Source organism: Pleurodeles waltl, chromosome 10, assembly GCF_031143425.1.
Source record: "Pleurodeles waltl isolate 20211129_DDA chromosome 10, aPleWal1.hap1.20221129, whole genome shotgun sequence".
In the NCBI taxonomy this organism is placed as follows: Eukaryota; Metazoa; Chordata; class Amphibia; order Caudata; family Salamandridae; genus Pleurodeles; species Pleurodeles waltl.
This window is the reverse complement of record NC_090449.1, coordinates 484,043,662-484,305,291: the sequence shown is the minus strand read 5'-3', so window position 1 is coordinate 484,305,291 and position 261,630 is coordinate 484,043,662. Positions and strand designations below refer to the sequence as shown.

The 261,630-nt window shown below is 46.1% G+C and overlaps 1 protein-coding gene across 7 annotated transcripts; it reads right to left on the bottom strand.

Annotated features, from left to right (window-relative positions):
- Positions 1-110,310: 110,310 nt before the first annotated feature.
- On the bottom strand, positions 110,311-230,262 carry LRRC61 (leucine rich repeat containing 61). Of its 7 annotated transcripts, none has more exons than XM_069210780.1 (2): positions 230,187-230,262; positions 110,311-111,831 (listed from the first exon to the last, which is right to left on the bottom strand). In XM_069210780.1, the coding sequence occupies exon 2, from the start codon at positions 111,412-111,414 to the stop codon at positions 110,632-110,634; it is 783 nt and encodes a 260-aa protein (XP_069066881.1). In that variant the 5' UTR covers positions 111,415-111,831; positions 230,187-230,262; the 3' UTR covers positions 110,311-110,631. The 7 variants fall into 7 exon arrangements, with proteins under 7 accessions (XP_069066881.1, XP_069066880.1, XP_069066882.1 ...); XM_069210779.1 differs by lacking the exon at positions 230,187-230,262 and adding an exon at positions 230,122-230,151; XM_069210781.1 differs by lacking the exon at positions 230,187-230,262 and adding an exon at positions 230,048-230,138.
- Positions 230,263-261,630: the final 31,368 nt, after the last annotated feature.

Here is a 261,630-nt window from a genome sequence, read left to right as displayed (position 1 = left end):
GAGCACTGCGGTCCTGACTAGCAGGATCCCAGTGAGACAGTAAAAACACACTGAGAAACAAGCAGAAATGAGGGGTAATATGCCAAGAAAGATGGTACTTTCCTACAGTAGTGCTGCTCCTGCCCTTCCACTGCCCTTCATGCTCCATGCATGAGCCCCTGCCCCCATCGCATCTGCCTTCCATGGTCAGCTTGCTGTCTGTGCCTTTTTGGCCTATGATCTGTGGTCAGCTTGCTGGTCCTGCACATTCCGGACTGCCCTCTATGGTGTGCTAACTGCCCCCTCCAGCCTGCCCTCTGTTCTTTATGTCCATTGTGTGGTCCCTGCCCCGCTCGCCTGCCCTCTGCTATCTTAGTGCTTCCCCTACCCCTGCTTCCTGCCCCTCCTTGTGCTATTATGCTGTACCTGATGCTTCAGGTCTTCACATGCCCCTCCAGCATGCCTCTGTGGTCATTGTGGTGCCCCTACCCTTCCTGACTTACCTCTGTGGTTGAAGTGCTGCTGTTGCACCTTCCTCCTGCCCTCTGTGGTTCGTTGTTCTGCCCCTGCCCCGTCTGCCTGCTTCCTATTGTGCATATGCTGCCACTGCCCTCTATCATGCCCACCATTGTCCACTGATTCGCCCTGCCCCTCAAGTCTGCCCTCTATGGTCATGTGTTACCCCTTCCCCCTGCCCTGTGTGGACCGCAGTGCAGCTGCTGCCCTGCCCATTTGCCCTCATTTGCTCATGTACTGCCGATGCCACGTCTTCTTGGCCTTTGAGATTTGTTGTGCTGGCCCTGCTCTTCCCTCCAGCACTGTGTGACCCTTTGTGCTGCCCCTCTGCCAGCACTCTGTTGTCCTTGTGCTGCCCCTGCCGCTCCCACCTATTGTCCTTGTGCTGCCCCTGCCGCTCCCACCTGTTGTCGTTGTGCCACCCCTTCCTCCTGCCCTCAGTGATTCATTGGGCTACCCCTGTCCCTCCCTCCTGCACTATTTGGTGCAAGTGCTGCCCCTCCTGCCTGCCTTGTGTTGTCCATGTGCTGCCCCTGACTTTCCCTCCTGCCCTCTGTGGTTCTGTTAGACCTGCTATCGACAGTGACGCTGAGGTGCATGTACAAGAATGTCAAATGTGTTAAGCTTCTGAAAAGACCCCGAAAGTAATGGCATGTCAGCTTAGTCTCATATTGTTACAGTAGGCACTTTGGCAAAAGACTGGCATTTTACTTCACTGGCCCTATGAATGGTTTTCCTAACCATGCATTTTGCTACAATAATGATTGAATACTTTAGCAAGTGGAGCAAGTGGTTCGAGTTTGAAATCTGTATCCGCTCCCAGGAATTAATCGAGACACTTTCCTTTGGAAATTCAGAATAAAAAACGGATTGCATTTCTTGTGCTATTTCATGGCAAATCGGTCTAGGAATGTAATATTTGAATAATTAAAGGGCTCATCCACCACATTTAGGTGACTCCCATTCGTGTCTGATGAAAGACATTCTGGTCCCAAAGCCACTATCAGATTCCTCCTCCCCGCTATTTGGGTTGCAAATAACCACTTTTCTTGTCTCTCTATAGTCCAGTTCCATATTTGCCATGCTTCCATGAACAAGTGAATGAAGCTAACACCCCCTTGCTTGCCCAGGTAGAAACTGCTGACATATTCTCTCAGTTTGGTAGTCCTCACTCTAACATGTTGATGTGATCTTCCCACTCCATCTTGCACTAAATGCCATCACTGAACATGCTGTCAAGACAGGAAACCCCACCCTTTTGAGAGATGCATTTGTGACACTTGTCATGTGATGAGGAGGTGGTCTAAAAGGGAGCCTGCAATTGTGTTTGACTGGTTAATCCACTATTCCAAACAGTAAACCAAGTTGGGGGAATCATTTCAACAATCATTTTCGGTAATGTTCATTCTACTGTGTTATCAGACATTTCTTAAGATGCTTGAATGCAAACACACAAATTATAATTGAAGGAGGGCATAATGCCTCTAATCCCCTGTTTGGGAGGCCACAGTGCAGACGGAGGCAAGTGGGCACCAACCATGGTGGATGAGGTTGTTTGCCACCTGTGTTCTGGGGCTTGTTCAACTGTGAATCTGCAAACTGGACCAAGTACAACCCTTACCACACTTTAATTTTGGTGGCGATGTCAAACAGTCACAAGCTTCTCATGTAGGAAGTGTGTGGGCAAGAGCTTAGATCTCAACAGTCATACAACAGAAAGAACAACGTGACGTCCAGCACAATGCTTTTCTTCATGAAAAAGAAAGTACTTTTACTCTCATAGCAGAATAACTACTGAATGATCTATTTAGCACGTCACAAAAGTGTGCATAAGACAGGTTGTGTAGGCAAGGTATAGGCTCAGATGCAGACAGCTCGAATATTCTCACAAGTTAATGCAGCAACTCGTTTCAATGTCTTTAATAGTTTTCGTGCCCAAAAGTCTCAAGATACCCTTGATCGTGATACAGTGTACTCTTTACCTGGCCTTGTTTGCTTTGAAGCTTCAATGCCTTCCTGGATTAAATTCTGGAAATGTTGTTCACAGATCTCCGGTATCTTGTTGCCAAAGAAGTAATCTTTCACAGAGCATGGGTGTTTTAGGCCAAAGCACATGTTGTATTTGAAAACTGCAAGGTGGAACTGCATGTGCAGTTTAATTTTGTGTCTACTGAATCCGGACTGTCTATCCGGTAGGGCAGAGGGAATAGTTTCTTGTTTGTTTTTATCTACAAGGGCTTGAACGATCAGATTTTCATGGGGCGGACTGTGCTGAAAAAGGGTGAGACATCAAGTGCTGGTCTGTTTGTAGAAGAGGCTGATCAGGCCATCGCAGGAGTCTCCTGAGTGGTCTCTCATGCATGATCTTTTAATGAAGTATTGAATGGGAAACGGCATCCGTCAAGATCTCTAAAGAGCACAGACGTTCACTATACCATATAACAGCATATGTAAGGTCTCAGCTATTTTCTTAATAAAGTCTATAAAGTGGGTTTGTTTTGACAAAATTAGTGTTTGAAAACTAAAATTCAGTCTCTGGTGACATATGAAAAACACTTGCTTTTTCCAAGCCTGTAAGAATAGAGACATTGATATAGTTTATAAAGAGCAGAATTATCTCCCTCACTGTCATAATCATCGCCATCATCATCCCCAAGTGCTTGATTAGAGAGTTTAGCAGTGTCCATATCTTGCCCAAAAGGGACTTTAATCCTCTTAAGGTATTCCTGCTTAGAACTTTGGGGTTTTCTCATTCTTTCAAGTACGATTTGGCTTACTTTGTCATATTCTAATGAGAGAATCTGTTCTGAAAGAGCTACTGTCAAAGTTGTATCCATTGTCGATATCGATGCCATCAGCATCTTCTTCAGTGCCATCAGGCCAGGCGAATAGATAGTAAAGCTAAAGCCAAGATCGACTTTGAGTGGAGCACCATAATCAATTATGATGGAGCCATGATTATGGAAGAAGTCGAAACTGAAGTCAGCAGCTTCAGATCAACTGTCAACCAATGCATAAGGTTCCATAATCTCCTAGAAGTTTCCTACAGAACTCCAGAGGATGGACGGTTGTAAATGGCCACTATTGCCTTCTGAAAGCTGCACAGATTCCTCATTAGTGCCCTGATTATGAGTTGTAAAGTACTGGCAAGGCTCGAATTCCGCACCCATAATTATTGGCACCAAGTGGTAACACCCCATCCAGTATCATGCAATTTTATGGCAAGGCAAGGAGGCCAACATTATGCAATCCTCCTCCATTGCAACTCACAAAGAAAGCAAACTTTCGCAACACATTTCATTATTCTAGAACTCATATAAAACTAAGGATGGGCGTAACTCACTAATTCTCTAAGGAGAAATGGTGCAGAATTACACAGAAATTACATGAGAAGCATCTTGCGCACGTCGCATCAGAAAAGTGAGGCGGTGATACTTTTTGCACTCGAAAATGGAGCGAATGGCACCTCACGGTGTGCAAGAGTGCTGCTATTTTGTGTACTCCAGCCTGCTGCTGCTTAGCCATACCATTATGTTTTCTGCTCCCTAGGCCCCTTACGCTCCAATCTACCCATTCTACTCACCTGTCACCCTTGTTTAACTAAATTTTAATCTTCTTTATTAGTTTCCTATCCCCCCATATGTTTATTTTACCTTTTAGTTCCCTGATTTGTCTATTTTTATTTTTTGGTGCCTATCCCATCGATCCCAGCTATGGCAGAGGCTGGCAGAGGCAGCAGTGTGTCCTGCACTCACTGTGGGCAATGGCAAAGCAAAGGGGCTGACATCCTGCCATGCTTTTTCTGAGGCGGATGTGGTGATGCTAATTCCCGATTATTTAGGTCCGCCTCCCAGCCATGCACCATTTGTGCACAGGGGGATAAATATGGCGCTACGTGCTTAGAGTAATTGTTTGGACGGGAACTCCTACCTTGCATCTCATTGACCTAAGGTTGGTTCACGCATACAAAAAATGGTGCTACCTCCAATATTTTGACGCTAAACATGTCTAGTGTCAAAGTATAAATATGGAGTTAAGTTTGCGTCGTTTTAGAATAAAACAATTGTGCTAAAATGGGGCAAACAGAGTATAAATATGCCCCTTAATTTCAAACAGACTGTGTTTCCTTCAATTTAGTACCTTGTTTAGATGTCTGTGTGCAAATGGAATGTGCACAGTAAGGAGCCAGTAGACGCTGTGCTACATTTCAGGTGCAATGTGTTTTTTAACTGTCATCTCAAGAAGAGAAAAGAGGGCTTGCGCTCCTTCGTCCCCATAATGCTGCACTGAAAAGTCCTTGTGCTATGAGACTGGCCTATAACGTAACTGGAAAGAGTTTTAATTTCCGTTCAACCGCCGTATGCTTCAACGAGTCAAAACATGAGAGAAAGGCGGCCGTATTTGAAAACTGGGCAAAACTACAGGGGCAGAATGTCCCGAGAATTTTTCAAGAGGATAAAAAATTCAGGGATGGGTTTAGTCACATCACCACAACGTGTTCCTGGTACTGGATGGTGCTGGGTATAGAGACAGACTTGGAGTATAGTACAGAAAAACAGAAAGACATCACAGAATTAGAAAAATAACTCTTGGAAACAGATAACTCGATGGAGGCTAAAACAGCTTTAGAGAAACTTAATAATGCGACTGCAGAGTTCAATGCACTAGAATTTAAGTAAAAAGCATATAAAATTAAGACATTAGGAATTTTGCCAAAGAAAAAGCAAATCGTTGTCTGCTGGATGATTACTATACCTAGAACCAAACCTACAATAAATCACAAATTTGGGGTAGATACAATAAGAAAAGAATAGTTACATCTTCTGAATCATGTGCAGGGTCTAACATTTCAGACTCTCAGGAAGGACCTAGCACTAGCTCATGTCATCAGGGACAACTTATTTTGGGCACAGGCCAAAGAGGGAGAGGTGTGAAAGGAAGGCAGTGGAATCAGAACTGGGGAGAATGCCAAACTTGGTGGATGTACTATAGGTGGGGCCCGAAGGGACTACGAATACAGGTTCTAACCCCAGCTTATGCCCTTGGAAAAACCTGACAATCCCCATAATCAATTTGTCAAGACACACTCTGTCATCAGATGATATCTACCACCTAAGCAAAGGCCTGACCTTTGCAGTTACGGAAAAGACTGATTTCTTTATTCTATAAACTGAAATGCATATATTCTTCTGCAAGTTGTGACTGAAATGTTTTTTCTTAAATAATGAACTGAATTACTCCTGTCCTGCCTCTAATTTAAGATTAATCTGATCTTTCCTCCCTCCCGTTTACAATGATGCCACCAGAATTACCAACAATTTAAAGACTAGTACTGAGCAACCTAGACCAACTGAGAAACAGTTGGCCTTGTACCTACTATAATATAACTTTATCTGAATGTAAAGCACTGAATGGTTTAAAAAATAACAAGGCTTTTGTCATCAAGCCAGCAGACAACGGAGGTGGGATTGTGGTACAAAATCATCGGGATGACTATGACTTAAAAATCCTCAGGCAACTAAGTAACACAGATCACAATGTAAAACCTGTGCACAATCCTTTACCTGAGAATAAAGAAGAAACCTTTAAAATTACCTCCGGAGGCAAGAAAGCAATTTAATTTTCTTAACAAGAAACACCCAAAATCCCAGGTACTTTACACCTTTTTCAAAATCCATAAGTGGGGAGGCCAGTACTTTCAGGCTATGGTTCAATTCTCGGAGCATTGGGTGAATAATCAAACTCTTTATTAATTATTTTGTACCGCAGATTGAGACCTATGTAAGGGACAGTACGTTTATGATTAACCGTAAAGAGAGTATGGATTTCAACAGAATATTGATCTTTTGGTAACACTATTCATAGAGTCTTTCTACACCAATATACCCTAGAAAGAAAGTATAGAGATTATCCAACAGATGTTTGACATGCAATCCACCCCTTTACAAGAACCTACTGCATTCATTGTAGAAGTTCTAACCACTGCACTTACATCAAATATTTCTCATACTATAATGATTATTATTGTCAGCTCAGGAATTGTCTGGAAGCAGCAGGGTTGCTGCTAGCACTTGTCTGTTGCTGACCCCTCTCCTGACATAACACTTGGCGTAGGGACACAGTAGCTGAACCATCAGTGGCTTGGAGTGAGGCGGGGGTGTGGAGAGTGCGGAGCAGAGCAGCGTCTAGACTTGGGACAAATAAATATCGTCTTTCACTGCGAAACCTTCAACCTCTGCACTGCAATGGCGTAGGAGCTGTAAGCAATGGCAGAGTACAGAACTTCAGAAGGTGCAGTATGTGGAGGGAGCGGTGGGAGCACGAATGCCTGCAAACCTCAGCTGTGACAGTGCATAACGTACCAGCCGAGGCAGAGTGAGCAAGGACACGAAGCAGACCGAGGAGTCGTGGCGACAGGTCTGGCCTAAGGCTGTCAGTGGGGGTCGAGGTGGTTGGGTGAAGGTGAAGAAGCAACACAATAAACTGTCTGCCATTAGTCATACCCAGAGTGTTTCTAAGGCGATAGAAGGAAAACGGAAGCAGGGGCACTTGGTAGCAACAGCTCGTAGAAGCATGGGCCCTGGCGGCAATGAGGAGGGGTTACGGAAACCTCTCTCACATGGTGTGAAACGTCATTTGCTCAAGATGTTCAATCTCTGGGACTGCTGCAAGTGTCCAAGAAAGGCAACCAGTCCAGATAAGCCTACTAGATGGAGTAGGGATTAGCCATGTCCTAACCAGGTCCGTACAGGCAGAGGGAGGCACAATGGCAAAAGGGGTTGAAACCGTCAAAGCCAAAGAGTATCCGTTATTCCAGAAAGCAGCCAGTGGCCAGGAAGAAAAGGAGCTAAAACAGCAGCCTTTACAAACTAAAGAGGTGATAAATATGGTTATGGCCACCAATAAAAAATCGAGTGACAGTTCCTTAATTGATGATGCTGCTGATGTCTTGCATTTGGTAATCGATGTAGGTGAAATGGGACTAAACAATGTTACAGTTACTGAATGTTACTGAAGGTGAGGTGCTGTTACACCAGGGAACGCTGGCAGAAAAAAATGGAAGTTCTAATTTGTCTTCTGTGCTCCAAGTTAAATCGGTGAAAGTGTTGTTTGAGACTATAATGGTAGAGATCCATGATCTAAGACAGCACCAGGCTCAGGAAATTAAAAACTACAACAAAGGTTGACTAAGATTGAACAGCAGATCAGGAAAGTGCCAAAAAAACTCAGAGATGCCAAGCAGAGGATCTCCGATATAGAGGACAAATTTGGTTCACTGGATAAAGTGATGATGGCAGAGCAGAAGAAAATTCGACAAAGTTGAGGATATGGAAAATCATGCAAGATGATCAAATCTCCGATTTACAGGGATCCCAGAAGGGTTGGAGTCACAGGGCTCAAACCAGAACATAATTCTATTGGTGGATTCCCTGATCAGAAAACATATTCTAGTGGATTCTCAAGCAGATCTCACAATCATGAGGGCACATAGAGTTCCATTCCAAAGGCCAGGGAATTTGAGATATCCAAGAACTGTCCTGGTTAACTTTTACGATTATCGCATTAAAGAAAGGATTCTGAGGGCTTCTATCACCAATAAGTAGTTTGTGCTACCAGATATTAATCAGCTGAGTGTGTTCTCCAATTTATCTATTGCAGCAGCCTGATGGCAAAGAGTGTTTTCGGGCTTAGTCAAAGAATTTAGGCCGATATTCATACTTTTTGGGGCAACACTGCGCAAACTCAGTTTTGCATCAAAAAGTATAGCGCTGGCTTGCGTCATTCCAGAGTGCCAGCCCAGCGCCAAATTTATGGAATCTCGCAAGCCAGCACTCAGGATGGGCTAGCAGCAGAAAAAATGACGTTAGCCGAGTGGGGCTGGCGGTTGGGGGAAGAGGGTTTTGCCTTAAAAAATGCCTCTAACCAGCCTCACGTCATTTCCTGATGCAAAGCCATCCATACCACATGACTCCTGTCTTAGAAAAGACAAGAGTCATGCCCACCACCCCAATGGCCAGCATAGGGGTCCAGGGTCCCCTGGGCATGGCCATTGCACCCAGTACCATGAGGGGGGGCATGTCAGGGCCCCCAATGGCACTTAAAATGTTTTTTTTAAATACTTACCCTACTTATCTGGGATGGGGTCCCCTATCCGCTGGTGTCCAACTGGTATGGGTGGGGGTATTCCTGGGGCTTGGGGTGGGCACCTGTGGGCCAATTCCATGGTGTTTCACCATGAAAATGGGTCCCCAGGTCTCCTAACACCTTGTCTGACCCAGGCATTAAATAATAGTGCAAAGCAAGCTCTGCACCATTATTGAGCCCCTCCTCCTACCTGTGCGTCATTTTAGCACGGGGATAAATATGGGGTTGTGAGGTTAACACCATTTATTAGATGGGAACGCCTACTTTGCATCTCATCGACGCAAGGTATGTGCACGCATCCCAAAAATGGTGCTAACTCCAATAATTCAACGCTAGACATGTCTAACGTCAAAATATAAATATGGAGTTACGTTTGCGCCGAATTTGCATAAAAAAAAGACGAAAATTCGGTGCAAACATAGTATAAATATGCCCCTTAAATTTGCAGGGGCTCAAGCTACGATATTTAAACAATCCTAAGCTGAAAGTTTTATTTAGTGGGCAGCTGCATGTGTTTTCAAGTGTTGAAGAAGCGCTAGCTCTCCTTGCTAAAATATCTAAATCTTGAACACCGTGACCTTCATGTATTAAGTTAAAAGCAGTTTTAAAGGAGAGGAGAGAAAAGGCATGAGAGCAAAGGCCTGCAAACAGATAGAGCAGAAAGACGAGAGTGGACTGGGTTTCCCAGGAGTCTTCAGCTTCTCAAAATCCAACGTTTGAGCCTCTTCTGCAACACAGGTACACTGCAAACAGCATGTGGAGAAGTAGAATGATCACAGAAAAAAAGGAATGCATTGTAGGGTAGAGCAAGGTGAAAGTTAAATCAGAAATAAAATGTGCTGGCAAAAGACAGACTATCTAGGAGATCATGATCATGTGCAGATTAAATGCATCCATGAAGAAACCTTTCCTGAGAATAAAGGCAGAAATAGGGAATGTTTGGAGCCCACACCACAACAGATACTTTTGAGAGGTTGCCCTGAAAGTCCAAAGATAAAGGAATATGAAGAATGGTATTCATTACTGAAATGGGTGGAGAGAGAAATTAAATCACTTCAGATATAACTGAAAAAAGAAATAGAGAATATGGGCTAAGTGTTTGTAGAGATTACTGAAAGTAGGATAGAAATTAAAAGATGAACCAGAATTTGTATATAAAATAGGGTGAGGAAGAAGGCAGCGGGAAAGTCATGAGGGAATAATTGATTGAAGTGGCTGTGGTGAAATCATAGGAGCAGACAATACAAAAATGGGGTGAGATGTTACAAGACAAGAGAGCAAAATTGGAAACAAAAAACACTTCTTGCAAAAAATTATTTTATTCGCAATATATAACAAATGTCCAGCAAAATTATGAACGTTACAAATCATGTCAAGTAAAAATTTAAAACCAGAGCATGCTGGCTGGTATTTGCAAATTGAGAGGTTGTGGATATTTAGATACCATGGGAGGGAGTAAACTGGCTCTGCCCTGGGTGTCTCCTAGGTTCTAAATTTGAGGTTAAAAGAGGGCTGATCCCCGTGGCATATTTATTCTAGGATGTGTGAAGGAAGGTAAGAATTCATATAAAAAATATTTCAAGGGAAAATTACAAAAAAAGGTTTATTTGTGACATTTTACTCTAATGAGGAAACAAGTAACAGAAGAAAGAATGAGTTATTTGGGCAGGAAATAGAACAGTTGCAGAAAAGGGAAGCAGAGCTGAAGGAGAGACAGCTTTCAAAATGAAAACAGGGAGTGGTGATTGAAGGAGAAACATCAGAGGTTATAGGAAATGACCAATCATTGTACAGGGGGAAATAAAAAGAAAACAGGAAGAAAAAAAGAAGATATCAGAGATAAGAGGGCAATTACTGAAAATCTCATAGGACTAGTCTGAAAGCCAGATGACCTATTGTGCAATGGGCACGCATTGAAGGTACAACAGGAAGTAGAGAAGATAATATAGGATAAGGTGAAGGTGAAGGCAGAGTGGATAACAAGGGAAGGCGAAGTGATAATTGAATGAGAAAGTGGGGGGGATTAAGGCTGAGAAAGTGAAATGTATGGAAGAAAGTACAGGAAAATATAAAAAAGAAAGAGGACAGATCATCTGGGCACAAAGAGAATTGGTACGGAGGTGAATATACAGGAGGAGTTCAAAAGCATAATGTAGAAAAAGTAGCTATAATAGAGGTAGAAGAGAACACGTTACATGAGGAAAACTACACTATAAGAGAACAGCTAGAGTGGAGATCATAGAAGAAGGATGAGGAAGAGAAATTATGGGAGGAGATAGATACGAGATTTTAAGGAGAAGAAGAGTGTTGCAGGAGAGGGAGGAAATTGAGAGATTGCATGTTGAACAAGGAGGGAGAATATACCAAGAACAGAACGAAGAGTAGGAGCAAGAAGGAACAAGATTCCCGAGAAAGAATGAGACTTAGTAGATTTGATTATAGAGATAACGGGACTGGGTGAATGTAAGAGGAAGGAGTTGCAGAATGGCATTTTGATAAGTCACAGATTTTGGTCTGATCAGAAAGGAAATAACACAAATGTATGTATTGTAAATAAAACTACTGAATAGATCCCACAGTTCCCTGGCCCTTCTCATGTACAATGTGAGACTGAGTTAATGAATATTCTTTTACCAGTTCCGAATTTCACAATGGTATGAAGTATTCACACTTATAGCTCTGTTTTGACCTGGTGCCATCTCCTGTGTGGGAGTAAAAATTAAACATGACTTTGCCTCGTTGTTCCTGTGGGTCAATTGAGCCAGTGAGATAGTTCAGATTGCGCAGATCAATGTGTACCATTCAGTCTACAGGTTTCAATCGGAAAAAGATAGCTCAGTGGAGTCTTGCACTGGCTCCAGTTATCAGTATGAACCCCACAGAGTACACATTATAATCTAAGCCTGAGTGATCAAAGATTTCAACCTTCTCTTGCTAGTAAACTGGGCACTGGAATAGGTACTTTATAAATGGTCAATTCTATAAATACTATTTATGTATTTTCTTTCCTCTAGGCCATTCCAACAGCTCAGGAAAGTGGGAACCATCCCCATGAAGCATGTCTGCTGATATCCCACTAAGAGCAGCAAAGTCTTGGAACATCTCATGTTGTCCTTGTCTCAAGCATGTCTTCCTGCTTCCATAACTCTCCTACTGTTAGATGTATAACTTAAGAAATGAGCCTCCTGCCCAGTGCTCATCAAAGCTTTCCTAATTTTTTCTCTTGAATAAACCCTAAGAATCACCCTATTTGTGAGTCAGTGTGTGTTCATTCAGATGTGACAATGTGTGAAGGAACCATAACGGGAGAACTGACCTGCAATGAGCATTTGAGGTCCAGATTCACAAAACATTTTTAAGAGCAGTTCTACAGTCCTAAAAAGTGACGTTTATGAGTCGTATTCCTTAAGCTTCACTCATAGGAACTGAGATTGAAAAATGTCCATCCATAAATGCCACTTGTGACAGGGGAAACCCCGTGGTTATGTTTGGGAATAGGGATGACGTATTGGGTGATTTGATAGGGGGGGGCAGTGGAGTAGCAACTGGGAATGTTCGGAAATCACACAAAGTCATACCTCTGTAAAATGAAAGAGTATGTGTGCCATTATGATATTTTCTTCTAACTTGAGAAAAAACTTGGTGCCATCTGTGAAAATGTGATAGCCAATTGTGATGGTATCGAGGATAAGCAGCGCTAATCCAGGCTGTACATGAAAGAAATATGTTTTACGGATTTAACTGTAGACGTAGGTTAGATTTTGGTGCATTAGACTTTGCCTAGAATAAGCAAATAAAATTGAATTGAATTAAGGACTGATCTATGGCATTGATTAGGGCAAATGTTCCTACTTTAGCTTGAGGGGTATAGTTTTTAATAAAAGATTAAAACTATGAAAGTGCTGTTCCACTATGGCAGTTTGTATGTTTGTGAAAGCCTAATTTTGCACATATGTGTATTTGTTTAAAAATGACTGCGAGTGATGTAGTCAACTTGTGTGGGTCACAGATACCCTCAAACCCACCCCTTGATTAGCTTCCTCTTTTTTCATTTATAAATTCAATATCCGCTGCCCTTAACAAAACCCTTTTCTCTTTTCTTACAGGTATATATTTATAATTACTTTTTGGAAGACTGTTTGCCACTGATCATGAGTTGAAAGAAGATAGTCTACCACAGTCCATCGAACCCCGCAAAGGCATTTTGTAGCATTTAGACATTCTCCTGAGTGAGAACTGCCTCTTTCCATGTTTCTCCACTCCATCCTCATTTTTTAGGAACAGCCATTGGAATGCAGACAGTGTGCATTTCGAACCTAAATGCCAAGTCAATTTACCATTATCAGTCCCCCATTTTCTCAGTGCTTGTCCTTTCAATTTAACACACTGTACATTGACATCTTCATCCATTCACTTGTTCACAATCCACGGATCGTTAATGCTCCCTCTTTTCTCCATAATTATGTTGAATTGCATAAGGAATGAGTGGGACTGTCAAAATATGTACTAGCCTATTCACGGCGTGACAGACAAAAGTCCTGACCATATGCCAATAAGAAGACATTTTAGAGTATGTGTTGAGTGTGTGTTTTGAAAAAAATAAAGTTTAAGGTGACATTACAGTTACATGTTGAAATGAATTAAAAATATATTAAAAATAAAAAAACACTGAAATTCACTAGCGAGCTGTGTTCCCATTCACTTATGACATCACATATTACATCTCTTATGACATCATTGATGATATGTCAAATGTCATCATTAATGACATCACAGATGACGTGATCCATGCTACTGCTCCTCAAATGTTGGTTTATCAATGTTTTTTTGGTTTTCAAACATTGGCTTTTAACTCATATCAATACTTTAACCTTTGGTTTTCATTGAAGTTTTTTTTTTTTTAACATAACCAAAGATCATATTACTATATCTAACTATAACGTCTTTTTACCGTTTTGTTTTCAATGAATATCTTGTTTTTGTAACATAACCAAAGAACGTATGACTATAACTAGCTGTAATGTCACTTTAACCTTTGATTTTCAGTAAGTTTCCTGTTTTTTTTCACATAACGGAAGGCTAAATTACAATAGCTAACTATAATGTCACTTTAAACTTTGCTCTGTTCAGTGAATTTCTCTTTGTTAATGAGAGGTTAGAACATAGTTCTACACCTAACAATATTGTTAAGGTTATTTGATCATAGTCTGCCAACACCCTCACTGTGCACAGCATCAAACATGGGTAGCAGGGTGTTGGGGCAGGCCCACCCTTACGGGTGCTGAAACCTTCCCTGTGCAACTTGCCTTTCATAGTAAGCTTGCTGCCCATGCCCGTGTTACCTTCCTACCTTCCTTCCATTCACTGTTTCTATGCCCCTGCCCTATCCCTCTTGCCCTCCATGGTCACCTTGCTGCCTTTGCCCATTCCAGGCCACCAACTGTGGTCAGCTTCCTTCCCTTTCACCTGTACCCTTCCTGCCTGCCCTCTATTCGATATGTGTGTCCCTGCCCCATCCCTCCTGACCTCCTTGGTCAGCTTACTGCCCCTGCTCATCTGGCCTGCCCTCTGTGGTCAGCATGCTGCCCCTGCCCCCTCCTGCTTGCCTTCTGTTCTTACTGTGAATGCTCCTGCCCCCCCTCCCCGCCTGCCCTCTGTGGTTCGCTTGCAGAGACTGCCCACTTCAGCCTGCCCTTCATGGTTATGTTTCTAACACTGCTCCATCCCCTCTTCAAATAAATCTCTTTATCTTTGTGAATGCCCCTGCATCCTCCCTCCTGCCCTCCTCACTTGGCTTACTGCCTGCTCATTCTAGGCAGCTCTCTGCGGTCAGCTTGCTGCCATAGCCCATTGCAGACTGTACACCATGGTCAGCTTATTGCCCCTGCCTCTCCCTCTTGTTCTCTGTGGACCGGTGTGCTGCCCCTGCCCACCTCATCTGCTCTCTGTTGCCTGTGTGCTGCACCTCCCTTCCTCTGCCATCATGATGTGTTGCACCACTCCTGCCCCTCCCTCCTGCACCATGGGTCCTTTCTCCCGCCCCTGCTCCTCCCACAGGCGCTCTGTTGTTGTGCAGCCCCTGCCCCCTGTAATCCATGTGCTGCTTCTGCTCTTTCCTCCTGCTCTCCGTGGTCTGTTGTGCTGCCCCCCCCCCAACCTACCCTCCTTGGTTGATGTGCTGCCTCGACCCCTCTCTTCTGCACTCAGTGGCTGGTAGTTTTGAAAAGCTGGCCTGGTTTGTGGTGGGTACCAGAGGTACTTACACCTTATACCAGGTCCAGTGATCCACCTTACTGAAATGTAGGCAGTGTCTAGCAGCTTAGGCTGTCTAGGGGTAGCTGTAGCAGAGCAGCCAAGGCAGAACTAGGAGACATGGAAAGCTCTTTCAATACCACTATAGTCACACAGTACTTATACACAATAAAAGGCAATACTCAGTATTACCAAAAATAAAGGTACTTTATTTTAGTGACACAAGCCAAAAATATCTTCGAGGCAATACTCCTTCTGGAGGTAAGTATTATGCACAATATATACACTAGTAACCAAAATCAGGTACATAAACAGTCATAGAATAATGCAAACAGTGAAAAACACAATAGATTGCAATGGGCCTAGGGGCAACACAAACCATATACTAAAATAGTGGAATGCGAAAATCGGATTCCCCCCTAGGCAAGTGTAGTGTGTAGAGGGGCAAATGGAGTGTAAGAAAACACCACAGGTAAGTAAAGTACTCCACCCCAGAGGCCAGAAAAACATGAGTAAAGTACAGCAAGTTTCCTCAGAACACACTAGAAGCCGTGGTGAACGATTATGCAAGAACCAAGTAAGACTGCAAGAAACCAACCATGGATTCCTGGACTTGAAGACCTGTGAAGAGGGGAGACTAAGGGGGTTATTACAACTTTGGAGGAGGTGTTAATCCGTCCCAAAAGTGACAGTAAAGTGACGGATATACCACCAGCCATATTCCGAGTCCATTATATCCTATGGAACTCGTAATACGGCTGGTGGTATATCCGTCACTTTACCGTCACTTTTGGGATGGATTAACACCTCCTCCAAAGTTGTAATAACCCCCCAAGTCTAGATGTCGATGAAGAGTCCTGGAAAAACAGGAGTCCCTGCCAACCTGGAAGAAGGTGCAAATGTGGATTTCCCGGTTGGAAGAAAAGTACAGAAATGCACAAAAGAAGATAGCTGCAGGTTACTGCTTCGTGCAAGAGATGTCCCACATCGAGTCGTTGGCTGCAGACTATTTGCGCTGCTGGATTCCGCCAACAATCCTTGGTTCACACAAGAATGCATTTTGCGCCAAAGAGGAGCTGCCTGGATCCAGGAGGGACCTGGGAGTCTCAACTCAGACTGTACAGCCAGAGGAGGCTCTGAGCACTTCAGAGAGCCCTCAGAAGACCAGGCAGCACCTACGGGAGTCCCAGGACATGGGGACAAAGGAGTTCCAAAGTGCGGTTGTCGCAGCACTACACAAAGGGATCCCACACTGCCGGAGAATAACTCAGTGAGCTGAGTGTCGCAGAATAGAGTGCTGGGGACCTGGGCTACATTGTACACAAAGAACTTTTGGAAGAAGTGCACAGAAGCCCAAGGAGCTGCAGAAGACGCGATGCACAGTGGTCCTGTCTGGCACGGGAGGCAAGCCCTTATTTCCACCAATTTTGGACAGCTGGACCTTTGGACAGTCAGGATCACTTTGGTCCACCACCTGTGTTTCTAGGGATCACACTCGTCGACAGGAGAGGAATCCCAGAGTACCGGTCGTCGTTGCAAAGAGGTGCCTGCTGAAGCAGGAAAGTAACTCCATCACTCCACAGGGGATTCCTTCAGTTCTTCTGGTGCAGGGTGAAGACAGGCAGTCCTCCGAGCGTGCACAACCAGGTAACTGTTGCAGTTGCTGGCTGGAGCTGGAGTTGCAGGTCACAGTAGCCTTCCTGGATACTTTGTTGCAATTACAGTACTTCCTGGAGCAGTCTGCTGTTGATCCGACACTCAGAAGCTGAAGCAGAGGATGCAGAGGAGTCCAAGTGGAGTCTTGCAAACCGAATCCGAGGAAGCCCTCAGAGGAGAAGACCCTAAATAGCCCTGAGAGGGGGATTGGCTACCTACCCAGGCATGCACCTATCAGGAGGTGTCTCTGACGTCACCCGCTGGCACAGGACACTCAGATGCTTCCAAAGGGTCCCCACACCTTGGAACCCAAGATGGCTAATGCCAGGGACACTCTGGAGGAGCTCTGGGCACCACCCATGGGGTGGTGATGGACAGGGGAGTGGTCATTCTCTTTTCCTTTGTCCATTTTCACACCAGAGCAGGGACTGTCTGTGCCCTTCAAAGCATTTCCAGAGGCTCTGGAAGGATACCCCCCCATGCCTGTAACACCTATTTCCAATGGGGGAGGGTGTAACACCCCTCTCCTAAAGGAAATGCATTGTTCTGCCTTCCTGGGATTGAGCTGCTCAATCCCCAGGAGAGCAGAAACCTGTCTGCGAAGTGGCAGCAGCTGGGGCTGCAGAGAAAACCTCAGAGAGCTGGTTTGGCAGTACTGGGGGTCCATGGTGGAGCCCCCAGGGTGCATAGAATTGGCTCCCCAATATCAGATTTGGATTGGGGGTTCAATTTCACAATTTTAGACACCTCACATGGCCATATTCGGAGTTACCATCGTGAACCTATACATATGTATTGACATGTATGTAGTGCACACATATAAAGGTGTCCCTGCACTCACAAAGCCCGGGAATTTGGTCCTGGAAAATGTGGGGGCACCTTTGCTAGTGCAAGGGTGGCCTCACACACAGTAACTTTGCACCTAGCCTTCAGTAACTGACGGTTAGACATATAGGTGACTTATAAGTTACCTGGAGCAGTGAAAATGGCTGTGAAATAGTGTGTGCACTATTTCACTCAGGCTGCGGTGGCACCCCTGAAGGAGTGTTAATATGAGCTCCTTATGGGTGTCAAAAGAAATGTTGCAGCCCATAAGGATCTCCTGGAACCCCAATGCCCTGGGTACCTAGTTACCATATACTAAGGACTTATAAGAGGGGGTCCAGTGTGCCAATCTGAATTGGAATATGGAGTCACTAAACTATAGTGACACATTTGGTAAACAGAGAGCATAAGCACTAGAGTTCAGGTTAGCAGAACTCCAGTGACACAGTCAAGCATACTGACAACACATATTGGCCACAAACTATGAGCACTGCGGTCCTGACTAGCAGGATCCCAGTGAGACAGTAAAAACACACTGAGAAACAGGCAGAAATGAGGGGTAATATGCCAAGAAAGATGGTACTTTCCTACAGTAGTGCTGCTCCTGCCCTTCCACTGCCCTTCATGCTCCATGCATGAGCCCCTGCCCCCATCGCATCTGCCTTCCATGGTCAGCTTGCTGTCTGTGCCTTTTTGGCCTATGATCTGTGGTCAGCTTGCTGGTCCTGCACATTCCGGACTGCCCTCTATGGTGTGCTAACTGCCCCCTCCAGCCTGCCCTCTGTTCTTTATGTCCATTGTGTGGTCCCTGCCCCGCTCGCCTGCCCTCTGCTATCTTAGTGCTTCCCCTACCCCTGCTTCCTGCCCCTCCTTGTGCTATTATGCTGTACCTGATGCTTCAGGTCTTCACATGCCCCTCCAGCATGCCTCTGTGGTCATTGTGGTGCCCCTACCCTTCCTGACTTACCTCTGTGGTTGTTGTGCTGCTGTTGCCCCTTCCTCCTGCCCTCTGTGGTTCGTTGTTCTGCCCCTGCCCCGTCTGCCTGCTTCCTATTGTGCATATGCTGCCACTGCCCTCTATCATGCCCACCATTGTCCACTGATTCGCCCTGCCCCTCAAGTCTGCCCTCTATGGTCATGTGTTACCCCTTCCCCCTGCCCTGTGTGGACCGCAGTGCAGCTGCTGCCCTGCCCATTTGCCCTCATTTGCTCATGTACTGCCGATGCCACGTCTTCTTGGCCTTTGAGATTTGTTGTGCTGGCCCTGCTCTTCCCTCCAGCACTGTGTGACCCTTTGTGCTGCCCCTCTGCCAGCACTCTGTTGTCCTTGTGCTGCCCCTGCCGCTCCCACCTGTTGTCCTTGTGCTGGCCCTGACACTCCCACCTGTTGTCGTTGTGCCACCCCTTCCTCCTGCCCTCAGTGATTCATTGGGCTACCCCTGTCCCTCCCTCCTGCACTATTTGGTGCAAGTGCTGCCCCTCCTGCCTGCCTTGTGTTGTCCATGTGCTGCCCCTGACTTTCCCTCCTGCCCTCTGTGGTTCTGTTAGACCTGCTATCGACAGTGACGCTGAGGTGCATGTACAAGAATATCAAATGTGTTAAGCTTCTGAAAAGACCCCGAAAGTAATGGCATGTCATCTTAGTCTCATATTGTTACAGTAGGCACTTTGGCAAAAGACTGGCATTTTACTTCACTGGCCCTATGAATGGTTTTCCTAACCATGCATTTTGCTACAATAATGATTGAATACTTTAGCAAGTGGAGCAAGTGGTTCGAGTTTGAAATCTGTATCCACTCCCAGGAATTAATCGAGACACTTTCCTTTGGAAATTCAGAATAAAAAACGGATTGCATTTCTTGTGCTATTTCATGGCAAATCGGTCTAGGAATGTAATATTTGAATAATTAAAGGGCTCATCCACCACATTTAGGTGACTCCCATTCGTGTCTGATGAAAGACATTCTGGTCCCAAAGCCACTATCAGATTCCTCCTCCCCGCTATTTGGGTTGCAAATAACCACTTTTCTTGTCTCTCTATAGTCCAGTTCCATATTTGCCATGCTTCCATGAACAAGTGAATGAAGCTAACACCCCCTTGCTTGCCCAGGTAGAAACTGCTGACATATTCTCTCAGTTTGGTAGTCCTCACTCTAACATGTTGATGTGATCTTCCCACTCCATCTTGCACTAAATGCCATCACTGAACATGCTGTCAAGACAGGAAACCCCACCCTTTTGAGAGATGCATTTGCGACACTTGTCATGTGATGAGGAGGTGGTCTAAAAGGGAGCCTGCAATTGTGTTTGACTGGTAAATCCACTATTCCAAACAGTAAACCAGGTTGGGGGAATCATTTCAACAATCATTTTCGGTAATGTTCATTCTACTGTGTTATCAGACATTTCTTAAGATGCTTGAATGCAAACACACAAATTATAATTGAAGGAGGGCATAATGCCTCTAATCCCCTGTTTGGGAGGCCACAGTGCAGACGGAGGCAAGTGGGCACCAACCATGGTGGATGAGGTTGTTTGCCACCTGTGTTCTGGGGCTTGTTCAACTGTGAATCTGCAAACTGGACCAAGTACAACCCTTACCACACTTTAATTTTGGTGGCGATGTCAAACAGTCACAAGCTTCTCATGTAGGAAGTGTGTGGGCAAGAGCTTAGATCTCAACAGTCATACAACAGAAAGAACAACGTGACGTCCAGCACAATGCTTTTCTTCATGAAAAAGAAAGTACTTTTACTCTCATAGCAGAATAACTACTGAATGATCTATTTAGCACGTCACAAAAGTGTGCATAAGACAGGTTGTGTAGGCAAGGTATAGGCTCAGATGCAGACAGCTCGAATATTCTCACAAGTTAATGCAGCAACTCGTTTCAATGTCTTTAATAGTTTTCGTGCCCAAAAGTCTCAAGATACCCTTGATCGTGATACAGTGTACTCTTTACCTGGCCTTGTTTGCTTTGAAGCTTCAATGCCTTCCTGGATTAAATTCTGGAAATGTTGTTCACAGATCTCCGGTATCTTGTTGCCAAAGAAGTAATCTTTCACAGAGCATGGGTGTTTTAGGCCAAAGCACATGTTGTATTTGAAAACTGCAAGGTGGAACTGCATGTGCAGTTTAATTTTGTGTCTACTGAATCCGGACTGTCTATCCGGTAGGGCAGAGGGAATAGTTTCTTGTTTGTTTTTATCTACAAGGGCTTGAACGATCAGATTTTCATGGGGCGGACTGTGCTGAAAAAGGGTGAGACATCAAGTGCTGGTCTGTTTGTAGAAGAGGCTGATCAGGCCATCGCAGGAGTCTCCTGAGTGGTCTCTCATGCATGATCTTTTAATGAAGTATTGAATGGGAAACGGCATCCGTCAAGATCTCTAAAGAGCACAGACGTTCACTATACCATATAACAGCATATGTAAGGTCTCAGCTATTTTCTTAATAAAGTCTATAAAGTGGGTTTGTTTTGACAAAATTAGTGTTTGAAAACTAAAATTCAGTCTCTGGTGACATATGAAAAACACTTGCTTTTTCCAAGCCTGTAAGAATAGAGACATTGATATAGTTTATAAAGAGCAGAATTATCTCCCTCACTGTCATAATCATCGCCATCATCATCCCCAAGTGCTTGATTAGAGAGTTTAGCAGTGTCCATATCTTGCCCAAAAGGGACTTTAATCCTCTTAAGGTATTCCTGCTTAGAACTTTGGGGTTTTCTCATTCTTTCAAGTACGATTTGGCTTACTTTGTCATATTCTAATGAGAGAATCTGTTCTGAAAGAGCTACTGTCAAAGTTGTATCCATTGTCGATATCGATGCCATCAGCATCTTCTTCAGTGCCATCAGGCCAGGCGAATAGATAGTAAAGCTAAAGCCAAGATCGACTTTGAGTGGAGCACCATAATCAATTATGATGGAGCCATGATTATGGAAGAAGTCGAAACTGAAGTCAGCAGCTTCAGATCAACTGTCAACCAATGCATAAGGTTCCATAATCTCCTAGAAGTTTCCTACAGAACTCCAGAGGATGGACGGTTGTAAATGGCCACTATTGCCTTCTGAAAGCTGCACAGATTCCTCATTAGTGCCCTGATTATGAGTTGTAAAGTACTGGCAAGGCTCGAATTCCGCACCCATAATTATTGGCACCAAGTGGTAACACCCCATCCAGTATCATGCAATTTTATGGCAAGGCAAGGAGGCCAACATTATGCAATCCTCCTCCATTGCAACTCACAAAGAAAGCAAACTTTCGCAACACATTTCATTATTCTAGAACTCATATAAAACTAAGGATGGGCGTAACTCACTAATTCTCTAAGGAGAAATGGTGCAGAATTACACAGAAATTACATGAGAAGCATCTTGCGCACGTCGCATCAGAAAAGTGAGGCGGTGATACTTTTTGCACTCGAAAATGGAGCGAATGGCACCTCACGGTGTGCAAGAGTGCTGCTATTTTGTGTACTCCAGCCTGCTGCTGCTTAGCCATACCATTATGTTTTCTGCTCCCTAGGCACCTTACGCTCCAATCTACCCATTCTGCTCACCTGTCACCCTTGTTTAACTAAATTTTAATCTTCTTTATTAGTTTCCTATCCCCCCATATGTTTATTTTACCTTTTAGATTCCCTGATTTGTCTATTTTTATTTTTTGGTGCCTATCCCATCGATCCCAGCTATGGCAGAGGCTGGCAGAGGCAGAAGTGTGTCCTGCACTCACTGTGGGCAATGGCAAAGCAAAGGGGCTGACATCCTGCCATGCTTTTTCTGAGGCGGATGTGGTGTTGCTAATTCCCGATTATTTAGGTCCGCCTCCCAGCCATGCACCATTTGTGCACAGGGGGATAAATATGGCGCTACGTGCTTAGAGTAATTGTTTGGACGGGAACTCCTACCTTGCATCTCATTGACCTAAGGTTGGTTCACGCATACAAAAAATGGCGCTACCTCCAATATTTTGACGCTAAACATGTCTAGTGTCAAAGTATAAATATGGAGTTAAGTTTGCGTCGTTTTAGAATAAAACAATTGTGCTAAAATGGGGCAAACAGAGTATAAATATGCCCCTTAATTTCAAACAGACTGTGTTTCCTTCAATTTAGTACCTTGTTTAGATGCCTGTGTGCAAATGGAATGTGCACTGTAAGGAGCCAGTAGACGCTGTGCTACATTTCAGGTGAAATGTGTTTTTTAACTGTCATCTCAAGAAGAGAAAAGAGGGCTTGCGCTCCTTCGTCCCCATAATGCTGCACTGAAAAGTCCTTGTGCTATGAGACTGGCCTATAACGTAACTGGAAAGAGTTTTAATTTCCGTTCAACCGCCGTATGCTTCAACGAGTCAAAACATGAGAGAAAGGCGGCCGTATTTGAAAACTGGGCAAAACTACAGGGGCAGAATGTCCCGAGAATTTTTCAGGAGGATAAAAAATTCAGGGATGGGTTTAGTCACATCACCACAACGTGTTCCTGGTACTGTATGGTGCTGGGTATAGAGACAGACTTGGAGTATAGTACAGAAAAACAGAAAGACATCACAGAATTAGAAAAATAACTCTTGGAAACAGATAACTCGATGGAGGCTAATACAGCTTTAGAGAAACTTAATAATGTGACTGCAGAGTTCAATGCACTAGAATTGAAGTAAAAAGCATATAAAATTAAGACATTAGGAATTTTGCCAAAGAAAAAGCAAATCGTTGTCTGCTGGATGATTGCTATACCTAGAACCAAACCTACAAAAAATCAAAAATTTGGGGTAGATACAATAAGAAAAGAATAGTTACATCTTCTGAATCATGTGCAGGGTCTAACATTTCAGACTCTCAGGAAGGACCTAGCACTAGCTCATGTCATCAGGGACAACTTATTTTGGGCACAGGCCAAAGAGGGAGAGGTGTGAAAGGAAGGCAGTGGAATCAGAACTGGGGAGAATGCCAAACTTGGTGGATGTACTATAGGTGGGGCCCGAAGGGACTACGAATACAGGTTCTAACCCCAGCTTATGCCCTTGGAAAAACCTGACAATCCCCATAATCAATTTGTCAAGACACACTCTGTCATCAGATGATATCTACCACCTAAGCAAAGGCCTGACCTTTGCAGTTACGGAAAAGACTGATTTCTTTATTCTATAAACTGAAATGCATATATTCTTCTGCAAGTTGTGACTGAAATGTTTTTTCTTAAATAATGAACTGAATTACTCCTGTCCTGCCTCTAATTTAAGATTAATCTGATCTTTCCTCCCTCCCGTTTACAATGATGCCACCAGAATTACCAACAATTGAAAGACTAGTACTGAGCAACCTAGACCAACTGAGAAACAGTGGCCTTGTACCTACTATAATATAACTTTATCTGAATGTAAAGCACTGAATGGTTTAAAAAATAACAAGGCTTTTGTCATCAAACAAAGGAGGTGGGATTGTGGTACAAAATCATTGGGATGACTATGACTTAAAAATCCTCAGGCAACTAAGTAACACAGATCACAATGTAAAACCTGTGCACAATCCTTTACCTGAGAATAAAGAAGAAACCTTTAAAATTACCTCCGGAGGCAAGAAAGCAATTTATTTTTCTTAACAAGAAACACCCAAAATCCCAGGTACTTTACACCTTTTTCAAAATCGATAAGTGGGGAGGCCAGTACTTTCAGGCTATGGTTCAATTCTCGGAGCATTGGGTGAATAATCAAACTCTTTATTAATTATTTTGTACCGCAGATTGAGACCTATGTAAGGGACAGTACGTTTATGATTAACCGTAAAGAGAGTATGGATTTCAACAGAATATTGATCTTTTGGTAACACTATGCATAGAGTCTTTCTACACCAATATACCCTAGAAAGAAAGTATAGAGATTATCCAACAGATGTTTGACATGCAATCCACCCCTTTACAAGAACCTACTGCATTCATTGTAGAAGTTCTAACCACTGCACTTACATCAAATATTTCTCATACTATAATGATTATTATCGTCAGCTCAGGAATTGTCTGGAAGCAGCAGGGTTGCTGCTAGCACTTGTCTGTTGCTGACCCCTCTCCTGACATAACACTTGGCGTAGGGACACAGTAGCTGCACCAGCAGTGGCTTGGAGTGAGGCGGGGTGTTCAGAGTGTGGAGCAGAGCAGCGTCTAGACTTGGGACAAATAAATATCGTCTTTCACTGCGAAACCTTCAACCTCTGCACTGCAATGGCGTAGGAGCTGTAAGCAATGGCAGAGCACAGAACTTCAGAAGGTGCAGTATGTGGAGGGAGCGGTGGGAGCACGAATGCCTGCAAACCTCAGCTGTGACAGCGCACAACGTACCAGCCGAGGCAGAGTGAGCAAGGACACGAAGCAGACCGAGGAGTCGTGGCGACAGGTCTGGCCTAAGGCTGTCAGTGGGGGTCGAGGTGGTTGGGTGAAGGTGAAGAAGCAACACAATAAACTGTCTGCCATTAGTCATACCCAGAGTGTTTCTAAGGCGATAGAAGGAAAACGGAAGCAGGGGCACTTGGTAGCAACAGCTCGTAGAAGCATGGGCCCTGGCGGCAATGAGGAGGGGTTACGGAAACCTCTCTCACATGGTGTGAAACGTCATTTGCTCAAGATGTTCAATCTCTGGGACTGCTGCAAGTGTCCAAGAAAGGCAACCAGTCCAGATAAGCCTACTAGATGGAGTAGGGATTAGCCATGTCCTAACCAGGTCCGTACAGGCAGAGGGAGGCACAATGGCAAAAGGGGTTGAAACCGTCAAAGCCAAAGAGTATCCGTTATTCCAGAAAGCAGCCAGTGGCCAGGAAGAAAAGGAGCTAAAACAGCAGCCTTTACAAACTAAAGAGGTGATAAATATGGTTATGGCCACCAATAAAAAATCGAGTGACAGTTCCTTAATTGATGATGCTGCTGATGTCTTGCATTTGGTAATCGATGTAGGTGAAATGGGACTAAACAATGTTACAGTTACTGAATGTTACTGAAGGTGAGGTGCTGTTACACCAGGGAACGCTGGCAGAAAAAAATGGAAGTGCTAATTTGTCTTCTGTGCTCCAAGTTAAATCGGTGAAAGTATTGTTTGAGACTATAATGGTAGAGATCCATGATCTAAGACAGCACCAGGCTCAGGAAATTGAAAACTACAACAAAGGTTGACTAAGATTGAAAAGCAGATCAGGAAAGTGCCAAAAAAACTCTGAGATGCCAAGCAGAGGATCTCCGATATAGAGGACAAATTTGGTTCACTGGATAAAGTGATGATGGCAGAGCAGAAGAAAATTCGACAAAGTTGAGGATATGGAAAATCATGCAAGATGATCAAATCTCCGATTTACAGGGATCCCAGAAGGGTTGGAGTCACAGGGCTCAAACCAGAACATAATTCTATTGGTGGATTCCCTGATCAGAAAACATATTCTAGTGGATTCTCAAGCAGATCTCACAATCATGAGGGCACATAGAGTTCCATTCCAAAGGCCAGGGAATTTGAGATATCCAAGAACTGTCCTGGTTAACTTTTACGATTATCGCATTAAGGAAAGGATTCTGAGGGCTTCTATCACTAATAAGTAGTTTGTGCTACCAGATATTAATCAGCTGAGTGTGTTCTCCAATTTATCTATTGCAGCAGCCTGATGGCAAAGAGTGTTTTCGGGCTTAGTCAAAGAATTTAGGCCGATATTCATACTTTTTGGGGCAACACTGCGCAAACTCAGTTTTGCATCAAAAAGTATAGCGCTGGCTTGCGTCATTCCAGAGTGCCAGCCCAGCGCCAAATTTATGGAATCTCGCAAGCCAGCACTCAGGATGGGCTAGCAGCAGAAAAAATGACGTTAGCCGACTGGGGCTAGCGGTTGGGGGAAGGGGGTTTTGCCTTAAAAAATGCCTCTAACCAGCCCCACGTCATTTCCTGATGCAAAACCATCCATACCACATGACTCCTGTCTTAGAAAAGACAAGAGTCATGCCCACCACCCTAATGGCCAGCACAGGGGTCCAGGGTCCCCTGGGCATGGCCATTGCACCCAGTACCATGAGGGGGGGCATGTCAGGGCCCCCAATGGCCCTTAAAATGTTTTTTTTAAATACTTACCCTACTTATCTGGGATGGGGTCCCCCATCCGCTGGTGTCCAACTGGTATGGGTGGGGGTATTCCTGGGGCTTGGGGTGGGCACCTGTGGGCCAATTCCATGGTGTTTCACCATGAAAATGGGTCCCCAGGTCCCCTAACACCTTGTCTGACCCAGGCATTAAATAATAGTGCAAAGCAAGCTCTGCACCATTATTGAGCCCCTCCTCCTACCTGTGCGTCATTTTAGCACGGGGGATAAATATGGGGTTGTGAGGTTAACACCATTTATTAGATGGGAACGCCTACCTTGCATCTCATCGACGCAAGGTATGTGCACGCATCCCAAAAATGGTGCTAACTCCAATATTTCAGCGCTAGACATGTCTAACGTCAAAATATAAATATGGAGTTAAGTTTGCGCTGAATTTGCATAAACAAAATTCGGTGCAAACATAGTATAAATATGCCCCTTAAATTTGCAGGGGCTCAAGCTACGATATTTAAACAATCCTAAGCTGAAAGTTTTATTTAGTGGGCAGCTGCATGTGTTTTCAAGTGTTGAAGAAGTGCTAGCTCTCCTTGCTAAAATATCTAAATCTTGAACACCGTGACCTTCATGTATTAAGTTAAAAGCAGTTTTAAAGCATTTAGCTGTTGGCACCCTTTGCCTTTTTTTTGTTTTTGTTTGTGGGGGTGGGGGACAAGGAACAAACGCCAGGTGGACTTTCAGGGCACCAACTATTTCCAAGGATCTAGGAATGGGAAGGTGGAAAATCCCCAGATCGAAGGAGGGGGTGGGATGGGGTAAAGGAAGTGGGGGGGAGGGGCAGTGAAAAAAAGCAGGATAATAAGGTGTTTTGAAGTGTTAAGGTTTAAAAAGAAGACGTTGATGTGTGATTGCTGGGGTTTTTGTCAAGGGTAAGCGAATAGTTATGAATCATGCTCAACAAGAGTGTGAGGGGACCAAGCTCAAAATTCGAGCATTATGGAATATGGAAAGATTATTACATGTAATGTGAAAGGTCTAGGAAACAGTCGCAAATGTGGGGCTATGATGAAAATACTTTTTTTGTTTAGCCCAGATGTTATATATTTACTAGAGACACATCTGAAGAGCAGCACTCCAAAAATACATATCTCATCTAGATCTACCCAAGCCTCACCCGGGGCAGCTTTGAGAGGGGTTGCAATAGTTTTCGCAGGTTCAGACGATTGACAATTTAATAAGGTGGTGAGAGAAAAAAATGGCAGGTGGATCTGGGTCATGGCTATTGTGAGGGGCCAGATGGTCAATTTTCTTAATTACCATGGCCCGGTGACAGATGTCCCGCAGCCACTGCAGAAAATGTATGATAAAGCCATGGAAGTAGGAGGTGTACTAGTCATGGGGGGGTTTAATTTTATCCAAGATATTGTAAGGGATACCTCTAATAGGAGAAAAAAGCAATTAAAACCCAAAATGTCTAGATGGTTGAAAATATTTAAACAGGACTTGGTTCTGGTGGCTCTCTGGTGGGCAAATACCCAGAGGGTTTAACATACACATACTATTCAAGTAGACTTAACTCCTGCTTCTTGTCTTGATTTTTTTCTTGTCACACGGTCTTTGAAGTGGGGCGAGGTTGAAATTCCCAATAATTACTTCTCTAACCATTCAGCTGTCCTTATGCATTTACAGTTGAGTCCAACTTTTAAAACACGCACGACCAAGATGGTCTTTCGATAAATCACTTGTAGCAGATCCAGGTTGGGTGAAAAAGATGAGGGGTTTTATAAAGAATTTTTTTTAACTGAATTGTAATACCGCATCCGATTTTATGGTCTGGGGAGCGTTCAATTATACATTCAGGGGTGAGGTAATTGCATATAAAGATGGGTGTGCGCGAATGCGTGAAATGAAAATCCAGAAGCTTCAAGCACAATTAGATTTTGCGTTGAAAGATTTTATGGCAATTAAAGTTAAATTAATTTCCATAACAGAATATCAAGAAAAAAAGGGTATATTTGGTAAAGCTAAACAAGATCTGAAGGAGTTCTTCGTATTAGACGAAGTTGCAGGGGGAAGGCCCATCAGCAAAAGGTATATGAGGAGTCCCAACAAACTGGGAAGTTTTTGGCATGGTCTAACAGGATAAAGAAAAACAGTCAAATAGTAACTAAAATAAAAAATCCTGCTGGATGGGAGGTCGAGGAGGTAGCAATTATGGAGGTGTTCCTACAACACTATAGGTCTATATGTGAGAAGGTGGAGGATGTCCTCCGAGAACAGTTTGAAAAGTATTTCAAGACTATTGGATTGCCCCATCTATCTAATTCACGAACTGCAGCCCTGAAGGAAAAGATTCAGCTGGAAGAGGTAGTTAATACTGTTAAGAAAATGCCAAACGCGAAAGCTACAGGATATGATGGGATTCCTGTTGAAGTATACAAAATATTTTTAAGGGAACTCCTCCCTTTTATAACTAGATTGTTTAATCAAATGAGCACAGGAACTCAGATACGGGTTTGGTTCAAGGAACCTGTTATAATCGGCTTCCTCAAAAAAGACAAAACCGAAATAGATCTTAATTCATATTGCCCAGTCTACTAACTGTAGACTACAAGCTTTTCATGAAAATCTGGGCTGACAAAGTGGCGTTAGTTGCCCAATATGGTAATCCACAGAGACCAGAATGGCTTTTACCCCTTGGATCAAGTGCGGCGAATACACACTTTTTATTGCAGGTGTTGGAGTGTGTCTTTTAAAATTAATATTAACATGAAAAGCTTGCAATATATTGTGTAATGAAGCTGCATAGAGAATGCGTTAACGTAGAAAAATAATGTACACGTTTGAAATGTGCCCACGGGGAGTGGCCACCAATCTATACGAAGACTAATGAAACTTATTAATGATGGATTAATTATGTACTAATGTTATGAATTTGTATCGGCATATGATAATTAGAGACATATATTAGGGGTTTGTGAACTAAATTACTAGGCCTTGGTTAGCAAGGGTATGGGCCTAGCTTCCTGGTCTCATATTAAACGGTGTTTTTCCTAACGTGCAATGTGCTGTCTTCTTGAAGGACACAAAGCTGTACTTTTCTAGACGCTAGAGATGTGTGTGTAGCCGTAGTAAATTCTTTTTCATGGGACCTGACTTGCTCAAGGAGACATTCTTGCTGAATGCAACAGTGTAATTCGTAACAGGTGCAAGGCTGCCTGGAGTAGGAGAAAACAATGGGACTACTGACTGGAGCGTAAAGTGTAACTTTTCTTACCTGACATTCCACCCGATGAAGACGTCAATAACAGGGGCCAATCAATGGCATGAGAACTGTGTTCTGTGGAAAATTCTAGTGAGGTGTGTGAAGAATTATTGGACAGAGATAATGATGCACCAAATATTATCCAATGGGGAATTAAGGGCTAGTTCAACAGTTTTTATATAACCGCATGACCCGAGGAGAAATCAGCCAATTATTTGGCCATTATTGGCCATTATTCTGACATTCTGCCTTAAGCCACACTTTGCCATTGCTCTTTTGAGCCTTTGCGGTTTATTCTTCCTGATACTTTAAACCATCCTCGATCTAAGTCCTTACTGATGCTTACTTCTCCTCCATATGAGGGAAGAGTCTTATTCTTTAGCTATGCCATAATGAGACTTTGCCCTGTCCTATCTTTGCTGATGGTGAATCGACTGATGTCCTCAGGACGAAGACTGACGCTGGTTGCTGATTCATTTGGAGGGGTAACTATCTGATGAAATTGTAATTGTCTGTTTGCCTTTTCTTTCTAGGTACCAACTGCTCTTTTGACAGAGGCCATAGTTAGATGATTTGTGTTTGCTAAATTGTTTTGCATTAAGCCCAACATGCTGATGCTAATTCGAGGTTAGTTAAGGTGTTCACAAATACCTGACGCAAATAGACAAATGACTGAGTTCTTGCTTTGTTGAATCTTGCACTACTGAGACTTTGCTAAGCTGTGCTTATTACTGATGTGTTAATGCTTAATGAATGTTCTCTATGCGTTGATTAACTGTGTTCAAGTTATGTATCTGAAGAGTTACTAATGAGATTGATTGCTAATGAGATTAACGGAAATGACTATTAGATTGTAACAAAGAGGGAATAAATATCCTAACACTTCACTAGATTTGTGTGGTTATTCCTGACTGAAAGGTCATGGTGGTTTTCACTTATTGATTCTTATTAAATGTTATTGATTATCTTGTTGATTGGTTACTAAGAATATCGATTGGGTTATTGATTTATTGATTTTGTGATGCCAGAAAGATACCTCGTACTGGGAAGTCTCCGAACGGGGTCAAAAGGATCATCGGCCTAACGCGCTAGCACAGGCGACAGATTACTTGTCAGCCAATAATCAGAAAGTGCCAAGCCTAATGATGAATACAGATTATATTTTTTATCGAACAGTTGGCTATCAAGATCAGGAATAATGCTAGGATTCTCACCCCGCTGGATGGCATGAATAAAATAAAACCGTTTGCCGATGATAATATACTTTATCTAAAGGCTTATAGTGGGAATATACAGCTGCTGATTAATGAAATCAAGGTTTTTACCAGCACAGGTAGGCACAAGATAAATGAGACCAAAACGGAATGTCTTTTATTTAACACATCGAGAATGTATCTCCCCTTCATCCTGCTGGCTCAACCGATATTTGGGAATTTTTGTGACTAATATTTATATCAAACTTTTTCAACTAAATTACAGGGCAACCCTGATTAACATCAAGTCGCTATTAGAAAGGTGGACTCTGCTATCCCTCACGCTGATTGGGAGGGTTGTTCCAATTAAAATGTCTATACTTACTTTATTAATTTTTTTGTTCATAAATCTCCAGCTCTCAGTATCTCCTGTATTTTTTAATGACCTGGATAGTATTTTTCGGAAATTCATCTGGAACAACAAAAAATAAATACGTTTTGGAATCGGGGATTGAGCAGGGTGGGGTGGTATTACCACAAGTAAGGACCTATTATCAGGCAGCCCTTTTGGAAATTTGATTCAGCTTGCAGTCTCAGCTGGGGGTAGTGTGGGGAATGCTTTTTGTTGAACCTAATGGTTCCTCAAAGCAAGATCAAACTGCCTGTGTTTTTGAAAATAGCCAAACGACCGAAGAATAACAGGTATAAATTTATTAGAGACCTGGAACATCGTTTCCAGATTTTCTTTAAGATTCCGGAAGTGCCAGTATACCACGCATATATTCGACTACAATATAGACATTTTTGGGGTTTGTCAATTTCTAATGCAAGGATAAAGCAAATGGGAGGCCAAAGGGTTCAGTAAGTTAGGTGTTTTTTATGCTGGGTCAAATTTAATAACATGGGACCATGCGAGACAGTGTGTGGAGTGTAAAAATTTGGATCTTCAATTTAGTTTCAGACAAATACGAAGCTTTTGATGCTGAATTATCAACCAATGAAGGCAGAAACTAGCTTGCTGGTGAAACTTTTCAGCGAAAATAACTCTCTGGAGTAGGGGATTGATTTAGACAATGGCGTAAAAACTCTAGTCAAATACTGATTGTGAATTTTCTATACAGATTATGTAGAGTGACAGAATGTAAAGTTTCCATGGGTGAATGGCAGAATATCTGCGAGCTAGGACATAAGTCATTACAGGCCACCAATTGTAAGAGGATACATTTCTTTCCACGTGGCTTGCTTCCTATACGCCATCTCCATTGCATAAAATGTATCAGAGCCATCCGAATCAGTGTTTCTGTTGTGACCCAACAGCCAGAGGCGATTGGGGGCATATTTTCTTTACATGTCCTAAATTATACCAATTTTGGGTTAAGATCTTCCAGGAAATTGCCAAAAGCATACAGATATAGGTTAACCCTACATCTATTCTGGCGTTATTTGATTATTCTCTGGTTCTGACAGGTTTTGGTAAAAATTCCCGGAGATACATTTCAATTGTTATAACAGTCACACAATCTCTAATACAGCAAAATTGGAGGTCAAATAATCTACCTACATTTGAGACTTTGCAAAAGAAAATGTTGAGGGCCACAATTTTGGAGGAAGCATATGCTAAAAGAGTGGGGGTTCTCCCAAGGTTTAAGACAACATGTGGACCAGTGTTTAGCAGTGAGTTGTAGTTTTATTGCAGTAGACTTTTTGAACATCTCTGCAATGTGTGTATTCTTTTTTAGGTTTTTGTGTCGCAGCTTGAGAGATAACGGATATTCTGCCTGAAGCACTTTACTAGAACATTTTTTCAACAGGCTCTTTGACTTTTTATAATGTAACTATGTATTGCCCTGAACAGATATCCTGTTTTTAGATACAGTGATTGCAAAAAAGCACCTTTTGTTTTCTTGTTTGTTCGTCAAAGGCACTTCAGAAGAATGGATTAGGATACTTAATTGGGATCATAATAAAACCAAAACTAGTACTTTCTTAAGCACTGTGGTTACTTGAAAACCATTGGGTATTTATGTACAGTATATGTTCTTGAAATCTTCTTGACTTCACTTCCAGCAGTAGGAAAGATGACTTTTTTTCTTGATCAATTATGTATATGGGTTGTATGTGGAAATTGTTTATGAATCGTTGTTTATCATGCTCAATAAAAACAATATTATTGTCAATGCTGTGAGAAGTCCATTTGTGCCATTTGTGTGCCAAATTTGGCCACTTTGTATGTCGATACCTTTGAACAGACGTTCTTACAAAGCCTCAGGAAATGTTGAAAGAGACTCATAGACAATATTTTCATGATCTGAGCTGACTAGAAAGAGAAACTAGAGTTGTTAATTGAATATCGGAACCACACCCAGAATATCTTCAACTTCACTTATAATGTGCGATCAAGGGGCACTGCCATAATTTATGAAAATAATCGGTCCCTGGGAAGGAGCAACAGGTACAGTTGGATTCAGGGAAAATGTCTGCATGAGAGCCACTGTAACTTCATAAAGGTTAAGTGCAGGTAGTGTATCTGAATCATTCTCAGCCGTGCTGAAGAAGCAAGTACCCATGGGCCATGCACGCCTTCCGCTATTCTACATCCTCCAGGTCCGCAACCTATTGCTCCCATCTATGCCAGAGCTGTTCCATTGCCTCTTGGTGTAACAAACTAAAGAGCAGTAGAGTTGAGAGATCCCTCCCCGGCCACCCATCAGCAATTTTACTTCCAGGAGACTTAACTCGGGTAAGTCAGTTAAGTGTGCTTAATATTGCCCAAATGCATGTCTTAGCTGCAAGTACTGAAATTAGGTGTGGGGAGTTTAAAGTGGGTCAGTATGTTGTGCAAGGAGTGCATGTGGGAGGCCCGCCAAACATCCCCCTGTACTGTTACCCCAATCAAATCATAGTGTTCGGAACCCTTCAAGGTGTGTTGCGTGTTCCAGCCAGCATCCCCTTCCAGGGGGAAGTCTGTTGGGTCAATTCCTTATTCCACCCTATAAACCTGTTGGCCACCCACCACACCAGGAAAAGTGTTCTGGTATTCTCTGTGATACTGAGGGGAATAGGCCAACTCTAGAGGTAGTGCATAACCCCATCCAATCTCGGGTGAGCTACTTTGAGCCAGCAGTATCGGTCACTCCAACCCCCAGTCAGCCAGTCATTAATAACCAGGAGATGGGATGCCCAGTAGTACGGCTGGATATCCACCCCTCGCAGACCACCATCATAAATTGAATGACAACATTTAGAAAGTGCTATGCATGGAGGATGATTCCTCCAAAGAAAGGGCCAAAGTCTCACTGCAATCTCTGCAAACCAGGTGTTGGGGGTGTGGAGCAGAACGTTTTACCAGGTATATAGGAAGCAGGTAAGTATCATTTTTATGAGCACTACCCTGCCTAGAGTGTTAAGGACAGATTTAGACGGCTGGAAGAGAAGGGCAAATTTAAGTCTGCACATGAACTCCAGCACCGTTGCTCTATGCACCCCCAGATATTTGAAGCAAAACAAAAGATCAGTATATTGGACTGCTATTCAAGGACAGCATTATCTCCTCATAATAGGGCTAAGATTGATTTTCCATGATTTACCTGGAGCTCTGAGGCTTCCTCGAATAGGCGTAGGATGTCCAACATATGTGGGCCAGACGTAAAAGGATCAGCAAGAAAAAGAAGAATGCCGTTCGCAAACAGTGCAGTTCTGTTTTCCACTGAGTCATTCCATCTCCATCCCTGCATTTAGTTATCATCACCCTGAATGATGCTGACCAAAGGTTGTGTAGCCAGGATGAAGAAGAGCAGGGAGAGAGGGCAGCCCTGCCTAGTACCCAGTCTGATCGGAAACTTGCGTGACAGCACCCTATTAATGTGGACCAGCACCAAGGGTTTTGAGTACAAGAGTTAAAGCAAGTTGCAAAAGATGGGTCCAAAGTCATAGACATGAACCACGGCCAGGTGAACACATCCGATACAATGCCTAATGTTGCGATTGGGAATAAAACCACATTGGTATAGGTGGGCTGGGGTATTGAAGACCTGCTGTATCCTATTCTTCTAGATCTTGGCATAGATCTTGATATCAGTATTAATTAGAGAAATAGGACGATAGGAGGCACAGCTGGTCATCAGATGGTATGGTTTAGTGATGACCACGATAGCTGCCAGGTCACTGTAAGGAGGAGAAAAAACATTTCTCTCTGTTTCCTTGTACAATCACAGTAGATGTGGAGCAACAAAATCTGGAAGTTTGGAGAAATATTTGAGGGGGAAACCATCCAGGCCAGGGATCTTCCCCGGGTTCAGATCTTGAATTGCGGGAAGTACTTCATCCTCAGCATTGGAGGAAACTTTGGGCCAAGTTGAGACGAGGGAGAGGGATGTCAGGCAGTAGAGGATGGGTACGTTCGAGGGCGGCCCTCAGTCCCAGGGCATAAAGGTGTTAATAGTAGTCTGTGAATACACCTGTACTAGCCTCTGGGGTATTAACTGGGTTCCTCATCAGGGAGCTTACGCTCCTGGTATCCAGCCTGTATAGTAGCTTACCACTTTTATCACCATGCTCATAAACCGGTTGAATGGATGCATGCCAGCATTGGCGGGCCTCGAGAAACACAGGTTGATGCAGGGAAGCCCTGTCAATTTTTAACTGCTGGCTGAAGGATTCAGTTGCATTTGCCACCACAGTGGTCTTTTGTCAAAGTACGTGGGACTCAAGCTCCGTCATATGAAGTTATCTGTCTCTTTCCATGTGTTTGAGGTATGTTTTGGCCACCCCTTGGATAGTATCTTTGCTTGTCGCCCATAGAGGGTGTAGGAAAGTACCCTCTTTTTGGCATGCTACCCCCAATTTCTGCCTGATGTCAGTGTGTTTTTGACTGTGTCACTGGGATCCTGCTAGCCAGGACCCCAGTGCTTATGGTTTATGGCCTGCTTGTTTCACTATTTTCTAAATTTTCACTGGAGTTCTGCTAATCACAACTCCAGTGTTCATGCATTCTCTCTTTCTAAATTTGTCAGTACAGTTCAGTGAATCCATATTTCACTACACATTGGCACACTGCCCCCCCCTTAGAAGTCCCTAGTATATGATACATAAGCATCCAGGGCATTGGGGTTCCAGGGAATTCTTATGGGATGCAGCATTTCTTTTCCCACCCATAAGGACACCATACAAAGACTTCTTCAGGACTGCCATTGCAGCCTGTGTGAAATAGTGCATGCACTATTTCACAGCCAATTTTACTGCACCTAGGGCCAGATGTATCAAAGGGTTTTTCCCATTCTGTGTCAATGGGAAAATGTGTTCGTTCATATGGCCCTAGGTCACTTATAAGTCACCTATATGTCTAACCTTCAAACCCTCAAGGCTAGGTGTATAGTACCTGTGTGAGGGCACCCCTGCACTAGCAGAGGTGTCCTCACATAGTCCAGGCCCATTTTCCAAGACTTAGTGAGTGTGGGAACTCCATTATAATACATATATGTAGCTTCCCAATAGTAACTCTGAATATGACCATGTAAGGTGTCTAACAACTGGGAATTGTACCCCAATACTGATTCCGGTATTGGTTGCACGATCTCAAGCACTCTGGGGGCTTCACCATGGCCCCCCAGTACTGCCATACCAGTTTTCTGAATTTTTCACTGCAGCCCCAGCTGCTGCCACCTCACAGACAGGCTTTTGCCCTTCTGGGGCTTGAGCAGCTCAATCCCAGGAAGGCAGAACAATGCATTTCCTTTAGGAGAGGGGTGTTACACCCTCTCGCTTTGGAAATAGGTGTTACAGCCATGGGAGGGGTATCCTTTCAGAGCCTCTGGAAGTGTTTTGAAGGGCACAGAGGGTGCTTCCTTGCATAATCCAGTCTACACCGGTTCAGGGACCCCCAGTCCCTGCTCTGGCGCAAAACTGGACAAAGGAAAGGGGAGTAACCACTCTCCTGTCCAACCCCCCAAGGGGTGGTGCCCAGAGCAACTCCAGAGTGTCCATGGGTTCTGCCATCTTGTTTTCAGGATGGTCAGAGAACTCTGGGAGCATCTGAGTGGCCAGTGCCAGCAGGTGATGTCAGAGGCCCCTCCTGATAGGTGTGTACCAGGTTAGGTAAACAATCCCCCTCTCAGGGCTATTTAGGGTCTCTCCTCTGGGTGTCTTCAGATTCAGATTGCAAGACTCCAGTAGGAATCTTCTGCATCCTTTACTTCATCTTCTACTGATGGATCAACCGCTGACTGCTCCAGTAACTCTACAACACTGTAACAAAGAAGTTAAGACGACTTCTGCAACATTGTATCTTCAGCTCCTGCAAGCAACTTCAACAGTTTCCAGGTCGTGCCTCCTCCAAGAACTGCTTGTCTTCAGTCTGCACCAGAAGAACTGAAGGAATCTCCTGTGGAGTGACTGAGGCACTTCCCTGCTTCAGCAGGTACCTCTCTGCACGACAACTGGTGGCTTGGGTCCCCTCTTCAGACGACAGGCATAGATCCAGCAACAGGGGTGATGGACTAAAGTGACTCCGATAGTCCCAACGTCCAGCTGTTGAATTTTGGTGGAGATAAGAGATTGCCTCCCCACGCAAGACAGTACCCCCTTGCACAGCATGACTTGCAGTTGCCAAGGCTTGTGTGCGACCTTCCAGGAAGGTCTTCGTGCACAGCACAACTTAGGTCCCCAGCACTCCATCCTGCAACGCACAGCTTCCTGAGGGAATCTCCGGTGGCGTGGAAATCCATTGTGTCGTCCTGCGTGGGCCTCCATTTGCACCTCGTTTGTCCCTGTGATGTGGGACTCCTGTGCATGCTGCCTGGTCTTCTGAGGGCTCTCTGAATTGCTGAGAGCCTTGTCCGTCTCCCCCTCCTGGGTATATCCACCAGATCCCTCCTGGTTCCCGGCACCGCCATTTTCAGCTAACCGCGAGCTTTGCATGTGCCAAATCTTGTTGCCGGAATCCAGCGACGCAAACCAGACTGCGTTCATCCATGAGGCATGGGACGTCTTCTGCACCAACCAGGAAACCGCATCTGTCTTCCTTGGTGCAATACTGACTTTGTCGTCTCACCTGTGGTTCTTCTTTTGCACCTTAATCCGGGTTAGCAGGGGCTCCTCTTCTCCCTGGACTCTTCAGTGCCTCTTGGACTTGGTCCTCTTCTTCCACAGGTCTTCAAGTCCAGGAATCCATCGTTGGTGTCTTGCAGTCTCTTCTGGTTCTTGCATTATCTTCTATTACAACTTCTAGTGTGTTTTAGGAAAATTGCTGTGTTTTACTCCTGCTTTCCTGGGCTCTGGGGTGGGATCTATTACTTTCCTTTGGTGTTTTCTTACACTCCCAGCACCCCCCTACACACTACACTTGCCTAGGTGGGAAACCGACTTTCGCATTCCACTATTTTAATATATGGTTTCTATTACCCTTAGGCCAGTTGCAACCTATGGTGATTTTCACTATTGCACTGTCTTCCTGCTGTGTACTTACTTGTTTCTGGTTACTAGTGTATATATTGTGTGATTTATTTACCTCCTAAGGGAGTATAGCCTACAAAGTATTTTTGGAATTGTGTGACTAAAGTAAAGTACCTTTGTTTTTGTAACACTGAGTATTGTCTTTCATGTGTGTAAGTACTGTGTGATTACAGTGATATTGCAAGAGCTTTGCATGTCTCCTAGTTCAGCCTTAGCTGCTCTGCCTACATCTACCTCTAGACAGCATGGCTTCTAGATACTGACTATATTTCACTAATAAGGGATAACTAGACCTGGTATAAGGTGTAAGTACCTCAAGTTCCTACTACAAACCAGGTCAGCCTCCTACAGGGGGGCTGCCTCCTGGACCATCCCTTGGTTAATCTCAAAGTAGGAGCGTAGTTCTTCATACAAGTGGTTGAGGAACTTATCATCTGTAACAGACGAGGCATTAAGACGCCACATGGATCTTCTAAGTTGTGCTGGGGCCCCTATCTGAAGCAGCAGGAGGGATAGTCTGAGATCCCATGGCGAGGATATTAGAGGCAGATGTGGTTGCCACATTGTGGCAGGGAGGAATATGTGGTCAATGTAGGGCCGAGTTTTCATAGTTGCAGAAGTATGGGTATACTCCTCTTGCATGTCACACCCGCCAGATATTGCACAGCCCCAGGGAGTCCAAACAGGAAGTGAGCGCCCTGGGCAGCTCTCTGCGACTATGTGAGAGGGAGCCAGAGACATCCATATCCTGATCAAGGGTAGCATTAATGTCGGACCCAAGAAGCAGCATCCCTGGTGGTAGCGCAGCAACCACCTCCTTGATCTCCCTGAGAGTTTATTTGTGCAAGTGAAGTAGAACATAGACACTTAGAATGTTGTAAGGTTTCCCCTCCAGTGTCCCACCCACACTAGTGGCCTTGCAAGTCATGGATGATCTGTGTCACCACCAATGGAAAGTGTTTGGGAATTAGTATTGCTGCCCACCCGAATCAGTGAAGAAAGGGGCACAGAGAGCCCATATGATGGGTCTCCTGCAATAGCGCAACGCCCAGCTGGTAACACTTAGGAAATCTGAGGACCGCCGTGCATTTGATATGATCTAGAAAGTCAATGACATTCCATGAGATAAGGCTGAATTCAGCCATGGGGAAGATGAGGGGCTCAATAAAGTATGGGCGGGTCTGCATTACGAACTGTGGTAGGCAGCGCAAGGAGTGTAAAGCAATCCCAACCAACAGACAATAAAGGGAACATGAAACCAGAGAACACCCCTCAACAGCAACAGCCTCACACTTCCACCCCAGAAACATCTGTCACCCAACATCCCTCAAGAGTAAGTGAAGTAAATAGCGGGTTACTCAAGGTGTACCTCTTCCTGTGCAGGATTCTTTGTTAGCAATCAAAACCTGCTCTAGGTCAAGGGCTGGAAGCAAAGAACAAAGAGTACATGAGTTCTAAAGCAGACTATGTCCAGATTTCCCCTCCTCCGAGATATCCGCTCTTAAGTTCCCCGAGGACCCATCCTGTACCGTGGGACCGGGGGAGTGCCCTTTCCATTCTTGGGGCAGCCAGGATCTATGTCCAATGATTTAAGAGAACGTCCCAGTCACCCCCACCCCACCCCTGGATTTAGGTCGACCGCAGTTCAGGGTCCGGGTAGTGGCTGGGAGCAATGGTTCGTGGCCCCGTTCAGTATTCAAGTTTGGGGGTCATAGAGTCTAAATGCCCACTTCTCTGCTTGCCCATTCCTACGCCTCTCCCGCTTTCCAAGGGTATCAAAAAAGAGAGAGACCCATGGATTACCTTCAGCCATGCTGGGAAGAGCAGCATATATTAGAGGGACAGCACCCTAAGATCCTGGTCGAACTGAAGGATTTGCGCTGCTTTTGAGTGGACTTCATGTAGTCTGAGAAGATCATACTGTGGGCCAACTGGAAGTGGAGTTCCCCATGAGTATGTGCTTTTTGTAGGATGAAATCCGGATCACAGAAGTTCTGAATTTTGGTGATGATAAGGCGTGGCAGTACTCCAGGAGGGGGTTCCTGCACAAGAGTCCGGTGCGCTCATTCCACCATGAACCATGGGGATGGAGCCCCCTCTGGGACCTAAGATTTATTCTATTCTTTGAAGAAGGTCTCTTGGTGAGGTGTTTTAACCCCCTCTGGCAATCCTACATAACGCAGTTTACTGTGTCATGAGCGATTTTCAGTATCCTTTGCTCTGGCTTCCAGGGTATGACCGGTTGCAAGCAGTTTAGTCACTTTTGTCTTGAGGACCATTAAGCCGTCTTCAAGGGTGGACACTCTGCCCTCCACCTTGGTGATTCTCCCTGCCGTATGGTTAAGGTCTTGGCAGAAGAGGCCAACATCAGCTCCCACCTCACAAATTTTCATCTTGAAAGCTTCTCTGGCAGTTTGGATGGCCTGGTGGATTTGAGTCCTATATCTGGAGACAATGAGTTTTTAACCCTGGTTGCCAGTCATCTGCTGTCTAGGAGAGTCAGAGGGGCAAGTAGTGGATTTATCTACTTTGGATTGAGCCCCCACCTGTGGAACTTTGTCCTTCCCCATAGTGCATAGAAAGGATGGGGCAATACCACTACTGTCTCGAGGGCAGAGGGAAAGAGGCACGTCACAGCAGAACACAATACAATCTTCAGCACCAAAATCTCAAGGGAAGCCAGAGGCCCTGATATTCGGTCTGCATGCCTCGGAGGTCCAGGAGAAGAATCACATCAGCCTCTAAGGGCTTTATCTCAGAGTTGATGAAAGAGGGAAGGGCCCTCTCCTCAAACCCCTCTCCTCTGAGGCCACCACACAGCAGTAGGACACACCACCACCCCTTAGCAAGCTTACAACGAAACTCCAGTGGAAGCAGCATGAGCAGCCGGGGTGGGGGGCTCAGCAGTCACAGAACAGTATAGTGGGGGTTCAGATGTAAAAACAAGTCATCAGCCTGGCAATGGAGGGGCTTCCAGCTGCCCCCTCAGAGTGTCAGGTAGTTGTAGGCAGGAGGCCTTGGTGCAGTGAATTGAGTCCCTGACCAGGCTACGGAGAAGTCCTCACCCTCCGCTGGATGTGCAAGCTCAATGGGCCCTGATACACCTAATGGCAGTCCAATCCCACCTCAGAATCTTAGTAAATGTATGCCCCGAGCAGGGGGAACAGGATAGGGACAGGATGGTGGGCCTCAAAATCTAATTTGCAGGCTGTGACAGGAACTGGCACTCCACAAGTTGCACGGTCGGCTCAGGGCCCAATCAGGTGCTAGTCAGCACCACATGGGGGTAGCCAAGGGGCCTGCCTGATCACATCCAGCCTCTGCTCTCATGTCTCTGATGCATCATGGTGACCACCCAGGCCAGGAGCGGTCTTGCGCTACCACCTGCTGGCAGGTGCCATTTTGCCAATTTGGACAGACCCCACGCACACAGTCACATCAGCAGCCGTCGCAATGGCTGGGTGATCTGGCCTCCACCAGCAACACAGGCTGTCCAGGGGGCAGGTGCACATCTCTGGCAGTTTGTAATGGGCCCAGGATACTGGACAGCAGCAGATGGAGGAGGAAGTCCTTGGAGCGTTGTTAAGATGTGTCTGCTACCTTGGCTGCTTTGACCACACCCCAACTTGCAGACGTGGATTTACCAGATGGATTATCACACTGTATTCTCTATTATGAGTGGTTTAACAGATGTATTTACTAGCTGCTCTGAGCAGGTGGTGAATGGGTGCAGGGGCATCTGTAGTGGAGAAAGAGGGATCAGGGAGGGTGGAGAATGGAAGGAGAAACTTATCTTGATGAGTTATGGGTAGCATTACATACTTTTCCCACGCCCTGGGTGAGCACTGGTTGGTGTTGCTGAACTGGTCTGGGTGCAGTGCAGCCCATTACCAAAACAATTAAATTGGCAGATTTTCCTGGCTAGTAAAACAGAGTCTGTTGGTCCTGCACATGGAAATCCAGCAGCGCGAACACCGGGCCATCCATGCTCTGGGGGATTTCTGCTCCATCCGACTTAAAACCGCAGCCTAAGAGTGAAATTAATATGTGTAACTTCCTGCAATGTGTGTATTAATTATGAAGGAAAGAAAAAAGTCACCTCCTTCAACCTCTTGCACTTCTTGTGAAACCTGGATAAAAAACAGTAGTCTTTATTGGAATTCTTTTGGCATCGAGGAGAATGGCTTGTGAACAGGTGCAAGAATACTGTCGACCCTGTGACCAGGAAAATTATTTCGGCTTTACTCTCTTCTGAGTCAAGCCACACCATAATGATTGCAGTTTCTTTCTCCCCAGTGACCGCTTGGTCCATGAGGGTACATAATTCATACAAGGTGGCATAATGTGATTTATCCAAATACATTCCTTATGTAGTTCTGTAAATGATTTTTCCTTTCTGTATGAAATACAGGGCTTATAGCTCAATGCTTATGGGGAGATATGGACTAAAACAGTGGGTTCCAAACTGTGGTCTGGAGACCCATGGGGCTCATTGAAGCCCCCTCAGGGGTCCGTGACTGCTTAGAAAATTAACTAATATTAACAGATTAATAAAGTGTATATAAATAAAGTTGCTAAATGTACAATTGAAAATTTTAAAACGTACGGTAAATGTCAAGGACATTGAAATTGTAGGCTAAAAGTTGAATTAGTATCCTTAAATTGAATCGTGGGAGAAGTGCAAGTACATCAAACAGAATACAAAACGTACGATGTGTGACTTCAACTTTAAAAAAGCTCCACACTTCCACTGAAATATTTAATTTTTATTTTATTACTTTTCAAATTAAATACAATGTGTTATCATATGTGTATGTGTTTGATGAAGTGCTTGTTTCTGTATTATTTGTGTATTTTTTGTGGTTCAGGTCATCAACATTATTTAGTCCTGGGTCCCCGGCTTCCAGTAATGACTCAGTGTGGCCCGGGTTCCAATAATGATTCAGTGCGGTCCCCAGGTTTATCAACAATGGTAAAGTGGGGGGTCCTAAAAAATAAAACATTTGGGAACCAGTAGTCTAGAAACTAATTCCAATTAAAAAATATTGAGTAAAAAAAACAGACATTTTCGTCTCTGTATCTAGGTGGATGAATGCACATAGTACGCTGCCAGCCCGCTTTATTTATAGGTGGACACATAATTATGCGTTTGCTGGTGGAAACCTTATACTGATGACCCAATGGACTTGGGACTATTGATGTACATACATCAGACCGAAAACAGGAACTGTTTTTTTCCTTTTTTCTGATTTTTGTTAAAGAAAAAAAGTAGTGAGCAGAAAGAAGATATTTATGGCAACATGCATATTTTTTTCCACACTGTAGGTCATTGTAGGAAACACTGGGGGACACACAGCACCTCGCATGCACTCACCCAGAGTGCAAGGAGAAGTGCTTCAGGAAGATTAAGGTAACTGAATCACAAAACCGTTTCATGTGTAACTGCGCAAGGTGTCCCTTCCTGCACAAAAACAATCACTGGTGGCGATTTCCTCTTACAATGTGTAATGCAGAATGCAGCCTACATAAAAAGAGGAAAACGTGGGGAAAAATAAGGATATTTCTCCTCGTTTCGACTCCCTTACGCAGCCCCTGGAGGAGTAGGCTTTTGATGCATTTCTCGGTTTACAAAACCTTGTAAATCTTGGAATGCATCAACATCCATGGGAGTTGCGTGGGAACACCCACCACAACACCCATGGAAAGCTTCTTTGACACAAAGTAAGGTAACACATCAACTTGTGCTGCGATGCTTTACTCCATATCTAAAAGGCCATGAAACGCCATGCAAAGTGGCTCTGTGTGGCCTTGCAGATATGGGCTAGCAGCCCAAAAAGTGACACACCGGCAACGCAAGCCTTTTGTAAATAAACCCCTGGATTTTTTTTAACCGACGCCCACACTACCTCCCTGGTGCGGATCAAGACCAGTGGGCGACATCAGGGAGGGGGTTAAAAAGCCCTTGCTTGTGTTGCACCTGAGGTTTTTTTTTTAATCTTAACATACCCCGGGAGACACAGAAGATCTTCTGTGTCTCTCCCCGCACCCCCACCTGCCCCTTTGTGACGACAACGCGCCGTGAGCAGGGCGACCCCCTGTGGGGGCAATACTTTTTTTAGTATTTGTATGGTTTCCCTGGGGCCACTATGGCCCCCAAGGAAACCATACAGCTACTTCATATATATATATATATATATATATATAGATCTATATATAGATATGTCTATCTATGTAGATAGATATATCTATCTACATAGGTAGATATATCTATTTAGATAAATATGTATATATAGCTCTATATATATATTTATATATATATATATATATATATATATATATATATATATATATAGGCACCATCAATAAAAGATTACATAGTGAGAAGTCATTTATCTTTAAAAAACCAACAATCTTGGCTAGTAGAACAACAGCAGGGTTTTGTTAATTGTAATAATTGTAAAGCTTGCAAAATTGGAAAATCAACGAAATCAGTGAAAATGTTTAATGGGGTTGACATACATATTAAACATAGAATAACTTGTAATACTAAATTCACTGTATATGTGATTGAATGCCACTGTGGCTTAAAATAAGTGGGCAGTACAATTTGCATGCTTAGAAAAAGAATTTTGGAACACATCAGAGCAATTATACACAATGACTTAATTTATGTGGTAGCCAAACATCTTAAAATGCATGGAAACAATAATTAGAAAACCTTAAGATATTTTGACTTAGATCACATTCCTGAACACGAAAAAGGTGGTGATAGAACCAGAATTTAAGAAAATTTGAATCCAGATACATTATTCAAATGAAAACAAGAACACCGTTTGGGATGAATAATGATGAGGAACTTTTTGTACATTTATGAATAGTATTTTGGATAATGAACATGAGAAAGATAACATGTGAGTGATCACGAGCAAAATTATATTAAATGTGATATACAGAACTGATATTGGAAACATCTACATAGGATTGGACATATTTTGATAAAGTGCAGCACTTAGTAATTGAATTTTAACTACTATGTTAAAATCATGTTCCATTTAAAAGTTGAATGATGATTTATTACTATTATCTTTTTATATATAATATTATAGATCACCTTTCTCTCGTTTAAATTATGTTGAGAATGATAATAATGTGAGTTGAGATATATATATTAATTGATGTAATCTTGAACATGATGTCATTTTGATTTATTGAAAAAATATATGTTAATTGGTTTTGAATTATATCATACTACAATGTCCATAATGCATTGCACAAGTTTGTGGACTATGCCAGTATAAAAAGTGACAGAGAGAAAGGACTGTGAAACCGAGAAGAAGACTGTTTAGTCGAAACGCGTTGTTTTTGTTCTTTGTTGCACTGAATAAATTCAGAAAATATACAATTAATCTTTAATGGAGTGCGTTGCCATCAAATCTTGGTTAACATATATATATACATATATATATATATATATATATATATCACTTTTGCCAATGCATGTGTGGTTTCCCTGGGGGCTGCGATTGGCCCCCAGGAAAACCGGACCCACATATAAAAGTGATATATATATTCGCCACCAGTTGACTTGCAGTTGCAGCTTGCGTCTTTAAAGCAATGCACATACTTCAACTGACGCGTTTCAACTGTCGCTTTTAGGCAACAGTAAAAAAGTCAAGTAAGTCTTGTGATTATGTTTCTGCTACAAAAGGATCAGACTTTTGTCAAGTGGCAGTTTTGATGCCAGAAAGTAGCGCAGAAGGTTTGTATGCCTACTGCAAAGATCAAATCTGTATTTTATGTGAATAGCTGAGTAGATTAGTAAAGTCAGCCATTACCTGTGCTATAATACAAATGAAATGTATGTGCAGGGGGCTGTGGAGAGATGAAGGGCACTTTTGCTGGGTGGTAGTGAGGGAATCCGAGGAGGAGGTCATGGGAGTGGGAGCACCAATAATGATTATTGGACTGGGAGCTAGAACAGCTAAAGACTGTGACAAGGTGAAGTAATAGTGTATCTTTTTTTGAGTGTCTTGAAAGAACATGCTGATTGAGGGAAAAAGTGAAGGTAAGGTGACCTTTACTGTTGCACGTATCACACACACACACCCACCAGCAATTTTGTGACTGTCTACATAGGCTAGAGTTTTAGAGCAACAGTTTAGCCAGTAGCAGAGATGGCATCTTGTTGGATGACTGCTGCTCAAGCCCTCACTCAGGTTATAGAGGACAGCTCTGACGTAGGATCAGAGACTGAGACAGCAGATACTGAAACAACTTCTGAGGGAAAGGACAATCGCACAGACTCTGGGAGTGATTTTTCAGTCAGAGAAGTCCCATTCGATAACTCCTCTTCCAGTGATTATGAGGGAGGTGATGAGGACAGTCCTGCTATCCCTTCGCAAGCAAAGTCTGTGCAACGGGACAATAGCAGGTTAGCCCAACCCAGAGAGCAGGTGCATGTGGCAGCAAGCACAGAGAGACTGCTCTCTTGGGAGCTCCCCAATTTAGTTCAGCCCCAAATTCCACCGCCCAAATCGTATTGTGGAGACATCAAAATTATCTATCACAAAACAAACTGGTTTTGTAAGGCAGGCATCTGTGTTTTTGGTCCTGGGTTCGGCGGCCATATAGGGAAACATACCAAACCCAGACATTTCTGGAAACTAGACATCTGGGGGAGTCCACAGAGGTGTGACTTGTGTGGATTCCCCAAAGTTTTCTTAACCAGAATGCCCTGCAAAGCTGAAATGTTGAATAAAAACTCTTTTTTTCTTGCATTTCTGTTACACAAACTACAGCAATATGCTGGAATCCACAAAATTCCTACCACCCAGTGTTTCCCCACCTGTCCTCATAAAAACACTACGCTACTTGAGTGCCTGTACCTAGTGCCTGCATCAGGAATGGATCACCCCAGGCTCAACACTTGCTCTCATGTAAGGACCAGCATTGACCGTTGTGTGATCTATTCTTGTCGTGGGCACTAGGCCTACCTACACAAGTGAGGTACCATTTTTATTGGGAGACTTGGGGGAATGCTGGGTGGAAGGAAATTTGTGGCTCCCCTCAGATTCCAGAACCTTCTATCACCGAAATGTGAGGTAAAAGTGTTTTTTTTGCCAAATATTGAGGTTTGCAAAGGATTCTGGGTAACAGAACCTGGTGAGAGCCCCACAAGTCACCCCATCTTGGAATCCCCTAGGTGTCTAGTTTTTCAAAATGCACAGGTTTGGTAGGTTTCCCTAGGTGCAGGCTGAGCTAGAGGCCAAAATCTACAGCTAGGAACTTTGCTAAAAACAGCTCTGTTTTCTTTGGGAAAATGTGATGTGTCCACGTTGTGTTTTGAGGCATTTCCTGTCGTGGGCACTAGGCCAAGTGATGTACCATTGTTATCAGGAGACTTGGGGGAACGCTGGATGGAAGGAAATTCGTGGCTCCTCTCAGATTCCAGGACTTTCTGTCACTGAAATATGAGGAAAAAGTTTTTTTTTTTGCCAAATCTTGAGGTTTGCAAAGGATTCTGGGTAACAGAACCCGATGAGATCCACACAAGTCACCCCATCTTGGATTCCCCTAGGTGTCTAGTTCTAAAATATGTACAGGTTTGGTAAGTTTCCTTAGGTGCCGGCTGAGCTACAGGCCAAAATCTACAGCTAGGCACTTTCCAACACGTTCACTTTCAACTGAAAAAATGAGAAGTGTCCATGTTGCGTTTCCTGTCACGGGCATTAGGCCTACCTACGCAAGTGAGGTGCCATTTTTATCGGAAGACTTGGGGGAACACAGAATAGCAGAACAAGTGTTATTGCCCCTTGTCTTTCTCTACATTTTTTCCTTCCAAATGTAAGCCAGTGTGTAAAAAAGAGGTCTATTTGAGAAATGCCCTTTAATTCACATGCTAGTATGGGCACCCCGGAATTCAGAGATGTGCAAATAACCACTGCTTCTCAACACCATATCTAGTGCTTATTTTGGAAATACAAAGGTTTTCTTGATACCTATTTTTCACTCTTTATATTTCAGCAAATGAATTGCTGTATACCAGGTATAGAATGAAAACCCATTGCAAGGTGCAGCTCATTTATTGGCTCTGTGTACCTAGGGATCTTGATGAACCTACAAGCCCTATATATCCCCACAACCAGAAGAGCCCAGCAGATGTAGCGGTATATTGCTTTAAAAGATCTGACATCGCAGGAAAAAGTTACAGAGTAAAACCTGGAGAAAACTGTCTGTGTTTTTCACCTCAATTTCAATATTATTTTTATTTCAGCTATTCTTTTCTGTAGGAAAACCTTGTAGGATCTACACAAATGACCCCTTGCTGAATTCAGAATGTTGTCTACTTTTCAGAAATGTTTAGCTTTCCAGGATCCAGCATTGGTTTCATACCCATTCCTGTCACTAACTGGAAGGAGGCTGAAAGCACAAAAAATAGTAAAAATGGGGTATGTCCCAGTAAAATGCCAAAATTGTGTTGAAAAATGTGTTTTTCTGATTCACGTCTGCATGTTCCTGAAAGCTGGGAAGATGGTGATTTTAGCACTGCAAACCCTTTGTTGATGTCATTTTCAGGGGAAAAAACACAAGCCTTCTTCAGCAGCTCTTTTTTCCCATTTTTTTTTTTTTTAAACGAAATTTTCGCTGTATTTTGGCTAATTTATTGGCCTCATCCAGGGGAACCCACAAACTCTGGGTACCTTTAGAATCCCTAGGATGCTGGAAAAAAAGACGCAAATTTGGCGTGGATAGCTTATGTGGACATAAAGTTATGAAGGCTTAAGTGCAAACTACCACAAATAGCCAAAAAAGGGCTCAGCTCTTGGGGGGGGGGGGTGAAGGCCCAGCAGCTAAGGGGTTAAGGAATTTTATCAATCCCTCTTAATGTTAAGAAAGCACAGCAGAGTGAGAAGGAGAATTATCTCTGTGAGGTAAATTTATCAAAACACCCAAATTTGTTTAGGAAAAGGCTAGAGCCCCAAATTTAGGAGAGGAAATATGAAGAGTGAGCCATTATCAAAGATAGTGGTGGGACTCAATGGCCACTGTTGTAGAACTATTAACTATATTAATTAAACATGTTTAAAGGATGGCCTGGTAATGTTGATGACTGAGGACGAGTTAGCGATTTAGTCAAAACAGGAGAGATTATCAGGGACTGTGCATCCTGTCGACCCATGAAGTGGATACACTGCTCCATACTTTTTGTGAAATTTTCTACAACATAACTACTTTCAAACCTGAACCCCTTATATGAAGTGTCCACCTTGGCATTCCTTTCAATATCATAGAACCTTCAGGCCGCTGCTTCCAAGAATTCTAGTCCATGCTTAAAAGAATTGGAAACTGGACACCCTAGAAACTATAATGATCATGTTAAATCCACTCCTCAAACCTTTACCTGTTGTGCATCTGTGATGTCGAACTTTAATGAATTGCTGTCTAAAATCGTGACCCAATGATCCCATAGAAAATATATCCACATTCGAATGGCATACAGTTACAGAATTGGTTCATCAAGGAACACTCAATGCTCATAGCCTCGAACAGGCCATGTGAAAACAGAATAAAAAAAAGATTAGACCAGGACAGCAGAAATAGATCACTACGCAGCAACCATGAGAAAAGGCAAAAACCAATAGCACTGATCTCACCTCATGCACTTTACTAAGTATCCCACATTGGCCATACTACAACCACACGGTTATATTTCAGACAATCAAGGGAAAAATACAGCAATGTAAACATATTGTGACGTAAATATTCACACGAATACAATGTGAAGTTAACTGAATGTAGGAAAGCAGAAACGTACAAAGTAGGGTTTAAATACCACTGCGATTGCTGCTTTGCCATCTGAGTTCCCCTTGAACAAATACAAGGGAGAGCATGACGGTGGCCCCCGCATATCATAGATGCTGGCAAGCAAACAAAAGCACGATCAAAGTACCACTCAATGGCACTGCGAAAGGCAGTGCCAGGAGATCAGTGAGGTTGTCAGAGCGGGCTGCATGGCTAGAGAAACTCAACAACAGGGAGTCAGCCAGTTGTCACTACCATCCTGTTAGGCTGTAGTGAAGCACCCAATGAGAAGAGGAAGACATGCAGACAATGTGACTTGTACCTCTCCCCGAAGGCTTGGCCTGTCAGAAGTATCTTCCGAATACAAGTACTCAGGCACGACTGTGGCTGGAAAGGAAGTTGTTTGAGAGCTAGCAAGGAATACGGTGCAGCGAACAGCTCCAATTTGCGCACTTCCATAGAAGGAAACAGGGATCCAGTCCCTAATACTGACACCCCACAGATGCTCACGGGAGGGGTGCGAGGTGTTAAGCTGATCTTGCCTGACCCATATAGTTGTCCTCTCTCACGCAGCCTGCTCTCTGACTGCTAGACGATCCTCACCCTACATCATTGCTAAATCTGGAGCTGCACAGTACGTAGTAGCATCACGTTCCATTAGCAGGTTAAGCTAAAAGAAAGCGCCTTCCCCATACCCATGTTTCATGTACCTTTCTAGCACCAGTGCCTTATTCGAAGCACTGTAGGTCTACTGCCTCAGTGAAAAAGAGATGATTATAGACAAAGTGTGTCAGGGGAGACCAATTTCCTACAATGGAAATCTTCCAAAATCTGGTCGAGGACTCTGGCTAAACAATGCCTTAAAACTCATCGCAGATTACTATGGAACAAGAACATCAAGTGTAGTTGAGGCCATCATTTCAGGCTGTTTTTTTACCTGGATGAAAATCAATGCCTTTTGGTCACTGAAGGAAGCACAAGGTGCCCTGAGAACAGAAACTGAAATAGGCACTGATCTAGCCAAAGAGATGGCAAAGGGTATTGTGTCAACAAAAGAGAAACTACCTGGACTCACTGGAGATCCTAGACAGCAGAGAAAAGGTAATGCCACATGTCCTCAACATCAGTAGAAACTCCAACTCAAATCCGCAAGGTTGACTAAACCGAGGAAAATAGGCACCCGAAAACGAACATCTAATTCTGCGCATGGGGAATTTAAAAGATTTTGGGGGCATGAGAATGGTGATGTTAATCAGAGCTGGAGTGACTGGGTGGGAAGAGATTCAGTCAGTACTGGCAGAACTAGATGCCCCCCAAGTCTCATTCGTACCTTTCACATTCTATTTTTTGAAAAGGGAAAAATGTTTAACAATCCTAGAGAGGCAGTTCAAAGGGAGTGAATTGAAGATGGCTAAAATGTGAATGATTACTGTTGTTCTGTTTCTAGGGGTGGGGCTTGGAGCGGAGAAGAGGGACGAGATACATACCAGCAATATCACTGAAATATTGCTGTTCTCCCTCTGTACTGGGCCAGTCAACCCATTCCTTGAGCCCTAAGCTGTGGAGGTTAGGGCTCAATGAGTGATGTTGAAGCTCGGACTTAACAATGGAGTTTACAGCCACTTCATATGATATCAGGGATCTTAAAAGCCCAGTGGGGTGCTTAGCTGCTATGAAGGAGGTAGCCACATGATAGGCGGTTCCTCCGCCCATACCAGCATGCATTCAAGGGGATTAGCCCAAAATGCCAACCCATTAATTGTCGTTTAATCGTTGGATTAATGGGCAGGAATAAGTAGAGTGGCAGAGACCCTGGTTCATGAAACATCGAGGCCCATCTGCTGTGCCCCAGCTTTTTCACTGCATGTGCATCTTGCTCTGCTGAGATTAGCCTGGCTTGTTTAATCAACAATTTGACTGCCACAGAGGGAGGAAGCCAGCTGTCCATATTGTGTGTGCCTCTAAATCCTCCAAGGCCTAGGTGAAAAAAGTGTTCCAGTATGTTTCTGGGTTACTTATTATTTCCCAAATAGAACCTTTGAGCGTGCACTCCCTGGCCTGCTTGGCTTTCAAAATGCAGGCTGCAAACTTGGCTTTTATCAGCCACTGTTACAAGGTTAGTCTGAACTCTAGCCGGATTTGAGCATGTGAAGTGCACTTTGGAAGCCAGAACATTCTTCAATAGCATGACGACTGTGCTCTGTCTAGCCAGTTGGCCATTTTGTTTCTGGAAGACAGAGCCCCGTAAGCCATCATATATATATATATATATATATATATATATATATATATATATATATGTATCCTATTTGTATATAAATGACTACCAGTCATGCTAGAATCGCTAAGTAGATCAAGACCCTCATGTGCTCTCCAATTACAGTCCAGTAAACGGAAATTTATTGACCAGTCTTGGTTTGGTGGAAAAGCAACAGACCCTGGAAGCTAAACATTTCCCTACTTAAGGACCTGGTAGATGCTGACATGTCCAGGAGACAGATTAAAGAATGTATAGCCCATAATAACACAGGTGACATTAGGAAAGGGCTAGTTAGGGATATGCTAAAAGTCCAGGCACCTTCATCAAGGAAGCAGCTCACCTTATGGTGGTGAAGGATTCCTGTTACCCACACTCATTCAAGACCTAAGGACCCAGCCATGTGCAAATCAGTCTTGACCCGATTCCATCGACAGGAAACAAACATCCTGGGACTGGTTTTTAGGTATGACCCCTCATCAGCCAGGCTAGCTTGCATAAGGTGACATGGCGAACATGGGACCCATGTCTGGGAATACCTGTCCCACTTAGGGTGACAAATGCAAAAAGAACAGATGATGGATGGAATGCTGAACAATGTCAAACATTCACCCTCAGTCAAAGATCGGGGCCTAAATTAATCGTTTTTTTGCTCACCATGCCATTCCAGTTTGGTCCCAGCCATATTCAAATCAGGCTTGACCCTGCAGCCCTTTGGAACAGTCCAGTCTGAACCGCCAAGCCAGGTCCTCCTCGGACCAGAAACAAGCATCCTCGGACAGGTTTCGGGGTATCACCCCTCATCAGCTAGGTTAGCTTGAGTCCAGTGGCATGGCAAGCACTGGATACCCATCTGGGCATACCTGTCCCACCTAGGGCGACAAATGCATAAAGAACTGATGATGGACCGAATGATGGACAATGTCAACTATTCACCCCCATTCAGAGATCTGGGCCTAAGTCCATCGTTTTTTTGCTCACCATGACAGGCCCAGATCTCTTACTGGAGGTGGTGGTTTAACATTGATCAGACATTGGATTCATGCTCAGGAATAGCGTGGTCAACAATTCAGGTCCAGATCTCTGACTGGGGGTGAATATTTGACATTGTGCATTTTGTCCATCTTCTGTTCTTTTTGCTTAGGATGCTGTCGAGGTGGGCCCGTCATCAGATGCAGAGTCTATTGGCAGATTAGTATGATCAGTGAACATATCTCTGGATTGGGATCTTTTTAGATGAGAAAGAGTCTAGTTCACAGAATGGGGAGGTGTGAACGAGGAATCTGTGGTTAAATAGAGCACTTACCAGAAAGAGTGTTATAAAAAGTAAGTAACTTGTTCTTAGGATGGATACTTCTACGTGCAAATTCATCATGTTGTGAATAGATACCATACCAATACTACCCCAGGGGGACGGTCTGTGAAACAGAAGAGACTAAAAAATCATGCAGGATCAAGCAGGCAAACTAACCATCTCACCAAACCTGGCCTGACAGACAGTAGTGCCTTGTGAATGTGTTAACTGACACCGACTTTGCAGCTTGGCAGATATCCAAGTCAGGCACTCCATGTGCCAGTGAAGTGGTAGTACATTTGGTTCTGGAGGGATGAGCTGTAAGCCTTCTGCGTGCTGCTTTTTAGCCAACTGTAGCAGATCTTAATGCAAAGAACAATCCATCAAGAGACGGTCTGTGTTTGCACTGCCTTGCCTTTCTTTGCCTCAGAGAATCCTAAAAAGAGCTGATCATCCACGCGATGTACCTTGGAATGATCAATATAAAAACTGAGGGCCTAATCTAGATGTAGGCAGCAAAGGTTCCGCCGTCGACTTTTCAACAGTGAAAACGCATGTCGATCTGAAGGTCCATCCTCCCTATTCAGATGTCAGCTGAAGCATAGGCAAAAGTCCGCCAAACGCCCACTGTCACTGCCAACATCATTCCCTGCGTTGACGGCGCCATAAGCTAAAGTGGCTGGCGGCTGGACGACCACCCCTTTTACCGCTGGGCCAATGCATGACACATAAGCTGGCCAATTGCCCGCTATATAAACACGAAGCCTACCTTTTGAACATTTCCCATGTATCCTGTCGCCATGAATCCGCTGCTACCAGTCCTCCTATTGCGCCTGGGGCAGGTCCAAGATGGAAATCAACCCTGTCGCTGCAGGAACAGAAGGTAAGTCACGGGCATTCCTGTTACCCTCTGACTAGTAGCTGCTAAGCAATACTGGACTCCTGCATGCCTCAAAATCTTTATAAACACCACCATACTGATATATAATGGGGAAGTGTGTAGTGTTGAAGTATGAAATTGATCAGAACAATCCCCAGGACATAAGTACCACCCACCAATTAGTGACTGGATGCCTCCATGGCAATAGACAACTACACAAAAAGTCTCAACAATCACAAATAGGAATGTGTCTCAAAGGTGCATGCAAGAATGTACCTAAACATTGAAAGTGACAGTTGGAAAAATAACCCCAAATTTCACCCAAAAAAACCATTCCAATGTAGTACAAACACTACAATATGCTGCAGTGGTTTTACCCAGAATGTAACACAATACTCACTGGTGAACTGCAAACATGTCAGAGATGTATGAAGGTCACATATCTCCTTGGTGTGGGAAACATATCACAAACATATGATCACATAAAAATGTAAAGTCCCAGGTCATCTGTGCAACGCATATGTGCATATCATCGACATATCATGTCAAAATAAACACACATGCATTCTCTAGTCACAATAAAAGAAACACATATCATTTTGGTGGAAGTGTCCAGTAACATAATGAATGCTTGCACCAAAATTAATATGTCCATCACAAATGTACAACACTAATGTATGCATTTAAAATAATACCTAAAATAACAACCTGTGCTTGTCACTGTTACAAATGAGAGGACATGCATGGCCCACATAATAGCAGAAATAATATCATCAGCAAATAATTAGTAACAATCCAAAAATAAGGCCAGGACAAAGGTATTCTCCAAATAAAAATGCATTATAGAAATGAAATAACTCTAATAAGTAAATTAAAGTAGATTGTACAGAAATCACAAAGGCAGCAGGCCAGTTGTCCATAGGGGCAGTTCATGCCCACAATTTGCCTCTCAATGTCTCTGCCAGATTAAATCTCCTCTGGAAGGGGCATCCATGGGGCAGACTGCAGGCACCTCAAATATGTTATGGGGGTGGGTCCTTGGGTTTGGGAGGAGTGGGTTTGGGTGTGGGTGATGTGGTTTGGGATTTGGAAGGGTTAGGTTTGGGAGGGGTGGTTTGAGATTTGTGAGGGGTGATTTGGGAGATGGAAGAGGTGGGTTTGGATTTGGAAGGGGTGGGTTTGGATTTGGAAGGGGTAGTTTGGGATTTTGAAGGGGTGGGTTGGGATTTTGAAAGGGTGGGTTGGGATTTGGAAGGGGTGGTTTGGGATTTGGAAGGGGTGGGTTGGGATTTGGTTGGGGTCAGGGCCAGGGAAAAGAGCAAGCTCTACTTAGGGACATGGGTAGGGTGTTCGGGACTAAATTGGGTTTGGGAGGTGGAGGGGATAGCCATGTCCATTGTGCATGTGTCTGTTGAAGGTAGGGGTGCATGAGGGTCTGGTGTATGTGGTCCCTCTGTAAGTTTGTGTTTTTTACTGTTGGTCTGTTGGGTGTGTGAGTGCGGGTGTTTGTGTTGTGTATGTGTGAGTGTAGATGTGTCGGCTGTGGCTGTGGTGTGTGTTGCTGTGGTGTCTGTGGGTGTGCCGATGCATGCATGTGTGATGGTGGGTGTGATGATTGGTACTGTGTCTGTGGTGTGTGTGTAGGGGGGTTGTGGTGGGTGCAATGACTCAGGGTGTTCTGGGGGTGTCTGTGGGTGTAGGTGTGGTGGTGGGTGTCATTTCTGGGTGTGTGTGCAGTTGTTTAGTGGTGGGTGTAGTGACGGGTGGTGTGACTGTGGTGGTGTGTGTTGTGGCTGCATGAGTCTGTGCTTATGTTTCTTGCTGTGTTTGTGCTGCATTTGGCTGAAGTTGTGGGTGCATGCATATGTTTGTGTTTGCTTTGGACAGGGCTGGGTTGAAGGATTTGGGATGTGGAAGGGGTGGCAGTCTGCGCATGAGGCTGGGGAGGGTGGGAGGCTGGGCAAATAAGGAGGCCAGACCCTGGAATGACCGCTGTAGGCCAGACAGGGTACCGTGAATGCCATCCAGGTAAGCTGGCATCTGGGTGTTCTGGCTAGCCGGCCCCTGGATGGCATTCAGTAGTGCAGTCTGGCCTACAGTAATCGTTCTTAATACAGCCACGGTCTCCTCAGTAAGCGCAGCATGGTACACTGGGGCAGGGGCAGAGGTGCCTGCAGCAAAGGTGACTCGGCTCCATTTAGTGATGTCAGCTCTGGCACAGTGGAGGGGGAGCAAGAGAAAGGATGGAGCTGGGAATGCGGGGTGCGCATGTAGATGTAGGTGTCACAGTCTCTCGAGAGTCCACCACCACCCTCGGACCACCCCCAACACCCACCACCCATGCACGCAACCTTGGCATCATACTGGAGTCGTCTCTCTCCATGACCCAGCAAATCAACGCCATATCATCCTCCTGCTTCAACACCCTTCGCAACGCAAGACTTTCAAATGGATCCCTTTAGAAACAAGAAAAACAGTCACCCATGCCCTCATAAGCAGCAGATTGGACTAAGGCAACGCCTTCTATGCAGGGACCACAGCCAAGCTTCAAAGAAAACTCCAGCAAATCCAGAACGCAGCCGCACGTTTCATCCTCAACCTCCTTTGCCACAAACACATATCCACCCACCTCTGATCCCTACACTGGCTGCCCATCAACAAAAAGATAATTTTCAAAATCCTTGTCCACGCTCACAAAGCCCTCCATGACACTGGACCGGCCTACCTCAATGAACGAGTCAACTTCCACATACCAACTCGGCAGCTCTGCACTGCCGACCTCGCCCTCGCTACAGTCCCCTGCATCCAACGCACCACCTCCGGCGGCAGATCCTTCTCCCACCTCGCCGCCAAGACCTCCTAACCTTCAGAAAGCACCTAAAAACATGGCTTTTCGAGCAGTAACCGCCCCCCCTCCCAGCGCCCTGAGACCGTACCGTGTGAGAAGTGAGCTTAAGAAATTATTTGATTGATTGACTGACTGAGAGTCCGCACCCACTAAGGAATGGTCTTCATTTGAGGCCTCTGAGAAAGATGTTGAGTCACTCGTGGCCTCCTGGCTAGTCCCCCCCCCCCGCCCTTCCAGCCACTGGGTCCCTCTGAGTCGGTGGTCTCAGCACCTGATCCCCAGTAGCCAGCTTCATCCCTGCCGATGTGGCTGCCGTCATCTTCAGCTTGCACAGTCAGTGCTGAAAAACATACAACAGTTATAGTGTATCTGTCAGAACACAATTGGACATCAATGTCCATCACACATTTCAAGTTCAATTATTCTCCATCCCTGCTCCCATTTCATGTATGTTTTTGTCACTTATACACTTGTAGTTTACTCCATAACAAAGGGTTCCAACAGCATGAGTGGCCATTAGGCCTGGCTACATCTCTGAACCACTGCAGTACAGAGCTAATATTGGTTCCTTTCTCCCAGAGGCTAAGATTTTTGGATGAAATTTGCATGCCCAAATCGGACACCACAACATCTATGTGATGTAGCCTTCCACATGCAAATGTCCCATTTAAGATCACATTGCTCACCATCACCAGATTACCCTCTGGGCAGGACTACGGACACAAAAATGTTGTCTGTGGGACACACAAATCTCTCACCAATGTGGACTCATTCCTGTTAGTTACTGTCAACATGAAGTGTCATCATTTTGCTGGGCAAACTGCCGTCAAATGTGTCAGGAAAGGAAGGAAGTCACTGTACACTGAATATATAAACTGTCAGTGCAGATGCACATTCTCACATTGTTATAGCATCAACTTAGCAAAGCCAAGCCAGAAATATCAGCTGCTTCACAATTGGGCAGTTTGCCACAGTCACCAGTGAGGAAGCCTACATCCACTACACACATGTGTGACGTACCATCACATCTAACCTAATCATGAGCTGGGGCATGTTTATTTCAACTGTCACTCATGTCATTCTGTGTCATGACCACACAAACTTGCCATGCTGAATCAGTAAAACGTGTAAGAAAAGCAATAAGAATGCAGGCAAAAAGGTATCCACAGTGGAGACAGGGACATCCTAGCTGGAAGAAGGTTTGCCAAGCAGTATTACGTTTAATACAAGGAAAGAGTCAAAGAGAGAAATCCAAGATGGACGACGCGAGTCCAGAAGGTTAAGTTGCAGTACTAGTGTTGCATTCAGTTTAGTTGCTATGATACGCGTGCGCCACTTGGAAGCTTCGCACTTCAACTGACGTTTGACAGGAATCAGCTGTGTGGAGAGAGCGCACTTTTGAGGTAAACGTCTTTTGAGGAAAACTAAATGTCGAATGCAATTTTACGGATAACAGCTAACCGCTATAGGTATAGTTCGAGGAGAACAAGTATTGCAGCTATCCAGGAGGTTGACAATTCTACAGAGTTTATGGCAGGAATGTACAATAGCGAATAAGCATTTACAGACACCAAAGTCCTTGACAGCTCTATCGAGCTTATTGAAGAAACGAACAATAACGAACAAACATTTACCGATACCAAAGTCCTAGACAGCTCCATCGAGCTTATTGAAGAGGCGAAGTATAACAAATAAGCATTGACAAATACAAAAGTTCTTGACAGCGCTATCGAGCTTATGGAAGAAACAAACTATAACAAATAAGCATTTACAACTACAAAAGTTCTTGGCAGCACTATCGAGCTTATGGAAGAAACGAACTATAACAAATAAGCACTTACAAATACAAAAGTTCTTGACAGCTCCATCAAGCTTAAGGAAGAAACAAACTATAACAAGGAAGCATTTGCAAATACAGCACTTAAAGACAGTCAAGAGGAAATATACCTTATCAATCCTAACTCAACCAAAAAATAACCATCTGTATATATATATATATATATATATATATACAGTATATAGCAACCCAACAAATTAATTAAGAAAGTGCTGAGACGCTCTTCATGTTTAATTGACATCCATTCAACTAAGTTCATTATCACATCAATAATATTCAAACACACCAATAGAGAGAAGCAAGACCTCAGGGAGCTCAGGGTGAGTGAGAATAACATTAATTATTAGATAAAATAAAGGTTAATAGAATAGAAAGCTTAGTATCTGATGTAGTGTGTCCCTAGTAACTGTGAATGTGACTTTTTTCAGGTGCCGTTATCCAATCATAGACGTGAGGAGGCTGACTGAGTATCATCTCTGAGGCAGTCTCTCTAAGTCCCATTCCCCTTTCCCCTTTCCCCTTCCAGGGTGCTCAATACAAAGATTCAAACTTGTTGCGAGTAGTCTGGGTTGGGACTGAGGAGTTATCTTCTGCTCCTGAGGAAATCAGACCGAGGTACCCTGACAGACTGAAGTGCCCCCCTAATTTTAGGTAAAACAGATTTCCTCCTGAGCAGAATGGCAGAAGGAATTGATGTAAAGGCATTAGCCACTATTTTGGAAGGACTGCAGAAACAATTAAATAATACCATAGAAGAAACAGTCAAAATAAAACAACGAATAAATGAGTTAGGAAACACATCCAAGTCTAGTGATTTTGCATTTTCACAGACCCCTAGCCCTACACCGAGCCCCTCACAGTCCACAGGTATAACCACTCAAGTGATCCATGCTATTTCCCCTATTATTCCTCTACCCAACCTGAGTGTTTTGGTGGAGATCGATTTTTTATGTAGACCCATCATTTTTTCCAAAGACCAGTCCAAAGTGGCATTTATATTGTCAAATCTGACAGGTGATGAGCTGCATGGTCCATGCCAATAGTTTCCAGAAATTATCCTGTTTTATAAAAGTTTCAAAATTTTAAAGAAGAGTTCTTAAGAATATTTGATCGACGACCTGCGGCTCAAGCCACTGACAATGAGCTATTGGAAATAAGGCAAGGTAATAAAGATCTAATAGCCTATCTGGCTCATTTCAATAAACTCATAGTAGAAACCGCTTGGGTAGAATCAAAAAGAGCCGCCATATTTTATTGTGGTTTGAAGGATGAATTGAAAGATGCATTAGAGGAATTTTTAAATAGACCCACTGAAATCTCAGAGCTAATTGATCTTGTACTGTAGATTGACCATTGGTTAACCGAACGAAAAGCAGAAAAGAGAAGAGATTATTGGCCTCTTCCTCCGAGATTTGATCGAGTAAAAAATTATCATATGAGAGTAGGAGAAGGGATAACAGTGGAGAGCCAATGCAACTTAGTTCCATTCGAGGTCCGTTATCTAAGGAGGAAAAAGAAAAAAGAAGAATGAATCAACTGTGTTTATACTGTGGCGCATCTGGACATTTTGTTAAAAACTGTCCCAAGAAACCAAAGACTATTCAGTCAGGAAAAGGCCAGCTTCATCAGTAGGGGGAGTTGCCCTGATGAAAGCAGAACCCAAGACAACTCCCTCAGAACAGCGAGTGTCAAATACCTTACAGACAGCAGCGCCACATTTTGTACAAACTGTATCAGTCAAGACGCCTGAGAAGGAAATTCAGGGAATATCAGTTATGATTGATTCTGGAGCTACAGGCAATTTTTGTGACATCAAGTACGCTCGTAAAATGGGAATTCGATTTGTTAAGAAATCAACTCTGGAAGTAGTAAGAAATGTGGATGGTACCAGTCTTTCTTCAGGTCCAATTACTCACTAAACCAAACCAATTAAATGGCAAGGCTTTGGTGGGCATTAGGAACAAATAATTTTAAATTTAATAGATGCCCCACAATTTCAACTAATTCTGGGTCTGCCCTGGCTTACTGAACATAATCCTCAAATTGATTGGAGTAAGAGAACAATCGAAATTAATTCCTCCTACTGTAAAGAGAATTGGTTTCATGGTGAAACAGAAACGTTCACAAAGTCCCAAGCGGCCTGCTTATCCTCACATTCTCCAATGATCTGTACACTTGAAACAACAGAAATCCCGAAGGAATCTAAAGATTTAGTTGCAGTCTTTGACAAAAAGGAGGCAGAGAAATTCCCGCCACATCGACCTTATGACTGCAAGATTGAACTGGAGCCGAGAGCGATATTGCCATGTAGCCGAATATACGCATTGACCGAAGCTGAGAACCAACATTTGAAGGAGTATTTGGATCAATATCTTGCTAATGGGTTTATTTGCCCTTCTCAATCCCCGGTTTCATCCCCACTATTTTTCATACCAAAGAAGGATGGGGGACTTCGAATTTGCATTGATTACCGAGCACTCAATCAGGTTACCATCAAGAATTGATACCTGCTGCCTTTGGTGTCAGTTCTACTAGACCAAGTAAAAAATGCAAAAATTTACACTAAATTGGATTTGCAAGGAGCATATCATTTGATACGAGTGATATCTGGAGATGAACGGAAAACAGCCTTTCAAACTCGGTATGGGTTATTTGAATATCAAGTGATCGTCTTATGGTTTATGCAATGCTCCTGCAGCTTTCCAGCATTTCGTAAATGACATATTACGAGAATTCCTTGACAGAACTGCTGTGGTATATAAAGATGATATTCAGATTTTTTCCGATAATCGGCAGGAACATGTTTCCCATGTTCAATCCATCCTCACGAGACTGCAAGAGCACCATCTTCATGTGAAATTGGAGAAGTGTGCATTTAATGTAGAACGAGTAGAGTTCTTAGGATTCATTTTGTCACCGGAAGGAGTTAGTATGGACCCAGCTAAGATAAAGACAGTACAAAATTGGCCTTCTCCTTGTAACATCAAAGGAATCCGGAGTTTCTTGGGGTTCGCCAATTTTTATTGAAGATTCATATCAAATTTTTCTCAAACCGTTACTACCATTACTCGTTTGTTAAAGAAAGGAGTGAAGTTTGAGTGGACTAAAGAAGCGGATGATGCTTTACATTTTTTTTAAAACTCCATCACAGCTCCAATATTGCTCCCCCTCAATCCAGATGAGCCTTATTATAAGGAGGCAGATGCTTCAGATGTTGCCATAGGAGGTATTCTTTCCCAGCGTCATAAAGATACAGGTCAATAACATCCAGTTGCCTATTTCTCTCGACAATTAACTCCACCAGAGATAAACTATTCAATTGCGGATAAGGAGCTGTTGGCGGTCAAAGAAACCTTTCGTGAATGGAGACATTATATTTTGGGAGCTAAGCCTAAAGTGACCTTCTACACGGACCACCGGAATCTACAGTTTTTAAAAGCAGCTCGAACATTAACTGCAAGACAACTGCGTTGGTCCCTTTATTTTGCAGACTTTGATTTTGTTATCACCTTTAGACCAGGAAAAGCAAATGGCAAGGCAGATGCTCTGTCTCAAATTGATATCGGTACATCTAAAGAGCCTTCCAGAAAAAGATCCGCTCATTCAACAAGAGAAGTGTATATCAACCATACTGTAAGAAGATTTGACCAAAGAAATCCAAGAAAACTTGAAAGAATGCTGAAGTGTTCCAAAGAAGACCCCGAAAGAGAAATCAATAATGGCTTGCCATATTATAAAGGTGCACTGTATGTGCTGACTGTGGAGCTGCAAGAAAAAAATCTTCAGGCCTGTCATGATGACCAGTTGGCTGGACATAAAGGAATTCAAAAGACTCAGAATTTGATACAACAACATTTTTGGTGGCCACAAATGAAAACTCAGATAAGACAGTATGTATCAACTTATGACAAATGTCAAAGAGCAAAATCCAGTAGAACAGCTCCACAAGGTCTTTTAAGACACTTACCCACAGCACCCCATCCTTGGCATACTGTTACTATAGATCTCATAGTGGATCTCCCTAGTAGTCAAGGTTTTAATACTATCTTAGTTTTTGTGGACACTTTCACTAAAATGGCACATATCATTCCTTTAAAAGAAATTCCTCAAGCCCCACAAATTGCTCAGTTGTTTACACAACATATAGTATGCGCTCATGAGGTTCCAAAAATTCTTGTTTCTGACAGGGGGTCCCAATTTGCTTCTTGCTTTTGGAAGGTCTTTACTAAGCGATTAGGAATTGAGTCACGTTACTCTACCAGTTATCATCCCGAAACAGATGGGCAAACAGAGAGAGTGAATTAAGAATTAGAACAATATTTAAGACTCTATTTATTTGATCAAGAGAAGGAATGGCCAGAATTCATTTGGGCAGCTGAATTTGCTTATAATGATGTTGTTCATTCCACCACTGGTTTCACCCCCTTTTATGTAAATCAAGGTAGGCATCCTAATGTAATTTTAGGTAAAGAAGATGACTCAGTGCCTGCAGTAGAAGAGATGGTGAAGCGATTGCAGACCACGTTAGCGCTAGAAGAAACATCACCCAAGCAAAAGACTCATGTAAGGCTCAGGCAGATAGGAAAAGAAGAGAAAGTCTGATTTTTACAAAAGGAGACAAAGTTTGGTTATCCACTCGTCATTTACACCTCAAAGGAAACCGCAAATTTCAGCCACGATTCATAGGCCCATTTAAAGTAGACAAGACGATTAATCCAGTGGCAGTTATACTGCAGTTACCAGCACATCTAAAGATACATCCAGTTTTCCATGTTTCCTTACTAAAGAACAGTCCTCCAAATTTACGTCAAAACACCCCTCCGAGTCCGATTCAGATTAGCTCTGCAGAAGAGTAAGAGGTCAATCAAATTCTAGATATCAAAATACGTAAAGGCAAACTATACTATCTAATTGATTGGAAAGGTCATGGTCCAGAGGAACAATCTTGGGAGCCGCATGATTACGTACATGCCTCAAGATTAATAAGAAACTTTCACAGAACCTATCCAAACAAACCTAAATTGGAGAACTTTTCCTTGAGGTGGAGTACTGTCATGACCGCACAAACTTGCCATGCTGAAACAGTAAAACGTCTAAAAAAAGCAATAAGAATGCAGGCAAAAAGGTATCCACAGTGAAGACAGCGACGTCCTAGTTGGAAAGTTTGCCAAGCAGTATTACGTTTAATACAAGGAAAGAGTCAAAGAGAGAAATCCAAGATGGACGATGCGAGTCCAGAAGGTTAAGTTGCGGTACTAGTGTTGCATTCAGTTTAGTTGCTACGATATGCTTGGTAGCTTCGTACTTCAACTGAGGTTTGACAGGAATCAGCTGTGTGGAGAGAGGGTGCTTTTGAGGTAAACTTCTTTTGAGGAAAACTAAATGTCGAATGCAATTTTACAGATAACAGTTAACCGCTATAGGTATAATCTGAGGAGAACAAGTATTGCAGCTATCAAGAGGGTTGGCAATTCTACAGAGTTTATGGCAGGAATGTACAGTAGCGAATAAGCATTTACAGACACCAAAGTCCTTTACAGCTCTATCGAGCTTATTGAAGAAACGAACAATAACGAATAAACATTTACCAATACCAAAGTCCTAGACCGCTCCATTGAACTTATTGAAGAGGCGAAGTATAACAAATAAGCATTTACAAATACAAAAGTTCTTGACAGCGCTATCGAGCTTATGGAAGAAACAAACTATAACAAATAAGCATTTACAACTACAAAAGTTCTTGACAGCGCTATCGAGCTTATGGAAGAAACGAACTATAACAAATAAGCATTTACAAATACAAAAGTTCTTGACAGCTCCATCGAGCTTAAGGAAGAAACAAACTATAACAAGGAAGCATTTGCAAATACAGCACTCAAAGACAGTCAAGAGGAAATGTACCTTATCAATCCTAACTCAACCAAAAAAGAACTCTCTCTCTCTTTATATATATATATATATATATATATATCAGCACATTTCTCCCACACTCAGGAAGAAAGACAGCACTCCACGAACACAGTTCATTAGTTTAATCGTCTACAGGGACGCGTTTCGGCGTTGCCGCCTTCTTCAACCTGTCAAACGCCATATTGGCTCGATTTAAATACTCACATGGTGGTGTTGTCAACCAACCAGCATACATTTCAAATAAATCTCGCTTATTGTCAGCATGAAATACACACTACAAGTGTGGTCATACAAAATCAAGAAAGACATAATTGATTACCCGATCTTGGCAGAGAAAAATAAAAATAAACAATGAATTAATAATTTTAAATCCTTTTAAATCTGTAAACCATGTAAATAGGTTGACTGATCAATTTCTATATTTTAATCCAAATATATATTGGCATTCGATACCAAAGAACTGAAGGGGTTAAACAGTAGCGAAGAGATGTATATTCACTTGTATTAATCCATTTGGCCAATAAGGTGAAGTGTTATTTACCGGTAGAAATTGAGATAAGATGGTTAGGTAGAGATCGCATAATATGGATAAGCAAATAATTAACTAAACAGTTATATCAAATCCAAATAATTGATGGATAAAAATATTTTGTATAAAAAATATTTTTTATAATCATGGAGATGTATTTTGAACATAGAATTGTATGGCACATATGTTGCAAATAAGCAGTGAACATTGAAGATAGGATGAGCATTAGTCAACCTATTTACATGGAGTCGGAGGACGCCAGCACATACGGTGAGTCTCTCCAATCTATATTCCTTGGTGCTAATGAGTGCAGCTATATGGCCATTAAAGACATTATACACACGTAGTTAATACACGTAATATATGTATAATAATATCGATGTAGCCGAAGAAGTCAGGCCACGAGGCAATGTGCTGAAAATGAAATCATAATTAGTTATAACAACTTGATGAGTCTCAAGATAAAAGAAATCTTATTAGTAGCTCAAGGTGTTCTTTCTGTGTGCTCTTTGTGTGTTTCTTCCCCTTTCTTTTACATTCTTTCTGCGTCTCTCTCCTTTTTTCTCTCTTTCTCCCTTTCCCCTTGTCAGTGTCCTTCTATTTCCCTGTGTGTTCTTTCTACATTTCGCGCTGTTTCCTTGTCTCTCTCTCCATCTTCTCTCGTTTTGACTTTGCCCTCCGTCTCTTTTTCTTTCTTTGCTTTTATTGTGAATAGAAAGTGACTTAGGAACAAAAATGGAAGAAAGAGCAGCCAAACGCGCTCTCAAAGCAGCCACATTATTTTCAACGACACATGGAAGTGAGAGATTGGAGGAAGCCACAAAATCTACGGATAACAGCATGACCATACAAGATACATTTTACAAATTGGAGAAGTCATATCGGAAGGAGATCAATAAAAGCTGGGAAATAATTGCTTTAGAGAAATATATAGAGGTTGGTAGAGTACCAAGAGGACTACGAATCTTTACACTTCCCAATCACTCAGACATGAGACCCGAATTACTTTCAGAATGGGGTGAAAACAACATGACTTGCTCACGTAACATGATGTTGATTTTGATCAAGTATGCCAAAATAGATGCGGCGGAAGCAATAAAGGAAGCACAAACATTAGAAGAGAAAGTTAAAGACATGAATCATCAGGAGGAATCAATCAAATGTAGGAAGAGAATGGAGGACAGATTGAATAAATATGAATCTGAAGTGGAATCTCGAAAACAAAGAAAATTTCAACGGGATGAATTTGATTATAAAAATGGAAAAGTACTTACCTTTGCCAAGAGGTTTGAACGTATTAAGGAACAGCATTCAAAGGATAATAAACCAAAAACCTCAATGTTATCGGAAACGATTAGTCAATCAGATATTGAAATAAGTGAAGGAGAAGAAACTGGAAATACAAACACCAGAACAACACTGCTAGAGGAAATGCAAATTATATGCAAGGACCAACAAATATCAAAAGGCAGGGGCCAAGGACGCAATATGGGCAGAGGCCAGCCAAGAAACATGAAATTTGATACAGGAAGATCAGAAGAGGCAAAAGAAAGAAAGAATTATCCTCTTCGCAACAGACAAATGAAACAATAGAGGATGTGGAAAAAACTCAAGAGGAAAATCTAGTGATTAATCTCTCTAATCACGTATTAATGAAGGAAGAGGAAAGTGTACTAAACAAGGGACTGTCATTCTGCCCTGGACACCACATGGACAAGGTTGAAACTAAAATAGACACTTAGCCAAGCACTTTTGCAAACAACAACAAAGGTTCAGAGACACAGAAAATGTCCAGAATGAGGAAGGTCTAATAATTGATCAAATAGAAGATATAAAAGTCTGCTATGAGTTAATTAATCATTTGGAAAATGAGGAAATGACATCAAGTCAAATATTGGAAACCATGGGAATTTCAACTAACACTCATGAATACAGTAATTTCAAACCTATTTCCAAGTTTTGTCCAATTTTAACTCCAGGAAATAAAGTGGACCTATTCTATGAAATGGTCATCAATGATTTAGAGAAACTGGAATATGTTAAACCTTCCAAAAATGGTGAGAATCTAACTGTCAATGAACGGATAGCCCTAAAACAACTGGCGGACAATCAAAATATCATTATAAAACCCGCAGAAAAGGGAGGAAACATTGTGATTCTTAATCGTGATGATTATCTTACTGAAGCAATGAGACAAATAAATGACAAAGAGAGTTATGAGAAACTGAGAAGTGATCCCACTAGGCACATACAGGAGCTAATTACAAAGAAATTGGAAAAATGGCGTGCAGAATGTTTGATCAATGAGGAAGAATTTAAATTCCTAAATCCAAGCCATCCAACATTATCCACTATCTACTTCCTTCCAAAGATTCACAAAACCTTAAAAAATCCCCCCGCAAGACCGATCATTTCTGGTTGTGGATCATTATTTGAAAATATATTGAGATATGTGGATTATTATATTGCCCCATTGGTTTCCTCTCTTAGCTCCTACATCAAAGACACTGGAGACTTCTTGCGAATAATAGATGATATTCAATGGCAATCGGATTATAAACTAGTGACAGTGGACGCAGTGTCACTATATACATCTATTAGGCATGAAGTAGGACTGAATGCACTAAAGTTCTTTCTACGTCAAAGGAAAATTGAGGAAAAAAGTCACTCTGAAATGTTAGTGGAGATGGTGGAACTATGTCTAAACAAGAACATTTTTCTATTTGACAAAAACATCTATAAGCAAGTGAGAGGAACTGCCATGGGAATTTCTCTCTCTCCAAGCTATGCCAACTTAACCCTGGGCTGGTGGGAGAGGGAAATCGCATGGCAAGATGGTTACTCTGAATACTGGGACAAGGTAGTACTATGGCTTCGCTATATAGATGATTTATTCTTGATTTGGAATGGCACTAAGGATGAATTTGCATCATACTTTGCAATTTTGAATGAGAATGAATGTGGATTGAGCTTCACCTACAATATCAGTGACAAACAAATAGACTTTTTGGACATTAGGGTATATGTAGACAATGAGCAAATCAATACTACTGTATTTAGAAAAGTGACTTCCACCAATAGTGTCCTACATGGGAGCAGTTTCCACCCAAAACCACTGATAAAAAGCATTCCATTTGGGGAATTTTTAAGAATGAGACGGAACTGCTCCAATGATGAAGAAATGGAGACTCAATTTAGCATGGTACGGAAACGTTTTATGCGTTGTGGATATTTAAGAACAAATATTGAAACAAGTGAGAAAAGGGCTAAGAGAATCTCTCGACAGGATACACTGACAGACAAAGGGGCAAAAAGAGGAAATGAGAAGAAAGACATGTGCCCGCGCCTTATTCTCACCTATAGCAAAGAAAGCAAGGACATAGAATCAGTATCCAGAAAACATTGGAAGATACTGAGAAGTGACTGGGATTTGGCAACAAGGATAGGTGGAAAACCGCAAATATCATATGGGAAGTCACGCTCATTGAAAGATATATTGGTAAAAAGTCACTATGAAGCACCAACTATGAGAAATTGGTTAAAGAATGAGACGACTGGTTTTTACAAGTGTAATAAATGCAAAGTATGTCAAATTGCAAGAAATGGTAAAACGTATACTGATCACAGTGACAAGACCACACACATTCTACAAAGAATCACTTGTGAGAGTCAATATGTAGTTTACATGCTTGAGTGTGAATGTGGTCTGCGATACTTTGGGAGTACAATCTGCCCTTTGAAGAAAAGGATATTGGAACATACCAGAGCCATTACTAATCAAGATATGAGCTATGCGATGGCAAAACATTTTTCAAAATCACATACTAACGATTGGAGATCACTACGATTCATGGGCATAGCGCAAATGAAAAGGAGTGAGAGAGGAGGTGATAGAGTGAAAAAGTTGAGACAAATGGAGAGTAAATTTATTATTCAGCTCCGTACAAAGATGCCTTATGGGTTGAACATGGACGAGGAACTGTATGTACATCTATGATCAAGCAATGAGGAGGTATATATGTTAACAACGATGCAATATGGCTACTGACTCTCAATCATTAAGTATTACTGAACTACCATATGTATTGTAAACAAATGATAGAGATGGAGCGAGAGAGGACTGACATTCATTAATACAAGATATATGGACAATGGAACTATTCAAAAAGATACTTATCACTATGTATATAGTAAACAGATCTCTGTAGATGCATAGGAATGTCGTGACCAAGATAATATAATAACAGTAGTATAATATGAAATATTTAACAATATACATATGGGAAATGTTGAAAGATTGACATTAATATACATGTCTAGCGCAGACAATTATAGTGGAGAAATTAATGGGGAAGTAATCAGTAGCCAATATAAATATGAATGTGGAAAGAGAAGTATCATGAAGGAAAATATACAGAAGGAGCACCATTTATTATAAATGTATATATTTTTAGTATATTATTATTTTATTTTATTTTTGAGGAGAGTATAAGATACAGAAAAAATGTATTTTTATTTCTATTTAGTTGGGAACTACATGGACCATAATGCACTTTTTAGTTTGTATCACCTGGGGGTATAAATAGCAAAAGGGAAAAGGGACTCACTTACTGTGAACAAGACTCCTAAGGGAGTTGAAACGCGTTGGTGGTTGTTATTTGGATTAAATTTGCACTATTGATACCTCGTGGAGTGCAGTGAATACTTTTTGAAATTTATATTTTTACGAGACTGGTCCTCTCCGTCACTGGAACCGACAGTGGAGTGCGCCGCCCAACAAATTTTAGACCATATTTGCTTGAGGATATATATATATATATATATATATTATAATCCACAACTGGTGGGACAATACCCACCAAACGGCTGCACCAATTCCTTCACCGACTCATGAGGACAAGGACGAATCAGTGTTCAAAGGTGAATTTCATCAGCTTTATTCCATGTAATTAAACCATAGTCTCCTACAAAGAATGTCAACGCGTTTCGGCAAACGCCTTCTACTGGACAAACTCGGCCGATAAAACAGCATCCTCTATACATGATTTAAAAACCATCATTTGTTTCCATGCCATGCTAGTGCAAACTAATAGTGCGGCCAGCTTTTAATATGCAATTGGCTAACGTAAACATTCATATTATTAGCATAATGCTGCCTTCACAGTAATTCGCGTATATTATTTTATGCTGACATGGACACTAATAGGGATTCTAACAATTAAAGGCACACATCAATCATCATAATAGTTGCAAACAATGAAATGAAGGTAGAAGCTATTAATTACCAATCAAGGTGGCTCTACTGCATTATATAGGAGCCCCAAACAGTATATCATGATTGATTCAAATGCCCTTTTATAATTAACTCAAATGCAGAATATTATTCAACATTATCAGCAGATATTATATAAAATATTTTTCAAATATTTTTGATCAACTATCTTTAAATACGGTCATAGGGAATATAAATAATCATTATCATATAATTAAATACTTCAATTGACTTATATTCTTAATCAAATTGGAAAATAGATAAAATCACTATTATTTTCTAAAATCGAGATTGAAAATAAAGTGTCATGTGCTGTAAATATTTATAAATAGTCTAGATATACTACTGAACTTAGCAAAAGATTTTTCGTCTGAAGCCATCTTGCATAGGTGACATCATACAATGTGACTCATACCGGAGAGCCTTTTATCATTCAAGTCTTAGAGTTTATAATTGACAATTGTCATTCAAAGTGCCTGGTGTCCCGAACATGCAATGAAATTTAGAACACAATACAATGATTCTTAGTCCTTTGTTCAATTGCATAATGTATGCATGTACAATAAAGAGGGCCGCTAAGTATAGTCCAAAGTGCAAAAAATCAAAAACACATCTATATGAATAATGTGAACATCGCATATTAAAAACAATGATGGGCAATTTGCTTCCCTTCATAACATACAGGTATAGGAAGAAAAATCGAAAATCAAAATATGCTTTTCTGTGTTTCTCAAGGCAACATAAAGAAAAATTCAAGTCCCCATTCATTCATAACAAATGCAGACATTGTACTGTCTACATAGTCCAATAGATGCTGACTGTTTCACAATAAATATAATTTTCCACTGTAATCAAGTTCCGATTAAAATTCAATTCCTATAGTATTTCATAAATGAACATGTAATTCAGCATCAAGATTGTGACCCCAAGGAGATTCAGATCCAAGTAATAAAATCATCTTGGATTCCATTTGTCTAAGTTCTAATGTTCTGTCACCCACCCTAGGATTGTTTGTGATAAATTTGATTCCATAGAATATTAACGTGCTACAATTGCCATTATGTGTATCCCAGAAGTGTTTAGCCAAAGGATACTTTCTATCATGATTTTTGATGGCTCTAAAATGCTGTAAAAATCTGATCTTCAATTTATGGATGGTACTACCTATATATTTTTTTCAACATCCACATTCAACAACATAGACCACATACTCAGTTTCGCATGTAATCCGATCCTTACTCTCACAATGGCGTCCATCAAATGCTTGATAATTTTGCATATTCTGTGCATATTTACATGCCTTATAATGACCACATTTCCAGAACCCCAGACTTTTTTTGCTCAACCAAGATGTGTTATCTTTCCTAGAGAAGAAACTTCGAGTCAAATGATCTCATAATGAGCTATCCTTACGATAGGTCATGGAAGGATGTTGGCCAATAATATCCCTGATATTTGGATCATTCTGTAGAATATGCCAATTGTTTTGTAAGATGTTTTTCAATGAACCATTTTGTCGATTGAATTCTAAAAATATTCTAGGAGGTGATTGTTTGGTCTCATTGTCTATGGGTGTGTTCTTAAAAAGTAACTCATCCCTGCTTTTCTTTTTGACTCTGTTCTGTGCATCAACCAAGATTTTAAGAGGATATCCTCTACTTAAAAATCTTTCTGTCATTGTCAGGATTTCCATATCATACCTACTGTCATCAGAGCATATTCTGCGAGCCCGCAGAAATTGGCTATAAGGCATACTCCATTTTAATGTCGTGGGATGTCCACTATTAGCAAGCAGAATAGAATTGCACACTGTGGGTTTGCGATATAGTGGTCTCTAATCGATCATTTTTCACTTCCAGTAAAACATCTAAAAATTCAATAGTATGTCTGCTGAAAGTAGTTTCTAAGTGAATGTTAAACTCATTTTCATTGATTACATTTATATAGTCCAATAATATTCGATCAGAGCCATCCCAGATGATAAAAAGATTGTCTATGTATCTCACCCACAATATCACTTTGTCCATGTAAATGCTGTTAACCTCAGACCAAGCCACCTCTTTCTCCCACTAACCCATATATAAATTAGCATAAGTGGGAGCAAAGAAAACACCCATAGCCGTCCCCTGTTTTTGCAAAAAGCATTCATTGTCAAACATGGAAAGGTTATGGGTCAAACAAAATTGTAGCATGGACAAAAGCATTTCTGTATCTTCAAAGAACTCAATGGGCTGTATTCTTAAGAAGTATCTGCATGCTTGTATCCCATATTGATGCTTAATGGAAGTATACAAAGAAGCCACGTCCATAGTGACCATTAGATAATCTTTATGCCAAGGAATATTATGTATCTTGGCCAGGAAATCATTAGTATCACATAAGTATGAGGGTAATTCAGTAACAAAGGTGCACAGAAACAGGTCTAAATATCTTGAAGTATTTTCCAACAGAGACTGGTTCATACTGACAATAGGTCTACCCGGGGGATGCAATTTATTCTTATGAATTTTGGGCAAAAAATAAATGCATGGAATTTTTGGATATTCAATTTTAAGATATAGATATTCATCATAATCAATAAGATGTTTGATGTGCCATTCTTTGAGCATCTCATGATAGGTTTGTTGATATTGAGCCATAGGATTTATCCGTAACTTATCATAGTGATCAGTATTGGTCAATTGTCAATAGGCTTCTTTTATGTATTCTTGTGTATCCATAATAACAAAGTTTCCGCCTTTATCAGAGGGCTTGATGATAATAGACGTATTGGATCTCAATATGTTCAGATCTTTCCAATCTTGTTGGGTAAAATTCGATCTACCCATGCTTTTAGATGGAGATTTCATACGAAATTTATCAATGTCCCCAACCACCAACTCTTAAAATGTGTTGATTACATTTCCACTGGGTAATTGAGGATATATATATATATATATATATAAATATATATATATATATATATATATATATATCAAACCAACAAATTAATTAAGAAAGTGCTGAGAAGCTCTTCGTGTTTAATTGACATCCATTCAACAAGGTTCATTATTACAACAATAATATTCAAATACACCAATAGAGAGAAGCAAGACCTCAAGGAGCTCAGGGTGAGGGAGAATAACATTAATTATTAGAAAAAATTAAGGTTAATAGAATAGAAAACATAGTAACTGTTATAGTGTGTCCCTAGTAAATGTGAATGCGACTTTTTTCAGGTGCCGTTATCCAATCATAGACATGAGGAGGCAGACTGAGTATTGACGTACATCATCCCTGAGGCAGTCTCTCTAAATCCCATTCCCCTTTCCCCTTCCAGGGTGCTCAATATGAAGGTTCAAACTCATTGCGAGTAGTCTGGGTTGGGACTGAGGAGTTATCTTCTGCTCCTGAGAAAATCAAACCGAGGTACCCTGAAATTCTGTAAATGCTGGCATTCTCTTGGGTGCATGCAGCCATGTGTCTGCCCACAACAGTAATTGCCTTTGGAGGAGGAATCTAGTCTCATGAGACAGTACAAAGTAACCCAACACACAGAGCATCAGACACAGTCTGACCAACTTACATCTTTAGAAATCATCGGTTGTAAAGTAAAGAGGTTAAACCACAACAATATCTCAAAACACTTATCCCCTTGTTGCTGCAGTTAGGCCCTCAACTTTCCATCCATCTCCAGGTGAGCCACTGCAAGTATACGGGCCATTGGGGGGTCAGGGTACTGAGCATCCACCTCGATCGCTAGGAGAAATAGCTAACTTGGCTTTTGGCCCATTTTCTAGTTACCCTCCACTGGTCTTCCTACCCCTTCCAACAGTGCAGGCTATGCCGCTTGTGGACCCCCACGTCCACACCTTCTTCGCGAAGGCCTTCCAGATATCCCACTTTTGATGGCCGTTGACTTGTATAGATGATATAAAAGAACAGGAAATGGCAATTCAGTGACACTGTTGTGCAGCACTGCGGTGACATTATGTATTCCCAATGAACATGCACATTTACAAAACAGTTGTAATTTCTTTTGTCAACAAAACAGTAATAGTTAGAGTGGAAATACTTATGTGCAGTGATCTCATGTGCACCATCAATACTTGCTAGATCCTCATGTTACGTACTCAGGCCTACAACATCATCTTGGAAATATGCAACCAATTCTGTTGTGAGAACTACCCATTATCAGTCACAATCACTGTGAGACACTGCAGGCCACACCACCTGTACAATCCTTGCACATAATCATACTTGCATCCTACATTGGCTTCCTGCCTAAACTCCAAAGAGTCAGAACCCAAGGTCTACACCACATACACTGACTGCGGGCAATAGAGGAGGGTTGCTATGCGTCAATGAGAGCAGGGATTTGTGAGTTGTATGGATATGTGTGGATTCTAATGGGACAGAGTGAGACGGATGATGGTGAGCCACTGTCATCTGAACTTGCTGCACCTTAAATAAGTCTAACTATATGTGGCTTCAAGACAGGTTAAAATCATACAGAGCTGAATGATCAACAGTATGTGCTGGACTCCCACGTGACAGTAAAGCACCAGACAACTCCAGACCTCCAAATTTTTCAAACCTAATCACTGTCATTTCAACATTGGCTGTATGGTGTTGGTCATACAACTGGTACACTGTCTACTGGCTATTGTCAGTCAGTGGTCTGCAGTTTGTGTGAGGAAATAGCATTTGTGTGATACACAGCCACACATTGCAGCTTCTACTGTCAGGCAGCTTAACATTGTCATACACAGAACATTCATACATTGGTCACAAAAATGTGTCCCACATACATCATTCTGTCAACTCAAAGTACAACAACTACCACATTACCAAAAGGGAACCAAATATCCTGTGAACCATATAGGAAGAGCTTATTCAGTCAGATATTCCCCAATCAGACATATAACTGTTCTTCTGGGGTCACACAGAGTTGGCTGTACAGGGACAGAACCACCCTGGTAAGGTGCTCCAGCTCCTCATGGGAAAAGGCAGGGGCCCTGTCACCTGCATTGCCCGGCATCCAGAGATCAGTAAAAGCAGCAAAAATGTAGGTTGTCTTGATGGCTGCAGTGTTAGGAGACAAGTGTTTTTTTTTACACAACGTAGCACACAAGTACACGGTGGACGCGATCTGTGATGGAGACGGACACAGCCATTTGCTTTTGTGCATAGCCGTCACCCACATTAGCCTATGGCAGGGACTGTCGTGGAGGTTCCCACCTAACACACGGTCAACGTCCGCTGACGGCTGTCAGCTATGCAATATCCTGACTGAAAGGTCAGGCAGCCACTATTTAGGGTGTTTATCTGCACATGTTACAATTACCAGCACTCAAAATGGGGACTAGTGCATTTCTAACACTCAGATACGAACAAGACTTTTCTGGGCAAGATAGGACATGTAAAAATGTGTACCATGGCTGTGTTTGTCAATGAGAGTGCCGCTGGAGTAGTACTACCCATTCTGATGGTATTTAAAAAAAATAATGTAAATATAGGTGCAAATAACACAGATCAAATGTATTATTTGCATATAATGGTGAAAAAATCATAAATGTGTACAATTTACATATTATAAGGCCATATATTTAATGTCAGTGTGTACATGTATCACCTAATCAAAGTTTTACTGTTACCCAGTAGTCAGATATGCTTTGCCATTAGTAGTATGGTGTGACCATTTCATCTGACATTTTCTTTTCATGCATACAGATGCCTGAACCCAGCCATAGGTAGGGGGCAACAGCCCCAGGTGTTCCGGCCCTTTCCAGACTTTGCCACCATGGAGAAAAGGGACGTAATCAAGCTGTATTATCTAAATAGGCAAACTATTCTGGATTTGTGCCAGCAGCTACAGCTCAATCTCCTGTCTCACAATATGAATCCAACAGTGTTAGAAATGGGGTCTTTGGTTGGCAGTCAGGTTACCCCCCCGTCCAAGCAAGGACCCTCTCTCCAGTCAGGGTAAGTCACACACAATCCAAATTATCCTGTGCCCACCCTCTGGTAGCTTGGCACTGAGCAGTCAAGCTTAAATTAGAAGGCAATGTGTAAAGTATTTGTGCAGTAAATCATGCAATAACACAGTATAAACACCACAAAAATACACCATACAGATTTAGAAAAAGATAGAATATTTATCTGATTAAAATAAGGTCAAAACGGTGTAATATCACTTTAGAAATTGATTTTAAAAAAGTCTTAAGTTCTTAAAGGCAATTAGTGTCTTTTGCAAGCACAAAGTGCCTGGTTTGCGTCTAAATTATCCACAAGGGACCGCAGAGGAGGAGATGCGTGGAAAACGGGGAGGTGTGCGTCGGTTTCTCCGGGCACACACAGACGATGCATCAATATTTTTCACGCAGCCAGGACCTTGCATCGATTTCCAGCATGCAGACTTGGTTGTGGGCTTTTTGGATGCCCCGGGGACGATACAGAAAAATCCTGGGTGTGCAGTACGAAGTCACAGGAGCTGCGTCGATCTGGTGGGGGATGCGGGGAAATTTCGGTCGCACAGCAGGCACTGCATCGGTTCTTCTCACAGGAAGTCAGACTGCGTCTTTCCAGCTCAGCTATGCGGCGATCCAGTGTGCCGTGGGCCGAAGTTCCGGTTGCAACACTGGTGCTGCGTCAATCTCAACTCGGGGAGCCGGGCTCCGTTGCTCCGGTTTGGTGTGCTGTGATTTTCTCACCACAATGCAGGCTGTGCGTTGTTTCTGGCAGGCTGTGCGTTGAAAATTTCGCCACACAAGGAGTTCCTTGCAGAGATGAAGACTTTTTGGCCCTGAGACTTCGGAAAACAGGAGGCTAGCTCAATCCAAGCCCTTGCAGAGCACTTCTCAGCATGGCCAGAGGGCAGCAAGGCAGCAGGGCAACAGCAAGGCAGCAGTCCTTTTCAGCAAAGCAGTCAGGTGAGTCCTTTGGGCAGCCAGACAGCTTCTCTTGGCAGATTGCAGTTTCTAGTTCAGAGTTCCTTTCCTAGTAGGTATCTTGTCAAGAAGTGTCTGAGTTGGTAGGGTCAGAGGCCCTGTTTGAATACCCAAATGTGCCTTTGAAGTTAGGGGGACTTCAAAGAGTGTCTTAGAAGTGCACAAGGTCCCCTTTCAGTTCCATCCTGTCTGCCAGGGTCCCAGTAGGGGGTCTGGCGGTCCATTGTGTGAGGGAAGTCACTGTTCTTTGACATGTATGTGTCAGGCCCTCCACCCTCCCAGCCCAGGAAGACCCATTCAGTATGCAGATGTGTGCAGGTGTGACTGAGCATCCTGTGTTTGGGGTTGTCTGAGTGAAATGCACAAGGGAGCTGTTAACTAACCCAGCCAGATGTGGATTGTAAGGCACAGAAGGATTTAAGTGCTGAGAAATGCTCACTCTCTTAAAGTGGCATTTCTAAAATAGTAATATTAAATTCAACTTCACCAGTCTTTTGTATTACCATTCTGGCCATACTAAATGTGACCTTGTTACTCCTTTCAGATCAGAATCTACCACTGAAACATTATATGAGGGTAGCCCTAATGTTAGCCTATGAAAGGAGCAGCAGGCCTCACAGCAGTGTAAAATGAATTTAGGAGTTTTACACTACCAGGACATATAAACTACACAGGTACATGTCCTGCCTCTTCCCTACATAGCACCCGTCCCATGGGTTACCTAGGGCCTACCTTAGGGGTGACTTGTAGGTAGAAAAGGGGGAGTTTAAGGCTTGGCGAGTACTTTTAAATGCCAAGACGAATTGCCAGTGAAACTGCACACACAGGCCTTGCAATGGCAGGCCTGAGACATGGTTAGGGGGCTACTTATGTGGGTGGTACAATCAGTGCTTCAGGCCCACTAGTAGCATTTAATCTACAGGCCCTGCGCACATGTAGTGCACTTTTACTAGGGAGTATAAGTAAATTAAATAAGACAATTGGGTATGAGCCAATGTCACCATGTTTCAAGGGAGAGAGCATATGCACTTTTGCACTGGTTAGCAGTGGTAAAGTGCACAGAGTCACAAAACAGCAAAAACAGTGCCAGAAAGTGGAGGGAGGCAGGCAAAAAGTTGAGGGTGACCACCCTAAGGCTGTCAGGTCTAACAAACAGCCATAACACCAATAGTCAAACTCATGGCAGTACTGCATTTTGTAGCCATTGGCACCTTTCAATACATTGTGGCAGTATCTGGGGCCATTTCCCAGCCAACGTTCAGTGATGTGCTACGAGACATCCTTGCTTTCCTGATTAAGAACATAAACAGCTACATTCACTTTCCATGTCAACAGGATTTAGCCACCATGAAGAGAAACGTTTATGCTTTTGGTGGAATACCACGTGACCGGAGCAATAGATGGCACGCATATTGCCTTGGTGCCACCACACAACAGAGAACAGGTCTACCGCAATCTGAAGATCTTCCATTCCATCAATGTGCAGACTTATACATCACAAGTGTTTGTGCCCTCTTCCCTGGGTCAACACATGATTCATAAATACTACAGAACAGCAAAATACCCATGCAGATGTCATAACTTGGACCAGAGAGGGCCTGGCTTGTCACTAAGTACAACACAACTTATAGATATTTTGCCTTGAACCTAGGTTAGGAAAAAACAATTGTTCGATCTGATAGTAATCTGTTGATGTGTTGCTTCTGTGTAGGAGATGCAGCGTATACTAACCGACCATGGTTATTGGCATCACTGAGGAATCCAACAATAAGGCCCATGGAAGAACATGGAGGTCAGTAGGGCGGGCTTTCAGGGTCCTGAAGGCTAGGTTTAGGTGCCTGGACAAGACCAGTGGAGTCTTCCTCTACTCACCCGATAAGATGTGCCAAATCGCCATTACCTGCTGCATTCTCCATAACGTTGCCCTGAGAAGGGACATCCCTATCATTGCAGAGGAAGGTGACCGTGATAAGCCCCCGGTGAGGATGTTGAAATGCCCCATGAAGATGACAGTGGTGAAGAAGAAGGACTTACGTCAAGATGTGATTGCCCATTTTTCACCTGAGTGTAAGTTTACCTTTACAAGATTTATGCTCCAGTGTAGGTACAACTTGGTCCGGAGGGTACATATCTGCTCTGCTATGGTAAGTTTCTAAGACTGGTCAGTGCAGGAAGGGTCAAGGCAAAGATGCTAGTGGATCACTGTTTCTCCACATTGGGTTTTGTGGTCATTGAACTAGTTGAAAAGTGCTTAAGCTAAGTATGTGTGTCCTCATGACTTGTCAATTGAGTTAGATATTCTATGTGTTAAAATTGATTTTAAATTGTTATTCTGCTTCAGTGTCATTCACCATGTCATCTTCATTTGGACTTTTCAACTATGTGACACCAGCAGCATTATATTGCTATTTGGAAGTACAAAGTGAGCATGTGTTGATCCGGGGAGAGACAACCACTTGGGATGGACAAATGTTTTCCACAGACAACTTGCACTCTGATGGCATGAAAGTTCAGAAGATTGTATCTGACCTGTTTTCTGTGTCACGCTGCCACCAGGCAATATGTATCACTTGAGTTGCTCACACCACATGTGTAGGGTAGCCCTAGCACATTGTTCTCCCTCCATTAGCTACATCTTCAATTTGTAGACATTGGAGGTAGCTCTTGATGTGTTTCATCATTGGTGATAGGTTTTTTGTTAGCACACCACTGAACAGTGAATGTGTCATTGCACCAGATACTGCCACAGTGTCCCGTACTGATCATGTGGCCTCATGTGTTGTCACTGCCATGATGTGGACTAATGGTGTTATTGATCTAGGATTATTGCTGTGAGGACAGGATGTATGGCTCCAACTGTGGTCATGCATCAGTGATAGTTTGCCTATTTAATCCGTTCCCATTGAATAATACCTTTCCTCCATGATATAAAGGTATTGGAGCCTACAGACCTGATTGGCACAGAGTTTAGGGTTAAGACTGGCTTTTGTTACCCAGACTCCATTTCTACATGGACTTGTTTCCAAACTTTGTATGTTCCACATACATTTTCAGTACAGTTTGCTATCTTTGAGTATTGTTTTACACTTTCCCTCTTTGTAATTGTAACTTTTTTCCATAAAATAATTGTACATAATGTTCCCAACATGATGATGGTATATGGACATGATAATGGAAAGGTTGAGGGCGGTCACACATGCAGGGGTTGGGGTGGTAGGATCAGGCTCCTTCTGTGGTAGGGCCTTCCTGTTTGAGGCTGGCAGATTTGTAGTTTGCCCAGATGTTGAGGGACCACAGACAGGGGCAGATGAACTGGGAAAAACCCAGTCAAGGAGCCCAAAGTAGAATTGATGTTCTGGAGCTCCACATTGCTCTCTATCTGCACCTGCTTCAGGTCCCGGACCTCAGTTAGGACCTGGCCCACCATGTCTTGGGACTGTAGGCATGATCCCAAGACTTGGTCAAGGTTGGTCTGGCTCACCAAAACCCTAGTAGCCTCCCCTTTCTGGCCTATAGATTCCCTCCCACAACCCTACCTCCACTGGCCTGTGCCCTTCAGGTGTGCCCCAAACCACTGGTTCCTGACTGACTTGTTGCCAGGGTTCTTAGTGGCTCAACAGGAGCCAGGGATGGGGGAGCACAGGATTGGTGTGCTGACTCTTGGTGCACAGGTAGTGGAGGTGTCCTGCTGAGGAGGTCTGACTTACTAGAGAGGTATGGCCAGACAGACCAGATGGGCCAGCTTGCTCCTCATCATCTAGACTTGCAGCATTGGGGTCCCCACTGAAGGCTTGCTCCTGGGCTGGAGCAGATGTCTCCTAGATGCCAGATGGTGGTGCACTGGTCCGGGTGGCTGGACATGTGAATGATACAGAGGATATGTGAATTAAATATTGTTTCTGCATTTTGTGTGTCTTTATTTAAATGAGGGCCAACCTAAAACCTAGAAAGGGAGAGGTTGACTGATTAGGCCTTTGTGTGATTTTCACTGTTTAACCATGCAGCCTGATTTACACAGATGGAAACCCCAGTCCTGACCTTGTAGAAATGTCCTGAAATGAAAATGTGCAAGTTCAGATTTGTGGGTCACATGTGACAGACATTGGGGCCAACACCGTGGTGGGTACATTGGAGTCCTGAATCCTTCCAAGGCCTAGCGGGCTGCAAAACATTAGATACAAAATGGTTCATTACGCACATGATATTGCAATTGAACATCATATGAACAGTAACATTTTACATGTGGGTGGCTACTAATTCAGTTCTGCATGCCACAACAAATCTTCTAATGTCTTAGATTCAGCAAACGCTGACTTATGTAAGCATTTTCAACTATTCAGTGTAGCTATGGGCAGGTGTCTACACGGATGAGAAGCACAAGAGGTGATATTTAATTCCTAAACATGACATGGTGACTGACAAATGCATTAGTTTTTGGGATGTGTGTGCATATTGAAGTAATTGACAGTGTTACAACTTTACACTCCATGTTTGATTGTCAGATCCAGGAACATAGCATCATTGTAGTTGTAGCCCAGTGTTGACACCATGGACAATACATGTTTGAAAAACAGCTTCCACATATCACTTTCAATGAATGCATTCGATATGAAAACATGCTTCCAACTGGCACACACATATGGATATCATGTGACTGGGAGACAATGCAACTTAGGGACACCGTACTCTCCTGTGAACATGGATGCAGTTTTGGACCTATTTTGGGTAGGACAACAACATGCATTGATAGACAGTAATAGGCAAAGCCCATGCAAGGGGTGATCCATGGGTAGCTACACAGAATCTAGCTATCCATGTAGCATTCTGTTAGGAGGAGAGCTACACCCATGCTGCTGGCAATTTGTATGACGAAACATATTTTGTTTAGTTGCAAATAGCTACATCTGTGTTGCTAAGGTTGTTGCAGCTTCCTAACAGTCTATATTAAAGGCAGGACTCCATTAGTGATTAGGGAGACATACATAGGTCTGACTTACCAATCTGCACTCCACCAGGGACTCCACTCAAGCCTTCAGAATGGAGGATTTGCAAGACCTTCTCCTCCCAGGGAAAGAGTTGTAATGGGGTGTGAGGAGAACCACCACCAGTCCTCTGCCTCTCCAGGTGATGCTTGGAGGCCAATGAATGAACGTTTCCCCACAGATCATTCCACCTCTTTCTAATCTTCTCCTGTGAGCGCAATTTGTTATCATTGCATTCACCATGTCAACTATTCTGGGCAACATTTGCCTTTCTGGGAAATTGTAGTATTTTGGACTTTTTGCTACAGATAATTGTGGCTTCACTCTAATGATTTCATCCACCATGACAGACAATTCTCCCTCTGTGAAACTGGGATTTCTTCTCCCTGCCATTGTGAAATTATCCTTAACAAAGCTAGTGCTAACAAAAGTAGAGTACTGTAGAAAAAAACACTTGACAAAAAGGACACAGAGGGAGAGGTAAACAGAACAAAAAAACGGTCTCCTATGTTGTGGATTTGGCTGGCTGTCTGATCTTCTGCAGTGGAATCACAAAGGACCATGGTCAGAAATGGAGTTTGTTTTATAGTGTCTTTTGCTGGTGTTCACAATTGTCCGATTTGCAACAGGTGTGGGCTACTAGCATTCAACCAATAGCCACAGCCATGGTACTATACTGAATGGGTCCTGCCATGGACTCCCGCCATCATGGACCCGCCACTGACACACCGTTAGCATGATTATGGGGTCTAAATAGGCTTGGTTGGATACCACTGTCGATACGGTGACGGAGTGCTAATCATTGGTTTTGGAGTCAGCTGCGTCAGCTGCGGGATGCAGCTGACATGAAAGAGTACACTTCGTCTTGGCAGTCTTTGGCTTAGCCGCAATTCATCTAAATACGGAGGGGGCAGACCGCCAACGTGACAGTCTTTTCAGGCCCACCTCTGGCTCTGCTTGGCGGTAAGACAATCAACATCTAAATCAGGCCCCAAGTGCTCTTTTGGGATCCAGGCAATGGCACCTCTTGTGCTCCTTGGAGCAATGAGGCAGAGCAGAAAATGCCAGAAGGGTGATAGCCTGTCCGACTTGAAATGGAGAGACCACTTTGAGTGGAGAGGAAGCTAGGGTCCTCAATACCAGCTTCTCTGGGAAGAATATTGAATATACTGTATTAACAGACAGCATCAGTAGCTTGCTCACACACTGTTTTCAAAGTTAAGAGTCTTAAGGGACAGCTGCACTGAGGCTCAAGAGTAATGCATATAAAAATGTGAAGAATAAGTTCAATTTCCACTGTGTCATCACAGAAGGTTTTGTGGACACAAGTACTGTAAAACGTTTTAAACAATACTTCAGACAATGTAGCTTGTAGTGGATTAAGTTGGGAAATGCAACACCAACCTATAAATCTGTCACAATAGCTGGCATATACTGATATTGTAGAGAGTGGGCTCATCGCCAAGAAGACAACAACAACATCAGGAGGACGGTCAAAAGCAGTCAACAGTCACCGTTCAATCTCCATGCATGGAGATGCAGATTGTGCAGGGCCATGTGTAAGACCTTACCCTGCTACGACAGAAAAGCCTCTTGAAGTGGCAGATTGATAAGAGGACAGATGCTCATGTCCGAGAGTTCTGGGTACCACGCTTTCCTTGAACAATCGGATGCCACGAGGATGACCAGGACCCAGTCTTTCCTGTTATTCTTTGGAAACCATGGCAGGAGCAGTAGCAGCAGGAAGGCATACAGGAGCCCTGAGTTCCACCCAAGATAGAATACGTTTCAGAGGGAGAGCCTTCTTGGGAACTCCAGCACATAGAGAGGCAGATATTGCACTTTCTTGTCAGTGGTGACACGATGGAGCCAGGATTCTACCCATTCTTGGAAGATGTATTGCACTACCTCTGGGTGTAACTGCTATTCGTGGTCAGCTAAACGCCAAAGGCTGTTTGTCCATCCTGACTTTTAGAGATCTCGCCAGGTGATGTACTACCAGAGAAATCTCTTGGTGGTCCAGGTACTTCCAAAGGAATAAAGCATCCAGGGACAGAACGTAAGAGCCCACCCTGCCTGCTTGTTGTAGTACCACATAGCGGTGGTGGTGTCCGTGAGCACCTGTGCCAGCCTTATTTTGAGTTGAGGTAGGAAGGTTTTCAGCACCAACCAAATCTCTTGCAACTTAAATAGACTGATGTGGAACCAGGTGTCTGCCAGAGAGAAGAGTCCTCTGATCTACAGCTCTCCCAGATGGTCTCCCCAACCCAGAAAGGAGGAATCCATCCCCACAGTCATGGTGGGATACAGGGAGGCTTTGAGTTACATATAAGGGGTGGGATTTGGCTATCTATAAGGGACTTACAGTGACAACAGGCATCCAGAGGGCCACTTGCCAGGGCTATTCCCTTTCATCCATACTTTATTGCACTTTCACTTCAGTCCTTTCAGCAAAAGTTCATAGACTGCCCCTCCATCAAAAGTACTAAAGTGGGACACAACACCTCTAATCTCACAGCCTTTGCAGAAGACATCTTAATAGTGGTTTGAACCTGAGAAATCCCTGAAAAAGCTTATGTCTGAATGGGGAAGATTTCAGACAATAGAAGACTTATACAATAAATTAAACCTACCCACGGGACTAGTGCTGGCGGGAACAGGAGAGGGTATGGCTGGTGGGAAGATGACAGACATGTACTACTTTCCACTGGTAGAGTATTTAGGCATCAGATTGACCCAGAATTTGCATTTGCATGTCTCAGCCCTAACTAGGACAGTCAAGGTGAGACTTTGATCCTGGTGTTAACAAACATGTTTTCTTTGATGGGATGAATTGTGGCCCTAAAGAACGAGTTACTTACCTTCGGTAACGACTTTTCTGGTGGATACATTAGCTACCTGTGGATTCCTCACCTAATGAATACTCAGATGGCGCCAGCATTCGACGGAAATCTTCTTCCTAGCTTCTGCACGTCGACGAGGACGTCACACTAGCCCACGCGACGCCGTCAGACGTCATACAGGCAATAAGAGGTCCTCGCCGACGTGCCGACGTCAGTACCAACATTTTTTACGTGCATGAGAACAATAACCCTATGCAATGAAAGATCAAGGCAACATCTCATAACATTGCAAAGTACACAACATTTCAATAAAATGGCTATAGGTTTCATATAACTTTTTTTTTTTTTTTTTTTTTTTTTTTTAAACAAAACATTCATATATACCAAATATGTATATACACAAAGAAATATATATACATATACAAGTATCCATATATACAAAATCTATTGCAGTCCTAAAAACCAAGAGGAGCACACCCAAGGATTACTTGGTGAGACCAAAAAGGCAACGGGGAGGCGGGTGGGACCGTGAGGAATCCACAGGTAGCTAATGTATCCACCAGAAAAGTCGTTACCGAAGGTAAGTAACTCGTTCTTCTGATGGATGCAACTACCTGTGGATTCCTCACCTAATGAATAGAGTCCCAAAGCAGTACTGCACTCGGTGGTGGGTGCCTGTATGGTCAAACCAAGAAATCCTGCAGCACTGACCGTGCAAAATGGCCGTCCCTTCTGACCTCAGAGTCCAAGCAGTAGTGCTTCACAAAAGTGTGAAGGGACGACCATGTTGCGGCCTTACGGATGTCGACCACAGGAACACCCCTAGCCAAAGCCGAAGTGGCCGACTTAGCCCTGGTGGAATGAGCTCTAATACCATCAGGAGGATCCTTCTTTGCTAAAGAGTAACAGATTTTAATGCAAAGAACAACCCACCTGGAGAGTGTTTTCTTGTGGACTGCCTTTCCTCTCCTCTTGCCCACGTATCCGATAAACAGCTGATCCTCCAGCCTGAAATCCTTCATTCTGTCAATGTAGAAGCTTAACGCCCTCTTTGGGTCCAGGCGATGTAGTCTCTCTTCCTCCTTTGAAGGATGAGGCGGAGGATAGAACGTGGACAAAGTGATTGTCTGAGCCAAATGGAAGGGTGAAACAACCTTCGGAAGGAAAGCAGCCTTGGTCCTCAACACCACCTTATCCGCATAAAAAGTTGTATAAGGGGGTTTTACTGATAAAGCCTGCAACTCACTCACTCTCCTTGCAGATGTTATGGCCACCAGGAAAACTGTTTTAATAACTAAGTACCTTAAGGGGCAAGAATGCATAGGTTCAAAAGGGGACCCCATAAGGAAAGTCAGGACCAAGGATAAATCCCATTGAGGCATAACAAATGGTTTTGGAGGATATTTATTTAGAAGTCCCTTCAAGAATCTAAGAACAATAGGGGATTTAAACAGCGATGGTTGGTCTGGCAGACAAATGAAGGCTGACAAGGCAGACAAGTAACCTTTAATAGTAGCCAATGCACAACCTTTCTGCGCTAGAGACAAAGCAAAAGATAAAACATCTGACAATTGAGCACGTAAGGGATCAATCTGTCTCTCTCCACACCATACCACAAATTTAGACCACCTATTAGCGTAAATAGTTTTAGTGGAGTGTCGCCTGGCCGCTAAGATAACATCCACTACATCAGGTGGGAGAGAGAAGGAACTCAGGTTGCCCATTCAATCTCCAGGCATGAAGGTGCAGGCTCTGGAGGTTGGGGTGTAAAACCTGCCCCTGCGACTGCGAGAGGAGGTCTGCCCTGAGAGGGAGACGGAGCGGAGGGCACATTGAGAGTTGGAGAAGATCGGAATACCACACCCTCCTTGGCCAATCCGGAGCTATTAAAATTACTAGGGCCCGGTCTTGGCGAATCTTCCACAATACTCGAGGAATCAAGGGTATGGGGGGAAACGCGTAAAACAACTGGTCGCACCAGCTTCTCTGAAACGCGTCCCCCAAAGCCCCCTGCATCGGATACCGGAGACTGCAGTATAACGGACAATGCGCGTTCTCCCGAGTGGCAAACAGATCTATTCGAGGAAACCACCACATCTGGAAGATCAACCGAACTTGATCTGGATGGAGACGGCACTCGTGGTCGGCCGAGAAATGGCGACTGAGACTGTCCGCACGTACATTCAAGACTCCGGCCAGATGATTCGCTACCAAGCAAATCTGATGGTCCTTTGCCCAGGACCATAGTCGAAGAGCTTCTCTACAGAGAAGGTACGACCCTACTCCACCCTGTTTGTTTATATACCACATTGTGGTAGTATTGTCCGTTAGGACCTGAACAGACTGACCGCGAAGGGATGGGAGGAAGGCCTTGAGAGCCAGACGTACAGCCCGCAACTCCAACAGATTGATATGAAAAATCTGTTCCTCTGGAGACCAAAGCCCTTTGATCTCCAGATCCCCCAGATGAGCTCCCCACCCTAGAGTGGAAGCATCCGTTATTACCGTGGTCACTGGTGGTGACTGCGCGAACGACTTCCCTTGTGAAAGTTTGTTGCCCGCAATCCACCACTTCAAGTCCGTAGCAGCATCTCTGGAGATTTTGACAGAACCTTCGAGATCTCCTTTGTGTTGAGACCACTGCCTTCGGAGGCACCACTTAAGAGCCCTCACGTGCCAGCGAGCATGCGTGACCAACAGTATGCAAGAGGCAAACAGACCGAGCAGATGAAGGACCTTGAGGACTGGAATGACTGCTCCATTTTGAAACATTGGAACCAACGCCTGAATGTCTTGCATCCGCTGAGGCGGAGGAAAGGCTCGATTCAATGTTGTATCCAGTACTGCCCCTATGAACAGGAGGCGCTGAGAGGGCTCTAGGTGAGATTTGGGTACGTTCACTGAAAAGCCCAGGTCGAACAACAACTGGGTTGTTGACTGCAGATGATGCGACACAAGCTCCGGGGACTTGGCTTTGATTAACCAGTCGTCCAAGTAAGGGAATACTGCTATCCCCTGCCTTCTGAGCTCTGCCGCAACCACCGACATCACCTTTGTGAAGACTCGGGGTGCTGAAGTAAGACCGAACGGAAGGACCGCAAACTGATAGTGCCGCGACCCCACCACAAACCGGAGATACCTCCGGTGCGACTTGAGTATCGGGATATGAAAATAAGCATCCTGCAAGTCGACAGACACCATCCAGTCTCCATTGTTCAACGCCAAAAGCACCTAAGCTAGGGTCAGCATCTTGAACTTTTCCTGCTTGTGGAACCAATTCAAGATCCTCAGGTCCAGGATTGGTCTCAACCGACCATCCTTCTTGGGAATCAGGAAGTATCTTGAGTAACAACCTCGACCCCTTTCCTGCTCTGGGACCAACTCCACCGCGCCCTTTAATAGGAGGACTTGAACTTCCTGTTCTAGCAACAGGAGATGTTCTTTTGAACAATACGATGGGCGGGGCGGGATGGGGGGCGGAAACTCCCGAAAGGGAAGGGTGTAGCCTTTCCCCACAACGCTGATAACCCAAGTGTCCGATGTAATAGTCTGCCACTTGTGAAGAAAGTGTCGTAACCTTCCCCCTACAGGAGAAGAGTGAGTGGGGATTGGTGGAAGCCTAAGGCTGCTTCCCCTGCTGCACCCCTCCAGAGGACGAGGAAGAGGCAGAGTGCTGCTGAGAGGCTCCTCTGGTGCGGACCCTAGCCCTCCCTCTAATTGATCTAAAGGTGAGAGAAGAGGCAGGTTGCTGGAATCTCTCCCGAAAGGAAGAGGAGGAAGAGCCACGTCCAAATCCACGAAACCTCCTAAAAAATCTGGAGGAGGCAGAAGAAGGGGCTTGCAGTCCTAGTGACCTGGCTGTGGCCCTGCTTTCTTTAAACCTTTCCAAGGCCGAATCCACTTTGGCTCCAAACAGTTTGTCCCCATCAAACGGGAGGTCCAACAGGGTCGACTGCACGTCCGCAGAGAACCCTGAGTTGCGGAGCCAGGCCTGTCTCCTCGCCACCACAGCCGTGCCCATCGCCCTAGCTACTGAGTCGGTTGTATCCAACCCAGACTGAATAATCTGGGTTGCGGCAGCCTGGGCATCCGAAACAATGCTCAAAAGTCCTTGGGTAAGCTCCGTATACGAAGATGATATGTCGTCCATAAGAGCATGGATGTATCTCCCCAAAATGCAAGTCGCGTTGGTGGCCTTCAACGCCATACTGCAAGACGAAAATATCTTCTTAGATTGTGCGTCCAACTTTTTGGAGTCCCTGTCCCCTGGTACCATCGGGAAAGAACCAGGCGCTGATCTAGAAGACAGGAGGCTTGCACCACCAAGCTCTCCGGCGTATGGTGTCTAGACAGAAAGCCAGGGTCAGATGGCACAGCCCGATATCTCCTGGCCACAGCCCTATGAACAGCCGAGGAAGATACTGGCTTCTTCCACACCTCTAACACTGGATCAAGCAAAGCCTCATTGAATGGCAAAAGAGGCTCCGCTGCAGTAGAGGCCGGATGTAGCACCTCAGTCAGCAAATTCTGTTTCGCCTCTGCCACCGGCAAAGCAGTTCCAGAAAGTTAGCTGCCTTTCTTACCACAGCGTGAAAGGTAGCAGCCTCCTCTGTATACTCCCCTGGAGATGATAGGTCCCACTCAGGGGAAGTATCCAGCCCACTGCCTGTATCCAGACCATGAAGTCCATCACCAGAGTCCTCAATCTCTCCTTCCTCCAAGACTCGTTGGTATTCCTGCTCTTCCAAAAGACGGAGAGCACGCCTTCTAGAGTGCAGTCTTTCTTCGATACGCGGAGTCGACATGGCCTCCGCCGACGTCGAGGATCAGCGCCGATCTCCGGATCCATCCGACGCCATATCCGGCGCCACAGACAGCTTTGGCGCCGAGGTAGGAGCCGGAAGAAGAGAGTCGCGTCTTGGAGTCTCCGATGGTCCCGCCGGAGTCACAGGTCGAAATCCCGAAGTCGACGGGATGGAAACCTCCGGGGCCAAAACCTCTGGAGCCACTGGAGCGGCCACCGGCGCCGAGCCCACATTCCCTAAAGAGAGAAAGGGCATAAAGGGTGCCGGCCGTAAAGGCGCCGGAGCACCCAAGGAAAAAGCCAACGGCCCCGAAGGACCAGCTGGAGCACCGCCTAGAGCCATCTGCTGAAAGATGGTATACATCGCATTCAAAAATGCGGTATTATCAGCTCCAGGGGCAGGAAAAGCCGGATACTGGGGTGCCTGGATCGAAGGCGACCCCGACGCCAGCTTCGACGTCTGCGACGCTGGAGAAAACACCTGAGGCTGCGTCACCTCAATCACTGAAGTCTGTCCAGGCGAAGTCGGTGACGCTGGAGAAGGCAACGGCGTCGACGGATGTGGCGTGACCGTGGGACTGACCTCCCAAGTCTTTCGACGCCGAGCCGAAGGCGACCTCGAACGAGACTCCTTGCTAGAATGGCGCCGTGAATCCCTACGGCGCCGGGAGTCTCGATGACGCCGATGAGACCTCGGCGAAGAAGACTTCCTATGATGCTTTTTCTCCTTTCTTTTCGACTTCGCCATGAAGAGTTTAGCCTCTCGTTCCTTTAGGGCCTTCGGATTCATGTGTTGACATGAATCACATGTTGCGACGTCGTGGTCGGAGCTTAAGCACCATAAACAGTCGGAGTGAGGGTCAGTAACGGACATCTTGCCCCCACACTCCCGACAGGGCTTGAAACCCGACTTCCTCTGAGACATAATAACCGCAGAGAAAATCCACGCAGCAGAAAATACACTGTAACTATGAAAGTAACAGTAGCCCCCTCGAAGATAACCGTTTCGAATGCACGGAAAAAAGGGAACTGACGTCGGCACGTCGGCGAGGATCTCTTATTGCCTGTATGACGTCTGACGGCGTCGCGTGGGCTAGTGTGACATCCTCGTCAACGTGCAGAAGCTAGGAAGAAGATTTCTGTTGAATGCTGGCGCCATGGGAGTATTCATTAGGTGAGGAATCCACAGGTAGTTGTATCCATCAGAAATAATAATACTTACAATTACTGACAATTCTATACAGAAGGTAAGCTCTCCCACACTCCCAAAAACATAGCAAAATCATACCCCTTTACGACATCTGTAATTCTGTTTATTTGGGAAATTAAATGAACAAGGTTACGTTGGAAACAGCGCACCAAATCATAGTCAAGGGTGACTGAAGTATCTCATCTTATACATTATTGACAAGCCTCTTAACTAGCCCACATCAAGAGCTATGGTGCTTTATTGATCAAAACTTGGCACCCAGCCCCTAGGCCGAAGCCACTTGGCTTATGGAAGCAGAATTTATTTCCTGTCACCGGCAAACGTCTCAACCCAACTCCCCCCTGCAATCCTAATACCCCACCACCACCCCTTTCCATACCAGGACCCCCCTCCCCCCACACCTCTTCCAGAAGAGTACCCCCCACCCCCCGCATACACACACACCTCGCATACACTCATTCACCAACACTTACACACACGCATTCACTGAAACACATCTATACACACATTCACTCACAGGCATCAATACACGCATTCAATCGCATGCATCCATACATGCATTCACTCACATGCAGACATACATGCATTCACGCACACGCATCCATACACGCATTCACACAAACATTCCAACACACACTCACTTCAACAATCATATATGCATTCAAACACCCATACACACATGCATACACACTTACATTCACACATGCAGATAACATGCACACACAACACCCCCTACCCTCCCACCCCCTCCCCTGTTGGACGATTCACTTATCTTGTCCAGCGAGGAGGTCATCCGGCAGGGAACAGGAACAGGCACTTCCACCGCCGGCAGTGCCCCACCACCAGGACACCGCCAGGCCATATTACAGGTCGTAATATGGCTGGCGGAGTCCTTTTGGTGGGGCGGGGATGGTGTCTGAACCACCCCTGTGCCTCCGACTGCCAGCATGACTACTGGAGGAGTTCCACCCAAATTATGGCGGAAATCCTTCAGTACTCGTAATATGGTGGTCGGTCTTCTGGCGCCCGTGGCTTCGGCTGTCTTCTGAAAAGACCGCCGAAGTCATAATGAGGGCCTATGTGTGCTTCAGGAAAGAGCTGACTGTTTATGCATTCTAGACACTCCCCAATTTAAAGTTTGGGAGGATGGTCAGTGCTTCAGATTATCACACCTTTTAATGCAGGAGATTTCTTCAGTCATTAGTTTCGCCCTCTAAATCTGGTCTCTAGAATTTATCTGATCCTACACTGGCAGTGGGCATGTAGTAAATTCCTATTCCAAGCATATTGGAAAAGCGAGCTAGATATCTTTCCACCAGCCAACAACTTCACCAAAAACACCCAGGGGAAAGAGGCAGTCAACTAGATTTTGTACGGTTGCCGCTATTCACATGCCAAAAGATGCTGGCTGGAGGGGTGTGACTGACCAACCACAATTTCACATGATCTTTTAAATTGTCCTTAATTGGCTACTTATTGATCTGATATCTTGGAAAGATTCCAGCAAGTGATTGGTGATGTGATGGCCGGGATGATACTTTTGGAATGCTCTAGGCAAGGAGCATTTCTATACATACCATAAAAGGGGTGACCTTATCCCATTGGCTGCCAATCAAGTATTTTAAAAACTGTGGCGAAAGTACCAAATCCCAATGATAGATGATTGGCTATAAAGAGAGTGTTAGCTACCGAGTCACGAGAAACTTTTATATCGTCCCTTGGGTATGGAGCACATGTTTGTAGATTATAGGGCCCTCATATCTCATCCAAGACAATAGTGGACTATTGTGCCCTATAATACTGAGAGCTCTGGGACTTTTACATTGTGATTATAATCTGTTATTTGTATTGCATACAGATAAGAATTAAGGGCTAGACACAGGGGATGAGGGGACACGACGATCTCCTAGAGTTGGGTATTTGAGGAAGAGAAGTTGTTAAATTGGAATTTACAAGGGTAGGAAAAAGGGAAACTTTCTTTTGGACTGGGGGGGGCGGGAAGCTTCCCTTACATAGTACATATTGACCTAAATTCAATTTAAAAATGATTGAAATATTTGAAAAACGTAATGTCTAAAAAAATGTATCCAGGTATGTAGCATTCAAAGTTAATAAGACAATATTTTTAAAGAATTAACTTACGTGATCACACATGTTTGTGGTCATTTTCTTTGGAAGGGCCTAAGAAAAATAGACAAAACACTGGGTAGTTGTAGTCCAGCTCCTTTTTACTTCAAACAAGATTTCCATTGTTTTTAAGTAAAAATAATGGAGTCTGCATCGTTTATATTTCTGTAGCATACACAGGTATTGCACCAAAAAAATTAACAACTTTGCATGGGTGTAAATTTAAGACTGCCTGCAATTCACAAAACTTTCCCAAGGCACATGCGGCAAGCTGTGCCTGCTGCAGCTTTTCTGGTGTACTCCAGAAAGTTTTTTTTTAATTATTTGCTAGACCGGTACATTGGCATTTTTTGCCAGTGTAATTGTACATGGGTGCACATATACCTGCAGAAATAACACAACCTTTGCTTAGTAGCACATTTTTTCATCACCAGGGAAAATCCTTCTGCCCATTGAGAGGCCCCTCCCCTTTACCCTAAACCTTCACAAAGAATGGAGTGTTATATTCCCCTTCAGCCATTTCTAAGGTGGGAAATGGTTGGAGGGGGCGAATAATATCCATAAAAGCCACGTTTGTAGGTGTTCATACATTTTGAAGTCAAACAGTACTTTGCAACATGCATGAATCTCAAACCTAGCCTTTCAAATGGCCCTTTAATTATAACTGAGTATCTCTTTGAAGGGTGTAAACTATGGGACCCGATTCACAAATGGATTCATCCGTCGGAGTTGAAATGCAAATAGCTCCATTTACAAATGTAAACCCAAGTTTTATATTCACAAAAAGTAAATTTACCCTTGTGTATGAATTCGCTCACAAGCAATAGTAATTTGCCATGGTGTTATATTACTTGAGAACAAATCTGATAACAGGAGTGAGTAATGCTTCGGTAGATACATTCTCACTCATAACATTTTCAGAGATTTGGTGAGGGATGGAGGAAGTACATTGGAAGAATGTCTCTGTAGGAAAAAAAAAATTTCTAGCGTGGAAAGAAAAAAATTAATACTTTCCCGAGCATTTTCTCTGCCCCATCCACGAGGGAGATTTGGTGGTAGTTTGAAGGGTTGCCACTAATGTCCTTAAATATAGGTACAACAATGGCTGGATGCCACGAGCATAGAATCATATTGGTAGCTATGGCCGAGTTAAATATTTTAGTAAAGGCTGTACCCCAAAACGGACGCCCCGCCACATAAAAATCAATAGGCACCAGGAAGTAACCTGGAGCCTTGTGTTTCTTCACGCCGTTCGATGCTCTTTCCACTTCGGGTACTAAATTGTTGAATCTAAAGTAACCCTCTATGGGAGGACTTGCACACTAACGAGAGCTCAGGCTGGTCTTTAATCTCGGCCCTGTACAACGCACTAAAATGTTGTATCCACGCTAGTGAGGAGGCAATATGCTTGACATACTGATGATGCAACTTCGGCGAGGAGTGACTACATTAGCTCTGCCGTGGCTCCATAGCAGTCCCTAGCTCCCGGCTCTCGAAACTTCTCGATCCGGTTTCTGGCGCTTGGGTCGTGGCTTGGGCTGTGACTTGGACCTTAAGACTTGGCCCTCAGCTCCCAGACCTACCGGGACGCGGCTCCTGGAATGTGACTCCCCGAGCTCCTGGCCCGAGTCCGGGTGGGGCCGGAGTCCAAAACATGCGTTAAGTGGATCAGGGCAACTGGCGGGAGCAGTTACTGGTGCCCAACTGGCAGCGAAGGGGTGCAGGTAAGGCCTTAGGGCTATGGCCCTCTCCGAAAGGGGCAGAGCGGCCGGGAGTAGGCCGGTGCTGTTTGCTTCTATGAAGGGTCTGCATGCCACACTCCTTGCCGCGTGCCACTTAGGGGGTTTCCCTCCTATCGCTGGAGTCAAAAATGAGCTTAAAGGGAGCTCAAACTGAGCCTAGACGCCAAGAAGCCCTGGGAGCTAAGCCGGCTTCGGCGGCTTGTCTTGGTGTGATGGATAGCTGCTCATGTCCTACTCCACTGTATATCACCAGCCTTCCCGTCTAGGGTGCCTGAATCTCTGAGCCTCCAGTCTTATGGCTGTGCACTTCTCTTTGGCTGCGACGTGCAGGGGTCTATCGCTTCTGTTTTCTGCCTTCTGCCACCTGCAGTCTTCTACCCCTGGCCAGGGGCGTAGCAGTTGTGTAGTGCACTCCCTCAGGGTTGATCTGGCAGCGAGCAGAAGGGACCCAACTAGGGTCGTGGTACGGCTTGCTCTACGCTGTGCGTTCCCTCGCCCTTAGCCTCAAGTTCCACAAACAGGCCTCCAGATTTATTATTACTAGCAAACCACTCCTCAGCTGGATAACTGTAACTGGCAAAGGCATCAAATCGACCATGCGTTCTGGCAAGACAAGAGCAACGCTGGCAACCACAAGGCATAAGCAGAGGTAAGCAGAGGTTCCCCAAAGATCCACAAATAACAATGTCACATCAGCGCATACTCTGCTCAGGTCAAGCACAAACCAACAGTACATGGGGCCCTACCTTGTCCCTCCATTCTACGCAGCCACCCCCAGGACATTCAGGCTAATCACTGGAATAAATTCATCATTTTAACAGACCCAATGGATGCATTATTTTCTCATAACAAAGATGCATAAGGTCTACAAACGCTCATACTGCCTCAATCGCCCAGCTTCCTTGAACCACGGCCGGCAGATAATCATAGCAGTCCTGGGTCTCAAATTCCAGCAGACCCAAAGAGAAAGGCTTCATTTCACTGTGAGGACTGGGCAAAAAAGAGCCTGGAAGCAAAAGATAAAAGGCCAAGCCAGACAACAACTAAATCTAGTGGAATGACGAGTCATGATTTCTTGCAACTTTCTGCGCTAAAAGACACAGAGGAACAAGCTCAAGTCATCTTAGACACAGACTCTAATAATAACACTGCTGTCGCTTTGCAATCCCATGGCAAAAGGAAGGTAGCTGCTGAGGTTCACTATCCTTTATCCCATGACCATCGCATTCCTTCCTTTGACAAGCAGGAAAATGACAATACTGTCACAGCTTCAACACTGTGGCTCTCAGCTCAGTCAGTGGTCCAAAATACAGCAGCCTTTACCCAGCCAAGAAGCAGATCGACCTCCCTGGAACTGTTAGATGAGATTTTTCATTCATCGGAGGTTGAGACTTGGGTATCCCGGACCTAAAGAGGCTCCCTGTAGGCTCACATCTATCAGTGAGCCACAACATCTCTCTACATAGCTGCACCTCGCTCAACCTCCGAAGCACTTCGCCACTGTATGAAGGTGAGAAAAGTGACACTTGCAATGTCCTGCTACATTCATTTCAGTCTGTGGCAAGCTAGATCTGCAGGTGGATCTGCTTAACACCATGGCAGTCTACACCACAGCTATCGATTCAAAAGTCAGAGCCTTAAACTCACAGATACATCACACTCAAGTTGATGCAGCCCAACTAGTTCCAACCTGTGCATGTGGCCCTGTCCTTGGCAAGCTGGCATGCATCCCGGATACTTAAGCTACAGTACTAGCAGACATAAAGCAGTAGGTGAAACCTTATCCATCAACTGGTCAAAATTCCCCACTTATAGGGTCTGCAAACTGTTCCCCTAATGATCTACAGCAATCAAGCCAGCAAATCAACGCCAGACAACAGAGGAATATTAATATACAATCCTCATTAACCTGCCAGTCAATTCCGGCTATTGATAATGCTTAGCCTGCAAACAATAGGTATCTCAGGAAACGCAGTTCCACAGAACAGCACAAATGTCAGTCAACAGAGCAGCGTATGTTCTCAGCCCTACACTAGCATGCAGGCCATTGGCGATAAACAAACGACAATCATCAAACCAGCTGAAGTACTCATCCCTTGTCCAGCAAGCTTGCTCCTAGTGTTGGTCTTGTAAATGTCCATCCCGCTGGAACAATACAACCAATGAAAAGACAGCGTAAGATGCTCAGAAAATCCCATAACAAACAAAATGTTAAAGGTCATCTGCCTGCTCAGACTGATAAAGTTTACTCCCTCTTTAGACCATCCACCAAATTTTCCAAAGCAGCCAACGACCTGAGAGAAGAAGATGAGTTGCTCAGAGGAACAAAAATCACTAAAGAAACTAACAGTAACTCAGAGACCTCTACTCTAGTGCCCCAGGCCCTAGGCCCACATGCAGCCATCACCTGCTAAAGCATACTTCACCGGACAGCTCAGCTCATGAACAGAACACAGGAGACTGTACCTGCTCAGCAACCACTAAAGTTAATCTGGATGATGGTCAGCTCATCCAATTAGGACAATCTCTACTCTGTGTGGTGGTAACTGGGGCTAACACCCAATATTGAACAATATATAGAGGCCAACACGCCAATCCAGCAGCCTAACTACCCATTACTGGGATTCTCCTTTATTGCAGGTAATGATGTAACAGTTATTCCCCAGGTTACCACAAAACAGTAAACATCTCTAAGCATGCCACCTACAAAGAGATCTATTGAAAGCTGACAGCCCTCCAGAAAATCTTGGCATCCTCATCGTTACACCAAAATACAAATCGAGGGGGCAGTCTGAAAAATAAATAGAGACAAAATGCTTCATTTGGTGCAGGAAATTCCTTCGATAAGGCACATGAAGTCATCGGACATCTACTCAGTCACCTTTTTTTAAGCTCTTCAAATCCTGGCAGGGAAAAAGCCACAGTCATTACCTGGGCAACCGCCCTGCTGGTGGAGCAGGTGTGGGCAGAGAAGCTGACTTTAGTGAAATTGGGTATTGAGATCCCCTGCCAGGAGGTTGAAGCCTATCTCCAATTTCTAATTCCTCACAGCCCCGGTAAAGGTCACTCTCCACCAGTTTACCCAGGAAGATGGAGTATGCAAGATCCAACTAAGGAGCTAGATGCCAAGGAGCTAACCCAGTCAACGTCAGTTCTCAGAGGGGTTTGGAGCCACTCGGTCTCAGTTACATGTGGTTAAAACATCTATACAAATGGCTATGAAGAGTCCAAGTGGCCACAAAGTCAACTTCAACATTTCACAAATGATTGGGCTGGGCTTCCAGGTGCTGTTACCAGATCCACATAGGTGCAGGAAGTATTGACAGAATAATCACTCAGCCGATTGGATCCCAAAGGAAAGTTTTTCAATGTGTACTTGGAACGCAGAGGGCTTAGCAAGTAAAATTGAGGACAAGCACCTTTTATCCTACATTAGATCCTTCTATTTGGCAATATTCCAAGAAACCTGGTCCTTAGAGGCTCTAGAATTTCTGGGTTTCAGTAAGCCAGCAGTCAAAACTCATATGGTGGATCGCCATGCTGGGGGTCTAGCCATCTGTGTAGTGGTTCAACTCAATGCTAAAATAGAAGAGATCACTATCGACATCCGCATTTACAAGCTGTAAAACTCTCTGAATGCTCACCAACTCGTGCTCTCTGTCTGCTGATCATAAATGGTTATATCTATCCCTCGCCTGCTAAGAAGCAAGAAATAATCAAGATTCTATTGGCCTTCATTACAGCCCAATAAACTAAAAACCCCAATACACTCATTTTAATGACTGGTGACTTTAACATGAAGTTATTGCAGGCTACAACACGAGCTCACATAGTGGAAACACTATCAGATTTGGCACATACCTTCCTTTCAACCACTCTCACAGAGAAAGGAAGGTAGGGGGCCTTCAACGCTTGCATCAACCCAGACATTCCTGCACAGCCTACCAATCACTCAGAAACCTCAAAGTAAATCAGCGATTACACATTTGTGTCCCGTGCTCTATTTCACACAGTTACAAACTATGAACTGGGAAGCCGGCTGGAAAGTGACCACCAACCTTCCAATGATTCTGCTAAACTTTCACTGTTCAGTGTATGACAAGGCCCAGCTGGACATAGGTGCAGTTTCTACAATTAACTACAGAAGGCTTCACTGGTCATCTGGATCCATCGAGAGGGTGGAACGTAAAGCCAGGCTTAAATAGGAGCTGGTATGTAAAACAATGTTGAGCCCATTGGATCAGTGCACCCAGATCCTTGTGCTCCTGCTGGAGGATTAAGACCAATTCTGTGAGGATCAACAGCCCCAGTTGGGAGCAAGCAAAATCAGACGTAGATCTGTACTGGTGCAAAATGTTTTCAGCCTCCAGAAGAAACAATGCTAGAGAGTGCTGGCGACTAGTGAACCACGCCACAGGCCCACATCTGCCCCCTTCATCCTCAAGCATCTTTGAAGCCATATGGACTACCTATATCCGGGAAATACACGGCGATCCAAAGTCAATACCTGGGCACCAGGAAATAGGGCTTTCAAATCAGGAGGCAGCGCATCCTAGCACCCCAATTTCACAGGGAGAGGTGGGAAAATAATAGCTTCCAGTCACCGTGACAGCGCCCCAGGCTCCAATGGCCTACCACAAGTGATTTTCAAAAAGAACCCCCAAAACTGGGCCAAACACCTGTTTATCTTGTATAATCATGTTTGCACCAACCAGATGATTACGGACAGTTGGTGGGAATCCATTTTAGCCCTGATCTACAAATCAGGAAAGAAAACACTCCCCTCTAATTCTCAGTTGATTGTCCTTCTGGATGGAGAGGCAAAATACTTAGCCAAACTTCTGCTTACTGAATTGACTGACTGGGCAGAAGCAGGCTCACTGGTTCTGGTGAACCACACCAGGTTCATTAAGAAAACAGGTACAACCACTAACAGTCTAATGCTTGCCCTGTTAATCGATCAACCTAGGCATTGCTCCTCAAATTTACATCTGTGTTACATGTTTCATTCTGCCTTTGATGCGGTGCAGTGCAACATCTTGTTGTCCAAGCTGTATAGCAGGGGAGGTCCTCCTTCTCTTCTAGGAGCCATACAACTGATATACAATGACACATGGATAAGGGTAAGGCTGGGTACAGGTGCATCGGTCTCAAAGTAAATTCTCATGAGGAAAGGTCTTAAACAAGGATGTGTCCTGGCCGCTTTCCTTTTTAATTTGTACTTAGCTGAGTTGACAACTGCTTTCAACAGTGTTACCTCTCATTCCGCTATGTTGTCTGGATTTAACGCTTCACATATGCTGTAAAAAGATGATGTTGAATTGATCATTTACACCACAGACTTCAGGGATTAACTAACGCAACTGCCTTGTATGCTGCAAATCATGGGCTTCATGTTAATCTCAATAAAACAAAGAATGTTAGTGACCACTAAAGAAGTCTGCAGCTGACACTCCATCTAGATGGCTCAGCCTTGGAAGCTGTACCAGGGTACAAATATCTGGGAGTATTTTTCAATTCAAGAGGTGATTTTAACAAACAGTGCTGTGAGTTACAAAGGAGAAATACTCTAACTTCCACCTTATGTACCTTAAGAAACTCTTACAAAGGAATGTCTCTCCAACCACTCCTCAAAGTCATGGCTGCTAAACATGACCCCTCTATGATGTATGGTGTTGAGACCTTGCGATAAAGAGTTGATAAAATAATTGATAAAGCCATAATAGATACATATTGAAAAGTCTTCAATCTTCCATGCTACGCCTCTCCAGCCCAAATTCATCTTGAGTTTGGCTTCTGGAGATATAGCATAAGAGGCTTGGGTGCTTATTTGAAATTTTGTTACAAGCTAAAAAATGAATCAAGAGCCACCCTAAGCAGTAGCGTGTGGAAGGCTATGAAGGATCCAAGAAATTCCCAGGCTCATAATTACTTAAACCTGGCTCTAACCACATTCAATGTAGAGGCACTTTGGGCCAAACCATTTCCCAGCCAACTTTCAACGTAGCCATAAACTCAATTGGTAAAAATATTTCATCCCTCACAGATACACCTGTGTTGTCCAGGAGATCACATGCATGAACGATATTAGGATCATAAGGTCTCTTAAAGCCCAAATCATATTTCAGGGAACTGTTTGGGCTAAAGTCTAAGCTCAATCTGTTGTACTTAAGGCTCAGAGAACTCCCTACATGATTCAACTCTCCTGTTTGGAGGAGATCTTCCTCTCAGGTTGTATTCCCTCTGGAACTACAGAAATAAGGATATTTGTCACATTGTCTGCACTTGTCCATTTTAATGTTGGAACGAAAAGGTCTGCTGAGACAGCAATTTATCAAGACCGGAATACGTATGTGTCGGCAGGTGATTATAGCTTGTCTTCAAGGAGAGGACTTGACCCTTTGTGGGAAATTTTTCAAGCTTGTGAGCACGGCAGGCTCAAAATTAACAAACTGAGATTTACAATGGCGCCCTGCCTCTCTATGGCCTGGCACTTGACTATAAATTAGTTAAGGTTCTGGGAAACACTGTGGTAGGTCTGAGGCACTTTTTGTTGATCACTATTTTATCTCAAACGGCATGTCAGTCTTTTGATTAAGCAGTATGTACTTTCTTTCTGCAGTGTTCTTAACATGCACAATTACGCAGTATGTACTTTCTTTTTGCATTTAGCATTATCAGTGCACAAATACATATTTTTCTGGCCTAGCATTCTGTGTGGTGAAACCGTGATCATGACAAATCATTAAGCACTTTCTTCTGTGTATTTGCACTAGTAAGCCTATCAGGTTTTATGATCCACACAGTCATTTCTTTTAATCCTATTTTGGGGCTGTGGTGCTCCAAAATTTGTATAATATATCTTGGTCCTGTAATACACTGGGTTTTATTGATGTTTTTTAAATGTTAATCTTAGAATGATTGGAAGTTTTAATTAACTGAACAACAAAGATTGATTCTTCTTCAGTGGGCCAATATGGATCTCTATTAAGTTGCTTGCCCCCTTCTCTACCCACATGACAAGTTCCAAGAGCCTCTTAGAGTATTTATCAAGAGAGGACTTTCTCTTTTCCACTCAAAGTGTATTCTGAAGGTGTGCTTTCTTGACAATCAGGACATATTTATACTCTTGCCTGCATTTCTGAAATAGTAGTTCGTTCTGGGAGTTACAATGGCACCATATCAGAACATAAGAGGCTACTCTCTTCATGTGAAACCATTCATCATCATACCAATTTTACCATTTGCTCAATCTCACACCCTCAGGACTTAAAGTTTTGGTCCCTAATGGTTTAGACCACAAGGACTTCAGCTCTTCTGCTGTTTCATCATAGACCACTAGGATACATTTGCTGTTATCAGCCAGGGTATTTGTCATTGTGGGTCTATACTTAGCCACTATACACTCAAGAAATTGAAGGTCATGACTGGACCTCTCTCTACACCATTGTATGCTCCTCCTACAAATATTTGGGGCAATCTTGTGGCCATAGGACCTTGTACTTGGAATATTGGGGGTAGCATACCACGTGGGACTAAACTTCATGCATAGAACCACAGGGTCATGATCACTCTCTACTCTTCTGATCACAGACAGTTTACACACATTTCCAGCCCTCGAAATTTACTATAATATAGTCAGTTAGTGACGATCTTCTCCTATTATCATGCATCACATTGGCAGTACTATATGAGACGGTACAGCCATTAATAAAACGCAACTGGTGATTTATCATTAGATTGGAGAATGCATCACCCTTCTCAGACGAAGTGTCTCATAGCTGTCTCAGTAATACCAAGACAATGATCTTCCATTAGGACCTCACTGCTAACAATGGCGCCAGACGATGGGTGTTAAAATTGCCGCAAATCAAGAGCAAATATTTCCCCCTTTTACCCTCCTCAAACAGCTTTCCATCATCAATATCCTCCCTAATACCTCCGATATAAGAAGCAAGTTTCCCCATTTCCACAGCATCTCTGGGGACCAGACGGGTGGAATATAAACATTCAAGATGCTTCCTGCTTATCCGGCAGCAGGGCTGGGTAGCCAATCATAAAATCATGAATGAAGCACAAGCTGGTTTCAGATCATGGGTGGGTACAATCAAAAAAGCATTATAACTATATGATTGCACATAAGTACACAGTCAAAAGGATTTTTTCGTTGTCTCTTATATTCGTGGATCTGAAAGCAGCCTTCAACCTAGTTGATCAGGAGAAACTGGGAAGTTCATAAGTAGATCAAGGGGTTTGTAAAACTGTGGTCTGGGCAATAATGGCTCTCCTCTCTCACAATACCGCTAGAGTCAGGTTCGGGCAGAGAGGTGAGTGTAATAAAACCTTCAAAGTTGAGAAGGGAGTTCAACAAGGTTGCGTGCTAGCACCCCCTTATTATGTAGCCTCTGTAGGAAGCTGGCCTAGTTTGTAGTGGGTACCTATGGTATTTACACCTTATACCAGGTCCAGCTATCCATTATTAGTGAAATGTAGGGAGTGTCTAGAAGCCAGGCTGTCTAGAGGTAGCTGCAAATAGAGCAGCCAAGGCTGGACTAGGAGACATGCAAAGCTCTTGCAATACCACTGTAGTCACCCAGTAGTCACACACAAGAAAGACAATGCTCAGTGTTACGAAAATAAAGGTACTTTATTTTAGTGACACAAGGCCAAAAATATCTTAGAGGATATACTCCCTTAGGAGGGAAGTAAAACACATAAAATATACACTAGTAACCAAAATCAGGTAAGTAAACAGTCATAAAATAATGCAAATAGTGAAAATCACCATAGGCTAGAATGGGCCTAGGGGCAACACAAACCATATACTAAAATAGTGGAATGCGAAAGTCGGTTCCCCACCTAGGCAAGAGTAGTGTGTAGAGGGGTGCTGGGAGTGTAAGAAAACACCAGAGGTAAGTAAAGTACCCCACCCCAGAGCCCAGGAAAACAGGAGTAAAGTACAGCAAGTTTCCTCAGAACACACGAGGAGTCGTGGTAAAGGATTATGCAAAAACCAAGCAAGACTACAAGACAAAAACAATGGATTCCTGGACCTGTAGAGCTGTGGAGAGAGGAGACCAAGTCCAAGAACAGATGAAGGGTCCAGGATGAACAGGAGCCCCTCCTAACCCGGATGAAGGCGCAAAAGTGGATTCTCCGGTTGGAAAAAGTCAGAAATGCACGAAAGAAGTCAAATGCCGGTTCCTGCTTGTGCAAGAGATGTCCGGCGTCGAGTCATTGGATGCAGGCTGGTTTTTGTCATTGGATTCCGCCAACAACCCTTGGCTCACGCAAATGTCGTGGTTGGTGGGAAAAGGCGCTACCTGGGCTCAGGAGGGACCTGGAGTTCTCAACTGAGACTGAGGAGACAGAGGGGGCTCTCAGCACTTCAGAGAGCCCTCAGAAGACCAGGCAGCACCCCCAGGACATGGGGACAAATGAGTTGCAAATTGTGGTCGTCGCAGCACTACACAAGGGGATCCCACACCACCGGAGAACAACTCAGGGAGCTGAGCGTCGCAGGACAGAGTGCTGGGGACCTGGGCTACGTTGTGCACAAAGGATTTCTTGGAGAGGCGCACAGAAGCCCTAGGAGTTGCAAAAAACACGGTGCATAGGGGTACTGTCTGGCTCGGGGAGGCAGGCCCTTACCTCCACCCAATTTGGACAGCTGGACCTTTGGACAATGAGGATCACTTCGGTCCACCACCTGTGTTCCAGGGATCACGCTCGTCGACAGGAGAGGAGTCCCAGAGTGCCGGTTGTCGTTGCAGAGAGGTGCCTGCTGAAGCAGGGAAAGTGACTCAGTCACTCCACGGGAGAATCCTTCGATCCTTATAGTGCAGGATGAAGATAGGCAGTCCTTAGAGCGTGCACAACTTGGAAACTGTTGCAGTTGCTGGCAGGAACTGGAGTTACAGAGTTGCAGAGACTTCTTTGATGCTTTGTTGTAGTTGTAGAGTTCCTGGAGCAGTTCTGCAGTTGATCCGATGGTAGAAGGTGAAGCAAAGGTTGCAGAGGAGTCCTGCTGGAATCTTGCAAAACTGAATCTGAGGAAACACCCAGAGAAGAGACCCTAAATAGCCCTCAGAGGGGAATTGGTCAACTAACCAGGTATGGACCTATCAGGAGGGGTCTCTGACGTCACCTGCTGGCACTGGCCACTCAGATGCTCCCAGATTTCCCTGACCATCCTGGAAACATGATGGCAGAACCCAGGGACACTCTGGTGGAGCTCTGGGAACCACTCCTGGGGTGGTGAGGGACAGAGGAGTGGTCACTCCCCTTTCCTTTGTCCAGTTTTATACCAGAGCAGGGACTGGGGGTCCCTGCACTGGTGTAGACTGTATTATGCAAGGAGGGGACCTTTTGTGCCCTTCAAAGCTTTTCCAGAGGCTCTGGGAGGATACCCCTCCCATGCTTGTAACACCATTTTCCAATGAGAGAGGGTGTAACACCCCTCTCCTAAAGGAAATGCATTGTTCTGCCTTCCTGTGATTAAGCTGCTCAAACCCTAGGAGGGCAGAAGCCTGCCTGTGAGGTGGCAGCTGCTGGGGCTGCAGTGGAAACCTCAGAGAGCTGGTTTGGCAGTACTTGGGGTCCATGATGGAGCCCACAGGGTGCATGGAATTGGCCCCCCAATACAAGAATCAGATTGGGGTACAATTTCCAGTTCTTAGACACCTCACATAGCTAAATTCGGAGTTACCATTGTGAAGCTACATATATGTATTGACCTATATGTAGTGCACACTTATAATGGCGTCCCTGCACTCACAAAGTCTGGGAAAATGGGCCTGGATGACATGAGGGCACCTCTGCTAGTGCAGGGGTGCCCTCACACATAGGTACTATGCTAGAAAGAAGCTACTTTCTCACAGCCTCTTTCTGAATGATGCAGTGGAATATTTATTGAAGAACCACTGGATGCTGCTATTATAGTGGGAAGAAGGGTTCCTATATTGATGATGCTGTTTTAATAGTCAAACAGAAAATGCAACTCATAAGCTGTTCAAGTGTTTAGTAGATACCTGTGAAAAGAAATTCTTGACTAATAATTAAACTAAAACAGAGAAGGGGAATGAGATCTTCTCCCAATGTTGACAGTGTCTTTTTTTATATTGTTAAGCAATATAAAAGTCATATTCCGAAGCCAACCATAGTCTTGAGACAAATGGTTGGGGCGATCTTGAAGTTGAGAGGTATGGCAGGTGCCAGAAGTATTAGTATGATATTGCAGATCTACAAGCAAAAGACAGCAGCAGCAGCTCTGTATGGGTCTGAGCTTTGGGAGTAAGCAAATCTCCACTCAATATAAGTGGCTAAGAAAAACGTTTTGAGAGCTCTGCTGAGGTTGCGGCTGGGCACCCCTTTTTCAGCCCTTTATGCAGAACTTATTTCTACCACGATTACAGAGACAGCAGCCCTCAGACCAGTGTTGTATTGGGTCAGACTAGTGAGAAATCCAAAAGTGACAATATATTTAAGATCACTGGAAGATGCAGCAACGGAAGATGGATGTGGTAGAAATGTCTGGAAATCCTAAGTAAGGAATATCTTGAATGAGTTGCAGTTGGGGGTTCTATGGTCAGACGCAAGCAGAGTAAGGCAGGACAATGCTGATCTGATTATGGGCTGCTATCATGAGTTGAAGCAGATGAGGAAGTACACTGCACTGAAGTCAGGCTTCCCATCAGGCAACTATTTTAGCAATGACCATGGCCATCCCTGTGTGTTCTATCTGGATCTGATTTACCCTGAGTTCAAACAAACATTACATATAAACTACAGATTGGGTACCTTGCCAAACAGGAAATATCTAACTAGAAGCTATAGGCTTGCTGTTGGTTCTGACTATCGTAATTGCAAATTTGGAGGGAAGGATAACCTTCAATACTTTTTGCTGTTTTGCACAATATGTGACTCCACGCGTAGGCAATGGCTTCTTCCCCTCTTTAGATTACATGGGGCTAACTGTGTGAAATCGGCACTGTCGCTTTACTTTAGAAATGAACAGTATGTTCTCGGCTCTGTAACATCATATTTATGGGCTGCTTGTCTATGTTTGAAAAAGCTGCCCGATGTTTTAGGTATCAAGTTAAGTGGATGACCTATACTGGAGGGACAATCAATGTTGGGATCCCTCCTATGTTCTCATATACATGCATTTTTTCAACTGGATGTTATCTCCGCTTTATTCATTACATAGGTGCATTATCTAAATGATCTGTTTTGTACTCTTTTTTTTAACTGATTTTCTGTACTTGAGCCCTCAGTAGGACGCGGACTTGTAACTAATGTTCCCAAAGAAATTAATGTCCAGTGTTGAAGGTTGTTGACCTGTTGCTAGAGTGAATTTTACCTGACATTATCTACCATGTTTTATGTCTACTTGCATTTGCACTTTAACGGGTCCTTGAACTACACCAATCTATTAATTGATTGTCCTTGTTGGCGAAGAGCCAGTGGGGGCCTTTTGTGCTCCTTTTATGCTTTCCTGCACATGCATTTTTATGTTCTGGTTTTAGCAGAAATCCAATACCTATGTGCTACAAGCCATAATGTTATTCATCGGTTCACTCTACGCATCTCTTAAATTTATGAACATTGGGTTAGATGTACTAAAATGCAATTTTGCATTTCCTAAATATCGACTTCATAGAAACCGCTACTTAGGAAACACAAAATGCTATGTACCAAGATACCGATTTCCTAATAGCGATTCCTATGAAGTAGGAATCACAAATAAGAAATCCCATGCCATTTGGGACAATAAGCTGGGTTTGCATTTACCAAATAGCGATTTCCTATTAGAAATCACTATTTGGGAAATGCAAAACCAAGGATGGCCATGGGAAAAAGGCCCCGTGAAATGCACCCCAAAAAATAGTGGTGTAGATGTAGAGCACACATATGCCCAAGAGGCATTTTGTGCTCTATTGCAATTTTGGGGTGCTTTTTTTAAGTTGCACATGGTAATTGCATTTCCTAAAAGCCCAATTCACCTTTAGGAAATGCTTTGTACATCTGAATAGGAATTGCATATAGATAATCCCTATTTGGAATTTCCTATACAGAGAATCGCAAATTGCGATTTCTACTGGGTAGAAATTGCAATTTGCTATTCCCTAAAGGGCTTTGTACATCAGAAAAAGCCAATTTGCATTTCTTGATGGCATGAAATAGCGATTTGGACCGGTAAAAAATGCAAACTGGCTTTGTACAGCTGGCCCAATGTTATTAATTTGTGGTTTTTAATTACTGCAAGGCTGACAGCTGAAACAATATATAAATAAATTGAAAAAATAATATGTAAAACTGCTCTTGGCTGTCACATTTACACATTTGTAAATGTGCACTTGCTATATTTACATGTGTGTTTTTTTAAGAATCTAGCCTATTTTTTATGTATCCTCTACTTCAGAGTTTCAAAGCATGGGCTAGGGGAGCAACTGCCCTGGGGCCACAGCTTCAAAAGGGCCCCATGAGAAGGGGAACTTTCTCTATGTTTGACCTCAGGCTCTTCTTATTGTCTAGCAAAACCTTTTTCACTCTCTCTGCCTACCTCGGACTCTGTCTTTCTCTACCCATTATTATCATAAGGATTTTTAGAGCAGGGGACACGACAGGGTCCAACTGTTTTTGTGTGATTCTGTTTCTGAAATGTTAACATAAATTCAGTATTGACTGGCATCAGCCAGACTGAAAGTCGTTCTGAACAGGAGCCCCCATAATATGTTTTGCCCGGGGTACCCAAAATCCTTACGATGGCACTGCAAATCTACCTCAGGAAATTGTAGAAGCACACAAAAGGACGTATATGGTCAGTTGACAAAAGTTAAGGTTTCTAAAGTGAATTTGTCCAGCAGCATGGCACTCTGCCCTATCAGATTCTGGAAGCTCGGTTAGAGTTTAAGCTCTTTGCTGGAAGTCTGAGATCTTCACGTTTTGCAAAGAAAACATACGGAAATGTGGTATTCGCCTGAAATGAGTCTTGTCTAAGTTTCTGATTAAGATGCAACCTGCAAGATATTTACCATCTAGGACCCAATCACATAGAAACATTTGGTTTTGTACAGTTGCCTAATCTACAACAAGCACTTCCACTTGAGTTCAAAGCCAAGAATGCTATTAGTACCTGAACATGCCTGCTCTGTCACCACTCACCTTTTCCTGTTAGAAACATAGCTTCTTGTGGGAGAGGTGTAAATGAGGGGTTGTAATGTTTGAAATCAGTGTTCATCGGAATCTGCCTGGACGTCCCACTCCAAGCAGGATATTAAATTTACAAATCCGGAACAAATACTCAATAATATTTACTTTCTGGTAACTAGTACATAGTTCAGTTTTTTTCTTTTTTTACAATTTGTTAAGTGTAATTTGTCATGAATTTAAAACATATTTACGATTCATATTCAATAACAGTAAAGTTATAAGAACAACGAGGAATTGATTCAAAACAGCGAATGGGGAAGCAACCTTTTAACTGCAATTAGTTCAATGATTTGAGATCAAGAAAACATAACACGGTCGAGCAGAGTACCAGAGATCAAAACAACAGGCAATGATGGCTCCAAATCACTCTCCGTGCTTCACTTGTACAAGTCTCTTTAGTTGGTTTGATCCCAAAGCATCGCAGACATAACAGAAACATCTGAATCACTTAACAACAAAGAACAAATCACACAAGAACTGAAAAAGTAACTTTCTGGCTACATTTATTAAACAAAGAAAACAAGGACAGGCGTCAGGCTCATGTTGCGTCTTTCGGGCTTGTGAACAGAGGTAGAACTGAAGAGCATGCAGTCAAACACCAACAACACAAAACACTGAGGGGAGGTGGCTCATCAAGAAGAACTTTGGCACTTTTCCCAAACACGAATGGACACTCTGAAAGTTTGTTCAATGCACAGACGTCACGCTCAATGGGTGTTTCAAAGCAGGAGCCATGCTTGGATTTTGAGGGCCTCCTCATGATGCAGGTTTCTGTGGAGCTTAATCTGCGTCCAGGATGCTGGGTTCTCAGAAGACATATGAACTGGGATCATTCCTGAGGTCCAGTGCCCTCTCAGCCTGGGCGATGGTGTCATCAGCCCTCTTGCTCAGTTCTTTACACTCCTGCAGAACATCGTTAAACTGTTTGTAGGCCTCTTCTATGATGCTGCTCTGAGCTGGCTTCAGATCCCAGTAACCCTCTTCTACCCAGGGTTTAGCTCCTCCAGTGACCTCTAGAGGCCCATTGCTCAGAAACCTTTTTAGAGAACTGTCAATGTCTTTGCAGAGATGATAGAGGTCACTCCCTCGGCCAGAGACAATCTCACCATCAATCACTCTGAGAGTGGGCAGTACATCGAGCACGCTGGTCCGATAGGTACTTGCGGCACACATAGGGTTGCTGAGGTTGCTGACTTGGTCCCTCAAGCGAAGGCTCTCCAGCTTCCTTAGGCCTGCCAGGCACTGTAGGCTCTCAACATTGTTTAGAAGGTTCCCAGCCACATTCAGGCTCTGTAAACTATCACAGGAGCTGAGGGGCTCGAGGGAGGCAACCCGGTTGGCAGTTAAGTTTAGAACCACCAGCTGCTTCAAAGATGCTAGGGGTCCAAGGTGGGTGACATTGTTGTTGGACAAGTCTAAGCGTTCCAGGTTGAGACAATCCCCAATGCAGCCCAAGTCATATATGGCCAGACCTCGAAGCTTCAAGTGAAGGATGGACTCTAGATCAAACTCACCCGATCTTGATTTTAGAAGCTCAGAAGTAACTTTTGGACTTTCTCTTTCCTGCTCCTTCTCCATCTTCACCTCCATTTCCCCTGTTTACAACTGATAGTCTGCTTCCAAGTGAGGAATTACTTTGGACAAACAGGTAACTTGCTAATGGTCCTTGTGCAGGAATCTGAATTGCAGACCTTCCAGTGTCTAAATCCAAGCTTGTGGGACCAGAAGAGGACTCTGTATCAATTAGTGTCTGGTGTGAAAATGGGAAAGCGCAAAGACTGATGTTAGGACACTGAGAAGGGAACTTATGAGAGGGCTCCACTTTTCTGCGGTACTCGATCAGCTTTTGTGTAGAGTCTTGGTAAGTTAGGGTGGAGAATGCTAGGAATGGCTCAAACAATAATCCTTGTAGGTGATGAAGAACATGAATGATGGTCTGGAAGTGCCCCTATCTTCTCAGGCAGAAGAATGGGTGGGTGAGGTTAAACCTGATGAATGGACATCTACCTGGAACAAAAGAAGGGGACAAGTTCAGAATTCTCACCTCAGACCGTCAACATACACTATATCCTACCTAATTGCATCAGACAATCTTAAAAGAGACATCAACACAGTGCAAGATAAGGATAGCCAGAACAATCCAGTCCAGCCTTTCTTCTGATGGTGCTACCACCACAGAATAGACCTTCAACACCCTCTGCCTTGTGCTCCAAGGTATTCAGCAACAAAATGAAATTCTCTGCTCCAGAATGATTCCTCTCTTATCCCAACAAAAATATTCTGAATATACATGGCACCCATTCCCTCAACCAGAAAACACCTCACAGCAATTGAATTGAGACTGCCTAGGCAGTGCACAACTTGATTTGCCTTTTTGCTCACACGTGTTTGAGAGCCTGCAAAATTAGACTTTATTTAAAAAAAACAGATCTAGCGGTAAGAGCAAGCGTACAGATGTCTGATCAAGTACTTATTTAAAAGTAGCAACGATGATGAAAACTACAACTTGGTTATCTGATTTTAAAAGATTCCCTTTTGGCAATCTGAGTACACATGTAGGGGGAACCGAGTAGGTTTATATATCTCTAATAGACAGGGAAGGATGGTATGTTTAACGTTAAGTAATAAAATGATCACACGTTCATTAATCCACCAAGAATAAAAATGGTAAAAACAGATCCCAGAAGACTGCACTCTGATTTAAGGAATTATATTAATAGAATCAAAATAGTGACCATATATATAGGGCACACCACAAACTGAATTTCTCTTGTCAATTTCATAACGTGTTTACTATTGACAAATACAATAATACCTGTATTGATCTAAAAAGAATGAAAAGCAGATTCATAATGGATTGCAATCTGAGGGCCTGATTTAGAGTTTGGCGGAGGGGTTACTCTGTCACAAATGTGACAGATATCCCATCCTCCATATTACGCTCTCCATAGGCTATTGTGGGATCTTAATACGGCAGACGGGATATCCATCATGTTTGTGATGGAGTACCCACTTCCACCAAACTCTAAATCTGGCACTAAGTCTTGACGTTTCAGAGTGCAGAAGGAATATTTATTTACTGAACTATATCAATGGGTTGATAATAACAGAGGGAATTATATTTCAAGTGGAAAAGTCAAATACATAGTTAAGCTTTTGGTGACACAAGGGTCAAACCCTTTTCAACAAAGCGGACTGTATTTCAGGTTTGAATATAAATATTGGGGTAGAGAGATCTCTGGATACGTTTTCCCTGAACAACTCACTCTTTGAAGGTATAATGAAGCCTCTATGCCAAGTAGAGGTACAAGTGCACGATTTGTTGAGATCAAGCACCCTTCTGTATTCTTACAGTATTTGTATTAATTCAAATTTTCTTTGAATCAAGATTTTTTAGTAAGATCAATTAATTCTCTAGCAAAAGTTAGAGGACCTGTTTCGTATGGGCTGACAGCATACCTTGTTGCTTTTCCAAGCTACTAAGGGCCTGCTTTAGAGTTTGGAGGACAGGTACTATTTCACAAATGTTACAGAAATCCCATCCACCTTATTAAAGGTGCTTTAGGGTACTTTACAGGCACTAAGGGTCTGATTTACAGTTTTGGGAATGGGTACTCTGTAACAACCATGATGATATCATGTTAGCCTTCTTCAAGTGCGTTAAATTATTATGTACTTATAATAAGCCACATGGGATATTCATTGTGTTTTTGATAAGTACTCAAATGAGATAACTTGTTTGTCCGCCAATAGAGTATATGTCTTTCTCTAATAAGATATTTGTCAAGTTGAGCCACACTTCTGTCAAGTCACCGGCATGGCCGTACTTCACCTTGTGTATCCTTTCTTTATGAAGATGTCACATCAGGTTGTCCAAGACAGTAAGGTTGGGAATAACTTTTCTTTTACCTATTTCAAGTACACCTGCCTGCTAGAAAGCACCTGCACTGTTATATTAAAACTATATCTGACAGGTATTTTTTTATTTCAGATTTGTATTACCAGTACTATTTTATTTTTCGTCTTTTCATTTTAGCAGCTGGTGCTTGCAACTAGCTTGCCAAGGCCATAACGTCGGTGCTTGTTTAAGTATAATTGCTTCCAAACATCTATAATTGTTGGAATCTTTAAACTCATACGTCACTATCAGTACTAATAGTTAACATAGGCTTACGGCATTGGCTTGGGTGAAAGACCCCAAAATTTCTAACTAAAATGGCATACCACTGCATGACTATCAACGTTTTAGTAATCTCCATCTGCCATTTGTTAATCCTCGTCTATTTATGCATCAGCAAGTGGTGACTCCTTGTCAGGGGCTCTAGAGCACAGCGCCCCTGCCTCCTGTGAGGCCCCACTTCCTGAATTTTGACTCTTTGAATCCTGACACTGCACATTATTCAAATTAGCAATGTTCAGGGTGCACATCAGTGCAATGTTGAGACCAATGAAAAGCTGCACAGAGCAGCAGGGGCAGGATCCCCTCCTCTGTCCCAGCTTCTTATAGGTCTGTCCGTCTAGCCTTATCAAGAAACTGGGAAAGGGACTGAGGTAGGTCTTTCGGTTTTCAAACCTGCCCTTGCTGCTCTGTCTGGCTTCTGGATGGAAATCATCAATTGCAGGTTCCAATGTCCAGCATCAGATTGCAGCTCTGCTGCAAAGGAAGCAAGGTAAGTAAAAAAATGTTGTTTCTCTATTCGTGTATGTATGTGTTTGTGAGTGATTAAAAGTGAACAGGATTGAGTGAACGTGTGTGTGTGAGAGAGTATCAATGAGAGTGAAAGTGAGTGAGAATCTAAGTCTGGGCATGTATGAAAAAGTGATAGTGAGTACAAAGGAATGAGTGAAGAATTGTGAGTGTGTTAGAGAGTGAGCGTTTGGAGATTGTGAGAAGGAATGAGTAAGTGAGAGAATGTGAGTTAGAGTGAGTAGAGAAAGAGTAAAGGTGAGAGCGAGTGAGTATGACTGAAGGTGAACTCCTGGCAAATATTATGCTCCACCACTTTCAAAGATCACCAGCCACCAAAGGTGTCAGATAAAGAACATCTAACACTAAGTGTAACAAAGACTAAGTAACAGGTGTTTCAGGCAATTTCTTGCAGGCAACATCCAAAAATGTTCACCGTTTTACATAAACTGAAGGGATCTCACTGCATAAACTAAAACAGACTGCATCCTTCCATCATCTTAAACCAAACTGCAAGTACAATGGGAGCAGCAAAAGCCTGTCCTTGTCAATTAAAATCGGACAAATCAGCAATGGCTTAACCTATAAGTGATGTTGCTGCCAAAAGAAGATCACGCTCCTCTGAATTCCAAAATCAGAGGCAAAAGAAACCGAAGTCTGAATCTAATAGTCTTTAAATGGGCCAGGCAGAGGCCAGGCTGTTTGTTAAAGACGAACTACAAATCAATTACATAACCCAAATGCGCCTTTGACTTAAAACTGGTGCGGTCCTTAGCTTTTGATATCAATTTCAGTTCCTTATTTGTAACCCCCTTTAACCACTGTAGGCTATTGCCCGGCCCAGTGTATCTGTACCTGCAGAACTTAAGTGCACCTATAAATACAGTGGCCAAGTTCCTCTGCTGTTTTAAACCCCCCATAGAAGATAAAATCCCAAATCACGTTTCTCAGTGACGTTTTCAGGGCACTTCTGAAACAATCCCAACATTTGCAAGGGCCACTTTTACCTAATTGATTGCCTTACCATTCTTCGGCCAAATGTCAGTTTTACTTGCGCTTGACTACTCTTAGATGATAGTCAGTTTTGCAGTGCCATAGGTCCAGGCACCTCCAAAACTGATCCAAAAAGGCAAATTGCCAATAATAAAGTTCAAGAATTAGCTTTACTTTCATTATCTCAATATTGGCCATCAGAAGGCTTACCCAGCTATCTATACAATCAACATAAGCTAAAGATTAAATTGGAACATGTTTTCTCATTTCCATTAGATGTGATTGGGGGAAACTCCTGTTACTAAACATAATCCCAGATAATTATATGTCGGTATTCCAGTTAACATGCGCCCCATCAAAAGACATTTATCCTCAGTTTTAAGCTTTTGCTGAAGATCATGAACTTGGTCTTAATAAGTCTGGTCAAAAGATAGTTATTTTCATTGTGCCTATCTAAACTTTAGCAGAGTCCTAGTCAAGCCAATGCGGGTCTTGTTAAAAATGACCCGCTCATCTGCATACAGCAAGATCAGTATAGGATCTAATCCAACATTTGAAGGTAAAAACCATGCATTAGATGGTGCCACACCAGAAAAACTAAAACAGTAAACAGGATTTTTCCTGCCAATTCCTAAGATTACAAAACTCTCTTCCAGACTCCATCAGCAAAATTCGAACCTTCTCGCTTTCCGGTAGAACTAAAACACACACCTCTTCAAACTTTACCTACTTGACTAATTTCCTCTTTTGAAATCCTTTCTTTATACAAACCTGCTCTTTTTTTAGTTGTCCCAGGCCACTTTTGTTTTAAATGTAAAGCGTTTTGCTGCTTTGAGGCTCGGTTTGCTATACGAATACATTCATAATTGAATAGATATACAAAATGTTAACAAGTTATAAGAACGAGTTTGAATCAAGGAGGCAAATTGCATGTGAGGCAGAAGCGGACTCCCTGCCTAGTTATCAATCACGTGAGATCTTCCACACTGAGCTTAATCATGAAATTATTTGCCCTTACCTCATTAAGCCACTTCTTCTCTTTTTCCACCCACTTGCCATCTTCACCTCTGCCGCAATAAACCTTATCTCATTGGTTTGCAGCCACCAGAAGTTTTTTTAAAGTAATAATTACTTTAGCATTTTTAAAATCTGCCTTTTATCCCCACCCCACTTTTCATATGATTATATTGAGGTTGAGTGAATGGCAATTGCCGAATACATCAAACAGAAATGAATACGGATCATCTCCATATAAACAGCTTTGTATATTGAACACACACTACAAAGAGGTGTGTGTAACCAGCAGGTCACAGATTAGAAATCTGGAACACCAGATTCAACCTTACATCCTTCCAAAATTGATAATGTAAGCACCATTAAAATGGGTGAGAGCAGCGCCCGTTGTTAAGGCACCAAAATACAATCTAATCTGTTATGTGTTGGCTGTAAATAGTTAATATTACTAGAGGTATACATATTGCTTGTAGTGCTTGCTCCGGTTCTAAACGCGCCATTAAGAGGTCATGATCACTTTCTAACAGCCTAATCTATAGTTTAATCTATGGCTAATGTATAGCTCCTCTAACTTTATAGTGGTGCCCAGCAGGAAAACCATCACATGGCAGGCTGGCAGTTTCTTCAAAAAGTCAATGCCACAATCAATCGTTGGAAGCGAGAATGTGATGACTTGGTTAGTAGATCAACCATGCTCACCAACTGGTCTACAAAGACAGCATGAGTATCACATGGTTTGATGATGAGGGCCTTCAGTTGAAAACTGTTATGGCATCAGCCTTATGTCCAAGAAAGAACTCTGCATGGGCCAACTATGTTTCCCGTCACTAAGGAAAGAATATAAGCAATTGATTTAACTTAAAAAAACTGAACCTGCGTGTTAAAGCCTGGTCTAAACTCATAGGGGCAATTCAAAAGAATAATACCAGATTGTTCTGGAATCTGATTCGGTAGGGCTGCAAAGATGTCCTGAGGAATCTTGAGTCTGGCATTACGGCTCAGGCTTGGATCGACCATTTTGCCGACATGTCTAACCCAACAAGGTGTAGCCAGCTGAATGAAGAGAGGGCTCGGTCTTCAAATGTTGCCAAAAAATGAGTACTGGACAATATTGTGAAGTCACTTTTGCCAGCATCTGGAATTACATCCCCAGAATTTGTGAAAAGTGAAGCCCAAGCCACCATTTTGAACAAAAACGTATGAAAGCACCCATCCCTAACAAAATTCCATCCGACACCTATTGCAACAGTCTATCTATCTGAGTCCCAGCTCTAAAGGCTGCATTTAATGCAATCTGGGAATCTGGAGAGCCCTAGCTTCTTGAAGAGCTGTAGTTATTGTCCCTCTTCACAAAAAATCGTCCCCGGAATGTACCAGGAAATTATCACCCAATCTCTCTCCTGGACAGCATGGGGAAAATCTATGCCCAACTACTTCTAACTCAGCTAGAGTCCTAGGCTACGGACTACAAAATTGTGTCTCCAATTCAAGCTGGCTTTCGCAAGTTGCAAAGCATGACTGGTTAAGCAGCCAGACTGCATTTCTCCTGCCTGAAGTATACATTTGTAAAACAGTTAGATCTTTTCTTAATACTTGTTGATCTTAGTAAAGCGTTTGTCTCTGTGGATAGGCCAGTCCTCTGACATGCCGTAGAAGAACAGAGCATTAACAACATGTCCCTGAACACCATAATGCTGTTTCATCATAACAACACAGCTGCAGTGAGATCTGGCCCAAAAGGAGGGTGTACTCTAAGTTGTGGCATAGAACTGGGCGTAAGAAAGGGTGAGTGCTTGCACCTTTATTATTTATTTATTAATGATGTGGACAATCAATTACTAGCCTTAAACCTGGATGTTCCCACGACTGGGGTATTTAAATACTGATCTTGTTGTTCACCGATGATGCTGTTTTTTTGGCCTGGACTAAACTTTCCATGCACAAACTTCTTAAAGGTTTCCAAATGTACTGTTCCAAGAAGAAACTCAAACTAAATATTTTGAAAACTAATTATATGTTGATCAATTTGCAGCGCAGCTTGAAAAATTAATTCAGAGTATATAAGTAGCGTTAGATCGGATAGACTCCTATGATTACGTAAAGATATGGTTTAATGCCAATTTAACCTGGGGCAAACAGTGGAAAAAGAGTGAAATGAGCATGCTCCAGCAGTAAATTCTGTCATCCAAGCCAGCAGTATTGTTGGACGAAAAGCGAATAAACCAGACCTATTGGCCTACAAAACGAAAGCATATCCTGCCAGGTTGTATGTTGCCAAAATGTGGGGGACCGGTGGGTATTTGGTCTCCAGAAAATGGGAAACGAATTCTTATGTCACTTGTTGCAACTTGAAGCTGGGACACCAATTGCAGCACTTAGACACGAATTGGGCTTGAATAACATCAAAGCTATTGTAGCATTAAAACCACTTCTATTTTGGCATCAAATCTAAACTAAATTGAATTTATCAACTTATCTCAAGCCAATTCGCAAACTTTGTGATAGTAGCTACTCTCATAAGCGACCGTGGTTTAAGTATATTGCAAGCACTCTCAACAGCATTGGTTGCTATGAATACTGGACCAATCTGAAATCCATGGGACCCTCAAGCCTAGGCACATTTAAAAGGGAACTATTGGTCATTCCACACTAAACAGCACCGTGGCAAACTGTTGCTCACTTTACCGGAAATTAAACTATATTTGGTTTTGAGAACTACACTGACCATTTATTCCCACTGATAAAGAGAGCACTATTTATAATTTAGGCTAGGGTGTCTCCCTCTAAAGTCCTTCACAAGGAACTGGTCAATCTCCAGAGGCGATTCCACCTGCCCCTGCATGCACTTTATGCTGCTATGTTCCTTTACTCTGCCACCAAGAAGATTTCTTCGCGCTCTTTTTATAAAGTATATTAAGACATTGTAATACCGCCATGTACTTATGTTTAGGAACCGATACTGACTTTATGGATTTTAACCCAGTGTCTTCTTACATTTATGCATCATGGAAGCTTATGCTACCTTTTACTAGACAGCAAAATGCCTGCGTCCCAGGAGGGCCTCAACTGCTAGCAACTCCTTGCTGCCATATAACTTTTTAACTGCGTTATTTTAAGTTGAAAATGCACTTTAACCTGTAATCTCTTGTATCAAGCACTCTTCCTGGGTCCGCTGGCGACACTTTGGTCCTATCGCCTTGATGATCGAGCGTTCTCGGTCCTCTGGTTGTTCATGGCATTGACCTGTGTTGAACTTTGAACTGTTCTGACTTGCTGCAGTGTTTCCATCTTTTTTTTTTAGCACGTACTTCGTGTGTGTGCACTTGGCACCCATGAGACCGTTGTGTTACCTGAGTGGAGTGGTGCAGGTCTCTATTCTGCCTGTGTGCGTCACTTCCGACCATCTAAGAAGAGCAGCGCTCACTGGACGTCCATGCGCCGCTGGTGTTGTCCGTAAAGCTGCAACGAGCTCCTTTCTTTCACACCTTGCCATTGGACACTGTGTTGTGCTAACAAATCAACGTCCAGGGCGCACAATCAGGGCCTTTGGCGATTGTCCGGAACGACAGCTGTATTTACTATATTCAGTATGTTACCCCCACGCCTTGGGCTGTTTGCAAATCTCTCAGTTGGTATATGGCCCTAGTGCTTAAAAGCGTACATGATTTACCTCTGACTTGCACATAGCACTTCGTTAGGTTTATCTGTTTGTAGTTTGCTTAAGTTGCTCCTTTGCTTTTATACTTGTAAATGATGCTAACTTAAAGTTCATATCAATATTTATTGTATCAATGCTTTAGAACGGAAATTGTATCACTGGCATAGTGTATATTAGCATACTGTATTCTGATATTTGCTGACTGCAGAAGCTGGCACAATAAATTAATCAATAGTTAACGTTACTCAAGGATTCTTGAAAGAGAACTGTGCCATTCCTATATTGGTACATCTCACTACACTACTCAGATCTGAGGGAATTGTGGCACTGATGTCTCTAAAGAGGGGCCTGGTGGGGCCGTGCCCCAGCTACATCTGTCCTGGCCTCCCTCTGGCAGGCCACCACAGCTGTCGAATATCACCTGGAAGAGAACATAGAAAAATAACCAACACCGCAACTGGACAAGCACATGATTATGGGCAACCGTCTTTTACTGCATGGCGTGCAGCCCGAATATCGAAGCCAAAATACAGAGGGAGGGAAATATCGAGAAGAAAATATTGAATGGGAACTATAGATTGTCTAAATCCAATTTCACATATATGTACCTTGACAGCAGATGCAACTTCAAGGTAAAGAGATGTGGGGTTAGGAATGGTGAATCTTTACTTACATATATGCAGACATGCATCAGTAGAAAGTCATATTTGAATATTTTAAACAATCGTGTGTGTGTGTTTATAGAGATGCGCACGCACACTATTCACGATCGCCCTTTGCATGCGGCCTCGCCAGTTTTACCTGCCTCTCACTGAGCTCCACAAATCATCCTTAAAAATGACTTCTAGGTTTCCTGCAAAGAGGGATCGGATGTATTCCATTCCCTTCTTCCTGTCGCCCACTTGGTGCCGAACACTGATTTTCAATGAAACACGCCTTACGCGCCCCTCCTTCCTTCTATTCCGCATTGATCCCACAATGCACTTCTCCCCAAGGGCTCCGAAGCAAGGTGGATGTTAGCGAAGCTGAAGTACGAGGAGGGAGGATATGGTTTCCCTTAGCAACGCTTGCCATGTTCGAAGGACACGTTCTCTCTGCCCATTTCGCTTTGGTAACATGCCAGTACAGGGATCTCGAGGTCTAAGAGGCCGTAGTAGTAAGACCGGAGAATTGTGCAGTACAGTACATCTGCTTATTTAAATTGGCTAGATAAGTGGCCGGAAAACTTGAAAAAGAGGTCTTTGTCTAACTGACAAGTCGTGTGTTCGAATCCAGGGGGGTCTACTCGGCTTGCCATCCTTGTATGGTAGATCAAATGAGTACTTTTTAAGTTCCCTAAGAGTGTATCTATTATAAATTGACCATTCGTACGTGTGGTGTCACAGGCAAAAAGCATACTAAAAGAAGCCCCTTACGGAAGCTCATCCCCAGTGCCATCTGCTGCCCCAGCAATCAGGGGGACAGAGGGCAGCAAGCTATCTAGGAAAGGGATCCTTAAAAGATATAAGAACAATGGCCGCTTTGAAAAGGTGTCAGCGTGTAGCAAGCAATGCTAAGAAAGCAAGGAGAATATATAAACAGGTACTTCAGGAAAGGAAAACTGAGATTAGGAATAAAGCCTGGAAAAACCTGATAGTGGCAGGTAAGTCAAGGGATAGTTTTAGGAAGTGGTTAATCGACCTCTTTTTGCTGAGTTAGATGTTCCTAAAATAGATCATCTATTCACTGTGGATGCACGGGTGATTTATTTTACGAAAAGTATCCATTAATTTGGGCCATGACTGCAGCCCAAACACGGAGCTCCCCTATAACCCGCCAAGTCGAAGTCTAGGAAGTGACCCTAGCTATTAAAAAATGCACTTCTGGAAAGGCTCAAGGCCCGGATGGCGTTCGGCCGATATTTTTAAAACTAGTATTAACATGTCGGCCCCATCACTAACAAATGTATTCAGATTTGTTGTGTCAGGTCCCTTTCTCGATTCTTGGAGGACGGCCATTGTAGTTCTCGTTTTTTTTAAAAAAAGGGGGATAGAATTTAGCCAACTTGTTACAGCCCAATGTCATCACTAGAGTCCAGCGCCAAGATTCTTGGTCAAGTATTATTGTCCTGCCTAGAAGAACGGGCTGCGGAAAATGTTTTGACAGAAGTACAATTTGGATTTAGACCTGGCATCAGCACCCGGACCAATGTTTTAAATCTCTACATTATCGAAGGAAAGAACGTCAAGGCTAAATCTGGTCATTACACCTGGCCTACTGAATCTCTCCAAACTGTGGGATTTGATAGGTAGGATGGGCATCGAGATGGGGCACCTACACCAGGACCTCACAGTGAGGATGTGTTATGGCCCTTCAGGTGAATGTTCGCTCCCCCCACCACATTCGTCCTACCCAGGGAGTTAGGAAAAGGTGTATCTTGGCCCCTTCCTTCTTCATGCTCTATGTTAATGGCATAAAAAAAAACTTGGTGGAAAATGGAAAGGATCTGCCATGTATAGGAAATAAACTTATACCCATTTTGGTATACGCTGACAACATGGTGCTTATTACCCGCATGGCAACTGGCCTCCAGATTCTCCTAGATCTGTTTCCAGCTTATATAAATGATTTGGACCTTCAGGTAAATCACTCAAAATCTTACATAATTACTTTGGTCCATCTAAGCACAAATTCCAAGTGTTTTGTTATGGGGTATTCTCATTTGGCAAAGGTAAGCAATTGTAACTTTTTTTTTAGCTGGACTGCACCTTTAACACTAAGAATGCAGCACTTTATTAGGAATGTTGAGTCCATATTCAGATTTCCACATAGGCTAAAGAATAAACCAATCCCAGAAATGTTGAGTCTATACAAAAGCAAATGCACCTTTGACAGGGGTATATAGCGCTGGGTTATGGGGCTATTGTAATGCAGCTATCCTTCAAGCTGAAAATCGCTTTATGTGCAGACTACTGATAGTCCCCGGGGGCACTGCTGCTACACTTATGTACCATGAGGAACTTTGGGATGCCATATCTGGAGGCAGGGGCGGTTCATCTATTATAGCAGAGGAGCGCTGCTCCACTAAAATACCCCCAGAAAACTCCAGAGACTAAAAATAAAATGGTAATAAAGTTAATTTATTATCATTTGTCATCCCATTCTGACCCAAATGTCAGGATGGGGTGGAGACTGCTTAGTGGCAGCAGTGGTGGGCAGGGCTGCCTGTGCACTAGTTGATAGTGTGCATGTTAATTTGGCCGGTCAGTTGGTGATACTGGTTTGTAGTGGGTACCAGAGGTACTTACACCTTATATCAGGTTCATCGATCCACCTTAGTGAAATGTAGGCAGTGTCTAGCAGCTTAGGCTGTCTATGAGTAGCTGTAGCAGAGCAGCCAAGGCTGAACTAGAAGACATGCAAAGCTCTTACAATACCACTATAGTCACATAGTATGTATACACAATAAAATACAATACTTGGTGTTACCAAAAATAAAGGTACTTTATTTTAGTGACACAAGGCCAAAAATATCTTAGAGGCAATACTCCTTCTGGAGGTAAGTATTATACACAATATATACACTAGTAACAAAAATCAGGTAAGCAAACAGTCATCGAATAGAGCAAACAGTGAAAAACACAATAGATTGCAATGGGCCTAGGGGCAACACAAACCATATACAAAAATAGTGGAATGCAAAAGTCGGATTCCCCCCTAGGCAAGTGTAGTGTATAGCAGGGCACTGGGAGTGTAAGAAAACACCAAAGGAAAGTAAAGTACCCCACCCCAGAGCCCAGGAAACAGGAGTAAAGTACAGCAAGTTTCCTCACTAGAAGTCGTGGAAAAGGATTATGAAAGAACCAAACAAGACTGAAAGAAACCAACGATGGATTCCTGGACCCGAAGACCTGTGGAGAGAGGAGACCAAGTCCAGAAGTAGATGAAGAGTCCAGGAAGAACAGGAGCCCCTGCCAACCTGGACAAAGGTGCAACAGTGGATCCTCCGTTTAGAAGAAAATTACAGAAATGCATCAAAGAAGGCAGTTGTGGGTTCCTGCTTGGTGCAAGCGATATCCCACGTCGAGTCATTGGATGCAGGCTGTTTGCATTGCTGGATTCCGCCAACAAGCCTTGGTTCACTGGACAGTCAGGATCACTTAGGTCCACCACCTGTGTTCCAGGATCCACACTTGTTGTCAGGAGAGGCGTCCCAGAGTACCGGTCGTCGCTGCAGAGAGGTGCCAGTTGAAGCAGGGAAGTGACTCCATCACTCCACAGGAGATTCCTTTGGTTCTTCTGGTGCAGAATGAAGACAGGCAGTCCTCAGAACTTACACAACCTGGAAACTGTTGCAGTTGCTGGCTGGAGCTGAAGTTGCAGGTCACGGTAGCCTTCCTGGATACTTTGTTGCGCTTACAGCGGTTCCTGGAGCAGTCTGCAGTTGATCCCACAGTCAAAAGCTGAAGCAGAGGATGCAGAGGAGTCCTGATGGAGTCTTGCAAACCGAAACTGAGGAAACACTCAGAGGTGGTGATGGGCAGGGGAGTGGTCACTCTCCTTTCCTTTGTCCAGTTTTGCACCAGAGCAGGGACTGGTGGTCCCTGAACCAGTGTAGACTGGATTATGCAAGAGGGCACCATTTGTGCCCTTCAAAGCAATTCCAGAGGCTCTGTGAGGATACTCCTCCCATGCCTTCAACACCTATTTCCAATGGGAGAGGGTGTAACACCCCTCTCCTAAAGGAAATGCATTGTTCTGCCTTCCTGGGATTGAGCGGTTCAAACCCTAGGAGGGCAGAAACCTGTCTGTAAGGTGGCAGCAGCTGTGGGTGCAGTGGAAACCTCAGAGAGCTGGTTTGGCAGTACTGGCGGTCCATGGTGGAGCCCCCAGGGTGCCTGGAATTGCCCCCCAATACCAGATTTTGATTGGGGGTTCAATTTCACAATCATAGACACCTCACATGGCCACATTTGGAGTTATCATTGTGAAGCTATCTATATGCATTGACATATATGTAGTGCATGCTTATAATGGTATCCGCGCACCAGCAAAGTCCGGGAAATTGGTCCAGGACAACGTGGGGGCAGCTTTGCTAGTGCAAGTGTGCCCCCACACACAGAAACTTTGCATCTAGCCTTCAGTAACTGAAGGTTAAACATTTAGGTGACTTATAAGTTACCTGGTGCAGTAATTATGGCTGTGAAATAGTGTGTGCACTATTTTACTCAGGCTGCAGTGGCAGTCCTGAAGGAGTGTTTGTATGAGCTCCTTATGGGTGGCAAAAGTAATGCTGCAGCCCATACGGGTCTCCTGGAACCCCAATGCCCTGGGTACCTAGGTACCATATATTAGGGAATTATAAAGGGGATCCAGTGTGCCAATCTGAATTGGAATATGGAGTCACTAAACTATAGTGACACATTTGGTAAACAGAGAGAGCATATGCACTGGAGTTCAGGTTAGCAGAACTCCAGTGACACAGTCAAGCATACTGACAACACATATAGGCCACAAACTATGAGCAATGGGGTCCTGACTAGCAGGACCCCAGTGAGACAATAAAAACACACTGACAAATGGTTCAAAATTTGGAGTAACTATGCTAGAAGAAAGCCACCTCCCTACACCATAAAAACACACAAACCAGATACTCAAACAGACACAAAGAAGAAATGCAGAAGTTACATGGGCCTAAGACATGTAGACATAAACATACAGAAATACAAATTGATACTCAGACATAAAACATGTATACAGACCCACAAACAAGATATATATACCACCACAAAAACAAGATATGCTGCAGACATGCAGACATAAGACATGCATGCAGAGACACAAACAAGACATGTATACAGATACAGAGACTAAGGCAGACACAGAAATACAAACAAGAGATGCATTAAAAAAAGACAAACAAGATACTGAGCTAGGCCCGCAAGCATAAGAAATGCGTACAGATACAAACACGATGTGCATACAGGCACATGCATGTCAATTCACCAAAATGCCAGAGGTAGCTGAAGTGACATCAAACGCCCTTTGACTTCCATTTTCACTCAAAGACACATCCCTACACACACATAATCACACTTACATACACACACACACTTATCAAATAAACACACTCTCACCCGAAAGCACGCATACAAAACACATTTAAAAGCTTTTTTATGTACCTCAGCTGCCATGTGAGGACATATTCACAATTTTACTATCCCAACAGTGAAAACTTTATTACTCACTATTAGTGTAATAAAAAAATGACAGAAAGCAAAGAGAGTGGAGCCCCAACTGAGGTCCAGGAGGAGCTGCCACTGTGCTTTTGCCATTGAATTTGCCACCTCTGAGGCCAGGGGTCGCAAAGGCACTGCCACTGGTCGCAAAGGCAAGCACGGGGTAGCAGCTGCGACCCCTGGCGACCCCTAAATGATGCCCATGGGCACATGGAGATAAGATTAAAAAAGATACAAAAAAATATAAAAAAGACTAAAGAAACCAGATATGCGTACAGACGCACAAACAAGAAAGACATACAGAGATACCGAAAGTATATAAACTTACCGACACAAAATATACGAAAAACAAAAAAGTACAGACGCGATTATGCTTCAGGCATGCATACAGACACAAAATCAAGACATGCATACGAGTACACTGACAAAATGTGTATGGGTTACAGTAGAAAAACAGGCTGATGTGCATTAGCTATGCATGCGGATGCACAGACTTAAGACATGCAACAGACATACAAACCCGATATGAATGCAGTGGCACAAACATAGGCCATGCATACATAACCAAAAATACATACAGCCACAGAGAGATAAGGACCCAGCAACAGAGTCACAAACACGGCATGTATCCAGAGGCATATAAAACACTAACATTAAGCCAGAAAAAAAGTCTTGCATACAGGAAACACATGGACACAAACAAAAACAAAACATCGAGACAGAAAAGCGGACATTAGACATGCAAACATACAAAGACATAGGTTACGAAGCATTCAAACACCAACATAAGGCATGCAGTCCGACGCACCAGGCAAAACAATTTACCCCCGGAGCATGTAGACACAAATTATACACACAGGCAGTACCAACATACACATATATGCCATGTACATAGACACATAGAGACAACACTTACACACGGAGAGCATGCTGTGACGAGTAATGCAACGAGGCATCATAGACTGATGCACAAACACAGGCACACAAACATAAGATAAGCACACAGACTCGCACAAACATAAAGCATTCAGACGCTGGGTACATAAACAGACGCTCAATACACAGTCAAGCGGACATCAAACGAGGAATACACTGGTAAGCACAGAAATGCCCCTAAACTTACACATAGACTTAAAATATACGGAGACCTGTGACTGTGGCAGAGAGCACTCTCAGACACACGCTGCTCATTCATTCACCGAGACACAGCTCCCGAGCCTTTCATTCTTGCCAATAACAAAAACCTGCGTAGACACAGCACACCTGGAGGCACAGACAGGAACACAGTGTGACCGCCACTGCTAAGGTACACTGTGATAGGACTGGCATCGGAAAGGCACAGCGATAGCGGTAACATACACCTACACGAAGCAGGCTACGGTTCATCATGCCGTATCGTGGCCACTCGAATACCATACTCTCATGACAGTGGCCACCTATCACACTCAAACACACACACACACACACACACACACGGCATTACTCTTCCTGGGTGACATTGGCCATGGACACATGCGTACAGGCTCCATCAGACACTGCACACCCTCGGAACTCGAGCTGCCAGTCCTCTCTGCAGTGGACCCAGACACACAAAGGCTGATGTACACAAAGAGCACAGTAAACCAATGGAGCGACGGCTGCCATGTCTTGTCCAGCATGTAACTCTCAGACACAGGCATGCTGCACAGATGCACAGAACAATGGACAGCTGTGCACGGGGTGCAGCATCGGTACCTTCCTCGAGGATTAGAGCTTCGGGGTAGGGGCGACATCTGCGACCCCCTAGCCTGGACCACCACCAGTCATTCCCCAGGGGGCCCCATGCAGGTGCTTCTGCACACATTCACCATCAGTCAAGAAAAGACAGTGGATAGAGGACGGGTGACACCATGGGCACTCATCCGGGCCACTATAGCCTATTGCATCTAGTGACGAGCTCCGTCCTTCAAGGCATCTGCAGCCCGACCGCCCAAGCATGCCTCCTTACCCCAGGACCTTCTGTGCACTGGGAGTCACTGCTTCTCACCGACAGGACCAGGGCACCACACAGTCTATTGTGCCTGCAGGAATGTGGGGTTGCCTCCGGCAGGTGACAACAGTCCCCCCACCTTCCCCCAACACACACACACACCCATCCCGGGGAGCCAGGCCGTATTAGGGCACCTCTTCGTTTTTTGCGCTTTTCCGCGTGTTTTGTATTGTGAGCCCTATATGCCTCCTCCACGCCCCGGCGACATACCTCCTTCCCCGCATCCAGAGCCCTCGCCCCGCTGCCTGGGTCCTCTGTGCTCTGAGCCCCTCGGTCACTCGCGGAGCAGGCGGCTGCTGCAGCAGGAAGGTTAACTCTTGCCGTGCCGCGTCGCAGACAATGCTCCAGACTGCACAGCTGAGCTCTCCCCTGGCGGACTGGATGGCGGGGGAGGGGAGAGTAACAGGGTACACGGATATCAAAGGTGGTGTCGGGGGCAAGAGGTGGACAAGACATGCTGGGGCTATCATATGTCACCATCTGCAAAGAGAACACATTTAAAGACCGATTACAAACTCAGTGTTCCATATGGTATCCTATAGTACTGTACATATTGCCTTGGTATGGTATGGTGTGGTGTGGTGTGGTGTGCAACCGAATGTAATTGTAGGGGTGGAATTGGATGGCATGATACAATATAGTGTGCTACATTTTGACACTGTATGCTCTGATGTGGTTCGGTGTCCTCTGGTATGGCGTAGTAGTTTTTAGTTTGATATTGGAATGAGGTGGTGTTCGCTGTTATTACATGAACATAGTATGTTCTCATGTAGTACTTGGTATAGTATTTTATGGCACCGATTACGATGTTATGGATCACAATGTTTTGTGATAGCAAAGGACGTCATAGATCCCCTAAAATTAATCGAACAGAGTGGTGGTACCGCACACTTCAGTGTTAATGCCACTCTACACTCATTTAAGTGTCACCAGCTGTGGTGTTAGCTGCTAATATCACTGTACCCAGTAATACCACACCTGGTATTACCACTTACTTTTCTGGTCACAAATTGCACCTGGTTTGAGCATGTGAAATTTATGTACAAAAGGGCCTGGAATTCGGGAGGTAAACATATGGTAAAAAAAATAAACAACATTAAGACCAGTCCAACATGTTAATTTCCATTCTGGGCCTCATACTTGACGATTGGTATATGAATTGGTAATATACCAATCTGGTATTACTACTCCGTCCTGTTGGCCATTTTGTTATTGTGTCCATGATGTGGTAGATTAGAGTATGTTGTGAGAACAGTATTTTACGGTACGGATTATGAAGGCTGTGTGTTCTGCATCGACTCAGTAAGTTACAGGGTTACTTAGTATGATGTGGTAAAGTATGTTACAGATCAGGTATTATTTCATGTTGTGTGATGTACCAGTTTTCTTTGCCAGACTTCGTAGATTCGTCCTTTACTTAGGACCGCAGACAGTGCAAGCTGGTCCTTTTCATAAAAGATACAATAATGAGGTGTTTTTGATTCACGCGTGCCTGCCATCCCAAGGAGCCTGGGTGAAACTGCATTGCATGGAATGCTTGCAAGAATTTGCGTACTATACAAAATATACTTTGGTGGTCATCCGCATAAAAACTGTATGCAAAATATGCCCGCAGGTACACAAATCACGCGAGATCCCTGCTCAATGGTGAGCAATGTTGCACAGGCCGTACTGGACGTTTATCTTAACTGGCATTTCCTCGTGGTTCTGGAGCATTTGCAGGCCTCCATTTAAAGCCTACAGTAAACACCGCTACAATTTTCTGCACCCCTACTCACATTATGCAAAAAATGTATGTTGGAGGACACACAAATTATAGCAAGAATTGCAAAGCCAATAGGTCTGGCAGAGACGCCAGCCTTCTGTCATTTCTTGTTTTGCCATAGTTTTTAGAAAAAAATTTTGTATGGAAATATGGCAAGCCATCACCAATCTAAAAAAAAAAATTGCTACAGGCAACAAAAAGCTTTTTTTGGTCTGAAAAACACACACGTTACCATAGTACTCTCTGGCACTGAAGAGAACTACTTTGTGGATGGATATGTTTCTTCTGAAAGGCCGGCATGCTTTAACTCGTACTTTAACTCATAGTGAAGTCTGCCAATTGCTGAAGTGGGCTGACACACTGCCTCTTAAAGCATGGTGGAGTGGGTGGAAGAAAAATGTGAAAGACACCAACCACAGACAGTATGTTATATACACAAAATGTTTGGAAAAGCAAAAGGTCTTGGCTTACACAGATCTAAAAATGTCAGCCAGTCTGGCACTGGCTGCAAGCCCCCTTTGCTTTTGAGAAAGAAAGAAACTAAGTGTTAGAAACTGGGTCTCCAGTTGGCAGAGGGATACACCCTTGTCCAAGTGGGCACCACAATCCTAGTTGGGGTAAATCACAACAAAATCCAAATGATCCTGTGCTCACCCTCTGGTAGCTTGGCACAGAGCAGGCAGGCAGACTTAACTTAGAAGGCAATGTGTAAAGTATTTGTGCAATAAGTTAGACAGTAACACGGTGAAAACACCACAAAAAAACACCACACAGTTTTAGAAAAATAGATGATATTTATCTGAATACAATAAAGTAAAAACGATGAAAATCCAATGTACACAAGCAAAGATATGAGTTTTTAATGATTAAATCCCAAGAAAGCGCTTAGAAACACAATAGCTCCAACTGGGGCTATCACAGCGACGCTGACGGAATTGTTCCCAATAATCCAATGCCCCAAGCGCCAGTCACAGAGTCGCACGGACCCACAGGTACAGTGCCTTTTGAAAACAAGGAAGCAAAGATGTCGCACGGAGTCGGGGAGATGAGGCGTCAATGGGGCCGGGGATGCGTCAGTCCCTTACAGCATCAGGGGAGATGAGGCGTCAGTTCTGCATTGCAAAGCAGGTGGAGGCAAGGCATCTGTTCCTTCCGGTTGCAGGAAGAGCTGGTGCAGCGTCAGTGGCTATGCGTCGGTCCCTTGTGACCCGGCAGAGTCGATGGATCCAGTCAATCAAGAAAATGTGTCGATTTCACAGTGCCGGGATAATACTGCGTGACGTCAGTGGTCTCGTGGCAACGTCGGACTTGCGTTGCAGGGTGCAGTTGTTGCGTGCAGCGATGTCCACGGAGCGGGAGCAGGCTGCTGCATCGGTGCTGGCTTGGTTGAAGTCGTTCTTGGTGTCGCTGAAGTTGAAAAAGTATCTAAAAGCTAGTTGGTGAAGTCTTTGCCGTCTCTAGACTTCAAAACAAGAGACAAGCTCAATCCAAGCCCTTGGAGAGCACTTTTGGGGAAAGCAGAGTCCTTCCAGCAAAGTCAGAGGCCAGCAGGGCAGCAGTCCTTCTCAGTAAAGTAGTCCAGATGAGTTCTTTGGGCAGCCAGGCAGCTCCTCTGACAGAGTTCAGATGTAGATCCACAAAGGTTTGGTTTGGTGGGGTCAGAGACCCCGTTTATATACCCAAAATGCCTTTGAAGTGGTGGAAACTTCAAGGAGGGGTTTGGAAGTGCAGAAGTTCCCCTTTTCAGTCCAATCCCGTCTGCCAGGATCCCCGTGGGGGGGTTATGAGTCCTTTGTGTGGGCAAGCCACTTGTCTTTGAAATGTAAGAGAGAGCCCCCTCCACCGGTCCTGCCCAGGGAGACCCATTCAGTATGCAGATGAATGCAGATGTGGCTGTGTCCTGTGTTTATGGCTGTCTGGGTGGAATGCACAAAGGGTGCTGCCAACCAGCACAGACCAGATGTGGATTGGAGACAGGCTCTAAGGCACAGATGGCAAGTAAGTGCATAGAAATGCCCACTTTCTAAAAGTGGCATTTCTAAAATAGTAATATTAAATCCAACTCCACCAGTAAGCAGGATTTTCTATTACCATTCTGGCAATATTAAACAGGACAGGGCTACTCCTTCCAGATCAGAATCCACCACTTAAAACTATATGAGGGCAGTTCTTAAGCTAGTCTATGTGAGGAGCAGGCCTCACAGTAGTGGAAAACGAATTTGTGTGTTTTTCACTACCAGGGCATGTACAACACATAAGTACATGCCCTGCCTTTTACCTACATAGCACCCTGCCCTATGGGTTACCTAGGGCCTACCTTAGGTGTAACTTTGTGTAGAAAAAGGGGAGTTTACGGCTTGGTAAGTAGTTTTAAATGCCAAGTCGAAGTGGTAGTGAAACTGCACACACAGGCCTTGCAATGGCAGACCTGAGACATGGTTAAGGGGCTACTTATGTGGGTGGCAAAATCAGTGGTGCAGGCCCACTAGTAGCATTTAATTTACAGGCCCTGGACACATGTAGTGCACTTGACTAGGGACTTTCAGTTAAATTAAATATGCCAATTGGGTAGGAACCAATGTTACCATGTTTAGGGGAGAGAGCACATTCACTTTAGCACTGATCAGCAGTGGTAAAGTGTGCAGAGTCCTAAAACCAGCAAAAACAGGGTCATAAAAATGGAAGGAGGCATGCAAAAAGTTGGGGATGATCACCCTAAGGCTGTCAGGTCTGACACAAAGGAAGGAGAGAAGGAAAGACGGTAGGCACGAAAGATAGAAAGAAAGAAAGAAAGAGAAAGAAGATAAGAGAAAGAAAGAGAGAAATAAGGCAAGAGAAAAAAGAGAAAGAAGACAAGAGAAAGTGTTAAGCCTAGCATCATTGGGGCAGTCTTACCCCAGACTTTTTGTCTTTACCTCCTGTTTTTTTTGTTGTAATTTTGTGTTGCCCTTAGGACTTGGGCACTTTATGATTGCTAACCAGTGTTTAAGTGCCTGTACTTGTGAGAAAGTAGCCTCTTTCTAGCATGGTTACCCCCATTTCTGGCCTGTTTGTCAGTGTGTTTGTACTGTCTCACTGGGATCCTGCTAGTCAGGCCCCCAGTGCTCATAGTTTGTGGCCTACATGTTAGTATGTTTTACTGTTTTGTCAATATGCTTGACTGTGTCACTGGAGTCCTGCTAACTAGAACTCCAGTGCTTATGCTCTACCTGATTCCAAATTTGTACTTACATTGTGGTAACCCAGTATTCCACTCCAAATTGGCATACTCGACCCCCCTTCTAAGTCCCTAGTATATGGTACCTAGGTACCCAGGGCATTGGGGTTCTAGGAGATCCTTATGGGCTGCAGCAGTTCTTTTGCTACCCATAAGAAGCTCATACAAGCACTTCTTCAGGACTGCCATTGCAGCCTGAGTGAAATAGTGTAAACACTATTTCACAGCAATTTTCACTGCATCAGGTCACTTACAAGTCACCTATATATCTAACCTTCAGACCCTGAAGACTAGGTGCATAGTACCTATGTGTGAGGGCACCCCCGCACTAGCACAGGTGCCCTCACGTCATCTAGGCCCTTTTTCACAGACTTCATGAGTGTGCACTACATATAGGTCCATATATGTACCTTCACAATGGTAACTCCGAATATGGCCATGTGAGGTGTCTAGGAACTGGATATTGTACCCCCAATCTGATTCTGCTATTAGGGGGGCAATTCCATGCACCCTGGGGGCACCACCATGGACTCCAAGTACTGCCATACCAGCCTTCTGAGGTTTTCACTGCAGCCCCAGCTGCTGCCACCTCACAGACAGGCTTCTGCCCTCCTGGGGCTTGAGCAGCTCAATCCCAGGAAGGCAGAACAATGCATTTCCTTTAGGATAGGGGTGTTACACCCTCTCCCATTGGAAATATGTGTTACAGGCATGGGAGGGGTTTCCTCCCAGAGCTTCTGGAAGTGCTTTGAAGGGCACAGACGGTGCCCTCCTTGCATAATCCAGTCTACACAGGTTCAGGGACCCCCAGTCCCTGCTCTGGCACGAAATTGGACAAAGGAAATGGGAGAGACCACTCCCCTGTCCATCACCTTCTGAGGGGTGGTGCCCAGAGCTCCTCCAGAGTGGCCCTGGGTTCTGCCATCTTGTTTTCAGGATGGTTAGGGAGCTCTGGGAGCATATGAGTGGCCAGTGCTAGTAGGTGATGTCAGAGACCCCTCCTGATAGGTCCATACCTGGTTAGGTGACCAATCCCCCTCTGAGGGCTATTTAGGGTCTCTCCTGTGGGTGTTTCCTCAGATTCAGATTGCAAGACTCCAGCAGGAATCCTCTGCATCCTTTAATTCATCTTCTACAGATGGATCAATCGCGGACTGCTTCAGGAACTCTGCAAAACTGCAACAAAGAAGTAAAGATGACTTCTGCGACCTTGTAACTTCAGCCCCTGCCAGCAACAGTTTCCAGGTTGTGCACGCTCTGAATACTGCCTGTCTTCATCCTGCACCAGAAGAACCAAAGGAATCTCCAGTGGAGTGACGGAGTCACTTCCCTGCTTCAGCAGGCACCTCTCTACAGCGATGACCGGTACTCTGGGTACCCCCTCTCCTGACGACGAGCGTGCATCCTGGAACACAGGTGGTGGACTTAAGTGTCCCTGACCGTCCAAAGGTCTGGCTGTCCAAATGTGGTGGAGGTAAGAGCTTGCCTCCCTGTGCCAGACAGTACCTCTGTGCACCAGTTTTTTTTGCAGCACCTAGGGCTTCTGTGTGCTTTTCTAAGAATTCCCTTGTGCACAGCCTAGCCTAGGTCCACAGCACTCTATCCTGCAACGCTCAGCTCTCTGAGTTGTTCTCCAGGGGCGTGGGATCCCTTTGTGTAGTGCTGCGATGACCGCCATTTGCAACTCCTTTGTCCCCGTGCTGTGGGACTCCTGTGCGCGCTGCCTGGTCTTCTAAGTGCTCTCTGAGTTGCTGAGAGTCCCCTCTGTCTCCCCCTCCTGGGTAGTCGATCTGGTCCTTCCTGGGCCCGGGCAGCGCCATTTTTTGCAAAACAAAGATTTTGCATTTACCAAGGCTTGTTGGTGGAATCCCGTGACGCAAACCAGATTACATTCATCCATCCGGCGTGGGACATCTTCTGCACCAACCAAAAACCTGCATCTATCTTCTTTGGTGCAATACTGACTTTGTCTTCTCACTGGTGGTACTCCTTTTGCACCTTCATCCAGGTTAGCAGGGGCTCCTGTTCTCCTTGGACTCTTCAGTGCTTCTTGGGCTTAGCCCCCTTCTTCCATAGGTCTTCAGGGCCAGGAATCCATCGTTGGTATCTTGCAGTCTCCTCTGGTTCTTGCACTGTCTTCTAGCACGACTTCTAGTGTGTTTTAAGAGACTTGCTGTGTTTTACTCCTGCTTTCCTGGGCTCTAGGGTGGGGTATTTTACTTTCCTTTGGTGTTTCTTACACTCCCAGTGCCCCTCTATACACAACACTTGCCTAGGTGGGAAACCGACTTTCACATTCCCCTATTTTAGTATATGGTTTGTGTTTGCCCTAGGCCTGTTGCAACCTATTATGATTTTCACTACCTGCACTATTTTCTGACTGTTTACTTACCTGTTTTTGGTTACTAGTGTATATATTGTGTAATTTACTTACCTCCCAAGGGAGTATAGTCTCCAAAGTATTTTTGGCCTTGGGTCACTAAAATAAATGACCTTTATTTTTAGTAACACTGAGTATTGTCTTTCATGCGTGTAAGTACTGTGTGACTACAGTGCTATTGCGAGAGCTTTGCGTGTCTCCTAGTTCGGCCTTGGCTGCTCTACCTACAGCTACCCCTAGATAGCCTGGCTTCTAGACACTGACTACATGTCACTAATAAGGGATAACTGGACCTGGATTAAGGTTTAAGTACCTTAGGTACCCACTACAGACCAGGCCAGCCTCCTACAGTACCTCTCCCCTAAACATGGTAACATTGATGTCTCCACAACTGGCATATTTAATTTACATGTAAGTCCCTTGTAAGGGGGTATACCATATACCCAGGGCCTGTAAATTAAATGCTACTAGTGGGCCTGCAGCACTGATTGTGTCACCCACTTAAGAAGCCCTGTAACATGTCTCTGGCCTGCCACTGCAGAGCAGTTGTGTGCAGTCTCAGTACCAGCTCGACTTGGCATTCAAAACCACTTTCCAAGGCTTAAGCTCTCCTTTTCTTGCATATAAGTCACCCCTAAAGCAGGCTCCAGGTAGCCCATAGGGCAGGGTGCCATGTAAGTAAAAGGCAGGACACATACTCTTTTAGTCGTTTTCAATACTGCCCTTCTCATAAGCCAGCATTGAGAAGTCCTTAAATTACTTTTAAGCTGTAGTTCCTGATCAGAAAAGAGCAGCAGCAGCATGTTTGGTACAATTGGAATGGTAATGATAAATCCTCTTTACTGGTAAAGGCAGGTTTATTCTTACTATTTTAGAAATGCCCCTTTTAGAAAGTGGGCATTTCTCTGTTCTCACTGCCCTTTGTGCCCACAGCCTGTCTCCTATACATGTTTAGCCTGGGCTGGATGACAGCTACACTTGTGCATTCCCTTCAGACACCCACAACACAGGATACACAACTGAATCTGCATTCATTTGCATACTGATCGGTCTTACTAGGGAGGAGGGTGGGAAGGACTCCCACTTACACTTCAAAGGGTAGTGGCCTGAGCCCCCACAAAGTGGTTAATTATCTCCCACTTATAGTCTGGAGCGGGCTGAAAGGGGGACCTGTGCACTTCAAAAGAACCCTTTTGAAGTCATCCCCCACATCAAAGGCACTTTTTGGTATATGTTCTGGGTCTCTGACCCCCAAAATCAGTACAGTGCTGGACTCAAAGAAAATCTACTGGAATAAAGAATGCTGTGTGCCAGGATCACCACTCTGCCAGGATTGACTGTTCCCAGGAACTGCTGCTGTGTGCTGCCCTGCTGATCTCTGCCCTGCAAACCAAGAAAAAAGAACCAACCCCAGAGTGAGTCCAAAGGCTTGCTGACTTCCCTTCCATTCTACTGAGGGTCTCCGGGACACCAAAGAGCCCATCACCCACTAAGTAACTATCGGGGTCTAACACCGCCAAGAGGTTGAGTGCGGTGCTCCCACTGTGACCTCTGCAACGTAGTGCCTATCCCCGGGGCCGGGCATGCCGTACTGATGGGGTACCCACCTTGCTGGGGATTAAGGCAGTGCTAGGGCCGCTCTCATCTGTTTACACTCTACCAATGCACCAAGAGCGACTCAGGCAAGCAGTGCAAGCTTCAAGGGCGAGACCACCAGTGACCGGGACTCTAGCTGACAGCCCCACCGCAGTGCAGGGAGCTGCCAGCAGCATGCTTCAAACTTGAGAAGTGGGCCCCGTGAAGGAAGCCCGCCACTGTAAACCTCTGCCTTGAAGCGTATGAGTGCTCTCTAATGCTACAGCAAAGGTACTATGACATTCGGCCATCTCCATCTCCACACAGGAGACTGCCGGCTTAGTGAACAAGGGGATTACAGTATCTCCCTTTAAGGGAGCTCACACATTGTTTGTCTGGGACAGCAACACTATTGGAGTGTATTACTCTATTCCCAAACAGTGTGGCACTCACAAAGGCACTCTCCTACATGCTAACACAAACACTCCCCTGATATCTTGGGGATTGTACAGACACTAACTCAGAAATGTAGTTGGATTCCTGATATTCTAGTCTAATATTGCTTCTTGACATAAGTATATTCAAGTTACCTAACTCCTGATCTACTGGTTTGACTTTTGTTGTTTTGGCCTTGATTTACACAGATAAATGCCCTCTATTTTTCATATACCTGTGTGGAGTTTTTTTTGGTAGTGTTTTCATTGTGATTGTTGTGTGTGTGTGTGCGCTGCACAAATACTTTACACATTGCCTTCTAAGTTAAGCCTGCCTGCTCTGTGCAAAGCTACTAGAGGGAGTGCACAGGTTAATTTAGGTTGTGTATCTGACTTACCCTGACTAGGATTGTGGTCCCTACTTGAGCAGGGTGCACCCCTTTGCTAACTAGAGACTCAATTCCTAACAGAAAGGGGGAATGAAAGGAGGAAAGAAAGAAGTAAAAGAAAGAAGGAAAGAGAAATAGAGAACAAAGAGAGATAAGAAAGAAGTGAAAAGAAAGAAGGCAGGAGAAACAAAGAGAGAAAGAAGGCATGAGAAAGAAAAAGAATGAAATCAGGAAAGAAAGAAAGAAAGAAAACAAGAAAGAAAGAAGGTAAGAAAGAAGACGAAGAAAGGAATAAAGATGTAAAAAAGTAAAAACTAAGAAAGAATAAAAGAGAAAGGTAGAAAGAAAGTATAAAGGAAAGAACAGTAGAGAAAGAAAGAGGGAACGAAAGAAAGAAGAGAAAGAAAAAAGTAAAACAAGGATAACCTAATACAGAACAGTTTGAAATGGACACAATCTAGTGTGCTATGAAACAGCAGCAGTCAGAAAAGTAAAACACCTCAAAAGGTTTTTACAACAGCAATGGCAGGAGATGGGATCTGATAAAGAAGTAATGTGCATCAGAGGTGTCCTGGTATCACATAAGGCGCTAAACACAAAGGAATCACTAACGTAGTTAATAAAGTAAAAGCAAAAACTGGCACTGAAGGGAACTTGCTTGTGTGCGGATGTGCTCCTTGTGAGAGAGCAAAATGTAGTCACTCAAAGTGAGGTTAATCAGTGGCTAAAGTACACTAACCCATTGCCCCATGCTATATGCTGTAGTGGGTTGAAGCAAAATGATAAGGACACAACAGATCAGTCGATGAAAAGAGGTGGCTGAAAGCCCCTATATACAAGTATATTATATATAGGTTAGTAAAATCAATAGGGCTTGGCTAACACCAGACCTAAAAAAATAATAATATGTGAAACCTAAACCTGATTTCAGGAATGATTAACGTTGCGTAATAAAAACATTGTATGGGGCCCTTAATAGCGACATTCTATAAGAACAAGTAGTGGCAATGCGAATACGCTTGGATCGAGAGCGCATCTTCGGTCAACGGTAAGCTTACACAATTAAATAACCGTCATGCAAGCACTACTTCACTTGTTCTCTCATTCATGGATCCATTCATTTACCCACTGGCTCATTCTAACTCTATCCCATTTACCAGTTCCGGATAAAACATACAAACTCAACAGGCATTTGAAAAAGTAACAAAAAAACAAATTCGCCATTTAAAAGTGGCAGACTTATGATTGCAAAAGATAATAAAATTATTCAAATCGGCAGGCGGCAGTCTTGCAACTGTATTGTACATAATCATTGTTTTCAAGTTCCATCATGGCCACCAGGTTTAGAAACAAAAGGCTGGTCATTCTGGTGTGAACAAATAACATACCAAGACGGTCGTTCAATAAACACTGCAGTGGGACGCTATTGTACCAAACATGCTGCTGCTACTGGAATGGTGTTGCGCATAATGTATCATTGTTGTACCGATCCCAGATGCCTGACATAATGCCTCTAAATGTTGCAGCCATTTTGAAATGGTAAACAATGATTCATGTGTACATATTTACAATTAGAAAAACAGTGTACAGTCTTTAATAGAATAATACCAATCCATCATTAAAGGCCTACTAGCTTTAAAATATGATCTCACAGTAAAGTAAGCCAGACCTGGGGGCCATGGACTGGCAAGATGACCGGTAAGAAGCTTTAACCCCGAGCTCCGCAGCCTCAGGCAAGAATCCTGAGTAATCCTCCCAGCATGAAAACTGAAATGCACTGTAATTGAGTGTCCTGGACTCTGGTGTCTGAATACTGCATCCTGATCCCCTCCAACAGGGAAACGTGCAACAGATCACAAAAATATTTGCCATCGAAGGTTTGAGATGCCACGTGGCCGGAGAGCCGCATCGGAGACTGACGCAGTTGCGGCTGCAGCACCCGGGTCCCAGATGGAGGCAGAGTAACAAGGCAGTGACCTTACTTGGACGGCTGGGTGTGTGGTGGCTGTGAACCGGAGATAATAGGGTGATGGAGAACTTGCTGCAAGCAAGCCGAGAGGACCTTGGGTGTCGAAGGGCCTGAGCAACTGGAGACTAGCGTGGCAGATGACACCGCTGTTGGAGGCAGCCCGGGGGACTTCACCTGTTCTGCGAGACCACGTGGGCCCCTGAAAAGTATCCTGAGGAGAGGTGAGCAGAATATCCTTGAACAGCAACTATAGCCCTGGGGGGAGCGACCACACTGGAGGAGACCCCGGGGAGTGGCACTGGCAACACATGGACTGTCCGACAGAGGTTCTGGGACCCTTGCAATATGGAGATAATGAGTAAGCTATGCCTCAGAGGCCTCAGAGAGTCAACCCATGTGCATGACTGAGCCAGATGAGCTGGCGAGTGAACATAAGCTGAAGTACGAAAAACCATAGGGAGAGGGGAGCCTGTTGAAGGGTGGCACAAACATGATGGATGAGCGCTGCAGAGGAAACTGAAGACAGATGCAGCCGTCATCTGGGCAATCTGCACCTAATGACTCCTAAGGGAAGATAGGCGTGGGTCCGTGGACCGTAAGTAGGGGCGCGCCACAATAGATTACTGGCCAGAGCAATCTTGGAAAAGGACCTGGGCTTGTGGGAAGATGGAGGGTTGAAGCCACCGTGGAGCTTAGCCTCCTCCCATCTCCCCGCAGCAGCACTCTGACTGATAAGTAGCTACCTCGGAGGGCTCACAGTAGTCCAAGTCATCTGGTACAGCTCCCCCCAATTCTTTTTTTGCTCTTAGCTGATGTGGAGGTTGCTCTCCTGGTGTTCGCAGGGGATACCACTTGTAGGCACTGGACAGTCCTGATAAAGGCTGTGAAGGGTGGACGGCATATCGCTGATTCCCCCTGGAGGAGCGCGTAGAGAACAGAGCACCTTCAGGGCAGGATTGAAGCAACTCACAGCCAGCAGCACTATCACAGTCTACCATCTCCTCTGCTTCTGAGGGGGTGGGCGATCCTAAGGATCCGAGTGACTTGCAGGATTCTACCTCTCAGATAGTTCATAAGCCTCCGTTGGATGGCAAACCACAGTCTGTGAGTCTGATCCATTCTGTTTACCCCTCTGCCTCTGGGGGGGTAGATTCTAAGGATCCGAGTGGCCAGCAGGAACCTACTCTACAGTCAATTCTGCAGCTGATTCAAATCCAACGTGCAGAAGCTCAGGAACATTATTTGCAAGTCAAAGCTGATAATGCAGGTATTCAGCAATCTCTCACCGAGGTAAATTGCAAAGTACACGATCTATCTACAGACATTGTGGAGCTGCAACAGCGAGTGTCTGATGCAGAGGAAGTGGGTACAGCTGCCTCTCAATCTATTACTTAACATGATGAGCATCTGGCTCTCATACAGTCGAAGACTGAAGATCTAGAAAACCACAAAAGAAGGAACAACTTGCGGATATTTACGATTCCACAGGGGGTCAAGGGGGATGACCTCCGTCAATATATAGTCCAACTTTTTGGAAAAGCTTTCCCAGGTTTGGCAGACTGGGATATGGATACATAGGTCAAACAGGCGCATCTGTTGCCCCTCAGTTGACATGGAAATAAAGCATCTTCCTAATTATGTCCGGATTACCATAGTCCTTTTCTGGTCTTCATTGGGAACTTTCTGATGAGGCAGGCGATAGCATTGACAGCATGCCCCAATGCACTGATAATTGTTGAAGGTTTTCAGATTTTTGCTAGGCCAGATCTGTGTAGGACAACCATGGTCAAACAGTGGAAGCTGTGCCAAATGATAGACCCTTTTAAAACCACTGGACCACAGGTTTTCCTGCAGGAACCAGCATGACTTAAAATAATTCACAAAGAGCACACCCAGATGTGCAATTTGGAACAGAAAGCTATGCTGGCCCTTAGGAGCCTTAAAGCTGCAATGTTAGTGACTATGCTATATGTGCTCATTGCTTTTGCATTAATGTAGTAACAAACTTTACAGCTGTTGCCAGCTTTGAATGGCCTCTCTTCCTTTTCCTCCCACCAAAGTTGCGAACTAAGTATAGTATGGTTTGAAGAGATGGGACTAGGTCTGGCCTGGATTCAGGTTGGGAGGGTGAGTGGCTTTACTCTGCACTTCCCTTTTTTTTTTTAGCTCTCTTCTGGGTGGCTCGGTGGGGTTGAGGGAATTGGGGGGATGGGGAGGCTAACTGGCTCCTTTGGCTGTACAACCATCAACAGCCTGAGGTGGGGGATAATTCCCCTTGCTAGATACAGGGTGGGGTGGGGTGGGGTCAGGTAGGAGGGAAAGGGTGGGTGGGGGTGGATGTTGGGTTCACTACCAAGGTTGGTGGGGAGCATGCATGATAGGCTGGGGATGTAAAGGGGGAAACATGGCCAGAATAATGGTGCGGACGATTCCAGGAGAAATAGTTGGCAGGGTACCCACTTCCGTGGGGGGGTTGATTTGGTTAGGGGGGTAGACGGCAAACTTTTATTGTTTACATACCATGGTTAGACTAAAAGCCATGTCCTGGTATGTATCCCAGTTGAACTCGGCAAACAAGCGGCGACTGGTATGTGAAAAGCTTAAAATCTATTGCCCACACATAATTTCAATGAGAATCATCTAGCCTACAAGGATCATCATCTATTCAAATACTTGGGGTATGCAGTGATTACTACCACATCACAGTCTGTATCTCTTAGAGGGGTAGCTATTCTGTCAGCCAAGAATTTAAAATATAAGGTTTTGAGGATAGCTTCTAATGCCAGGGGCAGGTGGGCAATTGCTCAGCCTATAGTTCATGGTGTAAAGTATGTGATTTGTGCTATTACGGACCTAATATTGATGACCTGGCAACTATCAATATTGTGTGTCTGGAATTATTAGGATAGTGTGGACAGATGGTAATAATGTGAGATTTCAATTGTGTTATGGATTATGTGTTAACTCTACTAATCATTCAGTTCCCGGAAGTATGGTTAAAACAAGGGCCGCCACCCTCGATCTGGCTGAGACACATGAGATTCTGGATGTTTGGCGGGTTCTTTTCCACACAGAACCCATGTATACCTTCTTTTCCCCACCACATAGACACTATTCCAGGATTGATATATTCTATATTAATAAGTGACTTTTGGGGGATGTGGAAATGCAGATACTCCCAAGGGTTCATATTATCATAATCCTATTTCTCTCACTTTTAATTTGCCTGAAGCCAGAGCGCACTCACATCTGTTTTCGTTCCCAGGGTACTTACTGGTTGACCCTGATTTTTGTCAGGTAATGTCTAACTCCCTTAAGGAGTTTCTCTTAGTAAATCTGAGCACTGCCTATCCTCTAGTAGTCTGGGACACAATGAAGGCTTACATTAGAGGCATTACGGAGCAATATATCAATACGTCACAAAAGGAAAACCAGCTCCAATTAAAACAGCTATCTCAGGAAATACTGATCTGGAAATTGCCCATTCTTCTACAATTCGGATGGGTAACTCTGAAGAACAGGCATTTTATTGCTAGCTTATTAGAGCACAATCCCAGTGGGGCCAAGACCTTAAGGACAAAGTGGTGGTCAGCATAATAATTATAAAGCAGCGCAATATGAGTATGTGGAGCAAGTGGGCCATATTCTGGCTCAAAAGATCTCTGATAAAAGGGGGGGGGGGAATGATTGAGCGGGTTATTGGTATTGACAGGCTGCCCCATATTCTTCCTCAATCTATCGCCAAGCAATTCTCCTAATTTTATAGGGACCTGTATAGTCAAATAACAGCTCCATGCGCGCAAGGACTTAAGGCTTATTTAGAGGATAGTGGGCTATCGAAATTGGATGATACCCAGGCAGAGGAATGTGGATATTGAACTACTGATTTCTGGTGGGCATGAACTAAAAGTCTGCGCCTATGCAGACAATGTAGAACTTTTTACCACAAGCCCAAGTGTGTGTATGGAACCGATTGTGGAGGAGGCTGAAAAACATGGTTTGGTATCTGGGTATAAACTGACCATTGGCTAAATGTCAAGTACTGAATCACAGTTTGTGTATCCCATTGCCAGGGCCTGTTAACACTTCTAATTATCTGGGGGTTAAACTAAGTGCTTGAATTGATACATTATTTAAATTAAACTATAAAGACCTACTTCAGAATGTTAGTGTAAAGCTGTGGTCCTGGAATAAACTGCCAATTAGCATTACTTGCCACTGTAACATCATCAAAATGAATATTCTTCTGAGTTTTTTTATCTTTTCAGGACTATACTACTTAGAGTCCTGACTTTGTTCTTTAGGAAGTTAGATAGTGTTATTAGCAGTTTTATCTGGGGTTATGAAAGAGCGACGCAAGCAATTGGACAACTTAAGCTATCCCTTAGGCAGGGGAGCTACACCTCAAGGATTTTAGTTTATATTTTTGGGCAGCCCTTGTGGGGCGGCTATGTAGTCTGTTTACCATAGCTGAACCGGAATTATCTGCCTTTTGTTACCGCCTGACTCTAAACCCAGACAAACGTCTTTTCTTATATCGCATTAATGACCACAATTATTACAAACACGTTCGATTTAAGTTTGCCAGGGATGCAGCAACTGTCTGGCGAAAGATCTCCTCTAAGTACTCCTAAAAGATAATCCATCAGGATACACCGCTCTGGGACAACCCGGCATTTCCGGGATTTTTTTTGTCTCTGTTTGTAAGGAATGGGAAAAAGAAGTGCTGGCCTTGTTGGGACAGCTGTACAATATCAATGGCTTTCGCTCTTCTGCCGACCTACAAGCAGATTTCAGCTTGGCCCATAACCATTTTCTTTAAATATCTACAGCTGAGGTGCGGGCATGGCTGATAAGGAAAGCTCTAGTGTAATGGTAAAATTTGTCAGATCTAGTCGGATGTCCCTGATAAGCAGTATGTCCCAGAGTTTTTGTAAACAGAGGTGAAACAACCTGTCCCGGCTAAATGGAGTCAAATTATTTTTTGTGACGTATTACCATCAGAGAAATGTAGCGCACTGCAGACTGTGGAGGGTTCAATACATTCAGTGAACCTTAAACTTCACCAATTTAGCACAATCTATATGCTTTATCACACTCTTGATAAATTGGTGGGAATGGGGATGGCTAATAGTTTAGACAAAGCAAAATGTCCTACATGTGGCCTGGTTGCAGTGGATATCTTACACGTTTTTCGTATGTCCAGCTCTGAGGGAGTACTGGGAGGAGGTAGTCAGAGTGATTAAGATCGCTATCAGATGTGAGTTTTCGCTCAGCCCAGGGGAGGTTCTGTTGGGGTATAAGCCTAAATTCGATACTGGGTCTAGATGATTGATCTCAATTCTTATTACCACAGCCAGGCTTTGCATTGCTAGGCGGTGGGTGGCAGCTGACCCCACTCTTCCTAAAGAGTGGTAGGCGAACATACAGCAAAGTTTCGATCTTGAAAAGGCTCTGGATAGGGCCAGGGGGAATGTTCAATCAAAACATTTGAGAGAACATGTACAAGATTTAAGTGGGAGGTGTGGTGACCCCAAAAAGCCCTCCACCTCCTTTTTTTCTGGGCATAGCATGGGCGAGCCCAACTTTATCGGCAACAGGGATTAGATAAGTAACGTTTCTTTTTACTGGGCCCTTTGTTCTTGGCCTTGGGTGCAGGTCGACTTTTTTTTCCCTTTCTTTCTTCCCCCCTATTTTTGCCTCGATATTTGTTCATGTATAGATGCATTTATGTATATGTATGCGGTACTGGGTAGCTCTCCTGGGATTTTCCTTTTGGTGTATTGGAATCTGTACTGGACTGGCTTTAAAAATTTAATTAAAAAAAAGATAATTGGCAGGAGCATGGGTGATATTGGAGAAAAGATGGACATAGCAAATGCAGAGGGCCTGGAAGAAAATAATTAGAAGATATAAAGCAACAAAGGGCCAGCAAAGTTACTCAGTAAGCACAGACACAGGTACTACAGCAGCGTGCCACACAACAGATGAGAGAGCAGGAAGCAGAACCGTTGACAGCAGCACTGATGGAACCAATTCAGGGCACCTGCACCATCCTGAAAGGCAAGATAGACACCTCTGGGTGGACCTCCACAAGGTGTCGAAGAGGGTGACGTTAATGAATGGACAATAGGAGACATGTGACAGAAGGTTTCCTCTCTTAATGAACAAGTTGTGAAACTGACAGCCACAGCAAGGCCTCTAGAAGCTAGGCTCGAGGATGCTGAGGGTTGCTCCTGCTGTAACAACCTGTATCTGGTGGGGTTTCCGGAAAGAGCACAGGGGATTTTGGTGGATTCCTTCCTAGAACACTGGATCAACACTACACTCCGGACAAAAGGTTTGTCCCTCATGTTTGTGGTGGAGAGGACACACAGTGCAATAATGATGGGCCCCCCTCCGGGAGCTTCGCCACTGGCTCTGATTGCCTTCAACTATCGTGACAGGGACTGTATCCTTAAAGCAGCTTGAGAAGCGGGAACACTGAAATTTGAGAACCATAACTTAGGCATATTCTCAGATTTCACTCAGAAAGTGCAGAATCAGAGAAAATCTTTTGTTGAAGTAAAAGAAAAGATCAGATCCAAGGGGCTTTCATACATGCTGCTATTTCCAATGAGCTTGAGACTGGTAGTGCAGGGAAGAACCAATTTCTTTGACCACCCAGAGGATGTTTGGGCATGGCTGGAATGATAAGACAAAGTTCCACAGGCAGAGGGAGGATCCCTGAGAACCGCCTGAGACAACCGGGAAAGGGACAAAGAACTACCGATTGGAGCATGTCAATGGGACAGTTGATGGCGGAGGCTGACGCAACTTCACGGATTGAGGTACAAGAGGATGGCACAATTACATAAGTACAGATGGAGGAACATGATCTGACCGGGAACCGTAGTAGCAGTGAGGAGAGCACAGGCCCAACCCCATCAAGAACAGTGGACAGAGACTGGCTCACTGAAATCATGGCATACAATAATACAGGGCAGGGGGGATGAATGTACAGTAAGAAACGTGGGACACTCAGATGCATATGGCAACAGGATGCACAGGTAAACAGACAACAAATGTACATGATGGATAAATGGTGCTGATTACTTGGCTCATGCTTGGGCACTGCTCTAGGGTAAGGATAGGACACCCGGGCAATACGCGGCGTGGACCTCTAGCCTTCACTGGATAAGTGCTGGCATTACTCGCCTCAGCATGGTGGGGAATGTATTAAAGTTCAGCTGTGCAAGCTTAAAAGACAGTAACTAGTGACAAATAACACTCAATTAGAGCACAGTGGGATAAAGGGAGGGTTCACTTGGGTACTCAATATGATGGGCAACCATGATTGTTATGGTTATTGCTATTGTAAGATTGTCCAGGGTGGAATGGGGAGGTTCTTTTTGCTATAGTTGTTGTTATCAATGCTGTTATGGTACAGTACATGTCACACCATACTCGAACAATGAGTGCAGGGACACTGGAATGCATGAGAGGACAGTATGCCTTCCAAAAGGATGGGAGCTTCCACAATGGGGGGTGAGGAATATTGATCATGGGAATGGTGCAAAACTATAAGATCATATCATGGAATGCCAGGGGCCTAGGCAGCTATGTGAAACGGTATAGGGTACACTCATACTTGCGACGTACTGGAGTGAGCATTGCATGCCTCCAGGAGACGCGCATCACAGAGACTGATGCGGAAAAACTAAAGAAAAAAATGGAGCAGGCAATTGTACACGTCCATTTTCTCTTCCTATGCTCAGGGGGTGGCTGCGTGGGTGACACCAGGGGTACATATCTGGATGAATTATTTCAAGGCAGACCTGCATGTGAGGTATGTCTTGGTGAAGGGCACACTAGACAAAGTAGATTTAACTATTCTTAATACATATACCTCTGACGTAGATGATCGTGATTTCTTCCTCAAAATGCAGTCTTTACTGATGGATAATTTGGTGGACTAGCTGCTATGGGTACAGGATTTCAATTGCATACTGGATGCAAACATGGACAGACAACCTCCGTGGCCCACAACCAAACTAGGAATAGTGGGTTTGCTGGCGGAAACCATACACAATCTGGGCTGCATGGACATGTGGCGAGAACATCACCGACACACAGAGAGTATTCCTGTTACTCTGCCACGCATGATACTTATAGCAGGTTAGACAGGGCCCTGGGCACATCAAGTCTGAGAGCGGAGGTACACAAGGTGGCCTATCTGGGTAGATTTATTTTGGATCTCTCCCCCTTATTTGTGGAGTGGAGAGGGAACCAGGCTGGGAGTGGTGGGAGGTGATGGTGCATGCAAATTGACTCTTTACTGGATGCCCCATTTAGGCAAGTTCTGGGAGGAAATTGCAGAATACCTGGAGGATAACTAGGATACAACGACCAGCCTGGGTACAGAGTGGAAAGAGCTCAAAGTTGTATGTGCAAGGTGTATGGTATATGACGGCAATTGCAAGCAAAACCAGGGGACCTGGAGAAAGAGTTGTCAGAGGCTCAATGGAGAAGGGAGAGGGAATTGGAAGAGAAGGTCTCTATGGTAGACATTAATAGGCGACTGCGGGAAACATGGGATAGGTTGGACAAATTCACAATACGGGACTATCAGCAAAGATTACACAGAGAGGGGGATAGGCCCAGCAGAATGCTATCCTGGCTGCTTAGACGGGTAATGGAAGAACTCCCATAGTAACGTTGCATCTGTGAGATGGGACTGAAGCCACCACCCAAAAACTGATAAAAACACTGAGGGACCATTTACTGAATCTAAACGCGGGGTGCGAGGCAGCGTATGGATCAGTAATGTCTGAGCACCTGGAAAGAACCTCACTCCCTAGCTTACTGTTTAGCTCACAGGAAGAATTAGACGCAGACATCTCTTTCGAGGAGGCAATGGCAAAACTAAACAGGGGAAAGTCTCCAGGGGACGACGGTCTCCCAGTAGCGTTTTATCAGACGTACACTGCGCAGTTAGCAGGCCCGTTGTTTGAGGTGTACAATGAGGCAATGGAACGTGGTGAACTGCCCAAGACTCTCAAGGAAGGAGTGGTATTTATGGAGCCCAAACCTGGGGGTGACACAACAGATCCGTTCTCTTACAGGCCATGACTATGCTTAATGTGGACACAAAGGTCTTGTGCAAAGCTCTTACGGAAAGATTAACAACTGTGACTTGAACACCAGTGCATGAGGACCAGTGTGGTTTTATACCAGAGCGGAGCACTGCTTTTAACCTGTGCAGGCTTGAGCACATACTACATGCTGTGATGCTGTGAGGGATAGCGACAGAGATAGGGCACTAGTTTTGGTGGATTTAACAAAGGAGTTTGAAACAGCGAAGTGGAGCTACTTGCAGATAGTACTGCAGAACATGGGGCTTGGTCTGTGCATCCGTCAATGGGTGAGGATATTGCACGTGTTGTCCAGAGCTAGGGTCCGCAGTGGGGGAATTTTATTCTTTGGCTAGGAGGTGCAGAGAGGCACGAGGCAGGGCTGCCAACTCTCACCACTTTTATTCGCATTGGCAACTCAACCATTGGCAGTGAGGCTCCGGAGAGAGACATGGTGAAAGCAGGCATACGAGTGGTGGCAGTAACATCTCATATCCTTATATCGAGGACGTATTGTTCTATTTACCGCGTTCAACTGAGACAGCGCCACAGTTGCTACAACAACTGGGCAGGTTTAGGGAAGTGTAGGGTCTGTGAGTTAATAGACAGAAGTTGCTACTGTTCCCCTTGGGGGGCATTGGAGGATGTGCCCGGGATGGGCCTGACCCCACTGGGGCTTTGTTGGGAAAGGGCATCATTTAGGTACCTTGGTATCATAGTAGGACATAGTCTTGGAGAATCAGCAGCGATTTTGTATAGACCCACTTGTGACTGGATTAACTAGATCAATTTGGTTCTGGAACACGTTACCGCTCTCTATGATGGGTAGTGAGGCGGTGGCAAACACGGTGCTCATTCCTAGATGTTTATACATTCTCCATAATGCCCTTTCCAAGTTGTCCTGCAGTTTGTTTTGGACTCTGGATAGCCTAATGGCATTACAGGAGTGGGCCAAGCAAAGAAGCCAGGTAGCACTGACCCAAATCAAGCAAGTTTTGTGAAAAGGGGGACTGAAATTAGATTACTATGCATCCAAACTGCAATATGTTGCACACTGGGCCTCAGGGGACGACAACCGGGAGGTGTGACTCCTCAGAGGCACACATGGTGAGTGCTCACTCATGGAGTTGCTTTTGCATGGGGCACGTGTACCACCAGATACCTCCTTTTTGATCCAACAGATGGCAGAAATATGGGAATGGGTGATCAAAATGGTGTTCAAAAGACCACCGTTTGCTAGGGAATTGGACATCTGGACACTCTTCCCTTTTAGACGCATCAACATGTCCATGGTGAGATGGAGGGAAGGGGGTTGTGAGATGCTGGGTGACCTATATCCGGGGGAGGGATTCCTGATGGTTGCAGAGGCACAGGAGGCATTTGAGGTAGGTGAGGGCCAATTCTTCCAATACGCTGAACAGATGAATACTGTGTGAGAAATTCGGACAGTTTTCCCGAACGCCCCATGGGCGATGAGCACCCTGCAATTGCTGCTAACGGCAGGAAAGACGAGACACATGGAGACACATCTGTATAGGACACTACAGGAGGATGGGGTATGGCAGGAGCTGGTTGCTAGAAGGGCCTAGGAGAGAGACTTGGCAATACCCCTCACTGACTCAGACTGGGAAGTGACATGCACGTTTGTTAAGAAAATATTGTGCAAAGTTAGATTTTAGCTAGCACACTTTCACTACCTACACCACACATAATTAACACAGATAAAACTTAGCAGAATGTAAGTGGTTGAAGGGGCAACATGTCCTGGACGTGGTGTGGATGGGGCCTTATTTTTACATTTGGCAAGAGATTGCCCAAGTGTACACCACTATTGCAGCGGGTGATGGAGTGGTTGGGGAGGTGACGGCGTTTGCCCCTGAGGAGTCCCCACAGGTGTGCTTTCTGGGAATAATTAGGAAACACAGGGGCGATATGAGACGTTGGAAGTACCTACAACTAGCTCTGGTATTGGCAAAAAGAAGGGTGGCCATTGGGTGGTTGAGCACCAGGGAACCCTTCATCAAACAATGGTACAAGGACTTGACAGAATGGGCCCTTACGGTGGAAGTAAACATGAAAAATCCCCGAAGGGACAACAAACTGGAGGAAGACTTAGAAACTTGGGCTGCACTGATGTTGAACATGCACTTGCGATGGGAAGGGGGAATGGATGGAATCCACACAGGACCCAGTACTGCCTGTCACCCAAGGGCAAGACATGGGGAGCACAGGAGAGGCAGGGATCGATGCCAGCGTACAATGGCTAAAAGAAGCTGGGAGGAAACACATAAGGGACAAGCACAGGAAGAGTAGGTGGGGAGAGGGCACATTGGGTGTTGAAACTACTGATGGGAACCCATGAGAGAGAGGGAACTACAGGAAGGACTGATAAAGGCTCTGCAGCACTAATAGGATTATGACAATAAGGCAGTGGAGGGACTGTGCCAGTTAATGGTTTAGAGTTAGTTTACAGCTTAAAAATATGGTATAGTCATACTTGGTGGAAAACTGCTAACATGTATGTATTATTGATGTGAAACCATGCTGTGCCCAATGACGGGTATGTCTGCCAAATGGCTAATAAAATGAAATTTTAAAAAAAAGTCAGACCTACTACTGTCTGTCATAACCTTTTATAATAAACAAATAAAAACCTAAGGTATATTTCAACTTTTTTTCCTAAATGAACCAATCAAGTATTGGCTTGCCACCATAACCAGCTCAGGCTTACTAAATTAGCTTTCTCACAAGGCAACCATCATGAGTACAGTCACATTATTATAAATATGTATTAAAGTACAGTTGGAAAAACAATACACAACCCTTTCTAAAAAGGACAGATCACACTAGTCAAGGTGAGAAAGAGCTTCGCACTCAAGCCAGACCTAAAATGAAACAAAATGCACTGAATCTTTTCTGATTCTGAGACTATCGCTGACATCTCTAGATGCCGGTGGGGGTGAACAGGTTCAGATGTTTCCCTATTTCGGAAAATCGCTCACTCCTCGTCTAATTCGCTCCAAGGCATGCCGCTGCGTCAGTGCTCTATACACAAGTTTCCAAGGAGACACTTACAAAGTGCACAAAGAACTTGCTCTGTTGGAGACGTGTCTGTCAGGCGTATTGAAGCCGCCATCTCTTCCAGTGTAAAGGGAGTGTAAGCCGAGGGGCTCATGGATGACTGTCACCACAATGCACTTCACAGCATCTTTACAAGCCCCACCCGGAACTAGTGCCCAATGGGGTTACACTGAAGGAGCAAGGGTACGATTTTCGACGGGGTACTTGGTCCCCTGAGAACAGTGCTTAGTGCATAGAAGACCGGAGAGGCCGAAGGTTGTTCTTAGGCGCCTCTGATGATACTGCTGAATTCCGAATCGAATACCATGGCTTCCTGACCCTGATTCCACCTCATGCATCTTTCTTCCACCATTCTCCTGTGCCTTTGTCTCATGCTTGCAGTTTCTGTCTTGTCGCTAATTTCTCGCTTTGTCGTCGTTTTCATAACTTTTGCTTTCAACAAGCCTAATGATGAAAAATATGTTCCAGTTCCCAAAAATGATTGCCCTTCTCCATCCCCATCAGCCAGGAACCCGAGAAGCTAGGACCTGACTACAAGTTTCACTGTGATTGCAAGTTGCAAACTCGCCACCATTATCTTCAATCCCCTGAGAACGGGAAGTAAATGTGCGGACACAGAGTTCTTGTGTGGTATTCTACATGGCATTCCCAATTGAGAGGGATTTAAGGAACCTATTTTGCACCTCTATGAATTTGCCGGGGCTTCTGAGTAGGGGCGAGGGTGAAAGGAGGGGACAGGAAGAGCAAGGGAGGGAAAAGGAAAAATAGTTCTGAATGGAGGGAGCAATGGTCCACGCTTTCCCTTAGCCGGAACCAGCCAGGGCCGGGTCCCTCGTCTTAACTGCGGTTGCTGCCAAAGTCTCAAGCAAATATACCGGCTGCAATTTCCAGCTGGTAAATTCAGGAACACGGTTCCCACATCCAGGGAAACTGGGCGCAGGAACACCGAGTCAGTGGTGACCGGGTAGAGCTAAATTCCACACAAATTCCTTGTCTGATACTACAGAGCGCCAAGAAGGTGAGCTACCTTATGGACATGGATGAGGTGATAAAACTTCTGAAGTGCATTCCATTAACACGAGAACCCCCTTTCAAAGAGAGCGGGTGGTCTGCTTGGTGCATTTTGAAATGCTGACAGCCACATCCCAAACAAATCTGTGTAGAGCAGTGGTTCCCAACCTTTTGACTTCTGTGGAACTCCACTTTACCATTACTGGAACCCGAGGACCCCCACTGAATCATTATTGGAATTACTGAAAGCTGGGGACCTAATATGTTAATATTATTTAATTTTCTAAGCTGTTGCGGTCTCTCTGAGGAGGCTTCGCGGACCCCCACGGGTCCCCGGACCACAGGTTGGGAACCACTGGTGTAGAGCATACATCTTCCAGCTGCTCTGAAACACAACAAAGAATTATGATCAGAAGCTGGCTTCAGGATTGTCAAATCCTTTCACAATGAGCGCTGAAAAGGCCATGCTGCACACACCCATCTGGAAACTGGCAGTCACTTCTTTCCCCTTCAGAAGATCATGTACATTGTAGCTGGGGTAGTGACAAAGAAACTGACAAGAGTTCAGAAATACGGCGAAGATGGGAGTGTATCAAGAGATTCAAAGTTTCTGTGCAGGGCATGTGGGAATTGTTGCAAAACGAACCAGCAAACGTATACGTTTGTCAAAGACTCCAGCTGACCACAGCCTCACAAATTCTGATGCTTTGCTAATCCTCAAATTAGAATATCCGATCAATCTGCTGGACACCGTCCAGTATCTGTCAACGTGTGCTGGAACGTGGGATAGTGACAGGGTTAAACTTAGAAGTTTGATATGCCTGACTTAGTGACAACAAAGATCTCGTATCTCCTCGCACACCTTCCAGTGCTTGAGGAGTAGAAGACTGCGAGGCTATAGAGATTCAATACAGTGAATGGCGTAACTGTGTATCACGAGACTATGATAAACTTACATCTGCATGTTTCCCTTTAAAAAGAACCTCAGACGTACCCTCGAGGCCACCAAGTGTCATGTCACCAACAGAAATGGCACTTACTTGGATCAAGCAATGGAGATGAGTAACACTTACGCCTTTATTACAAAGGTGGTTCTGTTACCACACATATAACAGTTAAGAGTTTGGTGGCTAACAGTGCTCTGCAATAGCTCCCCCAATACATTTTGGCAACTTTGATTTTTTTAATGAAACTTTATTGGAGTTTTAGGAGGTAACATTTACATTATGGCAGGTATGCCAACATTCACAATTGTAACTTATATAGTGTTAAAGTTTGACATCATTATCGTCGTTTACAGAGAAAGAAGGTTGCCCTCACGTACATTAAACTGGTCAAATAGGTATCCAGGATGCTGCATTATACTACCCATTAGAATCGAAACAGTGTATTGTGGGATAATGATAACCACCCCCCTCCATAACCGAAACTAAAGAACTCAACCACACTTGAATTTTATGTGTAGTCAATATAATAATGTCCGAAGAAGCGGAGAGGGGAGCAGGTCGTCAACAGGTCGGCGCCCAACTCCCATTAGTACCGGTTCTAGGCCTAAGTAAATGTCTACCATGTGGAGTTAGTGTGAGAATGTCGGGGGATCATCCATCTTAGTGTTTGTATTTAAGGGATTTCTAAAGAACATTCCGGCCAAAGGCATCAAAGTGCTAAACAGCAGGGAAGGCAAAAACAGCAAGAGCAGAAAGCAATAGGAAAAGGAAAAGTATTATTGAGAAAAGAACCAGGATTTTAGTTGTTTACGGAAAAGTAAATAAGCATCAATCTTCCTCATGTATTCGGACAGCCCGTTCCAAAGCTTGGAAGCCGCTACCGTGAAAGCACAATCCCCCCACCTAGCTTTCTTACATCGGGGCACTAGCACCTTCCGGAGACCAGCTGATCGGAGATGGTGGCTTGGAGTATACCATTTTATCACAGATTGAAGATAACCAGATCCCTGGAAATAAAGGGCCTTATGGACGAGGAGTTTATTCAAAGAGAATCGATTAATACTGAGGTACAAAGCATTACAATAAATTAATCTGTAAGCAATCAGCACAAGGACAACAGGAATTCTAAGATCTTTTTAAGGAACGGCAGAACTTCCCTCAACGTTTTCACCATCCAAAAACAGGTGCTCACAGTGCAACTGACCTGAATGTCAAAAGTCAGGGAATCATCAAGCATGATGCCTACGTTCCTAGCTGCAGGACTGGGGGATGGCAAAGTACCACAAATGTCAGGCCACTAGCGCTCACTCCAGATCGACACCTCTGCTCTAAATACCAGAATGTCTTCTACCCGTTCATTTGCAGCCAAGTGTGGCTCATCCAATGACCGACTTCCCTCATACAGTTCTGGAACCTGTCAGCAACCTCTTCCCAGTCCTTACTAAAGGACATAATAAGCGGAGTATCATCCACGTATGAGGATACCTGGAAACCCCATGAGCAGACCAGTTTGGCAAAGGAGAGACGTACAAGGTAAAAAGTGTGCAAGTAGGCATGTAGTAAGCAGTGTGATAACATATTAGGATATTGAACTTGGGTCATCATCTATTTGGGCCTTACATGATTCCAGATAGAAATTACATGTCATGGCAATCAGTCACTTCGTAAGCCCTCTGTACTCTTGTCGTAATGCCTTACTTTCAGCCTCGCCCCAGCATAAGACCTACTCCTACCAAGCAGTCCATTGTGGGGCACAGGACCATTTCCATCACCTAGTAATCTGGTGCTAAGCCAATAGGAGGGCCAGATCAACAAAAAGTGTCAGGGTTTTATTCTGCCTAGGGCGAGGATATAAACACGGAACACAATGTTCTACAGTATCCCAATGAGGGTTCCCCACCAGCGCTGAAAGGCAATTGTGTTTGTGGGCCCAATAGAATTTGAGAGAGGGACAAGCCCACATCATGTGCAGTAAATCTATCTGATCCGTTTGTCACCTGGGACAGGCAGGGTACACCACTGGGAAGATTCTGTGTAATTTTGGGGGTGTAAAATATATCCTGTATAATTTGGAAAACTGTATAAATTTAAATCAAGAATTTCGTGGGATCATGTTGTGATAGGCTGTGTGAAATTGCCATTCCTTATCATGCAAAGCTCTATTCATGTCCCTTTCCCTGAGTGTTCGGAGAAGCGTTATTGAGGTGTGTAGGTGTGTACGTAATCCTTTGTATAGCCACTTATCTAAATATCGTCCACAGCCTATTTCATAGAGTGCTTGTATGAATGAGTGCGTCACAAGTTCTATCCCAGTGGGAGAAAAGTATTTCCAAATAAATCGAGAGATAGTAGCATGCGTTATAAACAGTGATGTAGGCAAACTATATGTTTAGGTCAGGTCTCTGTGGGACATTAATTCTAGATTGTAAAGAGGTCACCCAATGAACAGATACTAGCCGATTACCATGGTGTAAGTACTAGTGGAGTAAGTGGGCCTATCGGTGTTGGTAATCCACAGAGGTATGTTATGTGCATACTGTGGTGTAGAAGACATATACTTGAGGGCCTCACTCCAATACTTGAGTGTTGCAGAGAAGCAGTGGTAAATGTGCAGGACGTGGTACTCTAGGCAGCAATAAAGTATGTAAAGTACCCTACCTTAGTATTGAGGGGTTATAATTTATTTCTGATAAATGGAAGCCTTCTAACCAGTATGATAGCCATTGTAGCTGAGCTACGTAGCAATAAGCATGGAAATTGGGTGCACCCATTCTGCCACCTTACGGAAGCAATGCAGTTTGGGAAGGCCCATTCTACATCTCCTGTTGTCCCAAATCAGGTCTGTAAATCGGGGACTAAGGTGTTGAAAAGGAAGTTGTGGAGACCACAATAGGGAGATTTCCGAAAAAATATAATAACCAGGGAAGCATCACAATCCTGGAGAGCGCCAAGAGCCCCATTACCGACAGAGGTAGGGCGATCCAAAACCGGACTTGTGTATGGAGAGAATTAACAGTTTTCAACAGAGTACCTTCTAGTAAGTCAAGCGCATTCCAGTATAGCTGCACTCCGAGGTAACAAAAGGTGTGGGGGCAGTTGGCATAATAGCCTCACCTAGTGCTATGTCATTCTGTGCCCATTCTCTAAAGGAGAAGCATATGAATTAACATAGGTGGCTTTGAGTCTGGAAAGGTCTCCAAAAAGGAAAAAAGAGGCTACAGAGTGGTGTGAGGTCCATGGTCAAGTCATGGGCGTATAACATGATATCATAAGCGTATAGGGATACCGCATGGCATTGTGGTCCCTGCACTATTCCCCAGTTGCCAGATGACTGCCTAAGGCTCTGTGCTAATGGCTCCATTGCAAGAGCAAATAATAACAGGGACAATGAGCAGCCCTGTTTGGTGCCTCTGGATCAGACATAAAACTGAGATATGTGCCCCAGTACGCACTTGTGAGGTAGTATCTGAATATAGAAGCTTGACCCATTTATTTAATATATGTGGAGGATATTCCAAATGTATGGAGGGTTGCAAACAAAGTCATAGCCAAAAGGTGTCAAACGCCTGCCGTAGGTCAAGCGAGAGACACCCAGCATCTGGGTAATCAGTTTTACCAGCTTCCATAACCTGGTAGACTCATTTAATATTCGAGGACGTACTGCGCCAGAGGAGAAATCCATTTTTGTCTGAGTGGATTAAGTGTGGGAGAAGAGGCAGTAGTCTTTTCGCCAATACTTTGCTTAAGATTTTGTAATCCGTCGTTAAGAAGGATATCGGTCTGTAAGAGGACATGTATTCCAGTTCATGGACTGGTTTGAGCAATCATGTCACAAGAGACTGACGGGTCGTAGGAGAAAGTGTACCCAGCTCCAAACAAGATATTGTAGGATGCTGGACTGACTTGTAGTGAGTACCAAGGGTACTTACACCTTGCACCAGGCCCAGTTATCCCTTATTAGTGTATAGGGTGTCTAGCAGCTTAGGCTGATAGATAATGGTAGCTTAGCAGAGCAGCTTATGCTGAACTAGGAGACGAGTGAAGCTCCTACAGTACCACTAGTGTCATATGCACAATATCATAAGAAAACACAATACACAGATATACTAAAAATAAAGGTACTTTATTTTTATGACAATATGCCAAAAGTATCTCAGTGAGTACCCTCAGTATGAGGATAGCAAATATACACAAGATATATGTACACAATACCAAAAATATGCAGTATAGTATTAGAAAACAGTGCAAACAATGTATAGTTACAATAGGATGCAATGGGGACACATAGGGATAGGGGCAACACAAACCATATACTCCAAAAGTGGAATGCGAACCACAAATGGACCCCAAACCTATGTGACCTTGTAGAGGGTCGCTGGGACTGTAAGAAGACAGTGAGGGTTAGAAAAATAGCCCACCCCAAGACCCTGAAAAGTGAGTGCAAATTGCACTAAAATTCCCCAAAGAGCACAGAAGTCGTGATAGGGGAATTCTGCAGGAAAGACACAAATCACCAATGCAACAACGATGGATTTCCAAACGAGGGTACCTGTGGAACAAGGGGACCAAGTCCAAAAGTCACAAGCAAGTCGGAGATGGGCAGATGCCCAGGAAATGCCAGCTGTGGGTGCAAAGAAGCTGCTACTGGACAGTAGAAGCTGAAGATTCTGCAGGAACGACAAGGGCTAGAGACTTCCCCTTTGGAGGATGGATGCCCCACGCCGTGGAGAGTCGTGCAGAAGTGTTTTCCTGAAGAAAGACCGCAAACAAGCCTTGCTAGCTGCAAGTCATGTGGTTAGGGTTTTTGGATGCTGCTGTGGCCCAGGAGGGACCTGGATGTCGCCAATTGCGTCACGGGACAGAGGGGGCGCCCAGCAGGACGAGGAGCCCTCTCAGAAGCAGGCAGCACCCCCAGAAGTGCCGGAACAGGCACTACGAAGAGGAGTGAAACGGTGCTCACCCGAAGTTACACAAAGGAGTCCCACGTCGCCGGAGGACAACTCAGGAGGTCGTGCAATGCAGGTTAGAGTGCCGTGGACCCAGGCTTGGCTGTGCACAAAGGATTTCCGCCGGAAGTGCACAGAGGCCGGAGTAGCTGCAAAAGTCTCAGTTCCCAGCAATGCAGTCTGGCTTGGGGAGGCAAGGACTTACCTCCACCAAACTTGGACTGAAGAGTCACTGGACTGTGGGAGTCACTTGGACAGAGTTGCTGGATTCAAGGGACCTCGCTCGTCGTGCTGAGAGGAGACCCAGGGTACCGGTGATGCAGTTCTTTGGTACCTGCGGTTGCAGGGGGAAGATTCCGTCGACCCACGGGAGATTTCTTCGGAGCTTCTAGTGCAGAGAGGAGGCAGACTACCCCCACAGCATGCACCACCAGGAAAACAGTCGAGAAGGCGGCAGGATCAGCGTTACAGAGTTGCAGTAGTCGTCTTCGCTACTTTGTTGCAGTTTTGCAGGCTTCCAGCACGGTCAGCAGTCGATTCCTTGGCAGAAGGTGAAGAGAGAGATGCAGAGGAACTCTGATGAGCTCTTGCATTCGTTATCTAAGGAATTCCCCAAAGCAGAGACCCTAAATAGCCAGAAAAGAGGGTTTGGCTACTTAGGAGAGAAGATAGGCTAGCAACACCTGAAGGAGCCTATCAGAAGGAGTCTCTGACGTCACCTGCTGGCCCTGGCCACTCAGAGCAGTCCAGTGTGCCAGCAGCACCTCTGTTTCCAAGATGGCAGAGGTCTGGAGCACACTGGAGGAGCTCTTGGCACCTCCCAGGGGAGGTGCAGGTCAGGGGAGTGGTCACTCCCCTTTCCTTTGTCCAGTTTCGCGCCAGAGCAGGGCTGAGGGGTCCCTGAACCGGTGTAGACTGGCTTATGCAGAAATGGGCACCATCTGTGCCCATGAAAGCATTTCCAGAGGCTGGGGGAGGCTACTCCTCCCCTGCCTTCACACCATTTTCCAAAGGGAGAGGGTGTAACACCCTCTCTTTGAGGAAGTCCTTTGTTCTGCCTTCCTGGGCCAAGCCTGGCTGGACCCCAGGAGGGCAGAAACCTGTCTGAGGGGTTGGCAGCAGCAGCAGCTGCAGTGAAACCCCTGAAAAGGCAGTTTGGCAGTACCGGGTCTGTGCTACAGACCCGTGGGATCATGGGATGGTACCAACAATGCCAGGATGGCATAGAGGGGGCAATTCCATGATCTTAGACATGTTACATGGCCATATTCGGAGTTACCATTGTGAAGCTACACATAGGTAGTGACCTATATGTAGTGCACGCGTGTAATGGTGTCCCCGCACTCACAAAGTCCGGGGAATTGGCCCTGAACAATGTGGGGGCACCTTGGCTAGTGCCAGGGTGCCCACACACTAAGTAACTTAGCACCCAACCTTTACCAGGTAAAGGTTAGACATATAGGTGACTTATAAGTTACTTAAGTGCAGTGTAAAATGGCTGTGAAATAACGTGGACGTTATTTCACTCAGGCTGCAGTGGCAGGCCTGTGTAAGAATTGTCAGAGCTCCCTATGGGTGGCAAAAGAAATGCTGCAGCCCATAGGGATCTCCTGGAACCCCAATACCCTGGGTACCTCAGTTCCATATACTAGGGAATTATAAGGGTGTTCCAGTATGCCAATGTAAATTGGTAAAATTGGTCACTAGCCTGTTAGTGACAATTTGAACAGAGAGAGCATAACCACTGAGGTTCTGGATAGCAGAACCTCAGTGAGACAGTTAGGCATCACACAGGGAACACATACCTATAGGTCACCAACTTATGAGCACTGGGGTCCTGACTAGCAGGGTCCCAGTGACACATAACAAACATACTGAAAACATAGGGTTTTCACTATGAGCACTGGGCCCTGGCTAGCAGGATCCCAGTGAGACAGTGAAAACACCCTGACATACACTCACAAACAGGCCAAAAGTGGGGGTAACAAGGCTAGAAAGAGGCTACTTTCTCACAGATATTATACAGTTTCTCCAGCTGGGGTAGCAGACGGGCATTAAAGATAGTATAAAATTCGGAGGGCAACCCATCCAGGCCAGGGGTCTTATTGCGTGGGAGTCCTAAAATAGCATTGCGAATTTCCACTTGTGTTAGGTGGGCAGCCAATTCCACTCAACGTGGCTCTGGTACCTTGAGTAGGCGTAACTTTAACAGGAACTTTGTGAGAGCTGCTGGGGATGGGGTGGGCGAGAGCCATAAAGGTGAGCATAATATTCTCTAAATGATTCATTAATATCCAGTTGTGACGTATCGAATACCTACAGGTATGTTTGTAGACAATATAGGAATGGGCAACAATGGAGGGCGGATCATGCGTGCTAAAATTACACCAACATTTTATCTCCCTCTGAATGCAGTCTGTGAGTGTATGTGTTGTAATCAAGGACCCTTAGGCGTTCAATCAGTTCTGCATAACAGATGACTTTCCTGTAATTGTAGAAGGCTGGCCTGGTATACAGTGCATACCTATGGTACTTACACTTTATACCAGGTCCAGTTATCCCTTATTAGTGAAATGTAGGCAGTGTCTAGAAGCCAAGCACTCTAGTGGTAGCTGTGGAGGAGCAGCCAAGGCTTATCTAGGAGACATGCAAAACTCATGCAATACCACTGTAGTCACACAGTACTCACACACGAAAGAAAATACTCAGTGTTAAAAAAATAATGGTACTTTATTTCAGTGGCACAGGTACTAAAAGACTAGATAGGGAATTCTCCAATAGGAGGTAAGTAAACACACTATGGCCCTCATTCTGACCCTGGCGGTCTTTGACCGCCAGGGCGGAGGACCGCGGGAGCACCGCCGACAAGCCGGCGGTGCTCAAATGGGGATTCCGACCGCGGCGGTAAAGCCGCGGTCGGACCGGCACCACTGGCGGGGTCCCGCCAGTGTACCGCGGCCCCATTGAATCCTCCGCGGCGGCGCAGCTTGCTGCACCGCCGCGGGGATTCTGACCCCCCCTACCGCCATCCAGATCCCGGCGGTCGGACCGCCGAGATCCGGATGGCGGTAGGGGGGGTCGCGGGGCCCCTGGGGGCCCCTGCAGTGCCCATGCCACTGGCATGGGCATTGCAGGGGCCCCCGTAAGAGGGCCCCTACATGTATTTCACTGTCTGCTGCGCAGACAGTGAAATACGCGACGGGTGCAACTGCACCCGTCGCACAGCTTCCACTCCGCCGGCTCGATTCCGAGCCGGCTTCATCGTGGAAGCCTCTTTCCCGCTGGGCTGGCTGGCGGTCTGAAGGAGACCGCCCGCCAGCCCAGCGGGAAAGTCAGAATTACCGCCGCGGTCTTTCGACCGCGGAACGGTAACCTGACGGCGGGACTTTGGCGGGCGGCCTCCGCCGCCCGCCAAGGTCAGAATGAGGGCCTATATATGTACAGTAACAATCAGAAGATAGGCATAAAAACTAACAGAAAACAGTGAAATGCAACAGGCAATACTGAAGACACAGGGGGAGACCAAACCGTATACTAAGAAAGTGGAATGCCAAAGTTAGGTCCCCACCCAAGGAAGTAGAATCGGTGGAGGTGAGCTGGAGGTACTAGGAAACCCCAAAGGTAAGTACTGGAGTACCCCCCAGCGACCAGGAGGAAAGAGGTAAGTTACTGGTTTTACCCAAACCAACCCACAGGACTTCAGAGAAGGATATTGCAAGACCCAGACAAGACTGCAAGCAACAAAAGGTGGGTCCTAAAAGAGGAAGACCTGAAAAAGAAGGGGACAAAGTCCAGTTCCAGTTGGAGTGTCTGTGGATGCAGGAGTTGGCTGACAGGGAGACGAAGACGGTCAGCAATGCAGCCCTGGAGCAGATGAAGAGTTCCTGAATGATGCAGTTGAGTACCACGCTGGATGAGATTTGCAGTAAGTCTGTGGTGGCGGGGGCATGGTCTGAGACCGATGGAGCGACACGCTTGAAGCGGAGCTCCCGGCGGTCGGCCTGCAATATCCTGATTTACCGGCCGGCATGAGAGGGGGGCCGAGGGGAGCCAAACCATATGTGGAGTCCGAACCGACGCCACACCCCTTTTTCAGACTCCGAGACGTTCTGGCTCCTTGTCTCAGCACGATCGGGAGACGCGGCTGAAAACCAACATGGTGGCCGTGTGCAGAGACCGGGCGGAGCGTCAGTAGCGGCCGCAGTAGCAGCACATTGACGAGGGAGACCCCCCTCTGCACTCTCCCAGGAGGGGGAGAGGGGCTCTTCTCATGGCTGGTGCTCGGACGACACGGAAGCCCGGGGTGAGTTGGGGCATCGGCTGCTGAGCCTGAGGGAAAGGTGCGGCCCGTGCCCAGTGCCCTAACTGCAGTGGAGAGGCTGTTGGGGCTTAGTCCTCCCCCCGAGAACATTGCGAGAAGTGTGAGCGGAGGGGGGATCGGATCGGCCTTTGAGGGGTCGGAGGTTCTCCACGACGTCCACTAAGAGGCCGGGACGAAGGGGCCGGCGTTGCTGTGGAGACTAAGGACCTGCCCGAACATAGGGGGCACTGCTGGGTGAACGAAACAGGACGGGCGTGACTACTGGGTGCAGAATAATCTGGATCAACCCTGGGCCTATTCACCTTCCTGAACAAATAGACAACTGGCCCACGTGGGTGGAAGGGCGACAGCGCTAACACAATGGGCAAGCCTAAAAGAAAAGAGGGCCAGACAGAGAAGGTGCTGTGGTGGACCCACTGGAGGGGAGACATATCGACCCAGTGGCCGGTAGCTGGAAACTCACCCCTGAGACCACCCTGGACACCATACTACAGGCGATCCAGGCATCCCGAGAAGCCTTGGCGTAAGAAATGGACACTTTAACAGTTGATCTGACTTTGCTCAGAGACGACCATCGTTGGCTCACAGATAGGGTGGTCTCCACAGAAAAAGCACTGGAACAACTGGCCCCACTAGCCAAACTTTGACAAAGAGCCTGTCCGGACTCACTTCCCGAGCTAAGACACTGGAGTCAAGAGCGGAAGAAGCAGAAAACAGAGCACGCAGAAGCAATCTACGACTGGTGGGCCTCCTGGAGAAGGTGGAACAGGGAGCAACAAGCATGGAAGAATTTTTGGAATGGTGGTTATGAGAGATAGAGGCCCGAGGGACTGTCACCCTGTTTTGCAATTGAAAGGGCCCACCAGGTGCCGGTGAAACCACTGGCCCCTGGGACACAGCCACGTCCTGTGGTTGCCAAGCTACTCCATTTCAAAGACAGGGATCACATCCTGACCCAGGCAAGGATGAAAGGAGAAATCAGAATGGGAGACCAGAGGATAATGATTTTCCCGGACTTCACTAGAGAGACGCAAAATCAAAGGGCTTCCTTTAATGAGGCAAAGAAGAAACTCCAGAAGAAGGGAATCCGGTATGCCATGCTCTTCCCGGCTAAACTCCGTGTCACCGCAAAGAACAAAGTCCACCTGTTCGTCACTCCGCTACAGGTGTGGGAATTCTTGGAGTCTAAAGCCCTGCTCGATGCTAACCCACTGGCAGGGACGCGCCCAATGAGCAAAAGACAGTGCGGGAGGCAGAGTGGGGGTCGAACGGCTGCAGCGCCTCCACGCCACCAGGCACTTCAGGAGATGCGAGATGCAGTGGATGTGGCGGTGGCGCTGAACGGGGGGGATCGGGCTCGCCCCGCACCTCTGAGGCCTCCTCGGATCAGGAGTCCAACTATGGCAGTGCTTCTTTGTCATCGCAAGTGACCTCCGACATAATGCCAAGGATAACCCCGGGGACCTCGGACGAAATTTTATGAGCCCAGCCACCATATCAAACTGTACACCAGTAGCTCACCCATGCAGGAGAAAAGAGACGCTCGTGCTGAGCGGAGATGATTGAGCTGACATACACGGGTCGAGGCCCGAGAATGGCCCACAAAGGACTATAAACTAACTTGCTGCTGTGCCCCCACCCTGTGGGATCCCCACTGGTCCTCCCGCCGGGGCGTCTCGGTACCGGCAGCGATATGGCCGGGTGGTGAGATTTGACTCAGATTGCACGGGCTTTGGATGGCTCGACCGGGAAGCTGGCTCTTGGTCTTCGGTACCTCGTCCCTGAGCAATTAACAATTAATGATAGTTGAACTAGCTGCAGTTTGGATGGGGATAGATTTAGATGCCGGTCCTGGGGAGAGGTGGGTTTGGGTTTTGGGGTCAAGATTTAATGTTACCTAGTTTTGTCACTCCTAACAGTATGGTATCCGTCACATTACTCACTGTCGAAGGCGCACTCCTCACAGCCCACCACCATAAGATACGGGAGGTTAATCATAGCCATACTTTACACACATACACTCTATGGAACCCCCCTGGACTTACAAATTACTTACCTGGAATGTAAGAGGACTGAACAGTATGAGCAAAAGGTACAAAGTCTATAGTCAACTTAAACGGCAAGGGGTTCATATAGCCATAATTCAAGAGACACATCTGATAGAGCAAGAAGTCAGGGCCTTCACCAAGAGATGGCGAGGCCAAATATAGAGATCATAGATAGGGAAGGACGTTATGTCCTGGTGACCGGGCGTTTGAAGGGCAGGGACATAGTGATTAGAGGACTCTATGCACCAAATCAAGAACAGGGTTCCTTCTTTTCAGCACTTTCCCACACGCTAGGGCCCCATCTCACTCAGGCAGCTATCATAGCCGGCGATTTTAACTGCATCGCTGACCCAGAACTAGACACTGGGGCTTCACCGACTGCTGGAGACATCTTCACCCCACAGAACAGGACTATTCCTTTTATTCCCAACTACACAACCTTCATGTCCGGTTAGATACGTTTCTGGCGTCCCCAGAAGTAAATAGCGCAGTGGAGGTGACGGAATATCTATGTTGCACAGTTTCGGACCATAACCCCCTCCTACTTGTGCTGGTATGGCAAAGAGACCGACCACGCATACCTAGCTGGTGTTTCAGGGCAGAGTCCCTTGAGGATAGCGTCTTTAGACACTCCATTGCGACCGCAATACGTGAATACTTCGAACACAACACTGGAACTGCCTCGACCCGCATAATTGAGTGGGAGTTTTTTGAGATGGTTATTAGGGGTAAATGCATAGCAGAGATGGTGGGAGTTAGAAAAACACTAGAGCACGACATCCAGAAACATGAGAGAGACCTCAGGGATATTGAATGTCGAAGACCGACCAACCCCAGATTTGACCCCCCCTCCTTAAGGGGTCAAAAGGTTGCAACAGTTACAGAAAAACTTAGATGTTTTGACTATACCCAATACAGGGCCAGACAGCACGCGGGTGGAGACAAGGCAGGGTCGTTGTTGGCCTGGCTGGAAGGCCCCCTGTGGCTCCAATCAATAATAATGGAAATCGAGGACCCCATGGGAAGGAGACTTTATGGGCAGAGAGACACTAATGAAAGGTTTGCTTATTACTACTCTCAGTTGTATGCTCCGCCCTGGAGGCTTTACACCAGGAGCAGCTACAGATATTGGATGACCTTCAGCTCCCACAACTAGAGGGGGAAGACCGACAAACCCTGGAGGAAGCAGTGACTCCTGCGGACATCAAGGGGGCGGTGAGGTCCATGGCTAGGGGGAAGGTCCCAGGGGCAGATGGACTCCCGGTGGAGTTCTATGATGCATATCTGGACATACTGGCCCCACCCCTCTGCACACTCTATTCAGAGGCGAAAGAAAAAGGCACTTTGCCTCCGTTCACAAATGAGGACATAGTAGTACCCCTCTTAAAGACAGGCAGACCAGCGAAAGATGTGGGCTCTTACCGCCCTTTATACATGCTCAATATGGATTATAAAATACTTTTTATTATTAGCGTCCAGGCTTCTGCCTCATCTAACCACTCTAATTCACCCAGACCAGTCTGGGTTTATCCCCCAGCGTAACACAGCTCTGAATATCAGACAACTGATCTCGGTCCTACACTCTAACTCCCCAAACCAGCACAATGCAGCAATAATAGCGGTGGATATCGAAAAAGCCTTTGATAGCCTTCGGTGGGACTTTTTAGAACAGGTGATGCTGCGAATGGGATTGGGGCAGGGCTTTGTCCGGTGGATAAATCTACTATACACTAACCATACGGCATGTGTGCGTACGGGTAGGATAGTGTACAAAACATATTCGATCGGCAGGGGCACTAGACAGGGCTGTCCTTTATCACCCCTGCTGTTCGCGATCGCGGTGGAGCGGCTGGCACAGGCTGCGAGATCAGGCAACTGCTTTGCGGGACTTAGGACTGAAACACAGGAGCACCACATTGCGGTTTATGAAGACGATATGCTGCTTTTTTTGGGGTCTTGGAGAGGGACCTGCCAGGAGCAATGGCTGTGCTGGAAAAATTCGGGATTACGAATTAATTAGCGGAAATCTCACATTTTCCCACTAGAGGAAGGAGCCCCGCGGGTGGGAAACACGTGGGGGCTTAAGTGGTTCTCCTCCACATTTCGTTAACTAGGGATACAAATCTATCACAAACCAGAAGATTTATTGGAGGGTAATGTGCATCGGGTGGTTCGGAAGCTGCGCTCCGATATTATATTTTGGAAAACATTGCCGTTGTCGGTGACAGGGAGGTTGGCATTGATAAAAATGGTAGAATTGCCCAGACTGATGTACTATTTTTCAATCCTGCCATTGATCATCCCTCATTCAATATTTAAAGACATTAATTCCACTATAACCAGTTTTCTACAGGGATCGGGCAGGCACAGGCTGGCAAAAGGCACACTCGAGAGGCCAACTGCGGAGGGAGGAATGGCAGCTCCGGATGTGGAAATCTACTACCTAGCCTGTCAGCTGCAATGGCTAGCGAAAACACTGCACACTGAACAGGAGGGGGACAGGTTGAATCACTATGCAGGTCCTTCACTCCCTGCCTTCTGGGTATGTTGTTGGCTCCAAGGGGGCGACGAGAGACATAACCGCTGGCTTTACATACCTTGCACGTGTGCTGGGGGCGTAGTTTACAGCACAAGCATACAACGCAACTGTATGCACCGGGGGTGCCGGTGGGCAGCCTGACTGGGCTGCCGGTAGGGCGGCCCTGACGGGGATCTCACAACTAATTACACTTAACATTACCGCACTGGGAGACCTGTACCATAACGGAGAACTACTGGTCTTTGCTGCTCTGAGGGAACTACATGATATCCCCCCGGGGTTGTTCCTTTTATATGGCTCCATCGTAAAAATCATAAAACAACAATGGAAACTGGGAACACACGAACCTCCTACACATGCTGGATGCCAGGCCATATGCACTCAAAGGGGGGGAGAGGAAAGTGGTATCAGCTCTCTACAGAGCACTTCATAACAACACAATTCTTCCACCGGTCAGGCTTCAACTGGCATGGCAGACAGATACAGGGACCCCACAGGGACCCCATAGATGCGCAGAGATGGGCTCGAATCACAGCACACGTATACACTGTGTCTAGAAACGCCTGTTTCAAACTCATAACCTCTATATTTATCACAGGGCTTACTTGACCCCCTATAAAATAGTGAAAATGTTTGCGACTGGGTGCGATAGATGCCCCCATTGCTCAGAGCCGGAGGCAGGCCTAGTCCACATGCTGTGGAGCTGAACAAAACTTGAGCTTTATTGGGAAGGGGTATTTAAAAGCATCACTGCAGTCACGGACAGAAGACTCTCACTGTCTCTTTTAGTGGCATTACTGGTGAACTTTCCCAGACCTAACGCAAAAAAAAACACTAACAGATATATAGACCTGGCATTGTTTCTGGCCAGAAGAGAGATTACGATGCACTGGAAGGACCCTGGGGGCCCAGTCTACAAAACTGGCAGGCCGAGTTAATACGATGGGCAGATGCGGAGGGGAAAATACTACACCGGGAGGCGACTAGGGGTAGTAGACCCAGAGACACAGCACGACAATGGGACTGTTTGCCTGATTGTCTTAGGAACCCATATGATCCAGTGTCGGATCAGTTGCAGTCTGTTACTGGAACACATGTAGACAAAGAACTCCAGTGACTCCTTCACAGAGTTCAGTCCCTGAACGGGCTGGTCAGTAAGAAAGACTGTGTTAAGGAGGAGCGCCTATTGACCCTTTTTTTTTTTTTTTTTTTTTTAGGAGTCGACATGGGGGGAGGGCACTGGGAAAAGGGTAGTTTAAACCCTATGGTTGAACATTTATGTATTTGATATCTGCAAAATCAATAAAAATATATAAAAAAAAAAAAAAAGGTCTGTGGTGGGGAGAAACCACCAACAAGCCTTGGCAAAGGTCGCAGTTGGGGGAAAAGTGGACCTGCAAGGGACCAGCAAGGTACAAGGGGGACTCAGCCCATGGGGGGAGTCCCAGGCAACCCTCAGCAGTGCAGAGTCCAAAGAAGAAGAGGCAGCCCCCACAGAAGACCCACAGGCAAGGAATTTAGGAGTCGCAGTGAGGCCCAAGCATCACACCTGAGGAGAGGTCCCATGTTGCAGGAGAAGCTTGCAGAGAGCTATGCAATGCAGGGAAATGTGCAGGTGGCTGGGGCTACACGGAGCCTCAAGATCCCTTAGAGGAGATGCCAACAAGCTTTGGCAGTTGCAAGAGATGCGGTGCATGGGGGTGCTGTCCTGCCTGGGAAGGCAAGGGCCTAACTTCACCAAAGTTGGAAAGCTGGCAGAGAGGACCATGGGGACCACTCCAGACCACCATCCATGATGCAGGATCCACACAGCTCAGGTTGAGATGAGATCCACGCAGCCGGTCGTTGTTGCTGTTGGTGCCTGCAGGTGCAGGGGAGTGACTCCTTCACTCCAAGGGAGATTCCTTCTTGTTTCTTGTGCAGGCTGAAGACTTGCTGCCCTCAGAGGATGCACAGTTGGGGAAATGTTGCAGTTGCTGGAAGAAGCCGGAGAAACAATGTTGCATGGCAAAGTTGTTGCTGTTGCTTCAGATTGTAGTTTCCTTTGGAGTCCAGTTGTGGTTCCAATGGCCAGAAGTTGAAGTGAACGTTGCAGAGGAGTCCTGCTGGACTCTTGCCCTCCGAATCTGAGGACCCACCCAAGGGGTGACCACCTCTCAGGAGGGGGCTCTGATGTCATCTGCCTGACCTGGCCACTCAGATGCTCCCAGAGGCGTCTGCCAACCTTGGATTTAACATGGCAGAATCAAGGAGCCCTCTGGAGGAGCTCTGAGCACCACCCCTGGGATAGCGATGGATAGGGGAGAGGTTACTACCCTTTCCATTGTGCAGTTTCGTGCCGGAGCAGGGACTGGAGGTCCCTGAACCAGTGCAGACTGGTTTATGCAAGGAGGGCATCAAATATGCCCTTCAAAGCACACCAGTGGCTTGGGGAGGTTATCCTTCCCAAACCATGTAACACTTATTTCCAAAGGGAGAGGGTGTTGCATCCCTCTCCCAAAGGAAATCCTTTGTTCTGCCTTCCTGGGCTTGAGCTGTTCAAGCAGCAGGAGGGAAGAAACCTGTCTGAAGGGTGGCAGCAGCTTGGGACGCCCGGAAAACACCAGAAAGCTAGTAGGAGCAATGCTGGGGTTCCTCTAATGAGCCCCCAGAGTGCATGGAATTATACTTCCAATACCGGCAACAATATTGGGATACGATTCCAACATGTTTGATACCGAACATGCCCAGGTTCAGGGTTACCATTATGTAGTTGTACACAGATAGTGACCTATGTCCAGTACATGCATAAAATGGCGTCCCCGCACTCACGAAGTCCTTGAAAATGGAGCTGGAGTTTGTAGGGGCACCTCTGCTCATGCAGGGGTGCCCTCACACACATGTACCTGTGCCCTGCCCTTTGAGCTAAGAGAGCCTACCACGGAGGTGACTTACAGTGACCTGTTGCAGTGAGCTGTAGTGAAAAGCGTGCATGAACCCTTTCACGCAGACTGCAATGGCAGGCCTGCAGATACACTTTGAATCGGCTCCCCAAGGGAGGCACAATGCATGCTGCAACCCATGGGAGACCCCTGGTGCCCCAATGCCCTGGGTACCATATGCTAGGGACTTATAAGGGGGCACCAGTATGCCAAATGTGGGGTGTTTGTGGATCAAGCAACCAAGTTTAAACCGAGAGAGCACAGTCACTTGGGTCCTGGTTAGCAGGATCCCAGTGAACACAGTCAAAACATACTGACAACAGGCAAAAAGTGGGGGTAACCATGCCAGAAAGAGGGTATTTCCTATAATAGGGGTGACGCTGCTGAAGGGGAAGTGAAGTTGGACTTAAGGAAGACAAAGAATCATTGGGCTGGTACTTCCCCCGTGCTCAGGAGAAAGTGTTGGGTAGGCAGTTATGCTGGATGTAATTGAAAAGGCTTGAAGGAAAGTAAACAGTGAGATCAGAAACTTTTTTTCCCAGGAAGATACTTTGAGAATCAGACATAAGGACGTAAAGTTTGAGAAATACATTTTCTTCCAGGACTATGGGTACAGTAATCTTATTTGGGAGAGGGTACTGTATGGTGAAACTACACACTGGCGGTAAAGCTTTTGAGTGGAATGTCGTGGGGAAGATGGAGGGCATGGAAGGGTAAGGAGCAAAGGCAGGAAAGGCTGCCTCTGTCAGTCGTTCTCTTGGTTTCTGGTTGAGGCACATTAGCTTGATGTTATAATTTGATGTTCTGCTATGGAATGAATGGGAAAGGGAGAAGAGTTAAAGGGGTCAGGAAAAGAGAGTAAATAGGGAGAAAAAGAACATAATAGTAGGAGAGTGCCGGTAGATGTGATCAAGGGAGGTGGCGGGATACATCAAATGTGTATTGTCATGTGGGGTGTTTAAAGGATGGGTTGTTTGTCAAAAATAGACTTTGCACTAGTTGGGAGGTTTTGTTTCGTATGTAAGGCATTGTCTGGGTTTATTTATTCGTAGTGCCGGAGTGTTCCATTAAAGCAAGTGTTAACAAACTATATTGAGGTCAGCTAGTGTTGTGCTATCATGCTTGATGGGTGCCTGATAGGGAGATGGACAACCAAGATCTCTGCCATGAGCTTTCAGGCATGGGGTGTACCCTGTAGGATATGACTTACATAACTAGGGCTGTGGGGCTCAGATGTGGTGCTGGGATATGCTAACGGCTGGTGTTCAGAGAAAGATTTCATCTTCTGCCTTTACTCTGCACTGCAGAGGATTTGTCAGTTTAGTCTCCTATCCCCACATCCTGTAATTATGTAATTTGGTAGGCAAATGTAGTTATGGGGAGGATAATTATTAGGTAATATATATATGTTTTTTTCTTTGGAACAGGGATGAGCGCTGAAGGTTTCTTGTTGTGATGTTATTTTACTGCTGGTGTGCTGGTTTGTGATGGTGAAGTTATAGGGTGAAATGTTACAGACTAGGCTCCTGAAGACCAAGGTTAACTAAAGGCAAGAAGCAAAGGTACCCAACGATAGGGTAGGAAAATGACCCAGGAGAGTTAGACCTAGTTGCAGGTTAGGGATATGTTAGAGGAAGACAGGAGGTTTGGTTCACCACAGAGCAGACCAGCCAGCTGGAGAGGGGGGATTTAAGCAATTATTTTTAGTGCAGAATAGTTCCATTAAAGCAGATATTTACACACTATCTTGTCGTCTGTTGTAGTGCTGCTGTGTCACATAATGGTACAATTGTTGTGACATGTTTTTTCCTAAAGTGGTTCCCTCCAGCATGGTGGGAGTTGCTTTGGATGAAAAAGAGCTGTCAATGTGACAATCATCTAGTGAGGACCTTTCACCACCCATTTGCAGAAGGTTGTCCCTCTGCCACATTGGTGGCTGAATTTGAAAAACAACAACGGCTAAATCAGAACTTTAACCTCAGCGGGAGAACATTCTGCTCCTGTGTCTATATCCAAATTACCAAGTTGAGCAAGGACAAATTCCAAGCCACAAAGCCAGATTGAGGACAGCTATCTTATTCTTGGTTTTTACCCACACACAAACTCTTGTTTCTCAGTCAAATAAAATGTCCTTATTTACTAAAATGTAGACTTGATACCCTTGAAACCTGGCTGGCATTCCTCAACACAATCACATGGCACTCACTCACTTACCAAACCCCTTTGCTTAGCACATAGCAGTGTTACATATAGATTTCTCATGGATGTGTTTTAAGCCCTCTAGGTTGTACAAATTACAGACTTCTGACCTCTTTTAACATAAGATGACCACACAAGAAGACAGGTAAGTAAAGGTTAGGCAATGAAGATAACATAATAGCCAAGCGCCAGCATTTTAGGGCCAAGTCTCCATGCTAACATAAACATATCTATAACACTTGCGGGAAAACATTAGCGCTGGCAGGTGGACAGGTTCACTCTTCGATTTGAGAGAACTCATACACTGAAATCCACCATTATTTCGGAGCGTTCCACAAACCACCAAAGAAAGTAAACATTCAAGAAAGGACTGGGGAATCGGAGGTGCCCCAACACCATGACTCGGCACTGCCAAAACCTCACAGAGAAAATTCCCATGTTAGTCTGCTGACTCCAGCAGGCCACCATCTTTGTGACTTTTGTGATTCACAGTGGGTCACAAATTCCGAGCTACCTCATTAATATTAATGAGGTAATTCTATTTGCGACCCACTGGGAATCGCTCAAAATAGTTTCGTACATTTGTAATTGAAAAGTCCCATTCCAAACAATCAGAGCAGATGTAAGGCTAATCCATAAACATGCTAAACTAACTTGCACTATTTTCTGTTAAGGCCATACATGAGATACACAAATAAGTAATTCAGTGGGAGCACTGAAGGAGAGGTCTGACGTTGCTTTCTTTTGGGGGAGAAAGGTTTTATATTTCCATTTTCTATTTAAGATAGCTTGTTTGTATATGTTTGCAGTTGATGCTGATTGAAAAACTGATGCACATCACAATCTCCTTCGTTCACATCCCATCATTTCCTTTCATGCCACTTCCACATCCCACTGGCTCTTTTAAGTGGTCTAAGAGGGACAAAGCGCTTCATACAGCACTGCTGCTATTTCTAAGCGATGTAAATAACAGGTTTCACTATTTCTTAATGTAATGCTACTCAATTTACTGTACTCAGAAGGATGGAAGTCTGAGTTGGCCTTGGCAGGATCCAAATGTGTGATCTGCACATCTGAAAAGCAATTGTTATCTCACAGAGCAAGCTAAATACAGCTAAATGCAAGCAACCACCATGACAAGAAATTATACTGGATACCCAAAGAACCAGGCCCCATTCAATGAAGCTTCTACATGAACCATATGATATAACTTAAAATTACCTTGTACTTCATGATCAACCTTTACAGCTAGCCTGCCAGGTCATGCTGGCACCCATCTCTGTTCCAGTGTCACACTAAGACACTGACAAAGATATGTACAGGTTTTAAGATATTGTTTCCTACACCCACTGACTTTGACAGCTGTCTCAGATAAACTTTATAACATCTTCATACTTTAACGGCTGCTGCCTATAGTTAATCCAACTTGGGATATTATTACACATATATTTTTATTATCACTTTATACTATCCCTATAAACAAGACTGTAACAACTTTTGAAAATGTGATGCCTTATTGTATTATAATGAACACTTACTAAGAGGACACTCAGACACTGACGCGATTCACCTAAAAAACGTACAATTAAGAGATATCAGGACCTATTCACTAGGTTCTCTCAACATAAGCCCAGTACATGATAGAGATGTGTTAGAAACAGGGTTGTTGGTTGACTAAGGTGTAAACCTTAGTCAAACAACAACCACAATCCTAGTCAGGGTAAGTGTCAGGCAAACCCTAAATCAATCTGTGCTTACCTTCTGGTAGCTTGGCATAGAGCAGTCTGACTTAACTTAGAGGCAGTGTGTAAAGTATTTGTGCAACACAGCAAACAGTAAAACAGTGAAAACACCACAGAAAAAGATTCCACACCAGCTTACAAAAAATAGATCTAAATTTAAACTATAAAATAGATCAAAACAAACAAAAATTCAATAAGTAGAACTTGAGTTATAAATTGTTAAAGATTAAACTGTGAAAACAGCGCTTAGCGTGAGAAGCGCCAACCAGGGACATCTGGTCGTGCCGGACTGGGACAAAGTCAAAGTTCAGGTCTACCGTGATGGAGTGCGGGCCAGCTACAGGTTCCCAGTAAGGCCTGCTGAACCAAACCACCTTAAATTCTGGTTGCAGAGCATTGCTTCTGTTCTAAACCATGCAGTAGAAGGGATATATCAATTTTCTCCACGCAAATGCAGTGATGCATCGGTTCTGAGATGCAGCGGTGTTAAAGTGCAAGTTCCTGTTGTGTCGACGTCGAAGATCCAGGCGCCGGGATTTAGGATGCAAAGACTGGGGTCGAGGATGCGTCGGTCCGATGAGCGCAGGGGCTGTGATGCAGAGATTTGGCATCATCACTGAGGCTGCCGTTAACGGGGATGAGAGGACCTTGCACCGGGAAAAGCAGTTGCAGTGGTGGTTCCGAAGGCAGTTCTGATCCACGAAACATGCTGCAGTGACCATGCAGGGTAATTAAGCCATTTGTGTGTGGACAGGACACAGCCAATTCAAATGTAAGTGGGACTGTGTCCAGCTCCTCTCTCCGATCTTGTCAAGGCTGACCCTATAAATTACACCTAAGCTCCCATTGTGTGTGGATGTCTAGGAAGAATACACAAAGTCCACTACCAACTACACCTAGTCATATGACCAGAGAAAGGCTACAGGCACCGAATGGCTAAGACAAGAAGATGCCAACTTTCTAAAAATGGTATTTTCAGAATGGCAATTTAAAATCTGACCTAACCATAAGTTAGGATTTTAAATTGTGATTCAAGAGACACCAAAAATGAAGGGATCATGTCTTCCCATTTGGAAGTCACACTTATAAAGGGTAATAAGGTAATTACAATGTTAACCAGTGGGAGACAAAGGCCTTACAGTGGTGAAAAATGAATTTAAGAGTTTTTCCATCAACAGGACATGTAAAACTAAAACGTACATGCCCTATTTTTAAATACACTGCACCCTGCCCTCTGGGCTGTCTGAGGGCCTATTATAGTTGTAACATATGTATTAAAAATGGAATGTTTGGGCCTGGCATAAGGTTTATTTTGCCAGGTTGAAATAGCAGTTCAAAACTGCACACAAAGGCTCTGCAATAGCAGGCCTGAACATGTTAAAAGGGCTACTTAAGTGGGTGGCACAATCAGTTCTGCAGGCCCACTACTAGCATTTAATTTACAAGAATTCACAGAATCTGGCTGTTTGCACACAGAAAAAAACATTTTGACATGTATAAATGCTATTTTGCGATTCGCTAATCTATTTACCGAATCGCAAAATAGGTTTGTGAGTCGCAATCTGGAAGGGGTGTGCCAAAGGTGTTCCTTCCTAATTGAGAGCCACAGTGGTATGTATGATTGTTTTGTGTCCATGAACGCGGTCGCAAAATAATCGCAGTTAAAACCCATTTTAATTTGGTGTTAATCCATTCACAATGGGGAAGGAGTTCCCAAGGGACCCCTTCCCCTTTGTGAATAGTAGCAAAAACGTTTTTTTAGGGGCAGGCAGTGGTCACATGGACCACTGCCTACTCCTAAAAAATGAAACTGAAATGTTTCATTATTCGCTTTTTAAACGCATTCCATTTACCTTTAAGGAAAACGGGCTGTGGTTTAAAAAATTGGCTTTATTTAAAAGCAACCACAGACATGGTAGTCTGCTGACTCCAGCAGGCCACCATCTCTGTGACTTTTGTGATCCCCAGTGGGTCGCAAATTGCGAGCTACCTCATTAATGTTAATGAGGTAAGTCTATTTGCGACCCACTGGGAATCGCAAAAGAAACTCAAAATAGTTTTGTACATTTTGCATGGAATCGCAATTAGGAAATCTTAATTCCAAACGTTCGCACATGTGGCCCTTAGTGTGCAGAGCCCCACTGCCAACAAAAATGAATTAAGCAAAAAAGGGGAGGAGAAAGGCAAAAAGTCTGTGGACAACCCTGCAGAAAGGGTCATTTCCAACAATATGGTTGCGACTGAACCTGCAAGCAGCACTTCATCTTTCCTCAGATAATCTTTCCAAAAAAATGTTTTGCCATTTCACTTTTTAAGTCACTAAAATAAAATTATCAAATCATATGACCACCCTTCTCCCAGCACAGATGATATGCTGAAACCAGGAAGACATATTGACAGGAGGAAAGAGATAACATTCAACATGGCCCAGGGATTGTCATCTGGCCTCATAAAACACCCTGATCACATTTCAGAGGCTAATGACTACGTACTAGCTTCTGTTAATGGTATGAGTATGCACAGTCACCCTATGAAAATATTTGCAGAATCTCCTAAAAGACGCTCATGGATAGTGACTCATATGAAGACAGAGGGAGCCATGTCCTGCCTAGGCTGTGGAACTGTGAGAAGAAGTCTGCAGCTAGTCTTGGAGAAAGCAGAGACTGTTATCCAGATTGGGGACTTTCTGCATGCACTGGGGTTACAGGGAAACATAGCTTTCAATAAAGTTTATTGGCAGTTTCTTCTCTACTTCCATTTACACTGACCTATGTGGTCGTATTAACTCAGCAGTGCCCAAAAACATTATGAGAAAAAAGTGTGTGACAGGGTAGGCCCAGTGCCGACTCAGCCACTGTAGCTTCCTGTACCACCAAGTAGATTAGATATGGGTTTCTGGGAAGGAATATTTTGTCTCTAGTTCGGTAGTAGTTTGATTTAATCAAGCACCACCAACAACTAAACATTCATTTATTGGTGCTCGAATATGGGATTAGATTGGTAAACAAAACAAGGTTAAATCACAGTTGTAGCTTCAGAGTGGTGTTTGGGGTGTGACACCTCAAATAAATGCATTTGTGGCTTGGTAGTTGGCCTAGGGCCCTGAGTTGGGTCTGATACCTCTGTATTGTTTTTGTCCTGAGCTAAGAATAAAAGAGAAAACAGTGTAATGTAATTGAGTGAGAGAGAAACAAATATTCCCATCTGGTGGATGAATTTTAAAATGTGAAATCAAATAACCTGGAATCAATACTGGCTCCCTTTCCTCCAAACTGTTAGAACCTAGGGAAATATTTTATTCTACAGAGCCTTCTTTTTCGCTATTATTGCATATGAGCGCAATTTTAAATACTTGATTTCAGAATGTTTACTGTATGAGTACTTCTTATGTTTGATTTAACAGACCATAGGCAGGGTCACTGGAATTATGCAGCAGGAGTGGGCCATATTATCTGGCAGGGATAAGTAAATTTTGCGTCAAGAAAAGGTAAATTATGCTGCACATTTTGTGATAGTATTACTTCATTCTTTTGTCACTTTTAAACGTATTAACATTGTCTGCACATTCGTTTCAGATCATTAGTACCAGTTTAACACCCAAATATAGCAATAGCTGCAGAAATGTGACCAGTCAACCTTTCCAAATGGCCTTCCACTGTGCGGCAACAAGTGTCTGATTTTCTTCTACCTTCTGAGGTTAAAATCTGCAGATTTTTTTGTGAAAATCTGCAGATTATGTGGCAGAAAACGGTTTATGTGGTACATGATGTAAATCTACACTTATGCGAAAATGGCCGCACAATTGCATAATTCCAGTGGCCCTGACTACAGTGTTGAGCCATCTATACTAAGAATCTAGGCCACCTTTAGAATTTAAATGAATACTGACTTGCTTCTCAGTTTACTAATGGCATTGTCATTGGCCATTAATGTTTCTGTCACCTTTAATAAATGTCTGTCTATGCAGTTATACAATCTGATGTAGTAAGGTGAAACATTTCCGCAAGTTGAAGAAATACCCATTTTTTTCCATTTTTAAGAGACTACACCATGGATACTCAAAGTACGGCCCGGGGGCCGCATGCGGCTCACTCAACCTTTACATGCTGCCCCCTGAACAACAGGAGTGCAGGGTTGCTCTTTACTCGATCGTAAATAAAGAGGCAATTGTTTATTTCAAGGTTAACTGGTGTTAAGGAAAGAAAGTAACCAGGGAGTCCTGAGCTTCATTTTAGCAGCAAGTTCATTTTTAAAGACATCTTGCATCAAAAGTGTACAAATATAACAGTCACTTCAAAATTCAAAAAGTGTATTAAGTTAACATGCAGTCCATTTCACCTAAGTATAATTTATTGTACCAGTGCAATGAGAAGTATTAATTTAAATGTGATAGTTTTCAAACAAGAATTTAGAACCATTAATTTTCACTTCTACCCTGACAACTAACCCAATAGTGAATTAAGCAGACAAGTCAGATGTTATGTGCACTTTTTGAGTGGCTTGGGTTCCTATTATGGATGAACAACATTATAGTTTATTAAATCAAACACAGAAGCAGATTTGTACGTGCAGACCCTGAACCTAAAATTAAGCAATTGCCTAGGATCACACAATTTGGAAAAGTGGGGAAGCTAAGATTAATCCCAGGTTTTCTAGTTTCATATTGCTCAGCTCAGCCACTAGATGTCTACCCTTCGCTTCACCTACCAATATTTAACAGTCAGTCCTCCCAAACCCCTCGCCCTACCGCCATTCCGCTGGCATTGTTGCGGCCCTCGATCACATCACAGACCAAACTTTTTGGCCCCTAGGAAAATGTTTGCGAGTACCCATGAACTAGACCATATTACGTTGGTTGAACAATATACATGCCAAGCGTTTTCATGGTTTGGCTCGTCCAGAGACTCTTAGCACCAAACCAGACCCATGGCTTGGTTTGCCTATTAATTTGCTTGCGTGTCCTCCTCTCTTTATGACTCGGGCTTCTTACCTGGGGCTGTCAATCCCTTCATAAAGTGAGCTGTAAAAGGCGAGGACTAGAAATATGGAGCCCTGCCAACATGCATCAATTTGACAACTCTACCATCAGGGCTTTTTGTAGCAGAAACTAAACAAGGGCATACAGTGAAAATAAGTGATCCCAGGGCAGAATTTCCAGGCCTTTGTATTGTATGTGACCATAGCAAATAGTTTCCAGGGAGAACTACCAGACCCAGGTGGAAAGGTCAGAGGCATAGATTCAGTGGGGGTGTTTGGGGTGTGGGGTATTCAAATTCTCGAGCGACCAATATAGGGGCCTCACAGATTTAACTGCTCACAAATTGTGCTACCTGACGACGCACAGAGAGAAAAACAATGGTGTAAGTCAGCAACCCTGGCGTACTCCTATGTTTATGGAAAAAGGCTTTGGATTTTCCCCATTAGGCTTTGTTCACACAATGACAGGTGGAACACCTACTTCACATAGGTATTTCCAGAGGACACATCTTTGAATATTGCCGAAGGCAGACTGAATATCAACAAATACCATAAACAGTGGAATTGTCCTAAGTATTATAACATTTTCTAAAAGGAAAATGTACCTAGATGCCAGGTCCACAATATGGTATTTTTTCTAAATCCTGCTTGACAATGGGAAGGAGCATTCTGTTGCTCTACCAAGAACTCAGGTCTAGCCAATACAACTCCTGGAAATATGTTTTTAATCGTACTTATCAAACTTAGTGGACAACAAATTGCAGGGTCTCTGTATCCTCTTCTGTGCAATAGCACTACCTCCACATATATGCATGGTTTTGGTATCTAGGCTCCTTTAAAAATGCATTACTAACCACTACAATGTAAATCCATATGGCATGGTCTCGGAATTGTATAGATCCATTGGAATTTATCTAGAAGCCTTACCCCTTTTCTGTTTATTTATTACTAAACTAACCTAAGAATGGTAAAAGGTTCCAAATATGTGTTCTTAGGCATAGATCATGAGAAAGTGATCCCTCGACAGACTCATAGTACAGGGAAGAGAAATGATCAAACCAACAATCTTTTGTGATGTATTTGTCAGGTTTGGCAATTGGCGTCTTTACTATCATGCATCACACGATGCAAGAAGAGCCCCATGTCCTTTGATCTGACTGCAATGAGCAAGTCTGATTATCTGGGATTGTCAATACCTACAGAAAGTAACAGCTAAAATAAAAAAATATTGAAATAGAAGTGAAAAAAGAGCCATTTCTGTCCACGTTTTCTTCTATAACTTTTTCCAGCTATGGAAGATTTTTGAAAACAATATATTGTTACGTCTGCTGGACTCTTCTGGTTGCAGGGATATATAGTGCTTGTAGGTTCATCAAGAACCCTACCGTACCCAGAGCCAATAAAGGAGCTGCACCTGGCAACAGGTTTTCATTGTATACCGGGTATACAGCAATTAATTTGCTGAAATATAAAGAGTGAAAAATAGGTATCAAGGAAACCTTTGTATTTCCAAAATGGGCACAATATAAGGTGTTGAGAAGCAGTGGTTATTCGCACATCTCTGAATTCCGGGGGCCCCATCCTAGCATGTGAATTACAGGGCATTTCTCAAATAGATGTCTTTTTTACACACAGTCTTATATTTGGAAGGAAAACATGTAGAGAAAGACGAGAGGCAATAACACTACTTCTATTCTGTGTTCCCCCAATTCTCCTGATAAAAATGGTCCCTCACTTGTGTGGGTAGGCCTCCTGCCCATGGCAGGAAACGCAACATGGACATGTCACATTTTTACATTGAAATCTGAAGTGTTTTTTAGAAAATGCCTAGCTGTGGATTTTGGTCTCTAGCGCAACCTAAACCTAGGAAAACATACCAAACCTGTGCATTTTTGAAAACTAGACACCTAGGGGAACCCAGGATGGGGTAACTTGTGACGCTCTCACCAGGTTCTGTAACACAAAATCCTAGGCAAACCTCAAAATGTGGGAAAAAATATACACTTTTTCCTCACATTCGGTGCTGCAAAGTTCTGGAATCTGAGGGTAGCCACAAACTTCCTTCTACCTTGTCTACCTAGTGCAGGTGGCCCAAGTGCCTGTGGCAGGGAAGAGCCAAAAACATGTTGAAAATGAGTGGGAACCAAAGTGGGTCCAAAAGGGCATTTTGAAAAAAACATTTTCCGTAAGGTTCCATCACAAAAATGTGTGATTCCAAGCAAAGTTGGAGGTTCGCAGGGCGTTGTGGGTAAGAAAATGGTGCGGGTGCAAGTGAAGAACGCCACCCTGGACTCACCCAGATGTTTAGTTTTCAGATGTGTCTAAGTCTCGTAGATTTTGCTACATAGCAGCGTCCCAAAGTCCAAAAAGTGCAGCCCTCACCATTCCAAGTGGGACGATTTTGAGAGTTAGACAAGCTCTCATGACCAAATATAAAATTAAAACCCCAAATAATCAAATGCCCTCTTGCTTGCCGTTGAGATAAGATCTTTTAGTGTGCGGGAGGAGAGCTGAAAGACTGTTACCCCCTTTAGGTGGGGTGGAGGCATAACCATGCCCATACTGGTTGGTAATCACCAGCCCACTATTTAAAACATTTTTTTAAATTCCCTGGCATCTAGTAGGCTTTCTGCCCTGCCGGGGAGTGGATTGGGGGTAATTGTCCCATCTGCCCACCAGTGGGAAGAACAACTTTTTCCCCATTTATTTGGCCTAGCCTTCCCCCCGTGGGCCGGGTGCAGGACGAGCTGGTCTTGTCCTCTGCACACGGCAATTGTGGCCAAGGGCAAGACCAGCTCGTCCCAGGCACTCGAGGGGTTAATCCTCGTATCTGTAATATGTGTGAGTCAACTCAGTGTTTTGTGCTCCTAGTATAAACATGAAAAAGCATCACTTGTTTACAGTGTGAAACGTTAGAGCGAGCTCTTGCATATCTGGTGTGCCACAATCAATTACTGTAATTGTACAGTTCAAGTCAATGTGAATGCATATTGTCAGTCCCCCTAGTGTTCTCCATTAGGGCCCTTGCTTGCAGGCAAATTGAAAACAATATATCCAGTCATGAGGACTGGGTTTATTTCCCCTGAGTCTTGAAACATGCATACTGAATGAATGCCAGCATATTCACATCAATCTATGGGTGCTCATTTTTAAGAGATGGATACAACATTCCAGCAAAGTAGTTTTATGTTTATTATGTTTTTATCAGATAACATTAAGGGGGTCATTCTGACCTCGGCGGTAAAAGGCCCTTACCGCCGGTCAGAAGTCCGCCATTCTACCGCCGCGGCCGCGGTAAACCGCCACGGTCATTCTGACCACCAACTGTGAAACCGCCAAAAATCAGACATCCAAGGAAGGCCGCCTCATCAGCGGGCCGCGGAAAACTGGAGATGACCAAACCTCCACCGTCACGCCAACACAAACACGCCCATGCCATTCTGACCCACGAATCCACGCGGCGGTCTTTCAACCGCGGTATTCCATTGGCGGTACACACCGCCGCGCTCAAAATACACACACAGCTCCAAAACACAGCCACATTGGACAATTTGAAATACACACACCTGACACACATACAAACAACACTCCCACACATCCAATCAACTATAAAACGCACACCCACATCATCCACAAACCCCCACTAGTTGGAAATCGGAGAGAAGGCGATAGAGATAGAGATAGAGAGAGCGAGCTCAGCAATAGAAAACCCCAACACACACAGGAACCCAACTTCATCACCCACACCACATTTACGCACACATCACCACATATCACCACGCACATCACCACAAACACCACCCCACACCTCATCCACACCACCCCATGGCACCCCAAAGACACCCCAGGTTCTCGGACCAAGAACTCAGGGTCATGGTGGAGGAAATTATAAGGGTTGAGCCCCAGCTCTTCGGCACACAGGTGCAGCACACCACTATAGCAAGGAAGGCTGAGCTATGGCAAAGGATCGTAGACAGGGTCAACGCTGTGGGACAGCATCCCAGAAATCGGGAAGATATCAGAAAGCGGTGGAACGACCTACGGGGGAAGGTGCGCTCGATGGTGTCGCGACACAACATCGCTGTGCAGAAGACTGGCGGCGGACCCCCACCCACTCCACCCCAATTCACAGCATGGGAGCAAGAGGTAGTAAACATCCTGCATCCTGATGGCCTCGCTGGAGTACACGGAGGAATGGACTCTGGTAAGTCGAATCTCAACTACTTCACCCCCCCCCCCAACCACCAGCATGCCAACCCCCACCCCCCCTCACCCCCAATCTCAACCCCCCAGCACACAACCTCCCTGCCAATGTCTCACCAGCACAGCCCACCCTAAACAACACCAACCCCTGAATGCCAACACAAACCATAGACAGCCACCACCAAAGCATGACCATTGCACATACCCATACACCCCCCCCCCCCACCACCCTCACAACACCTCCCACAAGGGAATGCCAGCACTGGGGGACAAGGGCACTCAAAATGCACGCCATGGCACACACAGAAACAATAACCATACTCCTTTACCCCTGCAGGGCCCGAACGCCAACACACCGCCACGGAGGGTCCAGATTTGTCCATCCCACCCCCAGAACAGGCCCCCAGCGAGGACAGCAGCTCTGTCGACCTAGAACCTGATGACCAGCCCGGACCATCGGGGACCTCTGGACAGTCGGTTCCCCACACACAGACACAGGCCACAGCAGACCCAACCCCCTCTGGGAACACCAGCACAGCTCCCACCCAGCGGGCCCATGCCTCTGTCTCGCGGACGCGTCAATCAGCGGTGTGTCCGCCACTACAGGACACCCAGGCTGACCCAACACCCCAACAACAACAGGGACCTGGGGGCAGTGGTAGTGGGCACACCGTCCAGGGGACAGAGGCCCGGGGAAACAGGGCAACTGGGAGGGCTGCTGTGCGACAGGGGGGGGGAGGACAGGCCCAGGGAACCGACTCTCCAAGAGGCCCTCACCACCATCATGGGAGCATACCATCACTCCCAGGAGACGATGGCGACGGTACTGGCCAGGTTCACCGAGATCCAGGCACAGCAGGAGGAACGGTACATGGGGTTCAGCAATGAACTCAGGAACATCGCTACCACTATGGGGACCATAGTCCAGGCCCTCAACCGGATAGAAACCACATTGCGGGACCATGTGGCACCACAAAGGGCCCCTGTCACTAGCCAGGAACAGCCTACCACCTCCGCCGGCGCTAGTGGTCAGGAGGCCCCCACAGAACGACGGCCCACCAGAACCCCACCTCCTGCTGAAGAACAACCACCCCGCAAGAGGAACCTGAGATCTCACAGGAAGACAGAGTAGGATGCCAAGACCCCCGCCAGTATAAGATACCCCCTGATGTCATCCCACTGACCCACAGTGTCACCCTGTCCAACCTTGAACTGCCCCTGCTCCATCCTTCCACAGGCATATGGAAAATGCACCTGTGAAACTGAGAACTGGGCTCTGCCATGGACATAACTCCACCCTCACCCATCACCGTTTTAATATCATGTACCAATATCTAGCACTATAAATAAATCACTCATTGCACTGAAATCATTCAGGAGTCAGCCTGTATTATTTACAAATGTATAACACATTACTGATCAATAATGTTCTGTTATTTTTGTGATGACAACATACCGATGTCAATAAGCATTAGTCCATGGGCTAACCAAGCAGAAGTCACGCAGTGGGTCATACAGCACTGAAAAGGGAAGGGAAAATCAAACATCAGTTTAAAAGAACTGGGGGGAAATACACAAAGTAAAGATGCAGGGGGCTTTCAGTAAATGTTAAATGGCGTGGGTGATTCTTACCTGTGTGCTACTGAAAATACTGTTGGATAACTCTGTCCCTGTTGTCTGGGTCGTCCTCTTCGTCTTCCTCCTCTTCACTCTCCGCAGGCTCCACAGCTGCTTCAACACCACCATCTGGACCATCCTCCTGCAGGAAAGGCACATGACGTCGCAATGCCAGATTGTGAAGCATACAGCAGGCCACGATGATCTGGCACACCTTCTTTGGTGAGTACATCAGGGATCCCCCTGTCATATGCAGGCACCTAAACCTGGCCTTCAGGAGGCCAAAGGTTCTTTCTATGATCCTCCTAGTTCGCCCATGGGCCTCATTGTACCGTTCCTCTGCCCTGGTCCGGGGATTCCTCACTGGGGTCAATAGCCAAGGCAGGTTGGGGTAACCAGAGTCACCAATTAGCCACACACGTTGTCTCTGTAGCTGTTCCATCACATAAAGGATGCTGCTATTACGCATCACATACGCGTCATGCACTGACCCAGGGAACTTGGCATTCACATGGGAGATGTACTGGTCAGCCAAACAGACCACCTGGACGTTCATAGAATGGTAACTTTTCCTGTTTCTGTACTCCTGCTCATTGTCTTTTGGGGGTACTAAAGCCACATGGGTCCCATCAATGGCACCAATTATGTTGGGGATATGTCCAAGGGCATAAAAATCACCCTTCACAGTGGCCAAATCAACCTCCTCAGGGAATACAATGTAGCTCCGCATGTGTTTCGTCAAGGCAGACAACACTCTAGACAAAATTTTTGAAAACATAGGCTGAGACATTCCAGATGACATGGCCACTGTTGTCTGGAATGAGCCACTTGCCAAAAAATGGAGGACTGACAGAACCTGCACTAGAGGGGGAATTCCTGTGGGTTGGCGGATGGGGGACATCAGGGCTGGCTCCAGCTGGGCACACAGTTCATGTATAGTGGCTCGGTCAAGTCGGTATCGTAGTATGATATGGCGTTCTTCCATTGTCGACAAGTCCACCAGCGGTCGGTACACGCGAGGATTCATCCTTCTCCTCGCAAGTCCCAGCGGACGGTGCCTAGGAAGGACAACATGGAGCACAGAGTCAAGCAAATCACAGGTACGTTCACCACAGCATGCCGAGCACACGATTATCTATGTATTGAAAGGCGTGTATGTGTGGCAATGCAAGGCCTAGGCCTGTGTGACGCAGTACAAATTATGCCATGTGGGCCCTTGAAATGGCGGCTGCCTGACCTGTGAAGTGGGACAATGGGATGTGAGGTCAATGTGCTGGCGTGGCACACCGTGGCGGTAGGCGGTCGAAGACCGCTATACGAAGCCGCATTGGCTAACATTGAAGCCTATGGGTTTCAGGAGCCAATGACGAGGTGCGCCGGCGGTCGCGGTACGCACCGCCGCGGTACGCACCGCCGCGGGCGTGACCGCCATTTTCTATCTGCTTAATCACTCAAGACCTGATCATCTACAGGAGAGGACCTATACTGCAAGTGCTGCTGTGACCTCGGTCTGGAAGTGACAATGGCTGCTGCAACTGGGGAAAGGGCCCCTGCCTTCACGTCTGAGGAGTTGGAGAAACTTGTGGATGGGGTCCTCCCCCAGTATGCGTTACTCTACGGTCCTCCAGACCAACAGGTAAGTACACTGGGTGCACATTGAATGGGCTATGCCTGTGTAGAGTGGGGTGGATGTAAGTTGGTGGGGTGGGGGGCGAATGAGGAGTGCAACGCACGACAGATGAGAGCATGTGCCATATGGCAAGGTTGGGGAGGGGGGGCCAATCGCATCTAACATGCAGAAAATTTATGAATTTTTCCTTCCCACCCTGTACATGTCAAATAGGTCAGCGCCCATCAGAAGGTGGACATTTGGCGTGCCATCGCCAAGGAAGTCCGGGCCCTGGGGGTCCACGTCAGACGGGGCACCCACTGCCGCAAGAGGTGGGAGGACATCCGCCGCGGGACCAGGAAGACTGCTGAGTCACTGCTGGGGATGGCCTCCCAACCTAGGAGGGGTGCCAGTCGTACCCTGACCCCCCTGATGTCCCGGATCCTGGCGGTGGCCTACCCTGATTTGGATGGGCGCTTGAGGACATCACAGCAGACACAAGGGGGTGAGTATCAGCACATTCTGCTATCTCTCTGCGCAGTGGAGGCGTCTGGGTGGGGGAGGAGGGTTGTGGGTGACATTAGGCCAGGGCGCTTTCTGTAGTGTAGTCCTCTCCTTTAGGCATGGCCCTGTGCTCCCGGCCCCCACCTCTGTAGGGTGACAAGTACAGCTATCGATGGTCCAGCATCACACATGTGCGCGTTTGTCGTCTCTAGACCTGTAGTCCTAGTCAGAAGTACTGAGTAGTGTACCCCGAATGCGCGGCTTAGTGCATGAGGCTCCTGTGTCTGTCCTCTCCGCCAACGGTGTTGACATTGCATGCACTCAACCTTTCTTCGTTTTTCTCCCCCCACCCTTCTTCTTCATCTTCTTGTGCATGTGTGCATTAGCATCATCAGGCGGAGGAGAATTGGCATCGGAGCACGAGGGAGCTGCAAGTCACAAGGCCCCGGTGGGCCCAGGAACAGACACCGAGGGCACCAGTGATCCGGAGGGCGAGGGGAGCACCACAACGGGGACCGGTGGTGACACCAGCGACACCGACACGTCCTCGGATGGGAGCTCCCTAGCGGTGGCGGCAACATCCGGGCCCCCCGCCTCTACAGGTACAGCCGCCACCCAGCGCACCAGCCCCGCCCTCCCAGCAGCCCCTCAGCCTACGCTCCGTGCCCGCTCGCCCAGGAAGGCGGGCGTCTCCTTCGCCCCAGGCACCTCAGCCCCTGCCCCTGTTACCCCTGCTGCCCTCAGTGAGGAGGTCATTGACCTCCTGAGGACCATCATTGTTGGGCAGAATACCCTTTTGAATGCCATCCAGGGGGTAGAAAGGGAGGTGCATCGGAGCAATGCCTACCTGGAGGGCATTCATTCGGGTCAGGCTGCCCATCAACGATCGTTCAATGCTCTGGCCTCAGCACTGACGGCAGCCATTGTCCCAGTTTCCAGCCTCCCTCTTCTGACTGCCTCCACCCTGTCTCTGTCTCCTGTTCCTCAGCCTATCCCATCCACACCATCAGACCAGCCTGCACACACCTCAACACCCAAGGGCAGCTCATCCAGACACAAGCACCACAGAACCCACAAGCATTCACGCAAGCAACACCCAGATGCAGACATTCCAACAGTCACTACCACCTCTGTGTCCCCCTACTCCTCGTCTCCCTCCTCCCTCCCTGTGACGTCTACACTCACACCTGCATGCACACCACCATCAGCCAGTGCTTCCATCACCAGCACACCCTCCAGTACAGTCCGCACACGTGCAGTCACCACCCCCACTACCATTTACACGTTCCCTATGTCCTCTCCCACTGTGTCTGTCACCCCCTCTTCCAAGACACACAAACGCAGGCAGACACCCACCCAACAGCCATCCACCTCACGACAGCCTCCAGCACAAGCACCTGCACCCAAAGACAGCACACCTGACTCTCCTACAACCCCATCCTCTTCCTCCACTCCCATCACCACTTCTCCTACCCTTTACCTTGGTCCTAAAAAACTTTTCCTCGCTAATCTTAACCTCTTTCCCTCCACTGACCCACCCCCTCCATCTGCAAAGAGTCCCAAGAGCACCTCAGCCACCACCAGCCCAGCTTCGAGTGTCACTGTGGTGCATGGGTTCTGGAGTCCACCCTTTGCCAGCAGTGACACTTCAATCAGCAGCAAGGGGACAGCCAGCCCCCCCCCAGGCAAGAGGACCAGGAAACTAAAGGGCCGCCGTGAGAGGACTGACACGGCTGCCCCCAAGGAGCAAAGTTCGCCCACTTCACCAGCCACAACATCTAGGGGAGGCAAGGGCCTGAGAGCCCCATCTAAGGAGCGAAAGGGCAGCAGGGCGGAGAAGTCAGCCAGCAGGAGCGCGGAGCAGGAGGGGCCCACAAGCCCCATCCCGGGTGTTAGGGAGGACACCAAAGGGCCCAGGACTCCGTCACCGAAGGGTCCAGCAACAGCACGGTCGGAGGGCGACTGAGCAGGGAGTCCAGGCCAGGTCTGGCTCCCTTGACTCACTGGACGAGCACCGCTAAGGAGGGCCCCGCCGTGCAGAAGAGCACCGCTGAAGAGGTCCCCGCCGTGCAGAAGTGCACCGCTGAACAGGGCCCCGCCGTGCAGAAGAGCACCGCTGAACAGGGCCCGCCGTGCAGAAGAGCACCGCTGAACAGGGCCCCGCCGTGCAGAAGAGCACCGCTGAACAGGGCCCCGCCGTGCAGAAGAGCACCGCTGAACAGGGCCCCGCCGTGCAGAAGAGCACCGCTGAACAGGGCCCCGCCGTGCAGAAGAGCACCGCTGAACAGGGCCCCGCCGTGCAGAAGAGCACCGCTGAACAGGGCCCCGCCGTGCAGAAGAGCACCGCTGAACAGGGCCCCGCTGTGCAGAAGAGCACCGCTGAAGAGGGCCCCGCCGTGCAGAAGAGCACCGCTGAAGAGGGCCCCGCCGTGCAGAAGTGCACCGCTGAACAGGGCCCCGCCGTGCAGAAGAGCACCGCTGAACAGGGCCCCGCCGTGCAGAAGAGCACCGCTGAACAGGGCCCCCGCCGTGCAGAAGAGCACCGCTGAACATGGCCCCGCCGTGCAGAAGAGCACCGCTGAACAGGGCCCCGCCATCTCAAGCACCGCTCCGCTTGGCCCTTCCTGTCAAGCACCGCTCCGCTGGGCCCCGCCGTCTCAAGCACCGCTCCGCTGGGCCCCGCCGTCTCAAGCACCGCTCCGCTGGGCCCTTCCTGTCAAGCACCGCTCCGCTGGGCCCTTCCTGTCAAGCACCGCTCCGCTGGGCCCCGCCGTCTCAAGCACCGCTCTGCTGGGCCCTTCCTGTCAAGCACCGCTCCGCTGGGCCCCGCCGTCTCAAGCACCGCTCCGCTGGGCCCTTCCTGTCAAGCACCGCTCCGCTGGGCCCTTCCTGTCAAGCACCGCTCCGCTGGGCCCCGCCGTCTCAAGCACCGCTCCGCTGGGCCCTTCCTGTCAAGCACCGCTCCGCTGGGCCCTTCCTGTCAAGCACCGCTCCGCTGGGCCCCGCCGTCTCAAGCACCGCTCCGCTGGGCCCTTCCTGTCAAGCACCGTTCCGCTGGGCCCCGCCGTCTCAAGCACAGCTCCGCTGGGCCCTTCCTGTCAAGCACCGCTCCGCTGGGCCCCGCCGTCTCAAGCACGCTCCGCTGGGCCCTTCCTGTCAAGCACCGCTCCGCTGGGCCCCGCCGTCTCAAGCACCGCTCCGCTGGGCCCCGCCGTCTCAAGCACCGCTCCGCTGGGCCCTGCCGTCTCAAGCACCGCTCCGCTGGGCCCTTCCTGTCAAGCACTGCTCCGCTGGGCCCCGCCGTCTCAAGCACCGCTCCGCTGGGCCCCGCCGTCTCAAGCACCGCTCCGCTGGGCCCCGCCGTCTCAAGCACTGCTCCGCTGGGCCCTTCCTGTCAAGCACTGCTCCGCTGGGCACCGCCGTCTCAAGCACCACTCCGCTGGGCCCTTCCTGCATGCACTGTTAACGGTTCACTGTGCCCACCATGCCTCCTCCTTGACCAGTGGAGACTGTAATCCACCTGATGGACTGTGGCTTTGCACTCCCCAGGATGGAACAGTGGGCAACCCACCTACTGTATAGACTTGAGAGACTGTGGCTTTGCACTCCCCAGGATGGCACAGTGGGCAACCCACCAACTGTAGAGACTTGAGAGACTGTGGCTTTGCACTCCCCAGGATGGCCCAGTGGGCAACCCACCAACTGTAGAGACTTGAGAGACTGTGGCTTTGCACTCCCCAGGATGGAACAGTGGGCAACCCACCTACTGTAGAGACTTGAGAGAATGTGGCTTTGCACTCCCCAGGATGGCACAGTAGGCATGGTGGCCCCTTCGTGGATCTGGCGTCGTGGACTCATGTGGCTGTGGTGCACCCCCCTTCCCTTCCCCCTGAGGTGCCTGTAGTTTTTTCATCAGATGCCCCTGCAGTGTTCTCTCCAGAGGACTCAGGTCTCCTGTGTGGGCTTTGCCCTTGTGTTGTTACACTTTGGCCCACGGACACTTCGATTTTCTTTTGATGTGCAGGACTAATTGCCTCGGTTATCCATTGCACTGTATATAGAATTATTTTGATATTGTTTTTTGGCTAGTTGACCATTACTTTTCAGAGCCTATTTTGTACATAAATTTTTATTCACAATTTAATTATGTCTTTGCATTTTTCAGGGGGGTTTGGGTGGTGTCACTGTGACTTGTTGCTCTGCATTGGTGTGTACATAGTTTGGGGGGGTGGGGGTCGCATATGTGTGTGCCGTAAGCTTTCCTCCTCCCCCCTCCCGTGTGTCGTAGGTGCTGTACTCACCGTTGTCGTCTGCGCCGGCGTTCGTACTCGTGGTAGATGAGCAGGTAGACGAGAGCAGGTAGGATGTTTAATTCGGGTTCCATGCTGTCCTCCTTCCTCGTGGAGTGCGTAGAGGTGAGCGTTTTCCCGTTCGTAGTCTGTTTCCGCCGTGTTTTTATCGGCGGGGCTCCCGCCCCGGAAAAGGTGGCGGATTGGTGAGTTATGATACTGTGGGCGGTACATTGTCTGCCGCCTGTCTGTTGGCGGTGACCGCCGCGCTGTTTGTCTGTACCGCCATGGCGGTCGGAGTGTTAAAGTGGCGGGCTGTGTTGGCGGTTCCCGCCAGGGTCAGAATTCCATTTTTTGGACCACCAGCCTGTTGGCGGGTTGGCCGCCGCTTTATCACCGACCGCCAGGGTTAGAATCACCCCCTAAATTTCTCTGGTTCTGGTACAATCAACAAATGGAATAACAGGGTAGATTTAAAGGCAGTGGCTACCTTAGTAAAAGAGATTTAGATGAGAGAAGTATTCAGAAGGGCCTGTACAAAACGAGCGAGAGTCAGTCCAGGAGCTCAGATGAACAGCTTATAATCTGCAGAACGTTAGTGGCATAACCTTCATGGCAGCCTGGCAGATGATGCAATATATACTATTTTGAATAGTGGCCACACTGTACTACTGAACGGGAACCTGTGTAATACATGTACCTGCAACAACAATTGTTCCCTAGTATTTCATTGAGTACAACAAATTCATTTTCACCCACATTCACATTGTATCCATGGATATCATTCAGTTTTATATATTTTCTAAGCTAGTCAGTTACACGACTGTAGAAAAATAATACTTGGAACTATTTTCAAGAAATTGGTGCAGTTGTAATATTCTCTAATAGCTAAAGTAAACTGCTGACCATATTTAAAGTCATAAAAATGAAAAAGGGTAGGGACACTCAGTTCATGCAAGTCAGACATTGTTGGCTCCTGCAGGAAACAGGGAGGAGGATATTTCAAGAAGGATGAGGGAGATGATATTTTCTAATGAGGTCATGAATGCCCATGGCAATGAGATACTATTATGCAAGGGTACAAGAATGAGGACAGATGTGTAAGTCTTCTACTGATTGTCTCCTCTCTTGAAAGTGTAGGAATACCATTTCTGGCTCAGTACTCTCCTTGGACCTAATAAAAGCTGATCATTTGGTATCAGGAGGAAATCAACTCCATAGGGAGTGTGGCCAAGATGGTGACCGGGTGAGTTGCACAGCGTGTGGCTCTGCAGCCCTTGACCTGCCACACGGCAACCTAAATGGCTCCTGACGCTCTCCGCTGCATATGGCACTGTTTGCGGAGTCTGACAGTGAGGGATCTTCCTCCTCCCTCCCCCGAGCCTCAGAGCGCCGCTGGTTGGGGCACACATGGCTGTGACCTACTGCCCCAGTCGGGACCGTGGCGAGACGTTGAGCTTGCAGCCCGCACTGCATGCATTGCTGTAGGAGGCTGGCCTGGCTTGTAGTGGGTACCAAGGGGGTACTTACACTCTGTACCAGGTCCAGTTATCCCTTATTAGTGTAGAAGAGGTGTTTCTAGCAGCTTAGTCTGGTAGAAGTTAGCTATAGCTGAGCAGCTTAGGCTGAACTAGGAGACATGCAAAGCTCCTACTATACCACTGGTGTCATATGCACAATATCATAAGAAAACACAATACACAGAAATACTAAAAACAAAGGTACTTTATTTTTATGACAATATGCCAAAAGTATCTCAGTGAGTACCCTCAGTATGAGGATGCCAAATATACACAAGATATATGTACACAATACCAAAAATATGCAGTAATCGCAAAAGGAAGTAATGCAAGCAATGTATAGTCACAATAGATTGCAATGGGATCACATAGGTATAGGGACAACACAAACCATATACTCCAAAAGTGGAATGTGAATAACATATGGACCCCAAACCTATGTGAGCTCGTAGAGGGTCGCTGGGACTGTAAGAAAACAATGAGGGTTAGAAAAATAGCCCACCCCAAGACCCTGAAAAGTAGGTGTAAAGTGCACCTATATTCCCCAAAGAGCACAGAAGTCGTGATAGGGGAATTCTGCAAGGAAGACCAACACCAGCAATGCAACCAAAGTGGATTTCAGGACAAGAGTACCTGTGGAACAAGGGGACCAAGTCCAAGAGTCGCGACAAAGTCGAAATTGGGCAGATGCCCAGGAAATGCCAGCTGAGGGTGCAAAGAAGCTGCCACCGAATGGTAGAAGCTGTGGATTCTGCAAGAACGAAGAGGGCTAGAAACTTCCCCTTTGGAGGATGGATGTCCCACGTCGTGAAGAAGCTTGCAGAGGTGTTCCCACGCAGAAAGACCGCAAACAAGCCTTGCTAGCTGCAAGGGTCGCGGTTAGGGTTTTTGGATGCTGCTGTGGCCCAGGAGGGACCAGGATGTCGCCAATTGCGTGAGGAGACAGAGGGGCGCCCAGCAAGATAGGGAGCCCTCACAGAAGCAGGCAGCACTCGCAGAAGTGCCGGAACAGGCACTACGAAGAGGAGTGAACCGGAGCTCACCCGAAGTCACAAAAGGAGATCCCACGACGCCGGAGGACAACTGAGGAGGTTGTGCACTGCAGGTTAGAGTGTCGGGGACCCAGGCTTGGCTGTGCACAAAGGAAATCCTGGAATAGTGCACGCGGTACCCAGCAATGCAGTCTAGCGTGGGGAGGCAAGGACTTACCTCCACCAAACTTGGACTGAAGAGTCACTGGACTGTGGGAGTCACTTGGACAGAGTTGCTGAGTTCCAGGGACCACGCTCGTCGTGCTGAGAGGGGACCCAGAGGACCGGAGATGCAGTTCTTTTGGTGCCTGCGGTTGCAGGGGGAGGATTCAGTCGTCCCACTGGAGATTTATTCTGAGCTTCTAGTGCAGAGAGGAGGCAGACTACCCCCACAGCATGCACCACCAGGAAAACAGTCGAGAAGGCGGCAGGATCAGCGATACAAGGTTGCAGTAGTCGTCTTTGCTACTTTGTTACGATTTTGCAGCCGTCCTGAGCAGTCAGCGGTCGATTCCTTGGCAGAAGGTGAAGAGAGAGATGCAGAGGAACTCTGATGAGCTCTTGCATTCATTATCTAAAGAATTCCCCAAAGCAGAGACCCTAAATAGCCAGAAAAGGAGGTTTGGCTACCTAGGAAGGAGGATAGGCTAGTAACACAGGTAAGAGCCTATCAGAAGGAGTCTCTGACGTCACCTGCTGGCACTGGCCACTCAGAGCAGTCCAGTGTGCCAGCAGCACCTCTGTTTCCAAGATGGCAGAGGTCTGGAGCACACTGGAGGAGCTCTGGGCACCTCCCTGGGAGGTGCAGGTCAGGGGAGGGGTCACTCCCCTTTCCTTTGTCCAGTTTCGCGCCAGAGCAGGGCTGGGGGATCCCTGAACCAGTGTAGACTGGCTTATGCAGAGATGGGCACCATCTGTGCCCATCAAAGCATTTCCAGAGGCTGGGGGAGGCTACTCCTCCCCAGCCCTGACACCTTTTTCCAAAGGGAGAGGGTGTAACACCCTCTCTCTGAGGAAGTCCTTTGTTCTGCCTTCCTGGGTCAAGCCTGGCTGGACCCCAGGAGGGCAGAAACCTGTCTGAGGGGTTGGCAGCAGCAGCAGCTGCAGTGAAACCCCGGGAAAGGTAGTTTGGCAGTACCCGGGTCTGTACTAGAGACTCGGAGGATCATGGAATTGTCTCCCCAATGCCAGGATGGCATTGGGGTGACAATTCAATGATCTTAGACATGTTACATGGCCATGTTCGGAGTTACCATTGTGACGCTATACATAGGTAGTGACCTATGTACAGTGCACGCGTGTAATGGTGTCCCCGCACTCACAAAGTCCGGGGAATTTGCCCTGAATGATGTGGGGGCACCTTGGCTAGTGCCAGGGTGCCCACACACTAAGTAACTTAGCACCCAACCTTTACCAGGTAAAGGTTAGACATATAGGTGGCTTATAAGTTACTTAAGTGCAGTGGTAAATGGCTGTGAAATAACGTGGACGTTATTTCACTCAGGCTGCAGTGGCAGGCCTGTGTAAGAATTGTCAGAGCTCCCTATGGGTGGCAAAAGAAATGCTGCAGCCCATAGGGATCTCCTGGAACCCCAATACCCTGGGTACCTCAGTACCATATACTAGGGAATTATAAGGGTGTTCCAGTATGCCAATGTGAATTGGTGAAATTGGTCACTAGCCTGTTAGTGACAATTTGGAAAGCAAAGAGAGAGCATAACCACTGAGGTTCTGGTTAGCAGAGCCTCAGTGAGAGAGTTAGTCATCACACAGGGAACACATACAGGGCACACTTATGAGCACTGGGGCCCTGGCTGGCAGGGTCCCAGTGACACATACACTAAAACAACATATATACAGTGAAATATGGGGGTAACATGCCAGGCAAGATGGTACTTTCCTACAATTGCAGCTTGCAGTCCCCTCCCCCTCAGAGTGAGTGAACCTTGCTGTGAAGCCGACAAGGGCCCCATCAACATACTACCTACCTGTCAGAGTCCCAGTCTCAGACGGACTGGGAGAGCACCAGACACACAACCCTGCCGCACCAGCCTTCTTCTTCCAGCTGTGACCACGAGGCAACGCAGGCCACTCCGGACCCTCAAAGCTGACAGCGCCCTCCCTCACCAAGGCCTGTGAGACCCGAATTCTGCAACTGGAGTTGCACTCCGGTTGTGGAGGTATTGTGGGCCCTCTTATTATTTTAATGACGTGGGGACAACTTCAATATTTGAGGAGATGTGGCGAACTGCAACCTAGACACTTTTACAGCCCCCCTCTTCAATTATTAGGTCTGTTTGTCTGGATGCCTGGGCTTCCCACAGGGGATCTGGTGGCAAGGAGCCTCTGCAGGTGCTGATCTTGGAAGTGGGGTGACCAGGAGAGAGCCATATAGCCCCCCTGCCCCCACCCCTCCTGCCCCAATCACTGCCCCTCCTGTCCCCAGCAGACAGTTTTTACAACAAATAACTGGCACTTAATTCCAGACTACTCGTTATCTTGGGGCTGCTGAATACAGGAGCTGAACATGTAGGTGTCCAAATGGGACTCAGGCAACCGGTGTGCGATCGGACATTCTCAACTTCATAACAAACTGTCCACTGCACTAGTGGAGGTCCAGGAAGGGACAGTGTACAGAGCCCCCAACACCCTCGTGCCTACGAAAATGTCTGCTGCGCGGCTCGACCTCATGGTCCACACTAGTACTTGGTGGGGTGCAGGGGTGTGGAATTTAATAAAATATCTACTTGTCTATGGGACAGGTTGCTTCATAAATCTACTTGCCCTCTAAAAAAATCTACTTGTCCCTTTGGTGCCATGTAGTGCAGCGACAAATTATGGCAGCAATTGCATTACATAAGAGCTCCAAAAAGAGCCTCTCTAATTATGCCAGACCTAATACAATATTAGGGCTTGAATACTAGCAAATGTAAGCCCTACTATTGATTTTTGTTTTATTTTGCCACCTTTCTGCAGATTTACATACTGGGGCTGGAGGTAGCAGTAAGCAATGGTTCCAGGGCTGGAATGCCTTTCAGTCTGTGTAAACCTAGTAAAATGCATATTTTAAGGATTTTCACCAGCTCTTCTCTCATATTTTCCCATACCAGGAAAGGCTGGAAGTTTACTTCTGACAAGGGCAGAAGAAGAAGTTCTTCCAGGGTTGGGAAAAATGTGGCTGGAGGGAAAGTGAACTTGTAAATAGATTTTCACATGAGCAAATTTAAACATCCATATTTGCTTGTGCTAAAATACAGTTCACAAATATGTTCTTGGAGTTTGATTTTCTGGTCTACTTATGTAAATTCTTGTGACTTCATGAAAACCACTAATGCAAAGACATATACCATGGGTGTACTTTTGTGACTTTCTGTAAGAATTGGGCCCCCAATTAAGTCTGGCGTTAAGCAAGATATTTTGTTTTTATTAAAATTCCATTTCTCTCTCTATCCATCTACTGGTTGGCTTTAATGTGAGCGGCAGGATTAGCTCTTCCACAAGGAGTGTATTGGCACACAAAGCAGTTTTGTTCAGTGCCAGGAACTGCTGTGGCAATGTGTGTTTTTGCCAATTTTTGTTACAATGGTGAGGGCCTTACAGCTCCCATAACAATAAAGTGTTACAAAATCCATGTTAAAACAAAATACGCTTTGACAAAAACAAAAGACTGGCCACCGATGTCAGATCAGTTGGCTTTGCCAGTGCCTGTTTATTTTCATGTTTCCCATAATCCAGCTGAAAATGATTACACTGATTTTCCATTATGAATATTTTTATGGAAATACTAGGAGTGCATCAACACAGTTTACTAAATGATGCTTCAAAGAAAGAGTACCTTAAATTTCACAGTAATTTAGCACAACATTCTTTTTCCTATTTGCATTGTTTTCTGAACATTTTATTATGAAAGCAAAGAATCATCAACCTTGTTTAGAAGCTTCTGCAAACATCTGCATCTAACCAGAGAGCATTTTGGGGGCATTATAAGTAGCCTCATATTGTTACACTTTTGAAATGTGTGTACAGACGTTTTTCACTGGAACCACCGTCAGTAGTACAGTGTGACCTTACAACGTTTATTTAGATTGCTCACCCTAATACTAAAAGCTTTGCCTTAATAAACCATAAATACAAGTTCGAACAGCATAAACATTTGGACATAAATATGACCACAACTGCAGACAATTCCCTTACCTGTGAACTGACAGCCAAACGGTTTGTGCTGCAGGCGGTTGGGCCTAAGGACAAAAGCATGAAAACCTGTTGTTCTTGACCCCAAACAATATATCCTGGGTGTCCGAATATCGTTATTCCACACTGCTAGGGTGGAATGGGCTCACTGGAGAGCATACTATCTGACCACTTCATTAGTGCGGTTCTAAACATTAAAATCTCCCTAGAACCAAAACCACTGATACTAGTGCGCACATCAAGGCCGTACAAGATGAGATCAACTACGTCAGGAAGCAAGCTGACAATCAGGATGGCATCACAATAACGTGGGGATCTTGGGACTCCCAAAACTGAGGGCCCCAGAATGTAAATTTATCCCAAAGAGTGTTTCGCAAACATGGTGCGACAAGGTAAACATTCAACTTTCTTTTCGGTGAAACGAGCGCACAGGGTGCCAGGCAGGCCGCCACCTCCTGGAGCTCCTCCACAGCTAGTGGTCACCCACCTCTTGAATTATAGAGACCAGGATCATATCCTGCAGGGAACTTGAGCTAAAGGCCTGTGGGCGACTGAAAACCAGGTCAATATTTTCCCTGACTACACTATGGAGGTGCAGAAGCAATGATCCTCCTTTCTGACTGTTAAGAGGTGCCTTCGGGAACACAGTATCAAATAAGCTCTGCCATTCCCTGCCACGCTCAGGATAATGCACTAGGACAGCACTACTTTTTGTGTAACACTTGGAGAGGCCTGGACATGGTTGGAATGAAGGGGCATCTCCCCCCCTTCTCCACCTGGGAAGGACAACACCTCGGCTGAATGGAATGTGCAGAGATGTCACAAGCCCCGCAACCGACCCCACAAGATAGGCCCATTAAAGGAACAGGCCGCCAAGGAAAGGGCCCAGGCCGTCACAGAGGTGGAACAGTGTGTAGCAACTCCTTCTCCCTCGTGTTAAGAGGCAGGGAGGATCAACGACAAGACACTGGACACAGCCCTAACACTGGCTGACACAATGCTGGGGGGGGGGGGGTCAGTCATTACCCCTCAGTCAGGTTGTGATCTGCAGTAGGTTGCTTGAATGCCTTACCTAAGGCTCTGTGAGTACCATACTATGTGGGATGGGCCAGGAGCACTTTATAAGTGTCGTGGCTGGGGGATGCGTGCAACTTCTCTCAGTGTTGCTTGATATTGATACTGATGCTACCTCATAAATGGAGAGTGATACAGTAGCTGACTGGTATATGATATTGTTTCTTCGCATTACAGTTCTAATGGCCAGGCACCCGTTGGTGTACTGGCTAAGGAAGGAGTGTTTGATGGTTGTTGTTTGCTTGTTTTGTTTATTGAGTTCTTCTACAAGTAGGTATGCAAGTCTATAGGGTCAAGGTGTTAGCATGGTGGGGAGAGGCGGGGGATCCTGGGGACGCAACGCAGACATCTGCTCCTTGTCTAATGCTCAATGGTTGCTAATGTTAATATGCTGGGACACAAGACCTGATTATGACCTGGAATGTTAAAGGAGTGGCTAGCTATGTGAAGAGATACTGTATACACCAATATCTACAGAGACGCAGGATTCATGTTGCACTCCTGTAGGAGACCCATCTTACTGCCTCCACCCTGGAGGGTTTGCACGGATAATGGCGGGGCACACTGGTGGGGACCAGGTAGTCCCAGGATGCCAGGGGCACCCTCATACTGGAGGCACCAGGGGTGCTGCTAGAGGTGTTACACACTAAAATTCATCAGGAAAGGAGATATGCATTTTGAAGGGCTACTGGATGGCCTCCACATGTTCCTTGGCTCTCTGTATGCACCCAACACCAATCAGGCACTTTTCTTAAATTCCCTTTCCCCGGCGTTGCAAAGGGATGCGTTGGCCCCCAGCTACTCGGGAGGTGAATTTAACTGCGCCCCGGACACTGGCTTGAATGGTTCTCATCCGCCGGTACCTGGTGCACAATCCCGTGTTCTCACTAAACATTTTTGACACTGGGCTTCCCAAACTCAAGTGCTGGACGCATGGCACAGTTTGCACCCCATGATTAGGGAATACTCTTTCTATTCTAGCTCACATGACCTTCACACTAGAATCACCTCTTCTATTGTAGCTCCAAGTCGCTCTTGAGGGTCACTCGAGCTGAACACTTGGGATGCACCTCCTTGGATCAATGACCCTTGCAATTTCACTTGACCTGGGGCCAAGGCCACCCATGCATACCTACTTGGCACTTTTCCCCAGAAGCTCTGCTAAATACAGTGCTAGATACAGTGTTTCATGCCACTCAGAGCATATCATCTCACATTTTGCAGACAATGAGGGCACGGCCTCGAGCACTGGTATAGAATGGGACGCGCTCAAGGTAGTCTTTGGCGGACACACAATTAAAGCGGTATACAGTACTAAATTGACATTGCACAGGGAACTTCACACTTCTCAAGCAAGCATCAAGAGACATGAGTAGATACTACCTACAGACCAGACAGCCACTGCTCCATTGGCGCAAGCTAGGTTCGCCCATAACATAACGTTGAAGAAGTTGGCACACTAGATCACAGGGACTATTTAACTAGGAAGCATGCAGTGGGTGATAAGGCGGGCAGGCTTTTGGCTTGGTTCCTCTGTTCAAATTCGCCTATGGCCCCCACCACCGCTTTCTGAGACAAGAGGGTTCATTGCTCAACTCCCGAGACTGGTAAACATACATTTTCGTTCTTACTATGACAAGTTGTATGCTGTGCCGCAGGCAGCAGATTCTACCATGATTGGGTCATTCCTGGACACAATGGCCCTCATTACGACCCTGGCGGTTGGCGGAGAAGTGGTGGTCTTACCGCCAACAGGCTGGCGGTAAAAAAATTGGAATTATGACAATGGCGGTTACCGCCATGGTCATCCGCCACTTCTCCGATCCGACCGCTGGGCTGGAGACTTGGGAACCGCCATGAAATCCATGGCGGTAAGCACTATCAGTGCCAGGGAATACCTTCCCTGGCACTGATACGGGTCTCCGGCCCACCCCCAACCCCCACCCCTGCTTCCTCCTCCACCCCCACACCCCCCTTCCACCCGCCAAAGGTGGCAGGACCCCCCTCCCCACCCTTACCCCCAACATCGCAACCCAGACACACACCGTATACGCATGCAAACACCACCAACACACATACCCGCACACATATCACCAAACATGCCAACAGCCACACACACAGTCATGCACGCACACCCACAAACAGACATACACGCACACATCCATTCAGACATACATACAGACAGACACGCACACATTTCCAAACACAACACCCCCTGCATGCATACACGCACTCACTCACACCCTCTACATCCTCACACGCACACCTCCATTCACGCACACAACACCCCCCCACCCTGATTCCCTAACGAACGATCAACTTACCTGGTCCGTTGATCCTCCGGGAGGGGACGGGATCCATGGGGGCTGCTCTGCCACCAGCAGCCTGTCAACAGAACACCGCCACGCCGAATCACGGAACATGATTCGGTGGGCGGTGTTCAGTTGACGTCGCGGTGGAGGTGGAGCAACCTCCACTTCCCCGCCGACCAGTATGGCTGCTGGTGGCTCTCCGTCCGGAAAAGAATGGAGGGCTGCCAACAGTCATAATTTGCCGAGCGGAAAACCGCCTGCACTGGCGGTCTTCAGCACGGCGGTCCCTCGGCGGTCTTGCAAAAAGACCGCCGAGGTTGTAATGACCAACAATATATCTTGCTCAATTGCAGGCGTCCCAATGAGCGGACCCAGAGGCACCTATATCAGAACTCGAAATCTTCAATACTATTTAACACCTGGCACATTAGTAAGACCCCCGGTGCAGACAGTTGGCCTGTGGAATTTTACTCCACTTTTAACTCTCAACTCACCCCACACCTACTTAAGGTCTTTAACTCATCTTATTCTGTGGCATACTCCCCCCTCTCTTCGTGAGGTGGTACTGGTGCTCCTGCCCAAACCAAATAGAGACATCTTGCTATTGGGCTAATATCGCCCCTCTCCGTATAACTTATAAAACTTGGACTAAAAGATCCTTGGAAAGGTGCTGGCCAACTGGCTGATTCCCATAGCGCAACATGTAGTACATCCCGATCAAAACAGGTTTGTGCCTGGCAGGAATACGTCCCTGAACTTATGCCACCTTTTGATGTTTATCGATCTGGCATGATCGTCGGACATAGACCTGAATCGCATCGCTAGACACAGAGAAGGCACTTGATACTCTGGGGTGGGACTATCTAATCGTAGTGCTTAGGTGAATTGGGATGGGACCCACATTCCTAAATTTTATCGCTTTACTGTACTATACATCACTCGCTCGGGTGAAAACTGGAAACTCTAACTCTGGGCAGTTCTGCACTGAGAGTGGCACTCATCAAGGCTGCCCCCTGTCTCCAATTCTTTTTGCGCTGGCAATGAATCCCATTGGAGACACACTCCGCAAGCAGGCCTCGGACTGGAGCATCCAAGCCGAAGACAGGTAACATATAATGACCTTATATGCAAATGATGCACTGCTGTACCTTTGCAACAATATCCACCGTACCACCGATGTACACAGTTATTGTGTCACTTTTGTGAAGCTTCCGGCCTGAAGGTGAACTGGGACAAATCTCATCTGTTCCCATTGACGGCACTTTCAGGAGATCTGCTGAGAGATTGGCAAAGAGATTTCCTGTGCACCCGCCCACTTGGTCTTGTGACTAGTTTTAAATACTTGGGGATTTGCATTTATCACACCAAGGACTTAGTGGACAGCAATATAGGGAGAGCTCTGACTTGAAGTGAGGTCCTCTCTCCCATTCTGGACATGCTTGCTGCTTTCCCCTATGGGATGCATTGCCATATCTAGAATGCTGGTACTTTTTAGTCTACTATACTTTTTCTCTGCAAATGCCAGTCCTTCCATCTAAGATTCTATTTGTGGAATTGCACTCACTTCTTATTGGATTGATCTGTGCTTAGGGCAGGAGATGGGTGGTACTAAACACATTGTACAAACCTTTTAAGGGTGGGGGGCTTAGGCGCTCTGAACTACAAATATTATGATGCTGCTGCCAAGCTGCATTGGCCCACTTATTGGTTGGCAGGGAAAAATATGGCTGAACTAGGAAATTGGTTCAGTAGGGAAGCGCCACCTCCGGTGTTGAGATGGCTGCTGAGTTCTGACAGGGAAGTTTCCATAGGAGGAGGGAATATCCTTAAGTGAGTAGCTACGGCACACTGGAACACCTGCACTGTTGAACGCCACCCATAAACTCCATTTGCACCGGAGATACCCCTCTCGGCGATGCTGAGCTGCTCAGAGTAAGGTTTGAGACCAGACACGGCCCTATGGTCTGAGGCAGGCCTCACTACCTGGGCCGACCTATTCAATGACAAGATCCTAAGTACTTTTGAAGGCTTGGTAGTTTATTACAGTATACTGCTAGGTTCCTTTTTCATTTATGCTACACTCGCACAATAACTAAACAAGGTATGGCACAGGATGCACAATGAACTGAAGATGTAATTTTTTTTCTTCAGGTATTAGTCACAAATGGAGGTGATCACGAGGCTGGTACATACCTCTATAGCACCTTGTGAGCAGACGGGGGGCATCCCTCCATTCCGTTCAGGCTCACTGGGACACTGCACTCGATACCACTCTCACAGACAATGGGCACAGGATATGGGGTAACAAAACGAACTCCAGACTTGAAGATGCCCAGTTCAATTACCATCAACGTACCTAGCATACCCCCCCCAGCGGTTGGCGCATATGTAGCCAGTGGCCGCGGATCCCTGTCCTCGCTGGCAAACCACTGGGGCAGACTTTCTACATATGGTTTGGACTGGTTCTCTCCTCAATTGCTATTAGAATGAAATACTAGGGTTTCTCTCAGAGGCCTTGGGATCTCTGCTCCTTACAGAGGTGTTGCATTGCTTTCTGAGAATTAATTCCCGATCAGCAGCATAAAAGCCTGTCAATAAATTCATTGTTTTAGCTTTGGTTTTCGCAAAGTGCAGGGTGCCATGAGCTGGAAATCCGCCTTTGCTCCCACCATCCAACTGTGGCTGTCTGACATGTGCTCTGGTATACTGGCCGGGGAGGAGGAGGCACTGCGTAGAGGTGGAGTGAGGCACATGGGCTGATCACACCTCAAGATTGGCAAAAGTACTTAACATTGGTGGAGGCCAGGTCTGACGATAGGCTGCCCTGACCGCCTGGATTGCCACCTTTGGACTCAGCAGTACTACAGGTGTCCTCAATCCCTTGCCCACATCGGTGATGAGGCCGATCGCTGACAGCAGCTCCAGTTTGTGTGCTGGTAACTTTGTGACCTTGATAGAGGCACCCCATAGAACCTGGCAGATGATACTGGTTCCTGGATGCTAGACTTTCCCTTCCTTTCTATTATTTTTATACCCTGTTGGCTACCCTGCCCAAAGCTAGTTCCTCTACTCAGTTAACTGATCAATGGCTCTCTTGTGAACCTTCTCACCTATCCCAACCCCCATCCTTAGCTGAATGTTACAAGTTTGGATATCATTGATCAAATGGAGATATTGTGGGCGACTGTGCTCTGCTAGCTATGTTAAGCACCCATCACTGTTTCATCAAACATGATTGTATATGTACACTCAAATACCGACTCATTCTGGTATTGTATCGCTTGATATTGCCATTGTCCTCACTATGCATGCAAATGAAGACAGACTATTTTAAAAAAGAAGAAGAAATCAACCAGAGACCAATTTCGACCTACTTAGGATTCTATGCCATAGGACTCGATCTATACCTCATTGAAGAGACCTAACTAGGTCAGATACAATCTAGGGTTGCTTGTATTCCCATATGGAGGCACCAGGCCCAGCGGTCCAGCCTGGACTCTTTCTATTGCAGCACGATGAAGGCTGATTTGTATAAGCAGGGCCTCTGTCTAGAACACGTTTGTACAAGTAGCTTGTGAGCTAATGGTTGCTCTCCAGCTCCTTGTAAGCAGCTTTCCTCTGTGTAGCACAGCCTACAACATTAGAACCTTTTAATTTGTTGAATTAATATTTGCATCCAAAATAAAAAACCTGTATCCGAGATGTAAATGTGTGTATTTTTAGAGATTCTAAGCTGGTGTTTGGTGAAAAATGGTTGAATTTCCAGAATGTATTTAAAGTTGAAATTTGAATGATAAATCATGTGTCATGGAAAGACTTACTGCCAATATTACTACCTTGGTGCCACAGGCATTGAAGCTATGACTGTCGTGTTAGCCATGCAGAGGCATTCAACAGTGCTAACACTTTTTTTCTCACATTACTGCTGTCAACCCTGCTTGATGCTATAAGGCAGTGATTCTTAATCGGTGGCCCGTAGACCCCTGTGGGTCCATGACTCCTACTCAGGGGGTCCGTGACTGTCCAGAAAATTAAATAATATTACTGCCAGCTTTATAGTTGTGCAACTGGTGTTGCCACACTGAGCCCCAAGCTCAGGGACATCACTTTAAAATGTCATACTGGATTGAAAGTGTGATTTCCAATTAACAGCTGACAATAAAAATGACAGGCATTATAATGCAATGGGTCTCGCATTTGCTCGAGTTAGTGATATAGAGTTGTAAATTCCTATCTTGACTTTTCTTGTCACACAAACTGAAAATAAAAAGTTAAACAGTTGACATAAGCGAGCCGATTCAAAGCGCCACAGCTGCCATGAGCGTGTGCGCAAAGCAGAGACACAAAAGGAAAAAGAAGTTCACTCGCAGTCAAAGTTATCAGCAAAGTGCAATTATCCATGTAACAGGGACAAACATAAAGCCTTTACCAATGATAACAAAAGATTTTTGAAAGCCAAGCCCATGAACGAGTGAGAGTGATGGATGTGCGATGGGCGTGGTTAAAAGCCCAGATACATAACAACACGTCAGAAAAGCAGCGCTTGTGTGCTGCTATGCTCAACCTAACATGTTAACATGGGAGCAGCGTCGGAGTAAGGGAATTTGAGCCCGAAGAAACTTTGGGGCTCTAGAGGCAGCTCTTGCCAAACACCATCAGATGTGTTGCAGGAGCACTATAAAGCACTTGCTGGAGTCCTGCGGCGTAGGAGCATGGTCGGAGTAAGGGACTGAGAGTCCCAAGAGACTTTGGGACTCTGGAGACGGCCCCGGCCAATTGTTAGAAATGGGGTCTCTAGTTGGCAGTGGTTTGCAGGCTGACCAAGTAGGGACCCTCACTATGGTCAGGGCAAGGGAGTCACACAGCTAAGATAACCCCTGCTCACTCCCTTGGTAACTTGGCACAAGTAGTCAGGCTTATGCCAGAGGCAATGTGTAAAATATTTGTACACACACACACACACACACACACACAAACCCCCCCTCACACACACACAGACCCACACACAGTAAAACTGTGAGAATACCACACAAGTACTGCACACCAGTTTCGCAAAAAAGCCAATAATTATATGAGTAAAATTTGACCAAAACTAAAAAAATCCAAAATACACAAGTAAAGATGCAAATTTTCAAAGTTTAAATCATAGTAAAGCGCTTAGAAACACAATAGCTCCAGCTGGGACAATCACAGCGTCTTGATGAAGCCAGTCCCAACAGTCTGACGCCACTGACAAGGGAGTGCGGACTGGTCACAGAGTCGCACAGAGCCCAGGTACAGTACCTTGGGAAATGATGAGGAAACAAAGACGATGCACAGAGTCAGGGAGGTGAGAAATCAATGGAGCCGGTGTGGCGTCGGTTCCTTAATGCTACCAGGTAGGTGAGGTGTTGGTTCTTTACTGCCGGGTGGGGGGGTGAGTCGTCGGTTCCTTACGGTTGCAGTGTAGGTGATGCGGTGTCGGTGGCGAGCCGTTGGTTCCTTAAGAACCAGCGGGGTATATGAGGCTGGTCTGATCTGTAGAGGGTACCAATGGTACTTACACCTTACACCAGGCCCAATTATCCCTTATTAGTGAAATGTAGTCAGTGTCTAGAAGCCAGGCTGTCAAGGGGTACCTGTAGCTGAGTGGCCAAGGCTTATCTAGGAGACATGCAAAGCTCATGCAATGCCATTGTAGTCACACAGTACTTACACACATGAAAGAAAATACTCTGTGTTACAAAAATAAAGGTACTTTATTTTTAGTGACACAATGTCAAAAATACCTTAGAGACTATACTCCCTTAGGAGGTAAGTAATATACACAGTATTTACACTAGAAATAGCTGTAAAAACAGTTAGAAAACAGTGCAAATAGTGACAATCACAATAGGTTGCAATGGGCCTAGGGGGAACACAAACCATATACTAAAATAGTGGAATGCGAAAGTCGGTTTTCCACCTAGGCAAGTGTAGTGTGTAGAGGGGTGCTGGGAGTGTAAGAAAACACCAAAGGTAAGTATTAGAACCCATCCAGAGCCCAGGAAAACAGGAGTAAATCACAGTAAGTTTCCTAGAACACACAAGAAGTAGTGATAGAAGATTATGCAAGAACCAGAAGAGACTGCAAAACACCAACGATGGACCTGTGGAAGAAGGTGACCAAGTCCAAGAAGCAATGAAGAGTCCAGGGAGAACAGGAGCCCATGCTAACCTGGATGAAGGTACAAAAGAAGAACCACAGATGAGGAATAACAGTCAGTACTGCACCCAGAAAGAGTGATGCGGGTTCCTGGTTGGTGCAGATGATGTCCCACGCTGTATGGAAGATTGCAGTCTGGTTTGCGTTGTTGGATTCCACCAACAAGCCTTGGCACACCCAAAGCTCACCGTTACCGGAAAATGATTCCGCCCGGGGCCAGGAGGAACCTGGTGGCCTCTACCCAGGAGAGGGAGACAGAGGGGCTCTCAGCAACTCAGAGAGCCCTCAGAAGACAGGCAGCATGCACAGGAGTCCCAGAGCACGGGGACAGAGAAGGTGCAAATGGAGGCCCATGCAGCACAAAACAAAGGGATCCCAAACCGCCGGAGAACCACTCAGTAAGCTGTGCGTCGCAGGAAGGAGTGCTGCGGGCCGGAGCTGTGCTGTGCACAAAGAACTTCGTGGAAGGTCGTACACAAGTTTTGGCAACTGCAAATCACGCGGTGCATGGGGGTACTGTCTTGCATTACGAGGCAAGCTCTAACCTCCACCAAAGTTGGACAGCTGGTCCTTAGGACCGTCAGGACAACTTCAGTCCACCACTTGTGTTGCTGGATCCATGAACTTCATCAGGAGAGGGGACCCACGCCACCAGTCGTCGCTGCAGAGGGGTGCCTGCTGGAGCAGGGAAGTGACTCCTTCACTTCAAGGGAGATTCCTTTGTTCTTCTGGTGCAGGCTGAAGACAGGTGGTCCTAGGAGGATGCACAACCTGGAAACTGTTTGTCCAGTTTCGTGCCAGAGCAGGGACTCGGGGTCCCTGAACTGGTGTAGACTGGATTATGCAAGGAGGGCACCATCTGTGCCCTTCAAAGCATTTCCAGAGGCTTTGGGAGGCTACCCCTTCCATGCCTGTAACACCTATTTCCAAAGGGAGAGGGTGTAACAACTCTCTCCCAAAGGAAATGCTCTGTTCTGCCCTCCTGGGCTTGAGCTGCTCAAGCAACAGGAGCGCAGAAACCTGTCTGTCTGGGGCTGCCTGGAAAACCTCAGAAGGCTGGTATGGCAGTACTGGGGGTCAACTGTGGAGCACCCAGAGTGCATGGAATTGTAAAACCAATACTCTAATCAGTATTGGGGTACAATTCCCAGGTGTGAGACACCTTACATGGCCATATTCAGAGTTACCATTGTGAAGCTGGACCTAGGTACTGACCTATGTCCAGTGAACGTGTAAAATGGCATCCCCGCACTCATGAAGTCCAGGAAAATGGTCCTGGACTGCGTGGGGACACCTCTGCTAGTGCAGGGGTGCCCTCACACAGAGGTTCTTTGCACCTAGCCTTCAGGGTTGTAAGGCCTGACATATAGGTGACTTATAAGTGACCTATTGTGGTGAAAATGGCTGTGAAAGGGTGCATGCACCATTTCACACAGGCTGCAATGGCAGTCCTGCAGAAGCCTTTGCATGGGCTCCCTATGGGTGGCAAAAGTAATGCTGCAGCCCATAGGGATCCCCTAGAACTCCAATGACCTGGGTACCTAAGTACCATATACTAGGGACTTATAAGGGGTGAACAGTATGCCAATTTGGGATGAAATACTGGGTTACCAGTATGTAGTAACAAATTTGGGAAAAGAGAGAGCATAGGCACTGGGGTCCTAGTTAGTAGGATCCCAGTGACACAGTTAAACACACTGACAAACAGGCCAAAAACCATAAGCACTGGAGTCCTGGCTAGCAGGATCCCAGTGACACAGTCAAACACACTGACAGGCCAAAAATGGAGGTAACCATGCTAAAAAGAGGCTATTTTCTCACAGGGGGTCGATGAATCCAGCAGGTCAAGATGCGGCGCGTCAACTTTGTGGTGTTGCGATCACACCACGGATCCACAAGTGCTGCAGCAGAGTCGGGTGTCCCGGACGTCGGGGACAAGGCACTCTGTACTTGCACCGTGGCAGGACTTTGGAGGTGCTGTGGTGGGGTTGGGACTGTGTTGCCAGTCTTGGTCGTACTCAGCGGGACACGGCCCCAGTACAGGCAGCGGTGCAGAGTCGGAGAGTGGTGCAGGTTCAAAAAGTCACTCTCGAGTTGATGTGCTTAGTTTCTTCTTGGTTGCACCAGAGTTCACTTCCAAGGGCCCAGGAACTGGTTTTGGCAACACTTGACAAGTCAGGACTCTCAGCAAGAGAGCCAAGGCACTGGCAGGTGAAGTCTTCGATGGCCCTGAGACTTCTTAACAGGAGGGAAGCTCAGTTCAAGACCTCGGTGAAGTTGGATTTAATATTACTATTTTAGAAATGCCACTTTTAGAAAGTGAGCATTTCTCTGCACTTAAATCCTTCTGTGCTTTACAATCCAAGTTTGGCTGGGTTAGTTGACAGCTCCCTTGTGCATTTCACTCAGACAGCCCCAAACACAGGATCCTCAGACACACGTGCATACTGAATGGGTCTTCCTGGGATGGGAGGGTGGAGGGCCTGACACTTACATGTCAAAGGACAGTAGCCTGCCCTCAAACAATGGACTGCCAAACCCCCTACTGGGACCCCGGCACACAGTATGGAACTGAAAGGGGACCTTGTGCACTTCTAAGCCACTCATTGAAGTCTCCCCCACTACAAAGGCACATTTGGGTATTTAAACAGGGCCTCTGATCCTACCAACTCAGACACTTCTGGACCTGAACCTGCAATCTGTCAAGAGGAACTGCCTGGCTGCCCAGAGGACTCACCTGACTGCTTTTCTGCAAAGGGCTGCTGCCCTGCTGCCTTGCTGCCCTCTGACTCAGCTGAGAAGTGCTCTCCAAGGGCTTGGGTTGCGCTTACCTCCTGTTTCTTGAAGTCTCAGGGACAAAAAGACTTCAGCTCTGCAAAGAACTCCTTGTGCTGTGAAAATCGACACAAAGCCTCCCTGAATCAACGCACAGCCAGCATCGCCGTGAGAAAATCACTGCACCCCGAACCGGACGATGCAGCCAGGGTCCCCCAGTGGAGATCGACGCAGCACCAGCGTCGCGACCAGAACTTCGACGCACGCCCCACTGGATCGACGCATAGCTGAGCCGGAACGACGCAGCCTGACTTCCAGAGAAGAAGAATCAACGCAGCGCCTGCCGTGTGACAGAAATGTTCCCACATCGCCCACCAGATCGAGAACGCTCCTGTGACTTCGTTCTGCACACCAGGATTTCTCTGCATCGTCCCCGGGGCGTCCAAATATCCCACAACCTGAAGAGGATCCAAGCCTGTGCGCCGGAAATCTACGCAAACCCTTTCTTGCGTGGAAAAACATTGAAGCATCGTTTCCGTGCGCCCGGAGAAACCAATGCACACCTCCCCATTTTCCACACATCTCCTCCTCTGCGGCCCCTTGCGGACATTTTAGACACAAACCAGGTACTTTGTGCTGGCAAAAGGCATTTATTGCTTTTTAAGAACTAAATACCCTTTTTATCATTTTCTAAAGTGATATTTCAATGTGTACTTATCAAATCTTGATCGTTTTTGACCTGCAATTAATCAGATAAATAGTATATATTTTTCTAAACTTGTGTGGTGTATTTTTGTGGTGCTACACTGTGTTATTGCAGGATTTATTGCACAAATACTTTACACATTGCCTTCCAAGTTAAGCTTGACTGCTCAGAGCCAAGCTACTAGAAGGTGGGCACAGGATAATTTGGATTGTGTGCGACTTACCCTGACTAGAGAGAGGGTCCTTGCTAGGATAGGGGGTAACCTGACTGGCAACCAAAGACCCCATTACTAACAACCTGTATACAACAAAGGGGCGCAAGCAGATCTGTGATGTTGTAGACCAATTTCTCTCACTTACTTGACAGTCAAGGTTCTAGGGAGAGGGATCCTCTCCAGATTGGCCAACTGGCTAGAGCAACATAATATAATCTCTAATTTACAATTTGGGTTTAGGCCTGGTAAAGTACCTTAGATCAATGCCCTTACCTGTTAATATTAGGGAAAAATACAGTGGCCAAGAGAGGTACACTGCACTTGGCATTTATGGATCTAATGCCTGCTTTTGACCCTGTGAGTAGAACAAAACAGTGGTCTCTGTTGATCAATCTGGGGATGGATCACAACATTGTGAATTTGTTTTTCATCCACCTGGATATTTCTGCCGTTGTAAGATACAATCATATTGGGAGCCTCCCTTCACTGATAAATGTATGTAGGGAGTGAAAGAGGGCTGCATACTAACCCCTTTGTTATTCACCTTATACATCAACAATTTGGGTCCAATTCTGTACTGTTTGTAGAGATGTTCCCTTGGTGGGTACCCAGTTTATACCAATGCTTCTTTATGCTGATGATGCTGTGCTGCTAAGATAGCCATTAGGCTCCACCGCTTGTTGAATTCCTTTATTAAGTGTATGAACTCGCTGGATTCGAGCACCAATTTCTCTAAGTCCCACACCAGGGTAATGGGCCCTAGAAACAGAATCCAGAGAAAGGAATTTGGAGATGGTATTGCAACAGCCAGAGTAGCCACCTTTTCCTACATGGGAGTTCTGTTTGATGAGAGGGGTCCATGGGTTCCATTATGAAAAGGAAAAAGAAATTAGATGTCAGAAGGTGCGGTTGCAGTCTTTGACTTTGCTAAAAGATTGGGGGGCCAAGACAGTTCAGGCCCTGTTGAAGGTATATAAGGCAAAATGTGCTCCCTCACCTTCTATGGGAGTGAGATTTGGGGATATCACAGGGACCTACAAATAGTGGAGAATAAATTCCAGCGAAGTTTATTTCTGTTCCTCAATCTGTAGCTTCTTATATTGCCCATGAAGAATTGGAGACGAACGAGTTACTTACCTTCGGTAACGACTTTTCTGGTGGATACATTAGCTACCTGTGGATTCCTCACCTAATGAATACTCCCATGGCGCCAGCATTCGACGGAAATCTTCTTCCTAGCTTCTGCACGTCGACGAGGACGTCACATTAGCCCACGCGACGCCGTCTGACGTCATACAGGCAATTAAGAGGTCCTCGCCGACGTGCCGACGTCAGTACCAACATTTTTTACGTGCATGAGAACAATAACCCAATGCAATGAAAGAGCAAGGCAACATCCCATAACATTGTAAATCACACAACATTGCAATAAAATGGCTATAGATTTAATATAACTCTCTTTTTTAAACAAACAAATATATACTAATTATGTATATACACAAAGATATATATATATATATATATATATATATATACAAATATCCATATATACAAAATCTATTGCAGTCTTGAAGACCAATAGGAGCGCACTCAAGGATTACTTGGTAAGACCAAAAAGGCAACGGGGAGGCGGGTGGGACCGTGAGGAATCCACAGGTAGCTAATGTATCCACCAGAAAAGTCGTTACCGAAGGTAAGTAACTCGTTCTTCTGATGGATACAACTACCTGTGGATTCCTCACCTAATGAATAGAGTCCCAAAGCAGTACCACGCCCGGTGGTGGGTGCCTAAATGGTCAAACCAAGAAATCCTGCAGCACTGACCGTGCAAAATCGCCGTCCCTTCTGAGCTCAGAGTCCAAACAGTAATGCTTCGCAAAAGTGTGAAGGGACGACCAAGTTGCGGCCTTGCAGATGTCGCCCACAGGAACACCTCTGGCCAAGGCCGAAGTGGCCGACTTAGCTCTGGTGGAATGAGCTCTAATGCCATCAGGAGGATCCTTCTTTGCTAAAGAGTAACAGATTTTAATGCAAAGAACAACCCACCTGGAGAGTGTTCTCTTGTGGACTGCCTTTCCTCTCCTCTTGCCCACGTATTCCGATGAACAGCTGATCCTCCAGCCTGAAGTCCTTCGTTCTATCAATGTAGAAGCTTAACGCCCTCTTTGGGTCCAAGCGATGTAGTCTCTCTTCCTCCTTTGAAGGATGAGGCGGAGGATAGAACGTGGACAAAGTAATTGTCTGGGCCAAATGGAAGGGTGAAACAACCTTCGGGAGGAAAGCAGCCTTGATCCTCAACACCACCTTATCCCCATAAAATTTGTATAAGGGGGTTTTACCGATAAGGCCTGCAACTCACTCACTCTCCTTGCAGATGTTATAGCCACCAAGAAGACTGTCTTAATAACTAAGGCCCTCATTACGACCCTGGCGGTTTGTAACCGCCAGGGCCGCGGGACGCGGTGGCACCGCCGACAGGCCGGCGGTGCCCCGCGGGGCATTCTGACCGCGGCGGCTTAGCCGCGGTCAGAGAAGGGAAACCGGCGGTCTCCCGCCGGTTTCCCGCTGCCCCCAAGGAATCCTCCAAGCCGGCGCAGCTTGCTGCGCCGACTTGGGGATTCCCACTCCCCCTCCCGCCATCCAGTTCCTGGCGGTTCTCCCGCTGGGAACCGGATGGCGGGAGGGGGAGTCGTGGGGCCCCTGGGGGCCCCTGCAGTGCCCATGCCAATGGCATGGGCACTGCAGGGGCCCCCGTAAGAGGGCCCGCTTGTATTTCACTGTCTGCATAGCAGACAGTGAAATACGCGACGGGTGCAGTAGCACCCGTCGCACCTTCCCACTCCGCCGGCTCGATTACAAGCCGGCTTCATGGTGGGAAGGTCGTTTTCCCCTGGGCTGGCGGGCGGCCTTTCGGCGGCCGCCCGCCAGCCCAGGGGAAAACTTGGAATGCCGGCCGCGGTCTTCAGACCGCGGTGCGGTATTCCTGAGGCGCAACTTTGGCGGGCGGCCTCCGCCGCCCGTCAAAGTTGTAATGAGGGCCTAAATACCTTAAGGGGCAAGAATGCATAGGTTCAAAAGGAGACCCCATAAGGAAAGTCAGAACCAAGGACAAATCCCATTGAGGCATAATGAATGGTTTTGGAGGATATTTATTTAGAAGACCTTTCAAGAATCTGAGCACAATAGGGGATTTAAATAACGATGGTTGGTCTGGAAGACAAATGAAGGCTGACAAGGCAGACAAATAACCTTTAATGGTAGCCACTGCACAACCTTTCTGCGCTAGAGACAGAGCAAAAGACAAAACATCTGACAGATGAGCATGTAAGGGATCAATCTGTCTCTCTCCACACCACATAACAAATTTAGACCACCTATTAGCGTAAATAGTTTTAGTGGAGTGTCGCCTGGCCGCTAATATAACATCCACTACATCAGGCGGGAGAGAGAAGGAACTCAGGTTGCCCCGCTCAATCTCCAGGCATGTAGGTGCAGACTCTGGAGGTTGGGGTGTAAAACCTGCCCCTGCGAGAGGAGGTCTGCCCTGAGAGGGAGACGGAGCGGACGGCACAGTGAGAGTTGGAGAAGGTCGGAGTACCACACCCTCCTTGGCCAATCCGGAGCTATTAAGATGACTTGGGCCCGGTCTTGGCGAATCTTCCTCAACACCCGAGGAATCAAGGGTATGGGGGGAAACGCGTAAAGGAACTGGCCGCACCAGGTTATCTGAAACGCGTCCCCCAACGCTCCCTGCATCGGATACTGGAGGCTGCAGAATAACGGACAATGCGCGTTCTCCAGAGTGGCAAACAAATCTATCCAAGGAAACCCCCACATCTGGAAGATTAAACAGACTTGATCTGGATGGAGACGCCACTCGTGGTCGGCCGAGAAATGGCGACTGAGACTGTCCGCACGTACATTCAAGACCCCGGCCAGATGATTTGCTACCAAGCCAATCTGATGGTCCTTTGCCCAGGACCATAGTCGAAGAGCTTCTCTGCAGAGAGGGTACGACCCTACTCCTCCCTGTTTGTTTATGTACCACATCGCGGTAGTATTGTCCGTCAGGACCTGTACCGACTGACCACGAAGGGATGGGAGGAAGGCCTTGAGAGCCAGACGTACAGCCCGCAACTCCAACAGATTGATATGAAAAATCTGTTCCTCTGGAGACCAAAGCCCTTTGATCTCCAGATCCCCCAGATGAGCTCCCCACCCTAGAGTGGAAGCATCCGTTATGACCGTGGTCACTGGTGGTGACTGCGCGAACGGCATTCCTTGTGAAAGATTGTTGCCCGCAATCCACCACTTCAAGTCCACAGCAGCATCTCCGGAGAACTTGACAGCACCTTCTAGATCTCCTTTGTGTTGAGACCACTGCCTTCGGAGGCACCACTGAAGAGCCCTCATATGCCAGCGAGCATGCGTGACCAACAGTATGCAGGAGGCAAACAGACCGAGCAGATGAAGGACCTTGAGGACTGGAACTACCGCTCCATTTCGAAACATTGGAACCAACTCCTGAATATCTTGAATCCGCTGAGGCGGAGGAAAGGCTCAATTCAATGTTGTATCCAGTACTGCCCCTATGAACAGGAGGCGCTGAGAGAGCTCCAGGTGAGATTTGGGCACGTTCACCGAAAAGCCCAGGTCGAACAACAACTGGGTTGTTGACTGCAGATGATGCGACACAAGCTCCGGAGACTTGGCTTTGATCAACCAGTCGTCCAAGTAAGGGAATACTGCTATCCCCTTCCTTCTGAGCTCTGCCGCAACCACTGACATCACCTTCGTGAAGACTCGAGGTGCTGAAGTAAGACCAAACGGGAGGACCGCAAACTGATAGTGCTGCGACCCTACCACAAACCGGAGATACTTCTTGTGCGACTTGAGTATCGGGATATGAAAATAAGCATCCTGCAAGTCGACAGACACCATCCAATCTTCTTTGTTCAACGCCAAAAGCACCTGAGCTAGGGTCAGCATCTTGAACTTTTCCTGTTTGAGGAACCAATTCAAGATCCTCAGATCCAGGATTGGTCTCAACCGACCATCCTTCTTGGGAATCAGGAAGTACCTTGAGTAACAACCTCGACCCCTTTCCTGCTCTGGGACTAACTCCACCGCGCCCTTTGAAAGGAGGACTTGAACCTCCTGTTCTAACAACAGGAGGTGTTCTTCTGAACAATAAGATGGGCGGGCGGGATGGGGGGTGGAAACTCCCAAAAGGGAAGGGTGTAGCCTTTTCCCACAATACTGATAACCCAAGTGTCCGATGTAATAGTCTCCCACTTGTGGAGAAAATGCCGTAACCTCCCCCCTACAGGAGAGGAGTGAGTGGGAAATGGTGGAAGCCTAAGGCTGCTTTCCCTGCTGCACCCCTCCAGAGGACGAGGAAGAGGCAGAGTGCTGCTGAGAGGCCCCTCTGGTGCGGGCCCTACCCCTCCCTCTAAATGATCTATAGGGGAGGGAAGAGGTGGGTTGCTGGAATCTCCCCCGAAAGGAAGAGGAGGAAGAGCCACGCCCAAATCCACGAAACCTCCTGAAAAATCTGGAGGAGGCAGAAGAAGAAGGGGCTTGCAGCCCTAATGATTTGGCTGTGGCCCTGCTTTCTTTAAATCTCTCCAAGGCCGAATCTGCTTTGGCTCCAAACAGTTTGTCCCCATCAAACGGGAGGTCCAACAGGGTCGACTGCACGTCCGCAGAAAACCCTGAGTTACGGAGCCAGGCCTGCCTCCTTGCCACCACAGCCGTGCCCATTGCCCTAGCCACCGAGTCGGTCGTGTCCAGCCCAGACTGGATAATCTGGGTTGCGGCAGCCTGGGCATCCGAGACAACATTCAAGAGTCCCTGGGGAAGCTCCGTAAATGAAGATGAAATATCGTCCATGAGAGCATGGATGTATCTCCCCAGAATACAAGTCGCGTTGGTGGCCTTCAACGCCAAACTACAAGAGGAAAATATCTTCTTGGATTGTGCATCCAGCTTTTTAGAGTCTCTGTCTCCTAGTACCGTTGGGAAAGATCCAGGCGCTGACCTAGAGGAACAGGAGGCTTGCACCACCAAGCTCTCCGGCGTAGGGTGTCTAGACAGAAAGCCAGGGTCAGATGGTGCAGCTCGATATCTCCTGGCCACAGCCCTATGAACAGCCAAGGAAGATACTGGCTTCTTCCACACCTCTAACACCGGATCAAGCAAAGCCTCATTAAATGGCAAGAGAGGCTCCGCTGCAGCAGAGGCCGGATGCAGTACCTCAGTCAGTAAATTCTGCTTCGCCTCTGCCACCGGCAAAGGCAGGTCCAGAAAGTTAGCCGCCTTCCTCACCACAGCGTGAAAGGTAGCAGCCTCCTCCGTATATTCCCCTGGAGATGAAAGGTCCCACTCAGGGGAAGTATCCAGCCCACTGGCTGTATCCAGACCATGCAGTCCATCACCAGAGTCCTCAATCTCTCATTCCTCCAAGACTCCTTGGTATTCCTGCTCTTCCAAAAGACGGAGAGCACGCCTCCTCGAATGTAGTCTTTCCTCGATACGCGGAGTCGACATGGCCTCCGCCGAAGATCGGCGCCGATCTCCAGAACCATCCGATGCCGCGTCCGGCGCCACAGGCAGCATCGGCGCCGAGGAAGGAGCCGGACGAAGAAATCTTGGAGTCTCCGATGGACCCGCCGGAGTCACAGGACGAAATCCTGACGTCGACGGGATGGAAACCTCCGGGGCCAAAACCTATGGAGCCACCGGAGCGGCCACCGGCGCCGACACCGGCGCCGAGCCCACATTCCCTAAAGGGAGAAAGGGCATAAAGGGTGCCGGCCGTAGAGGCGCAGGATCACCCAATGAAAAGGCCAAGGGCCCCGAAGGACCAGCCGGAGCACCTCCTGGAGCCATCTGTTGAAAGATGGTATACATCGCATTCAGAAATGCGGTATTATCGGCTACAGGGGCGGGAAAAGCTGGATACTGGGGTGCCTGGATCGAAGGCGACCCCGACGCCAGCCTCGACGTCCGCGACGCCGGAGACATCACAAGAGGCTGCATCACCTCAACCACAGACACCTGTCCAGGCGAAGTCGGTGACGTAGGAGAGGGCAACGGCGTCGATGGATGTGGTGTGACCGTGGGACTCACCTCCCAAGTCTTCCGACGCCGAGCCGAAGGCGACCTCGAACGAGACTCCTTGCTGGAATGACGCCGTGAATCCCTACGGCGCCGGGAGTCTCGATGACGCCGATGAGACCTTGGCGAAGAAGCCTTCTTATGATGTTTCTTCTCCTTTCTCTTCGACTTCGCCATGAATAGTTTAGCCTCACTTTCTTTCAGGGCCTTCGGATTCATGTGCTGACATGAATCACAAGTTGCGACGTCGCGGTCGGAGCTTAAACACCATAGACAGTCGGAGTGAGGATCAGTAACGGACATCTTGCCGCCACACTCTCGACAGGGCTTGAAACCCGACTTCCTCTGAGACATTATTACCGCAGAGAAAATCTACGCAGCAGAAAATACACTGTAACTATGAAAGTAACAGTAGCTCCCTCGAAGATAACCGTTTCGAATGCACGGAAAAAAGGGAACTGACGTCGGCACGTCGGCGAGGACCTCTTATTGCCTGTATGACGTCAGATGGCGTCGCGTGGGCTAATGTGACGTCCTCGTCGACATGCAGAAGCTAGGAAGAAGATTTCCGTCGAATGCTGGCGCCATGGGAGTATTCATTAGGTGAGGAATCCACAGGTAGTTGTATCCATCAGAAAGGGTACATTTCTGATCTAGAGGCAAAATCTTCCCTGAAGCTCTGAATCAGGACCTGGATTATTCCCATCCAGAAGATAAATCAGAAAACTGTCAAAGATTGTTTGTCCTAGAGAGAGACAACTGTATCCCTTGGCTTAGTCGCACCAATACCTTAATACAGAAACTGGGTCGCCCTGTTCTGTGTCCCCCAATGGGTTCGCCAGGAAAGATTTGAATTGGGTTAAGTGGCACTTCTTGTCTACTGAGAGTGCAAAGCTGGGAGCAAGGGAGCTCACTAAACCCAAACTACAGGCTTACATTATGTTAAAAACTTGTCCTTCAACAGAAACCTATTTACTTAAATCTATGATACCTTACCATTGTTTCCTTTTAACTATGTTCAGATTAAATCGTTTACATTGGCTGCTTGCTGTATCCCAGAGAAGATTTAAGGTGGCAGATTTGAGCCCCTGAACCTGTGATAATTTTCCCTGCACGATACACTCCACTTTGTGATGTTCTGTGAGCATTACTGTTTATTACGTCAGCGCATTTTTCTGCCTGTATTAAAAGGTAAGGGTTTTGTACACACTAGACCGGCCCTGATTTACCTCTACATGCTACTGAGTTCTCCGGAGTACTTTTACGTTGCAAGTTTTTTTAGTGGCTGCAATTAGAAATTGAAAAAATGCGTGGTCTGAAAGATTCTTATAGTGGCTTTAACCCCTTCGCTGCCAGGCCTTTTCCCCCTCAGGTGCCAAGCCTTTTTTTGGCTATTGGGGGCAGTTCATGCTTAGGCCCTCATAACTTTTTGTTCACATAAGCTAACTATGCTAAATTTGCGTCCTTTTTTTCCAACATCCTAGGGATTCTAGAGGTACCCAGACTTTGTGGGTTCCCCAGAAGGAGGCAAAGAAATTAGCCAAAATACAGAGAAAATTTCGTTTTTTTCAAAAACATGGGAAAAAGGGGCTGCAGAAGAAGGCTTGTGGTTTTTCCCTGAAAATGGCATCAACGAAGGGTTTGCGGTGCTAAAATCACCAGCTTCCTAGCTTTCAGGAACAGGCAGACTTGAATCAGAAAACCCAATTTTTCAACACCATTTTGGCATTTTACTGGGACATACCCCATTTTTACGATTTTTTGTGGTTTCAGCCTCCTTCCAGTCAGTGACTGAAATGTGCATGAAACCAGTGCTGGATCCCAGAAACCGCAACATTTCCGAAAAGTAGACACAATTCTGAATTCAGCAAGGGGTAATTTGTGTAGATCCTACAAGGGTTTCCTACAGAAAATAACAACTGAAAAAACAAAATATGGAAATTGAGGTGAAAAAATCTGAAATTTTCTCTATGTTTTACTCTGTAACTTTTTCCTGCAATGTCAGATTTTTGAAAGCAATATACCGTTACGTCTGCTGGACTCTTCTGGTTGCGGGGATATATAGGGCTTGTAGGTACATCAAGAACCCTAGGTACCCAGAGCCAAGAAATGAGCTGCACCCTGCAGTGCGTTTTCATTCTATACTGGCTATACAGCAATTAATTTGCTGAAATATAAAGAGTGAAAAATAGCTATCAAGAAAACCTTTGTATTTCCAAAAAGGGCACAAGATAAGGTGTTGAGGAGCAGTGGTTATTTGCACATCTCTGAATTCCGGGGTGACCATACTAGCATGTGAATTACAGGGCATTTCTCAAATAGATGTCTTTTTTACGCACTCTCTTATATTTGGAAGGAAAAAATGTAGAGAAAGACAAGGGGCAATAACACTTGTTTTGCTAATCTATGTTCCCCCAAGTCTCCCGATAAAAATTATACCTCACTTGTGTGGGTAGGCCTAGCGCCCGCGACAGGAAACGCCCCAAAACGCAACGTGGACACATCACATTTTTTTTAAGAAAACAGAGGTGTTTTTTGCAAAGTGCCTACCTGTAGATTTTGGCCTCTAGCTCAGCCGCCACCAAGGGAAACCTACCAAACCTGTGCATTTTTTAAAACTAGAGACCTAGGGGAATCCAAGATGGGGTGACTTGTGGGGCTCTGGCCAGGTTCTGTTACCCAGAATCCTTTGCAAACCTCAAAATTTGGCTAAAAAAAACATGTTTTCCTCACATTTTGGTGACAGAAAGTTCTGGAATCAGAAAGGAGCCACATATTTCCTTCCACCCAGCGTTCCCCCAAGTCTCCTGATAAAAATGATACCTCACTTGTGTGGGTAGGCCTAGCGCCCGCAAATAGGAAATGCCCCAAAACGCAACGTGGACACATCACATTTTTTTAAAGAAAACAGAGGTGTTTTTTGCAAAGTGACTACCTGTAGATTTTGGCCTCTAGCTCAGCCGGCACCTAGGGAAACCTACCAAACCTGTGCATTTTTTTAAACTAGAGACCTAGGGGAATCCAAGATGGGGTGACTTGTGGGGCTCTGACCAGGTTCTGTTACCCAAGAATCCTTTGCAAACCTCAAAATGTGGTTAAAAAAAACACATTTTCCTCACATTTTGGTGACAGAAAGTTCTGGAATCAGAGAGGAGCCACAAATTTCCTTCCACCCAGCGTTCCCCCAAGTCTCCCAATAAAAATGATATCTCACATGTGTGGGTAGGCTTAGCGCCCGTGACAGGAAATGGCCCAAAACACAACGTGGACACATCAAATTTTTTCATAGAAAACAGTGCCTACCTGTGGATTTTGGCCTCTAGCTCAGCCGGCCCCAGGGGTGGCAGAAATGGCCTAAAATAAATTTGTCCCCCAACCCCCCCCCCCCCCCCGGGAGCGACCCTTGCCTACGGGGTCGCTCCCCCTGCGTGACATTGGCACCCCCAAAAAAATCTAAATCGGCCAATCTGCCCCCAAGGGAATGGTCTAAATACAATTTGAACCCCCAGGGGAGCGACCCTTGCCTAATGGGTTGCTCCCCATCTCTAAAAAAACAAAACAAAAAAAAACGCACATTTTTTTTTTGCCCTCGCGCCTAGAGGTTTCTGCCCCCCTTGGGGGCAGATCGGCCTAATAACAATAGGCCGATCTGCCCCCAGGGGGGGCAAAAATGGCCTAAAATAAATGTGTCCCCCCAACCCCTCCCCGGGAGCGACCCTTGCCTACGGGGTCGCTCCCCCTGCGTGACATTGGCGCCAAAAACAAATCCCCGGTGCCAAGTGGTTTCTGCCCGACCTAAAATCGGCCAATCTGCCCCCAAGGGGGGCAGAAATGGTCTAAATACAATTTGCCCCCCAGGGGAGCGACCCTTGCCTAATGGGTCGCTCCCCATCTCTAAAAAAACAAACAAAAAAAAATAAACACAAAATAAAATTTGCCCTGGCGCCTAGAGGTTTCTGCCCCCCTGGGGGCAGATCGGCCTAATAACAATAGGCCGATCCGCCCCCGGGGGGCAGAAAAGGCCTAAAATAAATTTGCCCCCCCAACCCCCACCCGGGACCGACCCTTGCCTACGGGGTCGCTCCCCCTGCGTCACATTGGCGCCAAAAAGAAAATCCCCGGTGCCTAGTGTAGGAAAGTACCATCTTGCCTGGCATGTTACCCCCATCTTTCACTGTATATATGTTGTTTTAGTTGTATGTGTCACTGGGACCCTGCCAGCCAGGGCCCCAGTGCTCATAAGTGTGCCCTGTATGTGTTACCTATGTTATGACTAACTGTCTCACTGAGGCTCTGCTAATCAGAACCTCAGTGGCTATGCTCTCTCATTTCTTTCAAATTGTCACTAACAGGCTAGTGACCAATTTCACCAATTTACATTGGCATACTGGAACACCCTTATAATTCCCTAGTATATGGTACTGAGGTACCCAGGGTATTGGGGTTCCAGGAGATCCCTATGGGCTGCAGCATTTCTTTTGCCACCCATAGGGAGCTCTGACAATTCTTACACAGGCCTGCCACTGCAGCCTGAGTGAAATAACGTCCACGTTATTTCACAGCCATTTTACACTGCACTTAAGTAACTTATAAGTCACCTATATGTCTAACCTTTACCTGGTAAAGGTTGGGTGCTAAGTTACTTAGTGTGTGGGCACCCTGGCACTAGCCAAGGTGCCCCCACATTGTTCAGGGCCAATTCCCCGGACTTTGTGAGTGCGGGGACACCATTACACGCGTGCACTACATATAGGTCACTACCTATGTGTAGCTTCACAATGGTAACTCTGAATATGGCCATGTAACATGTCTATGATCAAGGAATTGCCCCCTCTATGCCATCCTGGCATTGTTGGCACAATCCCATGATCCCACGGGTCTCTAGCACAGACCCGGGTACTGCCAAACTGCCTTTTCAGGGGTTTCACTGCAGCTGCTGCCAACCCCTCAGACAGGTTTCTGCCCTCCTGGGGTCCAGCCAGGCTTGGCCCAGGAAGGCAGAACAAAGGACTTCCTCAGAGAGAGGGTGTTACACCCTTTCCCTTTGAAATAAGATGTTAAGGCAGGGGAGGAGTAGCCTCCCCCAGCCTCTGGAAATGCTTTCATGGGCACAGATGGTGCCCATTTCTGCATAAGCCAGTCTACACCGGTTCAGGGACCCCTCAGCCCTGCTCTGGCACGAAACTGGACAAAGGAAAGGGGAGTGACCACTCCCCTGACCTGCACCTCCCCTGGGAGGTGCCCAGAGCTCCTCCAGTGTGCTCCAGACCTCTGCCATCTTGGAAACAGAGGTGCTGCTGGCACACTGGACTGCTCTGAGTGGCCAGGGCCAGCAGGTGACGTCAGAGACTCCTTCTGATAGGCTCCTTCAGGTGTTGCTAGCCTATCTTCTCTCCTAAGTAGCCAAACCCTCTTTTCTGGCTATTTAGGGTCTCTGCTTTGGGGATTTCCTTAGATAACGAATGCAAGAGCTCATCCGAGTTCCTCTGCATCTCTCTCTTCACCTTCTGCCAAGGAATTGACTGCTGACCGCGCTGGAAGCCTGCAAAACTGCAACAAAGTAGCGAAGATGACTACTGCAACTCTGTAACGCTGATCCTGCCGCCTTCTCGACTGTTTTCCTGGTGGTGCATGCTGTGGGGGTAGTCTGCCTCCTCTCTGCAGTAGAAGCTCCGAAGAAATCTCCAGTGGGTCGACGGAATCGTCCCCCTGCAACCGCAAGCACCAAAGAACTGCATCACCGGTCCTCTGGGTCTCCTCTCAGCACAACGAGCGAGGTCCCTTGAATCCAGCAACTCTGTCCAAGTGACTCCCACAGTTCAGTGACTCTTCAGTCCAAGTTTGGTGGAGGTAAGTCCTTGCCTCCCCACGCCAGACTGCATTGGTGGGAACCGCGTGTTTTGCAGCTACTCCAGCTCCTGCGCACTTTCCGAGGGAATCCTTTGTGCACAGCCAAGTCTGGGTCCACGGCACTCTAACCTGCATTGCACGACCTCCTGAGTTGTCCTCCGGCAGCGTGGGACTCCTTTGTGCAACTTCGGGTGAGCACCGTTTCACTCCACTTCGTAGTGCCTGTTCCGGCACTTCTGCGGGTGCTGCCTGCTTCTGAGAGGGCTCCTTGTCTTGCTGGGCGCCCCCTCTGTCCCCTGACGCAATTGGCGATATCCTGGTCCCTCCTGGGCCACAGCAGCATCCAAAAACCCTAACCACATGACTTGCAGCTGGCAAGGCTTGTTTGCGGTCTTTCTTCAGGAAAACACTTCTGCACGACTCTCCACGGCGTGGGACATCCATCCTCCAAAGGGGAAGTTTCTAGCCGTTGTCGTTCTTGCAGAATCCTCAGCTTCTACTGTCCAGTAGCAGCTTCTTTGCACCCACAGCTGGCATTTCCTGGGCATCTGCCCACTCTCGACTTGATCGTGACTTTTGGACTTGGTACCCTTGTTCCACAGGTACCCTCGTCTGGAAATCCATCGTTGTTGCATTGCTGGTTTCGGTCTTTCCTGCAGAACTCCCCTATCATGACTTCTGTGCTCTTTGGGGAACTTTAGTGCACTTTGCACTCACTTTTCAGGGTCTTGGGGTGGGCTCTTTTTCTAACCCTCACTGTTTTCTTACAGTCCCAGCGACCCTCTACAAGGTCACATAGGTTTGGGGTCCATTTGTGGTTCGCATTCCACTTTTGGAGTATATTGTTTGTGTTGCCCCTATCCCTATGTGCCCCCATTGCATCCTATTGTAACTATACATTGTTTGCACTGTTTTCTAATACTATACTACATATTTTTGGTATTGTGTACATATATCTTGTGTATATCTGCTATCCTCATACTGAGGGTACTCACTGAGATACTTTGGCATATTGTCATAAAAATAAAGTACCCTTATTTTTAGTATATCTGTGTATTGTGTTTTCTTATGATATTGTGCATATGACACTAGTGGTACTGTAGGAGCTTCACTCGTCTCCTAGTTCAGCCTAAGCTGCTCTGCTAAGCTACCATTATCTATCAGCCTGAGCTGCTAGACACCCTATACACTAATAAGGGATACCTGGGCCTGGTGCAAGGTGTAAGTACCCCTTGGTACTCACTACAAGCCAGTCCAGCCTCCTACACCTAGTGGTTTCTGCCCCCTTGGAGGCAGATTGACCTAAAATCGGCCAATCTGCCCCAATGGTCTAAATAGAATTTACCCCCCAGGGGAGCGACCCTTGCCTAATGGGTCGCTCCCCATCTCTAAAAAAAACAAACAAACAAAAAAAAAAACACACAAAAAAAATTTGCCCTGGCGCCTAGAGGTTTCTGCCCCCCGGGGCAGATCGGCCTAATAACAATAGGCCGATCTGCCCCCGGGGGGGCAGAAATGGCCTAAAATAAATGTCCACCCCCCCGGGGAGCAACCCTTGCCTACAAGGTCGCTCCCCTTGAGTGACAGCGCAAAAAAAAGATCCCTGGTGCCTAGTGGTTTGACCTATAATCGGCCGATCTGCCCCCAAAGCGGGCAGAAATGGCCTAAATACAATTTGCCCCTCCAGGGGAGCGACCCTTGCCTAAGGGGACGCTCCCCATCTGTAAAACAACAACAACAACAAAAATCCCCGGTGCCTAGTGGTTTCTGCCCCCCTTGGGGGCAGATCGGCCTAATTACAATAGGCTGATCTGCCCGCATGGGGGGCAGAAGTGGCCTAAAATAAATTTGCCCCCCAGGTAAACGACCCTTGCCTAAGGGATCGCTTCCCTTACGTGAAAAAAAAAAAAAAAAAAAAACTTCCTGGTGTCTAGTGGTTTCAACCCCCCTTGGGGGCAGATTGGCCTCATAAAAATAGGCCAATCTGCCCCCAAAGGGGGCAGAAACGGCCTAAATATAATTTGCCCCCTATGGGAATGACCCTTGCCTAAGGGGTCGCTCCCCACACCTAAAACACAAAAGAAAAACAAAAAAGTATCCCTGTTGTCTAGAGGTTTCTGGCCCGGGGGGGGGGGGCAGAAAAGGCCTTTAAAAAAATGCCCCCCTGGGAGCGACCCTTGCCCAAGGGGTCGCTCCCTTATGTCACGTTAAAAAAAAACAAAAAAACATCCCTGGTGTCTAGTGGGGTTTCAAAAGCCGGATTGCAAGCAATCCGGCTTTTGAAACCCTGGGAGAGACTTCAAAGGGAAGGAAATACATTTCCTTCCCTTTGAAGCCTCTCCTTGCCTCCCCCACGTGATCGAAAGAGAAATGCTGAGCATTTCTCTTTCGATAGCGCTGGAAGCAGAGCTTCCAGCGCGATAGGGGAGGCTCTGTGATTGTCAGCGCGTGCTCGCACGCTGACGTCACAGGGGGGGTGGGGGGTTGAAGGGGAAGGGATTCCCCTTTCAGCCCTGACCTGGGGGGGTGGGGGGCAGCCCTCGGGGGGAGCGCTTCTCCCGAGGGCAGTATGCAGGACATAATGGTTACGTCCATGGCGCCACACGGGCGCTGCCATGGACGTAACCATTACATCCATGGCAGGGAAGGGGTTAAGCAAGTCTGCCCTTGCCAGAGATGCACCTTTCATTCCCATGCTGTGATTTTCTACTGTGTTGGTTTTTGTGATTATTTATATAAATTGTTATTTTGGTTGTTCTTATGGTTTTGACAGTTTGTAATGCTCTGCTTGATTTTTTTGTTTGTGTTTTTATGGTTTTAACTAGCCGAATCAAGTAATTTCTGACTCTACGTGGTGATTAATATACTTGTTGGAGAGGTCTGGGTTTTGTCTAGTCTAGCAAAGTACAAAGCTTAACATGTATATCACAGATTTGTAATTCATGTAGATAACCCATTGGGTTTCTGATTTTGTCATAGAGATCCTTTTATTACTGGCATAAAAAACTGTTTCTCTAATATCCCTCAGTAACCAGCATCAAACAGCTGAAAGCAAATGTCAAGGCACTGGTTTAGAAACGTATTGTTTTTTTCCCCTCTCAATCTTCTTTTTTTTATAAGAGGTTGCTTAAAATGGTGCCTTTGTGTACTAATCATTTTTTATAAGCGCAAGCAACCTTAACCATTCAATTCCTACCAGTAAGGATGATATAGAACTCCTTCACCATGTAGCACTCATTTCCTATAAACTGATTTAAACAGCTGTATGAATCATTGTATTTGTATACTGTGGGTGTGGGTGTGAGTCTGTGTGCGCGAACAGCATAAATATGTAAAACAGTTTTATGTATGATTAGTGGCCTCAATTATAGTATTAGCATGTTCTGACAAAAAGAGAGGATGCATTAAAGGCAAAAAATACGATGTGATATATTGGAGCATAGAATTTAGCGATACAAAAATAAACCCAAATTCGGAAAAGCTTCAATCTGCCCATTAAAATTATGATTAATATTTTTGTTAGTGAATTAAATATTTCACAATTTGTGTATTTGTCTAGCGTATAGTCTTTTCTGTATTTTTTTTATTTAGGTTCACATCCCAGAAATTGTTTCAGCAGGGTTTCCCAGCTTCCATTAGTGAATCCGTGGGGGTCCACGTCAGTTAAAAGGTTAAGAACCATTGCTCTAAAGGGGATCACTCAGTGCTTAATATGTGCTGGTTGTCTCCGGTGCGGAGCATCAGCACTTATTTTTTAGGGCCGGCGCTTATTTTTCTGCCTCAAGCATTTACTGCGAGCAAAAGACACATATGGGAAAGTCGGCGGAAGAGAAAAACGAAAAAGCATCACAAAGCGGAAAGACAGAAAGCTGCAGGATTGAGCTGAAGGGGCAGGGAGTGTCTGTAAATGTATTAATGAAGCCCGAGATGGCTTCAAGATTAGGCTTCGTCAGTATTCAGTGCTCACACATTTAATTGCAGCAGCCGCATGTTTAAGAGGAGAGCTTTGAGCACCGGCACGTTTTAGTTTGCAAATTAAGCAGTGGGATCACTGTTCATAATTTTGTAGGGGGTGACTATTATTGTAATTTTGTCTCTTGTAGTCACTATTACAACACAACACTAATGATATGAGCAGCTCGGGTGACTTTCATTTACCATAAAAAGCTCTTAATACTGAAAAGACTGGAAACTCCTGGTCTAGAATGTCAGAGTGGATCAAAATGATGAACAGGAATGCACTCTCGAACAACAGCCCGTGGCTGAGGTTAATTCAACCATTCCTTGCATCACCTGGAATATAAATTGGCAGTAGTGGCATATATGTTTACACGTATGTTGCTCCCCTTGAACTGGAAGCCCGGACCAAATTCGAACAATACCATCCTCCGCCCCTATCAATAAAAAGGATACATCTGTAACTTCGCCTCACCCAAGTTTATCATATAGGGTGGTACCACCACCTCCTTCTCCCTTTCTCTCAAGCAGGTCTGTGGCATTCCTCCATATTTAACGAACATATTTAACCAGCAGATCTGAGAAAACCATTTCCTACCTGAAACACATTTATGCCCACTCTCCTCCCTCCCCACCCGATTGGCCCGAGGCCTCGCCCTCATATTTATTTTTGCAGGACTCGTGATATCTATCCCCACTTGCACAGCTTTACCATTAATCGGGAAACGAGATCCATCACCTTAAATCTTCATGAGATGGGCGACATTAAATCCCTCTTTTCTCAAACTTCAATGTGACGACACAGCCCTCCCCATCTCACTTCCTTCCTCTAACAAACCTGCTTGGGCGATCGACTGGCGAGAGTTGTTAGGAACCCGTAAAATATCTCAATTACCAACATTTGGATAGAGCAGGTGGGGACTGTGCTCTCCCTGCGACCACTACGCCTTGTCACACACATACGCTCACTTTGTATGACTTCTCTGCACTCTTCTGGACCCTCCACGCACACACACAAGCGTTGTGTTCTTTACCTTCCTCCGCAGAGCCACGCCTCCCTGCAGCAACTCCTGCAGTGCTGTTGCTATGGCGACGGACGCATGGCTCGGCAGGCTCCTGCTCTTTGTTCCGGAGGGGAAAAAAATGTCAGCCTTTTTAGAACTTATTTGAATGACATTTATATTCCACTACACGTTTAAAACGTGTGTTCGTTTTTTTACGTTAACAAAAAGAATGCATTATAAATTATATCTGACTTGCGGCGAGCCTGCTTTTATTTTTAAAAATCAGATGCCATATCAGAAGTAAAATGTCCTCGTCAGCCGTCTTATAATAGATTACGTCATCGCATGCTTGCAAGTTTACCATTTAAAATACTTAAGACTGATGGCACAGGATCATTGTTAAGCAACCTAAAGCTGGAAAAGAGACAATGCTGCATTGATATTGCAATTAAAATAACAAACGTAGTGTAAAGCGGCCTTAAGGTGGCATAAGCACAATACTATATCACAATAAATAGAAGGAACCACTGAAAAAAAAAATATTTATTGTATGTTAAGTTTTATGGAACAGGGCACTTTAGTAAACTAACCATACTTCTCACAACCCATAACTTTGACTGTGCCATTATGTGTCACAAGAATGACATAATAATGTAATCAACAATACTTTATAGTGTCAATGTTACTAATGTAATGTGGAGCATCTAAGCGTATTACTGAAGGTGCATACACAATAGAAAATTAATAATTCATATATATGTATATTTAGTTCTAATATAGATTTTAACATGTAGGATTTTGATACTGATATGCATTTATATTCATGTACTTTGAATGAGGTGTTATGGTGAACTTACATATTATCATGTTTACTCATAATCATATTGTAATTATAATTGAAGACATAATAATGTATTTTGAATGTGTATTGAAATGCCATATTAAGTTAGCTTGACCAAAGGCTTCTAATGTTGATTTCAACATAGAGTTTATTTGCAGGTGTACCCGCCTGAGTCTACAGTTAATGAAATGCATATTATGTAACTGAGATAGTGGGGTACGGGAGGATACTTTGGCAAGGACAAAAGTAGTGCTAACAAATAGAGAAAGAAGTCTCCTGTTTGCATACCAGGATCCACAAGACACTCAAGGTCATCCTGATGTTCCATTTGTGTGATAACAACTTGAAGGGATTAGCCAATTTCAACTATGCATGGAAGATGGAAAATTACTGGTGTTGATGACGTGGATTTCTCGAAGGTTCTGTAGTTTTTTTTTTAGGATTTCCCCATAGATTAGTTAGGGTACTTAGATGAAATTATATTTTCCAATGATTGGGCAAAAGGACAGAGACTTCTATACTGATCACCAAATTTTACTCCTTATCTTTAATATTGCTGCTACTGAAATTCTTGAATGCCTTATGCTTGTATGATATAATATTATTCAACGCTTTACTTTACCTTTGGTGATTCTGTACTTATATAGCATATTCTTGAGACTCATTTACATAAGTTTGACCTTAAATGTGTGTAGGAAAGTACCGTCTTTCTTGGCATGTTACCCCCAATTTCTACCTGTTTGTCAGTATATTTTGCCTGTCTCACGGGGATCCTGCTGGTCAGGACCCCAATGCTCATAGTTTGTGGACTAGGTGCGTTGTCAGTATGCTTGACTGTATCACTAAAGTTCTGCTAACCAGAACTTCAGTGCCTATGCTCTCTCTGCTTCCAAATTAGTCACTATAGTTTAGTGACTTCATTTACCAATTCCAATTGGCACACTGGACCCCCCTTATAAGTCCCTAATATATGGTACCTAGGTACCCAGGGTATTGGGGTTCCAGGAGATCCTTATAGGCTGCAGCATTATTTTTTGCCACCCATAAGGAGCTCAGACAAACCCTTTCACAGGACTGCCAATGCAGCCTGCGTGAAATAGTGCACACACTATTTCACAGCCATTTTCACTGCACTTAAGTAACTTATAAGTCACCTATATGTCTAACCTTCATTTACTGAAGGCTAGGTGCAAAGTTACTAAGTGTGAGGGCACCATTGCACTAGCAAAGGTACCCCACACTGTCCAGGGCCAATTACCCGGACTTCTTGAGTGTGGGGATACCATTACATGCATGCACTATGTAAGGAAATGCCTCCTTGGCATGGTTACCCCCTGACTTTTTTCCTTTGCTGATGCCAAGTTATGATTTGAAAGTGTGCTGAGGCCTGCTAATCAGGCCCCAGAACCAGTGTTCTTTCCCTAACCTGTACCTTTATTTCCACAATTGGCACAACCTGGCATCCAGGTAAGTCCCTTGTAACTGGTACCTCTGGTACCAAGGGCCCTGATGCCAGGGAAGGTCTCTAAGGGCTGCAGCATGTCTTATGCCACCCTGGGGACCTCTCATTCAGCACAGACACACTGCTTGCCAGCTTGTGTGTGCTAGTGGGGATAAAACGACTAAGTCGACATGGCACTCCCCTCAGGGTGCCATGCCAACCTCACACTGCCTATATGTATAGATAAGTCACCCCTCTAGCAGGCCTTACAGCACTAAGGCAGGGTGCACTACACCATAGGTGAGGGCATAAGTGCATGAGCACTATGCCCCTACAGTGTCTAAGCAAAACCTTAGACATTGTAAGTGCAGGGTAGCCATAAGAGTATATGGTCTGGGAGTCTGTCATGCACGAACTCCACAGCACCATAATGGCTACACTGAAAACTGTGAAGTTTGGTATCAAACTTCTCAGCACAATAAATGCACACTGATGCCAGTGTACATTTTATTGTAACATACACCCCAGAGGGCACCTTAGAGGTGCCCCCTGAAACCTTAACCGACTACCCGTGTAGGCTGACTAGTTTTAGCAGCCTGCCACACACCAGACATATTGCTGGCCACATGGGGAGAGTGCCTTTGTGACTCTGTGGCTAGTAACAAAGCCTGTACTGGGTGGAGGTGCTTCTCACCTCCCCCTGCAGGAACTGTAACACCTGGCGGTGAGCCTCAAAGGCTCACCCCCTTTGTTACAGCACCCCAGGGCACTCCAGCTAGTGGAGTTGCCCGCCCCCTCCGGCCACGGCCCCACTTTTGGCAGCAAGGCCAGAGGAGATAATGAGAAAAACAAGGAGGAGTCACTGGCCAGTCAGGACAGCCCCTAAGGTGTCCTGAGCTGAGGTGACTCTGACTTTTAGAAATCCTCCATCTTGCAGATGGAGGATTCCCCCAATAGGGATAGGAATGTGCCCCCCTCCCCTCAGGGAGGAGGCACAAAGAGGGTGTAGCCACCCTCAGGGCTAGTAGCCATTGGCTACTAACCCCCCAGACCTAAACCCCTAAATCGAGTATTTAGGGGCTCCCAGAACACAGCAAGATAGATTCCTGCAACCTAAGAAGAAGAGGACTGCTGAACTGAAAAACCTGCAGAGAAGACGGAGACACCAACTGCTTTGGCCCCAGCTCTACCGGCCTGTCTCCCCACTTCTAAAAACACTGCTCCAGCGATGCGTTCCCAGGGTCCAGCAACCTCTGAAGCCTCAGAGGACTACCCTGCATCTAGAAGGACCAAGAACTCCAGAGGACAGCGGCTCTGTTCCCCAAAGACTGCAACTTTGCAACAAAGGAGCAACTTTGAAACAACACACGTTTCCCGTCGGAAGCGTGAGACTTTACATTCTGCACCCGACGCCCCCCGGCTCGACTTGTGGAGAACAAACACCACAGGGAGGACTCCCCGGCGACTACGAGACCGTGAGTAGCCAGAGTTGACCCCCCCTGAGCCCCCACAGCGACGCCTGCAGAGGGAATCCCGAGGCTCCCCCTGACCGCGACTGCCTGCTTCAAAGACCCGACGCCTGGTAAAGACTCTGCCCCCGCAGCCCCCAGGACCTGAAGGATCCGACCTCCAGTGCAGGAGCGACCCCGGGGTGGCCCTCTCCCTTGCCCAGGTGGTGGCTACCCCGAGGAGCCCCCCCCTTGCCTGCCTGCATCGCTGAAGAGACCCCTTGGTATCCCATTGATTCCTATTGCGAACCAGACGCTTGTTTGCACACTGCACCCGGCCGCCCACGTGCCGCTGAGGGTGTACTTTCTGTGCTGACTTGTGTCCCCCCCGGTGCCCTACATAACCCCCCTGGTCAGCCCTCCGAAGACGCGGGTACTTATCTGCTGGCAGACTGGAACCGGGGCACCCCCTTCTCCATTGAAGCCTATCTGTTTTGGGCAACACTTTGACCTCTGCACCTGACCGGACCTGAGCTGCTGGTGTGGTAACTTTGGGGTTGCTCTGAACCCCCAACGGTGGGCTACCTTGGACCCAAACTTGAACCCTGTAGGTGGTTTACTTACCTGCAAAAACTAACAAACACTTACCTCCCCCAGGAACTGTTGAAAATTGCAGTGTCTAGTTTTAAAATAGCTATATGTCATTTATGTGAAAGCAGTATATGCTATTTTGCTAATTCAAAGTTCCTAAAGTTCCTAAGTGAAATACCTTTCATTTAAAGTATTGCTTGTAAATCTTGAACCTGTGGTTCTTAAAATAAACTAAGAAAATATATTTTTCTATAACAAAAACCTATTGGCCTGGAATTGTTTCTGAGTGTGTGTTCCTCATTTATTGCCTGTGTGTGTACAACAAATGCTTAACACTACCCTCTGATAAGCCTACTGCTCGACCACACTACCATAAAATAGAGCATTAGAATTATCCCTTTTTGCTACTATCTTACCTCTAAGGGGAACCCTTGGACTCTGTGCATGCTATTTCTTACTTTGAAATAGTACATACAGAGCCAACTTCCTACACACTACATATAGGTCAATACCTATATGTGGCTTCACAATGGTAACTCCGAATATGGCCATGTAAGGTGTCTAAGATCATGGAATTGCCCCCCCCCCATTCCAAATATGGCAATCCCATGCATCTTGGGGGCTCCACCAGGGACCCCCAGGACTGCTAAAGCAGCTCCCTGAGGCTTGCACTGCAGCTACAGCTGCTGCCACCTCACAGACAGGGATCTGCCCTCCTGGGGTCTGAGTAGCTCAGTCCCAGGAAGGCAGAACAAAGCATTTCCTTTGGGAGGAGGGTGTTACAACCTCTCCCTTTGGAAATAGGTGTTACAGGCTTGGGAGGTGTAGCCTCCCAGAGACTCCGGAAATGCTTTGAAGGGCACAGATGGTGCCCTCCTTGCATAAGCCAGTCTACATACTCTGGCACCACACTGGACAACGGAAAGGGGAGTGACCACTTCCCTGTCCATCACCAGCCCAGCAGTGGCGCCCAGAGCTCCTCCAGTGTGTCCCTGGCATTAGCCATCGTGTTTTCCAAGGTGTGAGGACACTCTGGAGACCTCTGAGTGGCCAGTGCCAGCAGGTGACGTCAGAGACCCCTCCTGATGGTTGCATACCTGGTTAGGCACAACATTGATGTTGGCTCGTAACTGAGTTGGCGGCAATGTTGCAGTGCCTTGGGTGCAACAGCACCTGTGATGCAAAGCAGGCAGTGAAAAGCTAGACAGGGTTGTCCACGTGGCCCCTGCACTGCCCAAGCTAAGTGCATGGGCAGTGCAGGGGCCTCCATGGGGCCTCCGGCACCCCGTTTCTACCAGCCTTTGCATGGCGGTGGAACCACCAAAAGGCTGGTGGGCACGGGGGTCATAATCCCCTGGGCAGCAGTGACAGCAGTCGGACCGTGGCACTTTCGCCAACGTCAAAATGTGGATGCCGGACCGCCACATTGGCAGCAGTCCCACCTCCACTGCGACCACCAGGGTCATAATAACGGCCTGAGGGATGGTGTTGGTAAAGGGGGGCCCTTGGTGTATAAGTTTGTATGAAAATTTGAGATAAGAAAACTTCCGAGACCCTCTACTCAATTTTCTGTCTGTAGTTGCCTTTGGCAACCAAGGTTGTCTTTAATTGTGTTTTTTCCAAATGGGCTTCTAACACTTTAGACGCGATAATCTATGCTCAACTCAGCTGATCTCAAATGTTATCAACTGCATTTCTTATTTTGTGGGCAATTAGATGTTCTTCACCTCCTCCAGTTTTGGGTATAATACTTCTGGAACTTGCTCTTCTGTATCTTATTGCTGGGGGATCAAAAATGGTGGTCAAAGAAGTATTTTTTGGATCCTCTGGCACTCGCCTCCCCACTGACGTTCGTGAGGAACCTAACACATTGTTTCTGATGCACCACTGTTCAACTTTGATGTGCATAAGAAGGCTGCATTCTCACTGCTGTCTCAGTGTGAGCTGCTCAGTACTGATGCAGCCTTTTTTCCTCAAAGCACAAAGAGGTATGTGTGGTATATCGAAACAAGTGTCTCTGTATTTGTTTTTGGGAAGCTTCTACTGCTGCAGCCCACACTGAGCTAGTGTTGTGGTGCTGTGTGAGTAAAGCTTTGTAAAAAGATCTGCATGGCTCTAGGCCATCTGTGCCACCTTCAGCCAGTCCTAGATTTCAGCCATAAATGCTTTGCATGGTGGAAGTTGTCATAACCAATGCTTTAAATTGGGAAAGCAGAACTAGTATTCCCAGAGTGCACAGCGCTGTCAGCTAAAAGTCAGAACTGGCTTCAAGGATCACACATGAGATGGAACCCCCTGGCAGCTATGAGGTATTCGGTTGGCAGTACATGTGAAACAATAAGACGTTTTAAACAAGCATTTGCAATGCAATAGGTCCCACATTTGTAAGAATTAGAGGTATTGGCATTGTAAAAGACAAAGGTGGTCATTACAACCCTGGCGGTCGGTGTTAAAGCGTCGGTAAAACCGCCAACAGGCCGGCGGTAAAAAACTTGCAATTATGACTGTGGCGGAAACCGCCAACAAAGAGAGCCACTTTAACACTCCGACTGCCACGGCGGTACAAACAAACAGCGCGGCGGTCACCGCCAACAGACAGGCGGAGGACAAAGTACCGCCCACAGTATCACAACCTACCAATCCGCCACCTTTTCCGGGGCGGATTCACCGCAGATAAAAACACGGCGGAAACAGGATTCTGAAGGGAAAACGCTCACCTCTACACACCCCACAAGGAACTAGGACACCATGGAGCCGGAACTCCAAATTCTCCCTGCGATAGTCTTCCTGCTCCTCTACCAGGAGCACGAACCCCGGCGGCGAAGACCACAGTGAGTACTGCACCTACGACACAGGGGAGGGGGGAGGGGGGAGGGAAAAAACAGGGACACACACACGCAACACCCCCACCCCCACCCTCACCCACTACAACACACACACTAATACATATTAATACATGATAGTTACACCCCCCAACCCCCCCAGAAGAATGCAAAGACTAAAGGAAATGAGTGTAACCATTGTAATATATTAAAATCAAGTACGCAAAAATATATATATACACCATAAACAAAATATACACCAAGCATAGAAGTCCAGGTAGTGCTCCAATTAAGTCAGTGGAACACTGGGCCCACACGGTATGGGCGAGGCCCACACAAGATCCCCGACCATGACGGAGAGAACACTGCAGGGGCATCAGAGAGCAAGAAACAGGCCCCTCAGGGGGAGGGAAAGGGGGGGCACCTCAGCCGGTTGAGTGCACTATGCCAAATCCACGAGAGGGCCGCATGCCCACTGTTCAATCCTGGGGAGTGCAAAGCCACAGTCTCTCAAGTCTCTACAGTGGGTGGGTTGCCCACTGTTCAGTCTCTCAAGTCTCTACAGAGGGTGGGTTGCCCACTGTTCTATCCTGGGGAGTGCAAAGCCGCAGTCTCTCAAGTCTCTACAGTGGGTGGGTTGCCCACTGTTCCATCCTGGGGAGTGCAAAGCCACAGTCTCTGAAGTGGATAACAGTCTCCACTGGTTCTGGAGGAGGCATTGTGCCCAGAGTGCTTCATCCTGCTAAGGACAGAGGTAGTGGATGTATCTCTCCACTCGTTCTGGAGCGGGCTTTGTGCCCAGAGTGCTTCATCCTGCTAAGGACAGAGGTAGTGGATGTATCTCTCCACTCGTTCTGGAGGTGGCTTTGTGCCCAGAGTGCTTCATCCTGCTAAGGACAGAGGTAGTGGATGTGTCTCTCCACTCGTTCTGGAGGGGGCTTTGTGCCCAGAGTGCTTCATCCTGCTAAGGACAGAGGTAGTGGATGTATCTCTCCACTCGTTCTGGAGGTGGCTTTGTGCCCAGAGTGCTTCATCCTGCTAAGGACAGAGGTAGTGGATGTGTCTCTCCACTCGTTCTGGAGGGGGCTTTGTGCCCAGAGTGCTTCATCCTGCCCGTGACGGACTCAGTAGCATCAGTGCCCTTGGCGCTCATGGCCCAGCGGTGCTCGTGGCGGCGGTGCCCTGTTCAGTGGTGCTTGAGGCGGCGGTGCCCTGTTCAGCGGTGTTTGAGGCGGTGGTGCCCTGTTCAGGAGTGCTTGAGGCGGCAGTGCCCTGTTCAGCGGTGCTTGAGGCGGCGGTGCCCTGTTCAGCGATGCTTGTGGCTGCAGTGCCCTGTTCAGCGGTGCTTGAGGCGGCGGTGCCCTGTTCAGCGGTGCTTGTGGCGGCGGTGCCCTGTTCAGCGGTGCTTGTGGCGGCGGTGCCCTGTTCAGCGGTGCTTGTGGCAGCGGTGCCCTGTTCAGCGGTGCCCTGTTCAGCGGTGCTTGTGGCGGCGGCCTCCTTTGCAGTGACTCAGCTGCTGGCAGTCCTCTCTGTCCCAGCGGGGCTTGTGCTGGCGGTCCTCTCTAGCCCAGCAGGGCTTGTGCTGGCGGTCCTCTCTAGCCCAGCGGGGCTTGTGCTGGCGGTCCTCTCTAGCCCAGCGGGGCTTGTGCTGGCGGTCCTCTCTAGCCCAGCGGGGCTTGTGCTGGCGGTCCTCTCTATCCCAGCGGGGCTTGTGCTGGCGGTCCTCTCTGTCCCAGCGGAGATGATGGCGGTGGCCTCCTGGGCAGCGGGGATGATGGCTGTGGCCTCCTGGGCAGCGGGGATGACGGCTGTGGCCTCCTGGGCAGCGGGGATGACAGCTGTGGCCTCCTGGGCAGCGGGGATGATGGCGGTCTCCTCCGCCGTGCTGCTCTTCCCAGACTTTCCTGGTTTCTTGTGGCCCTTCCCCACCTTGGAAGGTGTTGCAGCTGACTCAACACTCCCACTGGGAGCCCTGGGAGCGGCTTTGGTGGCTGGAGTCTTCCCCCTCTCCCGCCGGGCACTGGACAACTTTTGATGCTTCACAGGTGGGGGACTGTCTGTGCTGTGGCTCCGTGCCACACTGGCTGCCCTGGTGGCCGGTGCACTCCATATTCCGGTGACTACAGGCACCACTGGTCCCGGAGATGTTGTGACTGAGGTGCTGGTTCGGGACCTAGGAGACGGACAGGGTGGGGGAGGTGTGGGAAAGAGGTCAAGGTTGGACAGGAAAAGTTTTTTGGAGACACTAGGACGGGTAGCTGGAGGGGGTTTGGGAGTGGAGGAAGAGGTTGTGGTTGTGGGAGGTGTTCGTTTGCTGACTTTGGGTGAAGTTGCATGGGCTGGAGGCTGTCGTGAGGTGGATGGCTTTTGGGTGGGTGTGTGCCTGCGTTTGTGTATCTTGGAAGGTGGCGTCACAGACACACTGGGAGAGGACACAGGTGACGTATGCATGGTAGTGGGAGTGGTGACTGCACATGAGCGGAGTGTGGTGGTGGGTGTGCTGGTGACGGCAGTAGTGGCTGCATTTGTAGGGCATGCAGGTGTGAATGTAGACGAGACTGGGAGGGAGGAGGGAGACGAGGAGGAGGGGGACACAGTGGAGGCAGTGGATGTTGGTGTGTCTGCATGTGTGTGATGTTTGCGTGAGTGCCTGTGGGGTGTATGGTGCTTTTGTCTGCCTGAGCTTCCCTTGTGTGTTGAGGTGTGTGCATGCTGGTCTGAAGGTGTGCTTGGGATAGGCTGGGGTACAGGGGATTGGGTCTGGGTGGAGGAAGTTGGAGGGGGGAGGCTAGAGACGGGGACAATGGCTGCCATCAGTGCTGAGGCCAGAGTCTGAAAAGCTCGCTGAAGGGCGGCCTGACCAGAATGAATGCCCTCCAGGAATGCATTGGTTCTTTTGCAACTGCCTTTCTACACCCTGGATGGCATTCAAAATGGTAGACTGCCCAACAGTGGAGGACCTGAGGAGGTCAATGGCCTCCTCACTGAGGGCAGCAGGGGTGACTGGGGCAGGGCCTGAGGTGCCTGGGGCGAAGGTGATGCCCACCCTCCTGGATGAGCGGGCACGGGGCAAAGGCTGAGAGGCTGCTGGGAGGGCGGTGCTGGTAGGGGGGGTGGCGGCTGTACCTGTAGATGCGAGGGGTACAGATGTTGCCGCCACCACAAGGGAGCTCCCATCAGAGGACGAGTCTGTGTCGCTGGTGTCAGCTCCTGTCCCTGTCGTGGAGCTCCCCTCGCCCTCTGTCCCACTGGTGAACTCTGAGTCTGTTGTGTCGCCCTTCAGGGCCATGTGGGATGCAGCTCCCTCGTTCTCCGGTGCCACTGCTCCTCCGCCTGATGATGCTGATGCACACAAGAACAGGGAGACCACAAAAAGGGGGGACGGCAGAAGAAAGACATGTTGAGTGCATGCATTACCGCTACCGTTGGCGGACACGACAGACAAAGAAGCCCCCTGCACTACGCCGCGCTCTTGGGCTCCACTGTTGAATTCCTGGGAAATGGCCTACTAGTCTATGAACGACATCTGCACACATGGATGACACAGGGGCATGACTAGGTGTACTTGGCACTCTACAGAGGTGGGGTGAGGTGCCACATGGCCTGCCTTATGGAGGGACCTTGCCTACTAAACTCGCCCTGGCCTAGGGAAACCCACAGCCCACCTCCCCCACCCAGACACCTCCACTGCGCGCAAAATCAGCAGGATGAGAGTGTACCCACCCCCTTGTGGCTGCTGTGATGCCCTCAAGCGCCCATCCAACTCAGGGTACACCACCGCCAGGATCCTGAACTTCAGGGGGGTCATGGTGCGACGGGCACCCCTCCCACGTTGGGAGGCCATCCACAGCTGAGCCTCCGCCGTCTTCTTGCTTCAGCGGCGAATGTCCTCCCATTTTTTCTGGCAGTGGGTGCTCCGTCTGTGGTAGACTCCCAGGGTCCGGACGTCTTTGGCGATGGCACACCAAATATCTTTATTCTGGTGGGCGCTGACCTACATGAATTGTACAGGGGGAAGAGAAACTTATTACCAACTGCACCGTCACAGTCATTGGCCCCCATCCCTACCCTTGCCATGTAGCACATGCACTCACTGTTGTTTCATGCACGCCGCAATCTCTCCCTCCCCTTCTTACATCCACCCCACTCCACACAGGCATAGCCCATACAGCATGCTCCCAGTGTACTTACCTGTTTGTCTGGAGGACCGTAGAGTAGCGTGTACTGGGGGAGGACCCTGTCCACGAGTTTCTCCAACTCCTCCGATGTGCAGGCAGGGGCCCTTTCCCCAGACACTCGAGCCATTGTCTCTTCCAGACTGAGGTCACAGCAGCAATTGCAGTGTAGGTCCTCTCCTGTCGAAGATCAGGTATCGAGTGATTGAACAGATAGAAATTGGCGGTCGAGTCCGCGGCGGTGCGTACCGTCACCGCCGGCGTACATGGTCATTGGCTCCTGGGACCCATAGGGTCCAAAGTTAACCAATGCATCATTGCGCCGCGGTCTTCGACCGCCTACTGCGACGGTGTACAACGCCAGCGCAGTTACCTCACATCCAATTGTCCCACTTTACAGGTCAGGCAGCCGCCATTTCAGGGGCCACATGGCTTCATTTTTAACTGCGTCACACATACGTAGGCTTAGCCTCAACACACATACAGGCCACTTTTTGGATTACGATTGGTGTTCTGTGTAAGCTGTGGGTACGTACCTCTGAGTTGTTTGACTCTGTGCTCGCTGTTGTCCTTCATAGGCACAGTCCTCTGGGACATGTGAGGAGATGGCGGCATCCTCCGGTGTACCGACCATTGCTGGACCTGTCGACAATGGAGGAAAGGCATGTGATCATCACCTACAGGCTTGACCGTGCCACAATCCAGGAACTGTGTACCCAGCTGGAGCCAGACCTGATGTCAGCTATCCGCCATCCCACAGGAATCCCCCTTCAAGTGCAAGTGCTGTCACTGCTCCATTTCCTTGCAAGTGGGTCATTTCAAACAACTGTGGCCATAGAATCAGGGATGTCCCAGCCTATGTTTTCAAACATGTTGTCCAGAGTGTTGTCTGCCCTGCTGAAACACATGCAGAGCTACATCGTTTTCCCTCAGGTGGAGGATTTGCCAACAGTGAAAGGTGATTTCCATGCCCTAGGACATATCCCCAACATCATAGGTGCCATTGATGGGACCCATGTGGCTTTGGTCCCCCCCCCCACAGGAGTGAAAAGGTGTACAGAAACAGGAAGTGTTATCATTCGATGAATGTACAGATGGTATGTTTGGCAGACCAGTACATCTCCCATGTTAATGCTAAGTTCCCTGGCTCAGTGCATGACGCCTAAATCCTGCGGAATAGCAGCATCCCTTATGTGATGGGTCAACTCCAGAGGCACCGTGTGTGGCTATTAGGTGAGCACCTGGAAGCAAGACAGTGGGAATGGTTGTCTGGGTCTGGGGATATCCCTACAGGTTAGTGTGTGTCTAACAGTTGTCCCTCAGCATTTGCAGGTGACTCTGGTTACCCCAACCTGACATGGCTACTGACCCCAGTGAGGAATCCCAGGACAAGGGCAGAGGAACGCTACAATGAGGCTCATGGGCGAACTAGGAGGGTGATCGAACGGACCTTCGTTCTCCTGAAGGCCAGGTTCAGGTGCCTCCATATGACAGGTGGATCCCTATTATACTCACCAAAGAAGGTGTGCCAGATCATCGTGGCCTGCTGTATGCTTCACAACTTGGCTTTGCGACGACAGGTGCCTTTTCTGCAGGAGGATGGTCCAGATGGCGGTGTTGTTGCAGCAGTGGAGCCTGTGGACAGTGAAGATGAGGAAGCAGAAGAAGAAGACATGGACAACAGGGACTCAGTGATCCAGCAATATTTCCAGTGAAACACAGGTAATACAAACCTGCCTACTACATGTACTTAACAACTTCTACCTCTCTACTGTCTGTCGTTTTCACCCAGTGTATGGTCACTGAGTTGTCACTTTCCCTTACGATTTCACAGATGTGGGTCCCAATGTGTGACATCTGCTTTGATTCCTCATGGACTAGAGCTGTGTGACATAGGTATGTTGACATTACATTTGAAAGAGCTTTTTGCCACAGTAATTGCTAATACACTATTCCGAAATCACATACTGACTCCAGATTGTTTTGTGCTTTAAGGGTGTTTTTTTTAGTGCTCAATATTGGAGGGGGTAGCAACATGGTGAGGGGTGATGGCGGAGGAATGTCCATGGCAGAGTCCAGTCTATTAGTCTCACAGGTGCATTGCCCAAATGGGCATAGGACGTGGAGCTGGGGCAGTTTAAGGATGGACAGGGTGACAAAGTGGGACAGAAGGATGACATTCAGGGTGGTCTCATTTCTTGGCGGGGGTCTTGGCATTGTTCTCTGTCTTTGTCCTGGATCTCACGGACCATTTGCGAGGTGGTTCTCCCTGGGGTGGGGTGCTGGTGTGGCGGTGCCTCCTGTCCACTACCGCCAGCGGAGGTGGTGGGCAGTTCATCGTCCTGGCTAGTGTCAGGGGCCCTTTGTAGTGCCACATTGTCCCTCCTGGTGTTGAGTACTTCCTTCAGCACCCCTACGATGGTGCCCAGAGTGGAATTGATGGCTCTGAGTTCCTCCCTGAAGCTCAAATAATGCTCCTCCTGCAGGCGCTGGGTCTCCTGAAACTTGGCCAGTACCGTTACCATCGTCTCCTGGGAGTGGTGGTAGGCTCCCATGATGAAGGAGAGGGCCTTGTGGAGAGTGGGTTCCCTTGGCCTGTCCTCCCCCTGTCGCACAGCAGCCCTCCCAGTTCCCCAGTGTTCCCGGGCCTCCGTCCCCTGGACCGTGTGCCCATTATCACTGCCCCCAGGTCCCTGTTGTTGTTGGGGTGGTGGGTTAGCCTGGTTTCCCTGTAGTGGTGGACACACTGCTGATAGGCGTGTCCTGGGGACGGAGGTATGGGCCCGCTGGGTGAGTGCTGTGCTGGTGTTTCCAGAGGGGGCAAGATCTGTAGTGGCCTGTGCCAGTGTGAGGGGAACCGACTGTCCCGAGGTCCCCGATGGGCCGGGCTGGTCATCTAGATCCAGTTGGACAGAGCTGCTGTCATCACTGTGGGCATCTTCTGTTGGTGGTGTGGACATGTGTGGACCCTCCTGTCCAGTGACGTTGGGTAGGGGTCCTGCAGGGCTATAAAAGGATGTTTATTACATCTGTGTGTGCCATGGTGTGCAATGGGTGGGTGACTGTGTACCCCAGTACTTGCATTCCTGTGTGGGACCTTGTGTGTTGATGGTTTAGGGGGGTGTATGGGTATGTGCAGTGGCCATGCTTTAGTGATGGGTGTCCATGCTTTGTTGTTGCATGCAGGGCTTGGTGTTAGGATGTGTGGTTTGTGATGTTGGGACATTTGTGAGGAGTTAGAGTGATGGGGGTGAGGATGGGGGTATGTGATGGCATGCAGGTAGGGTGGGGGATGTAATAGTTAAGATTTAACTTACCAGAGTCCATTCCTCCAGCTACTCCTGCGAGGCCCTCAGGATGCAGAATCGCCAAGACCTGCTCCTCCCATGTTGTTAGTTGTGGAGGAGGATTGGGGGTCGGCCGCCAGTCCGCTGAACTGCAAGGTGGTGTCTTGAGACAGCGGAACGTACCTTCCCCCTTAGGTTGTTCCACCTCTTCCTGATGTCATCCCGATTTCTTGGGTGCTGTCCCACTGCGTTGACCCTGTCCATTATTCTTCACCATAGCTCCATCTTCCTTGCAATGGAGGTGTGCTGCACCTGTGATCCGAATAGCTGTGGCTCTACCCGGGCTATTTCCTCCCCCATGACCCTGAGCTCCTCCTCCGAGAACCTGGGGTGTCTTTGCCGTGCCATGGGGTGGTGTAGGTGATGTGTGGGGTGGTGTGTGGGGTGATAAGTGTGTTGATATGTAGTGGTGTGTAGTGTGAGGTGCGTAGAAGTTATGTGTGTGATGGTGTTGTGTGCCTGTGGATGCTAGTATTGTTGATGGTGGTGTCTCTCTCTGGCCTTCTCTCAGTAATTGTTGATGTAAGGGTTTGTGGGTGATGTGGGTGTGTGTTTTATATTGTATTGGGTGTGTGGGAGAGGTGTGTGTATGTGTATCAGGTGTGTGTATTTTGAATGGTCCAATGTGGCAGTGTTTTGTATATGTGTATGTATTTTGAGCGCAGCGTTGTGTACCGCCAAAAGTTTACCGCGGTTGAAAGACCGCCGCGTGGATTCGTGGGTCGTGATAGTGTGGGCGTATTTCTGTTGGCGTAACGGTGGAGGTTTTGTTATCGCCAGTTTATCACTGACCTTTAGTGTGGCGGACTTGTGTGGGTGTCTGAATATTGGCGGATTCCGTGCTGTGGGTCATAATAGCTGTGGCGGATTTCTGCGGCAGTGTGTTGGCGGTCTTCTGCACGGCGGTAAGCGGCTTTTACCGCCAATGTTGTAATGAGCGCCAATGTCTTTTACCTTTGTGTTTTGGTTTGGAGTGTAGTGGATGTATGCCAGGTGCCACAGCAATCCTCCCAGGCCTGTCGCTGCAGGAGAGAGGACACAACAAGGCCACCATCTTGGAAGTGTTTTTGCCTCATTCCTGCAGACTGGCTGTCATACCCTAGTGATGCAACTTTCTAGTGTGTTTACGTAAACGTTTATAGCAGCAAACAAGCCACGAAGAGGCACCTTTGTGGCATTTAACCTGGAGAATGAGGGGGTCAAAAGAGTTAGGAGCAAAGGAAAAGGGGCAGCCATATATTTGTGTGTGTAAACGTTTGAAGGAATTATTCTTCTACATTGTCAATATTAGCCTCACTTTTAAAAACTTTGACTGTATATAAAGTGTCAGAGTCACCAGATCCTCGGGGTCTGCGCACGTTCCCAAAACATCCATCACAAGACAGCTCCAATACTCTGATTAGAATGTCACAGAGTCTAAGAGAGTCCAAGTGGGGAAAAGGGGATTAGGTAGGGAACAGCTGGGAAGGAGACATGTAGGAAGCAAAAGGTTAAAACACACAATATCAAGATTATATCATATTAATCATTACTAGACTATGGGGGTCATTCTGACCCTGGCGGTCATGGACTGCCAGGGCCAACGACCGCAGGAGCACCGCCAACAGGCTGGCGGTGCTCCCATGGGCATTCTGACCGCGGCGGTACAGCCGCGGTCAGAAACGGGAAACCGGCGGTGTCCCGCCGGTTTCCCGCTGCCCAAGGGGATCCTCCATGGCGGCCCTGCAAGCAGCGCCGCCATGGGGATTCCGACCCCTTACCGCCAGCCTGGTTCTGGCGGTTTTGACCGCCAGAACCTGGCTGGCGGTAACGGGTGTCGTGGGGCCCCTGGGGGGCCCTGCAGTGCCCATGCCAATGGCATGGGCACTGCAGGGGCCCCCTAACAGGGCCCCACCATGATTTTCAGTGTCTGCCAAGCAGACACTGAAAATCGCGACGGGTGCAACTGCACCCGTCGCACCCCTTCCACTCCGCCGGCTCCATTCGGAGCCGGCATCCTCATGGAAGGGGGTTTCCCGCTGGGCTGGCGGGTGGCCTTCTGGCGGTCGCCCGCCAGCCCAGCGGGAAACTCAGAATTACCGCGGCGGTCTTTTGACCGCGCAGCGGTATTCTGCCGGCGGGACTTTGGCGGGCGGCCTCCGCCGCCCGTCAAAGTCAGAATGACCCCCTATGATTCTAAGCATTGTCATACTGGAAACAGGGATAACTTAAGCATGGACTAAATAACTAGGCCTCAAGATGGCTGGTTACCTGTGAAGAAATCAAGAAGGATTAATACAACTTTTCAATGAACTTCTCAATGAAATGTTACACATGGATTAGGAACTTCTGAACCTTCTAGAATTACATTTTCAAATTCAAGCATAGTCTTTTGCACGAGGACAAGAAAATAATTTGAATTAATTCTATAACACCATAGGAATTGTACTTAAGGGACTTATTATGCACTACAATATTACATCTAGAATACTATCACTTTAGTTTCTTAGAATGCAGGAACATGAATTGCGCACATTGCGGATTTCCACAAGAGTTTGTAAATGCCATGAAATGGCTGCGCACAATGAATAACATGAGTTAGGCACAAGAACTAAATTGCGCGTCTTGCTGATTCGAAAGCCACCAAGTAAATGCCATGCAATGGTAGCACACAATGAACATCATGAGTTAAGCACAAGAAATGAATCGCACGTCTTGCCGATTTGAATACCACCATGTGAATGCCACAAAATGGTAGCGCACAATGAATAACTTGAGTTCAGCACAAGAAATGAATAGTGCGTTTTGCTGATTCGAATGTCACCACGTAAAATGCCAGGAAATGGTAACACACATGGAATATCATGAATTAAGCACAAGAAATGAATCAAGTGTTTTGCCGATTCGAATGCTACCTTGCGAATGCCATGAAATGGTAGCACACACTGAATATTAATGAATTAAGCACAAGGAATGAATCGCACATTTTGCCGATTCGAAGGCCACCATGTGAATGCCATTAAATGGTAGCGCACAATGAATAACATGAATTAAGCACAAGAAATGAATTGCGCGTCTTGCCGATTCGAATGCCACTATGTGAATGCCATGAAATGGAAGCGCACCATGAACAACATGAATTAAGCACAAGAAATGAATTGCGCGCCTTGCCGATTTGAATGCTACCTTATAAATGCCATGAAATGGTAGTGAACAATGAGTAACACGGATTAAGCACAAGAAATGAATTGCGCGACTTGCCGATTCGAATGCTACCTTGTAAATGCCATAAAATGATTGCACACAATGAATATCAAGAGATGTACACGAGCAAAGAATTGCGCGTCTTGCCGATTTGAGTATCAGCATGTAAATGCCATGAAACACCAAATGCACATTCACACGCACAAGAACAAAACTGTTTTATCATACAAATTAGGCCCAAGAACTCCAAAGCTTTCGAGAATGGGATCGGGGGCCCAGCCCGACCTCCGTCTTACCCCCCTGATCAAGAATCACCAACAAAGTGAAAGGGCAAGGCCTGGAAGATCAAAGTAGGCCTACGGAAACAGGAGCTCAGGAAGTTGCTGCTGCTCTGCACCAGGACCTCTGAATAGTGAGCACGTGGAGCTGGGCTGGCTCCCTTATATAGAGTCTTGGCCCAGCCCACAAACTGGCATGCTGCAGGGAAAGCTTCTAGAAGGCCCTGGAAAGGGACCACACCCTGACACACTCTGAAAGCCTGCAGCAATACATTGCAAATGAACAGTATTTATAAGAACCTTGAAAATAAGTCTTCGGGATTAAACTCTGCAATGCAAAAGGTTAAACAACAACATATCAGCACAATGCATAAATTACGTTATCTTGAAAGTGCTTGGTTTTTGCATTCTAGTCGCCCGTACAGTGCGCACTGCCCTGATGTTGACAGTACTCCCCTCTCCCAGACGTGCTCTAGGGCCTGGTTTGTCTGGATTGAGACGATGAAAGCGCCTCACAAGTATTGGAGCATGAATATCAGATGCGGAAACCCATGAGTTACTTTCAGGGCCATAACCTTTCCATGAGATTAAGTACCATAGGTTACGTCCTCTCAGTTTGGAATCCAACACCTTCTTGACTTCGTATTCTACTCCCCCCTGTACTAGAACTGGAGCTGGATGAGGGCTGACCTTCTGGACTACCTTTTTCAAGAGGGACGTGTGGAACACTGGATGAATCCGTAATGATCTTGGCAATTGCAGTTTATAGGTCACAGGATTGATTTGCTGAAGGACAGTGTAGGGACCTATGAATTTGGGGTTAAACATGTGCTTCTTCTTGAAGTCTATATGTGTTGTAGAAAGCCACACTTTATCACCTGGTTGATACTGTGGTCCCTCACAATGTTTCTTGTCATAATGCTTTTTGTATTTTTGTTTGGCCTTTTCTAAATGTTGTTGAATCAATTCCTGGGTTTGATGAAGATGTTGAATGGTTTCTGACACAGCTGGTGTAAGAGAACTTTCTTGAGGGATCGTGATGGGCAAGGTGTCAGGATGATAGCCAAACAAGCCAGTGGAAGTGTGGAATGAGTTATTGTAGGCTAACTCAGCTAACCAGAGCATTGATGTCCAAGAATGAAGTGCTTTTTCAGCGTAAGCACGCAGGTATTGCTTCAAAGTTTGATTTAGTCTCTAAGTTTGACCATCTGTTTGAGGATGATAGCTAAAAGATAGTGTGGATGTGACTTGAAGTGTTTTGCACCATGTCTTCCAGAAATTGGAGGCAAATTACGACCCTCGATCGGAGAGGGTCATTTTCAGCAGCCCATGATACCGGACCACTCTATTTAGTAAAATAGTTGCCAGTTCACTGGAGGTGGGCAATTTCTTACAGGCAATGAAATGTCCATATTTCGTGAGACTATCTACTACCACAAGGATTACTGAATGTTGTTGAACCACTGGTAGTCCTGTAATAAAGTCTAAAGAAATGTGCTCCCAAGGACGACTTGGAGTTGGGAGTGGATGCAACAACCCTTTCTGTTTCAAATGACTTGTTTTAATACGAGCATAGACTTCGCAGTTGTTTACCATTGCTTTTACATCTTTTGTCAGGGTAGGCCACCAAAAGTAGCGTTGGATTAATTCAAGAGTTTTAGGAGTACCTGGATGACCTGCCGTAGGTATAACATGCAACCAATGAAATACTATCTTACGAAGTTTGGTAGTGGGCACGAACAAATGAGCATCATGGAAAGGTAATCCTTGCTTGATTGACCTTTTGGTATCTGCTTGGGCCCATGTCTGCCATTTCTCAATGGTGAAAGAATTAAAGATGTCTTCAAAGAAATCTTCAGTTTTTATGATGCATAGGACTTTGTCTGGAGCAATGATAGCTCTGGAGGTTTGGACTGCAGGCGACATGGTAGACTCTTGGCGGGACAAGGTGTCAGCTTTGCAATTGTCTTTACCAGGATGGAAAGTTACCACAAAATCAAATTCGGCAAAAAACAGCATCCAGCGTAATTGCCGAGGAGTCAAAAGTCTGGCGGAACTCATGAACTGGAGATTGCGATGGTCAGTATATACTGTGACAGTAGATTTGGCACCCAACAAATTATGTCTCCATTCTTTAAAGGTGTCACAAATCGCCAGAAGCTCTTTTTCAGCAATGACATAGTTTTGTTCGGCTTCGTTCAGTTTCCGAGACATGTAAGCTACAGGATAAAGTTGGCCAGTGTCTTTACTTTGTTGTGATAAGACTGCACCTATTGCCACATGTAAAGAAATGGCTCCCGGTTGCAGTTACCCCCCACTTTTTGCCTGATACTGATGCTGACTTGACTGAGAAGTGTGCTGGGACCCTGCTAACCAGGCCCCAGCACCAGTGTTCTTTCACCTAAAAAGTACTTTTGATTCCACAATTGGCACACCCTGGCATCCAGGTAAGTCCCTTGTAACTGGTACCCCTGGTACCAAGGGCCCTGATGCCAGGGAAGGTCTCTAAGGGCTGCAGCATATCTTATGCCACCCTGGGGACCCCTCACTCAGCACAGACACACTGCTTGCCAGCTTGTGTGTGCTGATGAGAACAAAACGAGTAAGTCGACATGGCACTCCCCTCAGGGTGCCATGCCAACCTCACACTGCCTATGCAGTATAGATAAGTCACCCCTCTAGTAGGCCTTACAGCCCTAAGGCAGGGTGCACTATACCATAGGTGAGGGCACCAGTGCATGAGCACTATGCCCCTACAGTGTCTAAGCAAAACCTTAGACATTGTAAGTGCAGGGTAGCCATAAGAGTATATGGTCTGGGAGTCTGTCAAAAACGAACTCCACAGCTCCATAATGGCTACACTGAATACTGGGAAGTTTGGTATCAAACTTCTCAGAATAATAAACCCACACTGATGCCAGGGTTGGATTTATTAAAAAATGCACACAGAGGGCATCTTAGAGATACCCCCTGTATTTTACCCAATTGTTCAGTGCAGGACTGACTGGTCTGTGCCAGCCTGCTGCTGAGAGACGAGTGTCTGACCTCATGCGGTGAGAGCCTTTGTGCTCTCTGAGGACAGAAACAAAGCCTGCTCTGGGTGGAGGTGCTTCACACCTCCCCCCTGCAGGAACTGTAACACCTAGCAGTGAGCTTCAAAGGCTCAAGCTTCGTGTTCCAATGCCCCAGGGCACTCCAGCTAGTGGCGATGCCCGCCCCCTGGACACAGCCCCCACTTTTGGTGGCAAGTCCAGGAGAAATAATGAGAATAACAAGGAGGAGTCACTGGCCAGTCAGGACAGCCCCTAAGGTGTCCTGAGCTGAGGTGACTCTGACTTTTAGAAATCCTCCATCTTGTAGAAGGAGGATTCCCCCAATAGGGATAGGAATGTGACCCCCTCCCCTTGGGAGGAGGCACAAAGAGGGTGTACCCACCCTCAGGGCTAGTAGCCATTGGCTACTAACCCCCCAGATCTAAACACGCCCTTAAATTTAGTATTTAAGGGCTCCCCTGAACCTAAGAATTTAGATTCCTGCAACTTACAAGAAGAAGAGGACTGCTGAGCTGAAAGACCCCTGCAGAGGAAGAACAGAAGACACCTACTGCTTTGGCCCCAGACTTACCGGCCTGTCTCCTGCCTTCCAAAGAAACCTGCTCCAGCGACGCTTTCCAATGGACCAGCGACCTCTGAATCCTCTGAGGACTGCCCGACTTCAAGAAAGACAAGAAACTCCTGAGGACAGCGGCACTGCTCCAAAAGAACTGCAACTTTGTTTCAAGGAGCAGATTTAAAGACCCCTGCAACTCCCCGCAAGAAGCGTGAGGCTTGCAACACTGCACCCGGCGACCCCGACTCGACTGGTGGAGAACCAACACCTCAGGGAGGACCCTCCGGCGACTCCGAGACCGTGAGTAACCAAAGTTGTCCCCCCTGAGCCCCCACAGCGACGCCTGCAGAGGGAATCCCGAGGCTCCCCCTGACCGCGACTGCCTGAACTCCATTTCCCGGCGGCTGGAAAAGACCCTGCACCCGCAGCCCCCAGCACCTAATTAAAAGAACTCCTGTGCAGGAGTGACCCCCAGGAGGCCCTCTCCCTTGCCTAGGTGGTGGCTACCCCGAGGAGCACCCCCCCTTGCCTGCCTGCGACGCTGAAGAGATCCCTTGATCTCTCATTGAAAACCATTGAAAACTCGACGCGTGTTTGCACACTGCACCCGGCCGCCCCCGCGCTGCTGAGGGTGTACTTTTTGTGCTGACTTGTGTCCCCCGCTGTGCCCTACAAAACCCCCCTGGTCTGCCCTCCGAAGACGCGGGTACTTACCTGCTGGCAGACCGGAACCGGGGCACCCCCTTCTCTCCATTGCAGCCTATGCGTTTTGGGCACCTCTTTGACCTCTGCACCTGACCGGCCCTGAGCTGCTGGTGTGGTAACTTTGGGGTTGCTCTGAACCCCCAACGGTGGGCTACCTTGGACCCAAACCTGAGACTTGTAAGTGATTTACTTACCTGACAAAACTAACAAAAACTTACCTCCCCCAGGAACTGTGAAAATTGCAGTGTCCACTTTTAAAACAGCTTATTGTGTTTTATGTAAAAAGTATACATGCTAATGTAATGATTCAAAGTTCCTAAAGTACTTACCTGCAATACCTTTCAAATGAGATATTACATGTAGAATTTGAACCTGTGGTTCTTAAAATTAACTAAGAAAAGATATTTTTCTATAACAAAACCTATTGGCTGGATTTGTCTCTGAGTGTGTGTTCCTCATTTATTGCCTGTGTGTATGTACAATAAATGCTTAACACTACTCCTTTGATAAGCCTACTGCTCGACCACACTACCACAAAATAGAGCATTAGTATTATCTCTTTTTGCCACTATCTTACCTCTAAGGGGAACCCTTGGACTCTGTGCATACTATTCCTTACTTTGAAATAGTGCATACAGAGCCAACTTCCTACACCACATCTGAAGCATCAGCTTCCACTATGAAGGGACGGTCCACATCAGGTTGAGTCAAGACTGGGCCAGTGGAAAAAGCTTCCTTCAAAGTTGAAAAGGCTTGGTCAGCTTCTGGGGACAATACACATTTTTCTTTCTTTCTTAGTAGCTTAGTGATTGGGGCCACTTTCTGGGAAAAATGATTTATGAACCTTCGGTAAAAATTTGCAAACCCCAGGAAACATTGTACATCCCGAACAGTTTTTGGGATGGGCCAATCAGATACGGCTTTTACTTTCTTTTCTCAACTGTGGTAACATGAAACTCACACTTGGTTAGTTTGCAATATAAATGGTGCTTTCAAAGGGCTGCAAGAATCTTCTTGACATGTTGTACATGTTCATTTTCATTGTCAGAGTAGATCAAAATGTCATCGATATAGACTATGGCAAATATGTTGAGATACTCTCTAAGAACGTCATTCAAGAAAAATTGAAATGCTACTGGAGCATTGCACAGACCAAAAGGCATGGCGGTGTATTCAAAGAGGCCATATCTTGTCTTGAACGCTGTTTTCCATTCGTCGCCCTCTCTCATTCTGACCAAATGATATGCACCTTGTAGATCGAGCTTAGTGTAGATTTTTTGCTTTCTTTACTTGTTCCAGTAAAACCGGAATCAGGGGCAAGGGATATTTATTCTTGATGGTGACCTTGTTCAAACCCCTTCGCCTTCGGAACAAAAAACAAAGGAGAGGTTGCAGGAGACTTAGAAGGGCGGATGAAACCATTCTCCAAGAATTGATCTAGATACTTTCGTAAATGTTGATTTTCATGTTCTGACAGGGCATATACACGACAGTTGGGGAGTATCGCACCTGGGATTAGATCAGTTTGAGAGTCATAAGGTCTATGATAAGGCAAGTTTTCTGCTTCTTTTTCATTGAAAACATCTTCATAGGATCAATACTGTTTTGGCAATTTAACTTCTTTCTCCGCGGCAGTGGCTATGTAAGAGTTGCAAACTTTTGGTACTTGAGACTTTTGGAAGCACTGTTCTTTACATAGTGCTGATGAGAACACGACCTTTCGTTCTGCCCAATTAATCTCAGGATTGTGATGAGTTAACCAGGGTAATCCAAGGATAATTCCATGCTGGGTAGCATGGATCACGTCAAGGACGAGTTTCTCTTTATGTTTCTTTCTTTGGTTCTTACCCTCACAGATCACCGACAAGGGGACAGTCTGAAGAGTTACTGGACCTCCAGTTAAGAGTTTTCCATCTACTGCCTGTATTATTTCTGGAGTCTTCTTCTCAATACATGGGATACCCCATGCACGAACCAATTGGGTGTCAACAAAGTTCCCGGTAGCCCTAGAATCTACTAGGGCCTTCTTGAAATAGGTATTTTTCTTTACTTTAACTTTTATGCCCAGCTTGAGATGTCTAGATTGTGAAGGGTCCACGGTGACACCCAAGAGCAACCCTTCTTTACATCTCGGGTGCTTTAGTTTTCCGACTCGACTTGTGCATTGGCTGCAACTTTCTGGACAGGACCTCGTTTGCTCTTTGGTTTGATTGGACATTCTTTGGCGAAATGACCCTTGCGCCCACAATAAAGACATTGTCCATTCTTTCTACGTAGGTCCTTTTCGTCTTTGGTCAAAGGTCTCCTGATTGTTCCAATTTCCATAGGTTCTGGCATTCTTTCTTTCTGAGTTCTTGATTCTCTATTATCGTGAACACACCAGGAATATTTGTCAGTCTTTTTGGTGTTCCCCTTCGTTCTGCTAAACGATGATCCAATCTCAAAACGAGGTTTATCAGGTCTTGACAGTCTGTAGGCTGCGGTTCTATGTGAGCTAGAATATCTTTTAACTCCTCTTTGAGTCCCTTGTAGAACAAGGCCGCTTGCTTTTCTTCAGGCCAGGATGTCTTGGCTACCAGCCGATTAAAGTTGGCTAAATATGACACTAAATCCTGGTTACCTTGTCGTAAGTCTAATAATTCACAATCTGCCGACAATGTTACAGTTCTACGATCAAATACTTGTTCAAACTCATGAACAACATTTCTCCAGTTGTAAAGCAGGGGGCTGTCTTTACGCACAAGAGAGATAGCCCAGGTAGCCGCATCCCCAGTCAGGTATGATAACAAGAAAGCCACTTTGGACTGGGCATCAGGGAAAGTATGTGGTCGGCAGGTGAAGTGTAATTCCACTTGAACCAGGAATGATTGCGCTTTCAAGGGATCGCCTGAGAAACGTTCTGGAGGAGCTAAAGGAATGGCCGAAGAAACATTGAGGGAAATGTTCGTAGGATTACCTCCAGTAGTCTGAGAAGAAGGACCTGGCCAAGACACACCTGTGGGATTTAGTTCCTTCTTCTCTACCTTATCCTGTAATTGACTCACTCTCTCAGCTAGGCTAGCTGCCAAATCTTTTGATGACACGACCTCTGCTTGGAGCTTCGTGATAGCCTTGACTAGCTCGTCCAATGTGGCCATGCTGAGAACCGTGGCAAACCAGGAGGATTATTAATTTGTGGGCTCACTGTTCTGTCAGAGTCACCAGATCCTTGGGGTCTGCGCACGTTCCCAACATGTCCACCACAAGACAGCTCCAATACTCTGATTAGAATGTCACAGAGTCTAAGAGAGTCCAGGTGGGGAAAAGGGGACTAGGTAGGGAACAGCTGGGAAGGAGACCTGTAGGAAGCAAAAGGTTAAAACACACAATATCAAGATTATATCATATTAATCATTACTAGACTAAGATTCTAAGCATTGTCATACTGGAAACATCGATAACTTAAGCATGGACTAAATAACTAGGCCTCAAGATGTCTGGTTACCTGTGAAGGAATAAAGAAGGATTAATACAACTTTTCAATGAACTTCTCAATGAAATGTTACACATGGATTAGAAACATCCGAACCTTCTAGAATTACATTTTCAAATTCAAGCATAGTCATTTGCATGAGGACAAGAAAATAATTTGAATTAATTCTATAACACCATAGGAATTGTACTTAAGGGACTTATTATGAACATACAATATAACATCTAAAATACTATCACTTTTGTTTCTTAGAATGCAGGAACATGAATTGTGCACATTGCGGATTTCCACAAGAGTTTGTAAATGCCACGAAATGGCTGCACACAATGAATAACATGAGTTAGGCACAAGAACTAAATCGCGTGTCTTGCCGATTCGAAAGCCACCAAGTAAATGCCATGCAATGGTAGCGTACAATGAACATCATGAGTTAAGCACAAGAAATGAATTGCGCGTCTTGCCGATTCGAATACCACCATGTGAATGCCACGAAATGGTAGCGCACAATGAATAACTTGAGTTCAGCACAAGAAATGAATCGTGCGTCTTGCCGATTCGAATGTCACCACGTAAAATGCCAGGAAATGGTAACACACAATGAATATCATTAATTAAGCACAAGAAATTAATCAAGCGCTTTGCCGATTCGAAGGCCACCATGTGAATGCCATGAAATGGTAGCGCACAATGAATAACATGAATTAAGCACAAGAAATGAATCGCGCGTCTTGCCAATTCGAATGCCACCATGTGAATGCCATGAAATGGTAGCACACCATGAACAACATGAATTAAGCACAAGAAATTAATTGTGCGTCTTGCCGATTCGAATGCCACCATGTGAATAACATGAAATGGTAGCGAACAATGAGTAACACGGATTAAGCACAAGAAATGAATTGCGCGACTTGCCGATTCGAATGATACCTTGTAAATGCCATAAAATGATAGCGCACAATGAATATCAAGAGTTGTACACGAGCAAAGAATTGCACGTCTTGCCGAGTCGAGTGTCAGCATGTAAATGCCATGAAACACCAAATGCACATTCACAAGAGCAAAACTGTTTTATCATACAAATTAGGCCCAAGAACTCGAAAGCTTTCGAGAACGGGATCGGGGGCCCAGCCCGACCTCCGTCTTACCGCCCTGATCAAGAATCACCAACAAAGTGAAAGGGCAAGGCCTGGAAGATCAAAGTAGGCCTCCGGAAACAGGAGCTCAGGAAGTTGCTGCTGCTCTGCGCCGGGACCTCTGAATAGTGAGCACGTGGAGCTGGGCTGGCTCTCTTATAAGAGTCTTGGCTCAGCCCACAAACCACACCCAGGCATGCTGCAGGGAAAGCTCCCAGAAGGCCCTGGAAAGGGACCACACCCTGACACACTGAAAGCCTGCAGCAAAACATTGCAAATTAACAGTATTTATAAGCATCTTGAAAATAAGTCTTCAGGATTAAACTCTGCAATGCAAAAGGTTAAACAACAACAATCACTACAATGCATAAATTACGTTATCTTGAAAGTGCTGGGTTTTTGCATTTTAGTCGCCCATAGAGCACGCACCGCGCTGATGTTGACATAAAGAGAATAACGGAAGACGCACCTTAACTGACCAGGAGGCTTCAAATGTGTGCAGATTGGTGAAACAGAGCTTCAGTGGTAGATTGGACGACAGGAAAGGTAGTTACTTCATGGTGCAGTACATTGTGAGTCATGGTAAGTATATCAGGAGTATCTTTATAGCACAGTTTTATTTTTTACATCAGCGTCTCTAAATATAAGTCCTTTTTAAATTATTTCTATATATGTGCATTCATATATAACATATGTATAAATTATTTCATTAATTTATTTTAAATGATTTTACATATTAATTGCACATGCTACCTAGCATGAGTATATGTGTGTGTGTATATAATATACATAGTTAGGGAGAGAGAGAGAGACACACACGCACACATATAATACATATGCTTATATATTTTATTACTACATTATTAAGATCCATTTCAATTTTTAGTGCATTTAATACTAATCTTAAAAATATGCAACATATAAATAACAATAAATAACCAGAACTTTATAAACGTCTGTGTTTTTTAAACCTGTTTAAGTAACCTTAACATACCCTTACACTCCAATTATACACCTACCCATAAAATGTAAAATTAAACCCTCACTCTATTTTTCTATGCCACACCCAGCAGTGGTGAGGCAGATACGGATTATCCTGGCAATCTAATCCAGTTAACACATGCTTGTTCCATCCCACCGGTATCGAGACCTTTGTGTATTTTAATAATTTTTTTAGGAGTCCTCAGGCCTGGACAAAAGGGTGAGGTAATTATTTACCTATGGGTGCAGTTTAGTTTGGCATTCTTATAACAAATATTTTGTGCATATGGTTTCTATTGGTGTAGTGTTCGGTTTTAGGAGATTAAGAGAGGGCATCACCACGTCAGGCTTTCAGAATGGCAGGGGCTCGTTTCTAAATTTCTCTGAACTAAGAAGAATTTGTGGGACTGTTGGAGGAACCAGTGTTTGTTGTTTTACATTCACAGAGGGTTGCGGGAGACACTTTACTTTCAGTGGAGTCTGGAAAAACAGCTGAGTTGACTAGGACCCCTGGAATGATTCCCAATTGGCACCACCCAGAAAAACGATAGCAGCATTTTATTCGGTTTGATACATCAATGGAGTAGACAAAGGTGCCTGGAAAACATGCACTGGGTGAGTTACAGCGAAGGCACAATGTGAAGAGTTAATTACTATGCATACTAAAAAAGAATTGTGTGTGAGGGATGTGGCCAAGATGGCGGCGTGCTAGGACGTACATGTCCGAGCTCCTCCGCCCTGGCCCTGGCCCTGTAGATGGCTGACTGGCCTGCTGGGGGGTCGCCTTGAGACCCCCCCGAAGAGACGGACACCTCCGAGGGCCGCGAGATGCCCCTTGAAGATTCTGGAGCGTGCTGCGCGGCTTCCAGTTTGTGGGAGCCGGCGGGCCCTGAAGCGCGGCCTAGGCCGCGGAGCGGTGCGGGCGGCGGCCAGGGCCGACGTGTGGTTCTTCCCGCGGCGACTTGCTTGATTCGGCGCCTGGGGGGCTGAGGGCTGAGGAGGCTCTTTTTTTTTATTTTATTTTCTTTTTAGCCCTGTTGTTGGCAGGGCTCTGCTGAGGGCCTGGGCCCCAGGATCCTTGCGCTTGGGGGGCGCCCTTCCACGCTGGAGCCGGCTGGGGGCGGTAGGCTGATGCCCCCAGCCTGGATTGCCTCTGTGAAGACGGAGGGGAGGCCTGAGATCTCGGTCGCGGACGGGGGAGGCCCTCGCATCGCCACGGGATCGCCCTGCACACACCAAGACTGATAGTAAGCGCGGGCCCAGTCATACGGGAGCAGAAGCCACAAATTGGAACACCGCAGGAGAGGATCACCGGGTGCTGGATCCGGACACTGGGCCTGTTCCGGTGACACTGCCACGATTACTAGTGAGTGCGTACCAGGGCATAAGAAGGCAGAAGCTATCAACTTAACGTGCTGTGGAAGGCGATTACCGGGTGCGGGGCCCAGGCACAGAACTTGACGTAGTGGGTTCGAACGCTCTGTCACAGGCGGAGTTGTTGAAGATACCTGGGGAGCTGACCTGGCGATTTGCGATTCGGCCTGTGAACTATGGCGATGTCTAAGTCTAAGCGAGAGCGGTCAGTGAAGGAAATGCTGGCAAGGGCCCGTCTGACATCAGGTGGCATGGAGGGGCGCCGGTCACGAAGGGCTTTTTGACCTCCCTGTTTGATTCGCTCCGTAGCAACATACAGGAGTTGCGACAGGACATATCCCAGGAGATGAAGGACCTGCGGGGAGAGGTGACCTCCTTGGGAGAGCGTGTCTCGCAGTTGGAGGATGGCGAGATTCCTCGTGGCGAAGAATTAGCGGGCCTGCAGCAGGAAGTTGTCCGCCTCCGAGAGCAGCAGGATCATCTCCAGATAGCAGTTGAGGATTTGGAAAATCGCTCGAGGAGACAAAATATCTGCATCCGGGGGCCCCGGTGGGGGCGGAGAAGGAGGACATTGGGGACTATGTGAGGGGCCTATTTCGCTCTCTACTTGGCCCGGATGAGACGGAAGAGATAGTCCTGGATAGAGCTCATCGAGTCAGTCGGGCGGGTGGCCCCGGAGACCGTCCGCCGGATATTCTAGCTTGTCTTCACAACTTTGTCCATAAAGAACGGATTCTGCAACGAGCCCGCAATCTCCAGAAGGTACTCTTTAGAGGACATGAACTTCAACTATTCCATGACCTTTCTGTGCGTACTTTGCAAAGGAGGAGAGAATTTAGACCGATCACAGAGCCCTTGCGGGCTCACAATGTGTCTTACTCTTGTCGGGGCGGCCCCCCGCGCTGGTGGTGAAAGGAGAAAAGGCGGAAGCTGCAGCGCCCAACGGCCTTGGAGTTAAGATCGGAGAGGGAATCTGCTTTGAGTAGTGTGGCAGCTGGAACCTCAGCGTAGAGAAGAGTGCTCGGGGGAGTCCTGCTTGGCGGTTGGCCTTGCAGCGAACGGCATGTCGGCTGTTGGAGAGGGTCGGGCGGCGGGGGTAATGGACGTGGATCACCAAATATGGCTGGATCTATTGCCCTCTGGAGACTTTTCCTCGTGAGGACGGATGTGCGAGGACTTTTATGTTTTGTGCACCTGTTGTGCGTTTTGGTTGAATGCTGTTGGGTTTCCCGGCGAGGTTACCACTTGAGTGGAGATATTCCCAGGGCTTGTGGCTATAGGTGGGATAGATTTTGGCGCGGGGGTGTCCTTCTTGCGCGTTCCCTCCCTCTCTGTTTGCTATTTTTAGCTTAGCATATGATTATCAAATGTACGAGCTTGAATGTCCGTGGGCTCAATAATCCTACCAAGAGGTTGGCCGTCCTGTCCACCCTAGAGAGGTCAGGGGGTCACATATGCTTGCTACAGGAGACTCACCTCATCCCGAAAGACACTTATCGTATGCGCTCTAGGTGGTTCTCCAGGCAGTTTTGGTCCTCGGCAACATCAAAGCATGCAGGGGTGGCGATACTACTAGCGCGCTCATTCCCGGGGGAATTGGTGTCAAAAGTGCATGAGGTGCAAGGGAGGCTCCTGGCTATGCGATTGAGACTGGGTTTTTTTCTCTTCACTATCGCTTCACTGTACGCACCTAACTCCCAGCAGGAAGCCTTCTTAAAACGAGCGTTGACCCCACTGTTGCATTCCCCGGATGGCGCTATTCTGGTTGGGGGCGATTTCAATTTGGTGATGGACGGGGGGTTGGACCGTTCAGGTCACAGGTGGGGGCAGACAGGGTCAATAGCGGAGGCGGGTCCTCACTGGCTGATTGAGTGTGGCTTGGTGGATGTGTGGCGTAGGGCTCACCCTACGTTAAGAGATTACTCCTTTTACTTGGCAGCGACTAAGACATATGCTAGGCTGGACCTCTTCTTGGCCTCGCATGAGTTTCTTTCCCGGATCAGGGACTCACTGATTGAGCCTCGAACCCTGTCGGACCACGCCCCGGTTACTGTGTTGGTCCGCACGAATATGG

Excerpts from the sequence above, each read along its gene's own strand:
- LRRC61 (XM_069210780.1), bottom strand. The coding sequence starts at position 111,414 with ATGGAGGTGAAGATGGAGAAGGAGCAGGAAAGAGAAAGTCCAAAAGTT.